This window comes from Bos taurus, chromosome 1 (genome assembly GCF_002263795.3).
Source record: "Bos taurus isolate L1 Dominette 01449 registration number 42190680 breed Hereford chromosome 1, ARS-UCD2.0, whole genome shotgun sequence".
NCBI lineage: Eukaryota > Metazoa > Chordata > Mammalia > Artiodactyla > Bovidae > Bos > Bos taurus.
Genome location: NC_037328.1, coordinates 127,305,460 through 127,507,938, shown reverse-complemented (window position 1 = coordinate 127,507,938; position 202,479 = coordinate 127,305,460). Strand labels below are relative to the sequence as shown.

At 39.6% G+C, this 202,479-nt stretch overlaps 1 protein-coding gene, 1 non-coding gene and 1 pseudogene across 9 annotated transcripts; 2 read left to right on the top strand and 1 right to left on the bottom strand.

The window, feature by feature from the left end:
- Positions 1-33,719: 33,719 nt before the first annotated feature.
- Positions 33,720-34,290, bottom strand: LOC100294923 (translationally-controlled tumor protein-like; annotated as a pseudogene).
- Positions 34,291-38,457: 4,167 nt separating this feature from the next.
- On the top strand, positions 38,458-164,999 carry RASA2 (RAS p21 protein activator 2). Of its 8 annotated transcripts, XM_010801546.4 has the most exons (25): positions 46,395-50,041; positions 50,134-50,238; positions 64,593-64,710; positions 70,384-70,487; positions 79,941-80,035; positions 89,968-90,044; positions 110,748-110,831; positions 112,435-112,507; positions 115,661-115,737; positions 117,577-117,678; positions 124,868-125,024; positions 126,883-127,031; positions 129,132-129,246; positions 129,737-129,811; positions 130,252-130,375; positions 133,178-133,284; positions 136,846-136,929; positions 137,381-137,458; positions 141,460-141,533; positions 142,093-142,202; positions 156,804-156,886; positions 157,736-157,944; positions 158,649-158,752; positions 160,158-160,347; positions 161,935-164,999. In XM_010801546.4, exons 3-25 carry the CDS (start codon positions 64,634-64,636, stop codon positions 161,960-161,962), a joined length of 2,376 nt encoding a protein of 791 aa, XP_010799848.1. In that variant the 5' UTR covers positions 46,395-50,041; positions 50,134-50,238; positions 64,593-64,633; the 3' UTR covers positions 161,963-164,999. The 8 variants fall into 8 exon arrangements, with proteins under 8 accessions (XP_024845929.1, XP_024845921.1, XP_005201935.1 ...); XM_024990161.2 differs by lacking the exons at positions 46,395-50,041; positions 50,134-50,238 and adding an exon at positions 38,458-38,656 and having other exon boundaries at positions 142,093-142,199; XM_024990153.1 differs by lacking the exons at positions 46,395-50,041; positions 50,134-50,238 and adding an exon at positions 38,458-38,656.
- On the top strand, positions 109,158-109,214 carry MIR2285CF (microRNA mir-2285cf). The gene has a single exon (NR_162332.1). It is a non-coding gene; the product is annotated as a microRNA mir-2285cf (primary transcript).
- Positions 165,000-202,479: the final 37,480 nt, after the last annotated feature.

Here is a 202,479-nt window from a genome sequence, read left to right as displayed (position 1 = left end):
TTAACTTTAAATAATCCATTTCCATAGTAAAATTGGATGACAGCCAATGGACCAGGCAGCCAAGGGCTCTGTGCAAAAAGCCCTGGTGGCTTCTGGAGGCCTTCAGTGACAATGAGGGCCTTCTTGCTCTGTTTACCACAGATTGTCTCCAGCAAATGCAGAGACTCAATAAGTGTGCTTGGCCTCTTCCTGGGTAAAGGTCACAGCTCTGGGAGAAAGCCGCTCATTGTATGGCCTCACAGAACAGTCATCATTTGTTCCTTCTCAGTGAAACTCAGCAGCCTGGGAACAGAGCTGAGCGCCCTTCAACTTCCCTGGTGAGCTCTGCCTCAAGAGCACACCCACAGGAGCCGGGATAAATGGCCCCGTGAAGGAGGCGTGGGGGAGGGGTGGGCAATGACCCTGGGAGGGCCAGAGGTTGAGGGCAAGGGGTGATTTCCTGGGAAGTACCAAAAATGTCACCTAAGAGGCTCATGTACTAACAATTCGCCTTTTATTTCCACCATTTCTCTGCAGTTATGGAGGCAGGACCAAGGCTACCCTGATTGCATTGTGTGTGTGTGTGTGTGTGTGTGTGTGTCTTAGAGATCAGGAGCTGGGTATGTGTGTGTGAGTGAGAGGGAGGTGAGCAGTACCAGAGGCCCAGAGAGCAAGTGGCACCTGTTGTAATTAACCCACCCCCCCACCCCTGGGATCACCCTGGGTCCACAGGGTACCACACTTTATCCTCCTTCCCAGGGTTGGGAGGAGCCCATGAGATCATCTGGGCAGAAGAACAGGTATATGCTGGCTCGTTGATCATTGTCATGTGCTCTCTGGGCCTCTTTTTAAACTTCATCCACTTCCTGCTTCTACTCTCATCCTTTCTCCTTGTTTCTAGACAGGGCTGCAGAAAAGTCAGGAGTCCACTTCCTCCAAGAACAGGATATAACCACTAGAGGCACCCAAGATTATTTCAGGATAAATGAACATTTTGTGGTTTAATAGACATGCATTTTTAAAAGTTTTTCAGTCAGTTCAGTCATTCATTCATGTCTGACTCTTCACGATGCCAGGCTTCCCAGTCCATCACCAACTCCTGGAGCTTGCTCAAACTCATGTCCATCGAGTCGGTGATGCTGTCCAACCATCTCATCTTCTGTCATCACCTTCTCCTCCCGCCTTCAATCTTTCCCAGCATCAGGGTCTTTTCCAAGGAGTCAGTTCTTTGCATCAGGTGGCCAAAGTATTGGAGCTTCAGCTTCAGCATCAGTCCTTCCAATGAATATTCAGGACTGATTTTCTTTAGGATTGACTGGTTTGATCTCCTTGCAGTCCAAGGGACTCTCCAAAGTCTTCTCCAACACCTCAGTTCAAAAGCATCAATTCTTTAGCACTCGGCTTTTTTTATGGTCCAACTCTCACATCCATACATGATTACTGGAAAAACCATAGCTTTGACTACATGGACCTCTGTTGGCAAAGTAAAAACTAAAACTTTTTACTAAAAAAAAAAAAATTGTGAGTTGTATGGTAGTAATGAGAATTCCTTTGGTTCTTGAATTATTCCTTCAGGAAAAGAATGTTGAACTCCCCATAGTGCTAGAGGAAAATGAGACCTGGATGAAGGGAATTTGAGTGGATGGCATCTTGAGAATAAAAGCAGTGATTTCAGTATTAAAAAATCAAGTGTTTGGGCTCCTCCACATCATATTCCTGTTATATATATATATATATGTCTCATCTGGAGCACTTTCTCTTTGCACATTAACAAAAATCTTCCTGTAAATTATTCAATGGAAATAGCTGCTTTTTAGGGAACAATATAGGGAGTTGATAATTTTTTGATTGTACCCTGATTTCTAATTCTACTTTCATCTAAGTCTTTCAACAAACCTCTAAATATCTTTCTTTTTATTTCTTCATCCAGGAAATTATAGAACATTTCTGATGTTTCAATGAGTTTTTAATTAAGAATTTTAAAGGTAATACCTATAGTCTTTCAAGGGCTTCTCTGGTGGCTCAAAAAAGAATATGCCTGCCAAGCAGGAGACATGAGTTCAATCCTTAGGTTAGGAAGATCACCTGGAGAAGGAAATGGCAGCCCACTCTAGTATTCTTGCCTGGGAAATGCCATGGACAGAGGAGCCTGGAGGGCTACCGTCTATGGGGGGTCACAAGAGCTGGACATGACTTAGCAACTAAACAACAGCAATATAGTCTTTCAAAGAAAGTTTAACTGAAATTAAATTTCAGTACCCTAGAGACTTCCCTGGTGGTCCAGTGGTTACTGCTCCGTACTTCCATTGCTGAGGGCATGGGTTCGATCCCTGGACATGGGAACTAAGATCCCACATGACATGTGGCCAAAAAAAATTTTTAGTACCCCAAATAAGAAGCTACTTCATATACAAGATTACATAGCTCACTTATCTGTGCCATTCTTTTTAATTAATTCTTCTTTTCTTGTTACAGACTCAATGTAACTGAGACATCTACTGTCCAATCCTAAGAAAAAACAAATTTCAACTGATTTGGGGTTTGAAGAATTCACCTAGTCAGTTTTATACCTGTAAGACTGTTTCCCCCTACCCTGCACCAATCTTGGAAAACCTCTTCATGGTGCTTCCTGGACTTAATACTTTCCCAGATAATAAATATTTTCATATCACAGCAGCTCAAGAAATGTTTCCCACATTTATTGTTCTTGTTCTAATGAGTATTGCCATCTCCTCAGTCCCACTTCATCCTCCCACTTTTAGAAAAATGTCTCAGGTTGAAAATGCCTCTCAGGTGTTCCCTGGCAGTCCAGTAAGGACTCTTTCACTGTCGCGGGCCTGGGGCCTGAGTTCAATCCCTGGTCAGGGAAATAAGATCCCATAAGCCTCGTGGCTCAGCCTTAAAAACAAACAAACAAACAAACAAACAAGAAAGAGAGAAAGGAGAGAAAATGCCTCTCTTCTTCAATGGAATTTGAACCTAGGGTCACATCTTGTTTTCTGGACCTCCAGTCACTAAGAATGTACATATAAGCTTAAGGTATTTAAATTACTGTACACACACATATACAACTAACATCTATTTTCGTATCATGATAACTTTTAAAAGTGAACTATATCTTAAATATGAGAGCAAAAGCAACAAAGGAAAAAAATAGATAAATTGGACATTATCAAAATGAAAAACTTTTTGCTTCAAAGGACTTTTCAATCATTTGAAAATGAAATACACCCCTCAAAATGGTAGAAAACATTTGAAAATCATTTACCTGATAACAGACATATATCCAAAATATATAAAATACAGTGATAACTCAATAATAAAAAGATAAATAACCCAATTTAAAAATAGGAAAATGATCTAAATATACATTTTCTCAAAGAAGGCACACAAATGGCTGGCAAGTACATGAAAAGCTGCTCAATACCATTAATCATCACGGAAATGCAAATCCAAACCACAGTACAGCACCCCTTCACACCCAGTAGAGTACCTATAATAAAGAAAGAAAGATAACAGCAAGTGTTAGGAAGAAGGCTGAGAAACCGGAACCCCCATACACAGTTTGCGACAGTGTGAAATGTTGCAGCCTCTTTGAAAGCAATCTGGCAATTCCTCAAAAGATTAAACATTGGATTACTATATAACCCAGTAATTCCACTCCTAGGTATGTACCCAAAGAAATGAAAGTATATGTCTACATAGACTTGTACACGAGTGTTCATAGCAGCATCTGGCCATTCATAATGTCCACAAGGTAAAAATAACCTAAATACCCATCAATTGATGAAGGGATAAATAAAATGTGGTCTATCCACACTGTGGAATATTATTTGGCATAAAGGGGAATGAAGTACTAATACTACAACATGGGTGAACCTTAAAAACATACTAATAAGTTAAAAACAATCCAGACGCAGAAGATCCCATGTTACATGACTCCATTTATATAAAATTTCCAGAATAGGCAAATCTTTAAAGATATGGAGTATCCATAATCACCGAGAGCTGGCTGGAGGGAAGTGGAAAGTGACTCCTCATAGGCTTGGAGCTTCTTTTTGGGGTGAGGAAAATATGGTAAAATTAATTGTGATGACAGTTGTATGAGTCTGTGAATATATTAAAAACCATTGAGGTGTACACTTTCAATGAGTGAATGGTATGATGTGTGAATTTCACGGTTACTAAAAAGTGAATTATAAATAGTAACACATTTTAAATAATCAGTGAAAAGATTTTCCCCCTCTTTACAGCTGCCTTAATTGTCTTGTGTTCAAGTATTCTGAAAGACCTTGATGAATAATATGAAAGGAGATACCCTTTAAAATATTTAAAGCATCTTACAAACATAGGAAGTACACTCAATGTTGATGCCATTGTTATTTAGTCAATGTGTATTATTTCCTTCATATCAATGCTCAATAAATACTTGTTGAATAGGATGGAAAGGGGTGAATCAAAGTTCTAAATTTGTATTTGGGGAAAGAGCAAGATCATTTGAATAGTTCATTTGGAAGAGAAAACAAGAATCAGTTCAGTTCAGTCGCTCAGTCGTGTCCGATTCTTTGAGACCCCATGGATCGCAGCACGCCAGGCCTCCCTGTCCATCACCAACATCTGGAGTTCACTCAGACTCACGTCCATCGACTCAGTGATGCCATCCAGCCATCTCATCCTCTGTCATCCCCTTCTCCTCCTGCCCCCAATCCCTCCCAGCATCAGGGTCTTTTCCAATGAGTCAACTCTTCGCATGAGGTGGCCAAAGTACTGGAGTTTCAGCTTTAGCATCATTCCTTCCAAATAAATCCCAGGGCTGATCTCCTTCAGAATGGACTGGTTGGATGTCCCTGCAGTCCAAGGGACTCTCAAGAGTCTTCTCCAACACCACAGTTCAAAGGCATCAATTCTTCGGCGCTCAGATTTCTTCACAGCCCAACTCTCACGTCCATACATGACCACAGGAAAAACCATAGCCTTGACTAGATGGACCTTTGTTGGCAAAGTAATGTCTCTGCTTTTCAATATGCTATCTAGATGGGTCATAACTTTTCTTCCAAGAATAGGTAATCACAATTCCAAAGGGAATAGTAATAAAGAAGATTTAGATGTCGAAAGTTATTAGTTATTGGAGTTAAATATGTGTGGTATTGACATAATAATTGACAAACTGCTTGAAGAAACAGAAATAAGTCACAAACTGATTTTTACTTATAAGATTATGCAGTTTGTAATAAAAGAAGGAACAGAAACCAATGAAAAGAAATTGGCCTGTTAAACAAATGGTGTCGAGATTACTGCCGATTTGGAAGAAATATGTGAAACTTGGCTCAAGCGATGCACTCACTGTCAAATGAATTAAGGAGTGCAATGGAAAATATAAAATCAGAAAAAACAGGGCATCCCTGGTGGCTCAGTGGTAAAGAATCTGCCTGCCAATGCAGGAGACACGGGTTCGATCCTTGGTCCAGGAAGACCCCATATGCCGTGGAGCAACTAAGCCCGTGTGCCGCAACTGCTGAAGCCTGCATGCCCTAGAGCCTGTGCTCCGCAACAAGAGAAGCCACTGCAATCAGAAGCCCACACACGGCAACTAGTGAGTAGCCCCTGCTCGCTGCAACTAGAGAAAACCTGTGCACAGCAACGACAACCCAGCACAATCAAAAATAAATAAATAAAAATCTTTAAAAAGAAATAAAATCAGAAAAACAAAATAAAAACTAAATGCACATATGCCTAAGTCTCTGGTCAGAAAAGATATTCTGAGCACAAAAGTGGTGATAAAAATTATCACAAAGGAAAAGATTGAATTTGGATCCATAAAAACTGACAATTTCTATGAAAATATTACAGAGAAGGTTATACACACAAACACACACACAGAGACTAGGAGAAAATAGCAGTACATCATGTACATATAAATGGTTTGCATAGTGGCAGTCCAAGCATTGGTTGGAAACGAATTTCCAGACACAGAGTATTTCAGAAAGGGGTGAGTTTATTAAGAGCAGGGAGCAGAGATAATAAGGGCACTGCAAACGCAGCGGACTGACCTCCTGATAGACCAAGGAGAGCCAACCATTAAAACAGCAGGCTGGACTGACCTCCTGATAGACCAAGGAGAGCCAACCATTAAAACAGCAGGCTGGCTTAAGGGCGAGCCGGCCCCTTTTGTGTGTTTGTAGCCAATTTTTATAGCCTTCAGACAAAGAAAATTACTGCTGGCAGGATGGCATCAGGTGATCGGTTAGGGTGCTGTATGGTGAATACCTGCGTGGGCGTTTTTGCCTAATTTAGGGTCAGGAAACGGGCTGGTAAGGACTGAGGGGCTTTTGGCCGCAGTTACTATGGGCCTCAATCAGTTCCAGAGGTGACTGGGCTCTGCATCTGTGGCCTTGGTACAAGGGCTCACACCTGTGACCTCGGGCTAGGACTCCACAGTTCTGCTGTATACATAGTTCAGATCTGCTGTATATAACTATTTCCTAGAAATCAGTAAGAAGAAAACATGCTTCTCCTCCCACCTCCCCAAATAAAAGAATCATAAAGAGGTTCCACTTCTGATATGGAACCTGGAATCAGGAAAGCAAATAAAAGATAAAATGTTGTTGTTCAAACAGTTGCTCAGTCATGTCTGACTCTTTGCGACCCCACAGACTGCAGCATGCCAAGCTTCTCTGTCCATCACCAACTCCCAGATCTTGCTCAAACTCATGTCTATTGAGTTGGTGATGCCATCCAACCATCTCATCCTCTGTCATCCCCTTCTCCTCCTGCCTTCAATCTTTCCCAGCATCAGGGGTCTTTTCCAATGAGTCAGCTCTTCACATCAGAGGGCCAAAGTATTGGAGTTTCAACTTCAGTCCAGTGAATATTCAGGGTTGATTTTCTTTAGAACTGACTGATTTGATCTCCTTGCAGACCAAGGGGCTCTCAAGAGTCTTCTCCAGCACCAGTTCCAAGGCATCAATTCTTTAGTGCTCAGCCTCTTTTATTGTCCAGCTCTCACATCCATATATGACTACTGGAAAAACCATAGCTTTGACTAGACAGACCTTTGTAGGCAAAGTCAAGTCTCTGCTTTTTAATACACTGTCTAGGTTGAATACACTAATACAATGTCTAATACATTGCTTTTCTTCCAAGGAGCAAGCATCTTAATTTCATGGCTTCAGTCATCATCCACAGTGATTTTGGAGCCCAAGAAAATAAAGTCTGTCACTGTTTCCATTGCTTCCCCATCTATTTGCCATGAAGTGATGGGACCAGATGTCATGATCTTTGTTTTTTGAATGTTGAGTTTTAAGCCAGCTTTTTCACTCTCCTCCTTCACCTTCATCAAGAGGCTCTTTAATTCCTCTTTACTTTCTGCCATAAGGAAGATGTCATCTGCATACCTGAGGTTACTGATATTTCTCCCCACAAGCTTGATTCCAGTTTGTGCTTGGTCCATGGGAGAAGGGAATGGCAAAACATTTCAGCATTCTTCCCTTGAGAACCCCGTGAAAAGTATGAAAAGGCAAAAGAAAAAGATAAAATATCAAATACCAAAACATTGGACTTTAAAAGAGAGTTAGGAAATCTGTCCAGACTGGCAAGTGAACATTTCCTCTTCCACACTGACTTGATGAGACCACTGACAGGGGCCCCTGGGAACTCAGCATCATTTAAGTCACACATTTCTCCTAAAACGGACAGATAGGCCAAGATGTGCACATGTGTTTGACATATAGTGTTTGAAAATATATGTGTCCCTATAAAGTATAATTAGTAACATCTTTGTTTGGAATTCCATTAACTGTTATGTTTGTGCTTTTCCAGTTCAATAACAGGTGTTTATAATAATGACCAAGGCACTGCATGTTCTTGAAGTTTCCTTTCAATAATCCTTCATCAACAAAAGTGCTGTCACACCATTGTTCTAGAATGTATTGCTATCACAGATATCTGTGTTTTAAAGTCACTAATACATACACTGTTTTTTCTACTATACACTCCTTATGTGTAATGGAAATTTTACTATTTACTATAGAAGATTTCTTTCTCTGAAATGTGGTGAATGGAATTAAACAAAGCTACTATTTAACAGAGAAAGAGTTAAAAATGGTAAGTTTTGCTGAGGAAATGAAGCCAAATGTTTTTAATGTATAAGAAGAAAATGTAAATGACAGAGAAGATCCTCAATCAGCAAAAATTAGATGGGACTTCAGTATGTTTAAAGAAATAAAATGATTGAGCAAAAAACTAGACTTTTTGTTTTCTCCAACAGGTGGCACTACTCTAGCAGCCTGCCGCATGAACACAGGCTGGGGAAAGGCCACCAGAAACCACCAAGCCCATTTCCTGTAGCAGTGATCATGGGATCTGTTATTTATGTTTGACTGTGGCCCTCAAGAACCTCCTTCTGTCATAAAGCATAACCTAGCACAGGCCCACACATAGAATAGCACTTCATAAGTGTATCTATGTATTTGTGGAGGATGATTCCAATCATTCTTCCTAAATTCACTCATTTGTTCACTCATTTACATAGTCAATAAATATTTATTGTGTGTCTCTCAAATATCAGGTGGGCCCCTTGTTTAGGGCTGGAGATATAATTATGGAGAAAATACATGGACCCTATTCCTATGGTTTAGTGGAGGACACAGACATTACTGAAATGCTCACTTTAAGGAACTCATCACAAATTACGATAAGTGATCCAAAGGAAAAAGTACAAGTCATTTAACAGTACAGACACCAGGATAAGATGAACTAAGGGAGAAAGGCTGCACAAATATGGATGAAATTCTGCACAGAATGAAACAGGAATTGTCTAAAATGTTCAAATCTACCCCGTGACGATCTATTATTAGGAGGATAAATAGCACTCTTCAGAATCATCCGCCACCCTTGCCATGGTAACCGGTAGACCCAATAACCAACAGGCATGGAGAACTGTCCCGTTCATCTCCCACTAAAGACTACACTTCAGCCAAAGTCTGGGGTAATTCCATATGTTCTCTCCTAAATGGCTTTCCTTCCTCTAGCTTTTCTCCCTTGGAATATACTAATTCCATCAGAGGCTACATATAACTTACAACTTAAATTTCCCCAACATGGTTTTCTTAATATTGGTTCTCTTCTCATGAAAGAGTCAAAAGCTCTGACTCCCTCAAAGCTGACATTCCAGTTTCTCATCACTTCACAGAAGGATCTCCATGACATGCTCTAACTTCCTTTCAGTCTGCTTCCCACTGGGCCCTCTACAAATATTGTAGGCATTTCTTAGTATACCTACCATCTTGGGATAGACATTGCCTATCTCTGTCCCCCGCCTCTGTTCCATGCCTTTGCTCCTTACCATTCCAGGCATTTGTGTAGTTTTCTTTCTTATCGATAAATGATGTTTTCCTTAAAAGAAAACCACCGGCTTTTTAGGTGTTGAAAGTCCTTTTTAAAAAGAAATAGACATTGGAGTAGAAAATGGCAACCCACTCCGGTATTCTTGCCTGGAAAATGACAGGGACCGAAGAACCTGGTGGGCTACAGTCCATGGGGTCACAAAGAGTCAGACACAACTTAGCATGCACACAATGTATAATATATAATTTTTACTGTTGTGTAAAGCAAATAAAATCTTTCTCAAAATATTATCACTTAATACAAAATCTTGAACACACAAAAAAAGAAGGAAACATGAGGATAGGAATAGGGGGTTTGTTTTAAACATACTTGCTTGGCAAAGTAGAAGTTGATAACTCACATGTGGAATCTAAATATGACACAAACAAACCTATCTATGGAACAGAAACAGACTTACAGATATAAAGAACAGACTTGTGGTTGACAAAGGGGAGGCAAATAGGAGAGCGACGGATTGCAAGTTTGAGGTGAGCAGATGTAAACTTTTGTATACAGGGTGGATAAACAGCAAGGTCCTACAGTATAACACAGGGAACTATATTCAATATCCTGTGATGAATTGTAATGAAAAAGAGCTTGGAAAAGAATGTGTATAGATGTGTAACTGAGTCGCTTTGCTATACAGTAGAAATTAACCCAACATAATAAATCAACTATATTTCAACAAATGTATTTTTAAAATCGTTAACTCTATGCTAGTCCCCTCATTAAAAATATTTTATTACACTGATCTTTTGAATTGTAGAGTCTAGGAAGCACAGCCCTACAAAGAAGTCTCCCTTGGCAGGCTCTGGCCCAATTTCATTTGGGAGAGAAAATCATCCCACACATGGGAGAACTGTCCTAGTCCTGAGGCCCTGTGATTCCAGGCCAAGAGAACTTAATGGATGGTAAACAGATCTCCTTTCTGTTCAGGTTTGCCCTCAGAGTTCTGGTTTCCTGTCTGAGGACCTACATCTTTTTCCGGCCATTCACCGGACAGACGCGGTCTACCCACAGGCTGCGGTCTTGGCCTTCCAGGCCTCTATGGAACAACCACATTAGAACATGACATGTGATAGAAAAAATGATCAAATTCATAACGATGATAATTTCATTTTGGAATATCCAAATATGCTGATTCTTTTTTTTTTTTTTAATTTCCTTATACTGCCCTTCCCCCTGCTTCATATTTCTAGCACTTTCTACTTGCCTCAGGGAGGTTTAGAGTTGTTACAGAAGGGAACAAAGAGAAAGAGGAAAAAAAAAAGTTAAGTATCAGCTTCCAAATAGGATTTTAGGATTTTTCCGCCAGATAATCTTGAAAGCTAGGTTTCATAAAAGAAATAAAATATGTTCTAGATTCCTTGATTTCTCTTGTTGGCATAGCTTGCAAGGCCTCCTCTGTGTAGGCTCTGGAGTCCTGAGAGCCACGTATCCCAAAGCCTTCTTGGGAATCAGCCCTGGGGTCCCCCGCCTGGGATGGGAATTTGCCAGTGCTGGTGGAAGCTGACTGCTGAAGCTCTCAGGAGAAGAGAACAGATCTGTGCTGATGGAGACTGAGTGCTGAAGCTCTCAGGTTGAGAGCAGATCTGAGGAAATGACCACTGTTGGCTGTTCAGCTAGCACAGAGGAGACAGGAGTGAGGGGCTCCATGGCCAGGAATATCCCTAGAGGAAGCGTGGTCTGCCTAGGAAATGAGGTGCCAGTGCTGAGTGACACACGAGGGGTAGGGCCACCACCACCCCTACACACCAGAGCCTGCCTCCACAGGCTCTGGAAGGGGACTCCCACCAGAGCAAGCGAGCCCCAGTTTGCTGCAACTGCCTGCGGATCTCTGCCACCACGGACGCTGTGTGCATAGCCCAACGTGGCCACCGTACCCCTCCCTGGCCTGAGTGAGCAAGTGTGTCCCAGTCAGCCACTTCTTTTACTCCCTCTCGTCTGGGCAGAGAACAGATGCCTGAGGGTGGCGCACACACAGAAGTAGGGCTGAAACCAAAGCTGAGCCTCAGGGGCAGTGCAACTAAGGAAGAGGAATGGAAATCTCTGTGCAGCTGCACAAGCCATGGATTATTATCCTCGCAATTAGCATGGTAAATCCTGTGTCTGGAATATCTGAATAGACAGCAAGCATTCCCACAACTGAGAATGGTCTAACTTCAGCAGGAGTGGACTTTATGAGCAGGTACACACAGGAGTTGGACCAGCTCCGAGTCTGATCTGGCCCCACAGTGCCCACATCAGGTCCAGATATCTACCCTGAGGGTCTCCTGGGGCGGCAGGGGTTGGCTATGACTCACCATGGGAGTACAGACACTGATAGCAGAGGCCCCAGGAAAATACTCTTATTACAATTATTCTTTTTGTTTTGTTTTGCTTTGTTCAGTTGTTAGTGTTATTTTTATTATTTTGCTTTTATTTTTAAAATATTTTTTATTTTTCTATTTTAACTTTATGGTTGTTTTTTGTTTTTATTCTTGCTTTTGCACTTTTTATTATTTTTATGAGTTTGTTTTATGTTTTGTTTGATTTTTTTTGTTTGCTTTCTGCTTTTGTTCTCTTTTTCATTTTTGTGTTTTTATTAGTTTAGTCCTTATTGATTATTTCCATTTTTTAAATTCTTTGTGCCGTGTTTTTTTTCTTTTTTTAATTTTCTTTGTGTGTTTTTGTTTTTTGTTGGTTTTGCTATGTGTCTTGGGTTTTTTTTTTTTTTTTTTTTTTCTTTCTTTTTTCTCTGGCTGCACTGTGTAGGCTCTTGATTCCCCAGCCAAAAAGAGGTCAGGCCTGGGCCACTGGAGGGGGAGAGCCAAGTCCAGGACATTGGACTGCCAGAGAATTCCTGGATCCAGGGAATATTAACTGACTTGCACATTCCTGGAAGTATTCATCTCAACACCAAGAACTGGCTCCTCCCAACTGACTACAGGCTCCAATGCTGGACACCTCATACCAAACAACTAGCAAGATAGGAATACAGCCCCATTCATCAGCATACAGGCTGCCTAAAGTCATACTAAGCTCACAGACACCCCAAAATACCCCATCTGACACAGCCCTGCCCATCAGAAGGAAGATTCAGCTCTACCCACCAGAGCACAGGCACCAGTCCCTCTCACCAGAAAGCCTACACAAGCCCCTGGACCAAATTCACTCACTGGGGGATAGACAACAAAAGTAAGAGGAACCATAGTTCCTGCAGCCTGGGGAAAGATCATAAGCACAGTAAATTAGACAAAATGAGATGACAGAACTATGCTGCAGATGAAGGAGCAAGGTGAAAAAAACAAAACACGCAAGACCAAATAAGGAGGAAATAGGCAAACTACCTGAAAATAATTCCGAGTGGTGTTAGTAAAGATGATCCAAGATCTTGGAAATAGAATGGAGGCACAGATTGAGAAGATACAAGACATGTTTAACAAGGACATGGAAGAACTAAAGAACAAACAAGGATTGATGAATAACACAGTAATTGAACTAGAAAACACCCTAGAAGAAACCAACAGCAGAATAACAGAGGCAGAAGAATGGATAAGTGAGCTAGAAGACAGAATGGTGGAAATAAATGCTGTGGAGCAGAATAAAGGAAAAAGAATGTTTTTTTAAAAATGAGGACAACCCCAGAGACCTCTGGGACGACATTACGTGTACCAATTATAGAGGTCCCAGAAGCAGAAGAAGAAGAGCAAGAGGAAGGGGTCTGAGAAAAAATTTGAAGAGATTATAGTCGAAAATTTCCCTAATATGGGAAAGGAAATAGTCAACCAAATCCGGGAAGTGCAGAGTTCCATACAGGATACACACAAGGAGCAGCATGCCAAGACACATGTTGATCACACTAACAAAAATTGAATACAAAGAAAAATATTTAAAAACACAAAGGAAAAGCAACAAATAATATACAAGGGAATCCCCATAAGGTTATCTGCTGATTTTTCAGCAGAAACTCTGCATGCCAGAAGGGAGTGGCAGGATATATTTAAAGTGATGGAAGGGGAAAACCTGCAACCAAGATGACTCTTGCAAGGATCTCATTCAGATTGGACAGATAAATCAAAAGCTTTACAGAAAAGCAAAAGCTGAGAGAATTCAGCACTGCCAAATCAGCTTTACAACAAATGCAAAGGGAATTTTTCTAGGCAGGAAGCACAAGAGAAGAAAAAGAAGTACAAAAACAAACTCAAAACAATTAAACTGGTAATAGGACATATATATCAATAGTTACCTTAAATGTAAATGGATTGAATGCTCCAACCAAAAGACATAGACTGACTGAATGGATACAAAAACAATAACTTATATATGCTGCCTACCTAGGACACATACAGACTGAAAATGAGAGGATGGAAAAAGATACTCCATGCAGATGTAAATCAAAAGAAAGCTGGAGCAGCAATAATTATATCAGATAAAATAGACTTATAAACAAGAGACAAAGAAGGACATAACATAATGATCAAGGGAGCAATCCAAGAAGAAGATACAACAATTGTAAATATTTATGTACCCAACATAGGAGCACCTGAAGATGTAAGGTAAATGCTAACAGCTGTAAAAGGGAAAATCGATAGTAACGCAATAACACTCCACTTATACCAACGTATAAATAATCAAAACGAAAATTAATAAGGAAACACAAGCCTTAAATGACACATTGAACCAGAGGGACTTAATTGATATTTATAGGATATTCCATCTGAAAGCAACAGATACACTTTCTTCTCAAGTGTACACAGAACATTCTTCAGGGTAGATCACATCTTTGGTCACAAATCAAACCTTGATAAATTTAAGAAAATTAAAATCATATCAAACATCTTTTCTGACCACAATGCTAAGAGGTTAGGCATCAATTACAGGGGGGAAAAAACTGTAAAAAAAACCCAAACACATGGAGGCTAAACAATATGCTATTAAATAACCAATTGATCACTGAAGAAATCAACAAGGAAATTTAAAAAATTAGAGACAAATGACAATGAAAACGACCAAAAACCTATGGGATGCAGCAAAAGCAGTTCTAAAAGGGAACTGCAATAGAATCCTGCCTTAAGAAACAAGAAAAATCTCAAACAAATAACCTAATCTTACACCTAAAGCAAACAGAGAAAGAACAAAGAAAACCCCAAAGTTAGTAAGAGGAAAGAAATCATAAACATCAGAGCAGAAATAAATGAAATAGAAACGAAGAAAACAATAGCAAATATCAATGAAACTAAAAGCTGGTTCTTCGAGAAAATAAAATTGGTAGACCTTTAGCCAGATTCATCAAGGAAATAAGGAAGAGGATTCAAATCAATAAAATTAAAAATTAAAAAGAAGTTACAACAGACATCACAGAAATACAAAGGATCATAGGAAACTACTACAAAACTATATGCCAATAAAATGGAAAACCTGGAAGAAGTACAGACTCTTAGAAAAGCACAAACTTCCAATACCGAACCAAGATGAAACAGAAAACATGAAGAGACTGATCAAAGTAATGAAACTGAAACTGTGCTTTACAAAACTCCCATCAAACAAAAGTCCAGGACCAAATGTCTTCACAGGTGAAGTCTATCAAACATTTAGTGAAGAGCTAACACCTATCCTTCTCAAGCTCTTCCAAAAACCTGCAGAAGGAGGAACACTCCCAAGCTTATTTTAAGAGGCTACCATCACCTTGATACCAAAACCAAACAAAGATACCACAAAAAAAAGAAAATTAAGTGTTCTTGCCTGGAGGATCCCAGGGACGGGAAGCCTGGTGGGCTGCCGTCTATGGGATTGCACAGAGTCGGACACGACTGAAGCGACTTAGCAGCAGCAGCATCACTGATGAAAATAGACACAAATATCCTCAACAAAATACCAGCAAACCGAATCCAGCAATACCTTAAAAGGATTATAATTAAGTGGGATTTATCCCAGGGATGCCAGGATTCTTCAATACATGCAAATCAGTCAATGTGATACACCACATTAACAAATTGAAGAATGAAAACCGTATGATTGGGTCTTCCCTGGTGGTTCAGCGGTAGAAAATCCAACTGCCAATGCAGGGGACATGGGTTCAATCACTGGTCCAGGAAGATCCCACATGCCATGAAGCAACTAAGCCCATGTACCACAACCACTGAGCCTGTGCTCTAAAGCCCAGAAGCCACAACTACTGAAGCCCACGTGTAGAGCCCATGCTCTGCAAAAGAGAGGCCACTGAAATGAGAGGCCCACATGCCCCAGTTAGAGAGCAGCCTCCACTGACTGCAGCTAGAGAAAAGCCTGCACAGCAACTAGGACCCAACACCACCAAAAATACAAGGTAAATCATTTTTTTAAGTGTATCTGTTAAAAAAACCATATGATCATCTCAGTAGATGCAGAAAAGCTTTTGACAAAATTCAACACCCATTTATGATTAAAAAAAAAAAAAACCTCTCCAAAAAATGGGCACAGAGTATAATAAAGGTCATATATGACAAACCTATAGCAAATATCACTTTCAATGGTGAAAAACTGAAAGCATTTACTCTATGATCAGGAGCAAGACAAGAATGTCCTCTCTTGCCACTATTATTCATTACAGTTTTGGAATTCCTTGCTATGGTAATCAAAGAATAAAGAGAAATAAAAGGAATCCAAACTGGAAAAGAAGTAAAGCTGTCACTGTTTTCAGATGACATGATACTATACATTGAAAATCTTAAAGAGGCTACCAGAAAACTTTTAGAGCTAATCAATGAATTTAGTAAAGTTTCAGGATTCAAAATTAATATACAGGAATCTCTTGCATTCCTATGCACTAACAACAAAAGATCAGAAAGAGAAATTAAGGAAACAATCTCATCTACCATTGCAACAAAAGAATAAAATACCTAGGAATAAACCTGCCTAAGGAGGAAAAAGACCTGTATGCAGAGAACTATAAGCTGCTGATGAAAGAAAATAAAGACAACACAAACAAGTGGAGAGATATGCCACGTTCTTGGATTGGAAGAATCAATATTGTGAAAATGACTATATTACCAAAAGCAATCTACAGACTCAATGCAATCCCTATCAAATTACCAGTGGCATTTTTTCACAAAGTTAGAACAAAAATTATACAATTTGTATGAAAACACAAAAGACCCTGAATAGCCAAAGCAATCTTGAGAAAGAAAAATGGAGCTGGAGGAAACAAGTTCCCTGGCTTCCAAATATACTACAAAGCCACAGTAATCAGGACCATATGGTACTGGCACAAAAATAGAAATATAGATCAATGGAGCAGGATAGAAAGTTCTGAGATAAACCCACTCACCTATGGTCACCTAGTCTATGACAAAGGAGGCAAGAATATACAATGGAGAAAAGACAGCCTCTTCATTAAGAGGCATTGGGAAAACTGGACAGCTACATGTAAAAGAATGAAATTAGAACACTCCCTAACACCATACACAAAAATAAACTTGAAATGGATTAAAGACCTAAATTTAAGGCCAGACACTATAAAACCCTTAAAGGAAAAGTAAGCAGAACACTCTTTAACATACATTGCAGCAAGATCCCTTTTTACCCACTTTCTAGACTAATGAATATAAAAGCAAAAATAAACAAATGGGACCTAATTAAACTTAAAAACTTTTGCACAGCAAAAGAAACCATAAACAATATAAGACAATTCTCAGAATGGGGGAAAATATTTGCAAACAAAACCACTGACAAAAGGTTAGTCTCCAAAATATACAATAAGTTCATGCAGCTCAATATCAAAGAAACAAATAACCTAATCAAAAATGGGTAGAAGACCTAAATAGACATTTGTCCAAATAATTTATACAGATGGCCAATAAACATATGAAAAGATGCTCAACATCACTAGTTACCAAAGAAATGCAAATCAAAACTATAATGAGGTTATTACCTCACCCCAGTCAGAATGGCCATTATCAAAAAATCTACAAACAATAAATACTGGAGAGGGTGTGGAGAAAAGGGAACCCTCTTACACCGTTGATGGGAATGTAAACTGATACAGTCACTATGGAGAACAGTATGGAGGTTCCTTGGAAAACTAAAAATAGAACTACCATATGACCCAATAATTCCACTACTGGATATATGCTCAGTGAAAGTGAAAGTCGCTCAGTTGTATCTGACTCTTTGCAACCCCATGGATTGAATAGTCCATGGAATTCTCCAGGCCAGAATACTGGAGTGGATAGCCTTTCCCTTTTCCAGGGGATCTTCCAAATCCTTAGGATTGAACCCAGGTCTCCTGCATTGCAGGCAGATTCTTTACCAACTGAGCTATGAGGGAAGCCCAAAGTAAACTATAATTCAAAAAGATACATGCACCCCAATGTTTATTGCAGTACCATTTACAACAGCCAGGACATAGAAGCAACCAAAATGTCCATTAACAAAGGAATGGATAAAGAAGATGTGGTGCATATATACAATGGAACATTACTCAGCCGTAAAAAGGAACAAAATTGTCTCCTTTGCAGAGAAATGGATGGAACTAGAGACTGTCATACAGAGTGAAGTAAGTCAGAAAAAGAAAAACAAATAATCATATAATTAGCTCAGTTGGTAAAGAATCTGCCTGCAATGCAGAAGACCCCAGTTTGATTCCTGGTTCAAGAAGATCTGCTGGAGAAGGGATCGGCTACCCACTTCAGGGCTTCCCTTGTGGCTCAGCTGGTAAAGAATCCACCTGCAATGTGGGGGACCCAGGTTCGATCCCTGGGTTGGGAAGATCCCCTGGAGAAGGGAAAGGCTACCCATTCCAATATTCTGGCCTGGAGAAATCCATGGACTATACAGTCCATGGAATCACAAAGAGTCAGACAAAACTGAGCAACTTACACTTTCACTTCCACTTTTCAATGAATGACTAATGTATTAATCTAGAAATCTAGAAAAATGTGGAATCTAGAAAAATGGTAAAGATGATCTTATTTGCAAAGCAGAAATAGAAACACAGAGGTAGAGAACAAACGTATGGATACCAAGTGGGAAAGTGTAGGGGGAATGAATTGGGAGATTGGGATTGACATATATACTATGGGGATTCCCATGTGGTGGAGTGGTAAAGAATCTGCCTGCCAATGCAGGAGATGCAGAAGACATGGGTTTGATCCCTGGTTCACGAAGATTCCCTAGAGTGGCAAACGGCAATCCACTCCAGTATTCTTGTCTGGAAAATTCCATGGACAGAGGAGCCTGGTGGGCTACAGCCTGGTGGGCTACATGGGGTTGAAAAGAATCAGACACAACTGAGCACACACACACATATAGAACAGATAACTAGTGAGAACTGCTGTATAGCACAGGGAACTCTACTTGGTGCTCTGTGGTGGCCTAAATGGGAAGGAAGTACAAAAAAAGGTGATATATGTATATGCATAGCTGATTCACTTTGCTGTGCAGCAGAAACTGAAACAACAGTGTAAAGCAACTATACTCTGATTTTAAAAAAAGAAAGAAAAGTAAAGGGGACATGCCTCATTCCCTATGCTGCTGCTGCTGCTGCTAAGACGTTTCAGTTGTGTCCAACTCTGTGCGACCCCATAGATAGCAGCCCACCAGGCTCCCCCGTCCCTGGGATTCTCCAGGCATATAAAATCGAATTGGTCAAATAAATAGGAATAGGCACAGGAAAAAATGTCCTCTGATGCTTCATACATAACATGCCCAACTTTTTGGTACTTTGCATATTTCCTTTAGTGACATGGTGGCTTATTCCTTTAGCACTTTTTCTCTTGGAGTTTTGAATCTGTAAGTGATTGATACCATAAAGACATGTGTTTGTCCACTGGCTTAAAAAAAAATAATAGACTTGTGGTTGTCAAGGGTGAGGGAGATGGGGGAGGGAGAGATAGGGACAGATTAGGAGTTGGGAATTAGCAGATGCAAATATTACATATAGAATGGATAAACAAGGTCCCATAAGGAACTATATTCAGTACCCTGTGATAAACCATAATGGAAAAGAATATGAAAAAAATATATATATGTAAAACTGAGTCACTTTGCTGTAACAGAAACTAACACAACATTGTAAATCAACTTATGCTTCAATAAAATAAATTAAATAAAACAAAACTAAAACAAAAGTCAACTTGATCATAGAGCTTTACACGGGGAAGTAGAGAAGGAAAAGAAAGAGGAACCCCCACCTCCCCACCCCCCACCCAATCAGTACTAAATTGTCAGAGATGACTCTAATCTCCCTTTCCCTGATTCCACCCAAAGTGGGCAGGTTTGTTAAGTAGGTGGGGGAAAGGCTAGGGGCATCTGAAGTCTTCCTCTTTGGGGCTTTGGGAGGGGCTCACCTTGCAGGTTGGCTGGCATCACCCTGGGAGTGGCTACATCCCAATTGAACTCAGTAGCATGGCATGATTCTGCAGGGAGAGAGGCAGAATCTAATTTCCTGGGCTGCCCCCAGGAATAAATTGGGTGAAGGAGCTTCCATCTGGTCCAGAGAAGAGGCCTGGGGAGTAACTGAGTTGAGAGCCAAGAGACCACACCTCACCCCTCAAGGGAAGGTGAGTCAGCAGCAAGACCCAGGGTGAACATTCTCAGCAAGAGCCAGGTGGAGGATGAGGGATCTGAAGCAGCAGCAGCCAGAGCAGAGACAGAGTCATCAGTGAGCTTCCAAGCCAGGAGGATTCAGACCACAGTTACTGTAAGCACAGCCTCAGCAGCAAGTCCTCACTGAACTCCCAGGGAAGGGGTAGATACAACCCAGGAAAGTCCAGACCCCTGCCCCCGACAACAGAAATCAGCAAGGAAGCAGAAGATGCTACATGGGTCTGAGGTTTCCATATTCTTCTCTCTGTCCCTCCAGGGTTGTCAGCCATAATTCCACCAAAAACCCAGACACCATCTCAAAAAAGGAGGATGCAGTTGCCTAAGAGATAGCATTTTTTAATACCTAAAAAGATGATAATACCTAAAGGTAAATACCATGTACCTAAAATGTCAATTTAAATTGTGCCAGAATATTTCTCCTTCTATTTAGTGGTTGGAAGCTTGTAGGAAAGATGAGAACAATTTTGGAGAAATGAAATGCTATGTCTTCTTTGCACATTTGTGAGTAGGGTGAAAAACTCTGCAACTCTTCACACATGTGCGTGCTGCCAGCTCTCCCTGTCCTCCTCCTGGCTGCTAAATTTGGTATAGCCTGAGCCGTTCAGTCCCTCCCATCCACCCACATCCAACTGTGGAGAAGAGCTGGGAAGGTCCAGATTACATCATTGGAGAATCAGGGAAAAGGCAAAGGGATAGAGTACAAGTCACAGGGGTAGATTCTAAGGGGGAATCGAGAGTGGGGGTATGACTTTATCAGAGGCAACAAGTGGAAGTGAGCCGGGGCCGCAGATGGATGTAGAGAGAGAATGGGCGGGTGAGAGCTGCTAATCTAGGGAGAGAGAGTGAAGAATGGAGGGTTGGATATTAGAGAAAAAGAAAGATATTTTGATAAAAACTGCTCTAGATTCCATACTGGGGCCTCATTTATATTCCTTGTGATAGAGGCCTCCTTGGTGGGATAGTGGATAAGCATCTACCTGCCAATGCAGGAGACACAGGTTTGATCCCTGATCAGGGAAGATCCTACATGGTGCGGAGAAACTAAGCCCGTGTGCCACAAGTACTGAGCCCACACTCTAGAGCCCAGGGGCTGCAACTACAGAGCTCACACACTGCAACTACTGAAGGCCAGGTGCCCTAGAGCCCATGCTGGGCAACATGATAAGCCACTGCAATGAGAATGAGAACGCTGCGTGCCACAATTAGAGGATAAGGTCGCACAGTAACAAAGACCTCACACAGCCATAAATAGGAATATATGTATATTATATATTAATTATGTATATTATATATATATAAAATGTTTAATCTCTCAGTTGTCTCCAAATCTTTGCGACCCCATGGACTGCAGCCTGCCAGGATCCTCTATACATGGGGATTTTCCAGGCAAGAATACTGGAGTGGGTTGCCATGCCCTCCTCCAAGGAATCTTCCCAACCCAAGAATCAAACCCAGGTCTCCTGCACTGCAAGCAGATTCTTTACTGTCTGAGCCACCAAGGCTTATATATATATATATTCCTTGAGATGAAATGTGTAAATCCTATCAGGACTTTGCTTCTTGGAACCCCACCCACTTAGGGCCTAGACCATGTGGATCTCAGTTTTGACAGGTCTCTGACTTACACACACAGTCACCCTGCTACTATATAAGAGATGCATTAATATAGAGCAGAGATTGATTTTGCCTCTGAAATGACATTTGGTGATGTCTGAAGACATTTTTGATGGTCACAACTGAGAAGATGCTAGTGGCATCTAGCCAGGCATGCCACTAAACATCCTACAATGTGCAAGACAGTGCCTCCCCCAGCAAAAAATTCTCTCAGCCAAAATGTCAATAGAGTCACAGCTGAAAAAACCCAATACAGGAAAATGGAGGAAAGGGGCCGTTGTTTCCTTTCCCCTTCTCTTCCCAAAGACCAAGTGAAAGACAGTTTTTTTTTTTTTTTTCATTTTAAACATTTTGTAATGTTAATTCTTAAAATGCACTACTTACTCACAGTTATATCAGCCAAATCATAGAATTCAGATTTCTGAAACATTTAGGATGGGAGAGGGTCCATTGAAGAATTTCACACCCTATGGAAAAATAGAGTTGAATATGAAGGTTTCTAGAAAGTTCATGAAAAGTCCTTATACATTTTTTATTCTTTATATAAAAATATAAAACTAACACACCAGATTAAATAACTATCACATTTTAGATGTGATCAATATGAGTAGTCATGGTTACTCTCCATCTTTTGTTCACTACTAGTGAATCCTAAAGGAAATCAACCCTGAATATTCACTGGAAGGACTATTGCTGAAGCTGAAACTCCAATGCTTTGGCTACCTGATGGGAAGAGCAGACTCACTGGAAAAGACCCTGATGCTGGGAAAGACTGAAAGCAAAAGGAGAAGGGGGTGGCAGAGGATGAGATGGTTAGATAGCATCACTATTCAATGGACCTGAATTTGAGCAAACTCCAGGCGATAGTGGACAGAGAAGCCTGGCATGCTGTAGTCCATAGGGTAACAAAGAGTCAGACATGACTTAGTGACTGAACAACAGGAAAATCGAATCCTCAGAATCTAGCTCTTCTCCCATCCCTCCCCTCAGGACAGTTTCACTGAGATCCTAATACATTTCTTTTGTGTCATTGCAGATAAGACATCTATTAAAATGGATTATTGGGGGTAAGGAGGTAGCCACAAGCTGATAAAGCCCTCTGGAGATCTCACCATAGTAACCAAGCATGAAAACAACTTGAAACTTTGAAATTAATTTTCCAGCTTCTACAACAACTCACAAAAAATAGAAGATGATTAGATCTAGCCGACTACTAGACAACAGTTCACGACCCATGAGCTTCTGCTCTCCTCCCCTACCTCTGCCAAAAATGAAAAAAATTAGCTGCTTGTGAAATACATAGCCTCAACTCAGGGGAAGGATTGCAAACCCCAGACCCTACCTCCTTCCCTTCCGCCTTCCTCATCTGACTTCTGAGATGTTGCCTTTTCTTTGCACCTAAGCTTTCTGCAATGGTTATGTGGTCTGATTGGTTTCCTTTGTGGGCTTTAAATTCAGAATTTTAAGCTCATTTGTTAACAGCTTCTCTGAACAGACGATCTCATTCATTTGCTCATTCATTCATTCAGCATTCAGCAATCATTGAGTAACTGCCTTCCGTGTTCTCCTGTATTTTCTATGTGTAAGAGAGGCAAAGAAATAAAATATTGTCCAGTTGTAATAGGAAAAAGCAAATCTGACTCAATATTAGATCAGTTTCTTTAACTTTAACCTTTTTATTCTGTTGCTTTTTCTACAAGAGTGTTGCCTATAGTCTGAAATATACAGGATAGCCTGTTGTCAAGGCTCTGACCTTTAACTGTGTAACATTTTTCCATTAGTATAGACAGAGAATAACCTTTGTGCTGCTGCAGGTTTACAGGAACCTCATAGCCTAACCTCTGGTGGACAGCTGCAAGAACAAAGGATACTGACACCAAAAAGTTTGCAACAACCAACACCTCCTCCCCTCTTAATATAAAAGAAGTCTGAATTCAAACTCCAGTAATATGATTGTTTGGGACGCTAGTCCACCATCTTCTCAGTCTGCTGGCTTTCTGAATAAAGTTGCTATTCCTTACCCCAACAACTTGTCTACGGAACAAACTTAGATGTGGTAACACAGTCTTTGAGAATCTTACATAGAGGTGAACAAATAGGAAAGGTGAACGTGTTTTGGGCATTACAGTGAATGTACACGCAGCGTACTACAGTGGAACCAAGAAGGAAGAGGCCAGTTCTACAGGGCAAGCCAGATGAATCCCAGGTGTCCATGTATTACAGAAATATTTTCAGTTGAACCTATTATTGAAAGATAAATAGGTATGTTGGTGTGATGCACAGAACTGGCTGCCTGTTCTGAGGCTGTTTCTCCTCCTTTTTTTGTCACAACACTAATTTTGTTCAGGTCTCAGGTCTCAGGTCTCAGGCAGAAATGCATTTTGGGAAGGAAAGTCCATCTCCAGATTCAGGGGTATTAATGTTGACTAGACTAAGACAGTTATACATTCATCATGAGATGTTAAGGAGAAGAAACTTGGTCAGGGTTTGAAGGAGTATGGTGGGGATGACTTGCAAAAAAAAAAAATCTGGGAAGGGTTTTCCCCTCTAATAAAAAATAAAAATTACATTTTAGGAGAAAATGCTCATTCCTGTCATTGGTTATGAGATATCTGGAGCTGCAGCAGTCATCTTGTGCCCATGGGCTCGAAGTAAGAAAAAGGCAAAGAAGATAACTCAGAACCTTGACATTGTTGTGTTGATAAATTAAGCATCCCGGGGCTGTGTACTTGACTATCCTCCACCCCAATTTTTATTGTAGTAAATACACATAACATAAAATTTACCATAGATTTGGTTGTACAATTCAGCCCTTTATGTATAGTCATGCTGATGTGCAACCGTCAGCTCTATTCATCTCCCGAACTCCTTTCATCTTGCAAAACTGAAACTCTGTACCCATCAAACAATAACTCTTCCATATCTCTCTCCCCTCAGTCCTTGGCAACCACCATTCTACTTTGTCTGTAGGATTTTGACTACTCTGCTGCTGCTGCTGCTAAGTCACTTGAGTCGTGTCCGACTCTGTGCGACCCCAGAGACGGCAGCCCACCAGGCTCCCCCGTCCCTGGGATTCTCCAGGCAAGAACACTGGAGTGGGTTGCCATTTGACTACTCTAGGTTCCACATAAAAGTGGAATCATACAGTTTATATATTCTTATGACCAGCTTATTTCACTTCACATAACAGCCTCAAGGTTCAGCCATGTTGTAACATGTCAGATTTATCTTCCTTTTTGAGACTGAATAGTATTCCATTATATGTATATACCACATTTTGTTTATTCATTCACCAAATTTCCATTCATCAGTGGACATCTATGTTGCTTCTGCCTTTTCACTATTGTGACTAATGCTGCCATGGACGTGGGTATACACATTTTTTTGAGACTCTGCTTTCAGTTCTTCGGGGTATATACCCAGAAATGGAATTGCTGGATCATGTAGTAATTCTATTTTAAAATTTTTGAAGACCCATAGGACTCTTTTTTTATGGACAAAATAACCTGTAATTGTTTAAGCCATTTTCTGACAGTTTTTCTGTTACTTGCAGCCAAACACCTCCTACTTAGTATGATGGAAGGAGGGAGGGAATATTAGACAAAGAACGCAGTTGAGTACAGCAGATCTGCACAGAACTACCTGGCACATTTAGGAAATGGCAAAGAGCTTGACATATCAGCACATAAAGTGCAGGAATGCCTCAGTTTTATTTGTTGTAGAAAAAACAGAGCCCACCCTAACTACTTTAAGCAGGAAACAAATGCATTGAAAGTATCTGCTACTGCTGCTAAGTCACTTCAGTTGTGTGCGACTCTGTGCGACCCCAGAGACGGCAGCTCACCAGGCTCCCCGTCCCTGGGATTTTCCAGGCAGGAACACTGGAGTGGGTTGCCATTTCCTTCTCCAATGCATGAAAGTGAAAAGTGAAAGTGAACGCTCAGTCATGTCCGACCCTCAGCGACCCCATGAACTGCAGCCTTCCAGGCTCCTCCGTCCATGGGATTTTCCAGGCAAGAGTACTAGAGTGGGGGTGCCATTGCCTTCTTCGTGAAAGTACCTGGTAACTAAGAATCTCCTGGAGGGTCAAAGAGTCAAGTTGGAAAGTTTTTTTGCCTAATTACTCAATACCCAAGTAATCACAATCCCCAAGTCACACATCTGGTAAACACACACAGGCACTGTGGTTTGCACAGGATACAGTAACCCAGGCTTCTACCTTTACTTCCTGAGGTCTTTCTGCTGTTTTGCCACCTTCATCAGCAATGTCCTCTTCTTCCTTGTATTTCTCTCCTCTGAATTAAATTCTCTCATGGCTAAAGCTTGGAGAAGGAAATGGCAAACCACTCCAATATTCTTGCCTGGGGAATTCCATGGACAGAGGAGCCTGGCAAGTGACAGTCCATGGGGTCACAAAGAATTCAGTTCAGTTCAGTCGCTCAGTTGTGTCCAACTCTTTGTGACCCCATGAACCACAGCACACCAGGCCTCCCTGTCCATCACCAACTCCTGGAGTCCACCCAAACCCATGTCCATTTCGTCAGTGATGCCATCCAACCATCTCATCCTCTGTCATCCCCTTCTCCTCCTGCCCTCAATCTTTCCCAGCATTAGGGTCTTTTCAAATGAATCAGCTCTCCGCATCAGGTGGCCAAAATATTGGAGTTTCAGCTTCAACATCAGTCCCACCAATGAACACCCAGGACTGATCTCCTTTAGGATGGACTGGTTGGATCTCCTTGCAATCCAAGGGACTCTCAAGAGTCTTCTCCAACACCACAATTCAAAAGCATCAATTCTTCGGTGCTCAGCTTTCTTTACAGTCCAACTCTCACATCCATACATGACTACTGGAAAAATCATAGTCTTGACTACTCAGACCTTTGTTGGCAAAGTAATGCCTCTGCTTTTTAATATGCTGTCTGGGTTGATCATAACTTTCCTTCCAAGGAGTAAGTGTCTTTTAATTTCATGGCTGCAATCACCATCTGCAGTGATTTTGGAGCCGAGAAAAATAAAGTCAGCCACTGCTTCCACTGTTTCCCCATCTATTTGCCATCAAGTGATGGGACCGGATGCCATGATCTTAGTTTTCTGAATGTTGAGCTTTAAGCCAACTTTCCCCCTCTCTTCTTTCACTTTCATCAAGAGGCTCTTTGCTGCTAAGTCACTTCAGTTGTGTCCGACTCTGTGGGACCCCAGAGACGGCAGCCCACCAGGCTCCCCTGTCCCTGGTATTCTCCAAGCAAGAACACTGGAATGGGTTGCCATTTCCTTCTCCAATGCATGAAAGTGAAAAATAAAATGAAGTCCCTCAGTCATGTCCGACTCTTTGTGATCCCATGTACTATAGCCCGCCAGGCTCCTCCGTCCATGGGATCCTCCAGGCAAGAGTACTGGAGTGGGGTGCCATTGCCTTCTCCTTCAGTTCTTCATTTTCTGCCATAAGGGTGGTGTCATCTGCATATCTGAGGTTATTGATATTTCTCCCAGCAATCTTGATTCCAGCTTGTGCTTCCTCCAGCCCAGCATTTCTCATGATGTACTCTGCATATAAGTTAAATAAGCAGAGTGACAATATACAGTCTTGACATACTCCTTTTCCTATTTGGAACCAGTCTGTTGTTCCATGTCCAGTTCTAACTGTTGCTTCCTGACCTGCATACAGGTTTCTCAAGAGGCAGGTCAGGTGGTCTGGTATTCCCATCTCTTTCAGGATTTTCCTTAGTCGGACAAGACTAAATGACTAACACACATGGCTAAAGCTCCCTGGGGGAAACTGCATTCCAGTTTGAAAGGAGACTTTGACCTTGAGAAGGTAGGACACAATGTTCTGAGACTCATTCAAATTCAGTAGGAAAGAGGGACTTCCCTGGTGGTCCAGTGGTTAAGACTCCACACTTCTACCTCAGGGAGCACAGGTTTGACCCCTGGTTGGGGAATTACAATCCCGCAGGTCCCACAGGGCAGCCAAAATAACCCTCAACCAACTAAACAAAACAAAACAAAAAAACCCAAACACCAAATTCTACAGAAAAGAGTGCTCTAACTGAGTATGCCATGGGTATGAAAAAGGGAAATATGGGAGCTTATTATGGACTGAGAATTTCCCAGGTGGCAGAGTGGTAAAGAATCTGCCTGCCAATTCAGGAGACGCAAGAGATGCAGATTCGATCCGTGGGTCAGGAAGATCCCCTAGAGCAGGAAATGGCAACCCACTCCAATATTTTTGCTTGGAAAATCCCATGGACAGAGGAGCCCAGTGGGCTACAGTCCACAGGGTTGCAAAGAGTCAGACACAATTGAGCACACACATGCACATGTGGCCGGAACGTCTGTGTCTCCCTGAAATTCATACTGAAGCCCTAACATATATATGACGGAGTGTGGCTGTGTTTGGAGATGGGGCCTTTAAGGAAGTAATTAAGGTCAAATGAGGTCATAAGAGAGGGGCCCTGATCCAATAGAATTTGTGACTTCATGGGAAATAGATGGGGAAACAGTGGAAACAGTGGCTGACTTTATTTTTGGGGGCTCCAAAATCACTGCAGATGGTGACTGCAGCCATGAAATTAAAAGATGCTTACTCCTTGGAAGGAAAGTTAACGACCAACCTAGAGAGCATATTGAAAAGCAGAGACATTACTTTGCCAACAAAGGTCCATCTAGTCAAGGCTATGGTTTTTCCAGTGGTCATGTATGGATGTGAGAGTTGGACTGTGAAGAAAGCTGAGCACCAAAGAATTGATGCTTTTGAACTGTGGTGTTGGAGAAGACTCTTGAGAGTCCCTTGGACTGCAAGGAGATCCAACCAGTCCATTCTGAAGGAGATCAGCCCTGGGTGTTCTTTGGAAGGAATGATGTTAAAGCTGAAACTCCAGTACTTTGGCGAAGAGTTGACTCATTGGAAAAGACTCTGATGCTGGGAGGGATTGGGGGCAGGAGGAGAAGGGGACGACAGAGGATGAGATGGCGGGATGGCATCACTGACTCAATGGATGTGAGTTTGAGTGAACTCCGGGAGTTGGTGATAGACAGGGAGGCCTGGCGTGCTGCGATTCATGGGGTCACAGAGAGTCGGCTATGACTGAGTGACTGAACAAGAAGGGACACCAGAAAGCTCATTCTCTTTCTCCATGTGTAAGCATCAAAGAAAGGCTGTGTGAAGACAGAGCAAGAAGGCACCATCTGAAAGCCAGGAAGAGTGCTCTTGACAGAAATAGAGTTGACCACAATCTTGATCTTGAACTTCTGGCCTCCAGAACTGTGAGAAAATAAATTTGTGCTATTTAAGCCACCCAGTCTGTGGCATTTTGTTATGGTACAGAGGTGCAGTACATGTGTCACATCGTTCCCATCAATGCCTGAAAACCTCCAGATTGCAACTACTTCATTAAAGATTTTTAGGTAGGAAAATGCAAATTGGCATTTTTGAAAGACAGCTCTGGTGGTAAAGCAGGTAGGATGGGAGAGGGATAGGAAGTACAGAGCCTACTTAGGGGTATCTCAGTAACTGAAGTGGAAGATGATGAGAAGCTGAGCTAAGCAGCTGCAGTAGAAACAGAGAAGACCAATTTGAAAGGAGTTAAAGGGGCAGCATCTACAGAATCTGGTTACTGAATACAAAAGACAAGGAAGAAGAAAGTGATGACTGTCTAGTTTCTAGCTTGGGCAGTTGGCCAAGTGAAGATGTAATTCATCCAAGCAGAATATGTAAGGAGGAACACGTGTGGGGAGAAAAAGAAATTCACTTCTATTAAATCTCAAGTATCAACCCACAAGGTACTTATTTATGACATGGAAACAGAATGTCTCTCAGAGGACAAAGCTGGCAGACACCACCTTAACCAGGTGATCAAAAAGGTAATGTCACCAGTAGTGGAATGGGTAGTCACCAGGAGCTCCCCAGAAAGATGTACAGAGAAGAACTCAGCATTGCTTATGTAGTATTCCTGCCAAAAACGCATAACACAAACTGGGGGAATAGTCTGTAAAGTAACTGACTGGCCTGTATTAATAAAAAATGTCAAGGTTGTGAAAGACTAGGTAAAATCAAAGAACCTTCCCAGATTAAAGACATGTAACAGTTGAATGCAACTTGTGATCCAGGATTTTCTTTTTCAATAAAGATCATCGTTGGGACAGTTGGTGAAATTTGAATGCGTTAGTCACTTTGTTGTGTCTGACTCTTTGCGACCCCACAGATGGTGTTGCCCACCAGGCTCCTATGTCCTTGGAATTCTCCAAGCAAGAATACTGGAGTGGGTTGTCATTTCCTTCTCCAATAAATTTATATATATATATATATATATAGTATTGTTAATTTCCTGACTTTGATCATTGCACTAACTCATATAAGAGAACCCTTGTGTTTTAGGGTATATACATGCAAATATTTAGGGGTAGAGGCACTACACATACCCCAAAATGGTTGCAAGAGATGGGAAAAGGGAGGGAGGGATAGAAGAGAGGTGAGGAGAGAGAGATTCAGAGAGAATGGCAAAGCCATAAAGCAAATATTTTTAAATGACTGGCCTGTATTAACTGTATTCACATTTGGATGTATGCCCAGGTGGCTCAAGTGGTCAAGAATCCTGTTGCCAATGAAGGAGAGGCAGGCAGGAGACATAGGTTCAATCCCTGGGTCGGGAAGATCCCCTGGAGAAGGGAATGACTACCCGCTCCAGTATTCTTGCCTGGAGAATTCCATGGACAGAGGAGCCTGGTGGGCCACAGTCTATACGGTCACAAAGAGTCGGACATGATTGAATAACTTTCACCCTCACTTTCATCTATGAGCCTAAAATGATATCTAAAGACAAAGTGTCTTAAAGAATTTAAGAGTCTTTAAGTTTTAAAAGAATACGTTTTGTGACTCAACAAATTAGATGTAGGTGCTTGCAGTTATCAGAGTTTTGTGCATTTTTTATTATGTAAGCATCCTCCATTCCTAGAGAGTGAGCCCTTAGCAAACTCACCTCCTGGGTTCACGTCATCTGTCCTTCCTCCCCCATGCCCCTTTGCAGTCTCCCTGGAAGATACACATTCTCAGGCCTTCACTCTGCTTTCCCCAGGAACAGCCAGTCATTCAGATTCTGAGACTCCATGTGCCCTTGGGCTGAGAGTCCCCTGGACCTACAGCCTCTTGGAGGGAGCATCCTTCACCTGCTGTCCTCCTGGGTCAGTCTCAGAGTTCCAGCCTCATCAAACTCATCATCCCTATGTCCCATCCTTTCAGACTATCCTCCTCATAAGAAGTCAGAGAGAGTCTCTGGATCACTCCCTCCCAAGAACTAGGAAACCTTCCCCAGCCAGTCTCTGTAAAGGCCCATCACTTTCTTTTGGAGTCTGGGGGTGATGAGTGGCTTGATCAGTCTCTCTTGTCTCACTTTCTTGGTGTGACAGGACAGTACTATGGGTGCCTCCTCACATCCTTATATGAGAGGTCAGATCTGTGCAGGATCCACAAGAGTCTGGGAGACCCATTCTGTGGGCAGGCTTTGACTGTCTCCACATTCTGGCCTATAACAGCAAGAGGCTAGAACAGTATACCCAAAAGAGTTGTATCTGGCCTATGGCATTTCTCCACGCCCTTCTAGGGGGCAAAGATAAGGAGGGCATTTCTTATTAAGACAAGTGAAAGTGACCTCCAAGTGATGCCTCATTGCACCTGGGGGATGCAATGTGACAGATCTGAGAAATCTAAAGGCAAGAGGCTGAGGCTACTGCCCTAAGGTTTCAGAGTGAGGGAGAAGGAGGAAACTGGGATGAGGTGCAGTGGGAGGGAGCTTCTGTCTACTGAGAGGGCACACGATTCCCAGGAGGGATTGACCAGAGACATCTCTTAAGGGATTCATCCAAAGTGGGGGGTGCCAGAGGGATTGACCTAGCAGAGAGGGGTGCTGAGGAAATCTAGGGGCCAAATGTTTGGAGTTGTCAGCTGTTGGCTGGAAGAGACATGGCCAGAATTGAGATTCAGAACAGAATCTCCAAGAAAGTCACCTAAGTGGTCCAGGAAAGAAAGAGGCTGCTTTGAGCATCATCAGGCTCAGAGAGCCACAGAGCCACATCATGCCAGGACAGGTCATCTAAGACCGTGTCATTCTCCATCCCCCTTCCCCTGGACCCCGCCTATCCCTAAGGAGTCAGCAACCACACTGAGTGTAGAAGGAGCTCAGGAAAAGGCAAGAAGTCAAACTCATCCTCCCTCCTCTCGACAACCTTCCAGCCTGTTGTCATTCAGTCACTAAGCCAACTCTTTGCCACTCTGTAGACTGTAGCACAACAGGCTCTTTTGTCCTCCACCATCTCCCAGAGTTTGCTCAAATTCATGTCCACTGAGTCTGTGATGTTACCTAATCAACTCATCCTCTGTTGCCCCCTTCTCCTTTTGCCTTCACTCTTTCCCATCATCGGGATCTTTTCCAGTGAGTCCACTCTTCACATTCAGCCTGGGGCAGGTCTAAATCAGGGCAGAGAAGAAGGCTTGATACTGAAGTGAGAAGTTTGGATTATTAGTTTGAACTAGACACTTAAATTACTGTCGTGAGACAGTTTGGGTCACTAAAAGTGACTAGACAAGCAGCAGAACCTGTATGACACTTCACCCCCGGCTGAAAGAGGAGACCCAGAGCAGGGAGAAAAGCACTTGGAATCAGAAATAAAATTGTTTTGTACACACAGGATTCAGCTTATGCAATAAAATGGCCAGTGCAGGCAGGAATTGCTAGCTCCTATTCCTCCATCTCAGTGAACTCCAGGAGTTGGTGATGGACAGGGAGGCCTGGCATGCTGCGATTCATGGGGTCCCAGAGGGTCGGACACAACTGAGCGGCTGATCTGATCTGATCTGATCTGATTCCTCCATCTGGGCTTCCCAAGTGGTGCTAGTGGTAAAGAACTTGCCTGCTGATGCAAGAGATATAAGAGACGCAGGTTCTTTCCCTGGGTTGGGAAGATCCCCTGGAAGAGTGCATGGCAACCCACTCCAGTATTCTTGCCTGGAGAATCCCATGGACAGGGGAGCCTGTTGGGCTTTGGTCCATAGGGTCACACAGAGCTGGACACGACTAAAGCAACTTAGCATGCACGCACTCCTCCAGTCAGATCCTTTCTTTCTGGAGTCATTTTTGTCTCCTGTTCCCTTTTTTGTTCAGATAAGATTCTCCTAAGGGTTCTTTTCTGGAGCTGGTGTTGCTGCTTTGGAATTAAATGCCCAAACAGCTTTTTCACCTCCAAAACACCATGGAAGCTGCTCAGAAGTTACTCTCACCATCAGGAGTGACTGACTGCCTTTCAGAACCAGGGTCTCCCAAACTTTCACCACTTAGAAAACTGCCCAGTGGGAGATGTATCTTCCTCGGATGACCCTGGAGTGGTGTGACTGGGAACGTGCACTGTGGTCAGAGCTGCATCAGTTCCTGCCCCAGGTATCCTATTTACTAGCTGTCTGACCTGTGGGACTTTTTAAAAACCATCCTGTGCTGAGAGATGCAGAATAACTACAACTACAAAAGCAATAATAAGCAACAATCATATCAACCTGTGTGGGTTCATATGAAGAGACTGGCTCAATACAGGGCACTATTAGTTCCTGTGTTTTGCTGGAAAATAGAGATATTTTTCAGAAGAGTTCCTTTGTTATTGAATCTCTCCACCACTGAGCTTTGCTGCTGGAGGAAGCTTTGGGCCAGTTCTGTAGCCAGCGCCTTTCAGTGCGTGTATGCTCAGTCGCTTCAGTCATGCCCGACTCTTTGTGATCCCGTGGACTCTAGCCCACCAGGCTCCTCTGTCCATGGGGATTCTCCAGGCAAGAATACTGGAGTGGGTTGCCAGGCTCTTCTCCACAGCTCCTTTCTACTGCTACCCAAGTCTCCTTTCTCAGGGTTTGGAAGAACTCAAGGGTATCATGTACTGAAGCCCCACTGCATTATTCTCCCACAGCCCTGGGGAGGGATAAGCCAGTGGGTGACACATCGATCTTTAACCTGCCATGAGTAGAGCCTGGTGGGTCTCCAGCCCCAACATTTTTTTTTTTTTTTTTGAGTTTAAATGCATTTTATTTTTAAACAACCTACATGTTATGATTTTTTTTCCCTCAAAAACAATGCCTCCACTCCAAACAAATCAACTTTCAAAACAAATGAAGAGCTTAAGATGACATCAGTCTCCTTTGTCTAAGTCCTGGTGTTGCTGGATGAAAAGCAGCAGTCAGTTATGATCATGGTGAGAGATCCAAAGTCATTGTCAAATTTGTTAATATTTTCCATTTCTAAGCCATCTTTAAAGAAAATCATCTATGGGGTCACATCATCCTCAGGGTAGTCCATCAGAGCAACCCTGCCATCTGGATCATTTTCACCGATAAAGAGCTAATAGTGTTTGAAATCAGCAAGAATGTGCTTGATTTGTTCTGCAGTCCTTGTCATAAAAGGTTTTACTCCTTTTGGTCTCTGTTCTTCAAATTTCCCTTTGACTGACTTCATGTAATCTTTGATGGCCTTCTTGTAGGCTTCTTTTGTGAAGCTGGTTTCCTAGAAGGGACGGTTCATGACAATCATCGACACCAATGATTACTTACTGTACTTTCGGTTCCTTTGCCCTCTGGGCCTTCAGGGGAGGCATTTCCACCAATGAGCCAGTCATCAATGTTACCCTCTGTCCTCCTGACCATCCTCCCCACTCCTCCAGACACAGATGTCTGGAAAACATCTCATCATGGCTGATAAGGTCCCGGTAGATTGTCATGGTAGCAACTGGAGGGACGCATTGGTGGTGTTAGCTTAGTATGAGCACAGAGCTCAGAGCTAGTGCAGTGCTGCCAGAGAAACACTGGAGTGAGATGGGGGACAGCAGCGGAGTGGGCGGAAAAGTCCTATCCTTCTTTGATGACCACTGGAGGTACAAACTCAAATGTGTACCAAGCAGGCAAGTGACACAGTTCTTGGCCTCAGAAGACCTTAGCTATGTCTTCAGAGCATGAAAATCAGCTGGGCCCTGCTCTGGGTCTTGCCAACTGGATAGAGCATGCTTCCAGTGTTCAGGGTGAATGGACAAATATACCCAGACAAACACAGAAATTTCTTGAGTACAGAGTAGGAGATGAGACAAGTGCATGATTGTTCAACTTTCCAGTTTTCTTTTCAGACCCATTATTGTATCAGTCTAAAATGACAGGAAGGAACTTCCCTGGCAGTCCCGTGTTTAAGACTTGGCCTTCCAATGCTGGGGACTCAGGTTCAATCCTTGTTGGGAAGTTAAGACCCCACATGCCTCCTGGCCACAAAACCCAAAACATTAAAAAAAAAAAGAAGATAATGTAAAAAATTCAGTAAAGACTTTGTAAAAAATAAAATGACAAGAAAAGTCACTGTCCACAGTGGAGTCGGAGTGGATATACCATCACAGTTTAAAAGGAAGGAGGCTAAGAAGTGACTGAAGTCAGGCAGGCTTAAGGGCATAGACTGTGCCATGCTCCAGCATTCAGGCCTTCAAGGTCCTGTTCTGGAAGCTGGGCAAACACGAGAATATTTTTAATGGAGGAGCTAGAGGCTTTGGGATAAAAATTGGCATGTGTTTTTTAACACATCCCTGTCATGGCCCTGTTTGATCTTGAGGTAAATTGTTAAAAGAACGTTTTGAATATTCTGCAAAATATTCTGAATGTTAAAGGTATTGCTTCACCTTTCACCATTGTAACTTATCAAAAAGAAAAAGGCCAGCTGCATTTAGAGGCAAGTTGTACAGTGTAACCGAGTGCATAATACTTGAGATACAAGTGAGATGAATAGGAAAGCAAGTCATCAATGACCAAAGGAATTTGCCTCTCCACTAATTCTGCCTAATGAGTGTACAGCCCTATGGAAATGATCTACATTTCAATATTAAAAACAAGCACATTTCTCTTCCCCATGACTCACCAGAAAGAATGCAAATAAATAACTCAGGGCCAGGAGGTAGCCCTTATATTGCTGTTATGGGTTGGTGGGTGCTGACTCAAAACACTCCTCTATTTAGGGATTAGTTCCTAGCTGCAGGGCATATTCTTAATGAGTTCCCCTACTTTAGCCACCATGATGCCAGCCAACTTATGGCGAAATGACTGAATGGGTTAAAAACTTGTGAAGAAATAGGAAAGGGCAGAGTAGTGAATGGAGGGGGTAGAGATAGGAGTGAGGGCCTTTAAACACATTCATTAATAATTTGAGGAAGGAAGTGAAGGGCAAGTTTGTGTATGATGCAATATTGTTCCAGTTACTAAACATCATGAAGAAATGAGAGGAACTGTAGTTGAATTTAAAACACAATGCAAGGGCCATTAAGGGAGGGGGATACAACAGGCTTCTTGTCATAGTGAGTAAATCTTGACAGAACCTTATTTCCCAAATATTTTACATTAAGGAAACACTGACTTTGCTAAAAATCTCTGCAAAGCAGACCAGTACTAGCAAAAGAATAGTAATGTCCTTAAATGTTTATTCAGAAATAGAGTAATTTAGGAATACTTTCAGATGGAGAAAAAAATGGAGTTTTTGAGTTTTAGTGAAATAGTATGATAATTCTGAAATCTGCAACAGGATGTCTGCCTGGGAGGGAAAGAGGGTACTTTTACACTTTATGTAAAATTGTTTTCAAACAGTTTAGTGATAGAGCTATGCACTTGAGGTTAAACTGGTGGAAAGACAGAAAATTAAGAGAATCTGTACAGACAATATTTTAAAGAAAGGAAGAAACCTTGAAAAACTAGCCTTCAATTTAAAATTACAGGTTGTTATTAAGGTGTCCCATTCTTATCTTAACTATTTGGACAGGTATGAAAAGGAATAATAAATACAAATCAAGAATTTCCCAAACAGGAACATTTCAAGTGTGCAGAGTGGAGGAATAACTGAGCTAATATGATTCAAATCATTCATTCAAAAGATATTTATTGGGAGAGTTAAAAAAAAAAATGAACCTAGAAGAAGAGATAAACAAGTACACAGGTAACAAAACACCAGGTGGAAAACGATCAATGCCACAAACAGGTACAAATCAGAACCTCTGTCCAAGAGAACCTCTTTCTGAGAGAAAAAAAGAGATGGATGGGGCAGCATTTGGTCAGGGAGGAGGAAGAACCGTACTAAAAGAGTCAGGCTGGTTGGAAAAGTGGCTCAGGGTGGTGAGGGATGCAGCGTCAGGTAGGCCTGGTCCAGGACCAACCCTGAAGACTCGCTCGAGGAATCTGAACTTTACTCTTCATTTCTAGTACTCTTTATGACCTGTAGTGTAGCTTGCTGCAGGCTGAAGGGATGAATGAAGCCATTGAAATGCTTTTTTGAGCAGACAAGCGACAAACTCCAATTTTTGTTTTAAAAAGATTAAGTGGTGTGTAGGAGGGAGGAGGATGGGAGATCTATTCTAAAAGTTTACTGAGTTAACCCTACTTTGTGCCCAATACTCCATTAGATGCTTCACACACACATTCTCAATAATGATTTAATCCCGAGAATCACCCTTTGAAGAAGGAAGAATAAGGACAGAAATTTCCATTTTACTGTTAAAAAACAGGTTCAGAAAGGTTGCATAACTTTCCAAACATCACACGTGTAAAAGTGATAGAATTAGTCTCCAACCCAAGTTTGTCTCATAAGCTCCTTCTTTTTGAAAACACACACAAACACTGTAACACGTTGACACTATTCAAATGAGGACACGATGGTTTTAATAAGGACAATGACAGGGAATGGAAAGGAAGGAAGAGAGAGAAGAGATTTCAGCAGAGTCAGAAGTATGTGGCAACTGAAAACTGTAAGGGGATAAGGGATTCAAAAAAAGAGTCTAAGTTTCCAGTCCAGATAACACAATACGGCTGTGAACTCAGATCTGCAAATGAAGATAAGGAATTAAGTTGAGGGTTTATTGTTTTTGAGATGACAGCAAAACATTCATACAAGGGGAGGCAGGTTCATTTTCTCCAACATGTGTAAAAATCACATAGAGGCCACTGGCAACCCACGCAGAATGTAAAGTGTCAGTCCTAGGCCACAGATGCACACCAAGGCCATTGTCTCTGGCTGTCCAGCCTTTGCACAGGTGGCTTCTGCTCCTTGGTACCTTTCTACCTCTCTCCATCTTCAGTTCATCCCTAGGCCCATTTCCCAGGACAGCCTTCCCTGACTCCCCAGTTTAATCATCTTAATTCTTTTCTCCCAGTGCCTCTGTCCTTTTCTGCGTCTCCTCCCAGACTGACCAGCTGGAGGGCTGGGGCTGTCTTCACCTTGACATTGTGCAGTCTCTGAAGGTATCTATTGTTAAAGTCTGACCCTCAAAAAATATTTGTTGGCAGCCTGACTGATTGCTATTGTTGCCCTAGAAAACAACCCTACCCTGCCCTGTTAAGTCACAGTTTCTTCCTTCTTAGGACAGTGCAGTTAACCTCAAGACTAGGAAATCATCTTCCTCCTCACATACCAGGCTATTATTCATGCAGTTTACTCACTGCAAAAATTTCCCTTGAAAAAAAGCTAACAACTAGTCAAAGATTTACGAGCTTCCTAGTGTCAATCAACTTTTCCAACAGATCACTTCTGGGCTGGGGTGTGGGGGATGAAACCCTTCTTTGCTCTTTGTTTTCAAAATACAAGTGGTGGTAGAGGCTCTTCAAAATTCCTCTTTGGGAGGGTCTCAGGCGCTGCACTCAGGTTGTGATTGGGAGTATGGACCTTTTTTTGAATCAGCTTTCGCAGAGTAAACAGTGTTCTTACTTGAAAGTAAAAATTTCTCTCTGTGTGGTCCAGCTTCAGGGTGAGGGCATGTGGCTATCACTGGGGAAGTGGGGGAGTCTCTAAGGCACCTCGGCTCCTTTTGAAAAACGTAGCTTTGAGGTCCAGTGGCAACTGTCAAATTCCATTCTATGTTCTTTCCGCAGGGATTTCCCTTGAGCGTTAGATGTATAAATCCGCTGAGGGGCGGGGAGGGGGGGGTGCGGAAACCAATTCCCAGAAGGGTTTGGGGAATCTCGGAGGGCTGGGGTTTTCTCAGTGGGGTTTTAAGGCTGCTCACAGCCACGACTTGGAGCCATACTTGGCTAGAGTGTTGGCTTTTACAAGGCTACGCCGAGGAAACGCACGAGGTGGGTTCGCGCCGGGCTGTCCCGGTTCGGTGGAGCGGGGGCGGTGACTGTGGGGCCGCGGGTGGGGCGGGGGCGGGGCGGGGCGGGGCTAGCCAGGCCGAGGTCCCGGGGCGGAGCAAGGCGCGCGGCTCGCCCTCGCGGAGGCCGCGGGCTGGGCTCCGCCTCGCCGGGCTACGCAGGCGGCGGAGCTGCGGCACAGGCCGGGCGGCACCATGGCGGCGGCGGCGCCTGATGCTCCTGCGGGTTTTTCCGAGGCGCCGGCTCCGACTGCGACGGCACAGCCAGAGGCCGGAGGCGAGGACAGTCGTGAGGTCCGAGTGCTGCAGAGCCTGCGGGGCAAGATCTGTAAGCGGGGCCGGGGTGAGGGAACCCACCCGGCTGCGACGGCGGCCGCGGGGCTGAGGGGGGCGGCGGGCGCGCGGGGGTGGCGGCGCCGGGACCGCGGGGCCGAGAGGGGCCTGGCCGGTGGCCGGGAGGAGGGCCGGCACAAGAGGCTGGAAGTGGGGGTGTGTTGGGGGAGGCGTCGCTCAGACGGGGCGGCGTGGACTGAGGCTGCCCCTGTCCGGGGAATTTGCCGGGGACGGGGATGGGGGGCGGGGGGAGGCAGTGCTGGGGCAGCGCCCGCGCGAGGGGCTTGGCTTTGGGGCGCGGCCTGGACGAGGGGACGCCCCGGCCCGGGGTGCGGCCGGGGGCGCGGGCCGGGGGCGTGAGGAGCTTCCGGCTGTCCTCCGACGCAGGCCTCCAGGCGGCTGAGGGCGTCGGGAGCGGCACCGTGGTGGGAGCCGGGCGGTAATTACCGGGGGGCGCGGCCGGAGGAGGAGGGCGTGGAAGTGGGGCTGGCCCGAGGGGAGGGGGCTGCCTGTTTTTCTGGGTTCTCGAGGTTGGAGAAGGCGCCCAGAGCTGGAGGAAGAGATACGCCCCGGGACTCCAGCGGCCGCACGGGTGCTCGAGAGTGAGAGCGCCGGGAGGGGCAGGGGCCGGACACCTGTACTCGCCCCACCTCGCTGCGGCGGGGACTTGAATCGAGAGACAGCGTGACTGACAGGTTCTTGAGGCAGGATGTAGTGGCTTCCTGTGAGCAGGTCTCAAAACACAGTCATCCAGCCCTCACTTAACCCACTTAATTCCTTTCTTTCTCATGCATTTAATTGTTTGTGAGTAAGCCAACCTACTTGCCTTCACATTTTTACTTAGAGGCCCCGAGTAATAGACAGACTATTTGAGTTCAGTCATTTGGACTTTATTTATTTTTTTAAATGACCCTTTGGCTTTCGATTTCCAGTTTTTTTTTCATAGTAGTTTATTCAGAAGAAACGCTTTTGGGGGGGGGGGCTATTTGTAATTTATATCAAATACAGCATATTTTTGTTTTGGTCGATAATTAGCTTTGCTTCCTTGATTCTGTATCCTCAGATTGGAAACATGCTTCATATTTCATTTAAATAGCCCTTAGTCATGAGTATTTTTTGCCTTGAAGAAAATCAAATTGCTTTAATATGGTTAACAATGCTCTTTCTTGCACAGGGTGTAAAATTTTCCTCTTTCCTAATAGTGATACTATTAATTGAGCTTAAATTTCCCCACTTTATTTTTTTCAAGTTGCTCCCCCTTTCAAGAACTTAGGATTTTATTAAACCTCAGAAGCAGACATCTTAAATTCTCTCACCTTTTTATTTCCACAAGTAATCCTGGGGTTCTTAAGAGAGTACAGTTCTCAAAACCTGAAAAAAAATGACAGCAAAGAAGAAGATCTTGTCAGTATCTGAGTTACCAACATAACCTTCTAGGATATAAAATGTTTTCAGTATTCAAATTAAGTATTATGCTTAATACTTAATAAATCTAATATTTGGGAAAACTATAAATGAATGGGTCGGAGAAGGCAATGACGACCCACTCCAGTACTCCTGCCTGGAAAATCCCACGGACAGAGGAGCCTGGTAGGCTGCAGTCCATGGGGTCGCTAAGAGTCAGACACGACTGAGTGACTTCACTTTGACTTTTCATTTTCCTGCATTGGAGAAGGAAATGGCAACCCACTCCAGCGTTCTCGCCTGGAGAATCCCAGGGACGGAGGAGCCTGGTGGGCTGCTGTCTATGGGGTCGCACAGAGTTGGACACGACTGAAGCCACTTAGCAGCAGCAGCATAAATGAATGGGTAGAGCACCTCTCTTGATCTAGTTTTTCAGATTTTCACTGCTTTATATTTCAGTGGCACTCGATGTTAGGCAGCATCTATTGGAGCCTTGCTGATTTATATAGCTGCATGTTATACCGTGGAACTACATATACACATGTCTTGGAGTTGAGAGTTGGGCCGTTTTCCAGGAGTTAGCTGCCCTGCACCACATTCTCACCTCCTCCATGGCAAAGGTAGCACTGTAAATGATAACATTGTGAGTGAAACTCTAGCCTACAAATAAAAAAACACAACTTTGTTTCTATGGGAGAGAGCAGCTCCACTCCCCCAGACTTGGAGATTGAACATCTTATTGCCCAGAATGCAGTTACCTCTTTAGCCATAGTTAAAGTATTACATCTGTTATTTCAAGTCAGTTTCTTGCTTTTTGAATTGCTCAGCCTATAGCTCAGGTCATGGAATGTCTGTTGCATAGAAAAAAGGTATTAGGACATTTATTTATGAAGGTTCTCTCTATTTCCCTCTCTGTTTTCTTTGCCCTCCTTTTAGCTGGTCGGTTGACCTTCAGAACCTGTGAAGAGATGCAGTTTTCTGTTTCCCTGAAACTGACATGTGGGTTTTGCAGGTTGGGGGCTGGGGGGCTGGAAGAGTCATTATTAGCAGGTGCTAAAGTCACAGAAATGGGATGATAGTGGTTCTGACAGTGCAGATATTAAGCAGCTTGGGGATGGGGTAAGCTTGTCAGCTCTCCTCTTCACAATGCTAGGAGACCTTGGAGCCACTGGCTTGGAGATGTGGTGGCAGATTGCAAAATGCTGATTGAGAGTCTCTGACTTGGGGAACTAGAGATTCATAGGTCTGAAAGTGAGCCTGAAAGGAAATGTCCTTTTTCATGGACTTGGACCCTTCAACTCCAAATTGTGCCAGCATAAAGTGAGGAGGAATGGGTTTATGTATACACACACACACACACACACACACACACGTATGTATATATTTAGGGGGCTTCCCCAGTGGCTCAGCAATTCCCGTGAATTGCTCCTGCAATTCAGGAGATGCTGGTTCCATTTCTGGGTCAGGAAGATCCCCTGGAGGAGGGCATGGTAACCTACTCCATTATTCTTGCCTGGAAAATTCCATGGATCTTTAGACATTTCATTTCAGTATTTATTAATTTTCCCACATCCCATATAATTTTCACATGCATTTCCCATATACTCCTCAAGGTGAAATGACATTTTGTGGTCACTCTCCAACAGTCAACTTACATTTGCAAATCCAGGGTTGCTATAGTGTTTGAGCTTATATGCTGATCCCCAGTTCCCTGAGGTCATACTAGTGCAGTAGGAAACCATGGAAGCTCCAAATATTAATAATCAGGGAGCAGGTTTGGTTGTTGGATGTCCTAGAGTTGTCGTATGAACCTTTGATACAGGAAAGTTAAGGCTTCTCCAGACTCCATCCTTTCATCTGAACTCTGTGCAGTGAGTGACTGGTATGTTAGACTTCTAGAAGCACTTTGGCCCCAGCCCTCTAAAAACAGCATACATAAGTGAAAGATAGGGATTAGGGCTTTCTCCTTTATACTCTCAACTCTTCACGCTCTTATTGTGTGATGTCTTCCTTTTTGGTTAGTGCTTTTTGTGAAGTTTGCTCTCATCCAGTTAAATCATGTTGTAAAAATGTTACTCAAAGAGCCCACACCACCTTATGCATGGATTTACCTGCTCAAGGGAGACCAGATTGATAAGGGAGCCAATGAGAATTTGTGTGAATATTGAGATGTTTTGTACAGTTTGAGATCTGTGGGACCGTGATATGTCCCAGAACTTACATGTTCTCCCTGGTATCTTCAGATGAAGAATGACCTAGGACTGTTTGACAGAGTAGGATGGTTAAGTGCTTGAGTTTAGATGCTTGGTCAGGGGAGTCGCCTAGGTTTGATTCTTCACTTAATTTCTGACTTTTGTTAACCTCTGTGTGTCTCTGTATTCTTGTGTGTAAAGTGGGGGTAATAAAAACACGTCTATCTCACAGGATTGATGTGAGGATTAAATAAAACCCCTTCTCTGATCATTTCTCTTTCTCCTCCCAAGGAGGTGAATCAGACTCGGACCATCTCTTAGGAAGGAGTAAAGTAATAAATAAAAACAAACGTTTATGTTCTTGTACAGTATGTGCTGGCATTTCCTGATGTACAAAGCTGATTAGAATCGAGAGTCCTGAATTCTGTTTCATACACTGTTAGTTATTATTCATGTGACTGTAGGCAGCTCACTTACCTCTGTCATCTTTAAAATGGAAATAAATGCCTCATCACTAGGCGTTTTTACTTGTTTCCCTCTGCTTGGGAGTGCCTTCTCCTTTCCTCCACCCCATATTTATGTCAGGGAACCCCTGCTCATCCTTCAGAAGCTTTCTCCATGTGATCTCCTAACTAGAGTCTTTTGGGGGAGCATTGCTACCTTCATTCCTGGAGAGACTATGTTAGGCCTTTGTACTGTTGGGGGATCACAGTTTGTTGTTGATTTCCTTATTACGGCACATTTTATAGAAATCATTTATTTCCTCCATTAGACTGTGAATTCTTCCAAGGTAGAATTCATTCTTGTTCATGTTCTCTCTTTTTTTTTTTTTAAAAAGCTATCCAGGTGTCAGCATGGTGCCTAGAACAAAATCAGCCTTTAGAAAATGCCTTACTTCTCTATATTATCCTGAGGGAGATTTTAGATACATGCTAGACATGAAAGTGTTCTGTAAATTTTACAGCTAAGCAAACTAGTGTATTCTTAAAAGAAAACTACATGGGCCTATGGCAGGAAGTTCATCCCTTTCAAAATCACAGTGCCAGGTGACCTTAGGTTTGAACTGTTGCCAAAGTTACCACATTAGGAAAAGTATTAAATGTTTCTAAATGCTCAGATTGCTTGTTATTAGGGGATTGAATATTGTTATCTGACTGTATTCCATGAATATTGTTACTAATTGGTCCTGACCCTGTAACAGAAAAATCTCATAATCCCACCTTACACATTAGATGTTTTTATTTGTCATAGCAGGTTTAATTTTTTTGGTAATCAAATACAAAACTAAGACAATTTATTGACCATGCAATAGAATTGAGGAGAGATTAAAAAGTTTATTCATGCTGAGAATTTTTTATTATCAGATATTTGAAATGAGATGAGTTATTTAATAAGTTAGTAGAAAGAGAGAGGTTAAAAGGGTTTGTTCATGCCAAGAACTCATTATTGTCAGAAATTTAAAATGAGATGATGAGTTATTTACAATGGAGGAAGAATCCATCTTTCAAATGGATAGAAATGAGAGAAAAGGGTTCTTTGTAAAAGTTCACAGAGCAGTCTGCTAATCATTTGCTCTGAGGAAGACAGGAGGTAAACCTCAATGAGTTCATAGAATTTTTCTTTTTTAACTTAGGACTCTTTGAATAGACTCTTAAGAGACTGTGGAACTAATGTAGCTAAAATAAAACTATTGCTTTATCCTTTAATCGTAGATGCTAATCCTATTTGTTAATGTGCTTTATGAAATTATTTGACTGTAATAGCAGATTATGTTTTACCTGCTATACTAATGAAATTGTGTGTGCTTTTGAGAGCTGCTAACAGTTTTGTTGTAATCAGTTAATGCAAATTCAGAAACTTTTATGTATATAAAGAAATTTCTATGATAATCTTTAGTTTTGTGTGTCATTGTCACCAAAAATCCCTAGCTAAAATAATTACACTTTATAAGGTTATACTAGTACAACTCATGCAAACATGAGTGTACAGTACTTGATAAATTTGTTACTGTGAACTTGGTTCTAAGAATATCATTAATGACAGAATGAGTTTGGGCAAATTCTTTAACTTTGCTGAGTTTCTGTTTTCTTACTTGTAAAATGAGAGATCTGGATGTGGTCTTTCCCGTCCCTTCCAGCACTGAGTCTTTGATTGTTGTGTTTTAACTTGAACCAATTAGTTTGAGATAGCACATCAGGCGCTTTTATTTTAGTGCTTAAATGTATTTAGTATACTTACTGTGTATGATATTTAGTATTTTTAAAAACTTAAAAACTTATGTAAGATTTACTAGATAAGATTGTTTGAATGCTAACAGTTTTTTTTTTTTTTTTTTTCTGTGACTGTTACTTTATTCAGCAGTACTCAATGCATATCTGAGTTTCTTTGAGGACCCTAGCTTACTAGACTATGAAATGGGCCTAAGCGGTAAATGAGATGAAAAAAGGTTCTTACTAGTTTATCCTAAAGTGATAGTTTCTTTTAAACACCTGTATTCTTAGAGAATTATAGAAGGTTAGGTGGGGGAAGTGGAGAACATATCTTGTTCAGTCCTCTCACTTTACAGATGAAGAGGTTGACACTCAAAAACCCCATTAACGGCCCGCTGGGTATTAGTCCACTGCTATCAGTTTTTGCTAAAATGCTACATGGGATGAACTCATTAGTGTGAATGTTGCAAAGGTACTGTGTTTAGTATATGAAGATGACACTGACTATCTACTGATAATATCCAGAAGTAGTAATAGATTTTCACTGTACCATCTACACACTCTCATCTGTTCCTTTTTAAGAACTGCGTGAAGTGGTTAGGGTTAGCAGTGAAACTGTGTTTGTAATTTAAGTAGAGAGTGAGCCTGGATGTTTACCTGTTTGTGTCACGCTCTTAACTCAGTTGTTTTCAGACGTGGCTGTCCATCAGTGTCACCTGTGAACTTAAAAAAATTCTGATGCACAGGCTTTACCCCAGACCTACTGACTCAGAGTCTCGGAGTGGTACTTGGACATCTGTCGGTTTAAAACATTCTGCAGGGTGGGCAGCTAGAATGGTGGGCCTCTGCTTTTGCCCATTGAACAGACTAGCCACCCACTACTTGAATGATAGCAACCTGCTGTGTGTGACTGTTTAAAAGATACCAGTAGAAATGTCAGTGTGATCACAGGGAGGTTTTCATTTGATTGTTTTTAAATGTTTTCCTTTTATTTGATTAGATAGTACAAATACTTGGTACCCTATTCAAAAGGTAAGTAATGGCATACATTAAAAAGTTAACTGAGACTTCTTTTATCCTCTAGCCGTTCCCTTCCCAGAAGCAAGCATTACCAGTTTCTCGTTTATCCATACAGAGTTTATTTAGGCACTTACACTTAAATGTATGAGTATTAGTATCTCCCTCTCACCAATATACACATCACAACAAAATATACACATGGTTTGCATCTTGCTTTTTTATGCTTAATGGTAATCTGAAGATTTTTCACAGATAAGTGTGTGTGTGTGTATATATGTGTGTATATATATGTATACATATATATGATTTGCTTTGCATGTGTGCTCAGTTCTGTCCCACTCTTAGTGACCCATGGGCTATAGCTTGCCATGCTCCTCTGAACTTGAGATTTCCCAGACAAGAATACTATAAGAATTTCTGCTCTAGCGGATCTTCCCGACCCAGGAATGGAACCGGCGTCTCATATGTCTTCTACATTAGCGAGCAAGTTCTTTACCACTGAGTCACCTGGGAAGCCCCACATTTATGTGAGGTATCTCTCTCTCTCTCTCTCTCTCTCTCTCTCTCTCTCTCTCTCTCACACACACACACACACACACACACACACACACACACACACGTGGGAGAAGGAGGGGAGGTGAGGGAAACTACCTCATTTTTTTAACAGCTGCATAAAAGTTCATCATCTCAATACACCACAGTTTATATAGCCAGTCCCCTATTGATGGACATTTAGATTTTTTCTGATCTTTACTATTACAAACTTTACTGAATAAATAAATATGTTATTTTAAATATTTTTAAAAATATGTAAGTTTATTAATATATAAATAAATAGGTATGTTATTTTTAATATGATTGCATGTGTCTATAAGATAAATTCCTAGATATTAAGTTGATGAATTGAGTGGTATGTGCATTTTTATTCTGGAAAGACAGTGCCAAATTGCTTCTCATAGAAACTAACAATTTATGCTCCCAGCAGCAATGTATGAATGCCTATTTCTTTATACCCGGATAGTGTGTATTTTAAAACTTCTTGATCTTTGTTTGTCTGTAAGATGAAAAGGAACGCTAATTTTTAGTTTTAATTTACACTTCTAAAACAAAGTTGAGAATCTCTTCATATTTTTAAGAGTCATTTTTATTTCCATTTTTTGGTGTTGATTTGATTTGCCTTTTTTCCTGCTGAATTATCAGTCTTTTTACTAATTTGTGGGGACTATGCTAGTAAGGAAGTTAGATTTCTTTAGTGGAAAGATTTTTTAAATTTAGATGTCTTGGCTGATGTCTGCTTGTATTCTTGAGAAGTTGGTTGTGAGATACAATGAGGGGGTCTTGTTGGTTTTGTCTACTTAAATAATTTCTGATATTAGAATAGAGATGGAAAAAGAACTGTTTGAGGAAAAGTAAGTGAAGACTTACTGTAAACAGGAACTAAAACATAAACAATAGATTGGGAGAAGATATTTGCAACAAATTCTACAGACAAAAAGAAAACTCTTATATAACACTTAACCTGTGTGCCAAGCACTGTTTTAAAGCACTTTAAGTATTTCAACTAACTTAACCCTCATGGTGACTGTAAGTACAGTTATTACCCCATTTTTACAGATGAGGAAACTGAGGCATGGAATAGCTAAACTAAGTAACTTGCCAAGATCTGTCAGCTAGTGAGCCCTGGGCAGACTGGCTCTGTTACTCTTAACCTACTGTCTATGCTCCCTATATGTTCATATCCAGAATATATAAAAAGTTCATCCAAATTTTTAAAAGGAAAAGGCCATTAGAAAAATAAAGGATATAAATAGGCATTCCACAGAAAAGATACAAAAGGCCATAAACATAAGAAAATACTGGAAAGGTTTAACAAAAATTAATCAGGGAAATAAAATTTTAAAAAGTCATCAGTTTGTGAAAAAATAAAAGCTCATTAATGTCAGTACTTGGTGAAAGTTTAGGAAAACAGGTACTTTCTTCACTGTTGCTTGAGTTTAAATTGGAAAGCAATGTTGGAGAGCATTTTTCCAATATCTGTTAAGAATTTAAATGTGTATTGGGCTTCCCTGGTAGCTCAGCTGGTAAAGAATCTGCTTGCAATGCAGGAGACCGTGGTTTGATTCCTGGGTCAGGAAGATCCACTGGAGAAGGTATAGGCTACCCACTGCAGTATTCTTGGGCTTCCCTGGTGGCTTAGATGGTAAAGAATCCACCTGCAATGCAGGAGACCTGGGTTCGGTCCTCCTCCCACCCTCTGGAGGAGGGCATGCAACCCACTCCAGTATCATTGCCTGGAGAATCCCCAAGGACAGAGAAGCATGGAGGGCCACAGACTGGGTTCACAAAGAGTTAGACATGACTGAGCGACTAAGTACAACACAGCACAGCACACCCTATATATTTCTACTTCTACATATCTGCCCTACAGAGACACTTAAACATTTGCAGAAGAGGTGTATACAAAGATGTTTATTGTTACCTTGTTGGTAAAACAAAACAGAGGCAACTTAAGTGTCCATCAGTAGGAAAATGACTAGTATATTCATGTACATATTTTATAACAGCTAAAAAGAATGAGATGTATCTATAATGTGAAAGGAAAGAACTTCAAGAAGTATTATTGTGGAAAAAGGAAGCCTGTCTTGAGGGTGATATGTATAGTTATATGTATCTTATCTTCTTTATATGTATATGGAAAAAAAGACAGAAAGATGTTTGAAAAGATGAACACCATGGGTTGTCAGTGGTGGACAAAGGGAATTGGCCTTATAATGATTTACTTTTCTAGGAAGTGTATTTATGTATGAGCTATGTTATCAAAAAATGACTATTTGTATAAATGAATTTGATTTAGTATTAATCTTATGCTGTAAGAGCCTCTCTTTCTTTAACTGTTGAAGAGTATTCTGTCTGCAAAAACAGTAACCAAAGGTTAGGTTGGATAATATTTTGAGTGCACATAAAGACAGTTTTTCTCTGAAGTTTTTGGGTAACTGATAAAACTTCACACCCACAAAACTGTAAGAATAATATAGTGAATTCCTATTTGCTCTGCCTATTTTCAACAGTTGTTTGCATTCAGAAAGTTGACTTTAAAAAAATTCAGTGTTTCAGAGGAATGTAGTAAAAAGAATATTCCAATCTCTTAAAATACTTTAACATGTGAGTGGTACAAAACCTTTTCATTTTGAATTTGGACAGTTTTATTTTATAAAAAAATTTTCCTAGTGGATGGGGGAAGTAGACTAATATTTATTATTTACTCTTTTCCAAGCACTTTCCAGGATATTTTGTAAATTGTTTCATTAATTCAATTTCATGAAGAAATTTGTGATTAATTCCAGTTTTAGCAAAGGAGCACACAGAAAGGTTATTTGCTCAGGGTTCAATGGGGCAGAGCCAGGTATTCAGAATGGCTTTTAAGACATCAAAAGCCATGTCTTTTTCTCTGTCAAGTTGCCTGTCATGGCATATTGGGAAGAGCTGGTGAGTATATTTCTTTTGTCAAGAAGTTGATGATTATCCCTAGATTGGTTTCTGTCTAAAGTAATGGATAGTCAGTAAAATTAAAATGTTGAAATGCTATAAAAATTTATATTTAGTTCTGTTTTGAGGATCACAAAAAAATGTTACTCGTCCATCAGCTTGACTATGCTCATGTGAATTTCTGCATGTTAATTGTTCTCTTAGAACACAATACTCACATACATTGACCTGTGTGGTACAGCTTCTTTATATCTTTTTCTTTTTTTAAAAAAACACTAGGTCATGACTGAATCCCATTTTACCTTCCTGGATGCTGTTACTAGAAATAGTAGCCTTATCCCATGTATGACTTGTCCAAGTAGCCCTTAGTTCTGCCACCACCTGGCTATGGCCTTTAATTTACTTGCCATAGGAGGCTCTCCTGGTCAGCTCAAAAGCCTCTAAAGATTCATGTCACCATAGGGACCATGGGTCTATCCTAGGAGAGCTTTCTACCATATGTGTTTCAGAGTTTGGGCTGCTCCTCGAGAAGGGGGCTGTAAGAAGCTTGGGATCAGCACACGTTCACAACTGAAACCAGAAGTGGGTAAGGCAAACCACAGGAAGATCCTGCCTGCAACTTGGTGACGTTGCTCTATGACCCATGGACGTTTCCTGGCAGTACCTTGCGAAACTTGTCTTTTCATGTACAGTCGTTGGTTCTGGACTGAGCTGCAGTCAGAGGTGATTAATATGATAGTGATATAGATAACTGTATGATAATTATTGTGCACATGACTTGTGTAAAACAATCGGACTCTAATTACATTCTGTAGATTTTCACACTGAAGAGCTGCATCTTCACTACTAGGACATTCTGAGGAGTTGCCATGGAATTCACGCTTTAACCTTGGCTTTCTGCCTTGTCAAGAATTGTTCAGGTATTAAAACCACCAAGCAGTTCTTGGCTCACCACCTGAACTGTGCTGGATTCTGGGAGTCCTTTGCCCACTCAAGTGCTTGCTCAGTGCTATTACCTTGTTTGTGTTTTCCTAGGAATTGCACAGTACCTTATTTCCATGATGGAGCAGGAGTGCAGTGTTAGTGACACTTTATTATTCTGTATTTATTTAACCTCCAGGTCCTAGGTTAATATCATAATGGCCATTCTTAGGTAGAATCAGATTTATGATAATAATTATGTAATGTGTTGATTTTTTAAGGTTGCCAGTTGAATGGGATTATAGAATCTCAGATGACTTTTTTTTTTTTTTAAGGTAATTTTTCATTTACTGGGAGTGAGAAAAGCTGCTTGACAATCCAGTTCTCTAATCATGTTAATTTTAGACACTGGAAAACCCTACTTACTAGATATCCCAGCAGTCTCCATATGCCTGTTTGTGACTCATTCTCTGCCTGAATAATATCACAAGTATAAATGTCTATCTTTTCAGTGGTGCTTTTAAAGTGACAACTAAAGATGAGGGAAGTAATAGCTGTGTAACATTTGTCTCTCTTCAGTAGTTCTTAGGTGAGCTTCCAAGGTGTCTCAGTCGTAAAAAATCCACCTGCCAATGCAGGAGAATTGGGTTCGATCCCAAGGTCGGGAATATCCCCTGGAGAAGGAAATGGCAATCCACTCCAGTGTTCTTGCCTGGAGAATCCAATGGACAGAGGGGCCTGGCGGGCTACAGTCCATGGGGTCACAAGAGTTGGACATGGCTTAGCAACTAAACAACAGCAACAGTTCTTGGGCGCCCCACCTCCTCGTTGGCTACTGTACACCTGGGGCAGTCTGACATACTCTGAAGAGGGTGCCTGAGAAACCATTCGAAAGGTGTTTTTTGGCGGTTTTTCTCTTCTGTTCTTCTTTGAAAGCTGTAAAGAGAAATAAATGAGAGAGCTCTTGTGTCAGATTTCTTTATTCTGTAGAAAGTATTTATTAGATTAGGTAAATAGAAATTGGTTGAATGATAAATGAAAATGGAGCATGTTGAAAGCATGAATTTTCTGCTACTTTTCTAGTAATCACCTAACCTCTCTGAGCTTCAGCTTCCTTTTGTATAAATTGGAGGTAGTAGTTATTCTCATCTTACAGAGTGGTTATGAAAAGATTGGATGACTTGGTGTACTACCTGGCACATTGTGCTCAGTTAAGTGCTGGCTGTAACGTGAGTAGAAGTGAGAATTGGTAAAGTTTATGTTCATAGTTTTCTTGATGAACAGTTTATTTAACATAAATGTGTATCTAGTTCTTATAGTGTTTATCAGATTCACCTGGCCCAGGGTAGCAATATCTAAAAACATTTGAAATCAGTGTTGCCATGTGCTCTTTTTACAACTTTTCAGGATCTTAAAGTTAGGGGAACTTAGAGGATTAACTAATTAAGGAGTTGCAAACTCCAGTCTACAGAGACCACCAGGCATAGTGAAGGAAAGCCAGGTGGGGATTGTTAGGATTTCAAAAGAGTATCTTGTCTACAGTTTCCATTCAGAACCTCATTGCCAGGACTCTGATTGTTAAAGAGAAACCAGAAATGTGGATTGATTTATTATTAACTCTTCCAGTTCTAGATGTTGGCTACATTTTTCCTAACACTGTGCAAGCCAAACAAATCTCTGGCTGGCTGACCCCCAATTTTTGTCCTCCCCCTCCATCTGAAAGAGTTCAGGCATCTCATTTTAGAGATTTGGAGCCTGAGATACAGAAAGGCCAGGTGTTTTTCATTTGTTTCTTCCAATAGAAATGCATTATTTCTGTAATAGAAGTTCATTAAAAAAATGAGCTCCTCTGGTGTGTCCAGTTATTAAATTACAGGTTATCTTTGGTCAGACCTAGTAGCTTGAGTGAAGGGAATTGTGTACAGACGCTGTTTCTTAGGGATCTGTAACCAGGAAGGGCACTGCTAGTTACTGTTTACTGAGTGCTTATTTTGTTCTAGGCATTATGGTAAGTGCTTTACCTCAGCTGGGCTTCCCTGGTGGCTCAGCTGTAAAGAATCTGCCTGCAATGCAGGAGGCCTGGGATCAATCCCTGTGTTGGGAAGATCGCCTGGAGAAAGAAATGGCTTCCCATTCCAGTATTCTGGCCTGGAGAGTTCCATGGACTATATAGTCCATGGGGTCACAAAGAGTTGGACACGACTGAGCGACTTTCACTTCACTTACTCAGCTGATGGCCACAGTAGCCCTTGAAGCGTTGTAATGACTTCTTTTTACACAGGAGGTTGAGACTAGGGCATGTAGAGAATTAAGTACAAAACTCACACTGAAACTCCCGTCTCCAAAATGAATTTGTTCTAACTTGCTGTACTATGGCAGTACTGTAGATGTTTTCAGAATTATTTTCAACTTTTGTCTTACTGGGAAAGTTAAAATTAAACTTTATATGAAAATTGAAAGATCTTATATGTTAACATTACATAGGATTGTCTTGAGACATCCCTGCGGTCCAGTGGTTAGGACGCTGTGCTTCCACGGCAGGAGGCACTGGTTTGATCCCTGGTTGGGGAACTAAGATCTCACATCCTGCATGGTGTGGCCAAAAAGAAAAAAAATTATATAGGATTGTCTTATGTATCTATAACTAGATGGTATAATAGCGTTTTATTCTAAGCTTGTGTACACCGAAACTTATGTTTTTAAGTGTACATTTGATTCCTTCACTCCATTTTTTGGTTGAGTACATAAATGATAATGTTTGCATATTTTCGTATCTTCCCCCCATCTAAAGTTCTAATCCTCTGCTTAGGTTGATACTCCAGTTATTAGAACATCATATCCTGAGTCTGGCCAAATTCTGGATTTTCCCTCTGCAGTATCTCTTCCATATTTCTTTTCCTCCATTGCCCCTTTGTTACCTTAGATTAGGCCCTGTAACTGTCAGTGATTTTCCTGAAGCATAGATTTGATCACACGGGAACTTCTAGTGACTCTGTTGCTTGCTGAATGAAATTAAAACTCCTTGGCTTGACATCACAGGTTCTGTGCAGTGCCACCTTTCTTTTACAGCTGCATCCTTTCTACTCCCCTTTCATCTCTCTCTGCTTGAGTCAGTTAGTACTGTTAACTGCTTTCTTGAAGGTGCTCCTGCTGTTTCCACCTCCTGAACTTGTTCCTGTTATGCTTTACCCCTGCAGTGTTATCCCTCCGTCCCCAATTTCTCTATTTAAAAAAAATTACTTGGAAGAAGTTATTACGAAGATTAAGTGACATACATGTGAAGTCCCTAAAAAACATCATCTGTGTGTGTGTGTATAATGTAAATATTTGATAAATGGAAACTATTATTATGATTCAGCGTTCCTCCCACTGCAGGTAATCTTTTTCTTAGGATCATCTTGTCCAGGACCCTGGCCCTTTGCAGTTTCTCTTGGGAGTTATTCACATTCTGAACCTCTTATTTCTGTGTTTAAGGTATCCTTTGAAATAGATTGGAGATCCTACAGGATCTCTTAGGATAGTTTCAGAAAGGAATAGCTGTCTGTTCCTCTAGGCACTTCTCTGTTCAGAAAGACATGAATAGGAATGGAAAGACTAGGCTTTGGAATTTGATTTTTGTCAATTCACTGTACTGCCAGTGTAACTATGATTTTTTTTTTCAATTTATAAAGGAGAACAGTAATGCTTATGTCAAAGGTTGTTGTACCAACCAAATGGGATATTTTAGAAAATGTTTAGTATTGTTTTGGAGCATGCAACTGCTTGAAAAATACTTGTCTTCTATTCTTACTTATCCCAGTAATGTCTCCCTCTAGGACGCAGAAACACACATGCAAACCTACAGATAAAATGCATGCACATAGTCCCTGCAAAACATCCACATAAACACGTATGTGCATACTTGCATTCATGCCCAGAAGCATATACACTGGAATCTCTCCCAGTACCCTGATATTTGGAATTCTAGATTTAGGTAAAATTATATGGTAGGATCTGGATTTATGCCCTTTGACCTTTGCATAGAATCACTGATCTTGTACACATAGAGTTGGCCATCTTTCTATTTCTGTTAATCTAGGTTATCAGTTTTGATTTCCAGTGGTATTTATCTTCTTGGTTTAAATTGTTTACTTTTTGCCAATGACTAAAAGCTATTTTCTGTAAAATACTTACTTGGCTTCCCTTTTTCTTCAGATATTTATGCAGAAGTTACCTTGTGGGTGGAGCCTTCCTTGGCACCCTTCCCTCTGCCATTTCATGTGGTACCTGTTTCTACTTAATACTAACATACCATTTAATTTATTTATTATCTATCCATCTTACTAGCTCAGTGTGGACACGGTTTTTGTGTGTTTTTCGCACTCATGTGTCCTTACTATCTTAGTAGGCACTCAATAAATGAATGTGTGCATCTCAGGAGTGTTTTGTTTATTTTCAGTACGATGTCTCTGTTTTCGTACTATGGAGATTTTTAAATTTAGTGCTTTTGGTAACTATACAGGAGACATTTTCTTTTTAAACCTTTGGAGCAACTGACATGGATCAGCTTATATCAAACATATAAAAAGAAGTTTATTTGCAATTTTGTAACTTGTGATGTGATGTTAGAACCTCTTCTTTGCCCATGCTAAAGTTATAAACATACACATTAGTAGGTATTTCATTATCTATTATAAGCTAAGCATGGTGCTAAGAATTGGTTCGGTGAGTTTATATTCAGCGAAGAGACATACAGCAGTCTCATTTGCTGGTTCCTTCTTAACTCTACTAACGCAAAATGATGGAGAACTCTGAGGCTCAGTCGTCAAATCTCTTCTCTTTTTTCCATATTTACTGTTCTTGTAATTGGATAGTCTTATGGTTTGAGAAATACTATATAGTTGCTAATGATTCTCAGGTTCTATCTCTAGCCAGCATTTCCTTGCCTGCTGCACATCTGCACTTGGATATTTAAAGGCGTCTCAGACTTAGCATACTCTCTTTGCCAACAAGACGCTCTTTGCTCTGGAAGTGGCATCTCTGTTCATCCAGCTGCTCTGGCTGAAACTCTTTAAGAAGTGATCCTTGACTCCCTTCCTCTTACACCCACATCCAAAATATCCGTAATCCTGTTGGCTTTATCTTCAAATTATATGACCAGTTGGCCACTTCTTTGCATGCCAAGACTGCCTGTCTGGTCTAAGTTAACTGTAATCAAAATTATTACAGTAGCCTCCTGTCCAGCTTCCGGCTTCCACCTTTTACCTTCTGCCATGATTCTTTAGAACAAAGTTAGATCATGCCATTCTTCTGCCCATAATCCTTCAATAGCTTCCCATCTCATTCAGGAAAGCCTAAGGCTTTCCATTGGCCACAAGACCCTATTTAACCTGCTTCCTTCCCCACTCCTATCTCATCTCTTACTGTTTCCTCCTTCTTCCTACCTTGTTTATTGTTTTACAGCCGTACTGGCCGCCTTGCTGTTCCTTCAGTATGCCAAGTTATCCTCTGTCATGACCTTTGCATATTTTATTGTTTCTGCTTGTGTCTTTCCCTAGGTATCTGGGTGACTCATTCCCTCACTGACCTCCTTCAAAGATCTCCTCGAATATCTCCATATAAAGGCCTTCCTCGTATAAAATAGCATTGCTGTCCTCCCTCTCTCTCCCCTCTGGGCGTGGCACTCCCTAAGTCTCTTACCTTTATTTTCTTCCATGGCAATAAATATTATATACTTGGTTAAGAGTTTATGATGTTTGTTTCCACTGTCTAGATTGTACAGTGGTTCCATGTGGGCAAAGACCTATATTTTTTATTCATTGTTATATTCCCAGTATTTAGAAAGGTGCCTGGCATCCTGTAGGCACTTAATATGTTAAATGAAACAGAACAGGTGCAATACAATATGATCCTTATAGTAGAAGTACAGATACAATGCAGTAGGAAAGAGAGGAAAAGGTGACATGACTACCTAGGAGTTGAGGGAAGATTGTACAAAGATGCCTTAAGCAGAGCTTTGTGGGGGAAAAGATCAGGTGAGAGCATCTCATGCAGTGAAAATAGCGCTGTAAATGTCCAGAGGCATGAGAGAATACAGTGTTTTCAAGGAACTAAAAGTGCAGTACTGTGGAGCATAACTTGTGTGGTTATGATTAAATAGTAGATGGTGCCAGATCATGAAGCATTTTTATGCCAGACTAAGGAGTTTTAGATTTTATCCTGCAAGGCGGGCAGTGGTAGGTAGTGTGCAACCACTGAAGGCTTGAGCAGGAGTGCTATGTAATGTATTTAAAAAAAGGAACTAGCAACAGTGTGAAGGATGGGGATCCAAGCTAAATATACCATTTTATTACATGCTGTGTATTTGATGTTATAAGGTTTCAATGATGCAGAGAAACAATTACTATCACATGAATGAACAGGCGGCTGTTTCATTTTATGGTTGAACAAAACCAGTGATGTGTCTGTCATATGAAGGTGTTCTTGGCATACTTGCAGCCCATCTGTGAGGGGGAAGAAACAAATGCCCGGTGGATAATTAGTTCATCTCTAAAACCCTTGCTTTAAGAGAGAATGTGTTTTTTGTTTTTTTTTTTTAATTTGGTTAACAGTTAACGTTGTAAAGCATGTAGACTAGAAAAGCTCTTAAAGACCTATTGTTTAGTTGCTAAGCATGTCCTACTCTTTTGCGACCTCATTTACTGAATGTAGCCCACAAAACTCCTTCTGTCCATGGAATTTCCCAGGCAAGAATACTGGAGTGGGGTAACCATTTCCTTCTCTGGGGAATCTGCCCGACCAGGAATCAAACTGTCATCTCCTGCATTAGCAGGCCAGTTCTTTACCACTGAGCCACCAGGAAGCCCTCTTAAAGAGTACCAGTTATGAATTCAACAAGAAATGGTCTTATTACAGAGTAAAAGATGTTGTGCTTGAAGGCCAGGCTCCTTTCTTCATAGAGGAACAGTTGTTTTGTTAGTAATATGCCTCCTGATAATTGATTCTTTGTTGAAGGAAATAGCGACACTTCTAAATGTAATCAGATCTATACTGTTTGCTGTGGGGCCAATAATACATCTGCCTTTATAGGACAAGTTCCTACCTTTGTGTATGCACAAAATTTTTAAAATAAAGACTAAGCTGAAAACATCTCCTACTTTCATTCAAATGCAGGTAAAAATTATTTCCATTATTTCAGCTATCTTGCTCAAGTGTTGTATCTTAGCAATTTATTGAATGTCTTGAACACTTTAATCTTAATAGAGTTAAAATAGGATGTGTAAATTTAAGGATAAGATGGAGGTACACAAAGTAGTGCACATGGTTTACATATTGAGAATTTGGGAGTTCCAAATTCATGGAGACATGATATTGTATTATCAAGCATGTTTTAAAAATCACATTTTTTTTCAAACTTAAAACTTTTTATTTTGTATTAGGATATAGCTGATTAACAATGTTGTGGTAGTTTTAGGTGAACAGCAAAGGGGCTCAGACATACATACATATACACGTATCCATTCTCTCCTGAACCCCGCCTCCCATCCATGCCAGCACATAATAGATTATAGTTCTGTGTGCTATAAAATAGGTCCTTGTTGGTTATCCATTTTGAACATAGCAGTGTGTACATGACCTTCCCAAACCTCCCAGCTCTCCCTTCTCCCCGGGCAACCATAAGTTCATTTTCTAAGTCTGTGAGTCTCTTTCTGTTTTGTAAATAAGTTCATTTGTATCATTTCTTTTTAGATTCCAAATATAAGGGATGTCATAGGATATTTCTCCTTTTCTTTCTGACTTACTTCACTCAGTATGACACTGTCTAGGCCCATCCATGTTGCTGCAAATGGCATTATTTCATTCTTTTTAATGGCTGAGTAATATTCCATTGTATATATGTACCACATCTTTTTTATCCATTCCTCTGTTGATGGACATTTAGGTTACTTCCATGTCTTGTCTGTTGTAAACAGTGATGCAATGAACATTGGGATGAGTGTAACCTTTCGGATCGTGCTTTTGTCTGGATATATGCCCAGGAGTGGGATTGCATATGGTCATATGGCAGCTCTATTTTTAGTGTTTTAAGGAACCTCCGTACTGTTCTCCATAGTGGCTGTAGTAATTTACATTCCCACCAACAGTGTAGGAGGGTTTCCTTCTCTCCGCACCCTCTCTAGCATTTATTGTTTGTAGATTTTTTGCTGATAGCCATTCTGACTGGTGTGAGGTAATACCTCACACCAATTTGCACAAATCAAATGCAAATATTTGATTTGCATTTCTCTAATAACTAGCAATATTGAGCAGCTTTGCATGTGCCTATTGTCCATTTGTATGTCCTCTTTGGAGAAATGTGTCTTCAGGATACTGTTAAGCATCATAAGCTGTTTGTAAATTTTGGAGACTAATTCCTTATCAGTCACATCTTTTGCACATATTTTCTCCCAGTCTGTGGGATGTCTTTTCGCTTTGTTTATTGTTGCCTTTGCTGTGCAAAAGCTTTTGAGCTTAAGTAGGTCCCATTTGTTTATTTTTGTTTTTATTTCCATTATTCTGGGAGATGGATTGAAAACGATATTGCTGTGATTTATGTCAAATAGTATTCTGCCTATGTTTTTCTCAAGGAGTTTTATAGTGTCTGTGTAGGTCTTTAATCCATTTTGAGCTTATTTTTATGTATAGAGATAAGGAATTATTTAATTTCACTTTTTTACATTTGGCTGTCCAGTTTTCCCAGCACCATTTGTTGCAGAGACTGTCTTTCCAGCATTGGGTAGTCTTGCCTCCTTTGTCAGAGATTAATTGGCGGTAGGTGCATGGGCTTATTTCTGGGTTTTCTGTCCTGTTCCACTGATATATATTTCTATTTTTGTGCTAGTACATACTGTTTAAAAACCACATCTAAATGCTACAATAAGAAATGCAGAAGTGTTCTCTGAAAGCAGATAGTAACAACCATGCAGAGAGTCAGGCTGTATCCTTCTCCCGTTTCCAAGTTGACACTTTCACCTTTTGGGTGTGCTGTGCTGTTCAGCTCACTGTCTAATGGAACACAGAAGTCGTTGCAGTGAGATATTACTTTATAATTTCTGAGTCCATGTTTGATCCAGATAGCCACATCTATTAATAGCTGAAAGATTTACCAAGCTCTGATGACCAGTAATATGAAATGGGATTCTTAGATTTTTTAGAAAAGATAGAAAGGATAAGAAAAGAAGCTAGTCAGGATTAGGTTACAGAATCAACTCTAGCTAGTGTAAGCAGAAAGAGATTTAATAAATGATTTTAAGTGACTTATATAGAATTGTTGGAAAGACTGAAGGAACACACTTTAGTCAAACTTTTAAGTGCTCAGTTGCTTTAGTTGTGTCCGACTCTTTGCGACCCTAAGGACTGTAGCCCACCAGACTCCTCTGTCCATGGGACTCTCCAGGCAAGAATAGTGGAGTGGGTTGCCATTTCCTTCTCCAAGGGATCTTCCTAACCCAGGAATTGAACCCATATCTCTTACATCTCCTGATTGGCAAGTAGGTTCTTTACCATGAGCACCATCTGGGAAGCCCTTAAACTTTCAAAAATAACGTACAAAAGCCACATTGCATCGGGGCCATGATGGGAGTTACCACCTCTTTTAGGATCAGAAAGGTGCCTGAAAAATTAGGAAATTGTAACTTTTAGCTGCTAGTCTTTAGAACCTTGTCACCTGGGCCATGATCAGAAGTCTGCCACTGTTAGGAAACAGCCGGCGACAAGTAAATGGTTGTCACTGCTGCTGGCTCGTGCTGCTGCCGTCATGCACACGACCTGTGTGACAGAATGGATGCTGTGTATCCTTCCTGATACCTGTGAAACCTGTGACTGGATACCAGGACTGCAGCAAGTGCTGCTATAGAAAACCTAGACATCTCCATGACAGTGCTTACTAGTAGAAGCAACCTAAATGCCACCTCCATTCTCTTTTGTCCTCCAAATTTCCAGAGAGCATCTAATTGATGGAATTTAAATCACAGCCACAACCCTAACTGCACGAGAGGCTGGGAAATGTAGTTTTTAGCTTTCTAGTCTCTGCAGTACAGGAAGTCATACTGACCCACCATATCTACCACAGATACAGACCCTGATTTTCCTGAAGGCCAACCATCGCCAAATAGGCTGCAGATAAATTGAGAAAGATTGCAAGTAATACCATGAAATAATGTTGAGAAGCTTGTAAGTTTGTATTTTAGTATATTTTTATTGTTTTATAATGAAACATTAAAAAAATAGCTGAAATTGGTTCTCCACCTGTATGATGAATTTAATGGTCTGTGTATGCCCAAAGTTTCCTGACATTATTACCACAGAGGTGGCTCAGTGGTAAAGAATCTGCTTGCCAATGTGGAAGTCGTGGGTTCAATCCCTGGGTCAGGAAGATCCCCTGGGGAAGGAAATGGCACCCCACTCTAGTATTCTTGCCTGGGAACTCCCGTGGACAGAGGAGCCTGGCAGGCTACCGTCCATGGAGTCACAAAGAGTTGGACCCAGCTGAGCAACTGAACATACACATCCACACGCACAGTATTATTAGCAGAGCTTCCCAGGTGGCTCAGTGGCAAAGAGTCAGACGTGATTTAGTGACTAAACAACAACAAATATTATTAGTGTTCTTGGGAGTTACAGTAAAGAAATAGGTTCAGAAGCCAAATTGCAGATTCAGGCTGTGAGTAGGAGGGGAAGAATTGGAGCAGAGATTATAGAATAAGTTTTCCAGACGCTTGCCTTTTAAGGAGCAGTAGTTTTTTGTTTGTTTATTTTTTGACCAGTGTACTTACTTATTTATATACAGTAATTTACTAGAACTAGTGAGGCCCTATGAAAATACCATATGCAGGACAGGTATCTTCTGAAGTTCCTCATTTCTTTTTGTGTAGCTTAATATAAAGAGTGTGCTCTTAAAATAATCTTTTTGTTTAGAGATGTATGGAGTGCAACATTATTTTTGTGAATTCTCTAACCTTTAGTTACTTCACTTTTGATCTTTTTAAATAATGTGGCAATTAATTATTTTGATTAATGCCAGTTAGTTACTGCTGCAGTTTGAAGGTACAGTTTAAAGACTCGAAAGTTGACTTAACCTATTAGCATGGTCGATTGGTGATCTAGCATTGATTAGATGATTTTACTTTATTTTGAACAGCAGTGACAGATATTCAAAGATTATGAACAACTTTTTTAGGAAGTGATGTTGAGTGCATTTTAAATTTAAATATTCTGTAGAATTTGAATTTTTCCTTATTCTAAGTAAATATCTAATAATGTCACTTTCATTGGATTCCGCAGAGAAAATAATCCCGTTTCCCTCTTAAAAAGGTGGGTGGCGGAATATGTGTACATTTATACAGTGTAGTTTCTCAAGTTGCGCTTGTGTGAATGAAATAGCAACATGTTCAAGGGCAATGATTTAGTATTCCAGATTCCCTCATTAGATATGGAGCATGTTTATTATGATTTTAATTCCAAATTTGTTTATATTGCAAGCCCTTTATGGTGACCTAGGTGGATTTTTCGCTAAAAAAAAAACAAACCCTCAAACCCTCTGGATTGTACAGAGGGGAGGCAAAAAAGGAAAGACTTAAAGGAGAAAGTCGAAAATAATGAAAATGAAATTGTTGGGCAGTGTGCTAGAGTGAGAGAGAGGAAACGGGGATGAGAGAACACAGCAGAGGGATGAGCTGTGGATAATAAGGGCGGACATGTAATCTTCTGAGGAAGAGGAGACTAGATGGATACAAATTCAGATGTACAGTATTTTTGCCTTTTAGAAAACTAGTGAATTTGTAAAGGCCAACCCATATTGGGCAATTTAGGGGTCATTTAAAAGATTAGATTCCTTTATTTTGACTTGAAATGAATATGTTTATTCTGTGACATGGTAACTTGATTTTTTTTTCTAATCTCTCAGTGATAACTAAATAACAGTATCTTACTGGTGCTCTTCCATTGATTTTTCTAATTTTACTTTTAATTTTTGAGAAGTATGTTTTATTCAGTGGACTTACTCAGGACTTAAGCCGGAGAGACAGTCTCCCAGATGGCTCTGAGGGACTTCTCCCTGATTTTTCTAATTTTAATTTAAAAAAATCATTTGTGTATTGAGTTTTTCGCAGGTACTTAAGTTTCTGATAGACTTCTTTAAAGTAAATTGGTTCAAATGGCCTTTTGTTTTAAAGTTGGTAAGCAGAAAGAGACCTGGGTTTATCCAGCCCAGACTTTTTTGTCAGGAAAACTTGTTCTTCCCAGGTTTGTCTGAAGCCATTTGGCCACTTAGTATCAAAGGTAATACGGAAATACTTAGTTTCATGATTCTCAGGGAAGTGCTCTTTCCCTAATGCCCACCACCTTTTTCCCTAATTTAGCGGGCGTCTGATTTCAGCACCCGCTTCTCACAAGAACTTCAAAACTAGACGTACTTGATTCTTTAATATTCATTCAGCACATATTTCTCAATAGTTGACAGTCACTATTTGAGATCCTGAAGATCAGTTAAGTTCTCAGGCCTTGAATGAGGTAGCTAAGAACTCCCTAAGAATGAGGGAATCAGATATAAAAATGAAGAGTTTCAGATAGTTGTAAATGCTATCAAGAAAAGAGAGAAATAGAATATAGTAGCAGGATTATTTTTGTAGATAGAATAGTACGGACGGGTTTCTCTGAGGAAGTGGCGTTTGCACTGAGACCTAAATGAGAGGAAGAGACAGCCATATGAAGATGGGTTAGAGGACTCCAGACAGAGGTCCTAAGCTTGAACAAGTTTGACATGGTTGATGAATGGAAAGAGGGTGAACACTGGGGAGAGTGGGAGGAAAGAGGTCAAAGAGAGGACAGTTGAGTGGGGCTGGGTAGACCAGGGGAATTTAGAAATGGATTGACTTCTGTTCTCTGTTTAGTTGCTCAGAAAGAATCTGTGTCTGATTCTCTGTGACCCTGTCCACAAGATTTTTCAGGCAAGAATACTGGTGTAGGTTTCAGTTTCCTCCTCCAGGGCATCGTCCCAACCCAGGGAGCAAACCTGAGTCTCCTGAATTCCTGGTGGATTCTTTATCCTCTGAGCCATTGGGGAAGCCCCGGTGAAGTCAAATGGTATTGGAGTAGGGGAGTGATTGATCTGAATATTGTGTTTAAAAGATCACACTCCTTGATGAGTGAATTGTAGGATTATACTGATTAAGGCAAGGAGAAGTGATTTCATTTGGGATTTATTATGGAGTTCAGTGGATTTACTGATGGACTGGATGTGGGAGTGGGAAGTATGGGGAACAGGTGAGAGGAAAAGAGGAAGATGGTGGTAGACTGGGGAAAACAGTGGGTTTTAGGGGAGGAAATCAGATGGTTTGGGACTTAAAAAATTTGAGAACTCTACTGGATATTCGAAGAGGCAGTTGAATATTCACATCTAGTGTTGAGGAGGAGAAATCAGGCCTGGAAATGACCTCAGGCCTCTGAGAGGCATGGGCGTTAACACCATATACTGAAGGAATTTGCTTAGGGAAAGAAGAGAAGGTGGCCCAGAACTGAGCCCTGAGGCACTGCAACATTTATAGGTGAGGCAGGGAAAGATGTCAGCAGAGGGCCAGTGATGTAGGAAGAAAACCAGAAATACTGTGTTATGGAAGCCAAGAAAAAATGAGTTTTAAGGAGAGATGTTAGCCTTCACTTACATTAAACAGTGCTGTCAGATCAGGTATGATGAGGACAGAGCAATGTCCTTGGGTTTGGCAATATGAAAGGCATTGGTGACCCTGCCTAGAGTAGCTTCTTTGTCGTCATGGAGTTAAAAGCTGATTGGATGGAAGAATGAATGGAAGGTGTGGAATTAGAAACAGTGACTGTAGATGTTTGCTTTTGAGAAGTTTTGCTGTGAAAGGGAGTCTAGAAATGGAATGATGTCATGAGGGGGAGGTGGAATCAAAGGAGATTTTTTTCTTTTTTGTGCTGTTTTTACAATTGTGAAATACCAGAGTTTATTTATGACCTGATGGTAATGATCCAGTAGAGAGGACAGTTAGTGATACAGGAAAGAGGGATTAGTTGTGGAGGCAAGTCCTTGGGGTGGTGCCAGTGGGATGGGGTAAGAGCACAAGCTGGGGGCATTGCTCTTTCCTGGGACCAGGGATCCAGTGGTACAACATATCTCACGTGCCCCGTTACACACAGCTCCTCACCTCCGTCTCACCAGACTATTTTTGACCAAGTTTATTATCTTTCTGTAATCACTAATACTATTTTCTGTGCTATATCTTATATGTTCTTTTTCATTTAATGCATCCCATATAAGGTTTAGCATGAAGCAGCCAGTGATATTTAACACCAGTTTTAATTTTTGTGCCAACAGGTGAAGCGAAAAATTTATTGCCATATCTTGGACCCAACAAGATGAGAGATTGTTTCTGCACCATAAATTTGGACCAGGAAGAAGTTTATCGTACCCAAGTTGTTGAAAAATCTTTAAGGTTTGTAAAAAATTAGTAAATTATCACTAATACGATATGTATTGAATGATAGCTTTTATATGTTTTCCTGACTGTTATCAAGAAGTCTTTCTTCATCTGAAACTTTTATTTTCCTTTTCGTTTCTGAATTTATTTTTAGAATTACAGAATCTCAGAGTTTGAAGGAGCCTTAATGTTCATTGAGCTGGACTAAATCCATTATGCTTAGTTCCTCCTGACAATTATTTTTGACAAGTCGTCATCTGGCATTTGCTTAATATTCCAGTGACCAAGGATTTCACTGCCTCCTAAGCAGCCTGTTAGGTCTTAGAACTATTCTGACTCTTAGATTTAGTTGACTAATGTCTATCAAAAGGAAAACCTACTGTATGCCAAGCACTTGCCAGGCGCTATATATTCATACATCCACGAGAACAAGATGGACACAGAACTTGCTTTCATGTGGCTTCTCATTGCCTCAGAAATGTGTCTTCCTTTTAATTGTTCCTAATTCTGTCCCTTGAATATATGGGGAACAAGTTTAATCCATCTTTCACATGATAGTCTTTGAAGTTTTTGAAAACAACCACCAATACCTCAGTTTTTTTCTCTAGGCTAAATTTTGCCCACTTATTTGAACTTTTCTCAAAGTACATCATAATTTTATTTCTCTTGAGAATAAATTACCCCTTAACGTTTATACAAGTCACTTAACTAAAGTAGTGCAGTGTAAGGGAACGAGCTCTTAGGTAGATTTCTCATTTTTTGAAAGTGTAGTAGCACTGCAAGAGTATCAGTAAATTTTAATTCATAAAATTGAAATGTGCCACTCTTCCCTTTAATAGCATCTGAGGATATAATTCTAGTGCAGAGCTGTGCTGGAGGGATACAGTCTTGTCCAGAGATAAAAGTTAAAATAAGGGAATCAGAAGTTGTTGGAATGAACATATGATGGATGAAATATTTAGTAGCCCAAGAAGATTTGAATATACTTCACATCTTTAATCATAAATCACCTGCCCTGTTTTATTAGAATTCTGTAATTCTTTATTAGAATTTACATAAATGATGAAACTGAGTCACCAAAAGACTGAACAATTTGCACACTTAATAAAGGAAGTTAGAAGCAAAACTGAGATTGGAACCTGAAACTGTTTGTTTCTAAATGTATGTTGATTACATATCACATAAAAATCAGTGATATATAAAACTAGTAATTTTCAATAAGTTGAATACTTGTTTTAGTTTCTACTACATAGCCTCGTAAATGAGAAACTAAAATTAGCTTACTTTTTGTTTTAAGCCCTTGCCTTGCCAGCTGTTTGTGTTGGGGAAAATGATAAAATCAATTATTCTTGCTGCTGCTTAGTTGCTCAGTCATGCCCAACTCTTTGCCACCCCATGGAATGTAGCCCACCAGGCTCCTCTATCCATGGGGATTCTCCAAGGCAAGAGTACTGGAGTAGGTTGCCATGCCCTCCCCCAGGGTATCTTCCCAACCCAGGGATCGAACCCAGGTCTCCCACATTGCAGGTGGATTCTTCACTGACTGAGCCAGCAGGGAAGCTCAAGAATACTAGAGTGGGTAGCCTATCCCTTCGCCAGGGGATCTTCCTGACCCAGAAATCAAACCGGGGTCTCCAGCATTGCAGGCGGATTCTTTACCAGCTGAGCTACCTGTCCACCTTAAGTTATTTTTCTAGATTCATAGCCACTTGGAAGCTATTTTAAGGCTGTCAGTGGTTACCTTGCTGCTGCTGCTGCTGCTGCTGCTAAGTCGCCTCAGTCGTATCCGACTTTGTGCCACCCCATAGACGGCAGCTGACCAGGCTCCCCCGTCCCTGGGATTCTCCAGGCAAGGAACACTGGAGTGGGTTGCCATTTCCTTCTCCAGTGTGTGAAAGTGAAGTCACTCGGTCCTGTCTGATTCTTAGCGATCCCATGGACTGTAGCCCACCAGGCTCCTCCATCCATGGGATTTTCCAGGCAAGAGTACTGGAGTGGGGTGCCATTGCCTTCTCCAGTGGTTACCTTTGCTATGCTATGCTATGCTAAGTCACTTCAGTTGTGTCCGACTCTGTGCGACCCCATAGACAGCAGCCCACCAGGCTCCCCCGTCCCTGGGATTCTCCAGGCAAGCACACTGGAGTGGGTTGCCATTTCCTTCTCCAATGCATGAAAGTGAAAAGAGAAAATGAAGTCACTCAGTCATGTCCGACTCTTCATGACCCCATGGACTGCAGCCCACCAGCCTCCTCCGTCCATGGGATTTTCCAGGCAAGAGTACTGGAGTGGGGTGCCATTGCCATCTCCGATGGTTACCTTAGGTCATTTCAATACAATTAGGCTAGATGTTTTTTGGATTCTAGGTGCCTCCTAGCATTCTTGCGGAACAGGGTGAAAGAATCTGTAGTATGAACCCTTGCTCACCGTGGTTTCATTTCAGTGTTTCTACTCTTCTGAATGTTGTGATAAGCTGTTAAGTCAAAAGACAGTAGATATCATTTAGATCTGTTATGGGTTCTGAATATTACAGTTTTTATAGAATTTTCATAGCAGGTAAGTAGGAGTCACATGTGGAATCCATAGCTCCTAAATCTCTGTCTCAATCCTTCTGAGAAGTAGGAGACCTATAAACAAACTAAGTAGCAATACTTCTTGTACCTTGTGCTTCTCTTCCCCCACCAGGAATTTCCTTGGGAGTGATATGCATAATCATGGGTCGGTGGTAACGGTAGAGTATAAGTCTTGTCATGGCTCTTCACCAACCTCGTTGAAAACTTTTCTCAAATGGATTGATTAGTTACCTTACTTATTTATAAAATAAAGATGTGGGCACCCAGATGTGGGGATTAGGTTGTTGAGATTGTGATGATACAGTGATACAGGTGACTTAGTGAATAATTTTCATCTTGTTCTTATTTGGCTTTAGAATGTGTTTTAAAAATAGTATTTGAGAGTGGATACATGATCAAATCAGATCAGATCAGTCGCTCAGTCGTGTCTGACTCTTTGCGACCCCATGAATCGCAGCACGCCAGGCCTCCCTGTTCATCACCAACTCCCGGAGTTTACTGAGACTCACGTCCATCAAGTCAGTGATGCCATCCAGCCATCTCATCCTCTGTCGTCCCCTTCTCCTCCTGCCCCCAGTCCCTCCCAGCAGCAGAGTCTTTTCCAATGAGTCAGCTCTTCGCATGAGGTGGCCAAAGTACTGGAGTTTCAGCTTTAGCATCATTCCTTCCAAAGAAGGAAATTCTCAGTTTTATCATTTTTTATAAAGTGACACAAAGGAGAAAACAATACCTACGCATCTTTGCCTAACAGTTGTTTTATATTAATTTCTATGTTGAGACTAATTCAGAAGACTATTTTGACAGACCAATTTTTAAAAGTTTATTTTGGTTACAATTTGAAGTGCAGTTGTAATGAATTTGAAGTGAAAAATATATTGACAGAAATTGACCAGGTTTTATAATAACTGAGAAGCTGAGTCAACTGTTTCCTGGATAGGGTCAGAAATGACTTCTTTAAGAGTCATTTGGGCTTCCCTGATAGCTCAGCTGGTAAAGAATCCGCCTGCAATGCCAGAGAATCCAGTTTGATTCATGGGTTGGGAAGATCCCCTGGGGGAGGGCATGGCAACCCACTCCAGTATTCTTATCTGGAGAATCCCTACGGACAGAGGAGCCTGGAGGGCTACAGTCCACGGGGTGGCAAAGAGTCGGACACGATTGAGCAACTAAGCACAGCACAGCACAAGAGACATTTAGTTTGCATTTCATCTTCTTTTTAAGTTGTGACATCCTGAAGAGATTGTAAGTTATGGTGACATTTTAAAAATATCTTTTTAATTCTTTAAACATTACCAGGAAAGAGGTACTCTTGATAAAGGATGTTGACTAGTGTTTCAGAGATTCATGTCTTAGTAGGAGAATTTAAATATCAAAATAGCATTCTTACAGTGAACTTAGAAAAGCTGTTTCGTAGGAGAAAATCTTAGCAATTTGGGGGAAGGCAAAGATTTCTTTACTTAGGTGCCAAAAGCATCAGTCATAAAAGAGGAGAAATAATAAATTGGATTTTGTCAAAATCAGAGCCTTCTGCCCTTTAACAGATACTGTCAAGAAAATGAAATGGCAGGCCACACCTGCTAGAAATGTTCTGACAAAAGACTTGTGTCCAGAATTTATTAAAACAAAAAACAAAAAAACCCGATGAGAAAACAGACAAACCTTTTAAAACCTGTGGTGGAGACTCCAACAGTTCCTAAAATAAGATATACAAATGGGCAACAAGCACATGAAAAGATATTCAACATCCTTATTCATAAGGGAAATATAGTTTGTATATTTTTGTCTCCATACAGTCTTGAACATAATGTGTCATGATAGAAATCAGATCACTGGTTCCCGTGACAGTATGGAGGGAATGAGTACACATGGGAACTTTCTAGGGAGATGGAAGTATTCTTTATCTTGATTAGGGTAGAGATTACACAGGTGTAAGCATTTATCATGTCATTCACTGGAATAGCTAGTTTTTTTCAAAATGACTTTTAACTGATGTATAGTTGAGTTATAATGTTGTAGAGTAGCTAATTTAAAAAAACTTCCCGTAGCAAAAGTTGACAATGATGTGGAACAGCTGGAGCTGTCACACATTGCTGGTAGGAGTGTAAAATAGTATAGCCACATCGGAAACAGTCTGACAGTTTCTCATAAATTAAAAACTCACCTACCTTTTAACTCAGCAATTCTATTTTTAGTTACCTCACCAAAAGAACTGAAAGCATTCAAGAGTTTTATAAAAATGTTCATAGCCACTGTATTTTTGATAGCCTGAACTGGAAACAACTCAGATAACATCACTAGGAGAATAGACTGTGGAATATTCAACAGTCAGTATTCAACAATTCAATATTTTATTGTCCCAACAATTAGAAGAAATGAACTAAAGATATATGCAGCAAAATGGAAAAAAATCTCATAGGTATTAAACTGAGTGAAAGAAGCTGGATGCAAGTGTACATATTATTTGATTCCATTTATAGGAAATCTTACAGTAGATCTTTAATGACGGAAGTCAGATCACTGGTTGCCTGTGGCACGTATGATGGAGTAACTGCAGAGAAACAACAGGAAACTTTGTGGGGAGTTAGAATGTTCCTATATTTTGATTGGGATGGATGCTACACAGGTTTGTAAATTTATCACAAGTCAGTAACCTCTGTACTTTAAGTTACATGTTATATGATTTGTACCTCAATAAAGCTGATTAAAAATAACCTAATTCAGTTTTTAAAAATATGTTTTAAATAACATTTTACATAACCATATTCATTTTAGGTATTATATATTATTGTGATTTACGTATTTTTGAGATAATGGTGTGAATGACACTGTCCTCAGCTCTCAACTGTGTCCACTTTAAGGTGAGCATGACCTCAGGCAGTTACTGGATCTTCTGTCCATAGGACTCCAGAAAATCTTCCGAGCCCAACCTGGCAGTCAAGGTCCTTTCAGAAATTCAGCTTAGTTTGTCCAGGCTTAATTGAAACTTAGTATAGAGAATTATTTTGGAATTCTTGATGTTTTTCTTTATGGTTTAATCTATAATTTTATTTTATTGAAAATAAAATATGAGGACACTGTCGAGTTTAAATTTAATGAGCTTTCCCTCTTTTCTCTCTAGCCCGTTTTTCAGTGAAGAATTTTATTTTGAGATTCCAAGAACTTTCCAGTATTTGTCTTTCTATGTTTATGATAAGAATGTTTTACAAAGAGACCTTCGTATAGGTATGTACCGTTCATAATTATCTTTTAATCACAACATTGGTGTTTATATTCATTCTTTTTCTAAGTATAAAGTATTGAAAACAACAGAATAATATACTCTCAAACTTCTAATCCTTCCCTCTAGACTTCATGTTCATTTGCGGATCTGATTTTTAATTTGTATGCTCAACTTGGGCGACACTTTGTCAGGGAATTGACATGACCATTTTCCCTCTAGTCATGGTGCCATATATTTCTGTAGTGCCTGATGGGTCCCTTTTCTGTAGTATTCATTATATTTGTTCATCAGTTTGTTGTTTAATGTCTAGATGCTCTAGTTGAATATATATATTTATGAAGGCAGAGACTGTCACTCCCAGAGTGCCTTAAATTTGGTGAATGATCAGTACAAGAATCGTTGAATGATTCAAAGAATGTTTTTATACAAAGATTACAGTATTTGATCCCTACCAAAGAACAGCTGTTTTTGAAGTTTTTCTAATAGAAGTAATAATTCACTTTAATCTGATCACATGTTTTCTCTCTGGCTGTATTGGTGACCAGTAACTCTGTTTCTTAAATAATTTCCTGAGGTATGATCTGTGAGCATCAACTTGGACAAAGCTAACTGACCACATATGTGTCACATTTATGGCTTTTGCACCACTGTCTTTGAATAACAGAGGGCTTTCACTTACATGCATTAGTCTCCGTTTTTAGTGTCATGAGTTTCATCATCTCCATCTCTCCTTTCCAGTTTCAAATATACTCATCACCTGCAGTTTAAATGATTAAGCTTTATTTAACTTTGACCTCTTGACTACCATCTAATTTGCTTCTGCTTTTACTGTTGAACTCCTGAACAAGTGATTTATATCTTTCTGCTTACTACTTATTTCTTTTTTAATTCACTGTAATCTGACTTCATTTTTGAAGTTTACCAAAGTCATTTAAAAATACCTTTTTAAAAACAGTAATATTTTCTCTTAATTCTAAAATTATTACATGTTTTAAGGGACTGGTAATGATTCTGCCTAAGAATAGCTACGGTTAATGCTTTGTGTCTTCTCATTCTTTACTTCATGCATTTATATTATTATACTGTATTGTTTATTCAGCTGTTTTTTCCTCTTTCACTTAATTCACATTCCTTCAAACATGACATGGGCATAATCATTTCACTGTACCTTGGAAATTATCATTGAAAATTTGTTGTTCTTGGATATTACTGAAAAATTTTTTTCTGACTTGATCAGTGAAAGTAATATTTGATTTTTTTAAACCTGTATTTTCTGATTACTAGTGAATTTGAGGAATTTTTATATGTTTATTGGTCTTTTACATTTTTCTTCTGTGAATTAGTTCTTTTGCTTATTTTTCTTTTGGGTGGAATTTTATTTATTCTTCTGCCTCCATATTTGATAAATCCATTAACTTTTGTCAACTATATGCATATCAAATACTTTTCTTCTGTCGCAGAAGGCATTTCATAGTTTTCAGTCCTCATCTGCCTCTGTGTCACATTAAACTCTTCGGATTGCTTATTCAACTTGTTGAAAGCCAAGGAAAAGGCAGTTTAATATTATTGTATTTTCCTAATTATTTTCCTTCTGACTTCTGCTTTACTTATATGTAGACTTTTCTCTGTCCAGCAAACCCTTAATTATGGATCATCCCAAGGCTACATCCTTAAACACTTGTCTATGTGGTGTACAAAAGGTGGGAATATTAAGGTGAATAAATTTCAAGTTGCTCCCAGGTTATCTGGCTGATTAATACTAATATATTTAATAGGGTCTGTGCTGGAGGTCAGAGAAGGCAATGGCACCCCACTCCAGTACTCTTGCCTGGAAAATCTCATGGACGGAGGAGCCTGGAAGGCTGCAGTCTATGGGGTCGCTGAGGGTCAGACAGGACTGAGCGACTTCACTTTCACTTTTCACTTTCATGCATTGGAGAAGGAAATGGTACCCCACTCCATTGTTCTTGCCTGGAGAATCCCAGGGATGGGGGAGCCTGGTGGGCTGCCGTCTATGGGGTTGCACAGAGTCGGACACGACTGAAGTGACCTAGCAGTGCTAGAGGTAGGAACAAAGTAGTTGGGAGCGTAGAGGAAAGAAGAGTTAATTTTGTTTGGTGAAGAATTAACAGAGACTACCTAGGTAGGAAAAGAAAGAAGTTTCAAGATAATAGGGATTAGCAGAAGCACAGAAGGAAAGGTGAGTCGTATTTGTGGTGTATCTGCTGATATATGTAAATTACTTAGGCCAAGGTTGGTAGAAGGTGAATCTGGGAATGTAAATTGGAGCAAGTTGTGATGGACACTTAAAGCCTTGCTAAGGAATTTGGACTTCACTCTGTAGACAATTTAACCTTTTAAGAATCGGGAACCTTTTAAAAATTATGTATAACTGTATATATGAATATACTTGTGTATTTTAACAACTTCCTATGGTCTGAACAATAATAAACTCAGTGTCCATAGATAACATATTTAAAATGTGTATACATATATATAACTATATATACACATATTTTTAAAGTATGAAAAATCTGGTTTAAATATATCATGTATGGTTTATGTTTTAGAATAGAGAGAGATTAGAGGCAAGGAGGCTGTTATCAGATGAGATGAATAGGGCAGTGGCAGTGGAAACGCAGATGAGGGAATGTCCTTCACAGGAATAGCTTCACATGGGATTTAGGGACTGAGGAGATAAAGGGGGGATATAAGAAAGGAAAGAGTTAAAAATAAGCTTGTTTTAATTGCTGTCATTAACTGAGATAAAGAGCATTCAGGATGAGAAAGGGAGAGGATGACTTTGGTTACAAACAGGTTAAACTTGCATTACCTGGGGAGCATCTTGGTGGACATGTTTGTTGATTGTTGGAAACACAGACCTGAAGCTCACAGAAAAGATCTGAATTTGATGTTTGGAGATGTGATATTGAGAATCATTAGCATTATGTGAAACTTGAAGCCTCTGTTGGAATGAATGAAATTGCCCTAGGAGCACTTCTGGAGGCTTAACAGGGGAAATGAGGCCTTAGTGAAGATTGATGAAGTGTATCAGGAAGATTGGAAGAGAGAGAGGAGGGAAAGCAAGGAGATCTCTTAATGGGAAAACAAGACTTGATAGAGGCTTTTGGTGATTATTAGCAACACGAGAGAGTGTGTATCTTTAATTGACTACTCTGACTTTTTAAGAAAATGTTTTGTAATTTTCATCATCTATTTACTCATAGTCATCATATAGTATTTGTTGAAAAGGCCTTTAGTTGAGGTTTATAATTATTTCCAAACATTGCTTGTTTTGTTTTGTTTTGTTTTTTAATTTTTAAAGTAAAAATCAGTCCTTCGTGGAGTGGTATCAGAAGGTCATAACTTGCTGTAGGAACTGTAAAAAAAAAAAAAAAAAAACTTTACTAAATGTAGAAATTTTTGTTTTTTCTTTTATTAAAGTAAAGTACATATGTAGCCTTTAAAATTGGAAGGTAATCTTGATATTTTCACTTATTTTACAAGTCTTTGCCCAGTTGTAGGCTAAATAGTACCATAGCATTTTCTGGGAATTAAATTTGAGCTAGAATTGAGAGAACCATCTTTTAAACTTAAGAAGATCTAAAAACGTGTACTGGTTGGATAGCTTTAAGAACTTGTTTGTTTTTTATTTTTAATTGTTTGATAATACATGGAGAACTTTTCTGGTGGTCCAGTACTTAAGAACCTGCCTGCCATAGCAGGGGACATGGGTTCCATCCCTGGTCCTGGGAGATCCCACGTGCCTCAGAGCAGCTAAGCACGTGTGCCTCAGCTGCTGAGCCCACAGACTCTAAAGCCTGTGCTCCAGCTCCACAACAGAAGCCAGTGCACTGAGACGCCTGTGCTCTATTTAATTAAAAAAAAGAAACTGGCATCTAAACCCTGATTAGATGTTATTTTGAGATACTAGTCTGCCATCTTCTCAGTTTGCCACCTTTCTGAATAAGTTGTTATTCCTTTAAAAAAAAAAAAAGAATATTTTTCTTTTTGTAAAAGAAAATTTTTAGTTATAATATTACAGACAATTAATTTTGGTCACTGACCTCCCCCCCCCCAGTCCCCTTCCTGGAAGTGATAACTGTTATTAATATGAGGCATAATTTTTTGTATTAGAAACCTTTATATGCCAGAACAGTTAGGATGAAAACTGATTATAGATTAATTGAAAACTTGAAACCGAGGAACCATGTTAGAAAAAGATAGGAAATTGTAAAAGTAAGGCTTTGAAAGTCTTTTATTGTGTGATGTGTTGTCCTATGATATAGTGTCTTCTTCCCTTAAAAAGGGAGAAGAGAAGAGAAAAACTTTTTGTTAACAAAAAATTCCATTTCCAGTAAGGATCCTAGTAATATTAAACATATACATTTTACCTTCTAATGTATATTTTCTAATTATTTTAGTTTTCAGAGGGATCTAGGCTCAAACAATTGAACCATGGTAGACTGGTTAACTTGTATTTCTTACCTCTTGATTCAGAATGTTGTAAGAGAATTTCACTAGGATATCAGAGACCTGAATTCCATTTATGACTCTATCACTCACTGGCTTTGTGACCTTAAGCAAGTCACTGTACCTTCATAGCCTTGTTCACCTATAAAATGAGGTTGGGTTTAAGACAGCTAATGTGTTTTTCAACATTAGAATTGTCATTTCTGCTGGCACTTACTTAGCTCTTAGGTCAAACCTACTGTTTAAATAGCTTAAGGCTACACTTCTGTGTCTGTTTGCATAGGAACTGTATCAGTTATCTATTGCGACATAACAAATCACCCTAATACTTAGTGGCTTAATTTAGCAATCCTGTATTTGCTCATGGTCCTGCAGGTCATCAGTTTGGGCCAAGCTCAGTGGGTGGTTCTTCTGCTGGTCTTCCCTGGAGTCACTAATATGCAGTTACTTGGGAAATTGACTGGGCTAAGTGATCTGATCCATGTGTCTGATGGCTGGTGCTGGCCATGTGCTCCCCCTCCACATAATGTTGAGGGCAAGTCCTACTGCAGATGTTTATTAAGACTACTTGCATTTACATTTGCTGGTATCCATTGGCAAAAGTAAGTGGCATAGCCAAACTCAGAGTCAGTGCTGGAGGAGACGACACAGTGGCATAGACAGGGAAGTATGATTTTTTGAAAGCCGTTACTAATATACCAGTCTGCCACAGAAACCAAAAGGAATCATCTAAACCCTGTACACTAAGGTACCTAAGTGTTGCCATTGACTGAGTTGCTGTTATTGATGCTGCCAGAATCTGTTTAGTCCTCTGGTTCTTTTTCATCTTGTATAGGCAGTCACACTTATCCCTACATTTATCTACCGTTTCATCATTTCTACTAGTAATCAAGTAGGAACAAGGCCATCAGGATGTTGCCAGTTGGTGATCTGTATCAGGATGAAATTTCTAAGAATATGTTGTATCTAAAAACGGGGCCCTAGTAGAACAGAGTTTTTACAGATGGTAAGAAAATGCTGCCTAGAAGTGGTACTGGAAAGCTAAGAATATTTATATATTTTTTTACTTAGAGACCAACAAGGATGGTTTCTGTGTCCACAGTTCCTTCATTTCTTTTTGTATTTCCTCTCCTTGTCTGATTTTAAGAAACTGATACAGCATCTGGTATATAAATGTGTGTATATGTGGTCTAAACTTTTTCTGTGTATGAGTTTGTCAGTATAGTGGGGAAATGAAATAGTACCTTTAAATAATGTGTTTTGTATTTGGTTCCTGTGTTGACTGGTTAATTATTTTTATTTTATTTTTTTGAGTTTTAGAGCCAAGCAAATGTTTAATCAAAAGTTCTATTCCTAAGAGATATTTCCCAGTTTAAGCAACTGTTGAAATGACTACTCCATAATTTATACATGATTTTACCATATACTTCCTTAAATAAACAGTGTTTGCCAAAGACATAAATTTGCTGTCAGAAAGAGAATAGGACTGGATAAAAGTTATTTTCAAAAGAGCCCAGTTCCCAAAGTTGTGTCAAGAAACATGGTTTCCAGACATACCTTGTGTGAAGCATTGGGAGTTATTTGTTTATTTTTGATGTTGCTGATCTCATAGCTAGTGAAATAATGAGTTACCTTTGTTTAAAATAGTAAACATTAAAATGCTGTTGGAGACCATGAGGATGCACAGAATAAGTTTTTAAGATCATTGGAACTGAAAGTTGTTACAGAGGAGGTAAATGAGATATAGAGTTTAAATCACCCAAGATTACACAGCTAATAAGTAACAGAATTGACAGTCGGCTGAGAATTAGTGTCTTGGAAGAAACCTGAACAGGAGTGCCTTGGTTTTGAAATCGGGCTCTAGCACTCATTCGTGTGCGGGTTTTTAGTATCATTCAGCTTTCCTCATCTGTAATACACCATCTACCCTCAAGATTGTTATGAAGATTAAACAAAATGTGTAAGAATGTTTACTCCCTGGTAGATATTCAATAAATTTTGGCTTTTCTTTTCAGTTCCGTGCTCATTCCACTATAATCAGGCTGCTTACATTTTGTATTTAATAGCTGCCATATAACCTGTTTAAGGATAGCTCACAACAAGAATGAGGAACAATTTTTGGGGTCTTACTTGTATTTCAGAAACTTGTTCCTCCCTTCCCTGCTCTTTTCTTCCTTCCCTGAGTTCCCTTCTCCTTTACCCTCCAACCTTTCTCATTCATTCATTCATTTATTTACCTTCCCTCCTTCGCTTCATAACTCCTCTCTATCCTGTTTGATTCCCTAAGGCTGATGACATTTCTTTTTCAAGTGTTATATTGCCCAATGAAATGCTGAATGTGTTGGCTGGTATCCTAATACCTAATGACTTCAAATATTTTTCTTTGTTTTTCTGTCGTGCTTTGTCAGTTTCTTTGACTTCTTGAGATCCTGTGCTCTTCCCTGCTTCTTTGGACTGACTAGTCTCTTGCAACCAAATCTTCACATTTTACAAATTGATGTCTTAAAAGGAACTTGATAAGAGTAAGAGCTGGCAATAAAATTGCAGGTTTTTCTCAACTTAAAAAACAAATGGCTTATTTATACAGCTAGTCAGAAAAGGGTTTTTCTCCCAGGGGATATGAGCCATTCAATTCTTTTATGACAGTGGGTACCATGGACACATGAGACATGAAGTAAGAGAAGAGGGTCCTCTCTTTCTGGGCTTTTTTTTTTTTTAACCTTTGAACTAACTTTTGGTTAGGCACTTGTAACAAAGATGTGTTTCCAGTGATCTGTGTTGTGAGTCATGAATAGAACAGGTATTTCTTAGATTTCTACTCTAGTTTTTAGAAGCATTATTGGTTAAGTAATACTCTTGCCTAGAAAATCCCATGGACAGAGGAGCCTGGTGGGCTGCAGTCCATGGGATTGTAAAGAGTCGGACACGACTGAGCGACTTCACTTTTCACTTTTCACTTTCATGCGTTGGAGAAGGAAATGGCAGCCCACTCCAGTGTTCTTGCCTGGAGAATCCCAGGGGCAGGGGAGCCTGGTGGGCTGCCATCTATGGCGTTGCACAGAGTCAGACACAACTGAAGCGACTTAGCAGCAGCAGCAGCAGCAGCAGCCTTTAGTTGAAGAATTCTGAAAATCAGCTTACCATTTAAAATATAGTGTCATTGTGATTATTTGTTGAATGAGTAAATGAATCCATCAAACCAGTACATTTCCCAAAAAACTTTTTTTTTTTTTTAATGGGCGTGGGTTGCCGTGCCCTCCTCCAGGGATTCTTCCCAACCTAGGGATCAAACCTGTGTCTTCCTGCGGCTCCTGCATTGCAGATGGATTCTTTACTGCTGAGCCACCAGGGAACCCCCTAAAAAGCCTTTTTTTAAGTTGAGGGCTTGCTTTAGTGATGTTTGGATGTATTGTACATGCATGCATATGTACACTTACATACATATTCATAAATTATGTATAAAACTAAAAATCCCAGAAATTGTCCAATAGGGTCTATATGATTACTTTTTAATTAATAGCTTTATTGATGTGCTATATACATGCCATAGAATTTACCCTTTTAAAGCATGCAGTTCCGTGGTTTTAAGTATATTCATAGAGTTGTGCAACCATTACTACTAATCTAATTCCAGAATAAAATTTTAAAGACAGTTTTTCTGTGTTTGCTTTCTTGTTATGTCTTTTCTTTTCACTTGATACACTAAAATTGATATATCTTGACAGAAAACTTTTTTTTTTTTACTGTTTTCTGTAAGTTTTCAAATGTTGAACTGAAAGACCAAGCTAGGTCATAAAGTGAAAGGATATGAAGTATAATTTGGGCACTTAAAATGAAAATTTTTATTTGGTAAAATCAAAGAAAGTGAGCTATTTTTTACTTTAACGTATATCCTTTGTTGACGTTTTTGTGTTGAATGTTGGAATAAATTGTCAGTCATATGCAAAACTATCTACTTCTTAAAACTTGAATTGAGGAAGGAAATGCTTTGTAACCAACATGGCAAATACTTCATTATAATAAGAACATTTCTGTTTCTTCCTCTCATACTACTTTGTTCATTGCTCTGTGTCTGTTTCTGAGACATAGAAACTCTTTAGGGAACTGCTTTGATTTTTTTTTTTTAATGCATTGAAGCAACATAAGCAGTGTTTACAGTGTTTTGATAAAACCAAATTTTCAGTAAAATTATTTTAATCTCATAATTTCAAGTCAGTTTTCAAAATTATTAATGACCATATGATATTGTTATTTTCTGTTCTCTTAATTGGAGCTTATAAACTCTTATTAAGTGCAGATATGTCTGTTTAGACAAAACACATAGTCTATTCACAGTGTTAAAGAATTGGGAGGATTAGTTTGCGCTGTCATTGGACAATCATTGTACATTGCTTTTTATACTGAGTGTACTCTGGGTAAAACAGTGAATCTGAATAAGTACTAAAAAGTGCTGCTGCTGCTAAGTCGCTTCAGTCTTGTCCGACCCTGTGTGACCCCATAGACGGCAGCCCACCAGGCTCCACCGTCCCACCGTCCCTGGGATTCTCCAGGCAAGAACACTGGAGGGGGTTGCCATTTCCTTCTCCAGTGCAGGAAAGTGAAAGTGAAGTCGCTCAGTCGTGTCCGACTCTTCACGACCCCATGGACTTCAGCCCACCAGGCTCCTCCGTCCATGGGATTTTCCAGGCAAGAGTGCTGGAGTGGGGTGCCATTGCCTTTTCCACTAAAAAGTGCAATTGTATATAAATACAACTGAGTTTTGGTCTAATCCCCTAATTCAAAATGGCACAGAGAAGGGTCAGCCAAGCGGTAGAGGAAAATGAGGCACCTTTTCATTCTTTAAAATACAGAAACTGCTTTATAAGAATGGATTTTGATATCAGCAGATAAAAATTATTTTTAAATGTTTTTTTAAAAAATATGTAATGGTGGTGATGATTATAGAAAATATGTTTCCTCATTGTTTTACTTATTTATTATAGGAAAAGTAGCCATCAAAAAAGAAGACTTGTGTAACCACAGTGGCAAAGAAACTTGGTTTTCGCTACAGCCTGTTGATTCCAATTCAGAGGTTCAGGTAAATATTAAGGAATAAGTAATGGAAGAAAAGGAATGAAAAATGAACTGATTATACTCGTTCATACAGAGAGAACTTATCATACTTATTTTAAATTCTGGGACCACGCATTATACATCTCTGGGTGACATATAACTGGAAGAAAATGCCTTACCACATGAAATCAAGAATAATTTATGTATGTGTATGTGTTTGGGGGGATTATATTAGGAGGACATTTGTTTCCCTGCCTTAGTTCTTTTGTTTGAGTCACAGTAGCAAATTAGTAATTTTTTTAGATAAGGAAGAAGTTTTAACGAAAAAGATATGTTTTATTAACTCAGAGGAGAATCCTTAGAAGTGTGTGATTTCATCTGTTCTGATCACGATGTTCTCTTTGCTGCTACTAAGTCACTACAGTCATGTCCGACTCTGTGTGACCCCATAGACAGAAGCCCACCAGGCTCCCCTGTCCCTGGGATTCTCCAGGCAAGAACACTGGAGTGGATTGCCGTTTCCTTTTCCAGATGCTCTCTTTACTGTGGAATAAACTAGATTTGGGCCAGTGTTATTCATTCAAACCATGCCTAAGCCCACCATGGAGAGCCTTCATACCCACCGTGTTTCCTGTTGTTCACCTTTCTTTTTATTTGAAAGGATATCATTACTCATTTCAAAGCTCTAGCTTTAAATAAGAGGTCTTTCCTCTTGCCAAAATGAGAGATCTTAAAGATTCTGTGTGTGAGTAAAGAAATATGTTTGGCTGTGTAGCTTAACTTTGTATTTGTTTCTGAAAAGTGTGAGCTGCTCTTCGAAATTGTTATTTCTATCTAAAGGGAATCCTTTTTCTTTTTTCTGGTAACCCTGTTTATTTATAAAATATGGTAAGGATTGTGAAATTGTTTCCCAAGGGCATAACTGCAAGCAGAATTCTTCCTCTCTTAAAAGAAGTTATAATTTACCACTATGACTCAAACTGAAGTTTAAGGCAAGAAAAAAGTACTGCACGCACACCCACAGATGTTTGCAAATAAAGTGCCCGTGTCTCTGTTTCCTCAAAACCTCTCAAGCATTCTGTTTGATTAAATTCTCAAAAAATTATTTGTTTGCTAAAACCCCTTCTTAAGTATAAAGTATAATTGAAACTTCTCCTTTCCTCACTCTATCCCATTTTAATGTTCTTTTCTTTACATCTGACAATAGCTTTTATTCTTATCCCAGTTATACAATTTGGTAAATGATCCAGGTGAGAGGCAATGTGATGATATGGAAAGGGTTTTAAACTTGAAGTGTAAAAATGTAGGTCCTAATTTTCATATGTGGTTATTTTACTGACCTTGAATTTTATTTCTGTAAAATGGGAATGAAAGTTACCATGTTGACTCAAATGACTATGAGAATTAAGTGAAATACCTTTAAGAGTATTTCAGAAGCTGTTAATAGCTATACAAATGTAAAATGTCTGTTTACCGCTAGTCAGTCAGGTGTTCATTTCCCTGATATGCCTTTACCAGAAGGCAGACCGAAAGTTTTGAAGTGCTTATTTTTCTCTTTAATAGTTGTAACAAAAAAAGATATGGAAAAGACTTTGATAATTGGTCTAAAAGGAAGTTTGAGGATTATTTTAAAATGTAGTTTATTAAAGTCCAGTGTTTTTCTTATGACTAATGTGATTTGTTAAAGGATTTAAGGGACCCGGCTCTCCAAAGTTAGTTATTTCTGTAGAATACTGTTTATATAATTTATTGGAGGTAGTATTAGAGATCAGTACTGGGAAACAGACTTTTTATTTGATGGTGTATATTTAATGGTATGTCCAAAACATGAAAATCTGAAAATAGCATTTAACTGTTAGATATTGTTATATATGTTTTATTTGCTATGAATAATTTTCATGACCTTGAGTTATTAACCTTTACAGTTCTTTTGTCTTAAATGATAGTTACTTTGTAAGATCCGCTCACTATTTAAAATAAATTTTAGAAGGAAGAGTATTTCAGTGGTTGGGAGGGATGCATAACACTGATCACATTAATGTGTACATTGGAAATATTGTTTGGCCCCCAAATGGATCTCGGAATATTAAATTAACCTTGTGAGTCTGAGAAAGATAGAAAAGCAGCTTGATTCATACAAATTCTATTTTGTTAATAAATTTGTTTCTTGCATAAGTTTTATAAAATTTCATAAAAATGTCATGGAAATAAGAGCAATTGTGGAGCCTTAGGAGAAAGCGATGAAACAGGTTGAATTCAGCAGGAATTTAAGCTAATAATTACCATTAGTAATTAGAACAGCATATACCGTGCACAGTACTAAGGACTTATATTATTTAATAATATATTTAACTTAATAATATAATTTAATATACAATATAATATAATATATATTATATAATATAAATAATATATTATATAATATAAATAATATAATAAAATATTTGACTTAATATAAGTTAAATAATTATATTATTTAACATATTATTTAACTTAATCTTCAGATTAGCATTGTGAGTTGTAGGTAGCATTATGTCCATTTTATAGATGTAGAAAATGGATTCATAGAGGTTAAATGATGTCTGCAAAGTTACAAAACTATTAAGTGGTGGAGCCATGATTCCTATAAAGAGCTTATCTGATTCTTAAATTCCTAACCATATGGTTTTACTGCCTGTCACTTTTCTGTACTGTTGGTCAGAAAAAGACTCCAACAGATTATTAGGAGAATCACTTAGGAAAATCTGAGTATAAGGCACTGAAGTGTACCAAATTAGCTCAAAGAAAAAAGGGAAGGATGTTAGAAAGTTCCTAGGGAGCTCCTTGGAGTATGATTATAGGAACTTTAATATGACCAATGAGAGCTAGAAAGTTGTCAGGCAGTTATAAAGGAGCTGCAGGTTTTACTATAACAGACCAGATACAGTTCACATAGTCAAAATTGTTTTTGAGGTTTCTCATAAAGTACACTAAAATATTGTTTTTAATTTCTCATAAAGTACACTAAAATATTGGGTGGTTTATTTGTTTTTGGTTGACCACTGCATAAAATAGCTGGCCTGCATTTGGTGCCATGGCAGATAAAAAATATATGCTGCATAGAGTTTCTCTCAGTACAGCAGTAGGTACTGCAGAAGGGACATAGGAATGAAACTCACTGATGCATTTCTCCCTATATCATGTGTTTATTGTGCTCATTGAGTATAAGTGCTTATTATTTAAATAGTGTTTTTTTTCTTTCCCTTTTATTTTGTAAAGTGAATAGTTAATGTTTTCTGTTTCCCCTCTAGTTTTAATAACTATTCACTTTGTAAAATGAAGAGGAAAGAGAAAAAAATTGTTTAATGATGAGATTCCATTGTATTCCTTTTATATGTCTGATGAGACTACATGTCTCCCCCTTCTGCTTCTCTCCATAAACCCACTCTAATTTCTTATTGACAGCTAAAAAAATGCCAAATCAGTCTTTAAGCCTGTTTGACCATATGTCCCTGTCATGCTAAGGGCCGTAGTCAGGCCTTTAGACCCCTAAAGGACCACTCACCCTAAGACCTCTAAGGTCTGACTCAGTTCTCTGCCACAGTTTAGAGGGAAAATTTGGCAGACTTGGGTTAGCCCACTGCAGTCTAATTTGATATGATTGGGGAGTAAAGTTTTGGGCTTGTCCCATAAGGAAAGGGATTAGGGTTGAGGAAATGATTTACCTGCTCCAGGGGAGATACTTGATTTCCTAGCTCCAATTGGCATTTGTACCCAAAAGAGTTGCTAAGTTATTGTTGCCTAAAGATTTTCAACTGTGCATGAGAACTTCACTCATTCTTCAGTAGATAGGATTCCTTTCAGTGCTAAAGTTCTAGGGAACATGCAGAAACATAATTTAGCCCTCAAATAAGAAGCTCCCTTAGTAGTAAGATAGATTTTTTATCAAAACAATTCAAAAATTGCTAAGAACACTTAACCCCTTACCTTGAATTATTTCCCAGATGCTTTATTAATTGCTGTTAATGTTAATTTTTTTCAGTTTTCTTTTCAAACATTCAAGATAAATAATATTTCATGAGTGCATTTTTCTATACTTTTTTTTGTTTGTTTGTTTTGTTTTGCAGCATTCCTCTGTGGCTTGAACTATTCTTTTCTCAACCTTCTCTAACCTGCCTTCAGACCCCACAATGGGTTGGAGGGAATGCATGGACAGCTCTCACTAATGTTACTGTGTTACTGAGTCTGGTGGTCATTTTTCAGTCCTCCTCTTACATGGTCTTTCAGCAGCTTTTGGTATTGTTGACTGCTCCCTGTTTTATGAAGCATGTTCTTCCTTAATTTCTGGTTCTGGTTATCATCGTACTTCATTTGGTGTCCTTTCTCTGTATTCTTTGCCACCTAAACAAAGTTAATGAGTTGTGTTGGTACCCCTTCCTATAAATTCTCTTTTGGCTAAGGTGATCTGCAGCCATGCTTTTAAAGCTGTTTGGTCCTGGAGTTCACCACAAACTCCTTAAGTATTTTTCCTTTCTTTATTTTTCAAGTGCTATGATTTAAAAAGTATGCTTTTATATTGATATGACTGATTAAACTAAATCGCTCATATGGAGAAGTTCTCATTAATTAAGGGTGTTTGTCTCAACACAACTTGTACAAGCAGTAAATCCAGATGCAGTGTCAGTCACATCCTTTTGCTGTAATTGCTTAGTTAATAAGTCTTTACCAACAAGCTTATCTTGAATTTCTGGATCATGCCATAAGTTATTGATTGTTTTGTAGGTTTTTTTTCGTGTGTGCGGGGGTGGTAATATGGCTTCTGCCCTATCTATTTAAAACAAGCATTAAAAAAAATACAGTAACAATGTATTCTTATATGCAACTATGTGTATGTTTTTTGTTATAAATTTATAGAAAACATTTTTAAAAATAAATAAAAACTAAAAAGTACAGTGATTATAGCAAATAATGCATACTTTAGGATTTCTTTAAACATGTCCAGTTAAGACATAATGAGTATGTAGGTATTTTAAAAACTGCATCTGTAGATATTGTAAATTTATAAACATGGACTAATAAAGGAATGAGTCATTCTAGATCATAATAAATAATTTTTAAAGAGAAAACAAATCCATCTGTAAATAGAAGATAATTAAGTACAGCCTTTATTTTTACATCAGCTAGGCAGCTGTGTCCAAAATGATTTATAGAATTAATTATTATATAAAAGAACATTGATCAGAAATCTAGAAGTTTCCTTCAGATGAAGAAAATTTTTCATCAGTTGAAAATTACTGAGTTCTGTGAGATTATTGTTAAAATTTAGTGTTTTTGTGATTGAAAACTAAAAAAAGTTTAGACTCATGCAGTTTTTAAGTGTATGTATTGTGTTTTGCCCAAATATCTGTATTCATTTGACTTTCCCAAACTGTATGCAAAAATTCACGTAATATCTACTATATGGTATGAGAATATATGTACTATAAAATTAAAATAATCCCAGATTTTTCTATGTGAAATTTTTATAATACTAGCTGAAATAAAGTTAGAATATAAACCCTCAGATAGTACCAGAGTAATATAAGCTTCAAGTATGCTGCTTATACATATTAATGTGATATAGTTGCTTATATTAACCTACCATGATTGGTGCTCTGAAATATATATAGAATAATGCCCTCTAAGAATTTGATTTGTTTTTTAAATGAGAATATAGAAGATGATCAGATATTTGATCTTCTATTATTTCCTCACATATAAAGGATATATTATTTTGTTATTGAACCTTCCTAATGAGGATGGATAATAAGAAAGCTATGGTGGATCGAATCACACTGCACATTTATCACCAGATATAGTTTCTTGTCAGCATCTTACAGTTATTTCTTTGTGAGTACCGTCCTTGTTTTTTTAGTCGCCTTAGGATTCTTTATCTTCTGTTTTCATCAGTTTTACTATGCCCTGCCTACGTGTGGTTTTCTTTATATTTATCCTACTTGGGTGTTCCTAGGGGCTCTTGGTTACTGTGCCTTGATGTCTGTCTTCAGTTTAGGAAAATTCCAGGCAATTATCTCTTTCCATTTTTCCCCCTTGTTTGTTCTTTGTCTTTTCTTCTGGGACTTCAGTTACATGAATAATAGACCATTTTACTATGTCTCATATGTCTCTTATGCGCTCTTCCTCTCTGACTAATCTATCATCTATTTCACCAGTCCTCTTTTCAGCTATGGCTAATCTGTGGTTAAATACATGTTCATTTTGGTCATTTTATTGCTTAATTCTAAATTTTTCATTTGACAATATTTTAGCATTTCCAGGTATTTGCTCAGCTTTTCATTTCATTTTCTATCTCAAAAAAACCCAAAACCAAACTCTGTCAGTTAAATCCATTGTCTGTGTCTGTCATGAATCTGATCCTCTTTGTCAGGTTTTGATTTTTGGGGTTTCGTGGAGGGGGGTTGGTGTTTGGTCTAATGGCATGTTTCATAATTTTTGATGGAATGCTGGATATTGAAATATGAAATATTTTAGAGATAACTTGAAGCTCTGGATATTTTTTCCTCCCTCCAGAAAAATTTACTTTTGGCGTGTGGTTAGGCTAGAGGCTGATCTCTTTAATCCAGTTAGGGATTTGGCTGATTCCAGGCTAGATTTCACTCATCGTAAGGCTGATCTATGTTAACAGTTCACCTTTCCTACTCAAGCATAGGCCTTCAAAGATGCCAACAGAAAGCCTGGGTGTTTACAAGGGCTTCGCTATCTTGTTGGGCCCTGGGCTCCCACTTTTATCATTTCCAGCATGAGATTATAGAAAGTTTTGAGTAAGCTTTTTAGCCTTTCAGGCCACTGCTGAAGTTCGAGAGTGCCTTTCAGCAGCTTCTTTGGTTGCTCTACCGGCAGCTTCTGTTTATACCTCATTGGCCAAAACTGTATCTTTTGGCTAACCTTAGCCACTGTCCCTGGCTTCAAAGGAAACTAGGAACTGTTTTGCTGAACTCATAATGTTCTACTGAAACCTCCCCCCTCTCAGCCCCAAATAAACTTGTTTTAATACTCTCCAGATTTATAAAATGGTGACAGATGTAAATAAAACTGAACTTGCAGGTGAATATAGTAGGGAATACCAGATTTTTCGTAAGTGTTTTCAAATATGGGTTTCTAACACTGAAAAGGACCTTCAAATAATTTTTTAAACTTTTTGTTCATTTTTTTTTTTTTTTTTACTAGAAAGCAAACACCTTGGTAGTAGAAACTTTAAAAATCTAGATGAACAGAAAAGAAAAAACTTGAAATCCTACCAACCAAAGTTTGATCAATGTTTTGGTAGGGAGCTTTATAGTAATTTTATATAACAATACATGTAGTATGTTTTATTTTTACAAATTAACTCTGAGTTATATACCCTATTTTGTGATTTGTTTCTTTTACTAAGTATCATATATATATGTGTGTATTTCCATGTTAAAGTATATAATGAGGGTAGTACCTTACAGTTTAGAAATTCGTTTCCTTAATTCAGTTCATAATGCTTTTTAATTTCAGTGTTCCACCCTAGTAGTATGTATCTTGTGTATGCTTGTTCTCCACTCTTTTTTTGACCAGGTTAATACGTAATTATGTTATTGTTGACTAATACCAAAAGAATGTTCTGTTTAACAGCCAGTGGAAGTAATGAACATGTTAGGTAGGCTCTGACTCAATGGCAGTGATTCATGTTAGAACCCCGTTAAATATCTTTTTTATTTCTAGTCTTGACTTGATACAGTGTTCAATACATTTGATACAGTGCATGATACATTTTTCTGTCAGTGAAATTATTATACTGTTTTTCTACTCTTTATTAATAGTTTTTATTGTTTTCAAAATAGAGTAGATCCTAGACATTTTCTGAGAAGCATTTGGGAGTGCCTTGCTAGTATACAGTTTCTACCATAAAATACATACATGTTAAAATGGTACAACTGCTTTGAGACGTAAATGTTGATGCAGTTGGCTAGGCTCACTCGTGAGTCAAGCGACACAGATGCTGGTGTGACAGCAAATAGGATTCAGAATTTTAGTTGAGTCATAAATTACTGCATATCATGGACCTTCTCGAGATCACTCTTGAATAGTAGGGATTGTGAATATTAAATGCCTGGTGAATGAAAGACCTGTTTTATAAATCACATATGATTTTATAAATAATTTGTATCTAGGTTTTTAGTGGAAGGTTTGCTAGATCTAGTTCCAATTCCACCTAACTGCAGTCCACGGGGTCGCTAAGAGTCGGACATGACTGAGCGACTTCACTTTCACCTTTCACTTTCACGCATTGGAGAAGGAAATGGCAACCCACTCTGGTGTTCTTGCCTGGAGAATCCCAGGGACGGGGGAGCCTGGTGGCTGCCGTCTGTGGGTTCGCACAGAGTCAGACACGACTGAAGCTACTTAGCAGCAGTAGCAGCAGCCACCTAACTGCTAATTTTATGGCAACTGATGCCTTTGTTTTTTAGAGCTTAACTTTCTTATGCAGACTTTTATGTTGAGATACATCAACATATAACACAATATGTTGTGCTTATTACTCAATCCCTGGAGCTTTATAGTCAGTGAACCTCAGGATCTCTCTTATATAAAATATGCTTATTAAAAATAGGCTGATTCAGGTTAGATTTCTGCGTATGTCTAAAGGCTTGTTTCAAAGAAGAATAGTAACTAGATAATAAACTTTCCATCCTCTGATGAAATTACTTACGTCATTAGTGTCTAGATATCACACCCTTGAAATCTTCACTTGGCAGCGTGACAGTTTGTCATGTCAGCTGGGTGGAGGTAATCTAGCACCAGCTCTTAACCAGCTCTGAATTGCTCATAACCAGTTTAGAGTTGCTCATTACTGGTGGCAGGGTAGAAATAATCAAGTTCTGGATTATATTGTTCCTAAGCCTTTGTTTCTTGAGAAGTTGATAGTTTGCTTTAAATTTTTACTACTAAATTTTTTAAAAGTCCATTTATTAATGGCTTTTTAAGAAAGTAGCCCTTTATTTTCGTTCTCAGCATCCTATGTTTTCATCAGTGTTCTTCACCTGTTTATTGTCTATCCAACTAGATTGTAAGTTCTTATAAGCAGTGACTTTACCTGTTTTTTTTTTTTTCCCCTCACCGCATGGCTTTGGGATCTTAGTTCCCTGACCAGGGATTGAACCTGGGCCCTGAGCAGAGAAAGCATAGAGTCTTAACCACTGGCCTACCAGGGAATTCCCAATGACTTTATTTTATACTTATGTAGATTCCTACCCGCTCCTACAGTGTCTCCTAAAATATAGTAAATATTCCATAAATCTTAATTATTTGAGAAAAGTAAGTGTGACAAATTGAATCTTACCAGTTTTAAGTTACTTTTATTGTTTAGCCTTGTATGATACTATCTTTATACTTGTCTTTTCTGGAAAAAGCATTCTGTGTCTTGAATTTGTTAAATTCAAACTTGCCTAAAATGTGTGTTATCTTTCTAATTCATGGTAATTGAGATAAATAAATATTTGTTGAATAGGGCATAGAATTCTTAGATTTGAATACCATGTTCGATATAAGCATTTGACTGCTTATCTCTCAGATTTTGATCTGCATTGTTGGTTATAAGTCATTTAACACATACTTGATGTAGACAAAGCCATGTGCTAAGGATCACTAAAATTTGGTTAGTGGATAACTAAATATTATGACTGCCATTTGAAAAAGAACATACCTTTATAGCACATGGAACTCTGTTCAGTGTTATGTGCCAGCCTGGATGGGGGAGAATTTAGGGGAGAATGGAGACATGTATGTGTATGGCTGAGTCCTTTTGCTGTTCACCAGAAACTACCACAGCACTGTTTATCTGCTATACCCCAATACAAAATAAGAAGTTAAAAAAAAGAGTATACCTTTACTTAATATTTTGTCAGTAAAGTAGACTTCTCAGTTTGTGATTTTTTTTTTTTGTCTTTATAGGGTAAAGTTCACCTTGAATTAAAACTGAATGAACTGATAACAGAAAATGGAACTGTGTGCCAGCAGCTTGTTGTACAGTAAGCATGTTTCTTTTGCCAAAATCAACTAGAAATAATTCTCCATTTTGTATTCTTTGACTCTTAAGACAACTCCTTATTTTAAATACTTCAAAAGTTTTTTTTAAGAAATGAACTCTGCTATGCTATTCCTATATTAATTCGTTTTCCAGTTTATTTTCTCACATCTAGTCTACTCAGTTTATATATGAGTCATTAATTCATTCAACCAATAATTTATTTAATGTGTGTTAAATGATAGAGGTAGGGGGTTTTCATAGGATCACAGATAAACATGTATGTATAGCCACCTAACAGGAAGGAGTTGGAAAAGCTTCCTAGTAGATGGCCTCTAGAAACTCCAATAGATAAAACCCAGCAGGGCATTAGGGACCCTTAGGGCTAAAACTGAATGCGTACCTTGAGATTACCAGTGTTGATTCTTACCTGCTTTGAATTCCTTTTTTACACTTTTGCTCTTAACTCATTTTTATCACCCAGACTCTAATCTTCTAACTGTTCAGTAAATCTGTTTCAGCCTTTTCCCTCTGTCCAAAACCCTTCCTCTGGGCTGTCAATGAACAACTGAATATCCCTGACTTCTGAATGTTTTCTCTATGTCTTAACTGATAAATAATGAATATCGCCTGAAGTACTTACTGTTCCCTCTGCTGCCTTCTTAGTTCAGTTGCTCAGATGTGCCTAACTCTTTGCGACCCCATGGATTGCAGCATGCCAGGCTTCCCTGTCCATCACCAATTCCCCAAGCTTACTCAGACTCATGTCCATCGAGTTGGTGATGCCATCCAACCATCTCATCCTCTGTGATCCCCTTCTCCTCTCACCTTCAATCTTTCCTAGCATCAGGGTCTTATCCAATTAGTCAGTTCTTTGCATCAGGTGGCCAAAGTATTGGCGTTTCAGCTTCAGCATCAGTCCTTCCAATGAATATTCAGAACTGATTTCCTTCAGGATGGACTGGTTTGATCTCCTTGCAGTCCAAGGAACTCTCAAGAGTCTTCTCCAACACCACAGTTCAAAATCATCAATTCTTCGGCGCTCAGCTTTCTTTGTAGTCCAACTCTCACATCCATACATGACTACTGGAAAAACCATAGCTTTGACTAGATGGACCTTTGTTGGCAAGGTAATGTCTCTGCTTTTTAATATGCTGTCTAGGTTGGTCATAGCTTTTCTTCCAAGGAGCAAGCATCTTTTAATTTCATGGCTGTAGTCACCATCTGCAGTGATTTTGGAGCCCCCCCCAATATAAAGTCTGTCACTGTTTCCATTGTGCCCCCATCTATTTGCCTTGAAGTGATGGGACTGGATGCCATGATCTTAGTTTTCCGAATGTTGAGCTTTAAGCCAACTTTTTCACTTTCCTCTTTCACTTTCATCAAGAGCCTCTTTAGTTCTTCTTCACTTTCTGCCATAAGGGTGGTGTCATCTGCGTATCTGAGGTTATTGATATTTCTCCCGGCAGTCTTCATTCCAGCTTGTGCTTCATTCAGCACAGCATTTCGCCTGATGTACTCTGCATATAAGTTAAATAAACAGGGTGACAGTATACAGCCTTGACAGACTCCTTTCCCACTTTGGAACCAGTCTGTTGTTCCATGTGCAGTTCTAACTGTTGTTTCTTGACCTGCATATAGGTTTCTCAAGAGGCAGGTCAGGTGGTCTGGTATTCCCATCTCTTTCAGAATTTTCCACAGTTGTGATCCATACAGTCAAAGGCTTTGGTATGGTCAGTAAAGCAGAAGTAGATGTTTTTCTGGAACTCTCTTGCCTTTTCAGTGATCCAGCAGATGTTGGCAATTTGATCTCTGATTCCTCTTGCCTTCTCAGTCTGAGGCTATGTATTCTAGGGGCCAGGGAGTAGGGTCAATAGTACTCTTCTACTGCTGCTCCTAATGGGCTTCCTAGGTGGCACAGTGGTAAAGAATCCACCTGCCAGTGCAGGACATGCAAGAGACTTGCGTTCCATCTCTGGGTCAGGAAGATCCCCTGGAGGAGGAAATGGCAACCCACTCCAGTCTTCTTGCCTGGAAAATCCCATGGACAGAGGAGGCTGGTGGGCTACAGTCCATGGAGAGTCAGACATGACTGAGCCACACATATACTATACTGCTGCTCCAGACTATATTCTCCTAAAAAAAAAAAAAAAAAAAACCCAGCTCCTTTGATGTATTCTCTTTCTGTATAAATATATATTTATATTATGTACTTATATATGTCTACACACACATAAAATACTATATGTATTACTTACTTAGTTAATTTCTTCTGAACTCTTTTAAAGAAGGTTGCACATACCATAATCCTTAATATATCAGTGTGCGTTTTCTAAGAATAATGACAGTATTATAAATATTATAAATATAATATTTAAATGTACTCTATTTCAGTTTTTGAATTTAGGAAGTGTAACATTGTTACAATAAAAGTTTTATCTATAGCTTTTATATTTCAGTGCTTTACAGTTACTACATTTTACTTCTGTCAACTGTTCCAATAATGTCCTTTAGACATCTTTTTTTCTCCAAAAAAGTACACAGTCCAAGATCATGTGTTACATTTAATTGTAATGTCTCTCATCTCCTTAACCTGTAGTAAGCAGTCTTTAGCTTTTTTGTCTTTCATGGTATTGAAATTTTTGAAGATACAGGCCAGTTATTTTTTTTAGATATTCCTCAATTTGGATTTGCCTACTGAAAACAGTTAAGATTTGTTTATAGTTTTTCTTCTAGACTGAGAGCGTATAGTGAAGGTATTTGGATTAGTCCGCCTTCCACTATTCTCTTGACTCTGTTCAGTTTGGTTATGTTGTACATGTGAAACACAGTTAAGTGGATTGATTTGGTTTGTTTGTATTTAGTTTAATGTTGTTTTTCCCCATCCTTGTTGGTTTACTTTTATTTTTTGAATATGTAGAATATCTGGATGACTTCAGAAGTCAAAACTATACCAAAAGGCATTACTCAGAGATGTGTTAAATTCCCCTCTCCTTATATCCAACTCTAGGCAACCATAGGGGCTTCCCTGATAGCTCAGTTGGTAAAGAATCTACCTGCAATGTGGGAGACTTGGGTTCTATCCCTGGGTTGGGAAGATCCCCTGGAGAAGGAAAAGGCTACCCACTCCAATGGGTATTCTGGTCTGGAGGATTCCATGGACTGTATAGTCCATGGGGTTGCAAAGAGTCAGACACGACTGAGTGACTTTCACTTTCAAGCATCCATGATCTGGTTTCTCTCCCTGTAGTTTTCGCCTTTTACAGAAAGTCATATGAACAGGTTTATATAATATATAATCTCTTGTGTCTTTTACTTAGTATACTGCTTTTAAGATATATCCACATTATATATCAGCAGTGCATCCTTTTTTTAGGTATTTTTTATTTCATGTCATAACTTATTAGTAGATACTGTTGTCCTTGTTTTTCAGGTGATGAAACAATGCACAGATTGGTTAAATAAGTCCAAGTTCATATAGGAACAGTGGAGTCTGGTTTTAAACTCTGGCAGTTTGATTTTTTTTTTTTTTTTTTAGTTTTGAAATAAATCATAGATTTACAGGAAATTACAAAGTACAGAGAGGTCCTTGGTACCCTTCACTTAGTTTCCCTCCGTGGTTACATCTTACATAACTATAAATACAATATAAAAACCAGAAAATTGACATTGCAGAGTATACATTTTATCATTTTATCGTGTGTAGATTTGTATAACCACCACCACAATCAAGATACGAAATGATTCTATCACTGTAAATATCTCCCTTATGCTAGCCCTTTATAGTCACACCCACACTTCCCCTACCACCATCCCTAATCATGCAACATCTGATCTGTCTCCATATCTAAAATTTTGTCATTTCAAAAATGTTATGTAAATGGACTCTTATAATATGTAACCTTTTGAGATTGGCTTTTTTCCCAATCAGATCCAGCCAATTTTTGTGCACAGTTTTTAAGATCTGTTTTGCCAATTTCTGTCTTTTATTTAGTGAGTTTATACCACTTACTTTTAATATAATTACTGATGTTAAGCTTCATTTCTGTTCAATTCAATCGCTCAGTTGTGTCCGACTCTTTGTGACACCATGGACGGCAGCACACCAGGCCTCCCTGTCCATCACCACCTCCTGGAGCTTGCTCAAACTCATGTTCATCAAGTTGTTGATGCCATCCAACCCATCTCATTCTCTGTTGTCCGCTTCTCCTCCTGCCTTCAGTCTTTCCCAGCATCAGGGTATTTTCCATTGAGTCAGTTCTTCACATCAGGTGGCCAAAGTATTGGAGTTTCAGCTTCAACATCAGTCCTTCCAGTGAATATTCAGGACTGATTTCCTTTAGGATGGACTGGTTGGATCTCCTTGCAGTCCAAGGGACTCTCAAGAGTCTTCTCCAAACCACAGTTCAAAAGCATCAATTCTTTTTTTTTTTAATCTAAATTTATTTATTTTAATTGGAGGTTAATTACTTTACAATATTGTATTGGTTTTGCCATACATCAACATGAATCCACCACAGGTATACACGTGTTCCGCATCCCGAACCCCCCTCCCTCCTCCCTCCCTGTACCATCCTTCTGGGTCGTCCCAGTGCACCAGCCCCAAGCAACCAGTATCATGCATCGAACTTGGACTGGCGGTTCGTTTCATACATGATATTATACATGTTTCAATGCCGTTCTCCCAAATCATCCCACCCTCTCCCTCTCCCACAGAGTCCAAAAGACTGTTCTATACATCTGTGTCTCTTTTGCTGTCTTGCGTACAGCGTTATCGTTACCATCTTTCTAAATTCCATATATATGCGTTAGTATACTGTATTGGTGTTTTTCTTTCTGGCTTACTTCACTCTGTATAATAGGCTCCAGTTTCATCCACCTCATTAGAACTGACTCAAATATATTCTTTTTAATGGCTGAGTAATACTTAATACTCCATTGTGTATATGTACCACAGCTTTCTTATCCATTCATCTGCTGATGAACATCTAGGTTGCTTCCATGTCCTGGCTATTATAAACAGTGCTGCAATGAACATTGGGGTACACGTGTCTCTTTCAGTTCTGGTTTCCTTGGTGTGTATGCCCAGCAGTGGGATTGTTGGGTCATAAGGCAGTTCTATTTCCAGTTTTTTAAGGAATCTCCACACTGTTCTCCATGGTGGCTGTACTAGTTTGCATTCCCACCAACAGTGTAAGAGGGTTCCCTTTTCTTCACACCCTCTCCAGCATTTATTGCTTGCAGACTTTTGGATCGCAGCCATTCTGACTGGCGTGAAATGGTACCTCATTGTGGTTTTGATTTGCATTTCTCTGATAATGAGTGATGTTGAGCATCTTTTCATGTGTTTGTTAGCCATCTGTATGTCTTCTTTGGAGAAATGTCTATTTAGTTCTTTGGCCCATTTTTCAATTGGGTTGTTTATTTTTCTGGAATTGAGTTGCAGGAGTTGCTTGTATATTTTTGAGATTAGTTGTTTGTCAGTTGCTTCATTTGCTATTATTTTCTCCCATTTTCTGAAGGCTGTCTTTTCACCTTGCTTATAGTTTCCTTTGTTGTGCAGAAGCTTTTAATTTTAATTAGGTCCCATTTGTTTATTTTTGCATTTATTTCCAATATTCTGGGAGGGTCATAGAGGATCCTGCTGTGATTTATGTCGGAGAGTGTTTTGCCTATGTTCTCCTCTAGGAGTTTTATAGTTTCTGGTCTTATGTTTAGATCTTTAATCCATTTTGAGTTTATTTTTGTGTATGGTGTTAGAAATTGTTCTAGTTTCATTCTTTTACAAGTGGTTGACCAGTTTTCCCAGCACCACTTGTTAAAGAGATTGTCTTTAATCCATTGTATATTCTTGCCTCTTTTGTAAAAAGATAAGGTGTCCACAGGTGCTTGGATTTATCTCTGGGCTTTCTGTTTTGTTCCATTGATCTATATTTCTGTCTTTGTGCCAGTACCATACTGTCTTGATGACTGTGGCTTTGTAGTAGAGCCTGAAGTCAGGCAGGTTGATTGCTCTAGTTCCATTCTTCTTTCTCAAGATTGCTTTGGCTATTCGAGTTTTTTTGTATTTCCATATAAAGTGTGAAATTATTTGTTCTAGCTCTGTGAAAAATACTGTTGGTAGCTTGATAGGGATTGCATTGAATCTATAGATTGCTTTGGGTAGTATACTCATTTTCACTATTGATTCTTCTGATCCATAAAAACATCAATTCTTTAGTGCTTAAATCTACCAGGCTTAAATCTGTTAGGCTTAAATCTACCATTTTATTTTTTATTTTCTGTCCCCTATTTTCTTTTTCCTGTGAGTTTCTTGAACATTTTTTAGAATTTAATTTTATCTATAATTTTTTTTAAATCTACCCTGTATCTCTTTGTTTAGTTTTTTTTAGTGTTTGCTTTAGGTTTACATTATACATGTGTAACTTGTAGTCTACTAGTGTTGACATTTTGTTAGTGAGAATAAAATGTAGAAACCTTACCTTCTTTTAGTCCTCCACCATTTGTAATATAATTGTCTGAAGTATTTCTTGTACAACAGTAAGAACCTCCATCAGTGTTACAGTCTTTCAGCTATCTAACACAATTTAGAAAAGAAGAAAATTTTAAGTCTCTTGTATTTAGTTACATATTTGCTCTTTCTGTATTTTTTCCTTCCTGTCATTTCAGGATCCCTTCTTCTATCACTGTCTTTTATGTTTAGAGAATTTTCTCTTACCATTATTTTTAGGATTGGTCTACCGGTTACACTTTCTTTTAGTTTTTCATTATGTGAAAATGTCTTGATTTTTTTTCTTCATTCCTAAAGGATATTTTCACTGAATATAGAATTCTTGGTTGATAATTCTTTTTTTTCCTCAGCACATGAAAAATGTACTATTTCCTTTTGGCCTCCATGATTTTTGATGAGAAATCCACTATCGTTCAAATTGTTTTTCCTATGCAGATTTTCCTATTTTTCCCTCTGGATACTTCCAAGATTTTTTCTTTGTCTTTCATTGTCTAAGTGTTAATAGTTGGACTGTAGATTTGTTTGGGTTTATCCTGCTCAGCTTCTTGAACCTACATACTTATATCTTTTGCCAGATTAGGAAATTTTTAGTCATTTTTTTCTTGTTACATTTATCAACCCTGCTAGATTTCTCCCCTGTCCTTTTGAGACTCCAGTGGCTTGAATGTTAGATCTGTTATTATCCCATACATACCTGAGGCTCTGCCCACCATCCCCTCTCTTTTTTTTCTGGTCTGTTTTCCCTCTGTTGTTCCTATTAGGTTATTTCTTTAAGCTCACTGATCCTTTGTTCTGTCTGTTCTAGTCTTGGACTCATCTATGGAGTTATTTTTATTTTGGTTATGGTATTTTTAAGTCCTAAAATGTCCACTTGGTGGTTCTTTATTTCTTTGGTAAGACTTACTTTTTTTTTTTTTTGCTGAAACTTTCTATGTTTTTATTTATTTCAAATGTGTTCATAATTGCTCATTGAGTCATTTTTATGATGCCTGCTTTCACATTTTCTATCAGATAAGTTCAACATCCATGTTGTCTCAGTGTTGTTGTCCTAATGATTGTCTTTTATCTTTTAAGCTGGAGATTGTTTGGTTTTCAGTTCTATCCTGTACATTTTAGGAATTGTGTAATAAGACTCTGAATCTTATTTAAATCTTCTGTTTTAGCCAGATTCTGATTCTCTGCTGGTGGGGGAAGAGGAATTCTTATTCATTACTATCATGTAGAAATAGAAGCCCAGGTTCCTGAGTCAACTGCTGTTGATACCCCTGGAGGAAGGAGAAGAGTTCCTTATAACTGCTGAATGAGAGCTGGTTCAGGCTCCCCTTTGCTTCTTCCTGTTACCACTCTGACTGGGACAGGGAGGAGTACCTTATTACTGTTCCCTGTGGCCTCCAGTGATATCCTGGTTGGGAGGAGTCAGTTACACCTACAAAGTGGTGAAAGTCTAACCTTCCCACTCAGCCTTCTCCGACGCCACCCTGACATGGAGGAGGAGGAATGGTTAGACTTGGTGGCGATGGAAATCCAGGCTCCTCATGTGGTCTCTGCTGACTCCACAAGAAGAAGGGCTTATTACAACTTGTCAGAGGTTGAAGTCTAGGTTCTCACCTCAACTTTAGGCCTTTGTTGATGGGGGTGTGAGGGTAGAGCCAGTATTTTTCATGGTGTTTAATTGGAATAGATGGTTATTGTCTAAAAATGGCTTTTATCTTGCTAAGCTGGCTAGAGAAAGCTGGCTTTTCTCTGGGCACTTTTTGTCTCTTCCCATTGGTACTTCTGGATTGGTAGCTTCTCTGGTACTCAGTCTGGGATGTATAAGGGATAACAAGAAAACCTAGGGAATTCACTGCCAAGTCCCAATTTTGTTGGTTTCCAAGATCTCTGATTGACTTGCCTTCTTCTCTTGACTTTTTAGTTTTATTATGTTTGTTCAACATCCTGGGCTATTAGCCATGCTTGTTGGGAAGAAGAGGGAGATATGCATCTACTCCATCTTGTCCTAGAATTGGAAGCCAGTTCATTTCTTTTTATTTAAGAATAGTATTCATTTGTATGGAATTTGTTTACGCATTCACTAGTTAATGGATATTTTAATTGTTTCCCATTTGAGGCTGTTATAAAGAAAACTGCTATTAAGTATTCACAAACAGGTCTGTATGTGGACATATATTGATCTGCATTCTTTTTTTCCTTGCCTTTTTCACTTAAGCCTTCACTGTCCATACTCAACGTCCATAGAACAATGGAACTCCAGTAGTAGCTTTGTGGAGTTTATTGCTGATTTCTCAGCTGTAGAGGTATTTTGAAGTTCGTAGTATTTTCTTTTTTTCAGTAATGTTCAAGCCATGGCTTTCTGTGCTGTTTCCTTTGTGCTCCTTGCTGAACTTAACAGTTCTGGGGAGAGGTCTGTGGAAAGTTTCATATCCCAGTAGTTGCTGTTACTCTCAGGCCTGGAAAGCTCCCCATTGTAGCATTTCTTGAACTTCAATAAGACTTCCATCCACTGATCTTTACCACATTCTTTTCTTCTCCTATTTTACTTTCTTCTAGGCCTTTTTCCATGATCTGTCACTATAGTTATTTTCTTACAGGTTACCTGGACTCCCCTGCCCTTCTCTTCCCTTTAATATAAATGAACTCAACCTCTTCCTTTATGTTCAGTGTGCACCTGAATATTGCTAGAGAAAAATCACACAGAAAGACTAATTTTACTTTAAATTCATGATCACAAACCTCACATGGGTACTTAGCAATTAATGTGGAGTTTTACTGTGCTTCTCATTATACCTATGAGATTCTCCATCTCTGCAAACTGTAAATTGGTCACAGCTTCCTGAATCCAAATCTGCAAACCTGGATTGGCCTCCATCTCTTTGTCCTTAACACTTAGTAGATGTGGTGCCCCTTATCTTGTTGTGAGTGAATTCTTCCATTTGAGCTCTGGGTTCTCTGTCTTTATTCCTACTAAAGGACTTTGCCCCTTCATTTATACCTTCTTCTGTTTCATCAGTGTTATCTGCTCTTTTAGGTTATTCTCAGTAGCGTATAAACATGTTCTAGGAGCTCCCATTCTAAAAGACATGTGTTCCCAGGCCTCGTCTCCAGTCCCCTCTCCCACTACCATTCCTGTTTATTTGCTCTCCTTTGAAGGCAGACTTCTCAAAGTAAGATTGTCTAATAGATATGGCGGGGGGCGGGGGGGGGGGGGGCGCGGGTTGTGTGTGTGTGTGTGTGTGCATGCATGTATGGATACTAGCTCTATTCACTGTAGGCAGTATCATCCCAGTAGCAGTGAATATGCTTACTTCCTATATACTTGATTTCTAAATAACATTCTCCAGTCAGGATTGTACACTAGATTTTTCTGTAATTATGAAAATGTCTTTTGTCTTAATTGTTCATTTTAGTGGCCAGTAGCTGTGTGGCTTATTGAAAACTTGAAATGCGACTAGTGCAACTGAAGAACTAAATTTTAGGGGAGGCGTTGACGCCTTGCGGGGGTGGTGGCTCCCGCGCAGGCGCAGACGGGCCGGCCCGCTAAGGTGGGGCCGCAGCGGGGGCCGCCACGCCGGTGAAGGTGGGCCGACTGGACAAAAAAAAAAAAAAAGAACTAAATTTTAAGTTTTGTCTAATTTTAATTAAAATTTAAATAGCCACATGTGGCTACTGGCTGCCTATTAGACATACTCCAGTGAAAAGAAGGTGAACTTTTTTTTGAAGTAGTGACTTGTTTGAGAGTCACTGAAACAGAGAAAAATATGAAAGATGAGCCTAGAGCATCTATGGAGTCAGAAAGTAAGGAATTGCTCAAAAAATAATGAGGGCATGTAGAAAGGATGTTGAAGTCAATTAGAAAGTGCTCCAAATAACCAAGTCTGGGACAGTTTGAGCATGAAAATGAATAATGATAATAATAGATTAAAGTCTGTAAAGTAAATATCAGTGAGCCAATGCTGATGTAACAAGTACATGGTAGAGAAAGGGACTGCTTTTCCTTATTTGTGAATATAGGACAAATGATAGAAATAAATCACTATTAGCAAGTACTACAATATTAGTGCAGGGACAGATTATCTATAGATACTGAATAAGTGGACATAAGTGTAATGACAGACAGCATATATGCATAGTCTTCAAAGAATAACACTGTAAGATGTCTGATAGGTACATACCATCTTAACTAGTGGTGGTATTCACTTGTGTCTGACACTTTGCAACCCCAGGCTCCTCTGTCCATGGAATTGTCTAGGCAAGAATATTGGAGCTGGTTTCCATTTCCTCCTCTAGGGTATCTTCCCATCCCAGGGATCAAACCTACGTCTCTTAGGTCTCCTGCTTGGCAGACAGGTTACTTCCTGCTGTACCAGCTGGGAATCCCCATCTTAACTGAGTGCTCAAAACTAATGTCACCAATAATGAGACATTCAGTACCTCCTGGTAAGTTGCATTAAGGATACCAAGATGCATAACCTTAGTCTAATCATAAGCAAACATCAGGCAAATTCAATTTAAGGAATATTTTACAAAATAACTGGCCAGTACTGGCAAGTTCATGGAGCAAACAACCATTTTGGATAGAGGAGACTAAGTGGACATGACATCTAAATGCAGTTTGAGATCCTGTGTTGCATCATGCACCAGGAAAAGGACATTGGTGACATTTAAGTAACGTCTGTAGACTAGTTAACTTTATTATTAACTAACATCGTATCAATGACTGTTTTCTGTTTCTATAATTCTACTCTGATTACACAAAATGTTAACATTGGGTGATGGGTATACAGGAACTCCAAACATTTAACAGCTTTTTGAAAGTCAAAAATTAATTCAAAATAAAAAGTTTTAAAAATTGTCTACAACTTGTGCATCCCACCCAGATCTTTTTTCTAGCTCCAGACTCATTGTCCACCTGCCTTTTTGGCTATTCCACTTTGATGTCTCACAGCACACAAATTTAACACATTTAAAACTGCAATATTGATTCTTATATCTGTTAATATCTAACTCTTCCCCACAGCCTTAGCAGATAGTACCACCATCCACCCGATTGATCAAGCCAGAAATCTGAAGTCACTTAAAATTTTTTCTCCTCTACCCCACCACAGATAGGATTGTTTTTTATTGGTTCTATAAAATTTTTTCTTGAATTTTCTAATTTTTAATAAATATCTACTGACATCTCCTTATTTCAGACCACCAATCATTTCTTACCTTGACTATTTCAATAATCTTTTAAGTCTTCTTCCATTCAGCAGTCCATTCTGTTTGTAAGCAGCCCAGAGCAGTCTTTTGGAACATAAACTAGACCATGGCAGTCCCCTGCTCAGACACTTGAGTTTGCAGTGCATTTATTTAGAATAAAATTCAGGCTCCTTATCATGGCCCATAGATCCAGCGACCTCTCCTGCCTCTTTGATCTTGTTTTGTTGCATACTTCGTATAAATATGCTTGTTGGCCTTCTCTCAGTTCTCTGAGAGTGACATTACTCTTCTAGCTGCCTTTCCTTTTCCCAGGAATGTCCTTATGCCCATTATTCTTCTATTTGGTTCATTCTTGTTTTTTAAGTTTCAACTTAAATGTCACTTATCGTAAAATAGGGCACACTGTTCTTTGTCTTCCACAGCACTCGCCACTATTTGTAGTTATTATTAGTTTTCAGTTGTTGCTTGTCATCTCTTTCTTCAGGCAGACTCTAAGCTCCATGAGGGCGGGGCTGTGTTTGTCTTACTGACTTCATGGCCCCGGCATCTGGCACTTAACTAGGCACTAAATAAATTTTAAAACAGGTAAATGAAGAAAGGTTAACATTTGACTTCTTAATGGATGAATAGAAAGTAGCTTGTCTAGAAAAAGTGTTTTTTTCCAAAAGGAAAAAAATAATACAAACAAAAATACAAAGTCAAGAAACAGCATGGTATTTTGTGTGTGTGTATGATTAAAAGCAGTTTGATGTTGCCTGATATATGAACACTGAGTCAGAGATTGATCAGAAATTGATGAACTAGGCTGGAGCTAGTTCTTAGAGGCTTTTATGTACCATATGAACTTATAAAACTTAGGAGCTTATGGAACTATTGGAAGGTTTTAGACAGTAGAGAGTGGACAGATTTGTATCTGGTGCTGCCAAAGCGAGCACCTGATTTGCATTTTAGAAAGATCAGATTTGTGAGAGCAGTAAGTATAGAAACTAGGAGGTGAACTTGAAGAATATTACGCTGATGCTGGAGAAAATTCTTGAGAATCCCTTTGACTGCAAAGAGATCAAACCAACCAGTCAATCCTAAGGGAAATCATTCCTTAATACTCACTGGAAGGACTGTTGCTGAAGCTGATGCTCCAATACTTTGGCCACCTGATGCAAGAGCTGACTCATTGGCAAAGACCCTGATGCTGGGAAAGAGTGAAGGCGAAAGGAGAAGGGAGCAGTAGAGGATGAGATAGTTAGATAGCATCACCAACTCAGAGGATATGAATTTGAGCAAACTCCAGGAGATAGTGGAGGACAGAGGAGCCTGGCGTGCTGTAGTCCATGGAGTCACAAAGAGTTGAGCATAACTTAGCGACTGAACAATAACAATAAAGGGTTACTGGATTTACTTTGTGAGATCCAAGTGAGAGTGGATTCTGTGCCAGAACAATAGTTGCAGATATGAGAAAAGAGGCCAGATGAAGTAATATTTAGAGAGTAGAATCACTGAAATGTATTGATTGATTAGATATAGAAAGTGAGGAAGGAGGAATTATTCCAATATGGCTCCTAGATTTCTAGCTGTGTTATGGGGGGGGTGGTGGTATATACAACTAAGAAAAAATACTGGAGGAGGAGCTGCTTTAGTAGATGGTAGTGAGTTGAGTTTTAGCCACTCTTGAACATCTATGTAGGGATTTCCATCAGACATTCAGATACAGAAATCTTTAACTCTGTGGTGAGATCTCATATTCAAGTGTATTGTTGATAGTTGTGGCCATAAGAATAGATGTGATAGATTGTAGTAGGCTTAAGGGAGGTTATGTAGCATAAAGAGAGCAGTTGCTAGCAAATCCAGCAGTAGAGGGCTTCCCTGGTTGTTCAGATGGTAAAGAATCCACTTGCCAATGTCAGTGCAGGAGACCTGGATTCAATCCCTGGGTCGAGATGATCTCCATCATCTTGAGAAAGGAATGGCAACTCACTGCAGTATTCTTGCCTGGGAAATCTCATAGAGGAGCGTGGCAGGCTGCAGTTCATGGGGTTGCAAAGAGTCAGACACGACTGAGCAGCTAACACTCAGTTTTTTCCAGAAGTTAGAATTACAAAAACATGTGCAAAAAACCTGAAGCATACAGATAGGTGTTACAAAGGAAGTTAGGGTCAAGGGAACCAAGAGAGAAGAGAGTTTCAAGGAGAGAGTGATCAGGAATATTGCATGCTGCCAAGAAATCCAGTGAGAAAACCCCTGAAAAATATGGATAGCATTTGACACTCAGGGGACCTTAATGAGGAGAGTTTCCATGGAATGAAAAACAGAAAAAACTGGATTTCAGTAAGGGAAGGAGTGAGTAGGAGGTCAAGAAATTGGGAGTGAAAATAGAAAAATTAGATAGGTGCAAAGTGACTTGAGGTCCAGGCAGTAATTTTTATTTTAGAGAAACGGACTGAAGTAAAGAACCTCAGGAGAGAAAATTGAGACAAATTGAATATATGGTTGTTGCTAGTATATGAAAATTTTAAAAATTGTTTTATATCCTGCAACCTTTTTACATTCACTTATTAATTCTACTAGCTTTTTAAAATAGATTTCATTCAATGTTGTACACAGACAGTTATGTCATCTATGAATAGATGGCTTTACTTCTTCCTTTTCAGTCTGTTTCTTCCTTTATTGTACTGGCCAGAAACTCCAGTACAATGTTGAATAGAAGTTGTGAGAACAAACATTCTTGTCTTATTACTTATCTTAGGGGGTAATTTTTCAATTTTTTAACCACCAAGTACAATGTTAGCTATCCGTCATCAGGTTGAGAAAATTCCCCCTTTGTTCCTAGTTTACTGAGAATTTTTACCAGAGATGGATATTCAGATGATCTTAACACTTATTTTTTGTTTTTATCTGTTAAAATGGTGAATTTTGTTGACTGATTTTTGAATGTTTAAACTACATCCACTTGGTCATGTTGTGTTAATATTGTTACATATTTCTGGCTTTGATTTGCTGAAATTTTGTTAAGGATTTTTGCATCTCTGTTCATGAAAGATATTAGTTTGTAGTTTTCTTATAATGTCTTTGGTTTTGTAATCAGGATGTTAATGGTCACTTTGGATGAATTGGGAAATAGTCTCTCCTCTTCAGTTTTCCAAGTTTTTATAGAACTCATGTAATTTATTTTTTACATGATTTGTGTAAGAATTCACCAGTGAAGCTATCTGGGTCTGGAGTGTGTTTGTTTTGTTTTATATTGTATTTTTATGTCTGCTTGATAAATTGAACTCGTTATTATAGAATATCCTTCTTTATTCTAATATTGGTAATATTCTTCATTGTGAAATCTAGTTTGATATTAATATGCCCACTCTGGCTCTGTGGCTGGTTGTTTCACTTGCTTTCTTCCTTTTTTCATGTTTGTAATTTAAATTTAATACTAGAAGATTTTTAGTCCAACTTTGATTTTATACTTGTATTTCTTTCCCCTTACATTGAAAATCTTAATCCTTAACATTATATACTTAACAATATGATTATTTATTTACATTACTTTATAAAATACAGACAGTAGATTCAAAATAATAATACCAGTATTACCACTGATGATTAGGTTACTGAATGAAGTTTTAGAGGTCTTAACTGTTCTATTTGTTCTAAGACTGTATATCACTATGGATTAGAATCAAATACTGTGCTCTAGTCTTTTGAACTAATTCGAGTTATCTCTTTAAGTTTATTTTCACTTTTGAAATGTAAAAGTTTTCTGTTTGCAAACTCAAAACTGTGTCAGATATATCTGAATAAGTCCCCATTCCCAAATTTTAGTCTTTTCAGTATTTTTACAAATACAAGCAAATAGATTTATGCACATATATTGATATAAATAAAAATATATTAATGTTTCCCATTCCATTCTTATACAAAGTATAGAGTTCTGTAACTTCTTTCTTCACTTAAGAATATATACTGAAGATCTCTCCATAATCAGTGTAATCAGAGAATAGATATTTACTCCATTCTTTAGACAACTATGTAGAATTCCATTGTATAGATTTACCATAATTTATTCAGCTAGACCCTTGCTAATGGGTATTTGGATTGTCATTACTCATTCATTCAGCTTTCCTTTAGTTAGTATTAGCATGGCATATATTTTTCTGTTTTTTACTTTTATTTTTATCTTATATTTAAAAGAATTTCTTAAAGACAGAGTAAAATTTTTTTGTCCCATCTGAAAATTTATGCTTTAGTTGACATGTTTAGACCATTTACATATCTGTATAATGTGTCTTTTACTCTACCTTCATGTTTACTAATCTTTTCTTCTGCCATTTCTAACCTTCTATTAATCCCACTCAGTATTTTTCATATCAGAACTTGAGGACGTTCAGATTTTAATGTCTTCTGTGTTTCTACCAAACATATGAAATATAGTTATAATAACTTTTTCTATGTCCTCATCTACTAATTCTATCCTCTGTGTCATTTCTGGATCTGTTACTGTTGATTTGGCTTTTTTCCATCCTGGGTTGTATTTTCTTGACTTCTTTGTGTTTCTAGTTATTTTCTGTTGGATGCTAGACATTGTGAAGTTGCTGGATACTTTTGTATGCTTATGAATATACTTGACGACTTAAATTATTTGGAAACAGTTTGATTCATTTATGGTTTACATTTAAGCTTTGTTAACTGGAACCAGAATGGCCTTTTAGCCTGTGGCTAATATTTTCCCACTACTGAGGCCAGCACCCATAAATTACCAGCTTTTTACCATGCCCATGGGATCTCTTGATAGTCATTTGTAGGCTTCAGGAATTGTCCCCTCTGTTCTTTTCCAACTCCCCCCCAATGCCTCACATGTATGTGCTTATTAGCACATACAGTTTCCTCACATGTATGTGTTTATCAGCACTTAGCTGAAGACTGGGGATGGCAGGTGGTGTGGGTAATTTTGTAGCTCTCTGGCAATTTCTTTCACTCTGTGCAGCTCTGTTTCCTCCCGTACTCTGTCCTGGGTACTCTAGTCACCTTGGCCTTCCCCAACTGACAGCCTCTCTCTTTCTTCTCAAGGAGACCATCTAGCAATAGGCTGAGACAGTTAGAGGGCTCACCTTGTTTATTATCCCCTTGAGATTACTGTCCTGAACTTCTGGTAATTACGCTTTTTTTTTTAAAGGTATTGAAGTGGGAGGATAAATGTTAACTCCCTGTACTACAACATACTCTTGTTTGTCAGTTCAGTTCAGTTCAGTCACTCAGTCGTGTCTGACTCTGCGACCCCATGGACTGCAGCATGCCAGGCCTCCCTGTCCATCACCAACTCCCGGAGCCTACTCAAACTCGTACCCTTTGAGTCAGTGATGCCATCCAACCATCTCATCCTCTGTCATCCTGTTCTCCCCCTGCCTTCAATCTTTCCCAGCATTAGGGTCTTTTCCAATGAGTCAGTTCTTTGCATCAGGTGGCCAGAGTATTGGAGTTTCATCTTTAGCATCAGTCCTTCCAATGAATATTCAGGACTGATTTCCTTTAGGATGGACTGGTTGAATCTCCTTGCAGTTCAAGTGACTCTCAAGAGTCTTCTCCAACACCACAGTTCAAAAGCATCAAATCTTTGGTGCTCAGCTTTCTTTATAGTCCAACTCTCACATTCATACATGACTACTAGAAAAACCATACCTTTGACTAGACAGACCTTTGTCAGCAAAGTAATGTCTCTGCTTTTTAATATGCTAAGTTGGTCATAGCTTTTGTTCCAAGGAGCAAGTGTCTTTTAATTTCATGGCAGTAGTCATCATCTGCAGTGATTTTGGAGCCCCCCAAAATAAAGTCTCTCACTGTTTCCATTGTTTCCCCATCTATTTGCCATGAAGTGATGGGACTGGGTGCCATGATCTTAGTTTTCCGAATGTTGAGTTTTAAGCCAGCTTTTTCACTTTCTTCTTTCACTTTCATTAAGAGGCTCTTTAGTTCTTCTTTGCTTTCTGCCGTAAGGGTGGTGTCATCTGCATATCTGAGGTTATTGATATTTCTCCCAGCAATCTTGATTCCAGCTTGTACCTCATCCAGCCCATCAGTTCGCATGAGGTACTCTGCATATAAGTTTAAATAAGCAGAGTGACAATATACAGCCTTGACAGACTCCTTTCCCAATTTGGAACCAGTCTGTTGTTCCATGTCCAGTTCTAACTGTTGCTTCTTGATCTGTGTACAGATTTTTCAGGAGGCAGTTCAGGTGGTCTTGTATTCCCATCACTTGAAGAATTTTCCAGAGTTTGTTGTGGTCCACACAGTCAAAGGCTTTGTCATAGTCAATAAAGCAGAGCAGAAGTTGATGTTTTTCTGAAACTCTCTTGCTTTTTTGATGATCCAAAGGATGTTAGCAATTTGATCTCTAGTTCCTCTGCCTTTTCTAAATCCAGCTTGAACTTCAGGAAGTTCATGGTTCATGTACTGTTGAAGCCTGGCTTGAAGAATTTTGAGCATTACTTTACTAGCATGTGAGATAAGTGCAATTGTGTGGTAGTTTGAACATTTGCTGGCATTGTCTTTCTTTGGGGTTGGAATGAAAATGGACCTTTTGCAGTCCTGTGGCCACTGCTGAGTTTTCCAAATTTGCTGGCATATTGAGTGCAGCACTTTCACAGCATCATCTTTTAGGATCTGAAATAGCTCAACTGGAATTCCATCACCTGCACTAGCTTTGTTCGTAGTCATAGTCATGCTTCCTAACGCCCATTGACTTGACTTCACATTCCAGAATGTCTGGCTCTAGGTTGGTGATCACACCATCATGATTATCTGGGTTGTGAAGATCTTTTTTGTATAGTTCTTATGTGTATTCTTGCCACCTCTTCTTAATATATGCAGAAGTTAATATTTGTCTTTTAGTTTAAAAATCCTAGGCAAAGAATCAAATCATTCTGTATTATAAACAAGTTTGAACTAAATTTATTTTCCTTTGTAATTTCTAGAAAATGTGTCATTATCTAATGCTTTATATGTCATATATAAATAAAATACAAGATAATTTGGTGTAGTAAGGTTATTTTAACATTAATTTTAACTCATTCATGGTTTACGATGTGAAGTTGTTTGATTTACCAATTAGAAGTGTAGTTAAATAGGAAAATATTTCATAATATATGTAGCAAATAAAATAATCTGTATTTAATACTACTAGTTTGTCAGAAAACCTAATTTTTATACTTATATTTTAAAATTATTTAAGAGTACTTCTGATGATTTTTATAGACTCATATTTTTGGGTTATGGGTGTTTTTTTGGTTTGTATACTGAAAAGCATTTTTCTCATTATTTTCATACTTCATAAAATTATAGTGACTTTTTATAATTAAGATTTCTCATAATTAGTGTTTACATCAGATAAATTTGGTATTATGAAGAAAGTATGCGTTGCCCCAAAGTTCGTTCGGGTTTTTCCTTAGTATGTTACGGAAAAACCCGAACAAACTTTGTGGCCAAGCAAATACAGTATATTCTGGCACAGTGGGAATGTAGGAGGACTTTGAACTTTAGAGATGGAGTTAAGAAAGTAGAAGTTGAGTCCCACTTCTTACAAGTTGTAAGCATTATTTTGTTATTTTCTCACATAAATTTTTTAGCCTTACTTTCTTCTTTAAAATGACATGATTATACCTTTCTCAAAGACAGTTGTGAGAATTAGGTGCATTCTGTGAAAATAAATAGTAAACTGCAAAAACTGTATAAAAATCAGGTATCATTTTGAGATTGAGCCTAAGAAGTATACATTTCAAACAGTATGTACAGTGGGAAAATTTGACTATACCCAAGCCTGACATTAATAACCAGAATTGTTGTATTGACCTGTACTTTTCATCAGTTAGTTTCAGAAATTTTTTTAATTTGATTTTTGATACCCAGTTTAATAGAAATGAGTCATATTATCATTTCTTTCTTTACTCGGCAGCATACCATTTGCACTTCACACACATATATGATCTGTGGGTTGTAGAGAGAAATTAGAATGTCGTTCAGTAGCTCATATCTTTCAGCCAAGAATGCTTTTCACCAACAGTCATGAATTTATTGTAGGCACTGGGAAATGTACACCCTTAGATGGTCAACTGAATTGTGAACCTCAATAAAGAGAAAATTTGAGGAGCAGGTCATTAAGTCAGATTCAGTGTTCTTTGTAAATACCAGTGACCATTATCCATGAAGTAGATGAGATGATCTTGGTTTTTATGGTCTAAATCATTTTCTGCAGAATGATGCAGGAGCTGTTACTGAGAGTCAGAATAAAAGGCTGCAGGACTGTATGTGGCTTGCTCTTTATTTATGAATCAGATTTTAAGTGGAAACCACAGTTGTTTCCTTGTTTCTCATTCATGCTTTAGCAGAGGATATGATGCTACAGATTTGACTTGGTTTGTAGTTTCTCCTTTAAGGTTCACACCCTTTTCTTTTCCTTTTTAGAAGCCACAGTCGTTTTAATGTATTAGCAAACCACAGCATGTACCTTGTTGGATATGCTTTGTGTGCTAAATATCACTTGGTAGTCTCAGTACTAATTGTGGTGGTCTAGTCCTGTTTTGGAAGTATAGCATAAGAAAATGAGTTCAGGGAGCTCAGCTCAGTGCTTTGTGATAACCTAGAGGGGTGGGGGTTGGAGGGGTGGTAGGTTCACGGGGGAGGGAATATATGTATACATATAGCCGATTCATGTTGTTGTACAGCAGAAACTAACACAACATTGTAAAGCAATTATACTATCCAAAAAAATCTAAAAAAAATAAGTGCATGCATACATATGTTTGGGATAAGTGATATATATATAGGCATACAACTTTCAGTTCAATTCAGTCGCTCAGTCATGTCTGACTCTTTGTGACCCCATGAATCGCAGCATACAACTTTAGACATGCGAAAATAGATTTTATTTGACTTTATTAACTTGTATTTAAAGATAATGTTTTATGTTGTTTAACTTGAGTGTAATAATGTTAATTTTCCCTTATTCTTCCTTAGTGTCAAGGCGTGCCATGGGTTGCCTCTAATAAATGGACAAAGCTGTGACCCTTATGCAACAGTTTCTCTAGTGGGCCCTTCCAGGTAATGTTTATTGAATTAGTATTAGATTTTTAAGTTTAAAAATTACAAATTAAGTTTCTAAGGGAACATATTAAATATCTATTTATGAAATAGACTAATGAATGCTTTTTGAAAGAAAAATCTTCAGTTCTGTTATATACTTGCAAATAGCCAACTCTTCTTTTATGAAGGAAAACAAGTGCCATTTCAAATCTGCCAGACTCTTAGGCTATGGGGAGCAACCTCTTTTACAGTATTTAAAATGTACTTTAAAACATGAACTTGACCTTCTTTCATCATCAGCCTTCTTATTTTCAAATGTCTTAGATTTTATTGCAGGTAGAATCCTGTTTTAAGAAATGTTAGCTCAAAATAGCAAGGAAGTTTCAATATTTTTATCTAGAAAGCAACTCAGGACTAAAAATACCTTTTCTGCTTGTGCCATCTGTGCTGTTCAGAGAGAATTCCAGAACATGGTGAAGCATACTGTATCATTGATTTAAATTACTTAACAATAATTTATAGAACATTTATAGCAATTTTTAGTATTTTCTATTTTATAATTTCATTATGGTTTCTTTCAGAGCCTGACTAGTTGAAATTTGTCTACAACTTGAAGGCTTAGAATCAAGAAACAAAGAGCATAATAGTGCCACACAGAAACATATATATATACATACACATACATACATACATGTACTGCTTCTTCCCAGCCCCAAACTCACTATGTATCTTATTTTTAAGAAAATAACCAGTAAGTCACTTTGAAAAATGTATTTGTCCCTATGGTATGTCAAGCACCATGCCTGGTACTTACTGGGTCTCAAGCAATAGTAGCCTATTATTAGTAAGATGGTTTTAAATTTAAAAGCAGATACTCAGTTGTATAACATTCATGCTGTCAAAGGGATTTAGTTCTCCATGTTTCAAGTGTTTAGTGGAATTGTTCTTGGTTTTTGTTCTTGTTTATAATCAGTGCCCAACAGATTCCTTAGTGTAAATGCTTAGTAATGTACAGATAGAAACTGTTTAGCATCTGAGTTTGTTTTAAAAAGTCACTATTGGTTTTGATACTGTGCTGTGGTTGTGGAGGATGTTACTGTTGGGAAGCTGGTCAAAGTCTCCATGGGACTTCCCTGTACATTTCTTTGCAGCCTCCTCTGCATCTCTAATTATTTCAAAGTAAAAAGTTTTTTTAAAAAAAAGCCACATTGTAGCCAAAGTCCAAGAGGTAAACTGAGTTAAATGTGTTCCTGGGGTATTTTTCAACATAGAATAAGGTATTTGAATCTCATTGTCTTCCTTCTGCTATTTATTTGAGTTGCTTATATAATGGAACGTGTTATTTAAAAACCCCTGAAGGAAACTTGACAGTCAATCTAATATAGCCATGGAATAATAAAATCTTGGCATATATCACATATACAAAATTTGTGTCTTCTTTGGTTTGAGTTTTTAGAGACACATCAGTTTTTCCCCTCAAGTAATGTTTAAAGCTACTGCCTTCCCTGAATCATCCTAACAGTTAAACAGAAAGAGGCCTGGCTCCCTGGTTGGAAATAGCATGTTTTATAATTGTGTACTGTTAAGTTCTACAAGGTAAAACTCTACCACATTGGAACAGGAATGACCAAAAGAAGACAAAAGTAAAGAAGAAAACAAGCAATCCGCAGTTTAATGAAATCTTTTATTTTGAGGTAACTTTTTGTTTTATTTAAATGTTAATACAACTAAGCATTTTTTCCCTGAAAACTGTGGGTTCATGGTGTGACACAGTGGAGGCCCAGTGCATAAAACGAAGGCAGAGTCTGATTAATTTGAGGAGGGGGAGGTCTAGGACCACACCCGTTCTTCAGTCAGCCGTGGTATCACACCCCACTTCACACAGAACCCCACCTTATCCAGCCCCCCAGGACTCTTTGGCAGAATACTGCTTGAAAGCCATTAGTGAAATAAGTGCAACATCCACTTGTTAGATCTGGGTTCTAGTCCCAGTTGAGTTTGGACAGATCACTACATGAGAGACTCAAATTTCTTGTGAAAGGATAATTTTGTCAGAGAGAACAATAGCATCCCAACCTAAGTCATAGAGTTTCTATGAGGTTCAAATGGGAAAATGCTTTGAGATTATAAAGTACAATATGATTAAGGCCTTGTTATTAGCTAAATCACTCTAAGGACACATGCTTTTTTCATAGAGAACTTCAGCTGCCTTGAAGTTGCCCAAAATACAGGGCTTTGAAGTTCCTTACTATGGAGCATTGTTAAATAAATCCTTTTTCATATTAGAAAACGACAGGAAAAAACAAAAATAATTAAGCTCTATTCTAAAAGATTGTGTTCTGCCCATAGGATATGTTGCAGTTGAAATTAACCTGTAGGAAAGTTTTGTTTTTGGTTTTTTTAAGTTACATTTTGTGCTTTTCCTTTTTTTTACATGGGTTTTTTTGTTTTTTTGATATTTCGAAGTGAAGAGAGTGAGGGCACATCTAGCCATGCCTGATTACTGTGCTTTAATAAAGGAACACAGTTGAAAATGCCAGAATTGAAGTAGGAAGAATTGTGGGGGTGGAGGCAAGGAAAAAAGAAAAACAAAAGAAAATGTACCAGTGTGAGATTTTTCCATTTTCCAGCCAAGGACTTACTTAATTCAGTTGTTCCGTATTTAAAAATGGCCATTACATCTAGCCTGAAGAAAATCCAAGAAGGGGCAACATGTAGCAACAAGCAGATGGTCCTTTGAAAATCAAGACCTGACCTGTTTGGTATATGCAAGCATGCATATCAAGCCTCAAAACATTCATTCGAAGGGCCCTTTTGTTGAGTTGATTATAAAGATAAAAGTTCAGTCTCTGTCCTCTAGCTAGAGTAAGAGACCCAAAGCATGCACACGCATGCAGACATGCAGCAGTAAAATGCAGTAGTAGATGCTGGGGAGCTCTGCTGCCACTGAGTTAAGCCAGGGGAAAGAGTATTAGAGATGGAATATTTTGAACAAAGACATAGAAAGTTATGTCCAAAGAGTAGCAAGTAGTGATTTGACTGAAAGGGAATAAAGGGAGTTAAGCTTAGAAAGATAAAGTAGGACCAACTAATGAAAGACCTTGAGAGCAGGTTGGAGTATTGGACATTGAATATTGTTGAGCCCAGAGGTAACAAGAGTAATGAAGTATTTTGAGAAGAATTAACCATGATCTGTTGGCCAGATGGCTGCGAGAGAGAACAGAGATCAAGAGACTATTGTAGTCTAGGTGTTTTTTTTAAAAAAGGAAAAAGCAAAAGCGGGGGAAGAGTCTGACTCAAGAGAGTAATATGGAAACAGGGCGGAAGAGAAAGATGAGAAACTACAAATGGCAAGATAACAAATTGGTTACAGAAGAAAAGATAAAAGGAGGAGTCAGATGTTGTCCTCATGATTTCAAATCTGGAAAAGTTAAGAAGGAAAACAAGTGGTTCAGTGTGGGGCATAATGAGCTTGAGCTCTGACATGTAAAATCCTCCCATAAGAACTTCATGACTAAGATGGGTGATGACTGTAGATAAAGATTCAAGAATTGTTTACAGTGAGTCAAGAAAGCAAGCCAAGGGCGTAGAGGTATGCAAGAAAGGAGAGAAGTGAACCAGCTAAGTTCTGCCACATGTTAAATATTTGACTTTGAATGTGTTTCTTAATTTCTGTACTTTAGCTTCCTCATTTTCAAGATGAGGATAATAAATCTAGCCCTGCCTGCCTCAGAGCAGTGTTCTGATGAACACAGAAGATAATGAACATGAAAGCACTTTGTTAACCATACAGCCCTGTGTAGCTTAAAGCAAAATAAAATATAAAACCCTGGAGAAAACCCATGTTTGTATGTTCTGAGGAAGAAGTAATGGCAGAGGTAGAAGCAAGGAGAGCAGAAGGTAGCCAGGATCGTGCTGGGTAAGCTCAGAGAAAAGAATATCTCTGGGAAAATGGAGGATGTTTGTATGGTCACTCATTCAGATAAAGGGGTCACGGAAGGTGAGAACTCAAAATTTCGTCATCAGACTTGATGATTAAGAGAGGGGTTTTAGGAGGATGATCTATGAGGAAGCCAGATTATAAGGAGTTACTGTAGTGAGTGGGTGGTGAGGAAGTGGAGGCTGTAAGGATGGGTAGCAGTTTTGAGATACTTGTCTGTGAAAGGAAAGAGATAGGAAGACCATAATTTAAAGGGAGAATTTTTCTTAGACTTGAATGAGGTGAACAGTCTGGTCAAGAAAGCTGCAATTAAAATAGATCGAATGCTGACTGCGTGTTTACTGCATACCATGTGGGGGTGGAGCTGTCTCAGAAAAGAGGAGGATCATCTCACCCTCTGATTCAGAAAAGGGTGAGAAAAGTCATCCAGGAAACAGGCCTCTATGGGAATGGACGTGTTCAGGTGGACAGTAGTTGAGGAAGTTCCTGCCAATGGCCTTGATATTTTCAGTAAAAATGTGAGAAGAAAGTGTGAGGGTGGCATTGTTATCTTGAGAAATGTGGGAAAGTCTTCAAACAGTTCCTAGCTTATGCAGTTTCACTGAAATAGAACACTTTTACTCTGAGTCACCAACAGATACATATGAACCAGAGAACCCAGTGTTCCTACATATTGAATCGATAAGGAAGGGTATGGAGGTAAAGTTGATTTTGATGTTTTATTTACCACCTTATCTTTACCTCTCTCTGCTACTTCCATAGCTGTTTGTGTATTTAGATTTGGGGTCAGATATTACATATGCATTTTCTTCTGTTTATAAGAAACACAAACACTTTAGGGATGGTTTTTTAAAGTTTGTGTAGGAAAAACATTAAAAACTTTTTTACTAAAATTTTTTGTTTATAGGTGACGAGATCCAGTAGTTACACCAGAAAGTCCCAGTTCCAGGTAGAAGAGGAGGACATTGAAAAGCTGGAAATTAGGTATGTGAATTGGATTTTAGAGTTGCTGTTTTCTGTGCCAAAAGAAAAATCCTAAATTTAACTGAAAAAGATGACTCAAGCTTAACAGAATTCTCTTGAGCAAGTTCATCAATGAAACTTAGAGGAATGTGCATTAAATTTAAATTATCTTCTAATTTAAATCCAAATTATCTTCTCAAAATCTCATTTCTTTGCAGAAGTAGTCAAGGTGTATTTATTTTAAAAATGACCTTATTATCACCCATTTTATTTTTACCTATTTATATTTTTAGTTTTTCCCAAATTTAATTGCTCCTTAAAATTTTAAATCATAACATAATGGATGCGAAGAATATATAGAAAAGTAATTACATACTAGCCAATTTAGAAATAATTTTTTTATTCTTCTTAACATATCTGCTGTCTAACAGAAATTTCAGTGAGGTAAGAAGTCTTGTAAGATAACCCATCAGGTGCATGTGTTTGAAGTTTGTGCTATTTCCTAGGTCTTAAATATCTATGCTGTTTGGGAGGTGAAAGTTTTGTAAATGCATGTATAGGTGTGGTGTTAACAGTGTGTTCATCTGAAGGGTGTATTAATCACATGTTTGGAATGATCAGGTAATGTATTTTTTAAAAATCACCTATCTTTACATATTAACTGGTTTTGAGAAAGAAACTATAGTCTTGTGTTGGTTTCTTTTCTCAAATTCAAAAATGTAATTCTGTAGTCCTTATTTCTACAGGTTAAAATAAAACCTAGATTTTGGAACTAAGAAATTGTTTAAGATAGTTAAATTCTGTGCTTTTAAGTAAAACTAGTATAGTTTTCTGTAGTAGTCTGCTGTCTTAGTTTAGCTAGTGAGGTGTATGGCTAACATCTCTTATTTTTAAGCATGTGAAATTACTTGTCTGGTACTTTCACCATAAGCATCTTTGCCATAAGCACCTTTACTGTAAACATCTTTGCCACAGACATTTTCACCACATAACTAATTGGCTATAAGTCAACTTCGCTGTGAAAAATAAAATAACTGGTTGACAGTTTGGTTTCAACTGGTTGACCTACATTAGTGTTTCTTCTAGTTATCTATGTAATTGATAGCTTTATTGATCAGACAGGTGACAGTGATTTGCCCCAGGAGTTGGTTTCTTATGTGAAACACACCACATTGGAGGAGAGTCTGAGGGCCTCAGAGGCATAGGGTTGAACCCACATTTCCCATAGAACTTGGAAACATCTGTCAATAGACATGGGACACTGTGCCAAGAATGAACAATAGTGTGGATGGTTTTCCCAACGCAGTACAAAGCTCAGAAGCAAGTAGTGTTTGGAAATGGACACCTCTCTTAACAAAGGAAGGAATTTTAGCAAAACAGTGTAATGCCAAATAAGGAGACCAATCAATAAGCCAAAACAAAAACAATGTGTAAAATACTGTGAACGAAGGACTTAGAAGACAAGTGTTTAGGTACAGCCCACAAAATAAAGTCAGTTATTTGTGAATTATTGCCATGAATTTATACATATTTTGAATGTATTAAAATTTTGTATTTTGCAATGAAGTCTTTTTAATTTTATTTTTTATGTTTGTGTCTTTTGTAATGTCTCTCTTTTATTTATTTACTTTATCTTTTTATGACAGAATTGCCTTATAACCAGTTAGTTATGTGGTGAAAATGTGTGTGGCAAAAATGCTTGAGGGAAAGATGTCTGTGGCAAAGGTGCTTATGGCAAAAGTACTCAGAACCTTAAATTAATGCTATAATACAAATCATAGTAGTTTGAAGCTATTTGGTCATGTTTGTTCTCTTACACATTGTTTGCAAAAAAAATCAAGCCAACTTGAAAATTTTCAGGATCGACTTGTGGAACAATGGAAACCTGGTCCAAGATGTTTTCCTCGGTGAAATCAAGGTTCCTGTGAATGTATTAAGAAATGATGCCTCTCACCAAGCCTGGTAAGAAGACCGATGCTGTAGTGAACTACACATTGTTCAGCCCCTTTCATTCACTGTCTATGCAAATAAACGGTTCTTCTAAGCATATTTTAAGTTTTGAATGGATAAGCCCAAAGTCATTAACACTGATTTGGCCATTAATTTATTGTCGCAGAAATAGAAGTACAATTATTTTTGTTTTATGACTTGCCCTCTGGTACTGAGATAAAAGAACTGAATTGTCTGGAATATTTTCCTGTTCAAAAACTTAATCTTAACTCTGAAGGGAAAATGTAGAACATTTCAAACATTACATAAGAATTGCTCTTGTGAGAGAAAGTTTGATCACAGATCAACATCTGTAGTTCAAAAACTTTATTAACAGGCACGGAAATTGTGAATGTTTGAAAGCAAAGGGTTTATTGTAGAGATTCAGCTGTTATGAAATCTCACCAGTGATTTTTCTTCCCCAAACCCCATTGAAATGTACTGTGACTGGCTCTGGTGTTATTTTCTTAATGTCTGGGATCTAGATGTTGAGCTCATTCAGTTAATGAGCTTTTCAGGGGTTCTGGTGGCTCAGTATTGGCTACAGTATTAAACCTTTTCTTGACTTTTAAATTCATGTTAATGTTCAGACATTAAACTGATGTTAGCTTCCTTAGCAAAATCAGTGTGAAACTATTGTTTTTTTCCCCCTGTCTACAGCACATAAGAGCAGGTATGTCCTCTCCCCTCCAGTAGGTTGCCCAGTAGCCATCATGCTAAACTTGGGTTTCAACTGAGTATAAAACAACATGCCTTTCTCATTTACCTTGTGAGGCCCCCTTTTAGTGCTCAGCTTCAGTTGCCTGGAAGAGGACTTGAAACCAACTGTTCCGATGTTTTCTTACTGCGGGCAGCAGTCTCCTTTGTCTGCAGGATCCTGCCTCTCCTGAGTGCCTGCTGTCAGGCATTCTTCAGTTTTGTCTGTGTAGTCTCAAAATTTTTCTTTTATTTTTTACCTTTTGCTAATGCAGATCTAAGATTAGTCTTTATGGTGGCGTTTTATATGCTGTAACTTCCAAAACGTGTCCATAGATGGGGGAAAAAAAAGAAAAAAAAAAAACGTGGTCATTTTTTTTATTAACATTTGAGGCTTGTCATTCCCTCCTGCCGAACTTCTTCCACCTTATATAAAGTTAGCATACATTTTTTTAAATGAAAATTTCTGAACTCAGTTCATTGTCTTTAAAGTGATACGCCATGTGTGCCAAGTCACTTCATTCGTGTCCGACTCTGTGCAACCCTGTGGACTGTAGCCCACCAGGCTCCTCTGTCCATGGGATTCTCCAGGCAAAAATACTAGAGTGGGTTCCCATGCCCTCCTCCAGGGGATCTCCTGACCTAGGGATTCTGTGGCTCCTGCATTGCAGACTTACCACTGACCCACCAGGGAAGTCCATAGCATGCTGCTTGGTACAAAATAACAGATAAGTTGTTGTGCCTCCCAAGGCTCCTCCAAGTGAACTTGAAATGTGCCATTATAGCCTGTATTTTAAATAAGATGTCTCCAAACAGGCCCTCCAAATTTGGCAACAGTTTGTCGAACTACCAAGTCAGGATGTATGAGCACTAACAGAAATTAATTTTATTCCTATAGATTTATTTTTGGCCAGTAATATGTTAAAGGTGACGTGCCAGAAGTATGTGTTAAAATTTATGCAGCGTGAAATAGAAACATCCTGCTCGTTCATTTACACTTCCCTATACGTGAGGAAATATAAAAATGTGAATGCAATTTCCTTTTAAGTCAGATTAAAACACAATCTCCTTTGTCAGTTGTAGAACTGCAGCGTCCCCTTGTGGGGTTGTTAGTAACTAAATGAAAACTCAAGAAAAGCTTTACCTTCAGGATTTCAAGTGTATTTTTTCTAATCTTAATAGTAGGAAAGAAAGTAATTATCAGTAATATAATTCTGTTGTTTGAGAAGTATTCATTTGCTTTCCCTTTCCACATTATTTCTATTTAGCATTTACTATTAGAGTCTTTTCCTGAAAACTGATTTTTTTTCAAAAAATATTTATTATTTTTATCTATTTGGCTGTGCTGGATCTTGGCTGTGGTATGTGGGATCTAGTTCCCTGATCAAGTATGGAACCCAGGCCCCTTGCATTGGAAACATGGAGTCTTAGCCACTGGACCACCAGGGATGTCCCCTGAAAACTGATCTTTTGTGGTTTCAATTTTGTTCTCAAATTATGACATGATTCAGTTACTTTCCCTTTCCTTTGTTAACTAGTCAGTTCCTTAGTGATAGTGTGTATTCTTTATTCTGAAACTTCTGTTAAAGTGTTAGGATTAGCTCGTTATTGTCGCTATTAGCTAGTTTTATCTTTCACATATGTAAACAACAGAACTCATTCACGTGGTTCACAGTTTAGAAGATAAAAGTCTTATGTCCTGCCTCTGTCCCGCAGCTAACCTCTTCTGAGGCAGCCCCTGTTTTGAGTTCCTGGAAATATTTTATGTAAATACAGGCAAATGTGGATATGTCCATCTTTCCTCTTCTTTACATGAATGGACACATGTTGTATCATGTTCTATACCTTTTTTTCAGTTAGCAGTTTAGTAGAACTTCATTAAGTATTTGTTGACTTTTTATAGTGGTTAAGAGTATGGATTCTAGAATCAGACTACCGTGGTTCAAATCCCATCTCTGTCATTAACTACCTGGCTGATCCCTGACAAGGTGTTCCACCTGAATGCTTTTATTTTCTTTGGCTATGGAATGGGGGTGGTACACTTAATACCTGCCTCTCAACACTAGAGGATGAATTGGTTTCACATAAAGTAAGTGCTGTGACCATGGGTATCTCTCACACTCATCGTTACAGTTATTGCTGCTGTCATCACCATTATTCTGCATCAGTACATACAGAATTTCTGCATCTTTTTTTTTCCTTTGGTACCAGTATTCCATTGGTGTGGAATGGTATAAATGAAGAGAACCTTAGTGCTAATATAGTTCTGTCTTATTTTACCAGGAACCTGGTGTCAGAGAACTTAATATGTGCGAAACCTTTGTGTGATTGTATATATTGGTACAATCATTTCCTCCTAGATGATCCAAAATGAACATTAAGAAAATTGATGCAAAGATCTTTTCATGTTATAATTTTTTAATTTTGAAAGTAAAATTCGAATAGAAATAAAGCACATGGTTGGAGGTTTTTTTTTCAACATAAGCACTTTATACAAATATAAAACTGGATTAATGTTTACTTAAGATGAATTGGTTTTCTAGTTTGCTAGTTTTGCCACCTGTCTTTGGTAAAAATCCATTGACAGTGATTATCTTTCTGAAACCAGAAGTGACATTCACGTATTGGAAAAGCTGCCTCTGAACAGTTGTTTTCCAGCTTAGGCAGCATTATTCACAAATAATGGTAATCTTTGTCTACATACCTCAATTTTAATGATACAGCCTTGTTAAAACTTTCAAATGCTTTTTTTTTTCTTTTAAAAGCCTGACTCTTGAGATCATTAGAATTGCTTTTATGCCCAACTATAAATTGGAAAAAAAAAAAAAATGTAAGCAACTGAGTGCCCTTTTCAGTTAATAACTTCTTTTTAATTCCTGTTCCTTATTCTTTCAAACTGAAACAGTTCATTTAAAAACTGAAGAAAAATATACTTGAGATTTTTTTTGTATCCCTAGACCTTAGACACACCAGATACCCTCAATGTAACAAATCTTGAGGTTTTTCTCTTTAACTCTAATTCATACAAGATTGATTAATTCACAAGGGATCCTTCAGTTGGTTGAAATTGAGCTTTTTGTAACAGTATTTTAAGTGGTAACAGTTATATGTATATAAATGTTTTATAAATCACATTTACTATGTGCAAAGCACTATTCTAAGTGCTCCACTTATATAACCTCCTTAGGGTTTTTATAAGGATTAATCATTTAAATACTATCTTTACTCCTTATGTAACAGATAAGGAAGCAAGCACAGAGAGATTGAGCAATTTGCCCAAGGTTGCAGACCTGGAATTTGGACCAAATTCTTTTGACTCCAAAGTTTGTGCTCTTAACCAGTGTACTATAATAAGTTAGTACTTTTCACCTAAATGCTTTTGAGTATGTTTAAGACTCAAAAATATTCTGTTTTAAATTGCCAGCAAATATTTGAGTGTCCCTTTTAATATTATTAAAAAAGAAATCAAGTGAGTGATCCCTTCTCATTTAAAAAAAAAAAAAAGATCTTTTCAAGGAATGGGTAGGACAATTTTGTAATTCTGTATTTTGTTCCAGTAGACATGGATGAGATACTTTGTCCATAGGAATTTCCCGTTCCTGCCAAAGAAACCCAAGGAGGCAAGTTTAAAAAGAGTGTCCGGAGAGAGCCCTTCTGGAGTTCCTGAGCATCCTAAAACAGTGTATACATAAAAATCAGTAACTGTCATATCACTGCCTGAATCCCTCCCTGTTAGGACTGTAGACCTATTTTGCAGATATTTTGTAGTTTTATGAGAATACCAGAGGGATAAGGCATTCCTTCCCCCAGCAATTTGGAGATAAGGGAATAATATACTCTGAGGATAATTTCTATAGAACAAACCAAAATAGAGTCTGTAAACCTGATTAGAGTGTGAGGATACTGTTTAGAGTGGGTAGATGCAGTCCCTGGGAGGCAGAAGCAGGTTTTAACTGTAATACAAGTAATCTTATTCTACCATATATGAAAAACAGGAGTTACAATAGAAGGGGCAGTTAATCTAGAACAGTAAAAAAGGCTCCCAAAGAGGCAAACATGGGTGAGTACTGCCCATTCAAGCCCAGTCGTGGGGTAAGAGCAATCTGTTCTAGAAGCATTGTTCTTTCCTTGGCAAAGTTGTCTTAGCTGAGAGATTAAGATTCCATAAATCTCTGTGTTATGTCCCTGTAGTCACCACAGCACACCTTCTGATAGATAATTTGACTTTCCACATAGCTTGCCAGTAGGTAAAAAAATGTATTGACCAAACATAAAAAACTATATGTTAACAGGTAAAAAATGTACTAGTTGAAATGAGAGATTTAGATGAAACACTGTAGAAAATGGTGATAATAGTTAAGCCAGGTGATAAATGCATGGGGTTGATGGTGAGGGTGTTGCTTGTTAATAGTATCACTCTTCTCCCTACTTTTGTGAATTAACATTTCCGTAATAAAATACATCAGTCACGATAAAGTACAGGTATCTTTGCCACTCGAATGCGGTACAGTCTTCCCTCTGTATTCGTGGGGGATTGTGTATTCCAGGAATTGTGTAGTTTGAACCCATGTTGTTTGCATGTCAGCAGTATTTCTTGCCATAAATTTAGTAATTGGCCTTCTATTTTAAATATATTGGTCTCTGCTCCATCATTGTGATTCAGATTCACTTCTAGATTTGCTGATTGAACTAGATATCTGAATTTGCAGAGCTACAGAACATACTGCACGACACTGTGTAGTGTATGTATGTACACATACATATTACACTGTGGGAAATTGACCAAAGTGATGCCCACGCCAGAATGATTGGGGATCTGCCACCTAGACTTCCATTGGAGGCACTTCAGAGTCATCTTTGCTGACAGGCTTATTTCCAGTTATTTCCATAGGCAAATTATTTACATCATTATTTCTCAAATCAGAGAGTAGAAGTTCTGAAGCTTGATTTTCTGAAACAGGAATTCCTTTTTTGTGGGTAGTGCTATAATTTCTATATAATTTCTTCTTATATTACCATTCCTTCATTTTTTAAATGTTGCTTGGTTAATTCTCTATTCTCATTTATCTTTATCATATCTTTCTCAAAGCTAGTATTCTGTTAAAACCTCCTCTCCTATTTTTAATCAAGTTAGTGTATTAGGGGAGGACATAAGTGGTAAATGTCAGGAGTAAATATCAGAACTACTGACTTCTTTATAAAAAAACATTCTGGCTAATGATTGAAGGAGGAATGATAGAATTATAGTTATCATTTTGAAACCTGTGCAGATTAATGACTCTTGGCAGTGATCATCAATAATTGCAAATATCACAAAAAGGAGAAAACAATGACATCACTGCCTCCTGGTATAACTACACAATACTATCAATGTATTCCTACCACAATATCAAATTCAATCTAACCAAGCCCTAGATATACTCCAGTATCCAATATACTCCAGGATACAGGAAATGAGACAGACGAATATGTTAAATGATACCATGGGGATAGAGTTAACATAGTCCTAAGACTGGAAAATTCTATAGATAAATTATCTGATTTCTTAATTGCTTGAATCCATCAACCAATTACAGTCTGTGAACTTGGATTTGAATAGACTATTAGAAAACTGTTCGGTAAGTTCAGGAGAATTTGAATACTGACTGGATAATGTAGTTATATATACCGAAATATTTATAGATGAAATTAGAAAACACCTGTACATTGCTTTAAAATAATAAGTGGGATGGGAGGAGTGAGTAGAGATGTGGCTAAAACAATAATGGCTTTGAACTGATAATCAGTAATGTTAGATGATGAGTACATGGAAGTTCAGTATTCTGCTCTTCTTACTTTTGTATGATTTTTAAATTTCCATGACAAATAGTCTTTAACTTAGATTTCTGGTTTTGATCCTACAAATTCATGTGAATCCAATTTTTGCAGCTGAAATCATTTTCAATATAGTTGCAGTGCTAATCCTTTAACAATATAAAAAACTCTTTATAAACCTTCAACCACTTACTCTTAAAAAATTAGTTCAAATTTTTACAATATAGGATTTACTTTAAAATGAGATCACTTACATCTTCTTATAGTATGTCTTATCTATTTTAACCAAATGTATCTTTCTTAAATTTAGTTAATGAAAAGTTATTTTTGATAATACATTGGATTTTAAATCGTTTATAATATTTTTCCTAACCTGCAGGCTAATCAAACTCTTACTCAGTCCTTTTGAGATATTGACTTTTGTACTATCTATTTCTTTTTTGTTTCCTGGATAAAAATCTATTTTTAGTTTTCTAGTTCCATTTACAGCCACCACTTAGCCTCTGAAAATTAATACTCTGCTATTTAATGAATTATCCTAACATTAAATACTGACTTTTTTTATTTTTTTTTTATAGCTTAGCTGTTTAATTATCTCTCTAGTTTTGATGCACATTATCATTGCATAGAATTGATTGTATTTTTTCTTTAGGTACTTGCTACAACCAAGAGACAATGGAAACAAGTCATCTAAAACTGATGACCTGGGGTCCCTTCGATTGAATATATGTTATACAGAAGACTATGTGCTTCCTTCAGAGTACTATGGTCCTTTGAAAACACTGCTGCTAAAATCACCAGATGTTCAGGTACTTTAAAAATCTTGTGTGTTACTTAATAGTCCAGTGAAAGTCGCTCAGTTGTGTCCAACTCTTTGTGACCCTGTGGACTATAGGGAAGTCCATGGAATTTTCCAGGCCACATTACTGGAGTGGGTAGCCGTTCCATTCTCCAGGGGATCTTCCCAACCCAGTGAACAAACCCAGGTCTCCCACATTGCAGGCAGATTCTTTACCAACTGAGCCTCCTGTGAAGCCCAAAATGAAAAGGCTAAAATAATTCTATAAATGATGAGAAAAAGATTTCAGAGTATCAAATTTTATTAAAACTATATATATGTGAGATAAGAAAGCCTTCTTCAGCGATCAGTGCAAAGAAATAGAGGAAAACAATAGAATGGGAAAGATTAGACATCTCTTCAAGAAAATTAGAGATACCAAGGGAACATCTCATACAAAGATGGGCTCAATAAAGGGCAGAAATGGTATGGACCTAACAGAAGCAGAATATATTAAGAGGTGGCAAGAATACACAGAAGAACTATACAGAAAAGATCTTCATGACCCAGATAATCACGATGGTGTGATCACTCACCTAGAGCCAGACATCCTGGAATGTGAAGTCAGGTGGGCCTTAGGAAGCATCACTATGAACAAAGCTAGTGGATAGTGGAGGCGATGGAATTCCAGTTGAGCTATTTCAAATCCTAAAAGATGATGCTGTGAAAGTGCTGCACTCAATATGTCAGCAAATTTGGGAAACTCAGCAGTGGCCACAGGACTGGAAAAGGTCAGTTTTCATTCCAGTCCCAAAGAAAGGCAATTCCAGTCCAGTCACTTCATGGGAAATAGATGGGGAAACAGTGGGAACAGTGGCTGACTTTATTTTTGGGGGGCTCCAAAATCACTGTGGATGGTGACTACAGCCATGAAATTAAAAGACGCTTAGTCCTTGGAAGGAAAGTTATGACCAACCTAGACAGCATATTCAAAAGCAGAGACATTACTTTGCCAACAAAAGTCCATCTAGTCAAGGCTGTGGTTTTTCCTGTGGTCATGTATGGATGTGAGAGTTGGACTGTGAAGAAAGCTGAGCACCAAAGAATTGATGCTTTTGAACTGTGGTGTTGGAGAAGACTCTTGAGAGTCCCTTGGACTGCAAGGAGATCCAACCAGTCCATCCTAAAGATCAGTCCTGAGTGTTCATTGGAAGGACTGATGTTGAAGCTGAAACTCCAATACGTTGGCCACCTGATACTAAGAACTGACTCATTGGATAAGACCCTGATGCTGGAAAAGATTGAAGGCAGTAGGAAAAAGGGATGACAGAGTATGAGATGGTTGGATGGCATCACCGACTCAATGGACATGGGTTTGGGTGGACTCCAGGAGTTGGTGATAGACAGGGAGGCCTAGCATGCTGCAGTCCATGGGGTCGCAGAGTCAGACACAACTGAGCAACTGAACTGATATGTGTGTCTAGATATACACACACATACTCTACACGTATGTATGTTTTTGTGTGTTTTATTTGAACCAGAGTACTATATACCAATATCTGCTCCAAATTTCATCTCTGATAAAAAGTTAGAAAATTATTTTTGTCAATGTTATGTGCCAGCCTGGATGGGAGAGGAGTTTGAGGGAGAATGGGTGTATGTATGGCTGAGTCCCTTTGCTGTTCCCCTGACACTATCACATTGTTTATTAATCATCTATACCCCAGTACAAAATAAAGTGTTTTTTTTTAAGTTAAAAAATTTAATATTATGCTATATAATAATTATAGTTAATGAGCATATTTGAATTACTTTTTAATGGATAGTGATTGAACATTTAATCATGCGTCTCTGATTTTGTGCTTGTTTTCCACCTTTCTGTATTCTAGCCAATATCTGCCTCAGCTGCTTACATTTTGGGTGAAATATGTCGAGATAAAAATGATGCTGTTTTGCCCCTTGTACGACTGCTGCTCCACCATGATAAACTTGTTCCTTTTGCCACTGCAGTGGCGGAACTAGACTTGAAGGAAACACAGTAAGAGTTTTATTTTATTAAGTGTTAATTATGCGCCACTGAAATTGGGCCTTAATTTAACAAAATTTTTCACAGTCTCAGTTTTTTTATATTGACTAGCCTTTCTGTAGAGAGGTCTAAAAGGACTACAAAGCAAGTAATAAAAGGCAGTTCTTTAAGTTAACAAGCAGTGTCCGCCAACAGTAAACTTAACAAGTAATGAAGTTTTTTTTTTTCCATTTAGTGTCAAAATTTCCTGTTCCTGATCTTTGCTTTGTCATTGTAATGATTCATGTGTCACAAATAAAACACCAGGACAGAAGATTTTTTTCCCCTTATCCATTATATATATATCACCCTGATATGCACATGTGCATCACTACGAACAAAGCTAGAGGAGATGATGGAATTCCAGTTGAGCTATTTCAAATCCTAAAAGATGATGCTGTGAAAGTGCTGCACTCAATGTGCCAGCAAATTTGGAAAACTCAGCAGTGGCCACAGGACTGGAAAAAGTCAGTTTTCATTTCAGTCCCAAAGAAAAGCAATGCCAAAGAATACTCGAACCACCGCATAATTGCACTCATCTCACACGCTAGTAAAGTAATGCTCAAAATTCTCCAAGCCAGGCTTCAGCAATACGTGAACCGTGAACTTCAAGATGTTCAAGCTGGTTTTAGAAAAGGCAGAGGAACCAGAGATCAAATTGCCAACATCTGCTGGATCATGGAAAAAGCAAGAGAGTTCCAGAAAAACATCTATTTCTGCTTTATTGACTATGCCAAAGCCTTTGACTGTGTGGATCACAATAAACTGGAAATTCTGAAAGAAATAGGAATACCAGACCACCTGATCTGCCTCTTGAGAAACCCGTATGCAGGTCAGGAAGCAACAGTTAGAATTGGACATGGAACAACAGACTGGTTCCAAATAGGAAAAGGAGTACGTCAAGGCTGTATGTTGTCACCCTGCTTATTTAACTTATATGCAGAGCACATCATGAGAAACGCTGGACTGGAAGAAGCACAAGCTGGAATCAAGATTGCCAGGAGAAATATCAATAACATCAGATATGCAGATGATACCACCCTTTTGGCAGAAAGTGAAGAGGACCTAAAAAGCCTCTTGATGAAAGTGAAAGAGGAGAGTGAAAAAGTTGGCTTAAAGCTCAACATTCAGGAAACAAAGATCATGGCATCTGGTCCCATCACTTCATGGGAAATAGATGGGGAAACAGTGGAAACAGTGTCAGACTTTATTTTCTGGGCTCCAGAATCACTGCAGATGGTGATTGCAGCCATGAAATTAAAAGACACTTACTCCTTGGAAGGAAAGTTATGACCAACCTAGATAGCATATTGAAAAGCAGAGACATTACTTTGCCAACAAAGGTCCGTCTAGTCAAGGCTTTGGTTTTTCCAGTGGTCATGTATGGATGTGAGAGTTGGACTGTGAAGAAAGCTGAGTGCCGAAGAATGGATGCTTTTGAACTGTGGTGTTGGAGAAGACTCTTGAGAGTCCCTTGGACTGCAAAGAGATCAGTCCTGGGTGTTCTTTGGAAGGACTGATGCTGAAGCTGAAACTCCAATACTTTGGCCACCTCATGGGAAGAGTTGACTCATTGGAAAAGACTCTGATGCTGGGAGGAATTGGAGGCCGGAGGAGAAGGGGACAACAGAGGATGAGATAGCTGGATGGCATCACCGACTCGATGGACATGAGTTTGAGTGAACTCCAGGAGTTGGTGATGGACAGGGAGGCCTGTTGTGCTGCAGTTCATGGGGTTGTGGAGTTGGACACGACTAACCGACTGAACTGAACTGATGCACGTGTTATTAAAAGCCATCAGATGGCTTCCCGTTCCTATCAAGTCTAACACTTGTTTAGAGAGACACACTACTTTTGTAGTTCAAATACAGGTTGCTTTTCTTGTTAGCTTGTTTTTTTATATTTTTGTTAAGGGATTTTTATAAGTGTGAAAATCCTTAGAGTAGCAAACTTTTAAATGGTTGGTAAAAATTATTAAAATTGTATACACGGTCAAAGTCAAATGCCTGGTTATTGATTTTACAGCCTTTGTTTATTGCGCTTGGTTTTACCTTGTTTCTGTTTGTATTTCAGAGATGCAAACACAATTTTTAGAGGAAACTCCTTGGCTACCCGATGCCTGGATGAGATGATGAAAATAGTGGGAGGGCACTACCTGAAAGTAACATTAAAACCTATTCTAGATGAGGTACAGAATATACCTCAGATAGTAATATGTTGTCATTCTTATAGTGTGTCTTCCATCAAGTGATCTGGTGATATGAATGACATATCCATTCATACATTACTGAAAACATAAGGCTGAACACTAAAGTAAAATAAATGATTTACTTTTCCTTTAATGTATTTTTAGTTGAATGCACATTATAATGTACTCTACATAATTATTTATTCCTTACCAGATTTATAGTAGCTAGAGTTTCAAATATGTGAAAGTTTTTTTGATACAGTTCTTTAGGTGTATACATTATCTCTGGATGAGGGTTTTAAACTTGATTACAGTTTAAATTTTTATAATTAATTTGTATGATCAGAAAAATAATAGTTATTGGGTTGGCCAGAAAGTTTCCTTATGCTGTTAATTGAAAAACCAAAAAAACTTTTTGGCCACTATGAATTTTTCATTTTTCCAAATTATTTAGAAAAGAGCATTAAATGAAAAATTACCTGTTTTCCAGATATGTGAATCCTCAAAATCCTGTGAAATTGATCCTATTAAATTGAAAGAGGGAGATAATGTAGAAAATAATAAGGTAAGCCTTTGCTGTCTTTACAACTGCGTTAAAATTGGTCTTAATGGTGTATCTGTCTCTCACTTGTGTTGTAGTAATGCTGTTTGGAGGGAAGCAGTGCTTTTACTTACAGGATGCCCATACTATTAGCAGCATTGCCTCCGTCTAGTTTTCAGAATGCTGTTTCCCTGATTTATCTTTGTATCGTTTTATTCTCTGTTGCTTCCTGTGAATTTTCTTCTATACATTCACCTCTTGTATCTAACTAGTCTAAATCTAACTTATTAAATGAGGTCAGGATGAAAATTGTCCTTTCACTGAATGAATTTATAGAAGGGAAGCAAAGCTTTAGAATACTAGATAGACTAGTATATCTCATTTTCACTGCATTTTTTTCCATAAAGGGTATTGAAGATGTGGAAAAGTCAAAATCTTAATGTTCACCTTTTTAAACCCTGCAGGAGAATCTGCGCTACTATGTAGACAAGTTGTTCAGTACAATTGTCAAATCAAGTATGAGCTGCCCCACTGTAATGTGTGATATCTTTTATTCTCTAAGGCAAATGGCTACTCAAAGATTTCCTAGTAAGTGCCTTGTTTTACTAAAATATGCCATTTCTTTTACTGTATGATTTTATGTAGACTTATGTATTTGGTTTATGTAAAAGGTTTAAGGTTTTAAGTACAGTTTGTTTTTAAAAATAGTTCTAGCTCATTAATGAAATGTATGATTTAATTTAATGGCAACTTTTTACATGCCAATCAGAATCACCACTATTTTTAAGAAAGGCAAAGATTACAAACTACATATTATATAAGTAAACATTTATACTGGGTGCTTATAAGACTATTAAATATGATAGATAAAAACACCTTTGTCATTTGTGCCAGCTGTATTTTCCACTTGCATGCATTCAAAATAGTGAGAATTTTTAGTTCCATACAACTGACTAGATTTGACAGTTTGAGAATGCTAAGGTTTTATTGGTGAGTGGTTTTTACAGAAATGACTTTAGACATTAGAAACATCTCCGTTGCAATATACCTAGAATTTTGAGGTACATATATCAATAACTGTCATGCTTTAATTTTGCAAGAGCAGCTGTGTCCAAGCTTTGCTTAGCAACATTTCATAAAATTAATAGTTGCTACCTCTGGTTGTCAACACTTGGAATTATTCTGTTTATATGCATCTCTGATAAGTAAATAAACTTATTTACTATGGCTCTTTCCTGATCTGCTTGTAATGGGGGGAGGATAAAGGAGATAAGGCAGCTACTTAAATTATCAGTCTTACCCAGATGTGTGAAACTATAAGTTTATTTCTGTAACCATCTGAAGAGATTTTGCTACTTTATCATATTTTTCAAGTGTGCATGTGCACACAGGTGTTTGCAGTTATCTGCCCCTCCACTAAATTAACCAAAGCTAAAATGAGCCTGAATTCTTTACCTAACAAGTAGATAAATTCAGCCCTAGACGTCTTTACTAATTACAGTAAGGCTGTAAACAGTTGGCTTGAAATAAGCATACTAAACCCAGACTTTGTAACAAATATCGGGGGCAGGGGGGTGGGCAGAGACATTAAAATATAGAAGGGTGAAGTGCTGAGATTTTATTTTTAAATAGTGAGTTAGACCATAATAACCATATTGAGGGCTTAGTGAGCAGGACAGTGCTAGCCTGAATTAGCTCCTCTCTCACCTGCACACCACCACATGAGTCAGGGACGTTCTCCTTCATCAGTTAATGAAACGTAGGTTTAGGGAAGTCAAGTGATTTGCCAAATGGCCTGTGACATGGCCAACAGGCATGCTGGGTCTCAAACCTGGGCCCAACGCACTCCAATGTGTTACTAATCACTGTAGTCTACCCAGGGATTTTGACCTTCAATATGCATTAGCTGTTTAATTCTTGTTTATATGGATAATCTAAAATACATTTTTTATTATTTTAAATAAATGTAAATGTATTTCCTTAACTATCTCATTGTTGTCCTGAAATATTAACGTGTCTTCCTATTCTCTATAGACCCCAGTAGTGATAGTTTTGTTCTCATAAAGTATTTGCATTATTTTCTCATTTGTACTTAACTATCCTGGAAAGATGGGTGGGGAGCGGGGAGGAAGCAGTCACGGAAGCAAACGTTATTATATTACTATAAAGTATATTGTACTTAGTCGCTCAGTCATATCCAACTCTTTGTGACCCCATGGACTGCAGCCCACCAGGCTCCTCTGTCCATGGGGATTCTCCAGGCATGAGTACTGGAGTGGGTTGCCATGCCCTCCTCCAGGGGATATCTTCCCAACCCAGGGATCAAACCAAGGTCTTCTGCATTGCAAGCGGATTCTTTACCAATGAGCCACCAGGGAAGCCCATAAAGTATATTAGTATATTATTATGTAAAGAACTACATAGTAAATGACTTGGTGACTACGTGCTGAGTGGCTCAGAAGAGTTACTCACACCAAATGCAGACATTGTTTCCCTCACCACCTGCATCTCTGCCATCTGATTGATTGTTGTGTTAAGTGTTGACTCCAGTCTGAAAGCTACTCAGCTGTAGCTGAGTGATCAAAGCCACAAGTTGTCTCAGTTCATCTGCATTTTTATAGGTAATATTGGCAGATTTTTAAAAGTAAAGATTTCTAATTATTTTGTTATCCAGCCTTTGATTTTATCACGATTTCTGAGGGGGAACTGAAACAGTATCCCGAAACTGAAGACAATCTCCTGTCCTAGTCTTAGGGGCTTAATTATTACTACTGGATAGTGCTGCTGCTGCTGCTGCTAAGTCGCTTCAGTCGTGTCCGACTCTGTGCGACCCCATAGATGGCAGCCCACCAGGCTCCCCTGTCCCTGGGATTCTCCAGGCAAGAACACTGGAGTGGGTTGCCATTTCCTTCTCCAGTGCATGAGAGTGAAAAGTGAAAGTGAAGTCGCTCAGTCGTGTCCGACTCTTAGCGACCCCATGGACTGCAGCCCACCAGGCTCCTCTGTCCATGGGAGTTTCCAGGCAGGAGTACTGGATAGTACTAGATACTACTTTTATTTTTGTTGTTGTAATTTCAGGAGTTTCTTCTTATAGATGAGGAAAGAGGTATTTTTCCAAATTAAATTATTTCTCACAACCTAGCAGCTTTGCCTTTCATTTTCTTTGTTATTTCTTACTATTTTTTTTTTCAAGTTTCATTTTTTTAGTCATAGGATTTTTTCCCTTTAATTTGGTCATAACCATTACTATCATTTCATCAATTCAGTTCTTACTAGCCAGGTTATATTTATCTCCTATTAAGTTTACATACTTTTTTCCGATACTTTTTGTCATTTCGTTTTGTAATTCAGTGTTTTGTGCATGACATTTCACCATTTTTTTTCCTGCAGATGACCCTCATGTTCAGTATTCTGCAGTGAGCAGCTTTGTATTTCTTCGTTTCTTTGCTGTAGCAGTAGTATCACCTCATACTTTTCATTTGCGACCTCATCATCCAGTAAGTGTTGTTCTTTTCAAAGCTTTATTCCATTTTTGTTTATTTTCATTAAAATAAGAAAAAACAAAATAACAGGCCAGTTGCACTTGGCTGTGTTTTCTTATAACCAGTACTTAAATTTAACTGGTTATTTTCCTTAGCCATTTCATTCTTTCAGAAAAGGCTGAAAGTCCCATTATTTTTGTTGTTAAAAGATACTTACTTACACATGGGTAATACAGTGTTGGTGCTAGTTGCAGCTTGGTGATGGGCGGGAAGAGAGCTCATCATCTTTTCCCTCTGCTGTTGTGTACATTTGTAAATTTCTTTACAACAGGGTTGTCTTTTTTTTTCTTTCATTAGTTGTAGGTTTAATCTTGCGGATAGCTTTAAATCTCACAGACATTTGAAGAGGCTCATTTCTGGAAGGTGTAGAAACTTTCATTGGAATGTAATTTGGTATCTCCATATTTACTTTTTATTCACCTGAGATATTATAAATGTATGAGATTTAAAACTTAAGGCATATAATCTTTTTGTTCTAAAGTCATATTTACTTAAATCTTAATCAACACTACGTAGATTGACATGTTTCTTAACATTTTGTTGTTTAGTCACTAAGTCGTGTCCAACTCTTTGCAGCCCCATGGATTGCAGCACGCCAGGTTCCCCATCGTTAACATTTAAAACTCATTAATTTTGCTGTTTCTTTTTCCTTCTCATACAGTATTTTTTTGCTAAGTCTATAACCTTTTATGTTCCAGACATTTTATAATCTTATCTAATTGTTTTTTTGCTGATTTTTGTAGCAAGTAATAATAATAAAAGCCAACATTTATTTAGTGCTTGCTTTGCACTACACCTTGGTCTAAGTACTTTACATGTTGTAACTTAGTTCTCCCAGTAACGTTATGAGGTAGGTTCTGTTATAATCTTCATTTATAGGTAAAGTGAAAGTTGCTCAGTCATGTCCAACTCTGTGCAACCCCATGGACTGTGTAGTCCATGGGATTCTCTAGGCCAGAATACGGGAGTGAGTAGCCTTTCCCTTCTCCAGGGGATCTTCCCAACCCAGGGATCGAACCTAGGTCTCCCACATTGCAGGCGGATTTTTTACCAGCTGAGCCACAAGGGAAGCCCCATTTATAGATTAGAAAACTACAATTCAAGAACTTTTTTAGGGTCGTACAATTAAAATATTACGATTTGATCTCAGTTTGAACTGGATTAAATGAGAATTCTGACCCATTCAGTCCTCCCAGACTATGAGCTTACCCGTGTTCCTTACTGCCTCTTAGCAGGTCAGGTGTGTGAACACCTGCAGTGTATTCAATGCTGTGCTCAGCCCTGGAGAGGCATTGATGAGGAAGACACACCTTCCCCTAAGGAAACTTGCTAATACAGTGTAGGGGAGACACAGAGGTTTTGTAGTTAAACTAGGCTCTGAAGGCCACCTCTCCTCTTAGCAACTACACATTGGCCACTCATTTAACTTGAGAACTGAGTATAACCACACTGCTGTGGTAGTAACACACCTTTTCTTGTCAAAGAATGAATGATCTTTGAGTAGCTGCAGTGGACCAGTGTCCTTTGTCTTTTCTGTGGTTCTGTACAGAGCTCTGGAGCAGCGAAAGCGTGATGGCATTCTGGACAGAAACAGAACTCCTACCTCTGAACATGTGACCTTGCCTTGTATTCAGACTTGGATTTGCATATCCCTATAACAGATGGGTTGCAGTAAAATCCTTCTGATCACAGACTCTGTATTTTAGGTCACCTTTCTAATCAGTATGCCAGAAGGACTGCTTCACACTGTCATATAACTTTATTGTTTGTTTTTATTTTATTTCTTTATTGTTTGTTTTTAAATGAACCTTTCCTTCTAATTGGGGAAATAAGGCAAACACTTAAGACACAGTCTAAAACTGCAAGCATAAATCTAGCACCTGATTAGTACCAGGTGAGCAGTACAGACAGTTCATACTACAGAAATTGAGAGCAAGGAATAATCCTGGTGACCTGAGAGTGATGACATTGTCAGGACCAGTAATGAAAGTTACAGAGTGATTGAAGAGGAGAACCACCATTTAGAGGTTCTTTGAATTTTGAGAAGTCAGTTTTAGTAGAGGAGAAAAGAAGAAAATCCAATTGAAAAAGATTAAGGAATAAGTAGATAAATGCAGTTTTACCCAAATTTGAGCAGGGAAGTCTTGATGAAATTCAGTTCAAATTCAGCTTGTTAGCAGATTGTTAAGAATTTTATATTCTTCAAAGGCAGAGAATTGGAGGGACCTTTTATAGATATAATGGAATCCTGGATGTTGTAGCTAAAATGTTTTCTGAATAACTATAATTAAGGTGTGTAACTATTTCATAAGTATATCATAACTTATCATATCTCAGATATTCCTTCTTTTTCAGAATTGCCTTACATCCTTAGCCATCTCTTCACCTCACAGTCACTGTCTATTTTCAGTGTGGTGATACTAAAATATTAAGGAGTATCAACCACTTTAGTTTACAAAAGCATTTCTGTATCTAAATTTTCTTGAATATGTCTTTTGATGGCAAATACTGTTTATCTGAATCTCCAGAACAAAAAAAGATGTTTTTATATAGTGATAGAGGAATTAGTTATACAAAATGTATGGATGTGTGAAAACTCATCAGACTATATACATTTAAAATTTGTTCATTTCACTGTATGTAAATTATACCTCAATTAAAAAAAAAAAAAAAGCAGCAAGGATTTGTTAGGGAACACTATTTGGTCAGTTTTATTTATATTTACTTCTTTCTAGCAGACAGCCCTGGAAAACACCTTGGATTGTAGACTCAAGTAGTTACTTTCTGCTAAAATCGTACATGAACTGAATGATTTCTCATTTCCTAAGCTGAAGTTAGGTTTTTGTTTCCATGGTGAAAACAATTGATTGCAGAAGCCATAAGATTATTGAATATGCTTACAAGTGAGTTGAGTACAAAAAATTTGGAAATTGCCATTTTAAGTCATAAAGTAAAAAGAAGTAGATGCCATTGACATTCCAAAAGTAAATAAAATTTTTTTTAGGTAGTCCCATCTACCATACTTCCCAGTCCCTGGGATTCTCCAGGCAAGAACACTGGAGTGGGTTGCCATTTCCTTCTCCAATGCATGAAAGTGAAAAGTGAAAGTGAAGTCGCTCAGTCGTGTCCGACTCTTTGCGACTCCATGGACTGTAGCCTACCAGGCTCCTCTGTCCATGGATTTTCCAGGCAAGAGTACTGGAGTGGGGTGCCGTTGCCTTCTCCACTACCATACTGTACCCCTCCCTAAAAAATAATTGATTATGACTTTCAAAAGTAACACATCATTAGATATATTTACTTCAGGAGGGATTATCAATTACATATGGCTTCTTTAGTCTTTTAATTCCTTAGTCCAGTGAGCTGTGCCCATCTTTTGCTATGTTTTAACTTGTTTGAATGCACATTGTTGAGTCACTGTTTTAGAGCATTGTAGCCCATTCACTCTACTTTTTACACAAATTCTATTCCTTGAAAACCTAACAAGACTTTTTGTGTCTTTTCTATGTTCTTTAGGATCCACAGACAATCAGAACATTAACTCTCATCTCAAAAACTATTCAGACTTTGGGAAGCTGGGGGAGTCTGTCCAAAAGCAAGGTGAGTGTTACTTTGTATTGCTTTGTGTTCACACTTCTAAATGTTGTTAAACCCTATGATCCCTGCTCACTCACTGCTCCCTCCCTTCCAAATTAAAAACAAAGCAAAATCAAAAAACTATATATAGAGAGAGAGATGCGATAGTTGTCTTTTAAATGTCTTATCTTAGTCACCTGTTAAAGAAGACAGTTTCATTTAAACTAATGTGTCTAAGATGGGGTAGAGGGTCTAGTTAACAGATGTAAGAGCCTTGTCTTTATCTTTTTGTGCCATAATCATCAGGCAGCTCTTGAGAAAAATCTTTAGCTCCAAACCCCATAACTCTCTTGAAATATATGATTGAACCCCTTTGGGCCCTAATCCTAAGCTTAAAAATACAGCCCATTATATTCTGTATTCTTAGTTCTCTACTTAACATATATAAATTCTGTGTGTGTGTTTTTTTTTTTAGTCAAGTTTCAAAGAGACATTCATGTGTGAATTTTTCAAAATGTTTCAAGAAGAAGGATATATTATGGCAGTTAAAAAGGTAATGATTGTTTTACTCTGGAAATATTAACTTATCAAATAGCATTAGGGAAATAACATTTTATATTGTTCCTGGGAACCAATCCCCAGTTAAAAAAAATACATTTAAACTATCTGTCAAATATAAAAAGGCTGTCTTTTTCGGCTGTTCTCCCTCCATACATAACTATGGGTTTTTTAGCTATGGAAATACCTAAATGAGTTTTAGCAACGCTAATTATAAATATCTAGAGTTAAGATTTCTTAACAGCAGCACCGTTGACAGTTTGCTTGGGTAATTCTTACTGTGAGGGGCTTTTTTGTGCATTGTAAAATGCTTAGCAGCAGCCCTGGCCCCTACTATTGGATGCAAGTGGCATAGGCCCGGTTTTCACAACTAAAAATGTCTGTCTCTAAGCATTGCCAAAAGTCCCCTGAGGAGCAAAATTGCCTCTGATTGAGGATCTCTGGTCTCGGGAGAAAGGCTTAATGGTACCTGGTATAAAGTGGGCACTTAATTGACACGGGAAAAAAATATATGAATTATTGAATATCTCATATACAGTATAGGCTTGTGGTTAGTAACCTGAGGAAAGTTAATTTAATATGTATGAAAGCCTACAGTATATAATATCCTAACAAAAGGCCTACAACAAACCACAGTTGCTATACTTAGAAGCTGAGAATGTTTTGAGAAGATTTTTACTTTCTGAGTCTTTAGTTCTGAGTCATCCCAAACAAAATACGCCATTGTTATAAAACCCTAAAAATTTGTAAAGAAAAGTTATTTTGAAGTATATCTAAGCTTAGCTTGAAGAAAGTACTGTCTTATTTTTCACAATTCTCACTTAATGAATCCAAACTAACAAGGTCAGATTTTAAAGATTGCATTCAAGTTCTGTAGTGATTCACTGGTGACCAAGGGGTTGCTAAGCGTCGGACAAGACTCAGCGACTTGACTTTCACTTTTCACTTTCATGCACTGCAGAAGGACAAGGCAACCCACTCCAGTGTTCTTGCCTGGAGATTCCCAGGGACGGGGGAGCCTGGTGGGCTGCCGTCTATGGGGTCACACAGAGTCAGACACGACTGACGCGATTTAGCAGTGGCAGCAGCAGCCAAGAGTATATTTTGTTGAAGAGCACATTTTGTTTGTATTTTTGTGTGTGCACTTTAAAAATTCTTACACACAAAAAAAATAAAAATAAAAATTCTTACAGAGACTCATGACTGAAAATGATTATTGAAAAAATTAAAGCCAGTTGGAACTTTTTCATCTAGAATAACAATGTAAGTTCAGCCAAAAATATATATATATATTTATTTAAGCAGTGATTGAATGCTTTTGAGGAAGAAGTCTTTCAAAAGAATATGCAGAGTGGTACAGTGGGTGAGAATCTGCCTGCCAGTGTGGGGGACACAGGTTCAGTCCCTGCTCTGGGGAGATTCCATGTGCTGCGGAACAACTAAGCTCACACGCCACAGCTCCTGACGCCTGCACACCCTATGGCCCACAAGCCGTAACTACTCCCCTGCGTGCTGCAGCTTCTAACGCCCATGTGCCTAGAGCCTATTCTCTGCCACAGAGAAGCCACTGCCACGAGAAGGCCACACACCACAACCAAAGAGAGCCCACATGTAGCAGCAAAGACCCAGCACATCCAAAATGGAAAATAAATACGTAATTTAAAAGAAAAAAAGGTAACTCACATGTCCCCTTTAAAAAAAACACACACTAAAAAACGTTCAAAAAAAAAAAAGAATATGCAAAGAACAAGCTGGCTTTTTTATTTTTAGGACATTGTTGAAACAGTTGTGGGACAGTGTAGGCAGACTTCTGTTGGCAAGATTATAATGTACTGTCTTTTGTTTTGGGGGCTGTTTTTCCATTTCCATGACCTAGGCTCTGGCAGCATCTGATTTCTTTTTGCTGATACAATCATCAGAATGTGTAGTGGGTAATGTCAGTGGAGAAAGTATTTAAGGGTGTCAGGAGTTTAGTCTGCTCATGATCTGCTCTGAGTCACCCACTCACGTTCCCGTGAACTATCACTGTGGTACATCTCCTGTCTCAGATTTGTATAGGATATTTTGCCCTAACATATGAATTTTATTATTTACTGGCTAAATCTAGATATGTGCAGCACTAGGAATAGCAAAAGTTTATGAAACCCAATTTCTTATTTAATTAGTAGTACTCTCACTAATGACATTGGTCACTGCTCCAGAAGAGAATAGTTTATAACTCTGAATCCTATACTTAATTTCCACAAAGTCTAGGAAGAATACCAGAATAGGTCTATAAACAGGTTGACCATATAATTTAGTGTCCAAACCTACAAAGTTCTCAAGAATAAAAAGAAGTACTTTGATTATGCCACGACCAAAGTTGTAGACAGAATGGCCCTGAACAAATTGAGGCCTATGTTCACCCTGCCTAGAGTCTACCTTAATTATTATGTTTCCTTTTGCTTTATATAACTAGGTTTACCTCATATTCCTTAACAGTATAACAAATAAGTAATAAACTTAATAACTATAAATAAATAATAAATATTAAATAAGAAAATTAGTGCCCACAGGCAAACACTAAGAAATAAAATATTCAAGTAATTCTTTCTCACTGCATTAGTGGATGGTCCATTTGTGAGAACTGAAGACGTAATAGGACACTTCTTTAGTTCCCTTGAATACTTCTTCTTTGTCACCCACATATGCTTCAAAAGAAACTCTGTCCTTGTTCTTTCACTTACCAAGATTTCTTCCAGCGAACTTGAAGTAAACATTATACTGGAAAATACCACAAATGGAGATTCTCACGGGCACTCGATAGCCAGTCTTAGGAGAAAATGACTGTGCCCACAAATTCTGCTTTAGATTATTCACTATCGTCCTTACTGGAATGTACTTTGTTTTTGTTTTAAACCCTAAGCGGGACAACACAGAAAAGTATAAAGGAAAAAACAAGGACTAAACAAATAGTTCACTTATGGGGCAAAATAGGAGTCTTTTCTAAGAACAGGAATTGTCCCTGAACCCTGAATTTTCCTCTCCTATGAAGAGAAGGCCACATGTCAGGAATCTCTTGACCAGTTGAGGTAACATATTCATGAAGTTGAATGCTGCTCATTGGGTGGTTTGCCATTGCTGGATTTGGGTAATCCAGATTTTCTTGAGCCACCACATTCTCACATTTTCCATAGGAAGTTTCTAAATGGTTATTAGATTTCCAGGTTATTCCAGAGAACCCAAATTATACTTTCGTCATAACTGAAAATATTAGCTCTGCGGGCTGAAGTCAATTATATATAATAAAAGTCAGCAAACTTTTCTGTAAGGGCCAGTGAGTAAATACTTCAGACTGATGGCCATGTAAAGGCAGTGCTGCATATTTCGCTATGATTTTACAACTCTTTAAAAATTTTAAAAATGTTCTTAACTTGTGGGCCTTGCAAAAACCAGTTGAATCTGGCCTGCTGAACTATAGTTTGATGATCCCTGACCCCACAATATAGGTTCACAACCTGTGTCAAAAATCTTTGGTAACAGAAGTATTTCAGAATTCAGTTTTTCAGAACTTTGAAAGATAATAAGTATATGCTATATATTATAGGGGGTGTCATGTTATAACACCCCGTAATCAAACATATCAGTGTTTATGTAGCATATTAGTGAATATCCACCCTAAGTAGGATAAATGGCTTTAAATAGCCTTTCCCCAGTTCACATTAAGTTACTGTAAGTGAGTTTACTGTAAATCAGAAGCAAAAAGGTCTGTGTACTCAGAACTTTATAGGTTTCAGAGTTGCAGTTAAGGGATTGTGGGTTGAGTTATTCCTATAGGGACACATATTCTGGGTTTTAAGTACCTTTAAGCTGTATTTTGGGGTCTCCTCTACAATTAAATACGTGTTTTGCTTGTTAATGAAGAACTTCACTATATTATCTATCTGTGACACTGATAAACTGAATTTATGATGTACCTTATCACAAAGTGTAACATTTGCCCCTTTCTTCATTTAGTTCTTGGATGAAATTTCATCTACTGAAACTAAAGAGTCCAGTGGTACAAGTGAGCCTGTGCACCTGAAAGAAGGGTAATTTAATGAAATTAGATATTAAAGTCGTATTTCAGTATAGACAGTAAGTAAGTACAAAGAGCATGGGTGCAGAAGTGAAGAAGACTGGGTTTTGTTCTGAGCTAAAACTGCCCGTAACATCAGTCAGGTAATTCATCCTCACTGTCCTATTAACTTCATGCCATACGGACATGACTTCTTTCCATACAGTGCGAGAGTTGTTTTCAAAAATAGTGAGATGGTGGGTGTTAGAGTACTTTGAAAAAAAAGTAACAGCATTGTTCAGTCCTAGTGTTTTCATTGGAAGTTAAAGGGGAAAATTACTCATTTGGCCTTTTTAGTTCTGGATAGGACAGTTGTAAATACTAAGTTATTTGAAGATTTTATTCCCTTAGTATGGCCAAAATAAATGTAGCAGTTATAGATGGCAAAGACGTTTCATCTACTTAATATAGTCTTTGACAACTGTTCATGTCATTTAAAATTAAAAGAGGAAATGACTTTGCAAATTTTTTTTTGTTTTGGATTAATTCTTTTAATATTTGTAGCTAAATGTTTACATCTGTTGTTTTGGCAGTGAGATGTATAAAAGAGCTCAGGGAAGAACTCGGATTGGAAAAAAGAATTTCAAGAAACGGTGGTTCTGCTTAACAAGCAGAGAGCTCACCTACCACAAGCAGCCAGGTAGTTGTGCTTATGCTTTTCTGTGGGGTCTCCTCCTGCTTCCCAGTGAAGATGGCTTTTCCCGCTGCTCAGTGTGACTAGTGAACCTTTTTACTAACGTTAATAGTTTATGGTTTCTTACAGTGACGCATACACCCTAAAAATATAATAAATATGTGACTAATGACACCATGTAAATAACATTTTTTCTCTTACATTGACTGTCTTGTGTTACTTAAAAATGATGTTCCTAAAAAAAAAAAAAAAAAAGATGTTCCTACAGTATGCTCTGTTTTCTAAAAACCCATGGTAAATCCATTTTTTTTTTTTAAATTAGTATATAAAGAACAACAGTTAGATATTTTAGAACTTAGAGGTTTCTTGAACTTCCAGAATCAGATTGGTAAGAATCAGTTTCTAATAAATGAGAGTGTTTCAGTAGTTTGCCAAAAATTCCCACAGTTATACCATAGACAGTGTTTCCTATTCAGTTAAAACATTCATTCATTTATATTAGCCTGGCTAACTCTTAAGATGAAAATTCTAGTAATTTGCCTCCTGAAAAGGCACAAATTGTCTTTCTGGGTAAAGAAAGCCATCTTCCTATAGTGTGATTTGAGAGTTTCAGAGAGGCAAAGTTTGTCCCTCAGTGGACTGACATAATGCTTATCATCTCTGCCTTTTGAGTGTATTCCTTTGGGGTAAAGCATTATCCATAGAAGGCCACTAGCCTCTGATACCTTGGCAAGAACTTAGTATCTTGATCATAGGTCACATACAGTAAAATCCCTTCTATTTGAAGTGATCAGGACCCAAAGCGTCACTTAGCCAAAAAGGTCAGTTAAAGCAAGAATCACTTTAAGACAACAAGAACAAAAGATGCATGCGTAGCTTAAGTAGTTATATGTTTGTTTACCAGTCTTTTGATAGAGAGCCAAGATCTTTTCTTGGTTGATTTCTCCAAAGTGAAGCTGGAAATTATTAATAAATATTTGAAAAGTGACCCAATTATAGAATCCTTTTAGAGTCATAATAGTTACCCTAAGCTTTTGCCACTGTCTCGCAACCATATAAATCAATTTGATTTGTGTGGGTGCTGGTCTCCTTTTTTGAAAAGCTTTTCAGAGTGCCTGATTTTCAGATAAATATATGCCTCTTGGTGTCACTTACTGTGTGACACTTACTGTGACACTTACTGTGTCACTTTACATAATGTTAAGTAAATTATAATTACAGCATGGAAAAAGGGCATAAAGTCTGGGAACAAACCTACTGGACTCTGTAATCAAAACAGCCTAACCAGTGGAGATCAAAGGGTACAAGCTTAATAGAACCCTAGCAGCCACAAGGATTCAGTGTCTCATGAGCATCGCTCAGGATGTTTGACAGAGGAAATGGAGTCTTGGTTAATCTGTCAAATCTGTTAGGTGAAGAGTGCCTGGTATAAATTCTGAAATGATAAACACTAGACATAAGATACTTTCAAGAGAATGTCCTTTCAGTTAAGTATGGGTGCTTCAGTAGAGATTCTTAAGGAGGAAAGTGAAAAGAAATTCTGTTTCATAATTCCTTAGAATCTTTAGCCAGAATGACCAAGTATGTCCAAATACAGTAGTAAGACATATGAAGCCAGATGCACTATATTTTTAGGCACCTAGATGTTTTGTTGTGGAATATGAATATTCTAATGACTAAAGATCAGCAGGCTGCATCCCTGCACTTCCAGACAGCATTCTTTAAGCTACACGTTTCTTAAAGTTTTAGTGGTTATAGTTTATATTGAATACTATATAAATGCTCTCGCATATATAGTAACATTTTAATAATAGCTGGTATAATATGCTGATTATGTTTTCATAAGTTAGTCATTCTCTATGAATAAATTGGCTGTTTTCTCCTCATTTAAAGTATTTTCTAATCTAAACCAATATTCTGAAGTCTTTGCTTTAAGACTTCAGGAATCAGATGATAGTTTCAGATCCTTTTCCTCTAGAAAAAAATGCATGTACACACAAGAGACACAAGGTCTCACATATAATTCCAGGAAGTTCATAGTTCCAGAGGCTATACACAGTTCTTAGGAACTTCTGTTCTATCCAGTGATCTTATGAGGATAAAATTCTGTAGAATGATTAGATTGGTCTAAGCTATAGAATAGACACATTGGAAGTTCCATTATTTTCAGGCCTTAAGAAATTTAACATGTTGGAATGGCATTGGAGGAATGAGCTCTGTTACATGAAGTTTCGAGATTATTTACCAAAGCCAACAGTTCTAAGCACCCATGCTTTTTGTTTTTAACTGTTTTGTTGGATTTTTCCAAAATGTATTACATGCTTCCCTGCCTTCTAAAAAAGAGTTCATTGAACGTAAGTTAACATTTTCTAGATGACTTGGGGCTCTCATTGATAATGTTAATTATCATTTAGTACTCTGATTTAGTGATGTTTTCAGGGCTGCTTATGGATGTGTGCAGCTGTTTACTTCCCAGCTACATGCCTTGGACTGCTGTGCTATTTTGTGTTCCTGTGTTTGCTTTATACAGTTTTTCATTGTCCCCTTTATGTTCAGGCTGTCACCTTAAGTTTCTTGTGCTGTCAGTGAATGGTAATGTAACATCTCACTCCCATCTTTACCCCCAATTCCATTTTTACTGCTAATATACTGTGAGTAAGGATGTAGGTACTGTGTTTGTTAAAATTATGCATATGATTAAAAGGCTTTGACTGAACATTTCAGGACTTTCCTCTCTGACTAAAATACATAGGCTTTGGATTCTCCCTTTGGTTGCTCTGCAAATGTTTTGCTTACTTCCTGGTTCCTTGCAATTTTCTGCATAGCTAAGACTGCTAGTTAGGTAGTTTCTTATTACACTTTATGACTTTGGTGTTTCAAAGAGTGCCTCCCAGATATTCTGTAACATAGCTTTAAATCATTGAGTCTTCACTGTTTGCTCCTACTGGACACTAATATTCTGAATGAAGTATTTCTGTCACTTAGAATCAAATAAAAGATTCTTTTTCTAATTTACTAGAAAAATAATTAGAATTCTCTCAGTTTTAAGGGTTTTTCTCAAATTAGTTAAAAACTGATGCCCACTTAGTAATCAGTTCAGTTCAATCGCTCATTCATGTCCGACTCTTTGCGACCCCGTGAATCACAGCACACCAGGCCTTCCTGTCTATCACCAACTCCCAGAGTTCATTCAGACTCATGTCCATAGAGTCGGTGATGCCATCCACCCATCTCATCCTCTGTCGTCCCCTTCTCCTGCCACCAATCCCTCCCAGCATCAGAGTCTTTTCCAATGAGTCAACTCTTCGCATGAGGTGGCCAAAGTACTGGAGTTTTAGCTTTAGCATAAAGCTAAAACTGGTTGGATCTCCTTGCAGTCCAAGGGACTCTCAAGAGTCTTCTCCAACACCATAGTTCAAGAGCATCAATTCTTCGGTGCTCAGCCTTCTTCACAGTCCAACTCTCACATCCATACATGACCACTGGAAAAACCATAGCCTTGATTAGACGAACCTTTGTTGGCAAAGTAATGTCTCTGCTTTTGAATATGCTATCTAGGTTGGTCATAACTTTCCTTCCAAGGAGTAAGTGTCTTTTAATTTCATGGCTGCAGTCACTGTCTGCAGTGATTTTGGAGCCCAAAAAAATAAAGTCTGACACTGTTTCCACTGTTTCCCCATCTATTTCCCACGAAGTGATGGGACCAGATGCCATGATCTTTGTTTTCTGAATGTTGAGCTTTAAGCCAACTTTTTCACTCTCCTCTTTCACTTTCCTCAAGAGGCTTTTGAGTTCCTCTTCACTTTCTGCCCTAAGGGTGGTGTCATCTGCATATCTGAGGTTATTGATATTTCTCCTGGCAATCTTGATTCCAGCTTGTGCTTTTTCCAGCCCAGCATTTCTCATGATGTACTCTGCATGTAAGTTAAATAAACAGGGTGACAATATACAGCCTGGACGTACTCCTTTTCCTATTTGGAACCAGTCTCTTGTTCCCATGTCCAGTTCTAACTGTTGCTTTCTGACCTGCATATAGGTTTCTCAAGAGGCAGGTCAGGTGGTCTGGTATTCCCATCTCTTTCAGAATTTTCCACACTTTGTGATCCACACAGTCAAAGGCTTTGGCATGGTCAATAAAGCAGAAATAGATGTTTTTCTGGAATGAGGTTCATGACATTGTACATGAGACAGGGATCAAGACCATCCCCATGGAAAAGAAATGCGAAAAAGCAAAATGGCTGTCTGGCGAGGCCCTACAAATAGCTGTGAAAAGAAGAGAAGTGAAAAGCAGAGGAGAAAAGGAAAGATATAAACATCTGAATGCAGAGTTCCAAAGAATAGCAAGAAGAGATAAGAAAGCCTTCTTCAGCGATCATTGCAAAGAAATAGAGGAAAACAACAGAATGGGAAAGACTAGAGATCTCTTCAAGAAAATCAGAGATACCAAAGGAACCTTTCATGCAAAGATGGGCTCGATAAAGGGCAGAAATGGTATGGACCTAACAGAAGCAGAAGATATTAAGAAGAGATGGCAAGAATACACAGAAGAACTGTACAAAAAAGATCTTCATGACCCAGATAATCACAATGGTGTGATCACTCACCTAGAGCCAGACATCCTGGAATGTGAAGTCAAGTGGGCCTTAGAAAACATCACTACGAACAAAGCTAGTGGAGGTGATGGAATTCCAGTTGAGCTAATCCAAATCCTGAAAGATGATGCTGTGAAAGTGCTGCACCCGATATGCCAGCAAATTTGGAAAACTCAGCAGTGGCCACAGGACTGGAAAAGGTCAGTTTTCATTCCAATCCCAAAGAAAGGCAATGCCAAAGAATGCTCAAACTACTGCACAATTGCACTCATCTCACACTCTAGTAAAGTAATGCTCAAAATTCTCCAAGCCAGGCTTCAGCAGTATGTGAACCGTGAACTTCTTGATGTTAAAGCTGGTTTTAGAAAAGGTAGAGGAACCAGAGATCAAATTGCCAACATCCGCTGGATCATGGAAAAAGCAAGAGAGTTCCAGAAAAACATCTATTTCTGCTTTATTGACTATGCCAAAGCCTTTGACTGTGTGGATCACAATAAACTGTGGAAAATTCTTCAAGAGATGGCAATACCAGACCACCTGATCTGCCTCTTGAGAAATTTGTATGCAGGTCAGGAAGCAACAGTTAGAACTGGACATGGAACAACAGATTGGTTCCAAATAGGAAAAGGAGTATGTCAAGGCTGTATATTGTCACCCTGCTTATTTAACTTATATGCAGAGCACATCATGAGAAATGCTGGACTGGAAGAAACACAAGCTGGAATCAAGATTGCTGGGAGAAATATCAATAACCTCAGATATGCAGATGACACCACCCTTAGGGCAGAAAGTGAAGAGGAACTCAAAAGCCTCTTGAGGAAAGGGAAAGAGGAGAGTGAAAAAGTTGGCTTAAAGCTCAACATTCAGAAAACAAAGATCATGGCATCTGGTCCCATCACTTCGTGGGAAATAGATGGGGAAACAGTGGAAACAGTGTCAGACTTTATTTTTTTGGGCTCCAAAATCACTGCAGACGGTGACTGCAGCCATGAAATTAAAAGACACTTACTCCTTGGAAGGAAAGTTATGACCAACCTAGATAGCATATTCAAAAGCAGAGACATTACTTTGCCAACAAAGGTTCGTCTAGTCAAGGCTATGGTTTTTCCAGTGGTCATGTATGGATGTGAGAGTTGGACTGTGAAGAAGGCTGAGCACCGAAGAATTGATGCTCTTGAACTATGGTGTTGGAGAAGACTGTTGAGAGTCCCTTGGACTGCAAGGAGATCCAACCAGTCCATTCTGAAGGAGATCAGCCCTGGGATTTCTTTGGAAGGAATGATGCTAAAGCTAAAACTCCAGTACTTTGGCCACTTCATGCGAAGAGTTGACTCATTGGAAAAGACTCTGATGCTGGAAGGGATTAGTGGCAGGAGAAGGGGACGACAGAGGATGAGATGGGTGGATGGCATCACCGACTCTATGGACATGAGTCTGAGTGAACTCTGGGAGTTGGTGATAGACAGAGAGGCCTGGCGTGCTGTGATTCACGGGGTTGCAACGAGTCGGACACGACTGGTACTGATCTGATCTGATCTTGCTTTTTCCATGGTCCAGCAGAGTAAGCAACTAATCTTCAATATCACAAAACTAACGTGGTAAATGAATATCATAGGCATTCATTCGTCCAGCTATCACCATGGTTACCTTGACAGTTTGGATGGATCTGTGTGCCTGTGATTATGGTTTTATATTGCTCTACTGTAATGTGGTCATCTTCTACAAGTAGTTCTTCTAGTTGTATGCTGTAATCAGATGTTATCCACGTTGCAGCCTTTTCCCGTCTCTCGGTGCAGCCTCATCTTTTGCATTCTCCGTATGTTGCTTTGCCAGGTTGACTCTTGAAGTTCCTTTCAGTTGTGCTCTTTTACATTCATGCTTTTGCATTGGCTCTGTCGAGAAATCTTTCTTTCCTTCTTTACCTGTGTAATTTGTTGTCCTTTAAGCCTCAGATCAAATGTCAGCTCCTTATGGAAGTCATTTTCATAAAGCTCTGGCCACTTCAGTTGGGTATTCTCTTACTATATTTCTGTAGCATGTTAGTGGTAACTTCTGTCACAGTGTGTGGTCATTACTTTTATGTCTTTCACCCTAGTCTTTCACGATCCTCAGTGGGTAAGGACCATGTTTTTACTGCTATCATTAGGCATTTATTAATTTGTAATAAATGGTATTCTTCAGAAAACACCATGTCTTCCAGATATGCTGTTTTCTATATTAAGAACCACTTTCTAAAATTTCCACCAAGCTTACTAATAATATATGATGAACAAATTCATCTCTGAAATCCCATATGTGTTCTCCAAATTTGATTAGATCTTGTCTACTTGAGGATGACCTTTTATACACAGATATGTATGTAGAGCCTACACAATTTCCATATGCTCTCTGTGTTCTAGCTCATATAATCGATGGACAATATAAAAGAAGTTTTCATGATGTTTTAAACACAAATCTCAATACTTGGTTTTTACCTGCTCCTATCTTGACACATGGGGCTTCCCAGATGTCTTAATGGTAAAGAATCCTCCTGCCAATGCAGGAGATGCAGGTTCGATCCCTGGGTCAGGAAGATCCCCTGGAGGAGGAAATGGCAACCCATTCCAATATTCTTGCCTGAAGAATCCCATGGACAGAGAGGAGCCTGGTGGGCTATAGTCCATGGAGTCATGAAACAGTTGGACACAACTTAGGGACTGAGCACACATTTTGATACACAGGGCTCTGAAGTATTTTTTTCTTTAATGTGTCATGTTTGTGGATTTGAAGCTTGGATATTTTTTAAGAATTCACTTCTCAAGTTCATCTTGATTTTAACACAGTCCCACTACAAATCTACAAGTTTTTTTTGGTGAAAATTGACAAATTGATTCTAAAATTGATGTCAGTGGGGGAACAGAGGACTATAATGGCTGAAGCAGTGTTGAAAAAAATGAACAAAGTTGAAGGACTAAGACTAAGCTACAATATTCAAGTCTGAGATTTTGACATAAAAGCTAGAGGTGAACAGTCAAGAGTCCAGAAAGACACACACACATATGGTCAGTTTAGTTTTAACAGAAGTGTCAAGACAGTTCAATTGGGAAAGGAATGTATTTTCAACAAATGGTGTTAGAACAACTGGGTAAACACAGAAAGTGAACTTCATCTTATGTCATAGTACACACAAAATTTAATTCAAGATAAGAGGATCAGTGAAAGCATAAGAGAATATCTTTGCAACCATGGAGTATGCAATGATTTCTTAGGATATTAAATGCACTGAACATTTTTTAAGATAAATTGAACTTCATTAAAGTAAGACTTTTCCATATTTCCCCCTTTCTATCATTGCTCCTTCTTTCTTTTTTGTTCTAATAATGGGCATAAAATGTATTGCTTGGCAGTTGAAATTTTTCAATAGGTTTTTGGGATTTGAGTTTCTTTAAGCCATAAGCTAAGGGTTTTCACCAAACCCAAACTTAAAAAAGTTTTTTCACTTATTTCTGTTCATTTTCTCTCCTTCTTAGGACTCAAGTTATACTTATCCAGGCATGCTTGAGACCGTTTCACAGGTCTCTGTGAGACTCAGTTCATTTGTCTTCATTCTTTATCTTTGTTCTTTAGCTTGGATAATTTCTATTTACATTCATTGATTTATTTACCATCTCAAGTCTTTTTAGCTAAATGTGATGAATTTGTCATTCCATTTATTGTGCTTTTCAGCTCTAAAATTTGTTTGATTCTTTTTATAGTTTCTGTTCTCCTGTTTAAAGTCCACATTTGTTCAGTCATCATTAGCATATTTTCCTTAAATTGTTTAAACATTTATAATAATGGCTTTGCTTGCTAATAGAATAAATTCAGCATTTGAGCCCACTCAGACTCAGGTTGTTGGCTACTTTCTTTCCCAAGTATGGGTCACACTTTTCTGTTTTTCACATCTTATTTTTTTGGTTAAAAACTGAGCGTTGTATGTAATAAAGTGTGTCTGGATTCTCTTTGTTCTTCTGAAGGCTTGCCTAGATTCACACTGCAGTGTCTGTTTTTTGTGCGTCTGTCTGTCTGTCTCTCTCATTCGCGCTCTCATTGTATAGCTGCTGTTGTCTTTACTCAGGTTCTGTTTTATTCCCTAATCCTAGCTGCCTCCCTAGGGGTCTCACCTGAGCTTTTTTAGCTTAGTGGTCAGCCAATGATTTGCGCATAGAGCTCAAATGCCTGAAGTCAGTAAGTCTTCTACCTTTTACCGCCTGTGCTGTTTTTGAATCAGAACATATTCAAAGGCACAGCAGATTCACAAGTCTTCCCAAGCTTTCCACTTTTGCCAGACTCTGGGATGATCCATATACAGGCGTCTTTAGCAGTCAGCCAGGGATGTGGTGTGTTCATGATCTCAGCCTTTCTGTAGCTCTATTGTTTCTAAAATCTCACCCTTAGGCTGAATCTGTAACCTTCAGCCAGTAAAGCTGTTGAGTTTTCATTGAACTGAGGAGTTATGGAAACACCTCCTCCCTGGAAGACAATAAATCCACAGGTTCTAACCTATGCTATAGCAGTTGTTCATGGATGAACACTTCTCAGATTTTTACTTGCGTTTGGTTATTTTCTAGCACCCTGAAGTGGTTGTTTTTAATAATTTTCCCAGTCTTATACTTATTTTCTGAGGAATAGAAGTATGCAACCTCAGTATACTATCAAAAAAAAGATTAACAGTTACTTTATTTCAGCTATGTTCCTTAGGACCAGTATCTAGCTGGACTTCTGTTTTTCTTGGGGTAGTAATTTTTTTTAAATTTTATTTTATTTTTAAACTTTACAATATTAGTTTTGCCAAACATCGAAATGAATCCGCCACAGGTATACCTGTGTTCCCCATTGTGAACCCTCCTCCCTCCCCATACCCTCCCTCTGGGTCGTCCCAGTGCACCAGCCCCAAGCATCCGGTATTGTGCATCGAACCTGGACTGGCGACTCATTTCATACATGATATTATACATGTTTCAATGCTATTCGCCCAAATCTCCCCACCCTCTCCCTCTCCCACAGAGTCCATAAGACTGATCTATACATCAGTGTCTCTTTTGCTGTCTCGTACACAGGGTTATTGTTACCATCTTCCTAGAACTGCCTTATGATCCAGCAATCCCACTGCTGGGCATACACACTGAGGATACCAGAAGGGAAAGAGACACGTGTACCCCAGTGTTCATCGCAGCACTGTTTATAATAGCCAGGACATGGAAGCAACCTAGATGCCCATCAGCAGATGAATGGATAAGAAAGCTGTGGTACATATACACAATGGAGTATTACTCAGCCATTAAAAAGAATACATTTGAATCAGTTCTAATGAGATGGATGAAACTGGAGCCTATTATACAGAGTGAAGTAAGCCAGAAAGAAAAACACCAATACAGTATACTAACGCATATATATGGAATTTAGAAAGATAGTAATTTTTTTTTAATGGAAATAGAATTCACATACCGTAAAATTCACCTATTGAAAGTATATAATTCATTTTCAGTATATTCACAAAGTTATGCAGTCACCACTGGTTACATAACATTTTCATCGCCCCAGAAAGAAAACCTGTACCCATTAACAGTCACTGCCCTGTCCTTCCTTCTCCCAGCCCCTGGCAAACACAAATCTGCTTTTTGTCTCTGTGGATTTGCCTGTTCTGGACATTTCATTTAAAGAGTAACCTTTTGGGCTTCCCAGGTTTTGGACTTTGCCATCTTCCTAGTGGTAAAGAACTTTCCTGCCAGCGCAGGAGACATAAGAGACGTGGGTTATATCCCTGGGTTGGAAAGATCCCCTGGAGGAGGAGGGCATGGCAACCCACTCCAGTATTCTTGCCTGGAGACTCCCATGGACAGAGGAGCCTGGAGGGCTGCGATCTATAGAGGCATACAGAGTCGGACACGACTAAAGCGACTGAGCACGCATTAGCACGCAGCCCTTGTAACTGCCTTCTTTCACTTAGCATGATGTTTTCAAAGTTCATCTGTGATATGGCATGAATCAGTACTTTATGGCTAAATAATATTTCATTGGATATATTCCAGATTTTACCAGTTTATCAGTTGATGTACCTTTAAATTGTTTCCAGTTTTTTATTATTATGAATAATGCCGCTGTAAACATTGACATACACTTTTTTGTGTGGACATATATTTTCACTTCTCTTGGGTCTGTATCTAGGAGTGAAATCATTGAGTCATATAGTAACTAACTTTATGTTTAACTTTTTGAGAAGGTGATGGTGATTTTTAACTAAAACTGGATTTGGCATTTAATAGGGAAACTTAATACCATCACATTTATTGTGATTACTGTAACCAATATTTTGTTTTGTTTTCTGTTTATTAAGCTCTTCTGTTCGTTGGGATTGTTTTTTTTTTCCTGCATTTTTATTGGAATAATCAGTCCCACACATATTCACTCTGTCTTATCTAGTGAGAGAATTTGGACATTCTGTTTCTACTTTTAAATTGTTAACAGATAGGTTTAAACTTGCGTGTTCATCTTATTGTCTGCAGTTAATCACCATCTCCATTCAAGCGGAGAAGGACCATAGCATGCTTTCAAATTTATTTTTCCTAACACTATCTAGTGAAGTCATCTTAAATTTTAGTACTAGTTTCTGTTTCTTTTACCTTTTTATGTTTTCATCATTTTTTTCTAAGCATGCATGTGTGCTAAGTCGCTTCAGTCGTATCCAACTCTTTGCAACCCTGTGGACCATGCTGTCCATGGAATTTGCGACCAGGCTCCTCTGTCCAGGCAAGAATACTGGACTGGGTTGCCATGCCCTCCTCCAGGGAATCTTCCCAACCCAGGGATCGAACCCAGGTTCTCTTACATCTCCTGCATTGGCAGGCAGGTTGTTTACCACTAGTGCCACCTGAGAAGCCCTTTTCTAAGCATTCTTATCAGTTTTTCTGATGTCTTTGCCCAACACTATTTCTTACATTAACATACTTGTCTTTTTCCTGGATTCTTACTTATTTTGCAGGAGTTATGTCCTCAAGGAATTACTCCATATAGCTTTAGGGCTGATAAGTTTTCAGAGTTCTTACATATTAAAAAAAGTATTTTACCCTTACACTTGAATGATAAGCAAGACCAGATTTAAAATCATTTCCTATAAGATTTTTAACATATTTCTCCACGATTTACTGGTTTCCATTGTTGGTGGTAAGGATTTTGATGTCATTCTTAGTCTTGATTCTTCTTGGAAACCCTCTGGACTTTCTTTAACCTTCAAGCTCTAAAATTCTGCCCAGTGTCTTAAGTATTACCTTTCTTTCTTCCTACACTTTCATCAGCACTTGATGGGTCCTTTCAGTCTGAAGATTTCTATCTTTATTCTTGGACATTTTCATTAGTAATTTTCTTCTGAACAACTCAATTGTTTCTGGAATGCTTATTACAGCTGATCTCAAAACTTCTAAATTCAGCCATCATGGCTCTGTCCTTTTGTACTATATATTTGGAGAGTCCTCAGTACAATCCTCTGTTTTACTGATTCACTTTGCAATTCGTTCAAGTTAACATTAGCAACTTCAGTTAATTTCAGTTAACTCTAATAATAATAACGTCATGTGTGCCTGGGAACAATGCATTTTCTCTCTGTATGCTGTGATATAATTTGTCCAGAAATGAACAAACACAGCAATTCTAGGATGTGGGCATGCTTTGTGTATTCAACAAATCTAAAGAGTTGTTGAAAATCTACAGAATCTACTTCCTGCACAATTTTTAAATTCTCTGGACCCTGTGGTGCCCCATGTAAATTGGCACCCAAAGGCATGTCTCCTCTGCCCCCTCATGTGTTACACCCCTGATCTCCTCCAATGTTATTCTCTTTGTTGTACGTGTTTCCTTCAGAGTGCTGATTTTCCTCATCCGTTTGGTGATTTTTTGGCAATTTGCTCATTTTTGTGTTACAGTGCATTCACCTGCCTGAGGATCCAGTAGCTTATGGCCAGTGTGATCAAGGGAGGGAAAGGATGAGCTGCTGATGGGCAGGGGTGCTGGTGCTCGTCCCCTGGCATGGGCACTGTCAGCAGCCTGTGGCTACCCCGCTTTCCAGCCAGTATGCATCTTCACTGCTTCAACCTGGGACTGTGCCTCTGTGGACTGCTGCTTAGTACAAGCGGGTTGAGGGGGACAGTATGTGAGGACCTAATTGACCCAGCTGCTCCAAATGCAGCTTACCACGTAGTCATCCTGATAGACATCTAAGTATGCCCCCCCGTCCCCCCAGCTCGCTGTGTCCAGTGACTCTGGCTTGAAGCTCTTCTGACCAGCCCTCCTTTTGCAAATGTGTCTTTTCCTCCATGCGGCTCCAGCTGTGGCTTCTTGCAGTTTCCTCCCTCCTCGCCTCCCCTCACCCCTTCATAAATTTGATCTTGTCTGCTTCCAGCAGACTGCTGATAGTCTTTTCCTATTTTCACATGTATATATAATTTGTAATTGTTGTATTTAAATGTCATTTCTTCAGAAAAGTTTTCCCTAACTGCCCAACTTAAAGTAACATCCCAATTACTTCCTGTCGCATCACTTTATGTTGCTATCTTTATTGCATTTATCTCTACCTAATATTTGTCCTCGTCAGTCTTTCCAGACCTAAATGCAAACTCCATTAGGGGCCTTATATGTTCTATTCACTGCTCTATCCCAAGTGGTTAGGATAGTGTCTGTTATAGGATAGCTAAACGTGATAGCTAAATTAAGTGACTGTATATTGTATATCACACATCTGCTTGAATCACACGAATTTTAGATTTTACAGCAGGAACTAAGCTTAGCAAATACTCTTTGTTAATTTCTCTGTTCAATAAAGAAAACCTTTTTAGTGTCTTTAACCCCAAAGCTGTACATTAATCCATGAGTAATATAAAAGATCTTCACCTTCAGCACTTCAGCCCACAAGTCATTAAACTGAAGTTTGTTGGGAGGAGGGAAGCAAAGCTTTCATTTTCTAAGAACCACATTTTATAATGTAAATGACCAGAAAAGTTCATGATTATATTTGCTTAGTTTCTATGATTATATGACAGAGAAGGCAATGGCACCCCACTCCAGTACTCTTGCCTGGAAAATCCCATGGACGGAGGAGCCTGGTAGGCTGCAGTCCATGGGGTCGCTAAGAGTCGGATACAGCTGAGCGACTTCACTTTAACTTTTCACTTTCCTGCATTGGAGAAGGAAATGGCAACCCACTCCAGTACTCTTGCCTGGAGAATCCCACGGATGGGGGAGCCTGGTTGGCTTCCATCTATGGGATCGCACAGAGTCCAGCACGACTGAAGCGACTTAGCAGCAGCATGATTATATGAATGTATTTTATTCAAGTAAATTTTAAGTTGAAATGCATCATAGCCTCATGCTGTTGTGGAGCCCCTTTAGCAAACAAATTTCCAAATTCTTAAATTAGGTTAATGATTCACTCTACCAAGTAAAATTTTTACTTTTATTCCCTGTATCTCTTAAAGTAAATTTGGTAGCTCTAGTCAGCTGACCAGACAGTACGCAAAAGTAATGAACAATTTTTCAGTTTCAAATAATTGTTTTGAGGGTTAGTTCCTTAATTAAATATTAGGTTGGAGAAGCAGAAAAATCCACTTAGGTACAGTCAGATTCTTTGTTTATGTAATAACTCCATGAAGAAAATTCCATGTCTCAGCAAGTTTTGAGTAGGCCTTTATTGTAAATTATGTATTTTTTCAGTCTCCATATAATTAATGTTACAAAGTACAATAATATTTTTATTTTCTACAGAGATTAAATTTATTCCCTAATTTTTCCATGAAAATGTTTTAATTTTAATTAAAGAGGAAGTCATATCGTGGAAAACAATGAAGATTCATTTGGTCCATAAAACATATTTATTGTGCACCATTTGGAAATGTGTGGGTCACTTACCCACCCACCGTCAAGAGAATGATCTTAAACCATATAGAGTTAACCTTTCACCTTTATAATTCTGATGAAAATTATTTTAATTTTATCTTCTTTTATAATTTAGGCAAAGATGCAATTTACACAATTCCAGTGAAAAACATTCTTGCTGTGGAAAAACTGGAAGAGAGCTCTTTCAACAAGAAAAATGTAAGTTATATAATTTAAAGTTTTTTAAACTGCATATATTACTTAGCTGAAAATTTTACAAGAAGTTTAGTATTTGTTTTTAATCATTAATATCTTATAATTCGTAGCTGGAACTCTGTTTAAAATTGTCCATTACTGTTGATGCTTTGTATAGTCCACCTCACCTATTAAGTTAAAGGCACTTTTTTCATTTAAGAATTCTGTGCTCAATGGGCTCAGTGGTGAAGAATTCGCCTGCCAGTGCAGTAGATGCAGGTTCTATCCGTGGGTTGGGAAGATCCCCTGGAGAAGGGAATGGCAACCATCTCCAGTATCCTTGCCTGGGAAACCCCATAGACAGGAGCCTGGTGGGCTGCAGTCCGTGGAGTCGAAAGAGTCAGAAACAACTGAGAGACTAAACAACTTCTCTCAATACTTGAGTTTTATCAAATTTCTCAGCTTGACCTTCAGAATATAGTCCCAGCCTGTCTGTGCAGCCTAATCCTCTGCTGCCCTTCAGTACATACCAATAGACACCAGTGCACTCAAGTAACCAAGATGATTTCCTTGTTTCTATTTGCCCACTGCTGTCTTTACCCATAGGTTTTCCTCTACCTGAAATTCTCTCCCTTTATTCCTATGTGTATGATAGCCCCTTCCCTAGGACTTGTGTGGTTTCTAAACATTCTATTCTGTTGTACTGTTGAGTACCGTAGAACTCCAGCAGTCCTGGGGACATAACCGTTTATGATGTACCTGAGCAACAGTTACCTACACGCAGACTACATTTCTGCTACGTACCTTCTTGTGTTCTGTACTGTGTTTGATTTTTAGACTGTTACTAACTTTTTGTCTTAATTGTCTGTGAAGATGTTCCAAGTGATACACACGGAGAAACCACTCTATGTCCAGGCAAATAATTGTGTAGAAGCTAATGAATGGATAGATGTGCTCTGCAGGGTGAGCCGATGCAATCAGAACAGACTCAGCTCTTATCACCCCTCCGCATATCTAAACGGAAACTGGCTCTGCTGTCTGGAGACTAGTGAAAATGCTCTCGGCTGTAAGCCGTGTACTGCGTAAGTTTCTTTTTGATTACAAAGGCAGTGTCTTAAATGCTGTATCCATACAATGAGATATTATTCATCCATAAAACGGAATGATGTCCTGATACGTGCATGGATGCATCTTGAAAACATGCTGAAAAAAAGCCAGAAAAACATGCTAAAAGAAGTCCGACACAAAGGCCATGTACTTCAGGGTAACACTTACATGAAGTATCCAGCATAGGTAAATTTATGGTGACAAAGTAGATTAGCAGTTGTGAGGGATTTGAGGGAGGGAACAATGGGGAGTACTTAATGAATACAGAGATTCTTTTGGGGTGATGAAAATATTCTCAGTAAATTGTGGTTTCATAAGTCAAAAAAAGGGCAGTGTTTAAATAGACGTGCAAACTTGAGCAAGGTATTGAGGAAGAAGGGCCTAGCATTCTTGTTGTAATTGCGTGGAACAGCCATGGTAGCTTTACAGACTTATAAAGTAATATGATGAAGCACAAGTAGTGAAAATGATTGCACTTAAAATCCTCTTCCTTTTGAGTATAGTCACATAATGACCAAACCTAAGAATCTCAATCTATTTAATTATCAAGTTAGACTAGATTCCTAAGGTTCCTTTTACAAAATTCTGTGTTTCTGTTTTCAGTCTCAAACAGTCAGAAGTCTTTAGCATGTTAACAAAATGATATTTTTCCAGTGTGTTTTATTTCATTTTTACACAGAGGTGTCCCTGCAGACATACAAATAGATATTGACGAAGACAGAGAAACAGAAAGAATTTACTCCCTTTTCACCCTCAGTTTACTTAAGCTGCATAAAATGGAAGGTAAGTATATAATTAAAATTCTTTTATATAATCATGATCCTTCATTACCAGTACCTGAAGTGTTGCTTTGGCATTATCTTAAAGTCAAAAGATTCTCATTCAGTTCAGTTCAGTTCAGTTGCTCATTCGTGTCCAACTCTTTGCAACACCATGAATTGCAGCATGCCAGGCCTCCCTGTCCATCACCAACTCCCGGAGTTCACTCAAACTCATGTTCATTGAGTCGGTGATGCCATCCAGCCATCTCATCCTCTGTCGTCCCCTTATCCTCCTGCCCCCAGTCCCTCCCAGCATCAGAGTCTTTTCCAATGAGTCAACTCTTCGCATGAGGTGGCCAAAGTACTGGAGTTTCAGCTTTAGCATCATTCCTTCCAAAGAACACCCAGGACTAATCTCCTTTAGAATGGACTGGTTGGATCTCCTTGCAGTCCAAGGGACTCTCAAGAGTCTTCTTCAACACCGCAGTTCAAAAGCATCAATTCTTCGGCACTCAGCCTTCTTCACAGTCCAACTCTTACATCCATACATGACCACTGGAAAAACCATAGCCTTGACTAGATGGACCTTTGTTGGCAAAGTAATTCCTCTGCTTTTGAATATGCTATCTAAGTTGGTCATAACCCTCCTTCCAAGGAGTAAGTGTCTTTTAATTTCATGGCTGCAGTCACCGTCTGCAGTGATTTTGGAGCCCCCAAAAATCTGACACTGTTTCCACTGTTTCCCCATCTATTTCCCATGAAGTGATGGGACTGGATGCCATGATCTTAGTTTTCTGAATGTTGAGCTTTAAGCCAACTTTTTCACTCTCCACTTTCACTTTCATCAAGAGGCTTTTTAGGTCCTCTTCGCTTCCTGCCATAAGGGTGGTGTCATCTGCATATCTGAGGTTATTGATATTTCTCCCGGCAATCTTGATTCCAGCTTGTGCTTCCTCCAGCCCAACGTTTCTCATGATGTACTCTGCGTATAAGTTAAATAAACAGAGTGACAATATATAGCCTTGACATACTCTTTTTCCTATTTGGAACCAGTCTGTTGTTCCATGTCCAGTTCTAACTGTTGCTTCCTGACCTGCGTACAGGTTTCTCAAGAGGCAGGTCAGGTGGTCTGGTATTCCCATCTCTTTCAGAATTTTCCACAGTTTATCGTGATCCACACAGTCAAAGGCATTTATCAAAATGTTACCTATATGGAAGGTGACAAACTCCCAAAGGAGTTCTTTAAATAAAAATATTGTTTTTGCATATGTAATTATAATTAATAAAATGTATGGATTTTGGTTGTCTATGCATTTCCAAGGGAGCTTTTCCCAGCTTGAGCCCCTCTTGAAAAGTTCTTTATTTATATTACAGATTATGCTTAATGAATTTAGTTGTCTGATCAGAGATTTCATTTCTTCTTGTAGAGGCTTGTGGAACTATAGCAGTCTATCAAGGACCACAGAAAGAGCCTGATGACTATTCCAACTTTGTAATTGAGGATTCTGTAACAACCTTCAAGACAATTCAACAAATAAAAAGTGTCATAGAGAAGCTAGATGAACCTCATGAAAAGTATAGGAAGAAAAGATCAAGTAGTGCAAAATACGGGAGCAAGTAAGTACTGTTAAGATACTTCAGACATTTTTGAACACAGTTTGCACTTTCCTCTGCTACCCTCTACTCACACCCGAAGTGCAGGTCTCCTGCCTACCTTCCTCTCTCAAGACCAACTTAAAACCTTTCTCTTGTGCAGGAATCTCCGGAGTCACTCCTGCAGGAGTCTTTTCAATTCTAGCATCATTCATTGTGTTGGGGCAGTACCTTATCGTCACCTTCAGTGTTATATTTCAGTTTAATCATTGAATTGAATACTTAGTAGCTTCTTGTTTTGATTTTTACTGATCCTCTTCTTTATCTGTCACAGTACCTTTATACATCCTAAGTACAAAAAAAAATTAGCTTTGACAGTGCTAGAAGTATTTTATAATTGATGCTTTGGATCCATCTCAGAGGCAGATGGACACTGATAGGAACAGCAACAACAGTTATTAAGGACCTTCCTCCTCACCACTAGACACTGTGCCAAGTACTTTACATTCCATCAATTAGATTTTTTTTAGCAGCAAGTAACAGAAAATCTCAATGGCTTAAATAATAGGAAAACATTTAATCTCACAAATTATAAGTCCTGATTTCTACATTTAGCTAGTTTAGCTCAACACTGTCATCAAGGATGATCCAGCCACTCAGCCATTAGAAATCAAACAAGATGATTTCTGTCTTCCTCAGGCTGGTGCCCTTATGGTCACAGCTGGGCTGCAATAGTTCACATTTATAATAATAGTGTCTAGAGGCAGAAAGAGCTGTTTCTTCCTCAAAAGGAAAGAAACCTTGTCTGAATTTACCCTGGCTTCCCCTGAACCATGGGGGCTACCCAGCACCAGCACTAGAATCAGGCTTCTGTTTGCACAGAGGTACAGTTGGGGTTGAACCCAGGTCTCCCGCATTGCAGGCGGATTCTTTCCAACTGAGCTATCAGGGAAGCCATAGAGCTGATTCATAAGGGGGCTTTGAATCTTGGCCCCAACCATTTTAAGTATTTTTTTTAACTTACGTGGATTGATCATTTTAATTGTGTTTTATAAACAGTAAAAATCAGTTTGACCGGTATAAATATTTGTGTTCTGCCTAGATGGAAGGCTCAGTACAGTAAAAAGGTTATTGTAAGCATCCTGTTACTGTCTTTTCTACATTAGTATATTTTGTTCTCTTCCAGCGGTAAAGTAATGCAGTTTTCTTGGAGCCATGGCAGGTTTCCGTGAGGTTCTAGCCAGTGCTTGGCATCCTTCCTGAGTAGTATTCTCCCCCACCGTACCCACACACACTATACCCCTTCCAGTTGTATTTTTCTCACTTAAAACCTAGCACTCTTTCTTGTGCTAAATATTTTATTTGTTTATCTTATTTTCTCTGTAGCAGAATATAGGCTCCACAGGGCCAAGGGTTTGTCATTTGTCTTCACCTCTGTGTCCACAGTTGCTCAAACAGTGCCTGACATTTACTGGGTAGTCACAAAAAGCTTGCTGAATCAGTGACGTAGGACTTGGCAAGAGAGAATTACAGACACTGGATACTATGAGATATTTGTTACTTTTTACAATTTTCTTCAACATTTGAAAAATTATTTTTATTATTTTCTAGGGAAAATCCAATCGGGAAAATATTTTAGAGTTTGGCCAATTGATTCGGAAGAACTGGAAGATATTTTAGTTGGAGTTTTTCAATTCATCGTGTATTTTGTTCATAGTATTTAAGAATGAACATCGGCTTCACTGTCATCTGCATTCACATTGTATTTAATATTTAATAATTGAAACTAACTGTTTGGAAATTCTGGTGTGATGTTTCACTAGAGAATTTAAAACCCAGGATTCCCTTCATATCTTATGTGTCGAAAGCCATGTTTCTGCAACTTCTTTTTAATAGAAAGACTCTTCCTAAAGAAGCTTTATAACAAAAGGAGAACTCCTCCATAGCAAGAAACCATCTCTTCTTGTAACACTCCATGTTCTGTGGACTTTTCACTACCATTAGTGCCTGCTCTATACTGCCAACATTGTGTTTTACTAGAAAATTTCAATCCATGACTATTCAGAGCTTTCCGTTTAGTTCATCTAGACCCTTCCTCTTCAAAAAAAAACAAAAAAGATCTCCTTTGGCCCATCGGTCATTACAGATTACATTAGAGACAGTGACAGAAACTTTAGAAACTACCACAGTATCCTTGGAAGTTGGTGGACCCTTTTACCCATTTAGAGATGCAAACAGCTCAGATAGGAGAAATCAGGGAACATGTACTGTTGTCTGCATCTTGTTTACATGTGGGATGAGTGATGGCAGATGAAATACAACCAGACCACTAAATTTTTTTTCACCGTTTAAACATCAGGTACTCATATTTTTGATTTGAGAGTTCAGGCTGTTGTGACTTCTAAGGACTTCACTTCTGAAAAAGAAGAGAAAGTAAACAGTGGGGACAGGTGGTGGTACAATCACTTGACTTCACTCGTTGCCCCGTCATTATAAGGGCCGCCACCACGGGACGCCCTCCTCCCCACGTGAGGGTGAGATCCAACTCGAGGACAGTCACTCGGTGCACTTTACTCATCTGGGCGACCCCAGATTATGCTTCAGATACTCCATGGTATCTAACCTTTATGATCAGTTGAATGATCAGTGTTTAAGTCTAGAAATAATGCTTTCTTGAAAATGTTTATATTTCACTGCTGTTTCCTTATTGCCTGCTAGCCAAATGGAATTGGGCAAGCAACTGTTTGAATCCTGTTTTTCCCTAATAATTTACCTTTATCCTAAAAATCACAACTGTAAATAAGCAGTCGAAGCAAGTGGCCACCTTGAAGTTAAGAGGAATACACTTCGCTTCATCAGTATTAAAAACCATGGTACTCTTACTACGTGTTTTTAAATTCAAAACATTTTCTAAATGTGGTACTTTGAACCTTGGAGTATTTTACACGTTTCTGTTTAAAACTGTGACTTATTAATGTAAGTCTAGCTAGTAGTGCTTTTTTGTTTCCCTGAACATAAGCTATATTTCAAGATACACTTTGCCAATTATGTTATTGGTGAGTGATTGTTTTTAAATTATAACGTTACTGGGTAATTATTTTTAAAGACCATTGGCAAACAATCAAAGTTCCATAAATGATTACAACTAAGCAATGTATTTCTCTAAAGGACTTGTAAAAATCAGTTAGTTTTATTTAAGGATCAGTCCTAGTCTGCATTAAGTTATTCCTGGCCCATTTTAAAGACAAGTTTGAAAAAGACTTTTAAATTTTATGAATTTGTAGATTCCATAAACTCCACTGATTAATCAGTGTGAAAGAATTTTACTGTTTTAATCCATTTCTCACTGTTGAATTTTATTCAGATTGAAATTTCCTTTTCAGAGTCTCTGAATGTACGCCTGGAAAGGCCATGTGAGCATTGCCAGGTACCACTCATTGCTCTCCAGTGGCTTCTTGACTTATATTCTGACATTTCTAATATCAAGCCCTTGGTAACATAATACCAAGTTATGACTGTTTTTAAAGATCACAGTGTTCTCAAAGGGACCAAGGCTGTCTGAATATGTAACTCAGAATTTGAAAAGAATTCAGTTACTAGTTCTTTTCTTCACTTTTAAACAGCCAGTTTGACTGGAATTAACCACCTTGGCACAGCCTAAAAACAAGTAATGTGAAATGAAATTTTCTTTGAAAGTCTTCTGAAATAAGAGACCATGTCAGTGGGACCCAAAGATAACCGAGGTACTTTTACTTGCTTCCAAGGGCCTCATTCTTCCGCTGTTACTTATGAGTACTTTGATTTTTACTACCTGATCTGCTTTCTCTCCCTTTTCCAAACTTGAAAAATACATGGCAGCTCACTTTACCCTAACGCCGTGAAAACCCCAAGAAAGCAAGCAAAGGATGATCCGGAGGAACTCTTGCCATAAATGCCGACTTGGTTCTTAGTTTAGCCATTTCCATCATTTGAAATTATGGTGGCGTGTCGCTTGTTTTGTTGTCATCGTTTGTTCTTTGTTTAGCTTTGTTTTTTAATATTCATTTAATATGATAATAGGCAATAGCAACATTTTTTTACTCCCAGGAATATAATTTATCAAATTGAACTATTTTCTTTGCCAAAGAAGTATGTTTATAATATCACGGGTAATGATTTAAGTGTCAAAACAAGGCTTTGCTTATTGTACAAAAAAAAAAAAAGGGTGATGAATGATGTAGCTTTTGTTTCTGTTTCTGAAGCCTAATTTCATTCATTTTTCAGAAAGGCTTATTCATGCCAGGTTTTAGAAGACAGATGTCATTTTTAAGTAAAAGCACCTTTAATTTGTTCTAACGGTACATCCTGTAAAGACAAAAAGCCTCAAAGCCTTTTAGGTGTCCTTACAGTATGTGAAAACTACAGGACTCATTCTAAATTACCAGTCTCGATTGATACTATCTGCTTCCATTTTTATTAACTTGGAAATTAATATGTTGCTAGTAAATATTGGTTTTTACAGTGTCCAGTTTGAAAATGTAAGTTATCAAAACTTAATGTAGTGAATTTGTGTAACCATGTTGTACTGTTGAGAATGTATTTTTATTTAAATTTTATTTTCTTATCAAGAGTATTATAAAAATTAAAAACTTTTGTAGCTGTTGCTTGGAAATAACAAATAAATTACAAGAAGCCTGTCCACTCTCTGCGTGACCTCACTTTCTCACTGATGTGAGAATCTCTGCTCATTAGAATGACCATAACTCACCTATTAGGAAGGGAATAGCAAGTGAGGAGTCCTCAATGACAGAAGAGCAAGCCATCTGAAAAGGGTGCAGAAACCTCCTGCGGCGTTTATCTGGGCTGGTTGTTTGGACCGAGGCCCTTGTTTGTTCATTCAGCAGACTTGTCTGGAGGACCTGCCGTGTGCAGGACCCGTCGTTCCCGAGAGCCGTGCACGTCCAGTATGTGGGGGTATGTTCCACTCATCTGAGTCCACAGTTTAGAGCTGACTTGTGCCCCCAGTGAAAGGAGCCAGGATCTTCCCCATTACTACCCTCAGCAGCCTCTTATTATTTCTAAACAGACCTTGATAAGACCTAGCCCCTGCAACCCCAGAGGAATTGCAGGTTGGTAAAGATGAAGGAATAGGGTTCTGAATCTCTTAAGCATCTTCTTTTTATTGAAATACCAGACTTCCACATAAGCCCATGTATTAGAACAGACCTTAGAAAAACTGGTAAGGGCATAGTTGAACTCACCATCGGTCAACTGGATATAATGGGCATCTATAGACTCATCATTTTAAAGAAAAGAATAGACCTTAGAATAGAAGCATCAAGAGGTTCTATGCAAGTTTTATTCATGATACAAGCTAGTTCTTCAGATAGAGGAGACCGTATTTTTGGTGGGTTTCCCTTTTCAAGTTTCATGATTCCAAAATAAGAGCCACCTGAGGCCAAGCAGAGTCCCTTCCTGTTGCAGTTGCCATGTGAGTTTCCCTACTACCCTAAGTCTCAACGGCCAGCGTGGTCCTTCAGAGAATACCTGCCTTGGGTATACCTGATGTACTTTAGAAATAAACTGACCAGAGACCGTGTCCAGAGACCATGAGTCTTCATTCCTCGTTCACATCTTCACCTGAGGTTTAGTCTCTTGTGGCTGAAAGTCTCTGTAGCTTATCGTTTTGCCATGTGACATCTTAGTTTGGTGAGCCATTTGGTGCCATGTTTTAAGCTTATGTCTAGGTATTAACAGCAGAGAAGGTATAACCTGCTTAAAGCCCTATTTGGATTTATTTAGTTTTCTGCGTTGTCTCAAATTGTCTTTATTTCATACTATCAAAGCCTTTGTGATTTCTTTGTATTGATCTACTTTTTGACATGGTCTTAGATACATGGAGTTTTTGCTCATCAAAAAAAAGTTCTGTCCAGAGTAGACAACATTGTTTTCCAAATTTAACACATATTCTCAACTCCACCCAGAACTGAGAAGGCCACACTGCACTGTTAAAAAAGCACCCATCATTTTAGACAGACTCGGTGCTGGGCAGACTGAGGGATGCTTCGAGAGGCATGTCAGAATCTCCCTGAGGAGATAGAGGGCTCAGACATAGTTTGAAAAGGCATAGTCAGTAAAATTCATACACTTGAAAGTGCAAACACCTGTTTTTGTACTTCATACTACAGAAAAATCTCAACAAAATCTTGACCCATACAAATGCGTAGGTGAGACCACAGTTTTCATCCAGAGGCCCTTTGCAGTATGGAGCCTGCAATATTTATGTTAATATGGGGCGTTTTTTAGAAGTTTGGGAAACACTGCAATATGGGCTAACATGAATTCCAAATCCTGATCCCCAGTCTCTCAAACTCTACATCAGAAGTTGGTGTCAGGTAAGAATACAGCCACGACCACTGCCTCCTTGCAGCTTGCATTCTGAGGAGAGGAGGCAGATGAGACGAAGACGTAAAATGTGTCTGATTGTGAGAAGTATAATGGAGCAAAGTAAAGCAGGGAAGGGAGACAGTGCTGTGTATGGAGCTGGAGGGGCTGGGATACAGTTTAAAATTAGGGGCTTCCTTAGTGGTCTTGTGGCTAAGACTCCACTTTCCCAATGCAAGGGACATGGGTTCAATCCCTGGTCAGAGAACTAGATCCCACATGCTCCCACTAAGAGATTGCATCCCTCAACAAAAGACCCCACACGCCACAGTGAAGATCAAAGATCCCGTGTGCCAGAAGAAAGACCCGGCACAGCCAAATAAGTAAATGAGTAAATATTTAAAAAATAAACTTAGGTTTATTCTAAGTTTAAAATAAACTTAGAATTCTAAGATTCTCCAGCAAGACCTCACTAGGAAGGTTACATTTGAACCAAGATCTGAGGAAGATGAGGAAAGGGAGTCTTACAGAAATGTAGGGAAAGATCCTCCCATCTCAAAAACAGCAAGGAGATGAGTGTGGCCAGAACAAAATGAGTAAGAGGGACTGGTAAGATCCTGCAATGAGGGAGGGTTTTGAGCAGTGGGATGACATGATGGACTTGGCTTTTTCAGATTGCTCTGGCTGAGAGAAGTCTCACAGGCATAGGAGGCAGTTGGAGATTGGGTTGAATCATGTGAGGTTCATATGGAACACAGAGGACCCCGAACAGCCAAGGGGAGCCTGACAAAGGAGACCAGCAGCTGGAGGAAACTCTGCCCTTGACTTCATATTCTGAAGCTACAGAAATAAGACAGTGTAGAAATGGTACAAGAGATGCATGGGCCAGAGGAATAGAAGAGAACGCCCAGGAATAAACCCACAAATATGTGGTCAGTTAATTTATGACAAAGCTGCCATATAAAGGACATAGAGTAGCCAAAGAATGTTGTTTGTCACTAAGTCGTGTCCAACTCCACGACCCCGTGGACTGCAGCTCGCCAGGCTTCCCTGTCCTTCACTATCTACCAGAATTTGGTCAAACTCATGTCCATTGAGTCAGTGATGCTGTCTAACCATCTCATCTTCTGCTGCCCCCTTCCCTTTTTGCCTTCAATCCTTCCCAGCCTCAGGGTCTTGAGGCAGCTCTTCCATCAGGTGGCCAAAGTATTGGAGCTTCAACATCAGTCCTTCCAATGAATATTCAGGGTTGATTTCCTTTAGGACTGACTAGTTTGCTCCCTTGCAGTCCAGGGGACTCTCGAGAGTCTTCTCTAGCACCACAATTCAAAATCATCAATTCTTCAGCACTCGGCTTTCTTTATGGTCCAACTCTCACACCCTAAGGATATGTCCCTCAATAAATCGCTTGGAAAATGGAACATCACAAGCCAAAGGACACTGCACATCATCTGCTTTGCACACAAAACTAAACACACAACTGTGCACATCAAGCCCTTCCTTTGCTGAGTCCTCTAATGACAGACCCCCAGCAGTCAGCCACTTAGAGAAGATTCTCCCCAATTTTTCACCACTTTTTCTCCCATGGCATAACCTTACAGCAGGTCCTGAAGAAACAGATCCACTAAATGTGGTTCCAGCTCTGAATTGTCATGAAACCAAATCCCTGGCATGTCCTGTCATCTGTGCTAAGTCACTTCAGTTATGTCTGACTCTTTGCAACCCCATGGACTGTAGCCCACCAGGCTCTTCCATCCACAGGATTCTCAAGACAAGAACACTGAAGTGGGTTGTCATTTCCTCCTCCAGGGGATCTTCCTGGCCCAAGAAGTGAACTCCCTCTCTTAGGTCTCCTGCATCGACAGGTGGCTTTTTTTTTTTTTACCACTAGCGCCACCTAGGAAGCCCTCCTTGTCAGCTGTGCACAGAGCCAAATCTGCGGCCAAGTCAGGCAGGTCCTGCACTGCTAAGAGAGGTAGGCTTATCGCCCTCTGCTGGCCACTTGTGAAATGCAGGCCTCACCCGCTCAACAGTTCCCATGGAGGCCAAGATCCCTGCTGACAGTCCTGCTGAATCTATTATACTTTGGGAATTCAAAGAGATGGAGGCCAGTATCCCATGATTTCTCAAAGAGTTCTAAAACAATTAGAAACCATACGCAATGAAATGAACGTACATACAAAGTTTATAACTCACACCTAAAATCACTCAAAATTGTCCACAGACACATTTAAAAATATAAACATTATAGAAGAAAATAAACATGGCCATGGGTTTGTCACATAGGTCAGGAGCTTTGACTTTTAATGTACAGCATGAAAAGCCCACACAGAAAAGGAGTGGGGAATTAATAACATGTACTGTCTACAACTAAAAATTTTTACTTAGGGATACTAAATTCAAAAACCAAAAGATAAGCCTCATAGTGGGAGAAAAATATTTGCTAAACACATGTCTTATAAAGAATTTGTAATCACATTAAAAATCAATAAATCATGCAGATAAAAGTACTTTCTTTTGTTAATGCAAAGTTTTATGTTTGAAATTACTGGGAAGTCAGTGACATTCCGAAACCCCATGTCAGTACCACACCAGAAAACACAGAAAACATCACGTTACAGGGAAAAACATTTCTCTACAAAGTCCAAGCCTTACCCACTTCAGTTCACACAAAGAAACATCACGGCTCTCCTAGGAATTCACATGTAACTGACAGGAACTGTGAGAAGGTTATATCAGGAGCCACTGTGTCTTCCATATTGCAGATGACCAGGATGTGACAAAGAGTGAACTCTTAACAGTTCCAATTTTCTGCATTATTCCAACAACAAACTATTAGAACTAATATAGGAATTCAGTAAAGTTACAAATCAACACACAAAAATCAACTGTGTTTCTCAACACCAATAACAAACCATCAGAAAGAGAAAATCAGTTTGCAGCTGCATCAAAAATAACAAAATACCAAGGAATAAATTTAACTAAGGACTTGAAATATGTGCACACTGAAAATATTGAGACATTAATGAAGAAGTCAAAGATGCAAATAAATGGAATGATATCCTGTGTTCGTGGATGAAAAACAATCAGTAGTGCTAAAATGTCCATTCCACCCAAAAGAATATATAATTTTCAATGCAATTCTTAGCCGAATTCCAATGGCATTTTTCACAGAGACCAAACAACCATCCTGACATTTGTATGAAACCACAGAGAACTCTGAACAGCTAAGGGAACCTGAGAAAGGACACCAGCAGCTAGAGGAAACTCACTCTCTGATATTAAACCAATTAATCTATGACCTACTAGATGTCTCCTGATTCAAAGATCTCACAGTGTGAAAAGACATGTGCTTTGGAATTGCTGTGAAACATGGATTCTCAGATGAACAAAAATAAAAATAAAGCTGATTTTGTCTTTGAACTCCATCTAGATTCATGGATTCTCAGACGAACAAAACAATAAAAACGTCATACGTAAACCTCCAAACATACATGATGTTAGTAAAAGATTAATATTGCAGATAGTTGGGTAAAGAGGGATCTTTATTGAGAAAATTGTAACTGTCTAGGAAAAAAAGTCTCCTATCTCACATGTGATACACACACACTCCAGCTCGACCAAATATGTGAAACCAAGAACGTAACAATTTTAAAAGAACTCAAGGTATAACAATTGTTATATTATCAGAATAGGGAAGGTTTTTTCAAATATGTCAAAAATCGAAAGCCACACAGAAAGACTGATAATCCGACTGCTTAAAAACAAACAAAACCCAGTGGCAAGGCCAACCCTGTGCCACCATCAAAGTGAAAAAACCACAGGTGAGCTGGGAAGAAGCCTGGCCACTCACCCCACAAGGCCTTGACACCCCATCATGTCTCCAGGGTCCTCATTCTCCCCAGAGCCCCACCTACATGGCTGCTGCCACGCCAGGTTATACAGACCTCAGTCGTCTAACATGCAAGGGTTCTTTTATTACAAAGACAGTGTGTTGAGTGGTGGCCCCAAAAGGTGTGTCCCCCAGAACATATGAAGGGACCTTACCTGAAACAAAGGGTCATTGCAGACTTAGTGAAGAAGCTGAGAAGAGGTCATCCTGGATGAGGGTGACCCAAATCCAATGCCAGTGTCCTCATATGAGACAGAAGAGGAGAGCCCGAGAGAGAGGCCGCAAGAAGATGGAGTTGAGAGGGAGGTCGCCACAAGCCCAGAGATGCCCAGAGCCCCCAGAATCTGGTAGAGGCAAGAAGGAACATTCCCTGGAGCCTCCTCAGAAAGCATGGCCCTGCCCACACCTTGATTGAGAGGTCTGGTCTCCAGAGCTGGGGGAGGATGAATTCCTGTTGTTTTAAAAACCCCAGCTTGTCATTTGTCATAAAAGCCACAGGATAGCCACACACACAGGCCCTGCCCTATAGACTTCTGGAAGCATTTCAGGCTCCTGATTGAGACCCTTCAACGTTACCATTCAAATCAGTAATTAAGAGGCAGGCAGGACTTCCTCGGTGGTCCAGTAGCTGAGACTCCACGTTCCCAATGGGGGGACCCTGTTCAATCCCTGGTTGGGGAACTGGATCCCATAGGCCACAACTAAGAGTCTGCATGCCACAATTAAAGATTCCCGCATGCCACAACGAAGACCTGGTACAGCGTGAATATTTTTTGAAAAGAATAAGCAGGCAGTTACACAGATGAAAACCCAATTGGGCTACTTGCTATGCTGAGGAGAATTCTGCAGTTGGTCAGAGTTCTGGTACTTTCTCCCACATGGGCCAGCAGCCCCCCACAGGGAGCGTCCTCATTGGAAAGCTGGTGCATGTGTGGAGGCGTCCCTGAGTAAACATTACCTGACCCGTGAATTAGTGGTTCCTGAAGCTTATCTCCCCTTTCTGGTAAAACACCCGAATATGTGCAAGGACCTTAGGGGCTGCAGGAAAGGGCTTGGAGCAACACCAGCAACAGCTCGCATGCTGAATCGCAGGCCACACGGATGGTCGTGGCCTGGGTGTTCTGGAAATTTTCTGTTTACCTGTCTGGGCTACCCCTCCTTTCTTGGCCCCCCGCCCCCACTGCTTTTTTTCTTTCCTCGCATCTGTCTATCGAGAACTTCCAGCAGCAGGTGAGGCGATACATCCTCTTCTTCTTGGCAGGTGGCAGCCGGGCAACTCCTGACAGGCCCTCTCAGGCCACACTCACAGTCAGGGTCCCTTACTAGCCCATCCACGGCTGACGGGGCAGCAAGTATGGCTTGAGGTGCACCCGGAGGTGCTCTTGCTGCCCGGAGGTGGTGCTCACAGTCCCGGGGAGGCACACCTGGGAAGGGCTGGCCGGCCCAGTCAGGCTGCCCAAGTCAGCCAGCTATCACCCATCAGGGGCTCACGGTTATAGAAAATGGGTTTTGCTGTGCTGGTCTGCTCCAAGGAATGTGGGGTTCTGAGGGTCAGGATGAACATGATCTGCAGCTCTGGCTTGTTTTCTAATCATTTTACCTGGCCCACAAGTGGGAGGTAACATCCAGAATACCCACTCCTTGCGAGACAATCCCATGAGTCAAGAGAGGAAGGGGGCTGGGCGGAGACAGGCCTGGTGCCCCAGGGCAGTGGAAGCCTCTGGAAGAGCCAGAGGAGGGAGGCTGCCCAGAATGAATCCCAGGGTGACAGACCTGTCCAGGAGCTGCTGCTTCTTAGTTCGGGTCCTGCTCTGAGGTGCTCAGGGTCAGCTCTGACCAGCAGGTGGGGCTAGGGGTGCTCTGCAGAAGGGCTCTGTGCATGGTTCCTTTGCGCCGACCCAGGCCAGGGTGCCCACCCAGAGGGCCCCGGGCCCTGGAAGGGGCCTGCCCAGAAGAGCCCCATGAGCTGCCCAGGTGAGTCCTAGCCTCTGGAAGGGGCCTCCCCACTCGAGCCCCATGGGCAGCTCAGTGCCGGCCCAGGTGAGCTCCTTATCCTGGGAGATGCCTGCCCAAGAGAGCCCTGTACGCAGGAGGGGCATGTGAATGAGCAGCCTCTCTTTGCAGCCGGCACAGAGTTGCTTAGTGAATCACCTGTGGGCAGTGCTGGGATGGGATGAGAACCAGGAGATCCTGCAGGCACTGAGCACCCCTGCTGCTGTTGCTGCTAAGTCACTTCAGTCGTGTCCAACTCTGTGTGACCCCAGAGACGGCAGCCCACCAGGCTCCCCCATCCCTGGGATTCTCCAGGCAAGAACACTGGAGTGGGTTGCCATTTCCTTCTCCAGTGCATGAGAGTGAAAAGTGAAAGTGAAGTCGCTCAGTCGTGTCCGACTCTTCGCAACTCCATGGACTGCAGCCCACCAGGCTCCTCCGTCCGTGGGATTTTCCAGGCAAGAGTACTGGGGTGGGGTGCCATTACCTTCTCCAGAGCACCCCTGGGCCCATCTAAATAAAGAAGGACAATAGGTGAGACCTGGTGGCTGTGAGACATGAGGGAGACCCCACAGGTACCTCTTGTTTCATCCACTTGACACCACGAAGCCTCCCAAGGACAGGACGGACAGCCTGCCCCAGGCTGGTGGGAGCTCCTGGTGACCCTGCAGTGGACACGGGAAGGAGGGACCAGGCAGGAGGGGAGTGGGTGCCCAGGCAGAGCCGTAGGGCTCAGGGGACGAGACTTTCTGGGTCTGAGCTGGGAGTGGATGACCAAGCGATGACTGTGACCCAGGAAAGCTGCTCCGGTGACATGATGCTGAACCCACATCAGGACAACAGGTCTCACAGGTGACTCCCAAAATAGGACTGTAAGACGAATCCTGTTAAAAGAAGGTTTTATAACATGAACTTGCTGGAGGAGAGGTTTTGCAAAGCTAATCCCCCTACCAGGAGGCCCTGGTCCCCTCAGAGGGCAACGAGGAAACAGCTGGGAGCCAGCAGCTCACTGGATGGGTGGTGGGTGCAGGCCCCACACGCTAGCCCCATGTCTCCGTTTCTGGGTGTTACTTGGCTTCCCAGAGAGTCAGCTGTGTTCGTATTAGTGAGAGCTGAAAGCCAGTCCATTTAAATCACTTGGTAAGTACGGCATGTAGTTTATGTACTTATTGCATCTTCCTCACTAGATGGTCAGTGATTCCAAGGATAGGGAGGACCTCCATTGTACCCACAGCTTCTCGCCCTTTAGATGAGGAAGATTGAATACATACTCCGTGAATGAATGACGTTCTGTGGCTGATGGAGAAGCAAGGACTGTGGTAGAAAGTCAACGAGTCAACTGGAAACAACCTTCATGATCTTGGTCAGATAACCCCTTGGGGGTTTGGTTTCCCTACACATGTAAAATGTAAAAGTATCTTCAAGAACAAGGTATTGGGCCCTTGCTATGCACTAAGCCCTCTGCTAAACCCAGGAGCCCCTGGGATACTGCCCTCCAATCAAGCCAAAGACTGGAGCAGAGTTACCTGAGGTTTTTCTACAAGTTCAATACCCAGGCAACCCCGGGGGCCCTCCCACACACCCACTACCTCAACTAATTGTCAGTAATTCAGTTCCTTCATGGCCCTTTCCTGGCAGAATGTTCCCAGCTCTCACCCAAAGCTCCATGATTATGAACCAAACCAGCAGTGCAGACCCTGTTAGACCCTTTATCATCCTTTAAAGTATTATCATCCTTTAAAGAATTAATGGCCTTCCCAGGTGTCTCAGTGGTAAAGAAGCCGCCTACCAATGCAGGAGATGCAGGTTTGATCCCTGGGTTGGGAAGATCCCCTGGAGGAGGGCATGGCAACCCACTCCAGTATTCTTGCCTGGAGAATCCCAGGGACAGAGGAGTCTGGCGGGCTACAGTCCATAGGGTGGCACAGATTCAGACATGACTGAAGCAACTTAGCATGCATGCACACACACATTATTGAAACAGCTGATTTACAAATGAAACAGTCTGGTGTGGGAAATACCCACCAAGGTGTTAATTAAACAAGGAGTCTGTTATATTTAAGTGACTCCAATGCCATGGCATCCACATAAGCAATCCAAAATCCAAGACTGTAAATGCCTCAGCATCCTGACAATGCTAAGAACAACGAATCAGAAACAGCCAACCAGGCTTTTAGTGATTACAAATCAGTGTCCTTTCTTCACTTCTGCAATTGACATGAAAGTCTTTCCCTGGCTCCCGTCTGCAGAGCCATCTTAACCTCTTCCAGTTTGGTGCAGCCCCATCTGAATTGATTTTTGCTTAAATAAATTCTTAAAATTATTAATATGCCACAGGGGTCAGCTCATGGGGGTCTGTGCGATTGTGTCCTCTGCTGAACTAGGCACACGATACATTTCTAAACAAATGTCATCATTAAGACTGCGAAGCCTGAGACTGAGAAGCCTCAGTCTCAAGAGAGCGGCCCAAAACCCTGATGACATTTCCTTCAACCCCTCAGGTTCTCTCTGAAGGGGATATCACCTTGTTCTGTCTGAACCATAAGCCCCTCATCTTAACAGATCAGGGCATCAGGCAACCACCCCCTCCCCACCACCCCAACCAAGTGCCTGGAGCTCTCCTCCCAGACTTCAGCCTCATGGGTAGAACCCATGATGATGTTCTTGTCCACAGGCAGAGGCATTTGGGACCCAAAGGTCCTGACCCATGCTACCAAGAAGGCCTGTTCCTTCCACAGGGACACAAACAGGTGGGGGCTGGAAGATGCCACGTGAGTGGCACCTGCGACTATCGTGGTGCTACCTGTGTTCCTGTCCCCCAGTTGCCCTACGGAAGAGCCCTGGCAGCCTCCTGGGATGCCCCTGAAGACGCTTCTGACTAAGTGACAGAGAAGGTTCCTTTTTCCTTTGAGTCAGGCTTCTGTCCTGAGGGTCCAGAGGAAACCTCCCCGGATCACTGATGCTGATGACAGGGATTCAGTTCGTGGTGGTGGTGATGCCCTCCTCCAGGGCACGGGGGCGTCCGTCTCTGCACTCACTGCCATGCGCTCATGGCCTAGAGTCTCCCAGCTCATGCAGCTGCAGACCTAAGTGCCTACCAGACTTCTCCAACAACAAGATGTTCACTAAGGGGAGGAAGGAAGGAAGGAGGGAGGGGAGAAAAGACAGGAAATCCAAGTTGGGATTTTAGTGAAACTACAATGAATTTTTTAGTGTAAGTAGGTTCCATGCAGTATTTCCATATTTTCTGTGGCACCCCCAGCTTCTCCACATGCCTCTAGAGGACAGTCCATAGGAAGAAGTGCTCTTCCCTCGGTAGCTCCTAATTTCAAGTCTATGGCTAAAGACACCGACTCACCCAGCCCTCACTCTGATGATGGAATCAGGTATTCTTCCTGAGATGAAGGAGCATGGGAACAGCAATCCAGGCTGCTGTGGGTGCATCCCAGAGCCTGGCTCCATTGCTTGCCAGCCTGTGCCCTTAAGGCAAGTCCCCAGCTGGCATCAGCCTCCATTCCTTCCTCCAGAGACTGGAGAGTGAGTGTGCTGCTTCCATCAGGGGCCAAAAGTCTGTGGTCAGCGGTAAAGGATGATGCCTATGTCAGGATGGCTACTGTCCTCTGGGTCCCTAAATCCAATCCATGCAAGGGGCCACCCACTTACTCTTTGTTCTTCCCATTTGAAACATAAAGCATCGGTGCAGGTGGTGCTACTGGTAAAGAACCTGCTTGCCAATGCAGAAGACGCAAGAGATCTGGGTTCAGTCCCTGAGTTGGGAAGATCCCCTGGAGGAGGGCATGGAATTCCACTCCAGTATTCTTGCCTGAAAAATTCCATGGACAACAGGAGCCTGGCGAACTACAGTCCATGGGGTTATAGAGTCAGACACAACCAAGCAACTGAGCACGCACATATATACACACAAAGAATCCATGCAGTGTGAGGCCCCATAGCTGAGGGAGAGGTTCAGGACCCCTTAAACTCTAAGGGAAAAGATGATCTTCCTGGGGGGTGTGTCACCAGAATTAGTGCTCCCTCAGAGTAGAATGGCTGCCTCAGTCCCCTGGTTCCTTCCAGTCTAAGAACCCTCTCTGTGGAGTCTTTATATCCAGGAATTGTATTTTCAGAGCATCTTCTACCATTTTTCAGATTCCCACATCATCTGAACTTTCACAACCTGGGGGAGAGTCCTGACCACCCTTTCAGCCTCACTGGGTTCTGTCTCAATGCCCACGTCTCCCCAGCATCCAGCCCATGCTCCAGATTGCCAACCAGGGGGCAAGGTTTTAGTGTTGGACACAGGGGTCAAAGTGGACCACAGTGCTATAAGTGGGGGCAGAGACCAAGGAGGCCCTACCACGCATGTTCTGAGTAGTCTCTTAGGGAATCTTCACAAGAGTCCTGACACCACGTCAGAGTCTTCATCCTGAGAGGCTGAGGGACCTGCCCAGGGAGGAAAGTGTGGGTCCAGAGGTGTCCTGCTCGCTAGACCAGTGGGTGGAGCTGGAACTCAAGGCTTCAGGACTTGAAAACAGATGGATGAGAGCCTCAGTGGCAGCGAGTCCCCTCCTACCAAGAAGCAAGAGGTAGGATTTGGCCCAGCTCCCTGCCCAGCCTCTGAGTGGGAGGGACCCAGAGGGGTCACCAGGGACCAGGAATCTGGAAGCCAGACGGGGAGACACGGAAGCAGCAAGGGTCCGCCTCCAGGGTGTCTGACTTCAGACAGACCAGGAGTGTGTCAATTAGAGGTTTGTGTGCACCTGGGGGAGTGCGGACCACAGCCAGGATAAAGGGGTGCTATCAAAATCTGCGATCAGGAGGCTGGGCCAGAATCCAGGGAGACAGGTGGGCCAAGGAGGCAGCTCTGGGACCTAGAGCACTTAGGTCAACAAAGCACCCTAAGGGCTAGACACACACCTCATTTGCTGAGCCCAGACACAGGGCACTGAGCTGGGATGGGGCCTGAGTCACCCCTACCCTCAAGCTATGGTTCCCCACACCTGCCTGCCAGCTCCTCAGTGAGCCCACCTGGCAAGCCTCTTATCCCCACACAAACCCAGATCTCAGGGGGCTGGACTCCCCACCATGACACATTCCCAGTGTATATATGCATTGGCCTGGCTCACTGATGGAACTTCCTGCCCAGTCTTTGGACACATTCTGGGGCAGACGGACAGACTAGGGCCCAAGGCTCAGGCCTCAGGCTCCCTCCTCTCTCTGGCTCAGACACCCTGCACTTTGGATGGCCAGAGAGAGTCCAGGATAAACCTCTTTTCAGGGAGTGACCATTTCTGGGGACCTTCTAGAACATGGTCAGCGACCATAGTCGGACTCTTGAGCCCCTTCAGACAACCCCCCTTTATCCAGGCCTGGGAACCAGCTTCTTACCTCTCCCTACTAATCCTCCCATTTAAGCACAAATCCCTAGGGGAGGGAGGAACACCTCTTCTCGGGGCTCTGCGAGTCAGTTCCCCAGCTGTGAGTTAACATTTTGGGGAACTTTGGAAAGAAAGAGAAACATTAGACTAGTGGTTTTCAAAGTGAGGACCCAGGACCAGTAGCATCAATATCACCTGGAAACTTAATAGAAATACAAATGCTCAGACCCTTCCCTGCCAGACCTGCTGAGTCAGAGCTCTCGGGCAGACCCCAGCCATCTGGTCAACCTGCCTTCCAGGAGATTCTGACAGTTAACTCAAGTTGGAGAGTCCCTGCTTTAGCCATCAGGAGCTGCTCTGCACAGATTCAAGTGCTGTCAACTCCATGTAGAGGGGTCCACGTCTGGGGGCAGAAGCTATTCCTAGAAGCACCAGGTGATACCCCAATGCTCTCTGACTTACTTAGGTGTTAACATTGAGGGAAAAAGCCTGAAGCTGAATCAAATTGGCATGGAGCCACCAGAGATAAAAAATTAAAGTTTCCAAAATATTATTGTTGGGAGTACTTAGGAAGGCGCTAGTGTGGTGCCTTTTACACAAATATTGTGAGTCACAATAACTGTGTTTATCTTCTTTTTCCTTCAGCAAATAAGGAAACATCAGTGGGGGTGCTGATATTTATTTATTTTTGGATGAGCATCGTGATAGTGGAAATATTTCCTACGTGATTATAGAACCCTGGAGCTAAAGCACTGCCCCTGAGGAGGAGCAAGGAGTTAATTGGTAAATAATGTAGACATTTCCTTCTGGTTAAAAAGATCCCAACGTGTCCCATTTGTTTCTAAGTCACGTCACTCCAGGCATCTTGCTTCTTAGTAAAAAGCAAGAGCAGGTCAGTGGGAGGAGGCAAGCAGTCCTGACAGAGGGTGCCTGACCCAGCAATCTCAAATCACACTGCCTTTTCTGTGTTCAGTTTCGCCTTGTTTCTTGGCCTCGTGGTGGAGCTGAGAAGCCAGATGCACTGCAGACTCAGACCTCTGACCTTGTCTAGAGCCAGGCTCTCAGGAAATCCTTGAGTATGGATCCCTACAGTGATCGCCATAAACCTCCTGCCTAAAATTCCAACTGACCCACAGGGCTCATGCACTAAATGTAAGAGAAAATGGAGCCCCTGCGACCTGTGATGGTGAAGGCCTATTAAACACATGAGCAAAGTTAAACCCAAAGACAAGGTGCCTCCTCTGACTCTATATCCTTGAGAGTAAAGCTGGACGTGTGTGGCATTTGGAGATAAGAGTGATTTTTAAGATTGGATTGAGAGAAACAAAAACATATGTTTACACAGAGACATGTCAGTTCAGTTCAGTCACTCAGTCATGTCTGACTCTTTGCAACCCCATGGACTGCAGCACGCCAGGCTTCCCTGTCCATCACAAACTCCCAGAGTTTACTCAAGCTCATGTCCATCCAGTCGTTCCTGCCATCCAACCAACTCATTCTCTGTCATTCCCTTCTCTTCCCACCTTCAATCTTTCCCAGCATCAGGGTCTTTTCCAACAAGTTGGTTCTTCTCATCAGGTGGGCAAAGTATTGGAGTTTCAGCTTCAGCACCAGTCCTTCCAATGAATAGTCAGGACTGATTTCCTTTAGGATGGACTGGTTGGATCTCCTTGCACTCCAAAGGACTCTCAAGAGTCTTCTCCAAAACCACACTTCAAAAGCATCAATTCTTTGGCGCTCAGCCTTCTTCACAGTCCAACTCTCATATCCATACATGACTACTGGAAAAACCATAGCTTTGACTAGATGGACCTTTGTTGGCAAAGTAATGCCTCTGTTTTTTAATATGCTGTCTAGGTTGGTCATAATTTTCCTTCCAAGGAGCAAGCGTCTTTTAATTTCATGGCTGCAGTCACCATCTGCAGTGATTTTGGAGCCCAAAAAAATAAAGTCAGCCACTGTTTCCACTGTTTCCCCGTCTACTTACCATGAAGTGATGGGACCAGATGCCATGATCTTTGTTTTCTGAATGTTGAGTTTTAAGCCAACTTTTTCATTCTCCTCTTTCACTTTCATCAAGAGGCTCTTCAGTTCTTTGCTTTCTGCCATAAGGGTAGTGTCATCTGCATATCTGGGGTTATTGATATTTCTCCTGGCAATCTTGATTCCAGCTTGTGCTTCATCCAGTCCAGCATTTTGCATGATGTACTCTGCTGCAAATGGTGACTGCAGCCATGAAATTAAAAGACGCTTACTCCTTGGAAGGAGAGTTATGACCAACCTAGATAGCATATTCAAAAGCAGAGACATTACTTTGCCAACAAAGGTTCATCTAGTCAAGGCTATGGTTTTTCCTGTGGTCATGTATGGATGTGAGAGTTGGACTGTGAAGAAGGCCGAGCACCAAAGAATTGATGCTTTTGAACTGTGATGTTGGAGAAGACTCTTGAGAGTCCCTTGGACTGCAAGGAGATCCAACCAGTCCATTCTGAAAGAGATCAGCCCTGGGATTTCTTTGGAAGGAATGATGCTAAAGCTGAAACTCCAGTACTTTGGCCACCTCATGAGAAGAGCTGACTCACTGGAAAAGACTCTGATGCTGGGAGGGATTGGGGGCAGGAGGAGAAGAGGACGACAGAGTATGAGATGGCTGGATGGCATCACTGACTTGATAGACGTCAGTCTGAGTGAACTCCAGGAGTTGCTGGTGGACAGGGAGGCCTGGCATGCTGCAATTCATGGGGTCGCAAAGAGTCGGACATGACTGAGCGACTGAACTGAACTGAAGAAGGGTTACAATATACAACCTTGATGTATTCCTTTCCAATTTGGAACCAGTCTGTTGTTCCATGTCCAGTTCTAACTGTTGCTTCTTGACCTGCACACAGATTTCTCAGGAGGCAGAGCAGGTGGTCTGGTATTCCCATCTCTTTCAGAATTTTCCAGTTTGTTGTGATCCACACAGTCAAAGGCTTTTGGCATAGTCAATAAAGCAGAAGTAGATGTTTTTCTGGAATTCTCTTGCTTTTTCAATGATCCAACAGATGTTGGCAATTTGATCTCTGGTTTCTCTGCCTTTTCTAAATCCAGCTTGAACACCTGGAAGTTCATGGTTTGCGTACTGTTGGAGTCTGGCTTGGAGAATTTTGAACATTACTTTGCCAGCGTAAGAGATAAGTGCCATCATGTGGTAGTTTGGGCATTCTCTGGCATTGCCTTTCTTTGGGATTGGAATGCTTTAGTGTAATTGCCCAAAAATGGAGACAACTGAAGTGTTCATTAACAGGTAAATAGAAAACGAAGCTGTGATATGTCTGTCCCAAAGATGGAGTACTCGCTGCTCGGCAAAATGAAGACACGAACAACCAACACAGCCAACAAGGCGTCAATCTCAAAGTTGCCGTCTTGAGCGAATGAAGCCAGTCATAAGAGATAATGTGCTGTGTGATATATTTGTATACAATTCTAGAAAGTGCAAACTAATCTACAGTGACAAAACGCAGACCAGTGGTTATCTGGGGGAGGGAAAGGGGACTAGGGGAGGGTCACAAAGCCACAAAGAAATGTTGGTGAGGGCTGGATCCCTTCACCCTCTCCACTGGGGTGCTGGTCACACGAGAAATTTACATATGTCAAATTTTATCAAATTATATACTTGAAGATATACTGTCTATTATATACCAGTTAGATGTCAGTGAAATTTTTAAATATATGGGTTGGCAATTTTGACTGTTTCTTGGATAAACTGGTCACATTTCTGCTAGAGTCCCTCCTCTTTCTGGCTAAACTGGAAATAGATTCTTGTTGACATCAAGAGAAATAGTGAGGGGTCTTTCCTGGTGGTCCAGTGGCTAAGACTCTGTGCTCCCAATGCAGGGGGTCAAGTTAAATCCCTGCTCAGGGAACTAGACCCCACATGCCGCAACTAGGAGTTCACATGCTGAAGACTGAAGATCCTGCATGCTGCAACCAAGACCTGGTGCAGCCAAATAAATTAAATAAATAGATATTTTTTAAAGAGAGAGAGAGAGTATGTATTTCAGGAGAAATGGAACAAGAGTTTATGAGTCTGTGGGGCAGGGGAATGAAGAAATACATCTCTTTCATAGCAACTGTGCTATTAATCATCACCAATCTGAGCATTTTTTGTCTGCCAGGCTGATCATTGTACATTACCTTATTTAATACTCATGCAACCTTGAGAATAGATGTTATTGGACTCAATTTACAGAAGAGCAGACTAAGGGAGATACCTGACATCCTAAGGAGTGGCAAGCAGATTCAGGATTTGAAACAGGTATTTATTTATTTGTGTGTACTTCTTAAACTTTCTACAAAGAAAATAAATTACTATTAATCAAAAATCTTTCAGTCTTTAAAGTTATTAAAATCACTTGGTAACAACACTTGAAAATTTCTTCTCAGAGAAGGCACTGGCACCCGACTCCAGTACTCTTGCCTGGAAAATCCCATGGATGGAGGAGCCTGGTAGGCTGCAGTCCATGGGGTTGCTAAGAGTTGGATACGACTCAGCGACTTCACTCTCACTTTTCAGTTTCATGCATTGGAGAAAGAAATGGCAACCCACTCCGGTGTTCTTGCCTGGAGAATCCCAGGGACGGGGGAGCCTGGTGGGCTGCTGTCTATGGGGTCGCACAGAGTCGGACACGCTTACTGAAGCGACTTAGCAGCAGCAGCAGCAGCATAGGTAATTCCGACTGCTTATTGAACCTATTAGGTAACACATACTTAATTGTTCCTTTCTTTTAATAATTTCTTTTTAAATATTTATTTTTATTTATTTATTTGGCTGCAACATGTCTTAGTTGTGGCACATGGGATCTTTAATTTTCATTGCCGCATGCAGGATCCTTTTCAGTTGCGGCATGTGGGATCTAGTTCCCTGACCAGGGATAGAACCTGGGCCCCCTGCATTGTGAGCGTGGAATCTTAGCCTCTGGACCGCCAGGGAAAGTGAAAGTGAAGTCACTCAGTCATGTCCGATTCTTTGTGACCCCATGGACTATAGCCTATCAGGCTCCTCTGTCCATGGGATCTTCCAGGCAAGAGTGCTGGAGTGGATTGCCATTTCCTTCTCCAGGGGATCTTTCTGACCCAGGAATCAAACCCAGGTCTCCCGCATTGCAGGCAGACGCTTTACCGTCTGAGCCACCAAGGAAGCCCCTAATTATTCCTCTTCTCTGAGGCTGAGACTCAAGAGTAGATGAGCTTGTGTCACAAATGACAAAGCTAAGAAGTGTAAGAGCCAGAATGTGAACTCAGACCACTTTGTGTGTGGAACACTTGTTCTTTTTATGTTCGTGGACCCAGATTTCATGTCCACCAAATGCTTGCATGGCCATTTTAACTCCCTGAGTCCCTTCCAGTCCAGGAGGTGTGTGCACGGATTTAACATAGCTGGAGTCACTCTGGCCATCTGTCACTGACTGTTCTATTTTCTATTTAGACCAGTGGAGCAATGTTTTCCATACTGTTACATAGACTTCTCATTTATTCTTTAAAGAGATATGTAATATTTCATGCAATTGATGTATTATAGTCACTTGCTTAGCCATCACTTTCTTTCGGTCTGTTTTTATGGAAAACCATGCTATCTGTCAAGGAACCAAAACGATAGCTGGTAACTTACAGTGGTCTTCAAAAATAGCAGAGAGAGAAGCAGAAGAGGAAAGATGCTCTGATGATTTGAGGCAGATCATTCACATCCCAGCTCAAAACAGGGAAAGGCTCGACAGCATTACCTCTTTTGTCCTTGAGGAGGAAGGCCACCGGGTTTAGGGAAAAGTTCGTAAGGATCTCTCCATGGTGATGTTTGCAGAGCATGTGTCAAAGTTTATTTCTGCTTTTCAATAACATAGCACATTTTTCTTACACTCACTATGAATAAAGATTATTCATCTACCCTCTTCCTTATGGATGACATTTTTAATTATTTGCCATATGGGATTTTTTATCTGAATTAGGGAGGATTGGGCTTCCCTGGTGGCTCAGACAGTAAAGAACCACCTCCAATGTGGGAGACCCAGGTTCAATCCCTGCGTTGGGAAGATCCTCTGGAGAAGCATCTACCCATTCAAGTATTCTTGCCTGGCAAATCCCCATGGACAGAGGAGCCTGGCAGGCTACAGTCCATGGGGTTGCAGAGAATCAGACACGACTGAGCAACTAAGCACAGCCCAGCACCCATTTCAGTATTCTTGCCAAGAAAATTCCATAACAGAGGAGCCTGGCGGGTTACAGTCCATGGGGTCACAAAAAGTCAGACAGAACTGAGTGACTGAGTACACACACACACACACACACACACGTATGTGTATGTAATTCTATTTTTAATTTTTTAAGGAACTACCATATTGTTTTCCTATATAATTGACATATAACGTTATATTGTTTCAAGTATATAACTTGAATTAGTCAATACACACACTGCAAAATGATCATCAAAATAAGTCTGGCTAACTTCCGTCACCATACGTCGTTACAAATCTTTTTTCTTATGATGAGAACCTTTAGATCTGTTCTCTTAGCAGCTGTCAGATATGTAGTACAGTACTATCCGATACAGTCACCATGCTGTACTTTACATCTCTATGCATGCGTGCTTAGTCACTCAATCGGGTCTGACTCTTTGTGACCCATGGACTGTAGCCCGCCAGGCTCCGCTGTCCATGGGGATTCTCCAGGCAAGAATACTGAAGTGGGTTGCCATGCCCTCCTCCAGGGGATCTTCCCAACCCAGGGATTGAACCGAGGTCTCCCACACTGCAGGTGGATTCTTTACCTTCTGAGCCACCAGGGAAGCACATCTCTACGACTTACTTATTTTATAACCATACCTTCTCCCTCGTCTCACCCCCTGCCTCTGGCAACCTCCAATTGTTCTGCATGAGCTTGAGTTTGGTTTTTTCTTCTAGATGCCACATGTAAGTGTGATCATACAGTATTTGTCTCTCTCTGTTTGACTTATTTCATTTAGCATAATGCCCTCAAGTTTCATTCATGTTGTTGCAAATAGCAAGATTTCATTCTTTTTTATAGCTGAATATCATTCTATTGTGTATATATAGATAACTGTATATAAATATCACATTTTCTTTATCTATTCATCCAACAATGGACACATTATTTCCATGTCTTGTCTGTTATAAATAATGCTTCAATGACCATGGGGGTGCATACATTTTTTGAATTAGTATTTTCATTTTTTTAAGATAAATACCTGAAAGTTGATTACTGTATTATATATGATAGCTCTACTTCTAATTTTTTGAGGAAGCTGCAAACTGTTTTCAGAAGTGGCTGCCCCAGTTTACATTCTCACCCACAGCGCTCAAAGGTTTCAATGTTTCCACATCTTTCCCGACACATATTTTCTGTTTTTGTTGATAGTAGCTTTCCTATACATTTTTAAATGGTTTTAAAAAGTTGAAAGAGAAATAATATTTCATGACATATCAGTTGAATTTCAGTGTCAGGAAGAAAGTTTGCTTAGAGCACATGCATGTTCGTTCATTTACGTATCTGGTTGCTGCTTTCAGACTCCAGTGGCAGAATGGAGTGATTTCAACAGAGATGATGGCCTGCAAGCCTAAAATATTTACTGTCTGGCTTTTTACAGAAAAAGTTTGCCAACTCCTGCTGTCGGAGCTTCTCCCTGGGATGATGGTGGGTCAACTTGGACTGAAACTTGAAAGCCAGACATTAATACACTAGTGGCCATGAATCTATGAAGTCCGTGCTTCCCACCTGCCTTCTTGGCCCTCAGTTGCTTTCTCAGTAAAGACCTCAGCCACGCTGTGGTCACCTCGTCTCAGCTCCAGCATGCAGGCTGTTCTCTGGATTGGCCTCGTTCAACCCTGGATGCCGGAACCCCCTGAGACTCTACACCTCCACCCCCTCTCACCTCAGATGACATACATGCTTCAGAGCCTGGGATCTGCTCCCCAGGAACTGCTGCCCCGAGAGCCGCTACCTGGAAGCCGGAGGACCAAAAAGTTGATTCTTAGAGCTGACAGTTGAATTTCCTGGCTCCTCCCCGCCAGTTCCAGGGCCATCAACATCCGCAGAGCTGCACTGCTCAGGATGGCACCACTTTGCACTCGGTCTTCATCCCTGTAGGCCTTTCCCCTCATACTAGCTGCAATGGGTTTGCCTTCTACGAGAGCCTGACTATGACACCCATAAAAGTCCTTTGTTGGATGTAGTAATTTCCCCAAGGATTCGCACACTTAGACTATTATACAGCCTTAAAAGCATGCCTCTATGCCTGTGAAAAGTATCTTATGAAATACTGGGTGGTGGATTTGTTTGTTGGTGTGTTCTAGATTTTCCTGAAAGGTACCATATCATTTATGTTGTAGAGGGAAAACAATAACACATGGCATATGTTATATTTGATCACAATCAATACAACAGAAATTGCCTTGAAAAATTAGTTCAGAACACATTTTGGGGAGTAGATGGTATCTGCCAAATGTTTGCTAATTACTCAGTATAAAAATATTCCATCTCCCCTGATATAGAATGAGCTTCCAGAAATCAATATAAACACCAAAATAAGAAAAAAATTGAAAAAAATAATAAAAAGATATGTACAGTAGGTTCACAGGAAGGGAAATGTGGCTTTTTTATACATGAAGAAATGCTAAATCTCACATGTAATAAAAAATACAAATTAAAACTTGATGAAGAATATCATAAATTTTCTATGGCAAGACAATCAAAGAAAGAAAGGGGAAAAAAATTACATGCTCCCTTTGTGGAAGGCCTTTCCCAAAGCTCAGTGTGCATCTATATTATATGTTAACCAGACCTCAAAGCAGGAGAATGAAATCAACCTTTGAGAAAAAGTTGGCCCCTTTCTTCAGGTGCCAGCATTATAATTCTATGATTAATGTATTTTTTTTTTCATCTGAAATAAGGGGTTGCATTGCCCAAAGGCTTGTCTGTACATGCATTATTGACAAAAAAAAAAAAAAATTGATGAATTGTTTACACAACGCTAACCTGTATGATACATAATTTCTTCATTTCAAATATGTATAAAACTGCATCGCTAACTCTTGATCCATGGATGAGAACCTGTTTCCTGGGTTGGAGTCCTCAGTTTGACTCAAAATTCTCTTTCCTTTTTCATAGCTTGATTGTTATTTGATTTTTCATCAACAAACTACAAGGTACCATATTCCACCTACCAGTTTGAAAAAGAATTTTAAAGTCTTATACCATATTCACTAGAGTGTAAAGAAACAATTACTTTTAGAAGTTGCTGTAAGAATTATTTGATACAGAGGGTAATTCAGCAATAGCAATCAAATTATGAATATACATCCCTACTGATGAAGCAAGTTTCACTCAGACATTTGTCCTATGAGTGTATAGACAGACATGAGCATGAAATCTTATGCACAAGGTTTTTCTCTGCAGCCCCACGTGAAATGGCAGAAGACGATGAGCATCCTAATATCCTAAATATCCACCAAGTCTATTCAAAAAAAGTGTTATTGAATGAAGAAAAAGATGGCAGAGGAGTAGGTGGACGAGGAGTACATCTCTCTCCACAGATACATCAGGAATACACCTTCAGACACAGAAGTGCATGCAGAACACCAGTTGAGAGCCGACAGGAGTACCTGACCAGTGGAAAAGAATATATAGAACCACGCAAAACTCGGTAGGACAAAGGAACTAGGGGGAAAACAGGAGTGTTAGTAGGACCGGACCTGCCCTCAGCGGGTGGGGGAACTGAAGCAGGGGTCCGATCCCCACACAAGGCAATTGTCTGAGTCAGAGGAGAAACAAAGCTGAGAGTGAAACAACTGATCTGTGGCAGCCTAAATGGAATGAGCATCAGACCGTCCTTGCTGCAGCCATACATACCCCAGACGGGGACGAGGGACCCCTGGAAGGTGCAGCAGTTGGGAGCTCGAGTTTCAGGATTATGAAGCAATCCCAGGCCAAGGGCTGCTGTTGACTGCGGAGAGACAGATCAAGGGGAAGTGAGGGAGGAGATCGTGATGGGAAATGCTGGCAGAGAAAAGCCAGGCAGCCATGGAAGCAAGGCGGTACTGCTAGTCACACATAGAGGGTGGAGCCATCACCATAGCCTCTCTCACCTCACACGCCAGCAAAGGCAGCTGAACAATAGAGAGGCTGGTCCATCAAAGGCCTGATGCACTGAACTACAGCATAGGACCTCACCCAGGGTGCCCCTTTAAATGCCTGACCGCCGATTTACAGAGTAGGGCCCCAGCCAGGGGTGCCCCTCTATGTGCCTGATGTGCCGAACAACAGAGAAGGACCCCAGGCAAGGGAGCCCTCTAAGTACCTGAACAGGCGGAGCTGCAGAGAAAGACTGGCTGAAGAGGCCTCTGAACACCAGCTACAAGATGCTCAAAAAAAGACTCTGATACGGCCATAACTCCTGCAGTGGAGACAGTCTGTGTCCCTACACACTTGGCACCACCAGGGTCCCCACAAGCCAAGCAGCTGAGCCGCCTTCACGCTCAGGGCTCACTGGGGCAGAGCTGCCACAGGCAAAAATAGTCTTATGTCTATGCACGCAGGGTCGCTTTGGTCATGTCTGACTCTTTGCAGTCTTGAAGACTGTGGCCTGCCAGGCCTGTCAGGGAGGGCGGTTCTCCAGGCAAGAATACTGGAGTGTATTGGCCAATACTGGTTGCCATACCTTTCTGCTGCTGCTGCTGCTGCTAAGTCGCTTCAGTCGTGTCCGACTCTGTGCGACCCCATAGACGGCAGCCCACCAGGCTCCCCCGTCCCTGGGATTCTCCAGGCAAGAACACTGGAGTGGGTTGCCATTTGCTTCTCCAATGCAGGAAAGTGAAAAGTGAAAGTGAAGTCGCTGAGTCTTGTCCAACTCTTAGCGACCCCATGGACTGCAGCCCACCAGGCTCCTCCATCCATGGGATTCTCCAGGCAAGAGTACTGGAGTGTATTGGCCAATACTGGTTGCCATACCCTTCTAGAGCACCATATTTCCTGCTGCCCTAGCTGCCAACCCCTCTGGGTACCTGGTGCTGCCAGAACCCCTGTGACCCAAGCAGCTGCACCATCTCCACACCTGGCCCTCACAGGGACAAGCCCAAGTCCTCCAGGGCAGCTGCAGGACGACCCCAGTGGACGACCCACATGCAGAGGTAGAAATAAAACCACAACTGAAACCCAGGGGCAGTGTGGCTAAGGAAGAAGACCAAACCTTCCCACCAGCTCTACAAGCTGCAGATTAAATCCACATGATCAACTAGGCAGACTCTGTGTCTATGGAATATACAAAAAGTCATTGAGCGCTCCCACAAAAGAAAACACACTAGTTCTGATAGCTGTGGATTTTGGAGGCAAGAACACCCAGGAGTAGGACCAGATTAGAATCTGAGCTGCCCCCACAGCAGGTCCAGAGATCACCACAGTGTTTTAGGGCATCCTAGGGAGGTGAGGTGGACTGTGACTCCCAGTGAGGGAAAGGACTCTGACAGCAGTGACTCAAGAAAAACATTTATTATTCTTATGTTTTAACTTGTTGGGCTTTTGCAGTTCTGTGGAATTTTCCTTTCTTTCTCTCTTTTTTTAATTTTAATCTTTTAAAAACTAATGTTACTTTTTCCTGCATTTATTCCTTTGTTTGCTTTTCCTACTGTTCTTTTCTCCTTGCAGTTAATCTTTAACATATATAAATCTTCTTTACCTACCTCTATTTAACTTTGCATATCTATTCTTTTTTTCTTTGCGTCTCTCTTTTCCTCTCAACATATTTGTTAGTTTTATTTTCATTGCTTTGTTACCCTATTGGCACCTTGCTTTAGTTTTGTTTGCAGTTTGTGTTTTAGTTAGTTTTGTTCTGGTAGATATAATTTTTGATTTCCTTTGTTCACCGAGTCAATCTATTGTACTTTATTTTTGTTGGAATGTTTTGATTTTGCTTATGGATGTATACGCTACTGCTAAGTCACGTCAGTCACGTCTGACTCTGTGTGACCCCATAGACGGCAGCCCACCAGGCTCCCCCGTCCCTGGGATTCTCCAGGCAAGAACACTGGAGTGGGTTGCCATTTCCTTCTCCAATGCATGAAAGTGAAAAGTGAAAGTGAAGTCACTCAGTCAAGTCCGACTCCTAGCGACCCCATGGACTGCAGCCTACCAGGCTCCTCCATCCATGGGATTTTCTAGGCAAAAGTACTGGAGTGGGGTGCCATTGCCTTCTCCGATGGATGTATATGTATATGTGTATATTCAGCCATAATTTTTAATGTAATAAATCTCTGCCTCTATGTTGAGCTTTTGCAGTTCTGAGGTGTTTTTCCTTTTTTTCTGTTTTTTTCTTTCATCTTTTTTTTTCTTTTTTCTCTTTTTTATCATTTTAATTTTTAGTTTTTTAAAACCTATTATATTTTTTCTACATATATTCCTTTGTTTGCCTTTCCTACTGTTCTTTTCCCCTTGCAGTTAATCTTTAATGTATATAAATCTTCTTCATATACCTCTATTTAACTTTGCATATCTATTCTTCCTTTTTTTTCTTTCTTTCCTTTTCAAGAATATTAGAGATACCAACGGAACATTTCATGCAAAGATGGGCACAATAAAGGACAGAAATGGATCCAATGACAGCAGAAGATATTAAGAAGAGGTGGCAAGAATACACAGAAGAACTATACAATAAAGATCTTCACAACCCAGATAATTCCGATGGTGTGATCACTCACCTAGAGCCAAACACCTTGAAATGCAAAGTCAAGTGGGCCTTACACTTGACTACACTACAAACAAAGCTAGTGGAGGTGATGGAAGTCCAGTTGAGCTATTTCAAATCCTAAAAGATGGTGCTGTGAAAGTGCTGCACTCAATATGCCAGCAAATCTGGAAAACTCAGCAGTGGTCACAGGACTGCATAAGTTCAGTTTTCATTCTAATCCCAAAGAAAGGCAATGCCAAAGAATGCTCAAACTACTGCACAATTGCACTCATCTCACATGCTAGTAAAGTAATGCTCAAAATTCTCCAAGCCAGACTTCAACAGTACATGAACCATAAACTTCCAGATGTTCAAGCTGCATTTAGAAAAGGCAGAGGAACCAGAGATCAAATTGCCAACATCTGTTTGATTACTGAAAAAGCAAGAGAGTTCCAGAAAAACATCTACTTCGGCTTTACTGACTATGCCAAAAGCCTTTGTGTGGATCACAACAAACTGTGGGAAATTCTTAAAGAGATGGGAATACCAAACCACCTGACCTACCTCTTGAGAAATCTGCATGCAGGTCAGGAAGCAACAATTAGAACTGGACATGGAACAAAAGGCTGGCTCCAAATCAGGAAAGGAGTACATCAAGGCTGTATATTGTCACCCTACTTATTTAACTTATATACAGAGTACATCATGAGAAACACTGGTCTGGATGAAGCACAAGGTGGAATCATGAGTGTCAGGAGACATATCAATAACCTCAGATATGCAGATGACACCACCCTTATGGCAGAAAGCAAAGAAGAACTAAAGAGCCTCTTGATGAAAGTGAAAGAGGAGAGTAAAAATGTTGGCTTAAAACTCAACATTCAGAAAACTAAGATCATGGCATCCGGTCCTATCACTTTCATGGCAAATAGATGAGGAAACAATGAAAACAGTGACAGACTTTATTTTTTTTAGGCTCCAAAATCACTGCAGATGGTGACTGTAGCCATGAAATTAAAAGACGCTTGCTCCTTGGAAGAAGTTATGACCAACCTAGATAGCATATTTAAAAGCAGAGACATTACTTTGCCAACAGAGGTCTGTCTAGTCAAAGCTATGGTTTTTCCAGTAGTCATGTATGGATGTGAGAGTTGGACTATAAAGAAAGCTGAGCACTGAAGAATTGATGCTTTTGAAGTGTGGTGTTGGAGAAGACTCTTGAGAGTCCTTTGGAGTGCAAGAAGATCCAACCAGTCCATCCTAAAGGAAATCAGTCCTGACTATTCATTGGAAGGACTGGTGCTGAAGCTAAAGCTCCAATACTTTGGCCGCCTGATTCGAAGAACTGACTCATTTGAAAAGACTCTGATGCTGGGAAAGATTGAGGGCAGGAGGAGAAGAGGATGACAGAAGATGAGATGGTTGGATGGCATGACTGACATGTTGGACATGAGTTTGAGTAGGCTCCAGGAGTTGGTGATGGACAGGGAAGCCTGGCACGGTGCAGTCCATGGGGTTGCAAAGAGTCGGACACAACTGTGACTGAACTGAACTGAACAGCATATTTGTTTTGTTTTCATTGCTTTATTCCCCACTTGGCACCTTGCTTTAGTTTTGTTTTGCAGTTTGTGCTTTAGTTAGTTTTGTTCTTAACTGGTAAATATAATTTTTTATTTCCTTTGTTTGCTGGGTCAATCTACTGTACTTTATTTTTGTTGGACTGTTTTGACTTTGCTCATGGGTGTATATGTGTACGTATATATTCCATTATTTTAATTATTATTTGCCTGACTTATTTTGCCATTTGTCTGGGCTTCATCTTTGGCTTCTCATTTTTGGATATTTGTTTTAATCTCACTTAATGCCACTTGTGGAATCTTTGTTTTTGACCAGAGATCCAAGCCCTGAGCCTTTGGAGTGGGAGCACAGACTCCAAGACTCTAGACTACAAGAGAATTAATCCTAGGGAGTATCAAATTGTGTGAACTCACACAAATGAAACCACTTGAATACAAGACCCAGCATCACCCAACCACCAGGAGCAGCACTCTGTGCCGGACACGTCATCTAACAACAGACAAAACAAAAATACAAACCCAGTCATCAGCAGACAGGATTACCACCTCACTCAGCCTTGTGCGGAAAGACAAGCGACAAACAAAAACTCGGCACAAATCTCACCCTATACAAAGCTTACACAAACCACTGGACCAACCTTAGCAGGGCAGAAACCAAAAGGAAGAACGAATTCAACCTTCTTCAAGGTAAGAATTCAACTTTCCTTGAAGCCTGGGAAAAGGAGACCTCAAACACAATAAGTTTTTAAAAAAATAAGGAAAAGGCAGAGAAATACTACACAAATGAAGGAACAAACTAGAAACACAGAAGTCCAAATAAATGAAGAGGAAATAGGCGAATTAACTGAAAAATAATTCAGAATAATGAAAGTAAAGATGGTCAAAAACCCTGAAAACCAAATGGAGAAAATGCAAGAATCAATTAACAAAGACCTAGAAGAATTAAAGAATAAATATGCAGAGTCAAACAACAGAATTACTGAAATTAAAAATACTCTAGAAGGAATCAATAGCAGAATATCTGAAGCAGAATAACGATTCAGTGAGCTGGAAGATAAAATGGTGGAAATAAGTTCTGAAGAGCAGTATAAACTAAAAAGAATAAAAAGAACTGAGGATAGTCTCAGAGACCTCTGGGACAATATCAAACACACCAACATTCAAATTATAGGGGTACCAGAAGAAGAAGAGAAAAAGAAAGGGTATGAGAAATTTTTTGAAGAGATTATAGTTGAAAATTTCCCCAAATGGAAAAGGAAATAGTCAATCAAGTCCAAGAGGAACAAAGAGTCCCATACAGAATAAACCCAAGGAGAAACACACCAAGACACATACTAATCAAACTAACAAAGACTAAACAGAAAGAAAGAATATTAAAAGCCACAAGAGAGAAGCAACAAGTAACATACAAGTAACATACACTTAACAGCTGATCTTTCAACAGAAATTCTACAGCCCAGAAGGGAATGGCAGGATATATTTAAAGTAGTGAAAGGGAAAAATTTGCAACCAAGATTACTGTACCCAGCAAGAATCTTGTTCAAAATTGATGGAGAAATAAAAAGCTTTTCAGACAAGCAAAAGTTAAGAGAATTCAGTACCACCAAACCAGCTTTACAACAAATGTTAAAGGGACTTATATAGTCAAGAAATACAAGAGAAGAAAAAAGATCCTCAAAATCAACCGAAACAATTAAGAAAATGGCAATAGGAACATATATCTCAATAATTACTTTCAATATAAATGGATTAAATGCTCCAACCAAAAGACAGAGACTGGCTGAACAGATACAAAAACAGGACCCATATATATGCTGTCTACAAGAAACCCACTTGAGACCTCAAGACACATATAGACTGAAAGTGAGAGGATGGAAAATTATATTCCATGCAAATGGAAAGCAAAACAAAGCTGGAGTATCAATCCTCATATCAGACAAAATAGACCCTATAAAAAAGATTACAAGAAATGAGGAGGGACATTACATAATGATCAAGGGATCAATCCAAGACGAAGACATAACAATTGTAAATATCTATGCACCCAACATAGGAGCACCTCAATACATAATACAAACACTAACAAGCATAAAAGGAGAAATTGACAGTAATACAATAATAGTAGGAGACTTTAACACCCCACTCACACCAATGGACAGATCATCAAAACAGAAAATTAATAAGGAAACACAAGCCGTAAATTATGCATTAGATGAGACAGATCTCACTGATATCTTCAGGACATTCCATCCAAAGCCAGAAGAATACACCTTCTTCTCAAGTACACATGGAATATTTCAAGTACACATGGAATATGACCCAGATCACATCTTGGGTCACAAATCAAACCTCAGTAAATTTAAGAAAATTGAAATCGTATCAAGCATCTTCTCCGATCACAACACTATGAAACTAGATATCGATTACAAGAAAAAAACTGTGAAAAACACAAACACATGGAGATTAAACAACATACTTCTAAATAACCAACAAGTTACTGAAGAAATCAAAAGGGAAATCAAAAAATTTCTAGAAACAAATGACAATGAAAACACGACAACTCAAAACCTATAGGATGCAGCAAAAGCAGTTCTAAGAGGGAAGTTTATAGCAACACAATCCTACCTCAAGAAACAAGAAAACCATCCAATAGATAACCTAACTTTATACCTAAAACAACCAGAAAAAGAAGAACAAAACCCCCCCAAAATTAGTAGAGGGAAGAAATCATAAAGATCTGAGCAGAAATAAATGAAAAAGAAATGAAAGAAACAATACTAAAGATTAATAAAACTAAAAACTGGTTTTTTGAGAAGATAAACAAAATTGACAAACCTTTAGCCAGACTCTTCAAGAAAAAAAGAGAGATGAATCAAATCAACAAGATTAGAAATGAAAAAGGAGAGGTTACAACAGACAATGCAGAAATAGAAAGGATTATGAGAGACTATTATGAACAACTATATGGCAATAAAATAGATAACCCGGAAGAAATGGACAGATTCTTAGAAATGTTCAGCCTTCCAAGACTAAACCAGGAAGAATTAAGAATTATGAACAAGCCAATTACAAGCACTGAAATTGAAGCTGTGATCAAAAATCTCCCAAAAAACAAATGCCCAGACAAATGGTTTCACAGGAGAATTTTGTCAAACATTTAGAGAAGAGCTGATGCCTATCTTTCTAAAACTCTTTCAAAAAATTGTAGAGGAAGGAACACTTCCAAACTCATTCTATGAGGCCACTATCACCCTGATACCAAACCCAGACAAAGACAACACAAAAAAAGAAAACTACAGGCCAATATCACTGATGAACATAGATGCAAAAATCCTCAACAAAATTTTAGCAAACAGAATTCAGCAACACAACTTGATCATACACCATGATCAAGTTAGGTTTATTCCAGGGATGCAATTGTTCTTTGACATACGCAAATCAATTGATGTGATACACCATATTAACAAACTGAAAGATAAAAACCATATGATAATCTCAATAGATGCAGAAAAAAGCCTTTGACAAAATACAGCACCTATTTATGATTAAAACTCAAAAAATGGGCATAGTCTACCTCAACATAGTATGATAAGCCTACAGTAAACATTATTCTCAATGATGAAAAACTAAAAACATTCCCCTAAGATCAGGAGCAAGACAAGGGTGTCCACTTTCACCACTATTATTCAACATAGTTCTGGAAGTCCTAGCTACAGCAATCAGAGAAGAAAAAGAAATAAAAGGAATCCAGATCAGAAAAGAAGAAGTAAAGCTCTCACTGTTTGCAGATGACACGATATTGTACATAGAAAACCCTAAAGATAGTATCAGAAAATACTAGAGCTAGTCGGTGAATTTAGCAAAGTTGCAGGATACAAAATCAGTACACAGAAATCACTTGCATTTCTTTATACTAACAATGAAAATTCAGAAAGAGAAGTTAAAGAATCAATCCCATTCACCATTGCAACAAAAAGAATTAAATATCTAGGAATAGACTTACCTAAGGAGACAAAAGAACTGTGCACAGAAAATTGTAAGACACTGATGAAAGAAATCAAAGATAATATAAACAGACAGAGAGATATTCCATATTCCTAGGTAGGAAGACTCAGTACTGTGAAAATGTCTATACTACCAAACATGATCTACAGATTTAATGTGATCCCTACCAAATTATCAGTGGCATTTTTCACAGAACTAGAACAAAAAATTTCACAATTCGTATGGAAATACAAAAGACCCCAAACAGCCAAAGCAGCCTTGAGAAAGAAGAATGGAACTGGAAGAATCAACCTTCCTGACTTCAGATTATATTACAAAGCTACAGTCATCAAGACAGTATGGTACTGCCACAAAAACAAAACTATAGACCAATGGAACAAGATAGAAAGCCCAGAAATAAACCCATCCACTTATGGGTACCTTATTTTTGACAAAGGAGGCAAAAATATACAATAGGGCAAAGACAGCCCCTTCAATAAATGGTGCTGGGAAAACTGGACAGTTACATGTAAAAGAATGAAATTAGAACACTTCCTAACACCATCAGTTCAGTTCAGGTCAGTCGCTCAGTCATGTCCGACTCTTTGAGACCCCATGAATCGCAGCACACCAGGCCTCCCCGTCCCTCATCAACTCCCAGAGTTCATTCAGACTCATGTCCATCAAGTCAGTGATGTTATCCAGCCATCTCATCCTCTGTCATCCCCTTCTCCTCCTGCCCCCAATCCCTCCCAGCATCAGAGACTTTTCCAATGAGTCAACTCTTCACATGGATTAAACACCTAAATGTAAGACCAGAAACTATAAAACTCTTAGAGCAAAACATAGGCAGAACACTCAATGACATAAATCAAAGCAAGACCCTCTATGACCTACCTCCTAGAGTAATGGAAATAAAAACAAAAGTAAACAAGTGGGACCTGATTAAATTTAAAAGCTTTTGCACAGCAAAGGAAACTGTAAGCAAGGTAAAAAGACAACCCTCAGAATGGGAGAAAATAATAGCAAATGAAACAAGGAACAAAGGATTAATTTCCAAAATATACAAGCAATTCATACAACTCAATACCAGAAAAACAAACAACCCTATCAAAAAGTGGGAAAAAGACCTAAACAGACATTTCTCCAAAGACATACAGATGGCTAACAAGCACATGAAAAGATGCTCAACATCGTTCATTATTAGAGAAATGCAAATCGAAAATACAATGAGATATCACCTCACACCAGTCAGAATGGTCATCATCAAAAAGTCTACGAACAAACAAACAAAAAAAGTCTACAAACAATAAATGCTGGAGAGGGTGTGGAGAAAAGGGTATGCTCTTGCACTTTTGGTGGGAATGTAAATTGATGCAGCCACTATGGAAGATGGTATAGAGATTCCTTAAAAAACTAGGAATAAAACCACCATATGACCCAGCAATCGCACTCCTAGGCATATACCCTGAGGAAACAAAAATTGAAAAAGACACATGTATCCCATTGTTCATTGCAGCACTATTTACAATAGCTAGAACATGGAAGCAACTTAGATGTCCATCGACAGATGAATGGATAAAGAATTAGTGGTACATACAGACAATGGATGGAGAAAGACATGGCAACCCACTCCAGTATTCTTGCCTAGAGAATCCCGGGGACCGAGGAGCCGGGTAGGCTGCTGTCCATGGGGTCGCACAGAGTTGGACACAACTGATGTGACTTTGTTGCAGCAGCAGCATAGACAATGGAATATTATGCAGCCATAAAAAGGGACACATTTGAGTCAGTTTTAATGAGGTAGATGAACCTAGAACCTATTATACAGAGTGAAGTAAGTCAGAAAGAGAAAGATAACTGTCATAATCTAATGCATATATAGACTATGCACTAGTCTAGAAATCTAGAAAATCTAGAAAAATGGTACTGAAGTATTTATTTGCAGGGCAGCAATGGAGAAACAGACCTAGAGAATAGACATGGACGTGGGGAGAGGGTGAGATGTATGGAAAGAGTAACATGGAAACTTACATTACCATATGTAAAATAGATAGCCAACAGGAATTTGCTGTATGGCTCAGGAAACTCAAAAAGGGGCTCTGTATCAACCTAGAGGGGTGGGATGGGGAGGGAGATGAGAGGGAGGTTCAAAAGGGAGGTGATATATGTATACCTATGGTTGATTTATATTGAGGTTTGACAAAAAAACAACAAAATTCTGTAAAGCAATTATCCTTTAATAAAAAAATAAATTTTTAAAAAAGTGTTATGTCTATATAAGAATTTTAATGGGAAAGATTTTATGTAGTATGAAACTGAAAGGCTGCGGTTGCAAGCCTTGTGCTACACTGGGATTCGTGACCTCCAGAGGAGAGGATTTCAATCCGGGGCCAGAGACAAGGCTTGACTACTCAGAGCTTTTTGTATAGAGAAGTTTTATTAAAGTATAAAAGAGATACGGAAAGCTTCTGACAGACATCAGAAGGGGACAGAAAGAGTGCCCCTTTGTTAGTTTTTAGCAAGGCATTTTAGGAGAAGGAAATGGCAACCCACTCCAGTACTCTTGCCTGGAAAATCCAAAGGATGGAGGAGCGTGGTAGGCTATAATCCATGGGGTCACAAAGAGTCAGACACAACTGAACGACTTCACTTTCTAGGTCTGTTAGCAAGCTGCTAATCAGATAAGGGAAACACCTCAAGGTTGAGGGGCCCTTCTCCTCAGGCCCTTCTCCCAGAATATGCATTTTTGAGATAGAATGGCACCCCCCCCAGCCATAAAACAATTGACGTGAATACTGGTTTGTTGAGCCATTATCAGCCCAAGATTTGAGAAAAGAAAAAAAGGTTAGTCTTAGGTAGAGCCAAAAGGCAGATTTCAAAGCAAATACATAGTTTCATAAGAAAAATGCTTTGGTTCACTCAAGGTTTGAGAAAAGGAACCACGTGTTATCAACACAGAATTAAAAGAAGCCTCTTGTAATTTTGTATAGAGAAGGGGGGGGGGAACGTCTGCCACTTGGAGTTTATTTACTCCTGCCTCCTGAGGACCTCTGGTCTTGCTACCTGTTGCTGCTGCTGCTAAGTCACTTCAGCTGTGTCCGACTCTGTGCGACCCCATAGACGGCAGCCCACCAGGCCCCACCATCCCTGGGATTCTCCAGGCAAGAACACAGGAGTGGGTTGCCATTTCCTTCTCCAATGCTTGAAAGTGAAAAGTGAAAGTGAAGTCGCTCAGTCGTGTCCGACTCTTTGCGACCCCATGGACTGCAGCCCACCAGGCTCCTCCATCCGTAGGATTTTCCAGGCAAGAGTACTGGAGTGGGGTGCCATTGCTTTCTCCGTGCTACCTGTTAAACCTCTCAAAACTAACTAAAATTTAATATTAGGTTAAAGAAAAAACAACATATAGAACAGTGGGTTCAGTATGCTATCATTTGTATAAACCTATGTTTCTCTATGCATAGAATTTCTTTGAAAGACTATGTAAGAAAAACTTAACATTGGCTGGAGAAAACGGGGGAGGCAAAGGGTGAGACTGACTTTTCTTCACTGTATACTCTTTTGTACCTTTGAATTTTGAAATATGTGATTATATTACCTAGGCTTCAAAAAACTGTTTTTAAAAATTAATTTTAAAAAATGCTCCCACATAGAGCAATATGGTAGACTGAATGACACCAAACCTTCCTACCATAAAACACCTAATACTCTGGGGACATATACATATATTTTAATATTTTAAAATTTGTGGCTAAGTTGACATGAAATTAAGAGAAAACCTCAGAAGTCAGAATTACGAGCGAATACAAAACTAAGAAAGCCAACTAATGCTAAAGCATGAGTGCACTAAGGCATCAGTAAAATCCTGCACAGAAGGACTTGGTGTTCAAGACTCAGGGAGAAGGGCAGAAATACTGTGCAAGGCCCTGGCAAGAGGAAGTCAGCACTTAGAGTCTCAAATAAAGCTGGGGCCTTAAAGAAGATCCTTAATGAAGGTGGTTTCCTTGGTGGCTCAGTGGTAAAGAATCTGCCTGCCAATGCAGGGGATGCAGGTTCCATCCCAGGAATGGGAAAATCCCCTGGAGAAGGAAATGGGAACCCACTCCAGTATTCTTGTCTGGGAAATCCCATAGACAGAGAAGCCTGGTGTGCTACAGTCCAGGAGGTCGCAAAAGAGTCGGACATGACTTAGCGACTAAAAAACAACAACAAGAAATCCATGGAAACATCTATCCCACAAAAGGTGGTAGCAAGAAAACTTGCCGATATGGCCTTGACTCTGGGTAGAAGGGCCATTAAGGTCCCCTGGAAGCCTTAACTCTCCAACTCATTATATAAAGGCAACATAATTTTGATACCCAGACAAGAAGCAAGAAAAGAACTCAGAGATAGTTTTGCCCATGAATGTATATACAAAATCCTAAATAGAGTGGCAACAGACCAGTTATTGATCAGCAAATATAATACAACATGACCAAGTTGGGCTTATCTCAGACCAGGTTGGTTAAATATTATAATCCAAAATCAAAATCCAACTGAGAAAATTTTGAAGATTTTATTGGCTTTATTTAATGATTCATGAAGCAGCATTCCATGAGCAGATGGAAAGGAGCTCCAAGGAGCTATACAATATGAGAGACTAGGCAGAAGGGAGCAGGAACAAGGTAATCATACTAGGCTAAAAGCAGGCTGGTTATTTCAAGGTCCTTTTCCTTTAGGGGATAGCAAGAGTCCAGTCAGGTAGATGACCTAACTAATGCTAATCAGGTGATTCCTGACTGACTAGTTTAAGACTGCAGTTCTGGGAGAGCCAGAAACTGTAAGTAAGTCTTAGTTTGGTGACATGGGGTTTAGCATGACTGACTGCATTTGGGGCCTGGTGTCTGGTTTTTAACATTAGAAAATATATTCATACAACTGACTAAAGAAGGAAGGTAATGATCATCTCAAATATGGACAGGAAAAGCACTGAATAATGATTATAAATAAAACTATAAAGAACAAGGACCCCAATGAACGATGTCCCTGAAATACTATGGCAAATGCCATTCTCAACGATGAAACACTGAAAGCTCAAAAAAAAACAGAATGTGAAAATGCATGTGCTCGTAACTAATCAGTGTTCAATAGGTACTCACTAGTACAAATAAGAAAATAATAAGAAATAATAGATGGAAAGGGAGAAAAACCAAACTGGCATTAAATCAGGTGATAGTCTTTATAGTAAAGCACAAAACTCTACAACCAAATTAATAGAATTAATAAGAGATCTGGTCAAGATTGTTGGACACAGGTCACATAGAAACACTAATTGTATTTCTGCATACCAGTAATATTGGGGGAAACATTTTTTTTTATAAAATACCACATATAACTGCAATAAGAATATTTGAAATGGCTCAAGGGCTACTACTGTGAAGCCTTCTTCTACAAGTTGACAGTCAAACTCCTAGAGCCGATTCCTGTCTCTGCAACCAGATGTTCCTTTAGAATCAACAATAGCACACGGAACCTTCAGATTCATGCAGGGCAGATCCTGACATTCTTAAAAAAGAAGAAACCCGAAGATGCCTTTTGTGTTGTGGAAATACCGATGATCGATCTTTACCCAAGAGACTCCTGGAATTTTGTCTTTGGACAGGCCTCTTTGACAGAGGGTGTTCCTTTTTGACATTGTTGGTAGAAACTTGCTCAGCTTGAGACAATTACAGTTTAGATGTGAGGGCCTTGTAGTATTTCTGGTGCAGCATCCTGCCGTAGTGGAAAGGATGCTCTGGATAGGCCCTGATGATCTGGATCCGTTCCCCTCCACCCAGCTCGGCCATCCATTCACTGCCTGCACCACCTTGGAGCTAATAATACCTGTTTCACTGTGTTGTTTTGAGATAATTTACATAAAAGTGCTGACCCATAAAAAAAAAAAAAAAAAACTGATAATATACCTAAAGAAGAAATCTAACAAAAGACAGATTTATGGAAACAAATTGTGTAGTGTAATTGGGAGATCATTAGTATAAACTAACGCCAAAGCCTTTGACTATGTGGATCACAACAAACTGTGGAAAATTCTTCAAGAGATGGGAATACCAGACCACCTGACCTGCCTCCTGAGAAATCTGTATGCAGATCAAGAAGTAACAGTTAGAACTGGACATGGAACAACAAACTGGTTCCAAATCAGCAAAGGACTGTCAAGGCTGCATATTGTCACCCTGCTTATTTAACTTATATGCAGAGTACATCATGTGAAATGCTGGT

Excerpts from the sequence above, each read along its gene's own strand:
- RASA2 (XM_024990153.1), top strand. The coding sequence starts at position 38,473 with ATGTATAAATCCGCTGAGGGGCGGGGAGGGGGGGGTGCGGAAACCAAT. Across the intron at positions 38,657-64,592 it reads ACGCCGAGGAAACGCACGAG|GTGAAGCGAAAAATTTATTG; the intron begins GTGGGTTCGCGC and ends TTGTGCCAACAG. Across the intron at positions 110,832-112,434 it reads TCTCTAGTGGGCCCTTCCAG|GAATGACCAAAAGAAGACAA; the intron begins GTAATGTTTATT and ends ACATTGGAACAG.